General features: G+C 42.4%; 3 protein-coding genes and 1 long non-coding RNA gene across 10 annotated transcripts; 3 read left to right on the forward strand and 1 right to left on the reverse strand.

Moving 5' to 3' along the window:
• Positions 1-1,524: 1,524 nt before the first annotated feature.
• LOC147574746 (uncharacterized) lies at positions 1,525-107,362 on the reverse strand. Of its 3 annotated transcripts, XM_086685051.1 has the most exons (4): positions 106,760-107,362; positions 89,176-89,289; positions 2,303-2,504; positions 1,525-1,728 (listed from the first exon to the last, which is right to left on the reverse strand). In XM_086685051.1, exon 1 carries the CDS (start codon positions 107,163-107,165, stop codon positions 106,815-106,817), a length of 351 nt encoding a protein of 116 aa, XP_086541177.1. In that variant the 5' UTR covers positions 107,166-107,362; the 3' UTR covers positions 1,525-1,728; positions 2,303-2,504; positions 89,176-89,289; positions 106,760-106,814. The 3 variants fall into 3 exon arrangements, with proteins under 3 accessions (XP_086541177.1, XP_086541178.1, XP_086541176.1); XM_086685050.1 differs by lacking the exons at positions 1,525-1,728; positions 2,303-2,504 and adding an exon at positions 16,845-17,107; XM_086685052.1 differs by lacking the exons at positions 1,525-1,728; positions 2,303-2,504; positions 89,176-89,289 and adding an exon at positions 14,822-17,107.
• CEP78 (centrosomal protein 78) lies at positions 107,152-139,609 on the forward strand. Of its 5 annotated transcripts, XM_086685046.1 has the most exons (18): positions 107,152-107,416; positions 110,620-110,792; positions 110,888-110,960; positions 112,240-112,343; positions 114,032-114,206; positions 116,166-116,279; positions 117,829-117,893; positions 118,178-118,289; positions 120,100-120,117; positions 121,369-121,504; positions 122,981-123,026; positions 124,647-124,775; positions 131,296-131,373; positions 132,567-132,733; positions 134,007-134,178; positions 134,499-134,546; positions 135,319-135,580; positions 139,320-139,609. In XM_086685046.1, the coding sequence occupies exons 1-18, from the start codon at positions 107,164-107,166 to the stop codon at positions 139,322-139,324; spliced, it is 2,130 nt and encodes a 709-aa protein (XP_086541172.1). In that variant the 5' UTR covers positions 107,152-107,163; the 3' UTR covers positions 139,325-139,609. The 5 variants fall into 5 exon arrangements, with proteins under 5 accessions (XP_086541172.1, XP_086541169.1, XP_086541170.1 ...); XM_086685043.1 differs by lacking the exon at positions 139,320-139,609 and having other exon boundaries at positions 135,319-135,942; XM_086685044.1 differs by lacking the exons at positions 134,499-134,546; positions 139,320-139,609 and having other exon boundaries at positions 135,319-135,942.
• Positions 139,610-155,125: 15,516 nt separating this feature from the next.
• LOC147574747 (uncharacterized) lies at positions 155,126-164,423 on the forward strand. Its single transcript, XR_015243285.1, has 2 exons — positions 155,126-155,684; positions 163,480-164,423. It is a non-coding gene; the product is annotated as an uncharacterized LOC147574747 (long non-coding RNA).
• A 4,924-nt stretch (positions 164,424-169,347) lies between these two features.
• PSAT1 (phosphoserine aminotransferase 1) lies at positions 169,348-202,671 on the forward strand. Its single transcript, XM_086685042.1, has 9 exons — positions 169,348-169,501; positions 174,740-174,800; positions 175,750-175,819; positions 178,324-178,529; positions 179,342-179,514; positions 181,992-182,161; positions 189,538-189,666; positions 200,469-200,606; positions 201,531-202,671. Exons 1-9 carry the CDS (start codon positions 169,442-169,444, stop codon positions 201,634-201,636), a joined length of 1,113 nt encoding a protein of 370 aa, XP_086541168.1. The 5' UTR covers positions 169,348-169,441; the 3' UTR covers positions 201,637-202,671.
• The last annotated feature ends 85,687 nt before the right edge of the window (positions 202,672-288,358 follow it).

Below are 288,358 nucleotides of genomic sequence, written 5' to 3' on the forward strand. Positions count from 1 at the left end.
TAACTCAAAATTAATCCTAATAGGCATTGATTCTAGACTGTGACCTTGGGTTAGGCAAATAGGTCTTAGATATGATGTCTAAAGCACAAGCCATAAAAGAAAGAAAATTGATAAATTGGACTTCATAAAAATGCAAAAATTTGTTCTGTGAAAGACCCTGCTAAAAGCATGAAAAGACAAGCTATAAAACGGGAGAAAATATTTGCAAATATACTTATCTGACAAAAAAAATTGAATCCAGAATGTATGAAGAATTATCAAAATTCAACAATTAGAAAATGAACAGCAGATATTTTTTTAATTTTTTTAATGTTTACTTTTGGGAGAGAGAGAGAGACAGAGACAGAGTGTGAGTGGAGGAGGGGCAGAGAGAGAGAGGGAGACACAGAATCTGAAGCAGGCTCCAGGCTCTCAGCTGTCAGCACAGAGCCTGATGTGAGGCTTGAACCCATAAACCGTGAGATCATGACCTGAGCCTTAGTCGGACGCTTAACCAACTGAGCCATGCAGGTGACCCTGATTTTTTTTTTTTTAATGAGCAAAGATTTAAACAGGCACTTCACTAAAGGAGATACATGGAGGGCCAAGAAGCCACATGAAAGCTGCTCAACATCATTAGTCATTAGGGAAATGCATATTAAAACTGTAAGGAGGCCATGCTACACCTAACAGAATAGTTTAAAAAAAAAAAAAAGAACCAGACAACTCCAAGGGCTGAGAGGGACGAGAGGCAACTGGAATTTCAGATACTGCTGCTGGAAATGCACAGTGGCACAGCCACTTTGGAAAACTTCAGGCAAAGGAATGTAGGTGCTCCAGGTGAAATCAGGCAGCCTACCAGGAAGTGGTGAGGGTGAGAGAAAATGGGTAGGGTACCGCCTGTGTCTGTTTCCACCCCCATGTAACTGTACTTCAGTTCCCAGTTTATGGAGGGTTCTGTGAGTTTCTTATAAGGACAATCCAACCGTAAAGATTCATCCTTAATGCTTTACCCTAAATGCTTTATCCGCAATCTTAAGCAACACAAGAAAGAGAAAAAAGGGATGTTTGTCACCAGTGCTGGGTATAATCAAACCAATGCCTGCACACCAATGCCCTATGGATTCTGAGGTGAGCCTGCTCTGTCCCTAGAGGAGAATGGCTAGGGTTGCCAACCCCAGATTCTACTCCTACCACACGGAACGTCGCCCACCAGATATGAAAAATACTTTCGTATTCAGGTTGAGATTCCTGAATGAGTCTAGTGAAGAAGAAGAAAGGCGTAGGAAGAGGGGAAACTCTTCAACTTGGAGGAAAATAGAAGTATAAGTATGATGATAAATGACAGTGGACGCTTGGCTTTGATTTGGAGGGTGTCGGGGAGAGAAGGATGGGGATAGTGGCAATTTACAGAGTCCACGCCCATCTGAGGGAAGCAACTTTGCTATGTGGAAATGCAAGAGCAGGTTTCAAATCTTCTTATTGTCCTAGGGAAGCAGGACACGTGGGTTTGTACGTGAAATCACCTGAGTCGTAAACATTGGAAATGATTTTAAATTTTATTAGAACAACAACAAAAAGGTCTGGGGGCCAGATGAGGACTGGGAGGCACCATACTGTGTCCTCTGATGTGGACAGACTAAAAGCTAGGCCAAGCCACTCACCCCAGGCATGCTTTCTGTAGAACTCCCTTGGTTAGCACCTCCCAGTCTAGAGGAAGTCCCTGGGTTGGTTTACTTCATTAGCTGCCTGGAAGAGAAGGGAAAAAAGAGAAGCCAAAATTACTCTGAGGTCCCCAAAAAAGAAGAAGCAAACATTTGCTACAGGCCAGTTATTATTCTTTTTGTCCTGGAATCGCCTGGGGTGGGAAAATGCAGAGTCTCAGGTCCCCTCTCAATTTACTTAATTAGAATCTCTGGTGGCTGGGTCTGCTGTAGATTTCCATTTTAACAAGCTCCTTGGGTAATTCTTACCCCCAATGAAGTCTGACACCCACTGTATTGAATTTTTCCACCTTTACTACAGAGGATTCAGTTACCATTGGGTCCATTTGGTCCTGTATCTAAATTTGAGGTCTCCGGTGGGAAGAACAGTAATGGGAAAGAAAGGAAAGCTTTGAGCGCCCCCTAGGGGTTATCTTGTACAGTGAGCAGCTTTATCATGATCAGTGATTTCTCAGAGGTGCTAGGAATGGAAATTAAGTAGTATTTTTGAGCCCTTATAGGCATTAAGCATTGTGACTGGCCACTCACATACATTATCTGATTTCAGCTTATGAGGCAGGTACTATTATTATTTGCATTTTGCAAAAGAGGAAATTTACCTGTAAGTCCAGTGGCATGGCTGATGACTCCCTCTTCCTCAATATATTTTCTTCACATGGTTTCCAGGACACCATACTCTTTTTCATTTGCTTCCTGGCTCACTGGTTATTCCTTCTCAGTCTTCATGCTAGCACTCTCTCTTCTCCAAGACCTATTAATTTTGGAGCATCCCAAGGATCAGTCCTTGGTTTTCTTCTTTCCCTGTATAATTAACATACGGTGTCAAGTTAGTTTCACGTGTACAATGATTCAACAATTCTACACATTGCTCAGGGCTCATCACATGATAAGTATACTCTTAATCCCCTTTATCTATTTCACCTATTTCTCCACCCACCTGCCCTCTGGCAACCACCAGTTTGTTCTCTGGATTTAAGGGTCTGGTTTCTTGTTTGTCTCTTTTTTTCTCTGTTCATTTGTTTGTTTCTTAAACTCTACATATTAGTGAAATCATATGATATTTATCCTTCCCTGACTTATTTCACTTAGCATCATACCCTCTAGACCCGTCTATGTTGTATATGGCAAGATTTCACTTGTTTTTATAGCTGAGTAATATTCCATTATGTACATATACCACATCTTCTGGGGCACCTAGGTAGCTCAGTTGGTTAAGCATCCCACTTAAGCTTAGGTCATGATCTCACAATTCATGAGTTTGAGCCCCACGTTGGGCTCTGTGCCTGCTTTGGATTCTGTGTCTCCCTCTCTTTCTGCCCCCTCCTCCCACCCACTTGTGTTGTCTCTCTCTCTCTCTCTCAAAAAAAAAATAAACATTAAAAAATAAACAATAAACATATTCCAAATCTTCTTTATCCATTCATCTATCAAGGTACACTTGAGTTGCTTCCATAATTTGGCTATTATAAAATTGCTTCAATAAACATTGGGGTGCATATATCTTTTTGAATTAGTGTTTTTGTTTCCTTTGTGTAAATGCCCGGTAGTGAGAGTACTGGATCATATGGTAATTCTATTTTTAATTTTTTGAGAAATCTCCATATTGTTTTCCACAGTGGCTGCACCAATCTGCATTCCCACCAACAGTGCATGAGTGTTTCTTTTTTTCCACATCCTTGCCAATTCTTGTTATTTCTTGTGTTGTTGATTTTAGCCATTCTGACAGGTGTGAGGTGATATCTCATTGTGGTTTTGACTTGCATTTCCCTGATGATGAGTGATGTTGAGCATCTTTTCCTGTCCTGGCCATCTGTATGTCTTCCAGACATCCAGACATAAGCAGACATAACCAGAATGATCTTCCTAACATGTAATTCAAAATGTATCGTTTATCTGCCTAAAATCTTCCCAGGGCTTCCCATTTCACTCAAACAAAATGGCAAAATCCTTAGAATGTCCATCCAACAAGGCCTTCTACAAGTAGGGCCCCAACTCCTCTCTGACCTCACCTCCTGTTACTCCCTCCCTTAACCTGCTCCAGACGCACTGGTCTCCAATGGTATTCCTTACATATTCTTGGCTTGATTTAGCCTGAAGGCCTTCACCCTGGCTCTTTCATCTGCCTCAAACATTCTTCCCTCAGAAGTCTACTTGGGTAACTACGTCACTTCCTACAAATCTTTACTCAAATGTCACCCTCTCAATGTGACCAACCCGGATTCTGCTGTCGGAAATTACAAGCTGTTTTTCTCCCTGCATGCCCAAACCTCTTATCATGCTCCATTTATTCCATAGCGTTATGGCTTGGCAACGTATTACATAATTTAACTCTTTATTATGCTTATAGTTATCCCCCCCCCCCCCCCCGCCCCACACACTAGAATGTAAGCTCCAAGAAGGCAGGGATTTGGGACTGTTTTGTTTACATATAGGTCACAAACACATAGGTCAGTGCCTGAGATTTAACATAAATATCTCTTGAGTGAACGAGACATGAAGAGGTTACATACGTAGTCCTAAGTATTCAATACTCCATTTGACAAGTAAACCTGAATAAGAAACGATTCTTTTCTCCTTATAGAGAAACATACAGAAGCTCCATACAGTCTGTTTGGGCATCTTCTATGGAGAGGAGTGCTGAATACCAGCAGCCACAGCCCCCTTTAAAGAGGTGACACACGGCAGTGGGCTGTGTCTATCACTCACCTCTCCACCACTTGTACCACACACAGAGCTGGGCACTGTCTTCTTTACCCAATTTATTTAGGGACTGTAATGCTGAGCTACAAGTTGTATTCTTCCCTACCATGAGAAGTAATATACAGTCTGTGGGGTACATTTTTTAATATACTATACAGGTTTATTTTTTAAGTTTATTTATATTTATTTTGAGAGAGTGAGCATGAGTGGGGAAAGGGTGGAGAGAGGGAGAGAGAGAATCCCAAGCAGGCTCCACCCTGTCAGTGCAGAGCCTGATGCAGGGCTCAAACTCATGAACCATGAGATTGTGACCTGAGCCAAAATCAAGAGTTGGACACTTAACTGACCAAGCCACCCAGGGAACCCTACCAAACGGGTTTAAAGATGAATTGCAACTCACAAAAAGAAGCAACATAAAAAGTCTGTGGAATGAATTTTCACTAAACATGTTACTGCGTGAGGCTGGCTTGCCATCAGCTGTACCTTGATAAGGGATGCAGCAAATGGCTCTTTTCACGGCATCCTGAATTGCCAGAACTTCTCTGTAATTCTCACAGAGAAGCAAGCAACAGCTTCCTGTAGTAAGTACCTTAGGCAGCTGTATCAAAAAAACCAGAGACTTCTAAGACTCAGTACCAGAAAATAAAGGGACGGGGGCAAGAAAAACCTCCATACTTCCTGAAACATTTATCCAATTTACTCACACAAATTCCCAGCAATCTGAATCACACCTACAACTCCCGCTCTCACAACTGGACAATTCGCTTCAAAGACAAAAGGTAGCTAGACAGACTGCTTAAAGAGGAAAGAAAAGATTCTAGTCTATGTCAACAATTAAATTGTGTCAATGGTGTGTTTTTCGATTGCAGCAGCAAAATCATCTCAAAAGGGTGTGTGTGTGTGTGTGTGTGTGTGTGTGTGTGTGTATAATTTCAATCACGGTAACTACCTTTTCCTGTGGGAATAATTTATCCATAAGGAACCATTTCCAAATTTGGCATATTCCATGGCAGCCAGTATCTCCTCCTTCACAGAGGATGCCTGGTGGTCACTGTTATGACAAGATGGCTTCCTAGCAAATGCACCTGAACTTGTTGACATACTTACTTCCCTTGACATCCAGGCCACCACACCCTCCAGGTTTTCCTCTCACCTCCCTGCTCACTTCTCAGTCTCATCTCTGCTCCCTCTCATCGCCCTGACTTCTAACCATTGGACTGACTGCCACAGCGTCAAGTGTTGAACCTCTTCTTTACCTTCGTTCTCTCTGCTGATGATCTCAGCCAGCCTTCATGACACCATCTACATGCTGCTGGCTCCTGCCTTTCTACCTCCAGCCCAGAATTCTCTCCTGAATTCTACACTTTTCTAAGAGAAAGACTTGACTGGCATCTCCACTTGGATACCTAACAGGCATATCAAATCTAACATTCCCTGAACCAAACTCCTGATATCAGATCCCACCCCCACCCAAATCTTTGCTGTCTCAGGAAATGGTAATTCCATTCCTCTAGTTGCTTAATCTAAACTTTGGCCTTCTTTCTTTCTTTCATCATGCTCCACATTCAATGTTTCAGCAAATCCCATTGGATTTATATTCAAATTCTATCCAGAATCTAATCTCTTCTCACCACTCTTCTGCCACCACCTGGTTGAACTGAAGCCATCAGTATCTGTTTTTTTTTTTTTCTGGATTATTGCGAAGAGTCCCATAGCTGGTTCCCCTGCCTCAACTATTCCCCCCTTTTACAAACTATTCTGTTTACCAGCCAGTGGTTCTCACAGTGTGGTGCCAGACCAGCAGCACTGGCATCACCTAGGAACTTGCTAGAAATGCAAATTCCCCTGCATCACACCAGACCTACTCAATCAGAAACTCGGGATGGACGCAGCAACTGTGTGCTAAGAAGCCATCAGAGGTGGCTGATGCACACTCAGGTTTGAGAACTGATGCTCTACAGAAGTGGTTAGCCAGAATGATCCTTTAAAAATGCAAATCAGTGGGTGCTTGGGTGGCTTGGTCAGTTAAGCATCCGAATTTGGCTCAGGTCATGATCTCGCGGTTCATGGGTTCGAGTTCTGTGTTGGGCCCTGGGCTGAAGCTCAGAGCCTGGAGCCTGCTTCGGCTCCCTCTCTCTCTGCCTCTCCCCCACTTGTATGCTCACTCTCTCTCAAAAATAAATAAATAAACTTTAAAAAATGCAAATCAGATCATGGTCCCCTCTCCACTCACAATCCTCCAGTGGCTTTTCTAGCTCCTTTGAGTAGGAGCCTGCCTCCTCCTGATGGCCTGCAGCCACCCTTGTGATCCATTCCCACTCACACCATATGTGTAACCACCTCTCTCTTCTCCCTTTATTCACTGTGTCTCTCTGCTTTGCCTCCAGGCAGGGCCTTTGGACCACTGTTTCCTCTGCCTGGGACACCCTCCCTACTCCATTCTCTCACATAATCATGTGTCCCTCTCCCTCTTTCCTTCCAGTCTCTGCTCAAATGTCAGCTCATCAGAAGAGTTTTTCCAGCCACCATATTTAAAATTAAAAACCCCACTTCCCATCCCCACTTCTTGGGCTCCTTTCCCCCCTTACTCCACATTATTTCTTCTGCACAGTGCCTGTCACCTTCCAGCACAGAGTATGCTGCACTCGTTTATTTGTTTAATAGTCATCGCACCCAAGAATATACGCTCTATGAGACCGGGATCTGTGTGTATTGTATTCACTGTTGTATCATCAGAGTCTGGAATGATGCTGGCATATGGTAGGGGCTCCATAAGTATTTATTGACTAAGTGAATAACTAAATGATGGCCAAAGCATTCCTCTGGATAAATGATACATTTCTTGTCATGATACTGCCATTGCTGAAAATATTTTTAGGGCAATAGTCGGGAAGAAGGGAAACCATTTAGGAGGACACTACTTGCAATAATCCTGAAGAAAGATGACAATGGCTTCAATTTGAACAGGTGGTGCATAGGAGGTGGTCACAAGTGACTGGCTTCTGGATACAAGTTGAATATAGCACTGATGGACTGAGGTCAATTTATAGGTCACATATGGAAACTAGTCTCAGAATTTAAGAGAGATCACCCCTTTAAAAAAAAGTGAAAAATACAGTAGCTCAGCTTAATTACACACATTATTTACTAGCCATTACGACATTTGGCTTTATTGCAGAAATCAAATTTCCCCTTGAAAAGAGAAATGGAGAACCACTGAAGATATTCACAGGCTATGAATGCAGTTTCCTATATGATGAAAGAATACATTGGATTTTCACAGGATACAATCTTATATTTGTGTGATTTAATCCTCACAGCAATCCTTTGAGATCCTTGTTATTAACCCCATTTTTCAGATGAAGGAAATAAGGCTCAGGGCAGAGGATTTCAATCCAGGCCAGGTCACACATTTTCTTGATGAGTAAAAGCAATGTGCTGGGAACAAATGTACATGCTGCCTAGAAGAGAACATTTCGGTACGCCTTATCTCTCTTGACTTCATATTCACATTTCATAAGGACAACTTCTCCAGAGGATCAGAGCCCTATAGCAAATATAAAACAGCCAGGATGATGGGGGTCAATTCTGTTTTTCCTGCTGTTCAGGCTGGGAATGAGTCTCCTTTCAATAGCCAAAGCCCTGGGTCAGGTGCCATGGTTCCTCCAGACACTGTTTCCAGTGTCCCCAGGAGAAACCATTGCCATCTTGCCATCGCCATGGGGATTTGATGCTTTCCAGGGCTATGTAGACAGCATTCTCTCAAGACAAGGAACTATTGTTTGGGTAGAAAGAGAGGGTGTTTCTCACTTCAGTGAGAATGGACTTGAATACGGATTCACATTTCAACAATGCCTCCTTTTGTAAAAATGGGTGGGTTTTTATTTATTTATTTTTTTGGCTTATGTGATTTTTTTTCAGACTCAGATCACTGTTTCTAATGACTGTTTCTCCTACAATGTTTCTTAAGAATGTTAGGTATGTGTTCCTGGGTGCTATGCACCCAGGGAGTAAAACTCATGTTGCATATTAACCTGAAGTCTCCTTGCTATCTTGAGCAGACTTTGGGGCAGAGAGGGAGGCTGGGGGCAGGAAGACGTGGGTTCATGGGTGGGAACTGGCACTTACTGAGAGCAGCATCTAATGAGCAGACACTTCAGATACATTATTCCAATTAATCCTCACAATCACCTGAGCAGATATTATCCCCGTTTTCCAAATGAGAAATGTAATTAGGTAACTGGAGCAAAATCACACAGCTGGTGAGACTGGAATCTGGGATCGGTTCCCAGATCTCACTCTAAACCTGTTCTCTTTCCATTTCCTGTTCCAGGCTTCCTTGCTGACCTTTTTAAGCTTTAGTTTTCTCAGATGAGTCACCTGGTGGGAAGAGTATGTGAGATGGTGCTTCTGAACGAACGTCTCCATCATAGCCACATGTCACATAATAGGTACTTAAAAATAATCAAATTTTCTCCTGTCTTCCTTGTGCATCATCTCATCTTACCTTTCTGATTTCTCCTTCTCTTCTCTCTCCTATTCTTTCAGCTCCTGCTTTCTTTTCATTTTCGTATCCTTTTCTTCATAGAAAATCAAAATCTAAAGAACTCATTCCCAGTGGCAACATAAGCTTTAAAAACAATCCCCTAGGAATAAACCAACAAGAACAATGCAAGGTCCATGTGAAGACAACTATAAAATTTTATAGAAGATATAAAAGAAGACCCAAATAAATGGAAAGCTACAGTTTCTGGATGAAAGACTTGAGATTATAAAGATGTCAACTTCCCAAATTAATCCATAAATTCAATGCAATCCTAATAAAAATCCCAACAGGAGATTTATTGAATTTGATAAGCTGATTTTAGAGTTCATGTAAAAGAGAAAATGCACAAGAACAAGCAATAAAATTTGAGGAAAAAAAAAAGAACACTGAGGACTTTTCAGTTATCAAAATATACTAAGTTTATGTTAAACAATGTTGTATCAGTTCAGAATAAAGACATGAAAAACTGAACAGAAAAAGGCAATTCAAAAACAAAGGAACATGCATTTCAAATCAGAGCAAGAAGGATACACTATTCAAAAATTATATTGAGAGTGTTGGAAATCCTGAAAAATATTTAATTTAGATGCCAGCATCATATCATAAACACAAAACCAAATTTTGGATTAAATTCTAAACACTAATTAAAAAAACAAATCAGAAAGGAACTACATAATATATCAAGTTTTATAATGTTGGAAGAGGCAGTGATAAAGCCTTTCCTAAGAAAGACAAAAATTCCAGGAGCCATTAATAAAAAAGTCTTACTGTGAACAAACTGAAAGATCTGTATAACAAAAAAAACCCACAAAAACAAAAACACAAACAAAATAAAAGGTCCCACTGAAAGTCTCTGCAAAATATATAAAACAAAATATAGTATACAAAAGCCATTAAAATCTCCTAAACTTATTGCAAATATATAAAATACAAAACTGGATAAAAGAAATAGAGAGACAATTCACATACACAAAAAGAATGATAAAATCTAAAGTTGTTTAATGCCCAGAGTAATAAAGGAAATGCAAAATAAACCACGAGGCACACTTTATAACCAATCAGGGTCTGACACCAGTATTATCAGGTGGAAATGGGCAGTTTCTGTAGAGGCTGTAATAATGTACATTGATATAAAATTTTTGGATGGCAAATTAGAAATATCTATTAAAATTTAAAGTAAGTACATCCTTGGAATTCTATTTCTAAAAATCTGTTTTTCTGAACTATTCATTCACGTTCAAAAATAAATAAATGCAGGGGGAGCCTGGGTTGCTCAGTCAGCTGAGCGTCTGGTTTCAGTTCAGGTCATGATCTCATGGGTCGTGAGTTCAAGACCCACATCGGGCTTTGTGCTGACAGCTCTGAGCCTGGAGCCTGCTTCGGATTCTGTTTCTCCCTCTCTCTCTACTCCTTCCCCACTTGCGTGTGCTCTCTCTCTCTCAAAAATAAACATTTAAGGGGTGCCTGGGTGGCTCAGTCGGTTGAGCGTCCGACTTTGGCTCAGGTCATGATCTTGTGGTCCGTGAGTTCGAGCCCCGCATCAGGCTCTGTGCTGACCGCTCAGAGCCTGGAGCCTGTTTCAGATCCTGTGTCTCCCTCTCTCTCTGACCCTCCCCCGTTCATGCTCTGTCTCTCTCTGTCTCAAAAATAAATAAACGTTAAAAAAAATTAAAAAAAAATAAACATTAAATAAATAAATAAATAAATAAATAAATAAATACAGTCATTGCAGCTTTATTTATAATAAGGAACAATTGAAAAGGGCAGAAATTTCCCTCAAGTAGCAACTGGTTGAATGAATTTTGTGCATTTGTATTGCGGAATACTATACGATGAGTGAAAAAAAAAGGAGGTAAATTTATATTTACTACGTGAGAGTTCCAAGACATATGATCAAGTAAAAAAAGCAAGATGCCAACTGCTTTGGGTGAGGAGGACTTCTTTTTTATTTACTCTTATAACTGCATATTTGTATGCAGTTAGCACATTTTGCTTATGTAAGTAAGAATAAAAGGAATCTTACTTAATATGATCCAAAAACCACAGCAGTACCATTACTGCTGTCACGTATCCATAAACCTCACCGGGGCCCACAGGCTGCAAGAGGTCCTGGGCTACTCCCTTCCAGGTAAGGGGTTGATTGGTGATACCAAGGTCAAGAGGTTGGAGGCTCAAAAGAACAAAGCTGAAATAATGCTGAACTAGCTAGCACAAGAGGAGAAAGTTCTTCCTCAACACCGTTTACTGGTCCAGCTATCGGCAAGAATCACTTACTTCCCTCTTCAGTTTTAGACTTCATTGGAAGTCCTTTTGTCAGAGGGAACTGCAGTACCCAGGACACGACAATGCCGTATCCATCTTCTATTTCTTGATAAAATCCCTCCTGTCACGGGGGAAACACAGCACCAAGTCTCTCTCCTCCTTTCCCTCTGCAAAACCTTCATTCTTGTTTAGTTGAGACATTTAGGGAAAACAAAACAAAACAAAAAACTACTTAAAAACAGATTTTTTGTAACAAAAACATAGGTGCATCTATAAAGGTTATGTATTAGACTTTGCACCAAAAATCATTTTCTCTGGAAAAATTGATTTAGAAAGTGAAAAAGTATCATCATTCAAAACAAGGCCATTATCCTCCTACAATTTTTTGCGTATGTATTCTAATTATTTTGCACTATGTTGCACTATTTAAAAATCTTTCTTTTTCCATGTAGGTTTTTCACCTTCTAATCATTTTGCACTGTTTTCATATATTTTTCAGAAGAGTATATTGTTTAGCCTAAGGTTCACAGGATAGCAAGCTAGAACCAAAACTATAAGTGATCACACAAATAAGAAAGCAGGTGGGAAAAATTCTGTGCTTATCACTTGAAGAATAACCAAAACACTTGAGCATTTTGAGCAGAATGAACTTTGGTGTGAACATTAGGAAATCTCAACTCCACTGTTCTGCACCAGTCATTCCATGAGATGTTGGACAAATGTGTGGCCTCTTTGATATTTCACAGATAGAGGAGTTTCCTTATCTGTAAATGAACTGGATTGGATAACAATCCATTGATAAGTTGCCTGAGCTCTTACTGCGTGTTCAGAACTAGGCTATGCGCTTTATATATATTATCTTGTTTGATTCCTATCACAGCCATTGCAGATAGAGATTATTCCCTCAATTTTTTAGATGAAGATGCTGAGGCTCAGATAGAGTAAATAACTTTATTTCCCTAGGGAATACAACTAAAAGTGGGGAGTCTGGATTTGAATCCAGATCTAATTCTGAAGTTTGTATTCTTAAGCTAAGAGCTAATCATAACCTTCACTATATGTTGTTTTAAGGTTACCTTTGCATTATACTTTTACTCCTGATGGGTTGAGGGAGAAGGAGGAGAGGTTTGAAATAAGAGGACTTTAAGATTCCCTTGCTGTTTCAGACAGTGAGTATAACTTAAAGCTTCTTCCATATCTAGAATGTTCAGATGTGGGGGGCAATACATTTCCACACCAGGCTGGAAATTTATAGTTGTGAGGGCATCCTGAAAATTTCCACTAAGATGACAAATGATTTAAGCGGCTGAAGACAGACAAATCTCTCAGCTAAAAAGACACTTCCAGGTCAGCTTCGCTGGCTAGCCTGGATGCTTATGATTCACTTATTGTGCAATAAAGTGGTGGGCTTATGTTTCCAGAGCTAATGATTCAAAAGCTTTCTGTGGTATTAAACTGAGACGCATACAGAAACAAAAGGCAATTAGAAGCAATCAAGGCATTCAGAAATTAAGATTCAATTCTGCATTTGCTAAACTCTTCATGAAGGAAATCAGTAAATTTTTTAAAGCCATGAATATGATACACAAAGAATTAAAAAAGCAATCAATTTAAAAATGTACACATGCTTCCCAGAATGCTTAGGGTATGTAGGACTGAGCCATTTTTCACTTGTCACATTCACATTTATACAGACATGTGCCTGTGAACACTCTCTTGAGTAATATTTCTATTTCAGTTGACAGATGAACGGTATGTAACTCTTTGAGCTCCAGAAAAATCCTTATGACCATCTAAGACTAAAAGCCACACTGAACTATTTTTACCAGTACTTCTGGCAAAATGCAGTGAGCAGGCTTCTCTTACTTGGATTTTGGTATAAAAGATGTTTGAAAATCCCTGAAGTCACCTTCAGCTGGTAGATCTTAAGGTTTGTGAGAGTACCATCATACTCAGCCTCTAGTAAACTCTAAAGTGACAAGAAGACAGGAATAGAAATAATTATTTTTTAGGGTACCTGGGTAGCTGTCAGTTAAGTGTCCGACTTCAGCTCAGGTCATGATCTCACGGTTCGTGAGTTTGAGCCCCACATTGGGCCGCTGGCTGACAGCTCAGAGCCTGGAGCCTGCTTCAGATTCTGCGTCCCCCTCTTTCTCTGCCCCTCCCTCACTCAGGCTGTCTCTCTCTCTCAAAAATGAATAAACATTAAAAAAAGTTAAAAGAAAAGAAATAATTATTTTTCCATCCAAGCAACTCTTTGGCTTTTTCAGTTAATACTTGCATTTTTCTCAGTGCCAAACTCAGTACCTTTAGAAGATGGAGTAAAGCATTTTACGTTTCAGACATCACCCTTCCATTAGTCACTCATGTATTTTGATTTTCTTCACATGGTCCAGTTTCCATATTTCATCCAAATTTTTCCTGCCCAGCTCCTTTGTACCTGTTGTTACCTATGTCTGAAATACTCCTATATCTCCTCTCCCTTTTCCAGCTGGCTCACGTTTTAGGTTTTAGCTTAAATATCACCCTTTGGGAGAGGTTTTCCATACTAACTGCTAAAGCATGTCTCCCTATTGATGCAAGAGTGGCTCAAAATCCACAAATCAATCAATGTGATACTTCACATCAACAAGAAAAACCACATGATCATTTTAACAAGTGCAGAAAATCACCTGACAAGGTAACAACGTCCACTCATGATAAAAACCCTCAACAAAGTAGGTTTAGAGAAAACACACCTCGAAATAATAAAGGCCATTTATAAAAAACCCACACCTACCGTCATACTCAATGGGGAAAAAATGAGAGCTTTACCCCAATATCTGGAACAAAACAAGGATGTCCACTCTCACCACTTTTATTCAACATACTACTGGAAGTCCTAGCTACAGCAATCAGACAACAAAAAGAAATAAAAGATATGTAAATTGGTAAGGAAGAAATAAAACTTTCACTATTTACAGATAACAAATCCAAAAGATTCCACCAAAAAACTGCTAGAATTGATAAATGAATTCAGTAAAGTCACAGGATACAAAATCAATGCACAGATATCTGGTGCATTTCTATACACTAATAATGAAGCAGCAGAAAGAGAAATTAAGAAAATAATCTCATTTACAATTGTGCCAAAATCAATAAAATTGCCAGGAATAAACTTTAACCAAGGCAGTGAAAGACCTCTACTCGGAAAACCAAAAAACACTGATGAAAGAAAGTGAAGATGACACAAACAAATGGAAGGATGTTCCATGCTCATGGATTTGAAAAACAAATATTATTATAATATCCATAGTGCTCAAAGCAATCTACAGATTTAATGCATCCCTATCAAAATACTCAACAGCTGTTTTCACAGAACTAGAACAAACAATCCTAAAATTTGTATGGAACCACAAAAGACCCCAAATAGCCAAAGCAATCTTGAAAAAGAAAAACAAAACTGGAGGTATTACAATCCCAGATTTCAAGATATACTACAAAGCTATAATAACTAAAATAGTATGGTACTGGCATAAAAACAGACATACAGACATATAGATCAACAGAACAGGAAAGAACACATAGAAAAAATCCACAGTTATATGGTCAATTCCTCTTTGACAAAGGAAGCAAAAATACGCAATGGGAAAAAGGCCATCTTTTCAACAAATGGTGTTGGAAAAACTTGACACCTACATGCAAAAGAATGAAACTAGACCACTTTCCTACACCATACACAAAAATAAACTCAAAATGGATTAAGGACCTAAATGTGAGACCTGAAACTATAAAAATCTTAGAAGAGAGCACCAGCAGGAATTTCTCTGACATAGGCCATAGCAACATCTTTCTAGATATATCTCCTGAGGCAAGGGAAACAAAAACAAAAACAAACTATTGGGACTACATCAAAATAAAATCTTCTGCACAGCAAAGGAAATAATCAACAAAACTAAAAGACAATCTACTGAATGGGAGAAAATATTTGCAAATGACATCTCTAATAAGGGATTAGTACCCAAAATATATAAAGAATTTATACAACTCAACATCAAGAAAACAAATAACCCAACTAAAAAATAGAAGAAGATAAATACCATATGATCTCAATCATGTGTGGAACTTAAGAAACAACAAGTAAGCAAAGATAAACAAGACAAACCAAAGAACAGACTCTTAACTATAGAGAACAAACTGGTTGTTGCCAGAAGGGAGGTGGGTGGGAGGATGGGTGAAATAGGTGAAGGGGATTTAGAGTGTGCTTATTATGATGAACACCAAGTAATGTATAGAATTGTTGAATCACTATATTGTACACCTGAAACTAATATAACATACTATGTTAACTATACTGGATTTATTTTAAAAATAGGAAGAAAACATGAATAGACATTTCTCCAAAGAAGACAAACAGCTGAGGGGCGCCTGGGTGGCTCTGTCGGTTAAGCATCCGACTTCGGCTCAGGTCATGATGTCACATTTCCTGAGTTCCAGCCCCAAGTCAGGCTCTGTGCTGATGGCTCGGAGCCTGGAGCCTGCTTCGGATTCTGTGTTTGTGTCTCTCTCTCTGCCCCTCTCCCGCTCATCCTCTGTCTCTCAAAAATAAATAAAGATTAAAAATATTTTTTTTAAAAGAAGACAAACAGATGGCCAACAGACACAGGAAAAGATGCCCAACATCACTCATAATTAGGGAAATGCAAATCAAAATCACAGTGAGATATCACCTCATACCTGTCAGAATGGCTAGAATCAACAACATAAGAAATAACAAGTATTGGCGAGGATGTGGAGAAAAAGGAACCCTTGTGCACTGTTGGTGGCGATGCAAACTGCTTCAGCCACTGTGGAAAACAGTATGAAGGTTCCTCAAAGAATTAAAAATAGAATTACTATATGATCCAGTACTTCCACTAATGGGTATTTACGCAAAGAAAACAAAAACACTAATTCAGAAATATATATGCACCCCTACGTTTATTGAAGCATTTTTACAATAGCCAAATTATGGAAATAACCCAAGTGTCCATCAATAGATGAATAGATAAATTAGAAGATGTGGTATATGTATACAATGGGATATGATTCAGCCATAAAAAAAAAAGAATGAAATCTTGCCATTTGTGACAACATGGATGGATCTAGAAGGTATAACGCTAAGTGAAATAACTCAGAGAAAGATAAATACCATATGATTTCACTCAAATGTGGAATTTAAGAAACGAAAATGAAAAAAGTAAAAAACAGGATAAACAGAAAGACAGGCTCTTAACTATAGAGAACAAACTGGTGATTACCAGAGGGGAGGAAGGGGGGAGGACGGTGAAATGGGTGAAGGGGATCAAGAGTATACTTATCATGATAAGCACTGAGTTATATATAAAATTGCTGAATCACTATATTGTACACTTAAAATTAATATAATACTGTATGCTAATTATACTGGAATTAAAATGTTTTAAATGTCCACCTACCTCCCTCCATTTGGTTCCATTACTTTAAATAATCATATAAAATTATTTATTTATTTTAAAACAATCATATTTATACTTGTATATCTAAAATAGCATTTATTTTCTTTTAGTATTTCTGACTTTTCCAACAGGACTGTAAACTCCATGAGAGTACAGAATGTAGTGAACATTACTCACTGCTCTATTTGTGACCTTAAGGTGCATATACATCGCATTGTTTCCAGGTGAAAAAGTGATACATGTACAAACAGTATAAGCGCGCACCGCCTCTCTGCCCTTCCTACCCTCTTTCGTGGGCCTCTTGTCTTCGCTTGGCTCCGGAGAGTCCATTCTGCTAGTCTTCTGGCGGTTTTCTGGGCTATTTAAGCAAGTGTGGGTGGAATCTAAGTGATCAGCAGGATGAGGTGAGCCCAGCGTCCTCCTATGCTGCCATCTTCCCCCTATGTTATCCAAACACAGTATAAGAAAACTACAGACCAATACCCCTCAGGAGTATAGAAGGAAAATCCTTAACAAAATATTATTAAACAGGTCTCAGCACATATAAAACCAATTACACATCATGACCAAGCGGAGTTTAACCCAGAAATACTAGGTTAGTTTAACAACTGAAAATCAATTTAATGTAATGCTCTATATTAATACAGTGATGGACAAAAAAAACAAAACAAAACAGATTACTATCTCAATAGATGCAAACAAAATCACTTGGGCAAATTCAATAGCTATTTATGAGTTAAAAAAATATTCTCAACAAACTTCCTCAACCTGATAAAGGGCATCTCTGAAAACCTACAATTAACATCCCACGTAGTAGTGAAAGACTGTATTCTGTCCCCTCCCCCCAAATCAGGAATAAGACTAGGATGTCCACTGTCATCACTTCTATTCAAGATTGTACTGGAGATTCTGTCAATGCAATAAGACAAAGATACTAGAGGCATAAACATTGAAAAGGAAGAAGTAAAACTATATTTGTGATGACAGAGTCATGGATGTAGAAAATCCTAAGATACAAAAAAAGAAAAAAGAAAAAAAAACAAAGAACTAGAACTAACAGTTTGGGTTAGCAAGGTCAGAGTATACAAGATCAATATAGAAAAATCAATTTTATTTCTCTAAGCTAACAATGAACAATCCAAAAGTGAAATTGAGGAAACGATTTCATTCACAATACTATCAAAAGATCAAAATACTCAGGAATATATTTAACAAAAGAAATGCAGGACTTGTACAGTGAAAACTATACAGAATTGTTGAAAGCAATTAAATGCTTAAATAGAAAAATATTTCATATTCATAGACGGGAAAGACTTAATGTTGTTAGTTGGCAATTCCTTCTAAGTTAACCTATTGATTTAATGCAATCCTTATCAAAATCCCCACAGGCTTTTGTAGAAATTGACAAGAAGATCCTGAAATTTACATAAAAATAAAAATAGAACAGCCAAAATCTCTTTGAAAAAGGACAAAGTCAGAGGACTTATCTTACCTGATTTAAGACTTACTATAAAACTTCAGTGATTAAGACAATGTGATATTAGCATAAGAATAAATATAGATCAATGGAACAGAATAGAGTCTGGAAATAAGTTATACATATATGGTCAATATATTTTTGATAAAGTTTCCAGGGTAATCCAAGAGGATAAGAATTATCTTTTGAACAAATGAAATGGTGCTGGAAAAACTGTAAATCTAAATGCAAAAAAAATAAACCTAGCCTTCTTCCTTATATGATGTACAAAAACTTACTCAAGACAGATTGTACACCTAAATATAAGAATTAACTACAAATCTTCTAGAGGCAAAGAAAGATTACAGTCTTTGCAGTCTTGGGTTAGGCAAAAACGTCTTAGGTATGACACCAAAAGAATAAAGGTTGGCCAACTGGAGTTACAAAACTGAAAATGTTTGTTCTTCAAAATACAACACTGAGAACATTATGAACTGACAAAGTCATAAACTGGGAGAAAACATTTGCAAAACATACACCTGATAAAGGACTTGTACCCAAAATACATATAAGAAAAAAACTTCATAACTCAATAGTAAGACTAACAGCCTAATTAAAAACGGGAAAAATATTTTAACAGACATTTCACCAAATAAGATAAATGACTTGAAAATAAGCACATGAAAAGATGTTCAATATTACTAGTCACTTCAGAAATACAAATAAAACCATAAGATACCATTGCACACCCACTAGAAAGGCTGAAATCAAAAGGCTGACAATATCAAAAGGCTGACACAGATGCAGAGAGATGTTGCTTTTGAAGGAATTCATGTGAGAGAAAGATAAATGAGTGCTTTGGGGAACAAACCTCATGGAGGTGATGTGGCTTAGACTTTTAAATTTTTTTATTATTTTTTAATGTTTATTTATTTTGAGAGACAGTGTGAGCAGGGGAGGGGCAGAGAGAAAGGGAGACACAGAATTCAAAGCAGGCTCCAGGCTCTGAGCTGTCAGCACAGAGCCTGATGTGGGACTTGAACTCATGAACCCTGAGATCATGACCTGAGCCGAAGTTGGATACTCAATGGACTGAGCCGCCCGGTAGCCCCAGCTTAAACTTTTTTGATTGGGCAAATCTCAAATGGTTCTGCCAGGCAGCTACAACTTAAAAATGAGAGAATTGTATTAGAGGAGCCATACAACTCCTTCCTTTGAAATGGGAATAAGTTACGGGTGGACCTAGGTGGCTCCGACAGCTGAACGTCCAACTTCAGCTCAGGTCATGATCTCAGGGTTCATGGGTTCAAGCCCCACATCTGGCTCTATGCTGACAGCTCAGAGAGTGGAGCCTGCTTTAGATTCTGTGTCTCCCTCTCTCTCTTGTCCTCCCCCACTCGCATTCTGTCTCTCTCTTGAAAATAAAAAATAAACAGTAAAAAAAAATTTAAATGGGAATAAGTGGAAGGGAGAGGAAATGCAACCTCAGGGCAGGGAGAAGTATACATGGAACACATAAGTGGTTATGCTGAGCGTGTGTGTGATAATGAGACAACAGCCAGACGAGGGATAGGCTGCAGGCAGATGAGCTTCCAGAAGTAGATCAGGAGACAGCAACGTCAGATTTGGGTTGTCCTTGAAACCACAGCTCTGGAAAACTGGGTTTGAAAACAGTATAGAACAAAATAAGACGTAAAAAAAATTTTTTTTCACTCTTACAGTAAACTATTTTCTTCACTCATTTGGGTTAGAATTTCCTAGTGATTTAATTCTCCAGGCAAATTCACTGCAAATCTTTGATACAAAACAGTGAAACCAATTATCAAGGGGAAATTTTTATGTCCCTCCTCCTTCTAGTGTCTTGGTTTTTCCTCTGAACTTTTTATATTGTGTTTAAAACGAAAATAAAGGGGCGCCTGGGTGGCGCAGTCGGTTGAGCGTCCGACTTCAGCCAGGTCACGATCTCGCGGTCCGTGAGTTCGAGCCCCGCGTCAGGTTCTGGGCTGACAGCTCAGAGCCTGGAGCCTGTTTCCGATTCTGTGTCTCCCTCTCTCTCTGCCCCTCCCCCGTTCATGCTCTGTCTCTCTGTCCCAAAAATAAATAAACGTTGAAAAAAAAAATTAAAAAAAAAAAAAAAACGAATATAAAATTTCATTTAACACCTGTAGGTAAAAACTGAATCATTAGTACACATTAAAGTTTGAATTTGACATGCCTGAGGATGTTAATTTTTTGGAGTGTTCTTGGTACTTAGTAAATTTTACTCACCTAACCATCCTGTATATTCTTATGAGGCATCACTAGCTTTACAGGAAGGATTTAGAGGAAATCAGTATGAGAAATAGGTTTCACCAAAAAAATATTTTAATAATTTGCTTTTACTAATACAACCTGATAAAATCCAGAATACATATTGTCTGATTTAAATTTTGCCAGAACTATTATCTTCTGATTTTTCCTCTGACTGGGCTGTCTGACACTGGAGAGCACACATACCATTTAAATTGTCATTTTATGCCACAGAAATTTTATATAATATTAAATTCATGAGACAATAATGGTTACACCATCCCACTTCACAAATGTAACTCTAACATGTGATCATCTAGTGACCATCTGTAAGGATCTTAGAAGAGGAAAACTGCTTCACAAGGCAAGCATTTTCCTTGTTTGATAATACTTTCATTTTCAGATATACAAATGCTCAATATATAATTTTTAAATTAATTAACTTGACTATTATTTTTCTACTTATAAACAGTCTCTGATTTAAAAAAAAATCCACAGATATGCTACATTGTGATGCTCAAGAGAAATTAATAATCAATCACCCCTATTACTTGAATGGTCAATCAGTGGCAGCAAGCAAGAAATGGGGAGGGATTTTTTGGCATAGAGTAGACTATTTGATTCTACTGTGATCAAGAGAACTGTATTCCTGGGGCACCTGGGTAGCTCAGTCGGTTAAGCATCCGACTCTTGATTTTAGCTCAGGTCATGTCCCACGGTTTCTGAGATCAAACTTTGAACTGGGCTCTGCACTGACAATATAGAGCCTGCTTGGGATTCTCTCTCTCCCTCTCTACCTGTCCCTTCCCTGAACAGGTGTTCTTTCTCTCTCTCAAAATAAATAAATAAAAACATTAAAAAAAGAGAGAGAGAACTGTATTCTCAAGCAGGATGGTTCAGTGGTTTACTTAGGCTTGTTTTGATTCCCATTGGTACAATGATTTATAATATTGTGGTCTTTAACCTCTCAGAGAAAAAGGAAGAAAATATGTTACATCGAGTTACTAACACTAGAAGGAGAAAAAGCTCTTGCCTACAGTATAAAAGGAAGGAGGCCAAAGAAAGTAAGATGTCTGTCTTCCATCCATATGTTTCAACAGGGCAAATGATGTTCAATGCTAAGGAAAAGGTTGTAAAGTCTGCTGAATCTGATATAAGTGCTATCATCCTATGGGATGTCTCTCAACCATTGCTCAAGGCATTGGAAATACTGCATAGAGTCACAATCAAGGAAATTTTTGAAACTTCTCATTTCTTAGAATATTTGCTAAACCTTCAAAGACTTTTTCTAAATTAAAAAAAAAATTTTAATGTTTACTTATCTATATTGATAGAGAGTGCAAGCAGGGGAAGGACAGAGAGAGAGGGAGAGAGAGAATTCCAAGCGGGGCTCAAATTCCTGAACCACAGGGTCCTGACCTGAGCTGAGATCAAGAGTTAGATGTTTAACTGACTGAACCACTCAGGTGCCCCTAAATCTTCAGAGTTTAAAAGTCATCAAAGAGAAAGCAACTGAAGGGCTGGAGACCAGCATGCAAAGAACGGGAATTCAAGAGAAGTTGCAGAAGATTCAAGAGAGTGAATAAAGAACCATGAAGACAAACCACTTTTGTAGCTTTATTCCACATGAAGAGATGGCATCTGTCCACATCAACCCTGGAGAACTTCAGAGATTCATCATCAAAGGAGACAGTTCTCTTTAGAGAGGAGTCTTGTTTGCCAGGGAATGGCCTCTAGTATTCCAATTACACAGGGGAGAAAAAGAACCTCTTTCAGGACTTACCTAAACTGCAAATACTTAAATACCTCCTGTACATTTTTTTGCCATGTTGGTATATCCCTTGGTATGATTTCTTAATTGACTAAAATTTTCAGACTCTAATATATTTACTTACAGTGGAAAAAATAGGTAACTAAAACAAATGGAACTCCAGGAAGGTTACTTTCAAAAGAAGGCAACCATTAAAATAAATATACATTATTTTTTTTATTTGGTCCCTGATTAAGTATTGTAGCTTGCTAGAAGTTCTGGGGAGGTGTAGGAAATATAAGACCATAAGACTAAGCCTTTCATCTTGACTACTGAGAAGAGTTAAAAGAAAATTAAAAGGGGATAATCTAGACATACAAGTGGAATCATCTCTTATACCACTGTTTGTATGATCTAGTACATCTATAGCACATGTATAGTTAGATAGGTTGCTTTCAGTATTTTGAACAAGCTTTCTTCAATAATTTAAAAAAATCTTAACTGTTTTCTTAACTTTTACTCTGTGGGGACATTCCCTTGCCCTGGATTAAAAGATTTTGCTGGTCATTCTGCGGTAGTAAAACTCCAAAGATCATATTAAGTGACAAACACATTGTCACTTTTAAATTTGTCTTCTCTCTGCTACTAGAGTTGGCTGTAGCCAAGGCATAAGAGTCTTCCTACAAGATTTTCTTTATGTTAAGCCAAAATCTACTTTCTGGTCTCTCCCATGCCTAAATCCTACCTCTCCTTTATGGAGACATTCTAAATAAGCCCGACCCCTTTCCTCGGAGGTAATGCCTCTATAATTGAACATAGCCATCTTGGCTTTTCTTCCATTCTTCACTTAAGCCCAAATTACTCTCCTCTCAGTGGTTTCTCAAGATAAAATTTCCCCTTTAAAATTCTCACACCTATAGAAAACTGGAAAGATTAATACAGTTGCACTTATATATCCTTCACCTAGATTTTACATATATGTATAACTCTTATTTTTCTGAGCCATTTGAAAGAAAGTTGGCAACAACATGCTGTTTCATGCTTAACTATTTTAGCATGACAACGTGTATCTCCTAATAACAAGAACTTTGTCTTCAAAACCACATCATCATTATCTCACTTAAGATTAACAGCAATTTGAAGTACCTGGGTGGCTCAGTCAGTTAAGTGTCCAACTCTTGGTTTCAGCTCAGGTCATAATCTCACAGTTGATGAGTACAAGCCCTGCATCAGGCTCTGCACTGACAGCACGGAGCCTGCCTGGAATTCTCTCTCTCCCTCTCTGTCTCTGCCCCTTGTCTGCTCTCTCTCAAAATAAATAAATTAAAAAAAAATTTTTTTTAAAGATTAACAGCAATTTAATACATTTAATAATATGGTATATACGGACCATATAAAATTCCCCCATTATTCAAATAATGTCTTTTTGTTTGTTTTTTTAAATCTAGGATCAAATAAAGGAGCTCACATTGCATTTGGTTTACATGATTCTCCAGTCTCTTTTAATCTAGAATTGTCCCTTCAAATTTGTACGAATTTCATGACATTGCTCAAGTTAAAATTTTAATCCAGCCATCCTGACCAACCTCAATCTGACAAATCAGAGTCCAAAACCTTCTTCCGATGTAGACAGGCAAAAATAATTTAGAAGATTAATATCTCCTTTTCTTTCATAGCTTTTTTAGTAGCTACAATAAACAGTTGGTTCCTGTGGTCAAAAACAGCATACCTTAGGCCTGTTTTTTATGAATACCTGTCATGCCGGGTCGTCCCTACCTTGGACTCTTATAATTCTGTTTTGTTTTTTTTTTTTTAACATTTTTAGTGTTTATTTATTTTTGAGAGAGAGAGAGAGACAGAGTGAGACTGGGGGAGGGGCAGAGTGAGAGGGAGACCCAGAATCCAAAGCTGGCTCTAGGCTCTGAGCTGTCAGCCTAGAGCCTGACGCGGGGCTCGAACTCATGAACCGTGAGATCATGAACTGAGCCGAAGTCATACGCTCAACCGACTGAGCCACCCAGGGGCGCCTTAAAATTCCTTTTTTGACCATACTAATAAAACCTTCTTGGTGGGTTCTTTTCTGTTGGTCTGGATCACTCATGAAAATCAGTTGAGATCATTTTGAAAGTTGAGTCTCTGTTTCATTCATATAGTTGTCACCCTGATTTGTGACATGCCCACATGTGATGAACATAGCTTTGTAGCAGAGGAGAAGAGCTGAGCACAGCTGAGCACAGGAGTTAGTCACTCAGGCAGGACCAGAATGGGGCAGAGTCTGACAAAGTGTTGATACAAATGCAGAGACTCAGGATGGCCAGCAAAGAAAGATGACCCAGGGTTCCTAACAATCCCTGTTTTACTGCAGGCAATGGGCCGCCAGGGATGGGAGGGTGAAGATTCCAAGATGGTACTGATGTCTTCAAAGGTGAACAGTGAACCTGGAATGGAGTCTGCTGTGGGGCGCTCTCAATCCAGGAGATACGCAGATTGCAGGAAGGGAATTTTGTGCCTGGACAAACAGGGTCCTTGCCCTCAGACAGAAGTTCAGGACATATTTTCTGTCCCCAGAAAGATTGCTGCATAAAACAGAGCAAGTATTCGGAGAATTTATGTACATAGGGGGTTAGAACTGGCTTTTAGAATAGAGACAGAAACAGTATGTGAAAAGGGGGTTGTGGTCTAGGGCAACAGTAGACCACTGTATCTTGATTCTGTATTCAAAACACTATACCCCAAATCAGTGGCAGTTCCAGGGAGTATGTGCGCATTTGATATTCCTCAAGTCAGTTTCATCCTTGCTTTACCTTTTGGCTCAGAACCTCGCTGAAAAACAAAACAAAAACTCAAAATCCCCTCAAACCCTTTTCATTAATATAACCTCTGTTTTATCAGGTATCATCAGCCTATTGTATTTTCAGTTGAAGTAAAAATTAATAATACACTTTGTATTCCAGGGGATTTCTTATGTCCTGCTTCCTCCAGACAATTCTCACATTTATCTTAGCCCTGAGTTCCTGGCAGATTGCTCTGGTTCTTCCTCTCATACTCTTTCACTGCCATCCTCTGGAGCCTGCAGATTGTCCCTGGTGACCAGAAATGCTCTATTCTTATCCCCAATGCCCTGGATCTTGCAGGTTTTAAGAGTAAAGAGAAGCCGGGTTATGCTGTCGTAACAAACGGTCTCCCAAATCACAATGGCTAACTGCAAAGATTTATTTCTCATTGTGCTTCATGCTCATTACAAGTCAGTACAGCTTTGCTCATATTGCTTTAACCCGGGACACTGGCTGATAGAACAGCCTCTATCTGGAACATTGCCAGTCTCATCGCTGAGAAAAAGGAGAAACGGCAAACCACACACTGGGTCTACAAGTGACCGCCTGGAAATGACACATGCCACTTCTGCTTACATTTCATTGGCCAGAGGAAATCTCATGAACTGACCTGACATCAGTGCTATAGGGAAGTATAATATTCAGGAACAATATTTCAATTTACCATATGTGTTGTTGCTACTAGGATATAGGTTGCTATCAGGGTTCATGTGCCTATCAGGATCCACTTGCTTCTCTATCAGGATGGATGTGCCATTGCAAAAAGACAAGAAGCTTCGGGGTCATTGGCTATGACTGAGTTTCTCACTGGTGTATTGACTACATAGTTCTCCCTAGGAATACAGGTTTCCAGAATTTCTTCTCCTCTTCCTCACATGCACTGTGGGTTCTGGGCTTGCTTAGGGATCAGGCTTAGGTCGGGATTGATACGCAAAGAACAAGCATGGGATGCCTCCTTTTCCTCTCTTACTAGCAGCTGGGTCACAGGCCTCCCCCAAGCTTTCTTTTTGGCCCATACAGCTTCTTCCTGAAAGACTGTTTTTGTTTCATTTTGTTATTATTATATTTTTTTCATCCTGGCCAACCATTTCACAGCACACTGACAGCAGATTCAATTTTTCTTATGTTTCTTTATGAAATGATTTTTTTTTCTTTAGCACTTTTTAAAACCCCAGTTCATTCTAGGTTTTGGCCTGCCTGGCACTATTGTCACAGGTTTCTATCATTCTTTTTGATTTATTTCTCTGTGACTCAAATTTCTACTCAAGGCTATGAGTACAAATGAGATCACATTTACAGTAATAACTCAAATTTCCTTGATTCATCTTGTCCCCTTGCTCATGTAAGACCTTTTGATCTCACCAAATGTCTCTCCAGTTATTTCTGGGCATGCCAGGAGTGCAAGCTGGGGTCAGGAGTTCCATCACATTCTTCTGTCTAGGCCTCCATCCCACAAATATCTACTGTTGGTGAACCCAGCTTGACACTTGGGTTATTTAGGACTCTGGCTGCAAGTTATAGAAACCAACTGAGCTAACTTAATCAAAATGGGGAGTCTACGATAAGAATACTAGGCCATCTCTCAGAATATATGGAATATACCTGGGTCTCAAGAAAGTTCTATTAGACATGAAAAAGAAAACATTTAAGAATTTCCCCTCTTTCATCTGCTCATTTCTGGGTGTCTGTTCTCAGCTTGCCTTTACAGACAGGCCCTTTCTGCTCTCTGGGCCCACATTGGAGAGATCCCCAAATTCTCCCCAAATTCCAGATTCAATTTCTGCTGGGAGGATGCCCTTCCCTCAGGTTTGATCAGGAGTCCAGGTGTGGACTTTAAGTTAAAAATAAGGTTTACTGAGCACAAAAAAAGTAGGGGAGAGATCTGGAGATTTGGCAGAGTCAGGTGGGAATTGGGGGGAAAAAGATTTTTCTTGAGTTTGCCAGACATTGTAAAATAAAGTATCACAGACTGGGTGACCTAATCAATAGAAATTTATTCTCTCATAATTCTGCAGGCCAGAAGTCCAAGAACAGGGTATCAGCAGGTCTGATTTCTTTTGAGGTATCTCTTCTTGGCTTATTGATGACCTCTTTCTCGCTGCGTCCTCACATGGTCTTTCCTCTGTACCTGAAAATCCGTGATGTCTCTCTCTGTCTTAATCTCCTCTTATTTATAAGGACACCAATTGGATTAGATTAGGGCCCTTGTTTTAATTCAATTACCTCCAAAAGCCCCATATTGAAATAGTTACATTTTGAGGCATAGAAGTTTCAACATATAAATTTGGGGGGAACACAGTTTAACCTATAATGTCTGTTGCCTAATAACTCACCCCAAAATTTGGTGATGTAAAACAAACAAAAAAATTTTAAGTAAGCTCTGTGCCCAATGTGGGGCTTGAACTCATGACCCCAAGATCAAGAGTCACATGCTCTATTGACTGAGCCAGCCAGGCACCCCTGTAAAACAAAATTTTTTCCTAAACTCATAGATTATGCAGGTCAGAAATTCAGAAAGGGCAGAGTGGGGATGGCTCTTCTCTGTTCCATGATGTCTGGGCCCTCGGTTGGGGGTGACTCAAATGGCTGGGTGCTGACAAACAGCTGAGCTAGGGGATTCACATCTGAGATGGCTTCTTCACTCACAACTTTAGTGCTTGGGCTGAAATGGCTGAAATATATGCTTAGAAGGTATTGTCAACCACAACAAACACATGTCGCCTCTCCATGTGACTTACGTTTCCTTGCCAAATGACAGCCTTGGGAAATATGGACTTCTTAAACGTCCACTCAGAGCTCCAAGAATGACTGCTTCAGCGATCAAAGAACACAGTGTTGGGGTGCCTGGGTGGCTCAGTTGGTTAAGTGCCCGACTTCGGCTCAGGTCATGATCTCACCACTTGTAAGTTCAAGCCCCACATCAGGCTCTGTGCTGACAGCTCAGAGCCTGGATCTTGCTTCATATTGTGTCTCTGTCTCTCTCTGCTCCTCCCCCACTCACACTCTGTCTCTCTCTCTCTCAAAAATAAATAAACATGAAAAAAATAGAAATAAAAAAGAACACAGGATCACTTCTGTTGTATTCTATTGACTGAAGAAGTCACAAGCACAGATAAAACAAATGCCAAAGAATTTGTGGCCATATTATAAAATTGCTACAACATACATGTCCAAACTAGCTACTACATCACTGTCCCAAGTACCCTCTGTGAGAAGACTTGGGATCTAGACTTTATTTAGACTAGTCTTTATTTATTTAATTCCCTCCCCAGATTGTTGGTTCTTGATGTACCTTTTAAGGTAAGCTTTTTAAAAACATATTTCTTAAAGTTTATTTTTTTTTGGTAATCTCTATACCCAACATGGGAGTCAAACTCACGACCTTGAGATCAAGAGTCGCATGTTCTACCGAATGAGCCAGCCAGGTGCCCCTGTAAGCTTTTTAACTGTTTAATTCCTGTCACCACTAATGTGTCAACAGCCACACTCAAGTTCTTTTCTACTCATGCATCTTAAGTCTGCAATATTTCAAGGTTTTTTCAGTCTTATCCTATCTCACAATTTGCTTGTGGGTACTTAAGTCTTTTAAGCCCTTGTGAGAAATTCACACTTTTAGTATCATTTTTCTAAACATATTTTGTTCAGTTTAAAGGAATTAAAGAGGTGTCAAACTGTTTTTATTGAGATATAATCGACATATAACATTATATTAGTTTCGGGCATGTAAAAGAATGCTTCAGTATTTTATAGATATTGTGAAATGATCATCATGATAAGTCTAGTTAGCATCTGTTACCATACATAGTTACAGTATTTTTCATGTGATGAGAACTTCTAAGATCATTCTCTTAGCAACTTTCAAATACACAATACAGTACAAGTAGCTATAGTCACCATACTGTACGGCCCATCCCCAGGGCTTATTTATTTTATAATGAGAAGTCTGTATCTCTCGACCACTTTCACTCATTTCACTCACCTCCAACTCTGGCAAACACAATCTGTTCTCTGCATCTATGAGTTTTTTTTTTTCTTTTTTTTAATTTCACATATAGGTGAGATTATACGGTATTTGTTTTTCTCTGTCTGACTTACTTTACTTAGTGTAATGTCCTTAAGGTCCATCCATGTTGTTGTGAATGGCAAGAATTCCTTTTCTTATGGCTGAGTAATATTGCATTATATATATAATGGAGATATCTTTTCAGATTAGTGTTGTTGCTTTCTTCAGATAAATACCCCAAAATGGAAGTTCTGGATCATGTGGTAGTTTTATTTTGAATTTTTTGTGGCTACTCCATAATGGCTGTACCAATTTATATTCACACCAACAGTGCACAAGTATTCCCTTTTCTCCACATCCTCGTCAACATGTTATTTCTTGTGTTTTGATCTTAACCATTCTGAGAGGTGTAAGATGATACCTCATGGTTTTGATTTTCATCTCCTGATGATGAATGATGAGGGATGATGAGCACCTTTTCATGTACAGGTTTGCCATCTATCTGTATGTCTTCTTTGGAAAAATATCTATTCAGATCCTTTGCCCATTTTTTAATCAGATTGACTTTTTTTTTTTGCTATTGAGTTATAGGAGTTCCTTACATATTTCAGATATCAACCCTTTATCAGATATGCGATTTGCAAACATTTTCTCCCATTTGTTAAGCTGCCTTTTTATTTTGTTTGTTTCCTTTGCTGCACATAAGCTTTTTAGTTTGATGTAGTCCTACTTGTTCATTTTTGCTTTCGTTGCCTTTGCTTGTAGTAACAGGTCCAAAAAAATCATAAGCAGAACCAATGTCAAGTAGCTTACTGCCTGTTTTCTTCTAAGAGTTTTATGGTTTTGGGGCTTATTTTCAAGTTTTTAATCCATTTGAGTTAATTTTTTATATGCTGTAATGTAGTGGTCCAGTTTAGTCTTTTACATGTGGTTGTCCAGTTTCCCCAACACTACTTATTGAAGAGACTGCCTTTTCCATGTTCTTGGCTCCTTTGTCATGAACTAATTAACCATTTGTGGGTGGATTTATTTCTGGGCTCTCTATTCTGTTCCACTGATCCATGTGCCTGTTTTTATGCCAATACTGTACCGTTTTCATTACTATAGCTTTGTAATATAATTTGAAATCAGGAAGTATTATGCCTCCAGCTTTGTTCTTGTTTCTTGAGATTGTTTTGTCTATCTGGAGTCTTCTGCAGTTCCAAACAAATTTTAGGATTATTTCTTGTATTTCTGTGAAAAATGCCATTGGAATTTTTATAGGGATTGCATTGAATTTGTAGATTGCTCTGGATAGTATGAACATTTTAACAATATTAATTCTTCCAATTCATTAGCACAGATTATCTTCCCATTTATTTGTGTCTTCAATTACTTTCATCAATGTCTTATAGTTTTCAGTATACAGGTCTTTTACCTCCCTGATTAAATTTATTCCCAGGTATTTCATTCTTATCACTGCAATTATAAATGGAATTTCTTTCTTAAATTCTCTTTCTGATAATTCACTATCAGTGTATAGAAATGCGACAGGCTTTTGTATTCCGATTTTGTATTCTGCAACTTTGCTGAATTTATTAGTTCTAACAGTTTTTGGTAAAGTCTTTGGGGTTTTTTTACATATAATATCACATATGCAAACAGTGAGTTTTATTTTTTCCTTTCCAAGTTGGATGCCCTTTATTACTTTTTCTGCCTAATTGCTCTGGCTAGAACTTCCAATACTATGTTGAATAAAAGTGGCAAGAGTGGACATCATTGTCTTGTTCCTTAGTAATTTTTTATTGGATACTCGCTCTTGTGAATTTCACATTCTTTGGGCATGAGTATTGTATTCTTTAAAAAATGTTAAAATTGCACCAAGAAGCATAAAATACCTAGGAATAAATCTAACCAAAGATGTAAAGGATCTGTATGCTGAAAACTATAGAAAGCTTATGAAGGTAATTGAAGAAGATTTAAAGAAATGGAAAGACATTCCCTGCTCATGGATTGGAAGAATAAATATTGTCAAAATGTCAATACTACCCAAAGCTATCTACACATTCAATGCAATCCCAATCAAAATTGCACCAGCATTCTTCTCGAAACTAGAACAAGCAATCCTAAAATTCATATGGAACCACAAAAGGCCCCGAATAGCCAAAGTAATTTTGAAGAAGAAGACCAAAGCAGGAGGCATCACAATCCCAGACTTTAGCCTCTACTACAAAGCTGTAATCATCAAGACAGCATGGTATTGGCACAAAAACAGACACATAGACCAATGGAATAGAATAGAAACCCCAGAACTAGACCCACAAACGTATGGCCAACTCATCTTTGACAAAGCAGGAAAGAACATCCAATGGAAAAAAGACAGTCTCTTTAACAAATGGTGCTGGGAGAACTGGACAGCAACATGCAGAAGGTTGAAACTAGACCACTTTCTCACACCATTCACAAAAATAAACTCAAAATGGATAAAGGACCTGAATGTGAGACAGGAAGCCATCAAAACCTTAGAGAAGAAAGCAGGAAAAGACCTCTCTGACCTCAGCCGTAGCAATCTCTTACTCGACACATCCGCAAAGGCAAGGGAATTAAAAGCAAAAGTGAATTCCTGGGACCTTATGAAGATAAAAAGCTTCTGCACAGCAAAGGAAACAACCAACAAAACTAAAAGGCAACCAACGGAATGGGAAAAGATATTTGCAAATGACATATCGGACAAAGGGCTAGTATCCAAAATCTATAAAGAGCTCAGCAAGCTCCACACCCGAAAAGCAAATAACCCAGTGAAGAAATGGGCAGAAGACATGAATAGACACTTCTCTAAAGAAGACATCCGGATGGCCAACAGGCACATGAAAAGATGTTCAGCGTCGCTCCTTATCAGGGAAATACAAATCAAAACCACACTCAGGTATCACCTCACGCCAGTCAGAGTGGCCAAAATGAACAAATCAGGAGACTATAGATGCTGGCGAGGATGTGGAGAAACGGGAACCCTCTTGCACTGTTGGTGGGAATGCAAATTGGTGCAGCCGCTCTGGAAAGCAGTGTGGAGGTTCCTCAGAAAATTAAAAATAGACCTACCCTATGACCCAGCAATAGCACTGCTAGGAATTTATCCAAGGGATACAGGAGTACTGATGCATAGGGGCACTTGTACCCCAATGTTCATAGCAGCACTCTCAACAATAGCCAAATTATGGAAAGAGCCTAAATGTCCATCAACTGATGAATGGATAAAGAAATTGTGGTTTATATACACAATGGAATACTACGTGGCAATGAGAAAAAATGAAATATGGCCTTTTGTAGCAACGTGGATGGAACTGGAGAGTGTGATGCTAAGTGAAATAAGCCATACAGAGAAAGACAGATACCATATGGTTTCACTCTTATGTGGATCTTGAGAAACTTAACAGGAACCCATAGGGGAGGGGAAGAAAAAAAAAAAAAAAAGAGGTTAGAGTGGGAGAGAGCCAAAGCATAAGAGACTGTTAAAAACTGAGAACAAACTGAGGGTTGATGGGGGGTGGGAGGGAGGGGAGGGTGGGTGATGGGTATTGAGGAGGGCACCTTTTGGGATGAGCACTGGGTGTTGTATGGAAACCAATTTGACAATAAATTTCATATATTAAAAAAAATAAAAATAAAAATAAAAAATAAAAATAAAAAATGTTAAATATTTTCTGGCCAGTGGGTCACTAGCAGGTTAGTTTGATCCTTTTAAGGTTATTTAAAAGTCTTTTTTAAAGTGAGTCTAGAAGAGCTTTTTTTCTGGAGCTAATTTAGTCCTGTTTCTAAGGCATATCCCTCATGGAGTCTCTACCAAATGTCCTTCGTACTTGGTGAAATCTCTCGTTTGGATGGAAAAACTCTAATAATTAATATGCTGGCCTGGGGCCTATTCATCTTATAGCTCCCCAGTAATTGTTGCTTCCTTTGAAGTTGCTCTTTTCCAGCTACATGGGGTCTAATCATATGTATTTGCAGATTGGTATTTTGTAAAAACATGAGGCAACCTATGCAAATTTCTAAAGTTCTTTCTCTGTGTAGCTGTATCCTCTCTGGTACTCTGTCCTATAAATTCTAATTGCCTGAAATCTAAGCTCTGCCTTCTTAATTCCAGAAGATTGTCGAACTCTTTTTGTGTCACAGTCTAAGAATGATCCCAGGAGAGAGAAAACCTAGGCAATGGGAGGGGGCTCACCTCTCTTATTTTTCTTTTCTCAGGAATAAAGTTCACTATTGCCTTATATCTAACATCCAAAAATAGGTGTTTCCTATATATTTTCCACTTTTCTAGGTGTTTATGGTGGGAGGGTAATTCCAGATTGTTACTCTCTCCCGGCTGAAAAAAAAAAAAAAAAAGCCAGGATATTTTAATAACTAATGAAAGCACTCAAGCTAAGGAGCTTAGCTACTTCAGTTGTATGCTAATCTATGTCCAAGCTTCCTGGAATTCAAAGATTATAAGGGCAATAACTTCTATACCCGTTCTTTAAGGATATAAATTCACAACTGGCTGTGTACATCATCAACTACACTTAAGAACTTTCTTCTGCATCAGAAATATTCCCAATTGAAAAAAAAGAATTTTATTTATAGAATCACCATTCTCCCTGGCCATTTAATTGTCTTCCTTTCTGTGTTTTCTTAAAACTGCTTTCTTATAGTCTAGAGTATATGTATGATTATTTCTCAGATTTCCCTTCCTTTCCCTGACACTTTCCATGTTGATGAAATTCAGAATTCTATCATTTCCACATCATTATAACTTCTTCACTGTTCTTTAGAATTAGGTCCAAGTTAGTAGTTCTCTTTATTCCTTCCACCACCTACTTTTAGGGAAAGTGATTATAAGGGCAGAATTTACCCGTGCTCTGTTTTTAGAAGATTGAGACTTTGTGCAGACATCTGTCTGTTCAGGAGAAGTTCCCCATCCTTATTATATCTTGTCTCTAGACCAATCTTGTACTCTGTATGAGGAAAGCATTTCTGAGGCAGTCTGTAAAACATATTGTCTTATAACATTCACCCCATCTAGTCTTCTCTTTGTTTAATTTCATCCAAATGGCCTCTGAATCCATTTTACTGATGGGGAGGATGTATATACTTGGTTTTAGTACAGACTATGACTCTTTCTAGATAACAATGTTCATAGTTAAATGAGAACTATCTGTTATTTTTCCCAGGTCTTGCCCTCCTCTATCATTTCACATAGCAAGGATAGGGCAGCAAGACATAGGCAATATCGTCAACAGCCATCAAAACCCCAGGTTGGGGTCAAAGAGTTTCAGACTCGAGGAAAGTTGGTCTGGTAATGTAAAGAGAGAAGTGGAAGAGTGGAAGCAGCTGTATCTATTATTTTGGGTGCTTTGGTAAATACAAATAGGGCCTGTGCCTTGATTATTGATTAGAGTCTTAGTAGGTTTAATGATTTTTGAAAACTGCAATATATTTTCCATGACCATGGTTTACTATCATAAGCATATTGGCTCCTTCTGGGATTTACAGAAAAGGAATGTACACAACTGAATGAAAAAAAAAAAAAAGCTGGCTGTGTGTATCTTGAATATCAAATGTGAAAAGACCAGCTACTGAAAGCTGATTAAAGTACTGCTGTATACAAAAGGCAGTCTCAGCAGAAAAAAAAGTAATACAGAGTTGTTGTTTTTTAAAGTACCCAAGCCCAACAGTATTTATACCGCTCACCAAACATAATTGATAAGAGATCAATTTTTTCCTAATGTTAAATGAAGTTAATTTTGTCCCTCTTCAAGGATTTTGAACATTATTTCCATAAAACCGTAAGACAGGGACACCTGGGTGGCTCAGTCAGTTAAGCATCCGACTTTGGCTCAAGTTATGATCTCATGGTTCATGAGCTTGAGTCCCACGTCGGGTGAGCTCAAGCCAGGCTCCACACTCTCTATCCCTCTCTCTGCATCTCATGGGATTCTCTCTCTCTCTCTCTGCCTCTCGATCACTCTCGGTCTCTCTGCCTCTCGATCACCCTCGGTCTTTCTCTCAAAAATAAATAAATAAATAAATAAATAAATAAATAAATAAACAAACAAACAAGATAAATGTGAGATGATTGGTTCTGCTTACATTCAAATGGTTCACTAGCATTTCCCAGAACCATCGTGCATATGTTACACACACACACACACACACACACACACACACACACACACACACACGGGAGCCGGGGCGGGGGGTGGGGGGAGAGAAGACAGTTGTATACTTGAAATAACAGTGAATTAGGGGCACCTGGTGGCTCAGTTGGTTGGGCATTGGAACTTGGCTCAGGTCATGATCTCACCCTTGGTGAGTTCAAGCCCTGCATTGGTCTCTGTGCTGACAGCTCAGAGCCTGGAACCTGCTTTGGATTCTGTTTCCCTCTCTCTCTGCCATTCTCCTGCTTGCACGCTATGTCTCTCTCTCAAAAATAAATAAACATTAAACATTTTTTTAAAAAGAGTGAATTATGTGACAATAATCCCAGTGTTTAAAAAGTACTGACATGTTATCTTGAGAGATGCTTATAAAAATAATACATAAAAGAGTAGGATACTAAATTGTATTCATCAATATGGCTAACTACGTAAAGTAAAAGCATGTAGAATATTAGATATGATTTCTGGTTAAACATTATAGACTGAAAGTATTTCTCTGTTGCTTCCTGAAACCACAGTTAAATGATGACAAAATAATTGCTAAAAAAAAAAAAAAAACTAACAAAGAGAATACACCCAAGATGTCAAAGAAAATGCCATTAGAGATGCCTGTGGATGAGAGACATCATTTAAATTTAGATCCCTAATAGGTGATACACAAGTGTTAACTGACTTGGAAAACCAGAGAAAACTGAAGAAATAAGACCTAAACAAAAAAGGAAGCCAATTCATGCCACCATACCCCCTAAAGCCTCAGGAATTGGTGAAGTTGATTACCTTCGATAGTGGAGGTACAGAATTGCTCAAATGTCTATTTTTAAAACATTTAGACCATACAGGTCTCCTTGCTGCCCACACAACCAGGGGATAATCCCTGGCAAAATACTAAACATTTATTGACCTGAGAGTTAAACCAGAGGAAGTCAAGAGGTTCAGATAAATTACTGGATGGGGGAATAGTAGAAAAAGGATATGGGGCGCCTGGGTGGTGCAGTCGGTTAAGCGTCCGACTTCAGCCAGGTCACGATCTCGCGGTCCGTGAGTTCGAGCCCCGCGTCGGGCTCTGGGCTGATGGCTCAGAGCCTGGAGCCTGTTTCCGATTCTGTGTCTCCCTCTCTCTCTGCCCCTCCCCCGTTCATGCTCTGTCTCTCTCTGTCCCAAAAATAAATAAACGTTGAAAAAAAAAATTAAAAAAAAAATTTAGGGTGGAAAGGGCCATTGAGTGTGAAGAATAACGGGTAAAAAAAAATATGTTCCACACAAACAAAGAACATCACAAGGGACAGAACTACAATTCAAAAAGCTTTCAGAGAGAGAAAAACAGGTCTGTACATAGAAATGGCAATTAGAAGACAGTATAAACTGTCTTTAAAATTCCTAAAGTCGTCCCCAATTTGGATGCCTTGTATTTCTTTTTGTTGTCTGATTGTGTGGCTAGGACGTCCAGTTCTATGTTGAATAAAAACATGGTACATATAAAGTATATAATATACAATATGCATATAACACATATGAAGTATATAACATATATACCACTCTTTTTTTGAACCACCAAAACAACATAAATATGGAAATAAACTATTTACAATTGGCCAAGCACGCTCCTCTTGCACCTCACCTGAATCACTACAAAAACTTTCAAAAAATGCTTTTGCATTCTCATCTTTCAAAACACAACTAAAATGAAGTAAACGTAAAGAGAAAATAAATAGCACCTAATCAACTTTCAGATCATCCACTCTTACCTCCATTATCTTTCATCAATGCATAAACTCACGGTGTTACTGAATCCTATTCTGTGTACACCGTGTAATCTGGCCATGGTTGTTCCCCAGAAGGAGCATTGCTCAGTCTGGGATTGGTGCAGGGTGAAAGGGCTCGGGAAGGAAAGTGGGCAAAAATGGTCTAATTCCTTGAGATTTCTATTTCTTCATCTGCAAAATAAATCCAGTAATTCCCCCCTTATAGGAGGGAAAGAAATGATATATTTAAATCACCTGCCATTGTGCTTGACATACAGTAAGCATGTAGTAGGCATTTTTCCCTCCTTCATGACACCTTCATATTTTTAAAAGCACTTAGAACAGTGCTTTGTATATGACAGATAGTGAGAATCTATCTGAGGTATAAAAATGTCACACTTTCAAAGTAAGTTATTAACCTGATCATTAGCTCTCTTTTCTTCAGGCTAAGAAATCTTAAATTGTTATGAAGGTTTTTATAAAGGACTTAATAATTTTGAATATATTCTTCTCTGGACTTTCTCCAAGTTCTCCACTGTGGCAGATAATCCTGGTTGCCTAGCCCACAGCCAGGTTCCCATAATGCCTCTTAGTGGAAGGAGACTCCTTCCTTTCCAATACACAGTGAGGAAACCAGATATTCAGTTTCCCAGCATTCCTTGCTGCCAGAAAATGGGCGAGTGAGCCAACTGTGCCAATGGGACCTGAGAGGAATGTGCTGAGAAAACTTCTAGAAAAGATTTTCTTCTTTAGTAAAATAGAAACTCTTTCCTTCCTGCTTCTGTTACTGGAGAGCATGATCTTTGGGGCTACAGCAGCCATACTGTGACCACGAGGAGAGGCGAAAAGAATCACAAAGAAGCTGAACCTAGTACAAAACCTAGTATAAAATTCTAGTTATAAGAAGAAAATAAACCTCTATTACTTAAACAACTTTTAGTCTGATGTTCTATTTTCTAAAGCCATAAGTATCTTTAAAAACATCCATAAGTTTAAATTATGTAATGAACCCAGCATTTTAATAACCAATGCTGGTAAACAGTCACATAAACAGCTGCTTTTCTGTTTTGTTTTTATTTACAGTCTAATCAAGAAATTTTCTTTTTAGGAGGAGGAGGCCAAGATGGTGGAACAGCATGGAAGTTTTTATTGCATCCCTTGTCCCTGAAATGAAGCCAGATCAACACCAAACCATCCTGTACATGAGAAAAGTGATTTGAGGATTAACACCACAATCTGCACAACTTGAACCAAAGAATTTGGCAGACATGCAGCATGGAGAGATGAACTGGGGGAGATAAGCCACGGAGGGCAGGGAGCTGTTTGTGTTTGCAGAGAGAAGGGGATAGAGTACAGGAAAAACAATGCCCTGCCCAAGCAGCTGGAGAAAGAGTGGAAATACCTGCAGGTATTGAACAAAAAAGGGAGAAAAGAGAAAGGAGAGGGTTTAAATTCCATTAAGACTCTATAAACAGGGGAGCACAGAGTCTGAAACCCCACAGCTGGATACCTGGAGGTGCTATGGTGGGAAGGGCAAATCCCCAGGAGCAGAGAGCAAGGTCCAAGGGGTCCTCAGGTCACATGGAGAGAAGTGGTTCCTCTGCAGGGAGGAAATTTGGTAGAGGTTGTGTGGCCTCTCCTCAGGCAAAGGTCCCAGCAGACCCTGGAGAACCACCACATTTGCTGGTGTTGGAACAAGGACCTTAAGGGTGAATCCTGGCACCAGATGTGTGTTTTGATTTACCACAATCCCTGAAACGTTGCTGCTACATGATCGTGTGAACTGTTTCTGGGGTGGGCTGGCACCTGGCTGCAGTCTCTGGGCATCAGCAGCAGCATGGTCTTGGTGAACATTCCTGGGGACAGGCTGGCACCCAGCCATTGCTCAACAAGACCCTCTCCTAGAGGGTATGAGCGGGTCAAAGCCACAGTCCCTCAGAATTGAGGTGTTGGGAAACACAGCCACATCTGAAATAAGATTCAGGAGGGAGGTGCTGCCTGACAGCCTGATGGCTTGGTCACAGACTGTGTAGAAGTTGGGGAGTGAACAGAAGCCTGAGACAAAGGAGGGGTGCTTGATTGCCGGTCTGACACTAAAGACTGGGTAGCTGGGTGATGCTATTTCCCCCCTCCTGCATATGTGCATACATGTCTACCTGCGCCACAACCCACCTAGGTAAGCTAAGCAATGCCATCTAGTGGAGAACAGAGCCATTACACCAAGCCCCACCAAACTGGGCCAAATGTGCTCTTGAGGAACACAAGTTTCTCCTCCTGCTTAGTTTAGGAACTATAAAGTGCTTCATAGTTTGACATCGAGGGGAAACTGATTGTAATTTCAATCATATGTTTGCTGGTCCATCCATTCAATTTTTTTTCTTTTTCTTTTCTTATTCCTTAAAAAAAGGTTTCTTAATGTTTGTTTCTGACAGAGAGAGAGAGAGAGAGAGAGAGAGAGAGCGAGCAGGGTGGCAGGCAGAGAGAGAGAGAGAGAGGGAGACACAGAATCTGAAGCAGCCTCCAGGCTCTGAGCTGTCAGCACTGAACCCAATGCAGGGCTCAAACTCACAAACAGTGAGATCATGACCTGAGCCAAAGTAGGACACTCAACAGACTGAGCCACCCATACACCCCTCTATTGTATCAAGCTTCTTTCAACAACCAGACAAAAACATACCTAGGATCTGGCATCCTTTGATTTTTTTTGTGTTGTTTTTAATTTTTTAATTCTAATTTTTTTGTTTTATTAATTCTTTTTCTTCCTTCAAAATGACGAAGTAAAGGAATTCACCCCAAAAGAAAGAACAGGAAGAAATGACAGCCAGGGACTTAATCAATACAAATACAAGCAAGACATCTGAACCAGAATTTAGAATCCTGATAATAAGAATACTAGCTGGGGTTGAAAATAGATTAGAACCCCTTTCTGTGGAGATAAAAGAAGTAAAATCCAGTCAGGATGAAATTAAAAATGCTATAAGTGAGATGCAATCTTGAATGGTTACCACAGCGGCAAGGATGGATGAAGCAGAGAAGCAAATCAGCGATACAGAGGTCCTCTTATGGAGAATAATGAAGCACACAAAAAGAGGGACACTAAGGCAAAAGAGCATGAAATAAGAATTAGAGAACTCAGTGACTCATTAAAAAGGAATAACACCAGAATCACAGGAGTCCCAGAAGATGAAGAGAGAAAAAAAAATGGGTAGAAGGTTTATGTGAGTAAATTATAGTAGAAAACTTTCCTAACCTGGGGAAAGATACAGATATCAAAATCCAGGAAGCACGGAGGACTCCCATTACATTCAACAAAAACCGCCCATCAGTAAGGCATATCATAATACTCAGGCAAGGAAAGAATCATGAAAGCAGCAAGGGGAAAAAAATCCTTAACTTATAAAGAAAGACAGATCAGGTTTGGAGCAGACCTATCCACAGAAACTTGGCAAGTCAGAAAGGTGTGCCAGGATATATTCAATGTGCTGGATTGGAAAAACATGCAGCCAAGCATTCTTTATCCAGCAAGGCTGTCATTCAAAATAGAAGGAGAGATAAAAATTTTCCCAAACAAAAACTAAAGGAGTTTGTGACCACTAAACCAGCCCTGCAGAAATTTTGAGGGCGATTCTCTGAGGGGAGAAAAGATGAAACAAACAAACAAACAAACAGACAAACAAACAAAAAGACCAACAGCAACAAAGACTAGAAAGGACCAGAGAACACCACCAGAAACTCAAACTCCTCAGGCAACATAATGGCAATAAATTCATACCTTTCAGTACTGACTCTGTCAATGGACTAAATGATCCAATAAAAAGACACAGGTAACAGAATGGATAAGAAAACAAGATCCATCTATATGCTGTTTACAAGAGATTCATTTTAGACCTAAAGACACTTTCAGATTGAAAGTAAAGGGATGGAGAACCATCTATCATGCTAATGGTCAACAAAAGAAAGCTGGAGTAGCCATACTTATATCAGACAATCAAGATTTTAAAATAAAGACTGTAACAAGTGATGAGGAAAGGCATTATCTCATAATTAGGGGGTCTGTCCACCAAGAAGATCTAACAATTGTAAACATTTGTGTTTGTGTAAACATTTGCCTTCAAACGAGAGGCACACAAATATATAAATCAATTAATCACAAACAGAATATCAACAAGGAAACAATAGCTTTGAATGACACACTGGACTGAATAGACTTAACAGATATATTCAGAACATTTCATCCTAAGGCAGCAGAATACACATTCTTCTCCAGTGTACATGGAACATTCTCCAGAACAGATCATATACTGGGACACAAATCAGCCCTCAATATGTACAAAAAGATCAAGATCATACCGTGCAAATTTTCAGCCACAATGTCATGAAACTCAAAATCAACCCCACAAACTTTTGGAAAGATAACAAATACTTGAAGACTAAAGAACATCCTACTAAGGAATGAATGGGCTAACCAAGAAGTTAAAGAGGAAATTAAAAAGTACACGGAAGCCAATGAAAATGATAACATCACAGCCCAAAACCTCTGGGACACAGCAAAGGTGGTCATAAGACTGAAGTATATAGCAATCCAGGCCTTCCTAAAGAAGGAAGAAAGGTCTCAGATACACAACCTAACCTTAAGGAGGTGGAAAAAGAACAGCAATAAAACCCAAAACCAGCAGAGGACAAGAAATAATAAAGATTAGAGCAGAAATAAATGTTATCAAAACAAACAAAAAAACAAAAACAAAAAACAAAAAAAAACCAAAACGTTCAGTAGAACAGATCAGTGAAACCAGGAGCTGGTTCTTTGAAAGAATTAACAAAATCGATCAACCCCTGGCTGATCAAAAAGATAAAGGAAAGGACCCAAATAAATGAAATCAAGAATGAAAGAGGAGAGATCACAATCAACACAGTAGAAATACAAACAATAATTAGAGAATATTATGAGCAATTATACGCCAATAAAATGGGCAATCTGGAAGAAATGGATAAATTCCTAGAAACATATAAACTACCAAAACGGAAACAAGAAGAAATAGAAAATTTGAACAGACCCATAACCAGTCAAGAAATTGAATCAGTAATAAAAAATCTCCCGAAAAACAAGAGTCCAGAGCCAGAATGCCATCGCATTCCAGGGGAATTCTACCAAACATTTAAAGAAGAGTTAACATCTATTCTTTTGAAGCTGTTCCAAAAAATAGAAATGGAAGGAAAACTTCCAAAATCATTCTGTGAAACCAGCATTACCTTGATTCCAAAACCAGACAAAGACCCCACTACATAGGAGAATTACAGACCAATTCCCCTGATGAACATGGATGCAAAAATCCTCAACAAGATACTAGCCAACTAGATCTAATAATACATTAAAAGAATTATTCACCATGACCAAGTGGGATTTATACCTGGGATGCAGGCCTGGTTCAATATCTGCAAAACAATCAATGTGATACATCACATCAATAAAAGAAAGGACAAGAACCACATGATCCTCTCAATAGATGCAGAGAAAGCATTTGACAAAATACAGCACCATTTCTTGATAAAAACCCTCAATAAACAGGTATAGAAGGATCATACCTCAAGATCATAAAAGCCATATACGAAAGACCCACCATTAATATCATCCTCAATGGGGAAAACTGAGAGCTTTCCCCTTAAGGTCAGGAACAAGACAGAGATGTCCACTTTCACCACTGTTATTCAACATGGTATTAGAAGACTTAGCCTTAGCAATCAGACAACACAAAGGAATAAAAGCATCTAAATTGGCAAGGAGGAAGTGAAACTTTCACTGTTCGCAGATGACATGATACTCTATTTGGAAAACCCAAAAGATTCTACCAAAAAATTGCTAGAATTGATTCATGAATTCAGCAAAGTCACAGGATATATAATCAATGTACAGAAATTGATTGCATTCCTATACACCAATAATGAAGCAATAGAAAGAGAAATCAAGGAATCAGTCCCATGTACAATTGCACCAAAAGCCATAAAATATTAGGAATAAACCTAACCAAAGAGGTGAAAAATCTATACGTTGAAAACTATAGAAAGTTTATGAGAGAACTTGAAGAAGACACCAAAAAAAATGGGAAAATATTCCATGCTCCTGGATTGGAAGAACAAATATTGTTAAAATGTCGATACGACCCAAAGCAATCTACATATTCAGTGCAATCCTTATCAAAATAACACCAGCAATCTTCACAGAGCTAGAACAAACAATCCTAAAATTTGTATGGAAGCAGAAAAGAATAGCCAAACCAATCCCGATAAAGGAAACCAAAGCTGGAAGCATCACAATCCCGGACTTCAAGATGTATTACAAAGCTATAATCATCAAGACACATGGTACTGGCACAAAAACAGACACTCCAATCCATGGAACAGAATACAGAACCCAGAAGTGGACTCACAAACATATGGCCAACTAATCTTTGACAAAACAGGAAAGAATATCCAATGGAATAAAGACAGTTTCTTCAGCAAACGGTGCTGGGAAAACTGGACAGTGACATGCAGAAAAATGAACCTGTACCACTTTCTTACACCATACACAAAAATAAATTCAAAATGGATGAAAGACCTAAATGTAAGACAGGAAGCCATCAAAATCCAAGAGGAGAAAGCAGACAAAAACCTCTTTGATCTCAGCCACACCAACTTCTTACTCAACACGTCTCTGGAGGCAAGGGAAACAAAAGCAAAAATGAACTACTGGGACCTCATCAAAATAAAAAGTTTCTGCATGGTGAAGGAAACAATCAGCAAAGCGAAAAGGCAACTGACGGAATGGGAGAAGATATTTGCAAATGACATATCAGATAAAGGGTTAGTATCCAAAATCTATAAAGAACTTATCAAAGTCAACACCAAAAAAAAAAAAAATAAATAATAATCCAGTGAAGAAATGGGCACAAGACATGAATAGACACTTCTCCAAAGAAGACATCCAGATGGTTAACAAACACATGAAAAAAATGCCCTACATCACTCATCATCAGGGAAATTCAAATCAAAACCACAATGAGATACCACCTCACACCAGTCAGAATGGCTAAAATTAACAACTCAGGCAACAACAGATGTTGGCAAGGATGCAGAGAAAGATCTCTTTTGCACTGCTGGTGGGAATGAAAACTGGTGCAGCCACTCTGGAAGATAGTATGGGGGTTCCTCAAAAAATTAAAAATGAAACTACCCTACAATACAGCAATTGCACTACTAGGTATCTATCCAAGGGATACAGGCATGCACCCCAATGTTTATATCAGTGCTATTGACAATAGTCAAAGTATGGAAAGAGCCCAAATGTCCATCGATGGATGAATGGATAAAGAAGATATGATATACATATACAATGGAGTATTACTCAGCAATAAAAAAGAATGACATCTTGCCATTGCAACTACATGGATAGAACTAGAGGGTGTTATGCTAAGTGAAATTAGTTAGAGAAAGACAAATATATGATTTCACTCAAAAGAGTAAGTTAAGATACTAAACAGATGAACATAAGGGAAGGGAGAAAAAATGATATAAAAACAGGGAGGGGGACAAAACATGAGACTCTTAAATATAGAGAACAAACTGAGGGTTTCTGCAGGGGCTGTGGGAGGGGGGATGGGCTAAATGGGTAAGGGGCATTAAGAAAGACACTTGTTGGAATGAGCACTGGGTGTTATAAATGGGAGATGAATCACTGGAATCTATTCCTAAAATCATTGCTGCACTATAGGCTAACTAAAAGACTAAAACAAACAAAAAAAAGAAATTTTCTTTTTAGATAAGCTAAATCAGCATATTACCTACTCTCTGCATTGAGTTGGGTGGTGGTGATTGCCTTCAACCCACATGAGACAGCTTTGTCTGGTTCTAAACTAAAATTTATTACTGTTAAAAAAAAAAGTCATGCAATTCAGAAAGGTACCAAAAAAGAAGTAAAAAATCACTTTTAGTTCTACTTTTTAGAGAAAACTACAGTTGCCATTTTGCTGTTTCCTTCTAGATTCATTTTATATGCATCAATTCCAGTTGTTGTTGCTATTTACTCATTTTATGACAGAATCAGATTACTCCAGAGAGCAAACTGGTTGTGCTAGGTAGATGTCAGAATCCTGATGTCCTTGTAATGATACAGCCAGAGAAGCAGCAGCTTGTTCCCATACCTGGAAACCCTAATCTGTGATCTGGCATGGAATGTGTCCACCCTACTTTGGAAAGATAATCTGGCTTTTACTAGATGGACTGTTTGCATTTTTTTTTTTCTTCACTCCTCCAACTAAATGTATCTCAGCACCCAAAGGAGCAAATGTTCACCAGGGGTGGAAGTTTCTACAGAAAAGGATACTGGTTCAATGTGGTAACAGTTTGGAATCAGTTGAGAAAGGAAAGCTACTGTCTAATACACACGGAGCCAAACTGGTAAACCAGGAAGGGTGGCAAGTCAGAACTGCAGAGTTAGGGGGAAATAGTCTCAAATTGTAGGCTAAGAGCACAGAGAGTAAGGATGCTTGGGAGGCAACATCAAGAGATAGCCATGGCCTGGGACAAATGACCTTTAACCGCTTGGCCCAAATCTATAAATTGCTTCTCCATCATCTCAAATGTTGTATTTCCAAATGGTATACTCATGATTGCAGTATCTTTAAAACTCTTTCACGTAAATTTTGTTTGAAAACATAGACATTAGTGGCTGTGGCAGTGGGTAGTGACAGTGGGGACAGGGAGGGAAGAGGAGAGAGTAAGGTAAAGTTAGATGAAGCCCCCTCACCTGTCTTGTCGTCCAAGAAGGGTCTGCTGTGGACCAAGGGGAATGAGGAGGCTGGTGGGGCTGTCCTATTCCCCATCCACCTGCATGGCCATCTCTCTCATCTTGGCCTATAAGTACTTGGAGCCTAAGTACTCCCTCAGTAACTCAAGCCTTGGCTTCCTGGGATTAACTATCATCTCTTGGACCTGGACCTCCAGAATAGTGGCATATTCATTGCCTAGGGTTACTGTAATGAAGTACCAAAAACTGGTGGCTTAAGGAGTGTCATGATATATTCAAAGTCCTTAGAGGAGAGAATCTGCAGGCAAGAATACTCTATCCAGCAAGACTGTCATTCAGAACAGAAGGAGAGGTAAAGAGTTTCTTAGACAAACAAAAGCTAAAGGAGTTAGTTTATGACCATTAAACCAGCCCTACAAGAAATGTTAAAGGGGAATCTGAGTGGAAAGGAAAGACCATAACTAAGAATATGAAAAGTAGGAAATATAAAAGCAGTAAAAAGAAGTATATCTGTAACAATCAGTCAAGGGATTCACAAAATAAAAGGGTGTAAAATATCACACCATATACCTAAATGGTTCAAACTTAAGCAATCATTGACTTACCATTGACTGCTATATGCAGAAGATGCTATATACAAACCTAATGGTAACCACAAATAAAAAACCAATATTAGATATGTAAACAATAAAGAGAAAGAAATCCAAATATCTCACTAAAGAAAGGAAGCAAAGCATAAAAAAGAGCAAGAGGAGAAAGGGTCAGAGAAACCCTATAGAAACAATCACAAAACAAGTAATAAAATGTCAATAAATACATACCTATCAATAATTACTTTTAATGTACATGGACTAAAGAATCCAACCAAGAGTAACACAGTGACAGAATGGGTCAAAAAAATCTATCTATAGGCTGCCTCCAAGAGATTCATTTCAGACCTAAATATAGGTGCAAATTCAAAGTGACATAATAGAAAAACATTTATCATGCAAATGGATGTGAAAAGAAAGCCAGGATAGCAATACTTATATCAGATGAAATAGAGTTAAAAAACAAAGAGTGTAATAAGAGACAAAGAAGAACAATGTGTAATAAAGGGGATAATCCAACAAGAAGACATAACAATTGTAAATACCTATGCACCCAACATGAGAGCATCCAAATACATAAAACAGTTAATAACAAACATAAAGTAACTAACCAATAGTAATACCATAACAGTAGGAAATTTTAACACCCCCTTTAATCAACAGACAGATCAGCCAAACAAAATCAACAAGTGAACAGTGGCACACTGGACCAGATGGATTTAACAGATATATTCAGAATATTCTATCCTAAAACAGCATAATACACATTCTTTTCAAGTGCACATGGAACATTCTCCAGAGTAGATCACATATTAGGCCACAAAACAAGTCTCAAAAAATTAAAAAAGATCAAAGTTATACTACATATCTTCTCTAGCTATATTACTATGGAACTAGAAATCAACCACAAGAAAAAATATGGAAAGAGCACAAATATATGGAAGTTAAATAACATACTACTAAACAATGAGTGAGTCAACCAAGAAATCAAAGAAGAAAAAAAATGACACGGAGACAAAAGTGAAAACACCATGGTCCAAAATCTTCAGGATGCAGCAAAAGCAGGTCTAAGAGGGAAGTTTACAGCAATACAGGCCTACATCAAAAGCAAAAAAAATCTCAAATAAACAATGTAACCTTAGACCTAAAGTAGCTAGAAATATAAAAACAAAACTCAAAACCAGCAGAAGGAAAGAAATAATAAATATTACAGCAGAAATAAATGATATAGAAACTAAACAATAGAACGGATCAATGAAACCAGGAGCTGGTTCTCTGAAAAAAATCAACAAAATTGTTAAACTTCTAGCCAGACACATCAAGAGAGAGAGAGAGAGAGAGAGAGAGAGAGAGAGAGAGAGAAAGGACTTAAAATCACAAATGAAAGAGGAGAAATAACAACCAACACCACACACAAAAAAGCAATTGTAAGAAAATATTATAAAATCTATATGCTGACAAATTGGACAACCTAGAATAAATGTATAAACTCCTACCATCATATAACCTATAAAAACTGAAGCAGGAAGGAGTGCCTGGGTGGCTCAGTTGGTTGAGTGTCCAACTTCAGCTCAGGTCATAATTCACACTCCGTGAGTTCGAGCCCCATGTCAGGCTCTGTGCTGACAGCTCAGAGCCTGTAGCCTGCTTCAGATTTTCTGTCTCCCTCTCTTGCTGCCCCTCCCCTGCTCATGCTCTGTCTCTCTCTGTCTCAAAAATAAATAAAAACATTAAAAAAATTAAAAAAAACTGAAGCAGGAAGAAACAAAATTAGAACAGAGAGTTTACCAGCAATGATACTGAATTAGTAATCAAAAAACTTCCAACAAATATTCAGAACCAGATGGCTTCACAAGCAAATTCTACCAAACATTTAAAGAAGAGTTAATCCCTATTCTTCTAAAACTATTCCAAAAAATAAAAGAGGAAGGAAACCTTCCAATTTCATTCTATGAGGCCAGCAGGACCCTGATACCAATACCAAATGAAGACACCACAAAAAAAGAAAATGACAGGCCAATATCTCTCACGAACATGGATGCAAAAATCCTCAACAAAAATACTAGCAAACTGAATCCAACAATACATTAAAAAAATCAGTCACTGTGCTCAAGTGAGATTTATTCTCAGTATACAAGGATGGTTCAATATTAGCATCAATCAACATGATACATCACATCAACAAGAGAAAAAAGCATAAAAACCACATGATCATTTCAATAAACACAAAAAAGCATCTGACAAAGTAACAATACCCATTCATGATAAAAAAAAAAAGTCAACAAAGTAGGTTTAAAGGGAACATACCTCAACATAATAATGGCCATTTATGAACAACCCACACATAACATCATACTCAATGAGGAAAAATTGAAAGCTTTACCCTAAGATCAGGAAGAAGACAAGGATGTCCACTCTCACCACTTTTATTCAATGTAGTACTGGAAATCATAGCTACAGCAGGTAGACAACAAAAAGATATAAAAGCCATCCAAATTGGTTAAGGAAAAAGTAAAACTCTCACTATTTGCAGATGACATGATGCTATATACAGAAAACTTGAAACACCACCAAAAAAAAGCCCTCTAGAACTGATACATAAATTTAATAAAGTCACAGGATACACAGTGCATAGAAATCTTGTGCATTTCTTTTTTTTTTTTTTTTTTAATTTTTTTTTTCAACATTTATTTATCTCTTGGGACAGAGAGAGACAGAGCATGAACGGGGGAGGGGCAGAGAGAGAGGGAGACACAGAATCGGAAACAGGCTCCAGGCTCTGAGCCATCAGCCCAGAGCCCGACGCGGGGCTCGAACTCACGGACCGCGAGATCGTGACCTGGCTGAAGTCGCTCAACCGACTGCGCCACCCAGGCGCCCCATCTTGTGCATTTCTATGCACTAATTAATGAAGCAGCAGAAAGAGAAATTAAGGAAACAATCCCCGGGGCATCTGGGTGGCTCAGTCAGTTAAGCATCCAACTTCAGTTCAGGTCATGATCTCCCTGTTCATGAGTTCGAGCCCCACATCAGGCTCTGTGCTGACAGCTCAGACCTGGAGCCTGCTTCAGATTCTGTGTCTCCCTCTCTCTCTGCCTGTTCTCTGCTCACACTCTGTCTCTCTCTCTCAGGAAATGAATAAACATAAAATTTTTTTTTTAAAAAAAGAAAACAATCCCATTTACAATTGCACCAAAAACAATAAAATGGCTGGGAATAAGCTTAACCAAGGCAGTGGAAGACCCGTACTCTGAAAACTATAAAACACTGATGAAAGAAATTGAAGATGACACAAACAAGTGGAAAGATGTTCCATACTCATGGATTAGAAGAGCAAATAGTATTACAATATCCATACTATACAAAGTAATCTACAGATTTAAGGCCAACCCTGTCAAAATCCCAACAGCATTTTTCACAAAACTGGAACAAATATGGAACCATAAAAGACCCCGAACAGCCACAGCAATCTTGAAAAAGAAAAACAAAGCTGGAGGTATCACAATCTCAGATTTCAAGATATACTACAAAGCTATAGTAATCAAAATAGTATGGTATTTTCACAAAAACAGACACATAGATCAACAGAACAGGAAAGAACACCTAGAAAAAACCCACAATTATATGATCAATTCTTCTTTGACAAAGGAGGAAAGAATATACAATGGGAAAAAGACAGTTTCTTCAATAAATAGTGTTGGAAAAACTGGACAGCTACACGCAAAAGAATGAAACTGGACCACTTTCTTACACCATACACAAAAACGAACTCAAAATGGATTAAGGACCCAAATGTGATACCTGAAACTATAAAAATCCTAGAAGAGAGAACAGGCAGAAATTTCTTTGACATTGGCCATAGCAACATCTTTCCAGATATATCTCCTGAGGCAAGAGAAACAAAGACAAAAATAAACTATTGAGACTACATCAAGAGAAAAAGCTTCTGTACAAGCAAAGGAAACAATCCCTAAAACTAAAAGAAATCTACTGAATGGGAGAAGATACTTGCAAATAACATATCTCATACAGGGTTAGTATTCAAAATATATAAAGAATTTATACAAATAAAAAAAAGCCAAATAATCCCATTAAAAATAGGCAGAAGACACGAATAGACATTTCTCCAAAGAAAACATACAGATAGCCAAAAGACACATGAAAAGATCAACATCAGTCAGCATCAGAAAAATACAAATCAAAACTACAATGAGGGGGCACCTGGGTGGCTCAGTCAAGTTTGACATAAGCTAAGTTTGATTCTTGGTTTTGGCTCAGGTCATGATCTCACAGTTTCATGGGTTCAAGCCCCACATCAGGCTCTGTGCTGGCAGCACAGAGCTTGCTTGGGATTCTCTGTCTCTCTCTCTCTCTCTCCTTGCCCCTCTCCTCACACTGTCTTTGTCTTTCCCAAAATAAGTAAACTTTAAAAAAATTACAATGAGATATCACCTCACACATATCAGAATGGCTAACATCAACAACACAAGAAACAACAAATGGAGAAAAAGGAACTCTTGTTCACTGTTGGTGGGAATGCATACTGGTGCAGGCACCGTGAAAGACAGTATGGAGGTTTCTCAAAAAGGTAAAAACAGAGCTACAATACAATCCAGCAATTGCACTACTTGGGTACTTACCCAAGGAATACAAAAACTAATTCAAAGGGATACACACACCCCTATGTTTACAGGAGCATTATTTACCACAGCCAAGATATGGAAGCAGCCCAAGTGTCTACCAGTTGGTGAATAGATAAGGAAGATGCGGTATATAGATACAATGGAATATTATTCAGCCATAAAAACGAAACTTTGCCATTTGCAACAACACAGATGGAGCTAGAGTGCATAATGCTAAGCATAAGTCAGTCAAAGAGAAAAACCATATGATTCCACTCATATGCGGAATTTAAGAAACAAAACAAACAAAGGAAAAAAAAGAGAGAGAGAAACCAAGAAACAGATTCTCAACTATAGAGAACAAACTGATGGTTACCAGAGGGGAGGAGTTGGGAGGGTAGGTAAAATAGATCACCTATTTTAAAATTTAAACTTAATGAAACATACTCGTGGCTTAAAACAACAGCAATTTATTGTTTCACAGTTCTGAAGGCTAAACGTCTGAAAATCAAGAAGTCAGCAGGGCCATGCTATCTATTTCAAGGCTCTAGGACAGAATCCTTCATTGCTCTTTTAGCTCCTGGTGGTTGCCAGTATCTTTCTCATTCTTTTGCTTCTGGATGCATCTCTCTGATCTTTGCCTCTGTTGTCATATGGCTGTCTTCTCCCTGCATGTCTTCACATAGTCTTTACTGCCATCTTCTTAGAAGGACACCAGTCATATTGGATTAGTCCTACTCCAGTATGACTTCATCTTAACTAATTACATCTGCAAAATCCTGTTTCCAAGTTAAGATCACATTCTAAGGTACTGGAGGTGAAAACCTAAGTATATCCTTTTTTAGGGGAGCATCATGCAACGTATACAAGTAGCAAGAAAGAGATGCTGGTTACAAGTTTTGGAGATCCTTGTTTTTTATGGAATACAATTCTGAAAATTTTTCTTAGGATTCCTTGGACAATACATACACTTGTGATGGGTCCTAGAAATACTGCTGTGTTGGGATTTGAATTCTCATTCTGGAAGATTTTCTGTTATCAATACCAGCACAATGTCAGCACAAGAGAAGTAGAATTAGAGAATGACAGCAAGGAGGAAGAAGATCATCACACACAGAACTGGGGCAGAAACATGGAGGCAAGGAAAGAATTACAGTCAGGGACTGAAATCCAAAACAGGACAGTCACCAGGCACAGAGACAGCTTTCCTTCCCCTTCTCCACACTGGACAGGAGGTCATTCATTTTTGCTTCACATTGCACCTGCTTTTCCCCCTTCTTTTTCTCTACTGTTTCTCTGTTCCATTGGCTCAAAGCTTCCTTTTCATCACATCACATTCACCTTATTTCCCAACTGTATTTCCTGGGAAAGAGAATCTAAATGAAAGCATAGAGGGGCGCCTGGGTGGCGCAGTCGGTTAAGCGTCCGACTTCAGCCAGGTCACGATCTCGCGGTCTGTGAGTTCGAGCCCCGCGTCGGGCTCTGTGCTGACAGCTCAGAGCCTGGAGCCTGTTTCCGATTCTGTGTCCCCCTCTCTCTCTGCCCCTCCCCCGTTCATGCTCTGTCTCTCTCTGTCCCAAAAATAAATAAACGTTGAAAAAAAAATTTAAAAAAAATAAATAAATGAAAGCATAGAAAGCATTATTAAATACATGGGACTGCTCCTTTTGTATGGCTTTAGTTCACAGGGAGAATGAAGATGACGAATGCTCTAGAGAGATCTTGAAAAGGTAAATATAACAGAACTCGGTAATTGTTTGTGTGAAGGGTAATGAAGAAGGGGAAGTCAAAGATAGTATCTTGTTATTGTCTTCAACAAGTAGGTAGATGATAAATTCGAAGAGGCTAGATTATGCCACTTTAACAAATAACCCCCGTATGAATTGAACCGTGTCCCTCCAAAATTCATATGTTGAAGCCCTAACACCCAATGTGACTGTATTTGAAATAAATAAATAATTAAGGTTAAATGACATCATAAGGGTGGGGCCTTGATCCAATAAGGACTAATGTCCTTAAAAGAGGAGACACCACAGAGCTCATTTGTACTCCCTCTCTCCACCATGTGAGGACACAGTGAGAGGGCAGTCATCTGCAGGCCAGGAAGAGACACCTCACCAGGAACCAAATCAACTAGCACGGGGATCTTGGACTTCCCAGCCTCCAGAACTGTGAGAAACAAATTTTTGTTGTTTAAGCCACCTGGCCTGTGGTCTTTTGTTATGGCAGCCTGAACAGACTAAGACAACCCCCTCACCCCCTGCAAATCCCAGTGGATTGTGATGCTGAGGCTTGCAACAACAAAAGTTTCTATCTTGTTAATGTTATGTGTCCATTGTGGGTTGGCTATGGCTCTATTCCATGACATTTTTACTCTGGGACTCAAACTGACAGAGTAGCATCTATCTGGTATATAACCTATTTTATGAAAAAGAGAAAGAAAAGACATGGTAAAACATGATCTGGCTGCTAAGGCTTCTGTTCGAACAAGATAAACATCACTTCTGCTCCCGTCTCATTGACCAGAACAAGCCATATGGCCAAATCTAACACCAGTGGGGTGCAGTACTATAATACCCCCAGAGGAGAGTAACAAATGCTTGTGAATAATATAATAGTCTACCATAACAGTGTTGCTATTCACTAAAATCAATGTGGTGTAGACTTGGGGATATGAAATATACAGAATAATAATGCCCCAGATGTGGTACTGGGAAGTTGGGTTAACAGTGGCCCCATTATTTATCCCAAGGTTCTTGGACTAAAAGAGATTGTAGATAAATCAAAAGGTAAAATAGCACTCAACAAAAAGGCAGGGGATGTGGAGGTATTTGCTATATGAAATACAACTCGCTGGGAACACAGTGTAAAAGGTTGGGAAGTAGAGCTCAGTGGGAGTCAGGTCACATGAGATAAAGCACAAAGAAGTATGGAGAAGTGTCACAGCAGCCTGTCTAAAACTCACATTGTGCATAAACACATAAAAGATCCTGAGAAGTCCTGCAGTTAAGATTCTATGAAACGTATTTGTCCAGATAGTAGCCCTCCCCTCATTTTCTATTAACACCAGAGTTCCAGAGAATGCATTTCAGAAACACTCCTGTTGACACAGTGAGAACTGTGAATTCAGTAAAGTCCACTGTAACATCTTCCATCTATCCTTGTAACCACAGAATTTCAAGAACTAGTCGGGAACAAAGAAATAGGCTGGCAGAGAGGTGTTCAAACTGTGTTATTTCCAACCAAATCTTACATTGAACCTTGGTATACAGAATTGAGAGAGGCAGAGCTGTTGTGGTTTGATCAGGCCTGAGAAGACTAGAGCTCTGTTTTGTTAGCCCTTTATGCCACCTCTCTCATCTCAGCTGCTGAGAAAGCCTCATGGAACCCTAGGAACTGAAGAAACTTGGCTAAAAAATCCATAATCCAAGACGAGTCCTTCATTCTCGGATGAGGAGACAGCAGCATACTTAACACAGTTAGGGGCACAACTCGATCTATAGTAAAGGTCTCTCGCACCACTCGGCAGAGCATATTTTCTATAGCATTAAAGCTGCCTTGTATCTTTGTCCCTCTACCACTTGTATATCTCCTTGTGATTACTCTGTTCCTCTGGTGATTCCTAATATCGCAGCATCAGTGAACATAATGAACTCTATTCTTCTTAAGAATCTCCCTGGGAATAGGCATTACACTGAGAATCATTTGGCCCATTACTGGTGCACTAAATAATAGCATCCTAATGGAATGAACCAGTTAATGTTACTACTCAAGTGTCAAACATTTTATAGAAAGTGACTTGGCCACATGCCAGATTATGTCTCTAAGATTAATAGCCTTTCTACAAACTTCCTGAATAATGCCTTATCCCAATCTCAGAACAAGATCAAAATGATTTTGTGAACAAAATTCTTAGCAGATTTAAGATTTTGAAGATCTGGATATGAATGTGCTTGAAAACTTTCAGGAATATTCATATAGGTATTAAAGAAGCACTAAGAACATTCAAGCTTGTGCACATTGCTTTGCTAAGGCCTCATCTACTTAGCACTGTGCCCTTGGGGAATGGTATTATTATAAAAGCCAAAACTTGCATATTAGATTTTATAAATAATAGAAAACGAGTAAATGGGACAGCTGTGCCAATGGCAGAAAGAACACTGTTCACAGCTTCCTGAAAGCTCCTGTGTTGTAATGCAGGAATTATCTTAATAAATGGACCCATTTAATGTCAATGTTTCCATTTTACATGCACTGATAAGGGTTTCCTTACTAACAAAGGGAAGGATGATCCGTTCTTTTATAAAAATTATATGACACTATGCTTATTGTTCTAAGACAGGCTTTTTTCATTTAAAAATATTCAAGACTTTTTTCCAAATATGTAGAAAGTTACATCACTCTCTTCATAACTGCATAATATTTTAAAACACAAATCTACCCCAGTTTATTCAACAATTTCCCTTTTTGTAGTCTTTCCTTTTCTTGTGATAGCATCAGATGTTTACAATCTTTACAATCTTTGTCATTATGAGGAAAAATACCTTGTTTTAATTGGCATTTCCCTGATCAACAGCAAGGCTGAACTGATTTTGTGTGTTCCTTGGCCAATTAGAATTTTCTCTTCTCTACATTGGTTTGCAAGTGTTCATCCATGTTTCTACTACATTGTGTAGTTTTCTTATCAAAAGAATAGGAATAGTTTGTATATTAGCGTTTAGCCATAAGCCATAAGCCTACCTTGTCTTTGACACGTTTATATTTTCCTCTATCCTTAAGTACTTTTAGAGTTTAGTGTTCTCAAATTTTTCAATCTTCTCCTCTATGATTTTCATTTCCATGTCTTATGTTTTTTATTTGAAGTTCTAACTGGCTTTGCTCAGTGATTCATAAATCAGCATCCCATCTAGCAATTAGAAAGGAGCTCCGAGGAGCTGTACAAAAAGCTGTACAAAATGCTGATCTGGAGGCTATACAATTTTTTCCCTAAAAGTTTTTGAAGTTTTGTTTTTATCACATGTATGTCTTTGATCCATCTGGCATTTATATTTATGGATGGTGTGAGATAGGGATCTAGTATCATTTCTTTCCCTGTGGAAAACCAATTTTCCTTCTATCTAAAGGATTGTCTTCCAATGCATGTTCAAAGCTGGGTTGTTGCAGGTCCATATTACAGCTCACAGGAAGGGGAAAAGGAATAACCAGGGCAAGAGATTTTCTTTTACGCCCGTTCCAAAAGCCAGAGTTTAGACATGAGCCCATATGTAGCAACAAGGGAGGCTAGAAAACCAGCCTTTAGCTAGGTAGCCATGTGCTAAAGGAAGAGAGTGAGACTGGATTTGAGTTAATAGCCAGAAATTTCCACCAATATACATTTCTCCCATCTTCCTTAATACAAGCAAATATTTTTTAGGAGAGCAACAGTTTCAATTAAAAAAATCTCTTGCTGCTTGCTATGGTCATGTGACTATATGTAGAAATTGATGTGTAAGATTTCTGAGCTAGATCCTCCACAGAAGGACAGCTACCCTGGTATACCTTTGTATCCCTCTCACCTCCTTTCTTCCTGTTACCTGGAATGTAGACATTACTGTTGAATTTCAAGGAAGCATCTTGGAAGATGAAGAATGCTGAGACTGAAAATCAAGCACTCAGGATGGCAAAACACAAATCAGAGGATATCTTGGTGGCTGATGACTTTGCAGAACTGCCACACCAGTCCTGGATGACCCATCTCTAAATTTCTTATATACAAGAGAAAAATAACCTCCTGACTTATTTAAATTATTTTAAAATTTCTGTCACATGCAGCCAAACCTCTTATTAATTTACTTTCAGTTCTTCTATTTTTTTAAGTTTATTTATTTATTTTGAGAAAGAGAGAGAGAGACAGCATGAGCAAGGCAGGGGCAGAAAGAGGGAGACAGAGAGAATCCCAAGCAGGCCTGTGCCATCAGCACAGAGTCAAACTCGGCGGTCGAACTCACAAGCCACAAGATCATGACCTGAGCCAAGATCAAGAGTTGTATATTTAATTGACTGAGCCACCCAGGCTCCCCTATTTTCAGTTCTTATTCCTCTTACCCTATTTATTGCACAGGCACTTTTTGTGTAATTATAACACAGTGATAAAATTTGATATCCTGTCTCATGCCTGATTTTAAACAGGACTCATCTAAACTTTCCCTATTAAAACCGACATTTGGGGGCACCTGGCTAGCTCAGTTGGTAGAGCATGTGACTCTTGGTCTCAGCGTTGTAAGTTCAAGCCCCACATTGGGTGTAGAGATTACTTAAAAATAAAATCTTTTAAAAATTTATTTATTTTTATTTATTTTTTTAATGTTTATTTTTGAGAGACAGAGAGACAGACAGAGCACAAGCAGGGGGATGGCAAAGAGAGAGAGGGAGACACAGAATTCAAAGCAGCCTTCAGGATCTGGGCTGTCAGCACAGAGCCCAATGTGGCTGTGGGGCTCAAACCTATGCTTAAATTACAAATAATTTTTTTATTTTTTTTAATTTTTATTTATTTTTGAGAGAGCGAGAGACAGAGTGTGAGCAGGGGAGGGGTGAAGAGAGAGAGGACAACACAGAATCCAAAGCTCCCAGGCTCGGAGCTGTCAGCACAGAGCCCAACATGGGGCTTGAACACATGGATCATGAGACCATGACCTGAGCCAAAGTCAGAAGCTTAACCAACTGAGCCACCCAGGTACCCCAATTTACAAAGAATTTTTAACCATGAATTCGTGTTGGATTTCAATGAATAAGTTTTTTCTCTGTATCTTAACAAGATGGTCATAAGATTCTTCTTTCTTTAATCTGTTAATATGCTGTTTGCCTTAGAAAGACTTTTCTAAAATTTTCTGAAAACTTCTACAAAACATGCTAAATGTTGTAGTGCCTGTCCCAACCTCTTCCCTGATATCCAGACTTATTTATCCAACTACATCTTTGAGATTCCTCTTGTGTATCTAATAGGTATCTCAATATTAAAATGTTCAATACCTAATTCTTAAATAGAATCCATACATTCTTTTCTCCCCAATTATTCTCCCACTTGATTAATGGCATCTTCATTTACTTAATTTCACAGTCTCATATTTGGAATCTACCTTATCTATTCCCCTTCTCTCACATCCTACATCACATCCATCTGGGAATCACACTAGCACTGCTTCAAATATATTTTTATATTTTCATTCTTGAACACCTCTATTTCTTCCATACTGGCCTTGTGGCTTAAGTTAAGTTCCTTGGGAACTGATTCTGAGATGGAAATTTGCATGCAGAAAATTTACTAGGGAATTCTTTTGGAATAAAAATAGCAAAGGATAAAGGGAGTAGAATTTGCAGAGGGAGAACTGAATTGAGATGGAGTTGCAACAAAGGCCTTGGGTGTTCTGGAACTGGGACAGTCCTTTCCTCAAGCCTGGAGGCAAGGGGACTAGACTTTAGATCTCAGCATTGATTGTCATTGGAAGCGAGCTGCCCTTGGGGACTGGTATTACATTGAGCACAGCAGGCTTTGACAAAGGGCAATTTCTAGAGGATCCAATTGAGAGTTGTCAGGTACCAACATCTTCAGCATCTGGGGTAATAAATTTCTCAGTCTTAAAGGGAGCATCTTGACGGCAATATTACATCATCCATTTCCAGTCCTCCCCATCAATTCTTCTAGTCCTACTGCAATAGTTTTGTAATGATCTCCTGCTATCCCTGTTCCATCAGATATCAAGACTGATTACAAAATTATAGCAATCAAAAAAAAAAGTGTGGTACACAAATAGAAACAAGTAGAGCATAACAGAAAGTCATGAAACAGACTCACACAAATACACTCGCATGATTTGCAACAAAGGGTGGACTTTTCCATAGTGAGGAGTCAAAATATATGCGGAAAAAAATATTAGCCACTAATATCATATCACATAAAAAATCAATTCTAAATGGGCTGATGATCTGGATCTCAAAAGTAAAACTATAATATTTCTAAAAGAAAATTTTCATAAGCTTGAGGTTGGGTAAAAATTATAGTTTATAAATAAAAACACTGATTATTGGACCAAACTAAAATTAAGAACTTCTGCTCATCCAAAGATACCATTAAGAGGAAAAAAAAAAAAGGCAAGATATTGTCCCTACTTACTTTTAGGATTTTCCATTTATCACTGGTCTTCAGCAGTTGACTGTCCTGTGCATTGATACAGTTTACTTCATGCTGATCTTGCTTGGGGTTTATTAAACTTTTTGGATATATGGGTTTATCCTTTCACCAAACTTGAAAAATTATTCAACCATTATTTCTTCAAGGCTTTTTCTGTATCCTCTTTCCTTTAGGACTCTAATTACACGTATCTTAGATGTCTGATATTTGCTCATAGGTCACTGAGGCTCTCTTCATTTACTTTTTAGCTTTTTTTCTCTCAATGCTTTATTTTGGATGGTGTATATTGCCAAGTTTTCCATTTCGCTGATCTTTTCATTTGCAGTATGCAATATATCAGTCAATCAGTAAATTTTTTTATTTCTTATCCTAGTTTTCAGTTCTAGAACTTCCAATTCTTTAAATTTCTTTATTTAAAAAATTTTTTAGTATTTATTTTTGAAGGAGAAAGAGAGAGCATGAGCGGGGAGGGGCAGAGAGAGGGAGACACAGAATCCGAAGTACAGAGCCTGATGCAGGGCTCAAACTCACAGACTATGAGATTATGACCTGAGCTGAAGTCGGACACTTAACCAACTGAGCCACCCAGGCACCCTATTTTTTTTAAACTTTTTTGTTTTAGAACTTCCAGGTTTTTTAAAGCAGTTTGTTTTCATTTCTCCTGTATTCTGTATTTATCCTCTCATGTTTTCCTTTAAAACCCTAGCTTTTGGGGCGCCTGGGTGGCGCAGTCGGTTAAGCGTCCGACTTCAGCCAGGTCACGATCTCGCGGTCCGTGAGTTCGAGCCCCGCGTCAGGCTCTGGGCTGATGGCTCAGAACCTGGAGCCTGTTTCCGATTCTGTGTCTCCCTCTCTCTCTGCCCCTCCCCCGTTCATGCTCTGTCTCTCTCTGTCCCAAAAATAAATAAACGTTTAAAAAAAAAAAAAAAAAAAAACCCTAGCTTTATTCTCCAAAGAAGACATCCAGATGGCCAACAGACACATGAGAAGATGCTCAACATCACGTCATCAGGGAAATGCAAATCAAAACTACAATGAGATATCACCTCACACCTGTCAAAATGGCTAAAATCAACAACACAAGAAACAGGTGTTGGCAACGATGTGGAGAAAAAGAAACATTCATGCACTGGAATGAACTGCTGTAGCCACTGTGGAAGACAGTATGGAGGTTCCTCAAAAAGTTAAAACTAGAACTACCCTAGATCCAGCAATCACACTACTGGGTATTTACCCAAAGAATACAAAGAGATACATGCACCCCTATGTTTACAGTGGTGTTATTTACGATAATCAGCCCAAGTGTCTATCATTGGGTGAATGGATAAAGAAGATGTAGTATATAAATATATAATGGAATATTATTCAGCCATAAAAAGAATGAAATTTTGCCTTTTGCAACAACATGGATGGAGCTAGAGAGTACTATGCTAAGCAAAGTAAGTAAGGGAAAGACAAACACCATATGATTTCACTCATATGTGGAATTCAAGAAAAAAGCCAAATGATCAAAGGAAAAAAGAGAGGGAGGCAAACCAAGAAACAGACCTTTAACTATACAGAACAGATTGATGGTTACCAGAAGGGAGGTGGGGGGATGAGTGAAATAGGTGATGAGGATAAAGGAGGGCACTTGCTATGATGAGCACTGGGTGTTGTAGGGAAGTGTGAATCACTACATTGTACACCTGAAACTAATACTACACTGTATGTTAACTAATGCTGTTCGTGAACAGGTTAGTATTTGGTCAATATGTATGGGGTCTGCTGTGCAGATTTCTGGATCTTCTTCCATATAAAGTTGCCTTCTTTATAGGCACATATAGGCATTCTTGTCCACATTAGCCTTCTAGACAAATTCCAGCTACCTTAGGGTCCCTGGATTCTGATCTCTGTCTGTTCACCTCATTGAGACTGCTGTGCTCTATTTAAGCTACCTATCCTTGCACCATTGTGCAGAAGATGTGTCTGCAGAAATCCAGGGTGTCTATGGATTTCATTTGTTTCCATTCTCTCAGGGATCAGTCCTGAGATGTCTACTGAACATTCTCTTAAAATATATGCATGTACATATATACAGTCAAACAGTTATATTACATATATAGTAACATATATATATATATATATAATATATCACAGAGTAATTACCTCATTATGGCTAGAAATGACTTTGATTTTATTGATTAATCAAGAAATCTCCATTCAATACTTGAACAAAACCAGAGTTCTAATAAAAGTTTTGAAAAAAGGCCAGTGGTTTATGGACTCAGAAAGAGGGACCACTTTGAGAAGGAGGCCACTGTATCTTTCATTATATATTTTTTATATGTTTATTTTGAGAGAGAGAGAGAGAGAGAGAGAGAGAGAGAGGAGAGAGAGATTCCAAGTAGTCTCTGCACTGTCAACACAGAGCCCGATGCAGGGCTTCCTCTCACAAACCATGAGATCATGACCTGAACCAAGCTCAACAGTCAGACACTTAATGGACTGAGCCATCCAGGTGCCCCTGTGTTTTTCAATATAGATAATCTCATTTTATTCTTTGATCAAGGTTTTCCCCTTTTCTTTTCCCTTTCAATGTGTCCATTGAGGAATTATTTTTATTTATCCTGCACAAGATTGTTTTTTCTCTCATCTGAGAATTGATATGTTTCATCAATTATTGAAAATTATCCATCATTATTAAGTAAATATTGCCATTCATCCATCATGCTCTTTATTCTCTTCCTTTGGAGAACTTAGAGGTGAATTAGATCTTTCATTCTTTGAGGCTTTTCTTCTCTTTCATATTCTTTTGTTTTATGCTGCATTTTGCAAGATTTCTCCAATCTATCCTCTATTTAACTAATTGTCATTTCAGCTCTGTCTAATCTGCTGTTTAATCTGTTCAATAAGTTTGTAATGGTAATAGTTACAATCTGCAATTACAACTACAGTCTAATAGTTGGCTCATTTTCATTTCTAGAAAATTATTTGGCTCTGTTCAAACATGCTTGTTCTTGTTCTTTTTTTAATAATAGGATCCTCTTTTTTTCCACTATAATTTATCAGTTGCTTTGATCTGCACTATAAATAACAAAAGACTAAGAAAATCATTCAAACTATGAGAAGTTATTTGACAACATGGAAAATTCAGAGATAGGGTAGCTCCAGAGCAGTCAAATTCAGCGGATCAGGAATATCAAGGACCTAGGGTCTTTCCAACTTTCTGCTCTTGATCTTCTTCGGCTTTTGTCCTTAACCTTTTCCTCTTATGGTCACAGAATAGCTGCAGTGGCTCCAAGCATCTCATCCTTATGCAGGTTGCCCAGTGGCAGAAAGGATACCTCTTCAAACATCCCTTTATATGATCAAAGAAGACTTCGCCAAAATCCTACAGCAATTTTTTCCTCATGCGTTATTGACCAGAATTTTGCCACATCTTTCCTAAATTAGAAGGTGTTGAAATTACCATAACTGACTTATACCAATTATGATTTGTCTTCTACATCTGGGAAGGAACCCATTCTCCTCTGAAGTACATGGCGGCTTACAATCTAAACAGAAGTAGCATCCCACAACAAGCAAGATATTGGAAAAAATAACTATTTTGTACACAATTAGAATATGTTCCATTGTAGGGGCGCCTGGGTGGCGCAGTCGGTTGAGCGTCCGACTTCAGCCAGGTCACGATCTCGCGGTCCGTGAGTTCGAGCCCCGCGTCGGGCTCTGGGCTGAATGCTCAGAGCCTGGAGCCTGTTTCCGATTCTGTGTCTCCCTCTCTCTCTGCCCCTCTCCCGTTCATGCTCTGTCTCTCTCTGTCCGAAAAATAAATAAATGTTGAAAAAAAAAATTAAAAAAAAAAAAAAAAAAAGAATATGTTCCATTGTATCTATTCCTTTAGAAAAATCTAACTAGGTAAATGTTAAATAAGTATTTACTGTAAGGAATTGTTCAGATTATTTTATTACTTACATGTTTAGGGTCATAAGACTCCTGATTGTCTGCTGGCTGCCTCTCAGAGTTGACCACTTCCTCATTGCGACTTGTAATTATCTTATAATGAGCAAACCTTCATTAGGAATTTTTTTCCCTGTGGAGAATTCTGTAAATACAGTGTTGTGAAAGTGGTCTATGGTTTTATTATTGGTTTGTTTAAACGTTTGCTGCATCTGGGATTCCCAAGAGTTTTGACTAATCTAAGACCTGTTTTTAATAGTAGTATTTCCATGTGGGGAATGCCACACTAAATGTGTAATATAAATTTTTATTCCATCCTATGCAGCGTCCAGATGTGGACCTTTGATGTCTTACCAAAGGCATGTTTGATTTCTATTTTGAGGCTCACAGAGTCAAGCTCTTTTTTGGCTTCCCAGGACCAATGACCATAGTTTTTTCAGTTTTCCTTTTCCAGAAGTGGCAGCTCTTCCAGAGACCTGGTTTTATCCAGACTTTACCTTTCTCAAAGAGAATGTTTTGTTGCACACCTCCAGCGGAACACCATTCACATTAAGAACTGTCATTATAACTGTCATTCACATTGTGCTTTGTTTCCTCTAGCTGGTAGGGGCTCAATTTCAAGCTGTAGCCCTGAGAGACTATGTTGCATCTGAGCTCTCCCCTCTGGGGAATGTCCTTTTTTGTTTCGAGCCCTGTAAAGTATTTAATATTTTTTATTTGTATTTTCTCCAGAAGTTCAATGTATTTGTGGTTACAAGTGAGGGGTCTACGTTAGTTCAGATTACCAAGCTGCCAAAACATTTTATTTATAAACGTTTATTATCCACTTAATGTTTTTCTTTTTTTCAGATGATAATTGGGAGAGTGGATGTTTAGAAAAGCTACTAAGTTCTGTCTGTTGATTTTGTATTCTGCAAATCTTATAAAACAAATATTAGGGTTTTATTTTGCTGTTGTTAATTTTCTTACATTTTCTCTGTATGCAGCTGTACTGCCAGCAAATAATAGCGTTGTCTCTTACTTTCCAATATGTACACCTCTTGCCAGTTTTTTTCCCCCTGTGTATTGCATTGTCCATGATTTGCTATGATGAATAGTAGCAGTATTAGCAATCACCGTGCCTAACTTTACTAGAAAGAATTCTAAGTAACTATTTTTTAAAATCAGGTTGTGGTGGGTATGGGGATGAACCACCCAGATCCCCTTTCAAGGGGGGAATTGTTGTCACAGTTCTTAGGTCCTTAGCTACAGAGAGCTACCTCAGCCAGTGACTGATCAAGGCAGAGGATAAAAGCCCAACCCTATAGATCTACCGTAAGACTCCATCGATTGGTTTATCTCTTTGCCCAATCCTGCAGTCTCCTTCTTTGCATGTGGATTGATCCCGATCTTGTACACTGAACTCTGTATTTTTGTCTATATTTTTGGCTACATCCTATTGATAGTATATGCATTCATCATAATCACTTATTTTCAATTAATTTGTAATTTTAGCTTTTTAAAATCTCTAATCCAAATTTCACTTAGAAAACTTTCTTAATTCTGAGTGTATGTGTGACTTAAACACACACACTTATAGCTACCTTTTAATATTAATTTTCAGATGTTTTTGATTATGGTCAAAAATCATAATCTAATATATTTCTCTAGAATTTACTGATATTTTATTTGTGGCCTAGTGGTTAGTCCAGTGCTGTATATTTTTCACAGCTATTAGAAAAACATGATTCTCTGTTCATTGGGAATACTGTTAACAATATATCCAGGGGCACCTGGGTGGCGCAGTCGGTTAAGCATCCGACTTCAGCCAGGTCACGATCTCGCGGTCCGTGAGTTCGAGCCCCGCGTCGGGCTCTGGGCTGATGGCTCAGAGCCTGGAGCCTGTTTCTGATTCTGTGTCTCCCTCTCTCTCTGCCCCTCCCCCGTTCATGCTCTGTCTCTCTCTGTCCCAAAAATAAATAAACGTTGAAAAAAAAAATTAAAAAAAAAAAAAAAAACAATATATCCATTAAATCATTCTTACTAACTGGATATTCAGATTTGCAAAGTCGTATATTATTTAAATTTTGACCACTTGATATATTAATCCAATAGAATGCTGTTACAGTTTGACACTATCATCATGAATTTTTCATTTTCTCAGCAACTGTATTAGTATTTTCTTTATGAATTTTGGTCCTATGTTACTTGGGCCATAAAGATTTATAACTCTCTTATCTCCTTGGAGGATTCTACCTTTTCTCAAAAACCTTTCTCAGTTTAATTCTTTACTTTTTACTTCTGGTATCTTTAACTCTAAATATTGTCATATGCTTTATTTTTGTGAGCCCTCACCTAACATAACTTTGTCCCTCCTTTTATTTTAAGCCTTCTGTTTTGTTTCATTTTCAAGGGGTATTTTTAATCTTTCTTGAAAGGCAGTGTCTTTAAAAAAAATTTTTTTTAATTTTTATTTATTTTTGAGAGAGAGAGAGAGAAAGAGAGAGAGACAGACAGAATGCGAGCAGGGCAGGGGCAGAAAGAGAAGGAGACAGCAGGCTCCAGGCTCTGAGCTGCCAGCATAGAGTCCAATGCGGGGCTCGAACCTACGAAGTGTGAGATCATGACCCAAGCTGAAGTCACATGCTCCACCAACTGAGCCACCCAGGTGCCCCAAGGCAGTGTCTTTTAATATGGATATTTTACTCCTCCTGTGGGTGAAATGCTACATCCTGTTTAGATCTGTACAACTAGGCCAGGAAAAGCTAGAAAATTAGGAAAAGATAAGATAGGAATAATTTGCATAAGTAGGAGTTTGTCTTTTCACAAGACATTAGAAACATTTTCAGTGGCTCATTTGTTTGTGTTTCAAAAGGTGCTAAGAAAATGTGCAGTTTGGACAACCAGCTGGAGACAAAGACATCCTGAAATGAGACCTAATCTGAGAGTTTTCAGAGAGCAGTCCTTAGGAGGTGTGCTCTTGTGGCTGAGGTAAGCAGTCTGAACAGCTATAAAAATTCTCTCCCTTCTGTTTCCAAGGCCAGAAACTAGAAGTGAAAATCAGTGGGTTAAAAAAAATATGTGGATGTAGAATGTGGTCAGAAGCCTGCTGTTGGAGGCTCTCATAGAAAACACTGAAGTTAACAAGTTTGTTAGAAATGCTTACTTTCCTTTACACTGTCAAGTTCTCCAGTTTCAGATTGACAAAAGGCTGCTGGGAGTAACTCACAAAGCCTATGGGCTTGGCCTGTTTTGTTTTGTTTTGCTTTTACACTGACCAAAAAAAAAAAAAAAAAAAAAAAAATGGCTGCTGAGTACAGATTCAAATACCTCTGTATGGGTGAGTGCTTTCTTACGTTCATGGGTGCCTAAGGCCTGTTTATTTTAGGAAGCTTATTGGTATTCATTTCCACTAGAACATAGCAGAAGGAAGCTAGATCATTTTATTTCCACAAAAGGGGAGTAATAAATATTTTGTAAAAAATTGTTAGGAAGGAAGATCAGTGATAAGCAGGAACATGTCAAGGAATATTGCATATTCTGTTTTAGGAACTTTTGAAGTACGCAGTGCCTGAGAAATCAGAAAAGCTGCTTTTGTTGTAAGGAAATGGCAATTTGAAGGTAATCTATTTCTAAATCTCAGGGGTAGTATTGTAAGCCTATCCAAGGGTCTGAGGTCTAAGTACAAAGGAAAGAGGAAATGAAAAATAGGAAACAAGAAGAACTCAATTTAGAAAAGAAATAGCCTATTCCACCGGAAGAAACACTGGACACAGTTCCTGTACTAAGCCACAGACATTTTCATGCAGGGCTATTTGAATTACCAATAGATTCCCAAGTGGAAGATCAGATGAGTTGAGTCACATTAGATATGAAAAAATATGGTATGCCCAGTTTGTAGAGGATTGATTGGCCTATTATTTCTTATTGAGTTTTTAATTTTATATGGCTGCTCTTCTAAGGAGAAGAAATCAATAGCTCTAGTATGACTTCATTAACTAAGCATTTCTTCAACATTCTTACCTCCATGGCTATTAAAACAAACTTGCCTAGAAAAGACAGAGTTCTCAGCACTAGGAGCTAGAATCTCAGATCAAAACAAGACATCTGGACCTCAAACCAAAGATACAGACGTATGACTCTCGGCAGTTCATGTGATTTCCAGCTATAGACAATACCTACACAGTCTCTGGGACAGTGGGACTGTAGTAGTTAATTTCTAAACAGCCTGGGATTGCAGTAGTTAATCTCTGAGACCTAGATGCATGGAGAAGGATATATGTCCTCCTACGCCAGGTATAGATCTATTTAATTAGAGAGAGGGAGACACAGAATACGAAGCAGGCTCCAGGCTCTGAACTGTCAGCACAGAGCTGACACGGGGCTTGAACTCACAAACTGTGACATCATGACCTGAGCCAAGTCGGATGCTTCAACTAAGCCACCCAGATGCCCTCACACAGCAATCCATTTTTGAGTAATCTCTTCCATGAAAATAAAAGTACTAAGATTCATTCCCCAAAATGCTTACTGTAGCAATGTTTTAGTGGTAACAAGACTGGGTACAACCAATGGCCATCATTAGGAATGGTCAGATGAATTTTGGTATTTCCATTCTATGGAATATAGCTATTTAAAAATGAGTTAGACCCCTATTTATTGATGGTGGATATAGTAGATGACATTTATGGAAAGCTTACTATGCAACAGTTCTGTGCTATATATTTTATAATTTTAAAAAATGAGAACAATTATTTCCCCCACATTATTTTATGGACAAGGAAACCGAGCACAAAGATGGTTACCAAAGATACTAGAGCTAATTAACAAGGAGTCGTGATGCAAGCCTAATCAGTTTGACTCTAGAACCTGTGTTTTCTTTATCCATACACTAGTTTACAAATTGCCCAGAGATGGAATGTAAGACAACATTTGAGTAAAAGCTAACGAGCCAAAAAAAGTACATAATGCATTTATGTGTTTGTTTCAATTTGTATGGACACGAAGAAAAGAGTGAGGATGTGCAATGGGATTATTAAGATGGATTACCTTGGGGAGTCAGGTGTGGGTGGAGATAAGCGGAGTGGGAGAGCTCATTACTTCTTCATTTATAATGTTTGCACTGTTTTCCAGTTCAGAGACAGCATGTGTCTAATAGTCGTATCTCTAGCCTAACTGATAAGGTTCTTTGTGTATCCACAATACATGCCAGAATTCATCCATCCATCCAAAGAACACCTACTGAGTTTCTGTTATGAAGCAAGCACTAAGCCAGGCTTAAGAGTACATATGTGAAAGATATCTAGGGGGGACTCACCCGAGTTCAAGAGGCAGACAAGTAGAGCATGTGATAAGTGTGAGGACTGCAGCAGCAGCAGCAGTAGCAGCAGTAGTAGTAGGAGTAGTGGTAGTCATAGGGACAGTTAACACGGGCAGGGCCAGGACTGAGGGTGGTGGTGGGAAGAATGGTAGTCTTGAAACATTTCCCAAAAAAGCAGCACTAGACAGCCTCAGTTTAGCAATCTCCTATGCTCCTATGGTCTTGAATTTACTATTACTGCCTCCTTTTCTTTCATTTCATTTTCTTGCATTTCATTTCAGTTCAACTTTTGGCTCAGAGAGGCAACTAAGGTATATTTTAAAAAGCCTGGGCTTTGGAATCTGGCAGGTTTGGGTTCAAAATCCTACTCTGTAATATACCAATTGTAAAACCTTGGGCAAGGCATGCATACTTTCTCTAAATTCAGGTCTTAGGTTTTACCTGTTAAAGGCTGATAAAAAAATTAAAAAAAAAATTCTTTCAATGCAGAGTAAGTGTCCTGGGAATCTATCACTGCATTAAAAACCTTCCAAAAATTGAACAAGAGGACATAACAATTGTAAATATCTAAGCATTCAACATTAAGCACCAAAATTCATAAAGCAAAGATCAACAGACAAAGAGGAAGAAATTGAAAATAATACAATAATAGTAGGGGACTTCAACACCAACTTACATCAATGGATAGGATCATCCAGGCATTAAATCAATAAGGAAATAGTGTCTTTGAATGATACATTAGACCAGATGGACTTAACATATAAATATAGAACATTCCACCCAAAAACAACAGAATACACATTTTTTTCAAGTGCACATGGAATATTCTCCAGGATAGATCACATCTGAGGCCATGAAACAAGTCTCAATAAATTTAAGAAGATTAAAATAATATCATGCATCTTTTCCAGCTGCAACACTATGAAATTAGAAATCAATGACAAGAAAAACACTGAAAAAAATGCCACAAACATATGGAGGCTAAATAACATGCTACTAAACATCCAATGGGTAAACAAAGAAATCAGAGAGGAAATTAAAAAAATACATGGAAACAAACAAAAAGATACATGGAAACAAATGGAAAGAAAAGCAGAAAAGTCAAAAATCTTTGGAACACAGTAAAAGTAATTGTCAGAGAGCAATTTGTAATGATATAGGCCCACCTCAAAAGCAAGAAAAATCTCAAATAAACAACCTAAACTTACACCTACAGGAACTAGAGAAAGATGAACAAAGGCTAAGGTTAGTAGAAGGAAGGAAATAATAAAGATCAGAGAAAAAATAAATAAAATACAGACCAAAAAAACCCAAACCAGAACAAAACAAAACCTCCCACACAATAGAAAAGATCAATGAAACCAAGAGCTGGTTCTTTGAAAAGATAAACAAGATTGATAAATCTTTAGTCAGACTCATCAAGGAAAAGAGCGGACCCAAATAAAAAAAATCAGAAATAAAACAAAGGAAGCAAGAACCAATCCCAAAGAAATACAAAGGATTATCAGAGACTACTACACAGATTATATGCCACCAAACTGGACAACCTAGAAGAAATAGATGAATTCCTAGAAACATACAATCGTCCAAAACTGAATCAGGAAGAAACAGAAAATCTGAACAGACCAATTACTAGCAACAAAATTGAATCAATAATCAAAAAATTCCCCAAAACAAAAGTCCAGGACCAGATGGATTCACAGATGAATTCTAGCAAACACTTAAAGAAGATTTATTAACTAACTAGAACTTAAATAAAAATTTGAAGAGAAAAATAAATTAAAAATAAATAAAGAAGAGTTAATACCTATTCTCCTCACACTATTCCAAAAAATAGAAAAGAAAGGAAAGCTTCCAAATATATTCTTTGAGCTCAGCATTACTCTGATACCAAAACCAAACAAAGACATTAAAAACAAAACAAAACAAAACCCTACAGGTTAATATCCCTGATAAACATAAATGAAAAGTCCTTAACAAAATACTGGCAAACCAAATTCAAAAATACAGTAAAAGGATCATTCAGCATGATTAAATTGGATACATTCCAAGACGCAAGGATGGTTCAATACTTGCAAATCAATATGATACACTGACATCATGAAAGATGCGTTAACAAAATATTAACAACAATGACAAAATGAAGCATAAAAATATGATCATCTCAATAGATGCAGAAAAAGCATTTGACAAGATTCAACATCTGTTCATGATAAATGCTATCAACAAAGTAAGTTTAGAGGGAACATACCTCAACGTAATAAAGACCATATGAAAACCCCACAGCCAAACCCATACACAATAGTGAAAAACAGAGCTTTTCCTGTAAGATCAGGAACAAGACAAGGATGCTCATTCTCACCACATTTATTCAACATAGTACTGAAATTCCTAGCCACAGCAATCAGACAACGAAATAGAAATAAAAGACACCCAAATTGGAATGGAAGACATAAAACTGTCAGTATTTGCACAATGTATTTCTATACATAGAAAATGCTAAATATTCCATCAAAATCAATTAGAATAAATGAATTCAGTAAAGTTGCAGGATACAAAATGAATATACAGAAATCAGTTGCATTTGTATACATTAATAATGAAGTAGCAGAAAGAGAAATTAAGAAAAAATTCCATTTATAATTCCACCAAAAAGAATAAAATGCCCTAAAAATAAACTTAACTGAAGAGGTGAAAGATCTGTACTCTAAAAACTATAAAACACTGAAGAAAGAAATTGAAGGCAACACAAACAAATGGAAACATATTCCACGCTCATGAATTGGAAGAATTCATATTGTTAAAATGCCCATACTACTCAAAGCAATCTGCAGATTCAATATTACTCACTCATATAAAAATACCAATAGTATTTGTTCACAGAACTAGAACAAATAATATTAAAATTTGCATGGTACCACAAAAGACCCTGAATAGCCAGAGTATTCTTGGGAAGGAACAAAGCTGGAGGTATTACAGTCCCAGATTTCAATATATACTACAAAGCTGTAATAATAAAAGCAGTATGGTACCAGCACAAAAACTGACACATAGATCAACAGAACAGAATAGAGAGCCCAGAAATAAGCCCACACTTATATGGTCAATTGATCTACAACAAAGGAGGCAATAATATACATTGGGGGAGAACACAGTCTCTTCAATAAATGGTGCTGGGAAAAGTAGAAAGATACATGCGAAAGAATGGAACTGGACCACTTTCTCACACCATACACAAAACAAACTCAAAATAGATTAAAGACCTAAATGTGAGGGGTGTCTGGGTGGCATCCAGCTTCAGCTTAGGTCACGATCTCGTGGTTCCTGGCTTCGAGCCCCATGTAGGACTCTGTGATGATAGCTTGGAGCCTGGAGACTGCTTAGAATTCTATGTCTCCCTCTCTCTCTCTCTGCCCCCACCACCCCCTGCTTGTACTCTCGCTTGCTCTCTCTCTCTCAAAAATAAATAAATAAACATTAAAAAAAATACCTATATATGAGACCTGAAAACATAAAATTCCTAGAAGAAAACATAGAGAGCAATCTCTTTGACGTCAGCCTTAGCAACATTTTTCTAGATATATCCCTGCAGGGAAGGGAAACAAAAACGAAATTAAATTATTGGGACTACACCAAAAAGTCTTTTACACAGCAAATAAAACCATGAACAAAATAAAAAGGCAACCTATTGAATAGTAAAAAATATTTGCAAATGTTATATCTAATAAGGGATTAATATCTAAAATATATAAAGAACTTATACAAATCAATAATCAGAAACAAATAATTCAATTTAAAAAATGGGCAGAGGGGGCGCCTGGGTGGCGCAGTCGGTTAAGCGTCCGACTTCAGCCAGGTCACGATCTCGTGGTCCGTGAGTTCGAGCCCCGCGTCAGGCTCTGGGCTGATGGCTCAGAGCCTGGAGCCTGTTTCCGATTCTGTGTCTCCCTCTCTCTCTGCCCCTCCCCCGTTCATGCTCTGTCTCTCTCTGTCCCAAAAATAAATAAACGTTGAAAAAAAAAAAAATGGGCAGAGGAACTAAACAAACTTTTTTCCAAAGAAGACAAGTATAGATAGCCAACAGACACATGAAAAGAGGCTCAACATCACTAGTCATTAGGGAAATACAAACCAAAACCACAATGAGACATCACCTGACACCTGTCAGAATGGCTAGAATCAAAAAGACAGAAAATAACAAGTGTTGACAAGGATGTAGAGAAAAACTAACTCTTGGGTGCTGCTGACAGAAATGAACATTGGTGCAGTCACTGTGGAAAACAGTATGGAGGTTCCTCTAAAAAATTAGAAATAGAAATACCATACAATCCAGTAATTCCACTACTGGGTATTTACCCAAAAAAACAAAAATGCTAATTCAAAAAGACTAGGTACCCGTATGTTTATAGTAGCATTATTGACAGTAGCCTGGATATGGAAGCAGTCCAAGTGCACACCACAGATGAATGGATAAAAAAGACATAGAGAGGTAAATAGATAGATACATAGGTAGATAATGCGATATTACTCAGCCATAAAAAAAAGTATGAGATCTTGCCATTTGCAACGATATGGATAGACCTAGCGGGTATTTTGCTAAATGAAATAAAACAAAGACAAATACCATATAATTTCAGTTATAGTGGAATCTAAAAAACAAAACACGTAAATAAACAAGAAGCAAAAAACAGACTCTCAAATGAAGAGAACTGGTGGTTGCCAGAGAATAGATGAGTGGGAGGATGGGTGAAATAGAGAAAGGGGATTAAGAAGTAGAAACATCCAGTCGTAAATTAAATAAGTCACGGAGATAAAAATTACAGCATACAGAATATAGTTAATAATATTGTATTAACACTATGGTTATGGATGGTGACTACAGGTGACTATAGTTATCATGGTTAGCACTAAGTAATTATTAGAATTGTTGAATAAACATGCTGTACGACTGAAACTAATATAAGATTGTATGTTAATTATATTTCAATTAAAAAACTCCCCAAATTTAGAGACTGAAAACAACTACATAGTGCATTTTGCTTGTCAATCTGCAATACAGGCTAGGCTCGGCGGAGAGTTCATTCCTGCTCTACATGGCATCACACTAAGGCTGAAGGATCCTCTTCCTAGTTCACTCTCGTGGCTGGATACTGCAATTTGGCACTGGGTCCTTTCCATATTGGTCTCTCTCTGAGGCTCCTTGGACTTTCGCACAGCATGGAGTCTAGATTCTAAGAGCAAATGTTCCAAGGGATAAGAAGTGCAAGCTAGCAATCTCTTCTGGCCTGGGCCCAGATATTACAGACTTACCCCTGCTATATTCTATTGGTCAAAGCAGTCACAGAGCCCTCCCAGATTCAAGTAATGATTGTGTTAGGACTTTGAGGAATACAAGTCTGTACAACTTATGGTCAGAGAAATTCCTGAAGCAAAAAAAAAAAGCAGGTCTGGAAGTAGGTAGTTAGATGATGTGAACTAAGGCGATAAAGTCAGGGGACATGGCCAGAGCAACAACAGGGCAATACTACTACCTGATCTGCTGTAGGCTGTAAGCCCCGTGAGTTACAGGAATCTTTGACTATGGAAACAAATATGTGCTCAATAAATGATTACAGAATGAATAAATGACTGAATGACTATAAAAAATTGGCCCTAAATGTAAACAAATTCATATTTTTCATTCTCCCATTTAATTCATTAGAGTGAAATGGAAGTCCTAAAACAAAATCCCTCTCCCTCTAGTGAAATTAAAATCTGAAAGAACTTACAGTTCATTTTTCTCACCATCCTAATTTCTTATTTTGTTCACTCCCAGTTAGAGTTGCTTCACTCACATGGAGTCCTAATTCCTTTGTTTGCAGCTATGGCCTAGAACATCTTCCACTTAGATGGGTGAAGCTCTCTCAAACCCTCTAAAATTAGGTTAATGCAAACTGACTTACCTCACTGCTCTGGTTTTCTCAAGTTCATACTGATCAGCAGAACACATAAAAACATCAATGGGTGCTACACCCAAGAATACAAACGAATACCAAGTCGTGACAGTAGTTTCTATCCAAGCAAAGTTATTTCTCTAGATCCCAGCATATGGTATAATCCAGACCACAGTTGTGTTGGCAGTCAAAGAACATAGCAGAGACTTAATGTTTTCTTGGAAAAGGTGGGTAGGCAAAGAAAATGGCAGAAAGAAAATCAAAGATGTGTTTTATATTCTTCCTCTTCTAAGACCAACACCTAATTTATGAGATTATCACATTCGTTTTTAACTTTTGAAGCAAACCTGAGTCCTAAAGGCATAGTGTTTGGGCACAAGCTTTTAAATTTCCTTTCTAGTCCTTAGAATTTTAACAATATCATTGAATTTTTTTCTCTACATCAACCTGACTAGTAACGGTTTCCATTTAAACATCTGCTTAAAACAAAAAAACCCTCCATGCCAACCCTTACCCTGACCCCACCACAGCTGAACTCACAAGCTTGACTCATATCTATGATTTGAGCTTATGAAATGAACAAGTTGGAACCAGCATGAGGGAATGGGCTGGTAGAGACCCCAATGGTGAGGGGCCAAGGTAGTGAATTCCAGGACCTGAGAATGACCCACATGAATACAAAGCTGAATTCCACAATGATTTTCTTTTCCTTGCATCCTCTTTGAAATGAAGAGAAATGAGATTTGGAATTACCATCCTAGTGCCACCTACCCATGCCAAGCACTAAGAATTCAAATCCCAAATGTCTCACACATTAGTGTTTCCAAATCTTCAGGAATTAAATAGCTTTTACAGTTTAAAATACTGGCTACAGTAATGGCTGAATAACACAACAAAGGGAAAAACAGCTCTTGTGAAAAAAAAAAAATTACTGTACCTACCAGTACCTAAAACACCTAAAATACCTAAAACAGTATACTGAAGCACTCCCTATCTTGAGATGACCATCTTCTGACCCCACAAAGCACCTCTTTTCCTAATAATCTGACATTAACTCAAGTGACAGTGTCAGTTCTCATAGGTACACCAGGAGACTCAGTCTCCCTAAATAGTACCTGGTCCAATTACCAGTTCTTATGTAGATATCCACATGAGCCCACACTGGATGTCAATATGTACCTGTTTGGTGAAAAAGGTCATATGCTATTATGATAATAACAATCCTGCCCTAATTGTTTACCACTCACCGCTCCTCCTTGTGAGATTTCAGACCAAATATGTACAAGAAGAAATAACCAAATGGGAAACAAAATATCTCTATATTAATGGCAAAAACCATACACAACCATAAACACACCTGTGTATGGCAAGCCTGAAGGTATGCCATCATAGTTCAATATCCTTTCGTATTTCTAGAAAATACAAAACAGAGGAAATAAACTAATGGCAAAACCCAACAGAGCAGAACTCTCAACTTCATATAAGAAAAAAGGGAATATTACAGGAGAACCCTGAAATATGCCCAGCTCAGAAACTGTTTGAATTAAAAGAAATACTTGCTCACGGAAAAATTAATTAAACTCAGCAAACAGAACTAGTCCTCATAGAAACAGAGTTAATACAAAGAACAGAAGAAGAATATACTTGGTAACCTGAGAGAAATGTGATAGGATATTTTATTAAGGGGGGAAAAGGCTGCTGTGAAAAACAAGCATTCAGGAATTTGGGAAATTAAAAACATAATTCCAGAAACACAAAACTAAGCTCAATGGAAGGCTAAATAGGATGGACCCTACTGAAGACAGAATTAGTGGGGTGCCTGGGAGGCTCAGTCAATTGAGCATCTGACTTCAGCTCAGGTCATGATCTCCCTGTTCATGAGTTCGAGCCCCACATCGGGCTTTGTGTGGACAGCTCAGAGCCTGGAGTCTGCTTCAGATTGTGTGTCCCTCTCTCTCTCTGCTCCTCCCTCGCTCGTGCTCTGTCTCTCTCTCTCTCTCTCTCTCTCTCAAGAATAAATAGAACATTTAAAAAATTTTTTTTAAAAAGACAGAATTAGTGAGCTGGAATATTAATCACCTTATTCTTGCAGAGATTATACAAAAGAGAAAAAAGAAGAAAAGATAAGAGACATGGGGGCTCTAAGGTCTCAGATTCAGGACAATGGAATGAAGAAAATCGAAAAACGGAAATATCTCCCTGTGTTAAAAAAACAAAACAAAACATTGAGCATCCATTTGATTAGAATCTGCCTTACCAAATGGCAATCAAGAAAAACAATTATTGAAATACCTACCATAGTCCTAGTAAAATTTCAAGTATTAGATGAAAATACTAAATTATCCAGACACTAAAAAATTACAATAGGTCAAGAATCAGATTGACTTCAAAATTCTCATTTGAAATGCAGAACAACAGAGGGTGAAGCAATAATGTCTTTCCATTTCTGCATGAAATTTTGCCCTAGAGTTCCGTATCACTTAAAACCAGTATTTAAGGCTGAGGGCAGAAGAAATATTTTCTATAAAACTTATCACCCATGGGGCGCCTGGGTGGCTCAGTCGGTTAAGCGGCCGACTTTGGCTCGGGTCATGATCTCGCGGTCCGTGAGTTCTAGCCCCGTGTCGGGCTCTGTGCTGACAGCTCAGAGGCTGGAGCCTGCTTCAGATTCTGTGTCTCCCTCTCTCTGACCCTCCCCCATTCATGCTTTGTCTCTCCCTGTCTCAAAAATAAAAAAAAAACGTTAAAAAAAATTAAAAAAAAACTTATCACCCATAAAGTCCTTTATTCAGAATTGAGCAAGAATGTATTCCAGAAAGAATAAGGTATAACCCAAGGAAGAGAAAAATATCAAATAAAAATGCAATAGTGAATAAAAATGATACTAAAAAATTGTTGATACTAAGTTTGAGTGGCCTAATACCAATGTTGTGACATCAATGAGAATAAAAACATAATGTAACAATAGAAGTATGATAATAACATTTGATAGAATTTGATAATTTGATAAAACTTGATCTAAAATAAATTGGTAGATTATTTCAGAAAAACATGGAACTTCTCAGAAGCAGTGTGGGGAGATTTTGAGTGCTGAGGGTAGAGTCCCAATGGGAGGAGGAGGGAGAGGTCATGGGTCCTGTAGAATTTTGATGCTGAATGTAAGCTAACAGTTTTATTAGAAATGGATTGTTTAGAACCTTTATATGAAAAATTCTGAAGTCTGGAACGCATTTATCCAATACACTTGCAGATAAGAGACTGTGGACCTCGTAGCCATTTAGCAGAAAGTGTGGCACAGAGCTTTTGCTCTCACAGTGAGTAAGCGCTATATTCTGGATAATATTGCAATGTGCTAATGCAGTAGAGTACTTAAACTGAACAAGAAGAAGCTATGCAAAAGAAAAAGGAAAGATGTATTGTTTGAAAGACCACTAGAGGGGCGCCTGGGTGGCGCAGTCGGTTAAGCGTCCGACTTCAGCCAGGTCACGATCTCGCGGTCCGTGAGTTCGAGCCCCGCGTCAGGCTCTGGGCTGATGGCTCAGAGCCTGGAGCCTGTTTCCGATTCTGTGTCTCCCTCTCTCTCTGCCCCTCCCCCGTTCATGCTCTGTCTCTCTCTGTCCCAAAAATAAATAAACGTTGAAAAAAAAAAATTAAAAAAAAAAAAAAAGAAAGACCACTAGATTGGTCTTTCTCAAAGTGCAGTCTGGGGACCACCTGCATCAGATGCTCTGAAATGCCTATCACAGATTCGGGGGCCATATGGCAAATGTTCTAAGTAAGTTTCTGTGGGTGAGGCCTGGAACCTGATATTCATCTCCCTTAGAACTCCAAAAGTTCTTTAGCTATATCTCCTCTAGCATTTTGCCTCTCTGCTTTGTGCTTTGTGTATGCACTTATGTCCTCCCCATTATAAGATTCGAAGGTTATTAAGGCAGAGACTGTCCTTGAAAACCCTGCAGTACACAGCACACTGCCTTTCATAGAGATATGCACTGACATATTCAATTGTGTTTATGCTTCTCCACAATATTATTATCTGTTAGAGTGTAAGATGAGTTGATTTGCTCAAACAGAACCCTGTGCAAAAAGTTGTTTTAATAAATGTTTGAGAACAAAACTGTTTTGTGCCCTTTTTGTTAAAAAAAAGAGAGAAAGAGACAGATTATGGAAAATACTCCCTCACCATGATCCTTCTCCATTAGATGGATTTTAATATGTATGCATACATAAACCTAATGCATCATTACAACAAAAATAAATAGCATCACATCTATAAAAGTAGGTGCAAAATATATACAGAAGACTTATCATTTTTTAAAAAATAAGCAGGAAAGTGTTCTCTACAAGAAATCTCCTACCCTGGCCTTGCTATCATCCTCCTCTCTTACAGCTAATGCCAACAGCTGAAAGGATACAGCTGGAGCTTCCTCTAAGGTCCCTAACCCAAGAAAAGATGAAGGGAATAGAGAGGTAAATAACTACCTACACAGCATTTCATACTAATCCACCCCTGCACCCTTTCTTTTGTCTCTAAGATATTTCATCAAGGTGTTAAATATGAAAAGGGCTAACCTTGTATCATACCAGGACAAATAGTAGAGAATTACATAAGACACACAAAAGCATACGATAAAAATACAATTTTCTTCATTATATTGGGAGATGTTAACATGCACATAAACAAATACATTTCATTATTTGTTTTGAACGTTAACTTTCACTAGTATTTAACGTAAGTTTCCTTTACTGTTATGTCTGATAAAACAAAGGCTCTGAGGTGCCAATCTGGCTTGTGTCCTTCTGAGAAAAGAGTTCAGGAACAGTGTTACAGCACATTCTCCCATAAAAATAGCCCTGAGAATGTTTACGATTAGGCCTCCTGGAATAGATAATTTCCGTTTCTACTCTTGACATTTATTCCTAAAATATCAGTGGCGAGGAAGTTGGAGGGGGGGGGCAGTGCTGGTACATAAATCATCTCTGGGCTTATGCTATTGATTTTGGAACTTTGAATATGAGATGGTTTGGAAAGTCCCATCTCCACCTGTGATCTGAAGACATACAGAATAAGTTAATAAGTATCATGCGTGAATTTCCAATACTGTGAAAAGGAGAGGCCACATCAACGGGATAGAGCACAGAGAGGAAAACAGTCTCGTGGGAGTGATTCTGAGACTCATTAATGTACCTTATCATTGATTCGGCAATAGAACCAGCAGGAGTCATCCTAGCCTCCCATTGGGAAGCAAATAATTATTCACTGGGAAAGGTAATTCAAATAGCTCTTATAGAAAGCAAATTAGCATATGTAAATCATACTATCCAATAAAAAAAAATACCCTGGGAACAAAGGAAATAAAGTGTAGAATAAAAGAATGTAAGCTATAGCAAGGTACATTTCTCTATTTCCCTAGTTTTCACCTCCTGATTCCTAAATTACCTCTGAACTAAAGACAGAAGTGACAAGAATCACAAGTCAAAATAATACAAAATGAAGCCCTGTTCATGTGTGCAAATACGTAAAATACATCGTATTACAAAGAATTCCAATAACATTGAAATACAGTTGTCAGAATACAAAATAATATGTTTTGGTAATTAATGTGCTGCTTTATTAATAAATAACAATATCCGGCAGCTGGTCTGCTAACTACCATAATTTTATAGTAAATTGTATTACATGATGTCTGCAACAACTGCAATGGGATATGCATGGATGGTTCACCATCCCATCAAAACCACAATGAGATATCACCTTTTAGAATGGCTATTATCAAAAAAGACAACAAATAAAAAGTGTTGGCAAGAATGTGGAGAAAAGGGAACCCTCGTTTACTGTTGGTAGGAATGTAAAATGGTGCAGAGGCTATGGAAAACAGTACAGAGGTTCCTCAAAAAATTAAAAATAGAACTACCATAAAATCTAGCAATGACACTTCTGGATATCTATCGAAAGGAAAAAAAAACACTAATTTGAAAAAGATATATGCAGCCCCATATTAATTGCAGCATTATTTACAATAGCCAAGATAGGGAAACATTCTAAGTGTCCATTGACAGATGAATGGAAAAAGAAGATATGGTATGTATATATATATAATGGAATACTTTATGTCAGCCATAAACAGAATAAGATCTTGCCATTTGCAACAACATGGATGGGCCTAGAGTGTATTATGCTAAGTGAAATAATTCAGGCAGAGAAAGACATATACCATATGATTTCACTTATATGTGGAATCTAAAAAAAAAAAAAACACAAGACAAACAAATAAATAAAACAAAACAGAAAGACACTCATATATAGAGAAAAGTCTGGTGGTTGCCAGAGGGGAGGAGGGGAGGAAGATGGGTGAAATAGGGGGAGGGGATTAAAAAGTACAAACTTCCAATTATAAGGGCACCTGGGTCACTTAGTCAGTTAAGCATACAACTCCTGATTTCAGGTCAGGTCACGATCTCACAGTTTCTGAGTTCAAGCCCTGTGTCGGGCTCCTTGCTGATAGCACAGCACACAGCCTGCTTGGGATTCTCTCACTTTCTGCCCCTCCTCCACTTGCTCTCTCTCTCTCTTAAAATAAATAAATTTTTTTTTAAACTTCCAGTTATAAAATAAATAAGGGGCTCCTGGCTGGCTCAGTTGGAAGAGCATGTGACTCTTGAACTCGGGGTTGTGGGTTTGAGCTCCACATTAGGTGTAGAGACTAGTAAAAATAAATAAACATTTTAAAAATTAAAAAAATTAAAAAATATTTAAAATAAAATAAATAAGACACAGGGGTACAATGTACAGCACAGAAAATATAGTTAATAATATTGTAACAACTTTGAATAGAGAGGATAGTCAGTTTACCACTGTGATTGCATCACAGTCTACATAAATCTTGAATTTATGTGTTGTACACTTGAATCTAATACAATATTGTATGTCAACTACACTTCAATAATTTAAAAAGTCTTCATCCTGAGCCCCTGACCCATTTCTTCCACCATCAGTATAAGAACTAGCATGTTTGTTTTGATGCGTGAGAAGCATTAAGAAGGCCCCTGATCTTTCCAGTGTTTCCCTCCAGGGTGTCTAAGGATGGGGACAAGTCCTTGTGATTATGGAGCTCTTGAGGGTTACAATCTTGAGACCTCTCATAAAATAAACCTCAAGACTCTTTCAATCCCTTTCCCATTGTTCAGGGCCAACCTAAAGGTTGCCACTGAATTTAAACACCCTTGCAACTTGGATTAGAGAACACTAGGGGACTGGTGTTTGGACTTACACAGCGGTTTCACTTGCAATAACTCTTAACACCCAGAAAGCAAACTGGAGTCTCCTATGCCAGCCTTGGGAAAGCGTGGGACTAGGGGAGCAGTGAGGCTCTCCTTGTAAGGATACCCCTATCTGACATATTTGCTTGTTGGAGATAGGATTGCAAGTCACTGGGGCGTGCCTATACCACTTCCAGGGACTTGGGTCTGTCTTGTGCCTGGAGTCTTAACTGTATTATTACATCTTCCTCTTGGAGCGTTGCAGTCATTGTCTGCTTTTCTTCTTCAGCCCTGATTACCTCTCACTAATCACAGGAATTCAGGCCACTCCCGGGGTTTCTGGTGAAATCTAATAATTCCAGCATATAATTTTCTCCCATTCAGATCTAATCTTATTTCTTCAAGCTGGGCTCCCTTATTCTTCATCATGAATGGCCAGTTGTAGACATCCCTCCAGCATGAGCTAGTAATTAGATTTCTCCCTTTTGTGTGGATGCACAGTTGTGATAATAACTGATTCCCAGTGGGTTCTACGACCCATTCTGCAAGGCCAACCAACCGAGAATATAGAAAGAATCTGGAGAGCAAATCCATGACAAATGCCTGGAGCCGTGGCTCTCAAACTCAGCTGCATGTTCCAGTCACTGAAGAAGACTTTGAAAAATGCGGAGTACAGAACACACCCCATACCAAGTAAATCAGAATATTTGGAGTAGGACCCAGGCATCATTACATTATTATCACAGCTATGAAAAAAAAATGTAGACAATTCAATAAAATTATTACCTTGCTACCTCTTTGGGCGGGAAGACCATGCATTACTATTTTGCATTTTCTAATTTCCTTTGCAATTTTAGCTTTTTGTTTCACTATGTATGGTTTTTGTGATAGGTAAATGTGGATAGGTAATCCACTTTTGCTTTAATAAAACCAACATTTAAATAGTAATGGAAAGGCCTTATAGCTTATGGAAAGACAAAAAAGAAAAATCCCCTTGCTCTGAGAAGCACTGGGAAAGATGACGAGTAGAAACAGCAGGAGAAATGAAAACAAGCTTGTGTTCCTCTCACTTCTGGGGAAGACTTGAGCTTTCCAGTAAAGTACATGACATGATAACTCTCCAGTTCTCACTCTGGAGTTCATGAAGTTGATGAGCTTTGGTCAATCCTGCAACCTCCTGAATTGTGTGAGAAGTACTGAGTTTCCATGAATATTTTTCTGGTAAAAGACTTGACTGAATTAAGCATAATCTCAAGGAGATTCATGACCCGACTGCCTCAGATCCTCACTGTTTGAAAGTGTGAGTATCACCTGCATGGGAAACAGTAGGGATTTTTGTTAAGATGCAGGTTCCAAGTTCCACTCCCGGCCCAATGATAGAGAAATTTTCAAATAAAAAACAGGTACTCTTTTATTATAAGTGAGACCCAATTATTCCATGGGTCATACTAAAATAAAATAAAATAAAATAAAATAAAATAAAATAAAATAAAATAATTCCATCAGTGTTACCTACAACCAGATGGATGAATCTGAAAAGCATTGGGCTACATGAAAGAAGCCAGACACAAAAAGCTACATATTGTATGATTCCACTTACACTGTGTTGTTTCTAGAGGTAAGCTTACAAAGACTGAAATCTGATCAGTGGTTGTCAGGGGTGGAGGGTAAGTGAGGGATTGACTAAAAGGGAGCACAGTGGAACTTTGGGGGGTGATGAAACTATTTTGTACCTTGAGTGTGGTAGTAGTTACATGATGTATATGTGTAAAAATGTATAGAACTGTATACCTAAAATGGGTGAATTTTATTATATGTAAATTACACTTCAATAAACCTGACTTTTAAAAAAATTCATCGTTCATCTGAATTTCACATATAACTGGTCTTCCTGTATTTTTATTTTCTAGATCTGGCAACCCTATCTTGTGTTGTGAAACTGACTCCTTTTTTTAAAATGAACCTTCAGTGATTCTTAGGCACACCATCCACAGATGTTTCATAACCAATGCTAGAGCTCTTTTGTAAACTTAATACTATACCTACTACCAGTCATTGGACAAGTGAGATTATATCACTTGTTTACTAGGGCCTGGGACAGCTCTGATCCCTGCCTACAGTGGATTTTTACAGTTACTGAAAACAACCATGTGCTTTATACCATAGGCTGCCCAGTTTTGCAAGGTACAGTGGGTAGCAGGAAGAAATTTTGTTTTGATCATTCCAGCCTGGCAATTTCTGACAGCCCCAGTGCCTCTTTGTGGGCTAAAACCAGGAAACCTGGTTGAAAAATTGCTAATGAAGAAGGAATAAGACCGTGTTTTCCTTTCTGTTTCAGAAAGGGATCTGACTGCAGACTCATTAACCGCCGTTTTGTTAAGGGAACATTGCCACCTAGCAACAGAATCAAGACTCCAGACAAAGAACTGACTCTGGCTACATATTTTCAAGTGCACAGATTTGCAAGTTCAGGTTTTGATTACTTTCCACTTATCATTCAGGGTCTGTAAGCCTTCCATGGAATGCAGGGACAAAAAGTCATTTACCAGTAAAGCCCAAGTTTGTGAAAAGTAGAAAGGATCTCTAAAAAAGGAGAGTAATATAAATAAGAATGGATTATTCCCTTTAGTATGCGCCGGTAAGTATGAGAATAAAACAAACAAAACTAAATAGACTTTGTTGAAAGAAACTTTTCTGCCAGGAGCTATGTGGATGAAATTCATATTTATTTTGCAATTCATAAAATGTCCAAGTCCCTGGCATATACAAAAGGATGAATCAAAATTACCAGACTAGAATCTCACATATAAAAACAGCATGGCTTGGAAGCATTAAGCTTTGGCTCCTACTGGAGATTCCAGGACCAATTAAGTGCTCCCCCAAAACCTAGCTAATCCTATAGCTTTCAAACTCAAAATTCACAGCAAAATTCAAAGTCTCATGTCACGTGTGTTTCAAATAGAGAGGATAAATCTTTCCATCAGAAAACACAGATTGACTAAAAAGGAGCACAGAGTGTTAGAATTTCCCAAGCATTTGATGTAGGCCTTCCCCCCACCCCACCCCCGCCTCTTTTTTATAAGGGGACTGAAGCTAGTGAAAAAAAGAAAACTCTTTTCAACTTGTCAATTTAATAGTTACTCTTGGTTTAGTGCCACCAATCTTAATAAATATATCCTTGTGAGTTGTAGCAACAAAAACCATATTGCTGTAATAAATATTTACTGTCCCTTATTTGATCCTAAAGAATTGTGATTTCAAAGTAGTATAGTCTTACAGTTGGTTACTAACTATGGATATGTCCTACAAATTTGTACAACATCCAACAACAAGATTATCTTGCATAGAAAAAACTTTAAACATTTCATCTTTCAATCAAAATAATCACTTTTTTCTTATTGAATACTTACAATGGGCCAGATATTGAGCTACAAGCTTATATAAAAGAGGTGGATATCATTATGCCCATTTTACAGATGAGGACACTAAAGCTTGAAGAGTTTAAAGTAATTTGCCTCAAATCACACAACCAGTTAAGTGTCAGAGCTACACTTCTATGCCACTGATTATAACTCCAGAGAGTGGGACAGATGCCTCACTAGCAAAGTCAGTAATGAAAACTTTAAACACGTGGCTACATTTTATTTAAGCCAGGCTGAAACAGATAATGTCTATCTACCTAGTCAACCTACTTCACCTGTGTCCTGAGAGAAGGTTGTTGAACCCAAAATAAACCCACAGCCAGATCCCAAGGCCACATTCTCATTACAGAGTTTCATCTTAGCACAGAAGACTCAGATGTTTCGGGTAGGGCCGTGGACATTGGATGATGTTCCAGTAATCCACCTAAAACTTAATGGATTAACAACAACAACAACAAAAACTTAACGTATTAAAAGACCAACGACATCTATTTTGCTCATGAATCTGCAGTTTGGACAGGGATCAGCACAGACAGTTCATCTCAGTAAGAGCTAGCACAGCTCAAAGCCTGGAATTAGAGTCATCTGAAGGCCTTTTCAGTTTACATGACTGGTGATTCTATAATTGGAATCTTAGCCAGGGCTGTTTGCCAGAACACCCAAATGTGGCCTCTTCTTGTGTCTGGGGCTTCCCTCACAAAATGGTAGTTGGGTTACAAAGGTGAGTACCCTTAGAGAGAAAAATCCAGAGAGAGGTTGGATTGCCTCTCATAACTTAAACTTGGAAATGACTTAACCTCACTCTTGTGGGTTGAACTGTGTCCCCTCAAAAGACATGTTTAAGTTCTAACCCCCCAGTACCTATGAATGTGTACCATTTTCTTTAAAAATTGGGTCTTACTCAAATTAAGATGGGGCCATATTGGATTAGGGTAAGCCCTCATCCAATGACTGGTGTCCTTAGAAAAAGAAGAAAATTTGGACACGGACACACACAAGGAAGAATGCCATGTGACAATGGAAGCAGAGATTGGAATGATGCATCTGCAAACCAAGAATGCCAAGGTTTTCTGGCAATTACCAGAAGCTAGGAAAGGGACTTGGAACAGACTTTCCCTCAGAGCTCTCCAAAAGGAATGAATCTTGATGATGTCTTGATTTCAGAATTCTATGCTTGAGAACTGTTAAGAGGATACATTTCTGTTGTTTAATTCACCCAGATACTTTGCTGTGGGAGCCCTAAGAAAGGGATTCACTGGTGTCTGCTGCATTCTACTCACTGAGACAGCTAGGAAGTCCCACCCAGCTTTAAGGGAAAGGTGAAGAGACTCCAACTTTCGGTAGAGGCTAGCGTATGTGTATATGTTATGTATATATATGTATGTTATGTTATATACATATGTACATATATTTGTGTATATATGTACATGTATGTATATATGCATGTGTGTATGTGTACACACACACACACACACACACACACACACACACACACACACTCACACACACCTGAATATAAATATATGTATATTCTTAAAGGCAACAAGAGCAGAAAACATTTTCCATTTTCATTTATTCCCACAACATTTATTTATGCTTATTGTTTTTTAATATAATTTATTGTCAAGTTAGCTAAATACAGTGTATACAGTGTGCTCTTGGCTTTGGGAGTAGATTCCCATGATTCATCACTTAGTTACAACCCCCAGTGCTCATCCCAACAAGTGCCCTCCTCAATGCCCATCACCTGCTTTCCCCTCTCCCCTGCCTTACCCCCATCAACCCTCAGTTTGTTCTCTGTATTTAAGAGTCTCTTATTATTTGCCTTCCCTCTCTGTTTGAAATTATTTTTCCCCCTCCTTTCCCCCATGGTCTTCTGCTAAGTTTCTCAAATTCCACATATGAGCAAAAACATATGATATCTGTCTTTCTCTGACTGACTTATTTCATTTAGCATATTACCCTCCAGTTCTATCCACGTTGCTGCAAATGACATGATTTCATTCTTTCTCAGTGCTAAGTGGTATTCCATTGTATATATAAACCACATCTTTTTTATCCATTCATCAGTTGATGGACATTTGGGCTCTTTCCATAATTTGGCTATTGTTGATAAAGAGAGCTGTGAATGGACTTCACTATATGGTTTGAAATAAAACGAGTGACAATCTAGGGCATTTATCCACATGCCCATGCTAATTTAAAGAACTTTGTGGTCCAAGAAGCTGGGCTCTTAGAATGTTGTGCGCTCTTCATTCCGAAGGGGCAGCCAATTCATGCATTTTGGCTGCCCTGACATAAGATGTGGGGTGTGAGATATGGTGATATATAACCCCAGGGAGCCCATTCCCTTTGTGTCTAATGTCAGTGACAACTGCTAAGGAACAACTCTTTGCGCTCTCAGTCCAACTCTGAACAAACTGAATGATGGCCTTTAGGTTATACCAACTATGAGCCCTGGAAGAGGGAACAAAGAAGTTGAAAATGTTTCCTAGTGCAAGTGTCCTCATCTCCCTATCAACGAGCTTTAATACTTTTATGTTTTTCCACACGGGCAAGAGTTGGGGAAGGGGAGGGAGGGAAACAGAATTGCCGAAGCAGAGCAAGACTGAGACATTTCCCCACAAACATTTCCCGCTGTCCATTTGGGACTCTCTGATACTAGCCTTCTGGTATAGAAATCCTGTCTGATTGTTTTTATCAGAGATAAAAAGCATGTACGGAGATACTCAAAGAAACAGGATCCAGGAATTACTTTCTATGTAACAAAAGGCCAGTCTCTGAGAACTTTAAAACTATGAACTCTCCTTTGGTGAGAAGTTCTTGAGTCCCAAATACATGAAAGAGATCACTGGCATGGGAGACTCATGTCCTGAGTCTTTTAGTTCTGCCTTTTCCACCTAATGGGTCGCTGAAAATCTTAGAACTTCAAGTTGGAAAACTCAAACACAATGAAAGGTATGCAGTATTGTTCAAAAAATTATTAAAGTAATGAAATAATTTCTCAGATTCTAGGCTGTACATGCTCTCTAAGACTGCCCCACTTGATAGGAGTTAAAGGTTGCTAGGGCAGGTGGAGAGCCTGGAGGAGCCAGGTGAGCCCTACCGCCCCTGAATTTTCAACCCTTCTGGGAGTAAAAGACAATACTGGTACAAAGGGTGGCTCTGGCGGCTTCTTTCATCACATATTCATGAAGAACCCCCATACCTCCTTTGCCTTTTTCTTTGTGGTCTTGCCCTCTTTGGAGTCTTTGAGAGCAGTTGTTCCACTCAGTCCTTGAAGAAGGCTGTGTCCCATATGACAGATGAGGAAACAGTGCCTTCAGACACTGACTTAAGGCCGAATAGGGAACCAGGGTGATCCAGCACCACTGAACCCTGAGCACAAGAGACAAGGCCCACATCAGCAAAGGGGCCCTGGAGAACACCAATTTTGGCAACTTCAAGTTCATAAAGACTCACAAGGTGGAAACCAACCCTGATGAGCTAACAGTTCACATCAAGGACAAGATCTGGTGAACTGTCATCCTACATGGCTGGAAAAAAAAATCACGTTCCCAAGAAAGGGCAATGCCTGCCATGACAACATCCATGCTTGAAGACATTTTCTTGTGCTCACATATAAAGCCATTCACATCCCTGCTGGGATGGCACCCAAGTGCTGCACACTCACCTGATCAGGCACAAAGTCCTGTGGCCTGGATCAGGCTGGGGGTGGGTGGAGAAGAGGGCAGGAGAAGGCAGATGAGAGCCAGGGATAAGTAGGAAGGAGGAATTCCAATTCCATCCCACCCGCTTCTTCATACTTTCATGTTTTCATTCTTTCTGACTCAAACATCCATCAAGCTTACCCTCACCCTCTGTCTTATTTTCCCCCAAATTCCTTCATGGATGGCTGTACCATGAACACTCCCATCACAAATGAACAGGCGATGCCTTTGTCCTGCATGAAGTCACCAAGCCAGGCATGACGGAGAGATTGTGTGAGGAAGTCCTCACCTTTGAGAAGATACCCAGACAGCAGGGGACCTAGGTTGAGTTCAGATGGGTTTCCAGACAGCTCAACACTCTAGACACAACAGAACCTCCTTCTAGGCCTTGCCCCAGCTTTCCCAGCCACAGTCAGAGCAACATTCACACTACAACACACACCCTCACCCAAGGCCCACTCTGTTCACTGGACAGTGGCTACATTTGCTAGAACACAGAAACAGGGACAAGTTTTCAACAAAATGTCCTTGTACCTGAGCCCCTTCAGCGCTGTTCTTGCATGGTTATCAAGGATGGGCAGTCAGGTGAGCTGGATCCGGCCGGGAGGCAGTATTCATCATGTTCATGGCTTTGAATCCGGTTTTCGTCTGGAACAGGAAAGTGACCTGAGTGTTACTTGTAGACACAAATATTTCTTGCCCAACCCTGGAATGTCCTCTTCCTCTCCCTGCTCTGCCAAGACTTTCCTCTGCCCTCGTCCTCCGGCATCCTCCTGTTGAGGAAGGCAAGAGAGGAGACAGGAGGCTACCCCTCATCTCACCTGGGCTACAGTTCCCAACTACAGACGACTGAGGTAACTACACATATTTCACCTACCTGTGTCATCACTAGATGCTGGGAACTCACAAGCAGGCCACTGACGAACCCCTTTTCAGGGGGCCAGGGGTTGGGCAGGAGGTAAACGAGGCTCAGAGATGTCTCATTGACAGCCCTGCACCTACAGGGGCTGTGAGGCCTACAGCTTCCTTCAGATATTACACTGCGGAAATCTAGCACCATATTGTTCCTTTGCTTTGATGTCCTCAATCCTCTTGCTAGTTTTAACAGATCATCCACAATTAGGACACCCAAACCTTTCCTTTCCATGTAAGGTGAAACCTCTTTTGTGTGCCTGTCTTCTCCCACAAAATCAGCCATCCTCCAAAGAACTCACCCTTCCAGACACACCTACTCTCCTCTCTCTTCAGTGTAAAATGATTCTTAGCAAATTCCCCCACACATGCCAATATCTCTGGCTTTGGCATTTATGGTCTCATTGTGGCCCCCCAAAATCCAAAGGCTCCAGGACCCCATATATCACATGTTCTTCACAGGTTAAACACAGCTAAGCTTTAGAAAGAAAATTTTCACATGAGAATAAAGGACTATAGGAATGGTCCATCACCTGTATTTCTCAAATATGTCAATATCCTGAAACACAGAGAAAGGCTGGGGATTTTTAAACCTGGAGAAACCACAGAGACATTATATTTAAATACCTGTGTAATCTTTGCTGGATCCAGAACCTGAGGAAAAACAATGCTATAAAGGACATTACTAGAATGAATTGAAAGAAATGACATTAGTAGAAAGAATTGAAATATACATAGTAGATTAAATAAAATTTGTATTAATGTGATTTCCTAAAGTTGATAAGCTGATAAGTCAGCCACTCGACCGACTGAGCCACCGAGGAGCCCCAAGTGTCCAATTCTTGATTTCTGCTCAGGTCACGATCTTGGGGTCATGGGATTGAGCCCCAAATTGGGCTCAGCACTGAGCATGAAGCCCGAATCAGATTCTCTTTCTCTCTCTCTCTCTCTCTCTCTCTCTCTCTGCCTCCTCCCCGTCTTGGGGAGGAAAAAAAAAAATTAAACAGAAAGGAAGGAAGGAAGGAAGGAAAGAAGGAAGGACGGAAGGAAGGGAGGGAGGGAGAAGTCTATCTTGGAAACACATTCTGAAAGACTCAGGGAAAGGGACCATGACATATGCAACTTATTGTCAAATATTCAGGAAAGAGATTAATATAGGGACACAGTAATGGGATAACATTTTTTAAAATACAGAAATTCATGCAACTTTTTTGTTTATTTTATTTCTTTTAATGTTTATTTGTTTTTGAGAGAGAGAGAGAGACAGAGAGAGGGAGGGCAGAGAGAGAGGGAGACACACAATCTGAAGCAGGCTCCAGGCTCTGAGCTGTCAGCACAGAGCCCCACGCAGGGCTCGAACTCACGAACCACGAGATCATGACCTGAGCTGAAGCTGGATGCTTAACCTACTGAGCAACCCAGGTGCCCCTCCAAATAAAATGTTTTAAAATACTGCCCACAAAGCACCAGATGACTCAGGCCTTAGAGATGCCAAATAAGAAATAAGTGGGAATGAAGGAGGCTATAAATAAGGGACTAGTTCCAGATCTGGGTAATTAGATGCACCCTCCCCCCCTTCCTTAACTGAAGGGCTTCTACCCATCACTGAACAGCAAAATTGGTTTCCTTCTACCTCCTCCCCATCCCTGCACCCTGCCTCAAGCAGAGTGGACGGTTGGTAATTTATCACTGGAAAAGTGATAAAATTTATCACTGGAAAAATTTATCACTTTGAGCTCAGGGATCCAAGTACAGCAGAGTATGCGGTGAGGTGCAGGGATTACCTGAAAGTGCCTTCAGAATGGGAGTTCCCCTCTTAGCACATACCTCAAGCACCCAATATTGCTTTAAAAACTCCAGCAACCAAGACAGTTACAGAAACCAAGACAGGACATCAGTGGGCCTTACCCATGAAAATTTTAAATTCCAGAGAAAAGCCCTCCAGATACAGGTATCTGAGCGTCCAGTCCCAAAAAGAAGCTTTCTACCCAACTCCTCTGAAGTAAATTACACATTGGTGCACAGAGTCTCCATATACCTAAGGTCTTATTCTAAAGATGGGAAGAAATCCAAAGTTCACTGTACACTTGAGAAAATCCTAAAACACGGAAGATAAAGACTTGAAAATTGGAAAATTGTTCATAGGTAGGACAGAAGACAATCTTTAAAGAAATGTCCCAAAGAAGTGAACTAAAAGACAGAAAGAGAAAAGATTAGAAGCTAGAGGCTTAGCCCAAAAAGACAAGAATCCAACTGAATAAGTCCTCCAGAAGACAGAAGGGAGAAAAATTATTTTTTTAAAGTCTATTTATTTATTTTGAGAGAGAGAGAGAGATCGCGAGAGCAGGGAGGGGCAGTGAGAGAGAAGAGAGAGAATCCCAAGCAGGCTCCATGCTCAGCACAGAGCCCGATACAGGGCTCAATCCCACAACTGGGAGATCATGACCCCAGCCAATATCAAAAGCAGGATGCTTAACTGACTGAGCCTCCCAGGAACCCCGAGAAAAATTATTTTATAAACATATCATATGGTGTGGTCAGAAACCATATGAGCTTATCAACATAAAAAGGCCACTGAGTACTATGAACAAAAATGAAAGATCCACAATCAGGCAGTTCCACAGGAAATTTCAAAGAACCCAGCTGGAATAAAAAGAGAATTACTTACAGTATCGGAAGAAAAGCCACATAGGGAAATCAGAATTGCATGGGATTTCTCAATAGCAGCTATGAAAGCCAGGTCATGAAGAATGCTGTCAAAATCCTAACAGAAAATTCTTTCCAAACCCGTATTCTCTACTTTGACAAACGATCATGAGAAAAAGAGAATGAAAACATTTTCGGGGGGGTGCTCAGTCTGTTAAGTGTCCGACTTTGGCTCAGGTCATGCTGTCATGGTTGTCTGAGCCCCACGTCAGGCTCTGTGCTGACAGCTCAGAGCCTGGAGCCTGCTTCGGATTCTGTATCTCCCTCTCTGCCCTCCCCCCACTTGTGTTCTCTCTGAAAAATAAATAAATATTAAAAAAAAAAACATTTTCAGACATTTGAGGTCTCCGAAAATTGACTTCCCTTTTCCTTAGTGTTAGGAAACTCCTGGAGGATGTGTCACCACTAAAGTGAGAGAGAAAAACAAGAAAAAGTATAACTTAGCATACAGGAAATGGGGTCCTGGAATATGAGTGCATGGAATGGGAGCCCCTGGGGGGCAACTTTGCAGCAGATTCAGAAAACAAGTAGTCCATATTGAATACGAGGATGGAGGGCTGTCTTCAGGGGAATAAAGGCAATGATTGCTTGATGGTCTTGAGCACATAGCAAATGGGCATGAAATTTAGGATACAAAGGAAATCTGATCAATTAAAAATAATATGTGTAAATTTAAAATATATTTCCTGCATAAAGAACAAAACATTTTCCTGGAAATTTAACACAATTATAGTATCCTACTGGATACAACAGTTAACAATATTTATCTGGTCACATGTAATCATGTAAAGAATACAATTTACTGAATATTATGTTTGCAATGTACAATGATGTGCCATGCGTCATAATGTATAATAATAATGTAAAAACTGAATACTGATTTAACCATATATTATAAAGTAACTGTATTATGAGGATATGGGAAAACAGGGCTGGTGGTGAAAGCAGTATTCTCAGTTTCCCTTGTAAGAGGACGATGTTGTAAGGTCTAAAACTGATGATTCAATAAAATAATGATTAAAAGCATACTATTTAAAAATATGGAGATTAACACTGCAAGAAATGACTGCAGGAATTTAAAGCCACTACCTTTGCAAAGCAGGACTTGAGATAGATGGAGGTGGGGGAGAAGGGACTTATATTTTTGGTTATAAGATTTCTAGCAAAATCTGACATTTCAAAGTGCATGAATTACTCTGATAACTAAAATTCATTTAAGAAACATCCAAGATAAAAACAAGCATTCTTCAGAGGTTTGTGAAACCTGAGAAAGACTTGGATTGTTGTGAAATAAGTAGACAAAAAAAAAAATGTACTCTGATTTCCATTTCCATGAATTTAACAAGAAGGTTTCTCCCATCACAAAATACCAAAATACCAAATCCTGGGTAAACCGGAGCAAATCTACTTTTATATGTCCTACTCAGCTCAAAAGAAAATAAAGATGGTCTGAAATAAATTTCTTAAGTGCTGAAACAAGAGTGGTGTGCCAACACAGAAGCCCTAGCTGCCCTAAAGTACACCAAAACCAGAAACCAAGAGATGTGTGGGTTAACCGTCCACAGGACTGAGCAGGGCCTGGGCCTTGGAGAGCCAGGGCTACCTTCATGAGCAGTCAGCCAGAGTCCCACACTCAGAACCCCCTACCTTGGTTTAATATTCTATTGTCATCTTTCTTGAAATTCTTAATTTTATTTCTCAGCTTGTGTTTTCTAAGTAAAGTTTATGGGACAGTGGAACAGGCATGTAAGAGTAGCCCGTGCAATCGCATGCCCATTGTTCTTGCTGCCCCATTCATGCACAGCAGTCACAATGCCCCATGTGCACAGCACTCAGGTGGGCCTGCAGTGGTGGCAGCTGAGCAAGAGCCGGTACCCAGTACCTGAACATCCGAGTACGCAGAGGTGCTGACGGCCCCTAGAGGCTGTGCTTTACACGCTCACCAAAGTCCTTCGGACACAGGGAAGGCAATGGGGTTCTAAGAAACATGAACGACCAAGGAACCTATCTATCCTAGCCTTCCTTATTCAATTACTTCCCTGTATTAGTCAAGTGCTTAGTGGCAATGATAACACAGAAGGAAAGATAGGGCAGCCCATAGTTCTTTCTCCTTTCGGCTCTTTTCATACAACGATGAGCTGAAGGTAGGAATCAGGGGAGAAAATGTACCTGTCAAAAAGTGAAATTAAAACTGTTGACTTAGCGGGGCCCCTGGGTGGCTCAGTTGGTTAAGCGTCCGACTCTTGATTTTGGCTCAGGTCATGACATCACGGTTCATTGCATTGAGATCGAGCCCCGAGTTGGGCTCTGCACTGATAGCATGGAGCCTGCTTGGGAGTCTCTCTCTCTCTCACACGCTCTCTCTCTCTCTCAAAATAAATAAACTTAAAGCAACTGCTCAGTTAGGTTTGTGCAGCGCTTCCACAGCATAGGTAAGAAAGAACTACATATGCATATATCATCTATGAAGGCTAAATTGTGTAATTTGGTAATTTTGCATTTAAATGAAAAGCTCTTACATTTGCACTTAAAAGTCACCTTGTACAGTATAAAAGTGAACGATAAAATTCATGCTAATCGTGCAAAATTTTAATTTTTCTTCACTTAGAACAACGGTCAAAAGCAAATAAAAAATACCCTGACAAGTTGAAAGACAGAGACTTTGAGGGGAAAAAAAGGAAAAGGTTTTATATTTGAGTACTGTTAACACCACTTTTCTCTTGCTTTTCAAACAAAGGACTCCCCATTCTCACTTTGCCCTGGGCCCTGTAAGTTATGGAGCTGTGCCTGGACATTTTTCCTGATTAACTTAAAGCTATGCTGTGTGAAAAGTTTGAGGTGAGAAGGTCATCTGCCTCATCCTCTAATAGGCACCAATGTTTTTATTGTTTTTAATTAACAAGTGACTTAGACTGGGTCCCCAGAAGCAGACTCTGAGAGGGAAGCTGTTTTAAGACAATCTGGGGGAGCTGGAACTGGAAGGAGGCCAGAAGGAAAGTGCAATTTCAAGGAAAGTCCCCTGAAGTCAATGAAGTCACTTAAGGGTGAATCACAGGGGAGCTGTATAGAATCAAAATGCATGCCTTTGAGTTGCTCAAGCAAGGCTAGACTGTGGGAGTCTGTACACTGCATCTGTCAGTTACTTAAAAGCTGGGTGGGGACAGGAACAGGAACCACCAGTCACGTCTGGCTCCCCAGGCCACAAGCAAAGCTGTCTCTGGTAGCCTGAAGTCACCCTAGTAACAGGGAGACACAGGTGCTGACCGCTGCAGGGCCAAGCACCCTAGGTGCCAGAAAGCATAAAACATAAATACATCCTAATAAAACTACCTGAAGCATCAGAAATGTAGCAAACAAAAAGTGCTCCTCCAGAGAAGGGTAACCCTGATATCAATTCGATTTGATGTGTGTTCTTCCAGGTCATTTTCTGTGCTCTCACAGTCCACAAATATTTACGAGTGCCCACTGTGTGTCCACTAGAGGCTGCAGATATGTAAGATGGACTTGGTCTCTGCTCTCACACATCTTTTTTTTTAATGTTTATTTAGAGAGAGCACATGTGCGTAAGTGGAAAGGGGCAGAGAGAGAGGTGGAGAGAGAATCCCAAGCAGATTCTGCATTGTCAGCACAGGAGGCCAGCTCGGGGCTCGAACTCATGAACCAGTAAAAGCATGACCTGAGCTGAAATCAAGAGTCCGTCGCTTAACCGACTGAGCCACCCGGAGCCCCTGCTCTCACACATCTTACATTTCTGTGGGCATAGTGTTTTCTGACCATTTTACATCTCACCTGTTTCACTTTCAAATATATTTTGGATAGCTTGCTATATCAACATATGCAGATTTGCTACATATTTTATTGGCCACATAACATTCCATAAAGTGGATATGGGGTAATTCATTTAACCACTTGCCTTTTGATTAATCAGTGATTCCTAAAAGAAAATATCTGAGAAGAAAATAAAGCAAGTAAGTAGCTTCTTCAGATCTGTGTGTGAGTATATTCTCTGAGGCTGACCAAGAGAGGATCACTGTTTTAGGATGAAGACATGTAGGGAAAGGTAGAGCAATCTACCTAAAGTTACACCTAAGATTATTCTGTCTGGGTGAGGATGAGCAGAGATCTGGAGTCAGGCCAAACTGAGCACAAAGGCCATAGTAATGTGAGGAAATTGAACAGGTGTTGCAATTAGAAACTATTATGAATCTTTGGAGGAAGTTTAAGTCATATACCTTTGGAGGAACTTTAAGGTGTATATTGTATGATTTCCAGTTATTAGTTTGCCATGCAATCCTCTGATGCATAATAATACAGATGAGGAAAATAAAGACCAAGGGTGCATACCCAGAAACTTGGATTTGAACTTTAGTCTGACTCCTCATTCTTTAGCTTTTCCAAACACAATGCTGCCTGCACTTTTGCTAAATTGTCAGCTTTTAAGTGGCAGAGTATAAATTGGTTTGCATTTTACTGCCTGGCCCAGGAGAGGGGGAGAGACCATGATTATGGAAAATGAAAACTGTTTATCAACAGGATGAGTCTGTAGGGGAGAAAGTTAATTCTTTATTTTTCAGTACATTTTAAAATAGAAATGTAACATGCATTTGGGAACAGGTGCACAAATTAGAAATATCAGTGAGTTTTGGGGCGCCTGAGTAGCTCACTCGGTTAAGTGTCCGACTCTTCATTTCAGCTCAGGTCACGATCTCACGGTTAGTGAGTTCAAGCCCTGTATCAGGCCCTGCATGAACAGCACTGAACCTGCTTGGGATTCTCTCTCTCTCTCTCTTTCTCTTCCTCTCTCTCTCTCTCCCTCTCTCTCCCTCTCCCTCTTTCTCTGCCCCTCCCCTACTCTCTCTCTCTCCCAAAAATAAATAAACATAAAAAAAGAAGTATCAATGAGTTTTTATAAAGAACACCTGTGTAACCAGATCTTTGCACTATTACTAGCAACCCAAAGCTCCATCAAGATCCACCACAATCCTGAGCCTATCATCATGGATTTATTTCACCTGATTCAGAACTTTAAAAATGGAATCACATCGGGTGGTAGGCAGCTTCTAAATGAGTTCCATTGACCTCTACTTCCTGGTATTGATGTCCTTGTGTAATTCCCTCCCCTTGAGTATGGCCTGGAACTAGTGACTTATAACAACAGAATGCGCCAAAAGTGATGGGACGGCACTTTCAAGGCTAGGTTACAAAGATCCTACCTTGTCCTCCCTCTTACTCCCTCTGATAGAAGACAGCTGCCATGTCATGAGCTGTACTATCAGAGACTCTGCAGCAAGGAGGTCACAGACCCAGCCAGGGAACGACTGAGGCTCTCAGCCTAGTCGCCTGCGAAGAAGGAATCCTGTCCAGGACAAAACAAGCACACCTGGAAGCAGATCCTCCCTCGTTCAGTTTTCAAACAAGATGACAGCCCCAGCTGACACTCTGAATGGCAGCACTGAGGCAGAGGCACCCGCCTAAGCCACACCTGGGCTCCTGAGCCACAGAATCTGAGATAAATAAATGCATGTTTTAAGCTGCTAAATGTTGTGGTAATCTGTGATGGAGCAACAGATAATATGTGGTATGCACGCATTTGCATCAGGCTCCTTTCACTCAGCATTAAATTTGTGATTCAGCTGTGTTTTTGCATGCAGCAAGAGTTAATTCACTTTCGTTGTCTTCTAGTGCATAAAGTTACAATTTATTTATTCTGCTCTTGATAGATACCTGAGCTATTTCTAGTTTGGGGCTATTTAAATAGTGCTTCTTTGAACACTCTTCCGCATGTCTCTTGGGACATACATACACACACATGTCCTGAGTGTATACTAGCAGTGCAATGGCCTGGTCAATGACCTGCAATGGCCAGGTCACCAGCAGCACACGGGACTTCCAGATGCTCCCCATCTTCATCAGCTCCATTTTCAACGTGACCATTATGGTGCACATGTAGTGGCATCCCGTTATGGTTTTAATATACCTGATTAATTCGTGTTTTAAATGTTTAATTAAATTACTTAATTTTCACTCCCCTCATTAGGATGGGCACTTTGTCATGGTGTTTTATTTTGTTTTGTTTTATTTTGGTGATTTTGCATATTCTATTCTGTGAAGTGCTTATTCAAGCTTTGCCTATTTTTTTGTTGGGTTGTCTTTTTCTGGAATCAATTACTTTTTCTGGAACCAACTTCTTGCCAGAAGTAGATATCAAAAGAATCTTCTCTCATTCTTTGATTTGCCTTTCCACTCTTTAGTGATCATTTTGTTGACCATCTAGTTCAACAATCCATCTAGAGTTGACTTTGGGGTTTTTTTTTGTTTTTTGTTTTTAATATTTATTTTGAGAGAGAGAGTGTATGAGCAGCAGGAGAGGCAGAGAGAGAGGGAGAGAGAGAATCCCAAGCAGGCTCCACGCTGTCAGTGCAGAGCCCAACATGGGGTTGCATCTCATGAACCATGAGATCATGACCTGAGCTGAAACCAAGAGTTGGATGCTTAACCAACTGAGCCACCCAGGTGCCCCTGGAATGGACTTTTGTATATGGAGTGAGAGAAGGATCAGTATTTTTTTCCACAAATGACACATAAGCATTTATTGAAAAAAAAATCCTTTATCCATTATATTGTCATCTTTGTCATAAATGAAGTGACCTTATCTCTCTGGGTAGGGACAAAACCTTCTGTTTTCTTCCATTGCTCTATTTCTATTCTTGTATCATACCACATTGTTTTAATTATCATACCTTTAATGAGTCATGTTGTCTGGTAGTTTAAGTACTCCAACTTTGTTCTTCTTTTTCATGCCTTAATATGACTGACCTTAAGAATCTCCAAATAAGGCCTAGGTGGCTCAGTCAGTTGAACATCTGAATCTTGATTTTGGCTCAGGTCATGATCACAGAATCATGGAATCGAGCCCCGCGTCCATGTTCAGCACCAAGCCTGTTTAAAATTCTCTCTCTCTCCCCCTCTTCTCCTTTCCCCCATTCATCCATTCATTCATTCTCTCTCTCTTTCTCAAAATAATTTTAAAATCCTCTGTTCTGAGAGGAACAGCTAAAATTAACAGTTCAGGAAACAACAGATATTGGCGAGGATGCAGAGAAAGCAGAACCCTTTTTGCACTGCTGGTGGGAATGCAAACCGATACAGCTGCTCTAGAAAACAGTATGGAGTTTGCTCAAAAAATTACAAATAGAACTACCCTATGAGCCAGCAATTGCACTACTAGGTATTTAACCAAAAGCTATAGAAATGCTGATTCGAAGGGGCACATGCACCCCAATGTTTATAGCAGCATTATCAACAATAGCCAAATTATGGTAAAAGCTCAAATGTCCATCGACTGATGAATGGATAAAGATGGGGTATGTATAAAATGCAATATTACTCAGCAATCAAAAAGAATGAGATTTTGGAGCACCTGGGTGGCTCAGTCAGTTGAGCGTCCAACTTCAGCTCAGGTTATGATCTCAGGGTTCATGAGTTCGAGCCCCACATCGGGCTCTGTGCTGACAGCTCAGGGCCTGGAGCCTGCTTTGGATTCTGTGTCTCCCTCTCTTTCTGCTCCTCCCCTGCTCACACTCTGTCTCTCTCTCTCAAAAATAAATAAACTTAAAAAAAAAAAAAAGAATGAAATCTTGCCATTTGTGACAACATGGATGGAAACTCTTAAATACAGAAAATAAACTGAAGGTTGCTGGAGGGGAGGTTGGGGGGGGGTGAGCTAAATGGGTGATTAGCATTAAGGAGGGCACTTATTGGGATGAGCACTAGGTATTATATGTGAGTGATAAATCACTAAATTCTACTCCTGAAACCATTATTACACTATATGTTAACTAACTTGGATTTAAATAAAATTAAAAAATTTTTTAAGTATTTAAAAATTTAAAAAATAATTTAAAAAAGTCTCCATGTAAATTTTAGATTCAGCTTGTCAATTTACAGAAGGAATTCTGATTCCTATTGCACTGAATCTGTAGAAAGTTTGAAGATTACCGATTTACAATATTGAATCATGCAATCAATGACCCATGATATACCAGTCCATTTATTTATGTCTGATTTATCTCAGTAAAGTTTTTCAGTTTTCTGTGTAGAGTTTTCATACTTTTTGTTATATTTATTCCTAGGTGCTTGATTTTTTTTTTTTTCAACGTTTATTTTTTTGGGGACAGAGAGAGACAGAGCATGAACGGAGGAGGGGCAGAGAGAGAGGGAGACACAGAATCGGAAACAGGCTCCAGGCTCTGAGCCATCAGCCCAGAGCCCGACGCGGGGCTCGAACTCACGGACCGCGAGATCGTGACCTGGCTGAAGTCGGACGCTCAACCGACTGCGCCACCCAGGCGCCCCGGTGCTTGATTTTTTAAAACATTTTTGTTATAAGTTACAGACTCAGGAAACCACAAAAGGTAAATAGATAGCTTAAAGATCTTATAAGACAAGTACCCTTGTAATCACACCCAATGGAAGAAATAGTACTTTGCCTGAAGCCCCTCCTTGTGTCCTGATATAATTATGATTTCTTTCTTCTAAAAAGTAATCATTTTCCTGACTTTTATAATTGACTCATCCTTAAATTTCTTTATAAATGTATCATCCAAGTTTGCCTCACTAGACAGCATGGTTTAGTTTTCTTGTTTTAAATAATGACTTTTTCTCTTGTAATCTGTAAGTCATTTTTCCATCTTTTTACTGCCCTTCAATCTATCTGTTGAAGAATGCAGGCCACTTGACCTGTAGAGTTCCCCACAATATGGATCTTGCTGAGTACATGTTCATGGTGCAGCTACACATGTTCCTCTGTCCTCTATATTTCCTACAAAATAAGAAACTGATCAGTCCTTTTGGGAAGACTATAGACTGTGGTGTATTATTTCCTCAGATAATATCTGGTTATCTCTCTTTATGTGATATTGGCAGCCGCTGATACTCAGTGAATACACAACTTTTTCATTCAATCACCAGAACCCCCATTTCTTCTAGTTAATCTTGCATTTCTGAATTCTGCCAGATCCCAACATGAACTTATCAGAGACTGCAAAATTGTGATATTCCAACTTGATCACTTCTTTTCCATTTATTGGCAGAAATACTTTTATGAAGAGATCTATCCCCTCATCTATAATTTGGTTACACAATGATATAGTTCACAATGGAAAGGCAGGATAAAAACTTGGTTATTCTCCCACCCCACCCAATCCCACCCCTACTATTTAAAAAATCCATTTTCATTATGATGAATGTTTCCCAATTACCCTCATACGTTGACTTTTTTTTGTTGTTGTTGGTATCCATAGAAACCTGTGGATTTAAACATAGTTGATGGGTTTCAATTCATTGTAATTTTATCCTACTGAAGTTCAAAATGTTCTATTGTCCACAGAGAGCCTCTGCACATTTGGCTCCTGAATCCTTTTGAAATGACCTTAGTACTCTTTGATAACTTGTCATTTGGTATCACAAAATTTTCCAAGTTCATCTCACACAGATGCACCACAGACCTGAAATCAGCCATATCAAGACCATAATCTGGGCCCTATGGATGTCTTTTGCTATCGGGTTGGTCACTGGTTCTAGGCCTATTCACAGACAGAGATAGGATGTGTGTGTGTGTGTGTGTGTGTGTGTGTGTGTGTGTGTGTGTGACAAATATATATGACATATATTTGTTATATTTAATCATATACATAGATAGTATATAGTTTTATATAAATTTATAGTTATACAGAAATTGACCTAAATTTCTATATAAATATAAATACGGTTAAAATACTTTATGAATTACAGATAATTCTAATCCTAATTCAGCACTCCAGTTTTAAGTAAACCTCCTCTATATTATCTCCGTATTCTTTTTCTTACATCCTGAGAACCCTATTGCCCTAGCTCATAGTAGATGTTATAACTATAATAATCCATAATTTCTCATTCGTCCTATTCCATATGACTCATAGAACAGACTCGGAATTGCAATTTCAATGTTATGTTTAATAAACAATGCTTGAAAACACTTTTAACTTCATTTGGTGTTTGTTCAATCCTTCTCTGTCATTTATAGGACTGATACCTGCATTGTCAGAGCACACAGCCATTAGAAGTGATACTCTTTCCTGTGTAACCCTCATTTACTTCTCATTCTAGAAGCAGCAGTTATGCTTAATGCTCAATAGCAGTACTTATATTGATTGTCTCCTGCCATTTTGGCAAGTGGAATGTGAGGGGATATGATGCCAGCAGAGGTCTTAAATGGGCTTAAGTGGGCTCTCCTCTTGTGTTTCAGTGGCCAAGGTGAGAAGAGTGTGCCTTAGGAGCTGCTGCCCCACGGTTGGGCCCTTGAGTCAGATATGTGGGACAGACCTCAAATGGACCCAACCATGGAGCAAAACTAGACATCTGGAGGTCTAAAACAGAGTCACTACAGCTAATCCTCAAATCAAAAAATCCCAAATTCTTGTTGATGTCACTGAGCTTTAGGATGATTTTCTTCCACATTATTACAGTATGAGTGGACTAACAGAATATCTTCCAAATTACTGTTACCTAGATGGCTACCACTGTGCCTATATATGAGGCAACTGCGTACTCAGATTTTGAGAATTCTTGAACTCTTGGTGCCTCTCCAGAATATTTCACATGGTTAAAGTTTCCCCCAAACAAGTCTGGTAATGTGCCATAAAGACATCTCCCTAAACTTTTATTAAATATAAAGTAGAGTTCTATTTATTTTCTGCTTGTATGTAGTTAAGATGCTTTTTATGAATATAAAAGGATGAAAAATTGTACAGGAACATCTTTTTAGCTAGCTGTTATTCACAGGGGAAAATTACAATCAAAATGGGCATTTCACTGAAAGTAGAGCACTGATGCCCCCAGTGTCTCTCAATGCCAAGTAAACAAAGGCACTTAATAAGTATGGAAACCTGCTCTCTCCATTAGAGAGGGAGAACAAGTTGTTCTTAAGTGGTGGAGGGATGCTCTTAGCAACTATTTGCAACGCTCTGTGAGCTTAGTTATTATGTTGCTATGAAGCAGCCTATTGTCCAAGTGTAACTACAGAACCTTGAAAAGTAGAGAAGGAGAGAAAGGGCTGGGGAACTCATTTCATTCATCCATTCATTCATTCATCCATTCATTCACCAAATATTTACTGACCAGGTTGACCATGTGTATAGCACCATGGTAAGAAGTGCACAGAGCACAGAGTTGTATCCGCACTCTATGAGAGCTTAGATACCAGCGGCGAAGATAAAATGTAGATGCCTTATGGCAGCTCCAGACGTATCCTACTAAACTGTTCGCAAGTTCAGAGAAGAGAAGGGATCCATATCTTGCTTGGATTCTCAGTGAGGTTTTCCCAGAGAAGGAGACATAAGAGTGGTGACTACAAGAGTTTTTAATATTATAATACACGAGCTGGAAGGGAGCAAAGATGTAGAGATAATTAGACTCATCGATTAAAAACAAGTCTGGAGGGGCACCTGAGTGGCTCAGTTGGTTAAGGATCTGACTCTTGATTTCAGCTCAGGTCATGATCTCACAGTTTATGAACGGAGCCCCGCATCAGGCTCTGTGCAGACAGCACAAAAACTGCTTGGGATTCTCTGTCCCTCTCTCTTTGCCTCTCCCTCCTTCTCTCTTTCTCTCAATAAATAAATAAAAAACTTAAAAAAGTTTTTTAAACTTTTTAAAAAAAAGTCCAGAACGTGAAACTAAAGCCAGGTTACGGAAAGTTTTAAATGTCATTCTTAAACATTTGGGCTTTACTGTGTTGGCAAGATGCATCAATGGAAGGTTTGGAACAGGGCAACAGCATGATCTATGAACCTTGGGAGGTGTAATAAATGAAGTTAAGTTGAGCCTGAATGTGGTATTCTCTGAAGCAAGCATGATAATCCACACGTAAAATAATAAATAGTGGAATTGGAGTAATGGCAAGGCAGATAGAACGAAGGAGTATCAGGCATGCTGTAAGGGAAAAACTGCCAGGGCTTGCTCATTGATTAGGTCCATTCACTTGTTCATTCAACAAGTGTTATAACTAGTGCTTCCGTGACATGTAGCATGTAGTAACTGCGCTAGTCCCCGGAGATGCAAGAGGAAGTAAAACAATGTGATCGCTTCCTGACGGACCCTATAGTCAATATCTATCTTAAAACGGCTGTGAAATGTGATGAAGGCCTGAATGAAGAAGAGGTACATGGTGTTTGGAGAGCTCAGGCCAGGGGGCCTGATGAGTTGAGTAGGTTAAGGGAATGCTTCCTTGACAATGTGATACATGAGCTGAGAAGGATGAAGAGACATTAAGCACATACAGACCAGAGGGAAGGATATTTCATGTAGAGGGAAGAGCATGGACAATGAGCCATGAAGCATGTAGGCCTGAAAGGAGTCCACTGTGGGCCAGATTCTTGAATACAAAAGGGTGCAGGATGAGACTGCAGAGATCATGCCCCCATCATGCTCAGGGGATGCAGTGCCCTGTAGACCAGGGCACTCAAAGTGCCAGTGTGCAATGAGATAAGGAGCCTGTTCTCGAATGTAACTCGCACACTGCCACTTTCATCAAGAAAGTCTTGCATGCTGAACGAATGAGTATGTTTGGTGCAGGCTTGATTTACGTTCTGAAGCAAGCTCTTTATCTTATAAAACAGTAGCAGTTCTCACCCAGCAGCTAGTCTGTGACTCCACACTGAGGAGCAGTATTTTAGACCATTGTGAGGAGGGCTGCCTTTATGCTAAGGGCAACGGGAAGTCATGGAAGGATTTGAACAGGAAGTGGTGGTGGCTGCACTACAGAGCACGGGCTGGAAGGCAGCCAGAGTTCGTGGAGAGAAGATGAAGAGGGGCGCCTGGGTGGCTCAGGCATTTAAGCCGCTGACTTTTGATGTCAGCTCAGGTCATGATCTCCTCGGTGGTGAGTTTGACCTCTGAGTCAGGCCCTGTTCTGACAGCGGGGAGCCTGCTTTGATTCTTTCTCTCCCTCTCCCGCTCGTTCTCTCTAAACAAACAAACAAACAAACAAACAAACTTAAAAAGATGAGGAAGTCTGTGTCTGAAAACCTATTTTCCCACTGAAATAAGAGGTATCATACCTCCTCATACCTCTTCAGGTCAGAGAGCAGGGACACAGAGTCTAGTGGTGACACGAGAAGAGTGGAGGAGATTTGGAAGAGCCATTGTGAACAGCTTATGGGAGTGGAAAAAAAGAAATGGGAAGCACATGACAGTTAAAATAAGACAGGACTGGATCCAACAAACTCATTGCTCTGAAAGCAGGTCCAGAGAAGATCAGTGTTGGAGATGAGCAGAGAGCATCTGCACTGAGGCTCCATGGGAAGGTAAGCTGGGTTCGACGTCTGGGTATAATGTTGTCAGGATGAACCAGGAGTGAAGTACAGTGAATAAGAGGTAAAACAATCCCACTCGCCCAGCGGATGCTGTCAAAAACCAAACTCCGCCCACTGAATAAAACAAAACAGAAAGATGAGTTTGTTGCAAGGCTTTCAACCTCCAACCTGGGAAACTCAAAGCGAGGAGAGCAATCAATTCTGAGTCGCTCACAGGTTAAGGGATTTTTATAGGGTGATGCATAAGTTATTTGGTTTTTTCAGCGGATTGGTTGCCTACTGGTCTTCTATTTTATTTGGATCAGGGTAGCTGAGTCAAGGGAACAAGGAAGTCCAGAGAAGGGATGATCAGACTTGGCATTTGGGGATTGGCTGGCGTGCTCTGCTGATCTCTGAGAAGAGCTACACGTTCCTGTAACTTAGATTAAGTTTCCCGTATGTGTGGCAATTGAAATCTCCATTCCGTCCCTAACAAAAATGATTTACCCTTTAGCTTGGTTCGACAGTGGAAGAGGAATGCTGTAAACATAACGCCTAAGGCCTGACCAAAGGACTATCACTGTTCTAGAAAATGCATACAAACACAGGTTCTGAGGCCAATTATCTGAGTTCTACTTACTTAGCTGTAAGGTACCCAACTTCCTCTGCCTTGGTTTCCCCTTTTGTAAAGTAGATATACAACCGTTACGTTCCTTGGCGAGTTGTTAAGAAAATTAAATTATTTCATACTTAAACAATGCTTAAAAGGATGCCTAGGAGACAGAAAGCACTAATTATGAGAGAGTTAACCCTCGCTGTCAATACAAAACAAAGTGACTATTAGTAATCACAACAATGTCCTGAATTCATGGAAGTCCTTACAACATGCCTACAACCGTGTGAGGTAAGTAGAAACAATACAAGTGAAGAGTTACTTGTAGAAATTGATACAGACAGCAAAGATTTAATGCACATGCACGGCAGCGGATATTCACTCGGTCGTTTGCACATCCCTCACCAGGGGTCCTCTCTCCTGGGCGGTGCAAGCATAGACACTTGTCAGAAGTTTAAACTACTTTGTAAATGTGATGCTACGTCCGTCTCTCCCTTTAATTCGATCAACCAGTTAAATCCTTTTCTGCAAACCCCAAATTCCGAAAACAGCCTACCTTTCGCACCTTCCTCACCTCGAACGTCCCGCCTCGAACATCCCGCCTCTCGGCCTCAGGCCCCGTCCCCAGGAGAGGCGGGGCCTGCGTGCGGACGCACAGCGAGCGCGCTGACGTCTCCGCGCCCCGCCCCCCACAGGCCCCGCCCGTCGGCTTGAACTGCAGCCCCGCGCCGCGGAGGACGGTGAGGCGGGAGCCAACGGCCGGCGCCGCGGGGCTGGGGGCGGCGCGCGAGCGCGGCGTCGGTGGGCCTAGCTGGGGCCGGGGGCTGTGAGTCTTCTGGCCGAGCCGCCGCTCCTGCGCAGCCGTGGGATCGCAGCAGCCGGGCCTTCGACGACCCGGCGTTCTGGGGCGCCAGCGGGCATTGTCTCCGCCGCCGGCGTCCCCGAGGCCGTCCCCGGGCCATGATCGACTCGGTGAAGCTGCGCCGCGACAGCGCGGCCGACTTCTTCTCGCACTACGAGTACCTTTGCGCGCTGCAGGACTCAGTGCCGCTGCCCTCGGTGCGCGCCTGCCTGCGGGAGGGCGTGCTGGACTTCAATGCCGACCGCCTGCGCGTCGTGGACTGGGCGCCGCTCCTGAGCACCCTCAAGATTAACAAAGATCTGCCCCTAATCTCCATCAAGAGCTTCTTCCAGCCGTGGCTTGGCGAAACAGGTTTGTAGTTCCCGCCAACAGTGGTCCTCGTGTCGGTGCCGCGGCGCGAGATTTTAGACGGTGCCAGGTGGAGGCTGGGCGCAGGCACGGGTGTGCCGTGCCCGGGTATGTGTGCAGCACACGGGGCGTGCGGCCTAGGACTCTTACCAGCTCGGGGGGCCCGGGGTGAGTCACTTAAGGCCTGCGGGTCTCAGCGGTCTCTTTCGTAATATAAACTAACAGGACGTGCTGTGCCTGGCGATTACAAAGATGCACCAAGTTAATGCTTGTAGAGCACTTAGCGCAGTTTGGGACATAATTAAGCATTCGACGTATGTTACCTATTGGGTTACCTTGGTTTCTGCCATGCCTTCATACACTCGCCCACAGAGCCCAGATCTGCACCTGGGGCCCAGAGCTGTCTAGCACGCACGATTGGATACCCCACTTCACCCTTAATCCAGACTAAACCCTATGATTTAGTCTGATACAGAACAAAGCATTAGGAAAACTGATACATCCCAGCCTTTTGCACCATTTCCTTTTGAATAAGACATGGCTGTTAATCAAAAAAACGTTTTTGTTTTGTTTGTTTGTTTAATCACACATAGTGGAAAGAGCAGAGATGGGAAGGCAGCCTAGGGTTTGAATTCCAGGGTTTACACTCTGTGTGGTGGGAGCAAGTTACTTTTAAACTACAATCCCCATACTTGTAAATTAACATTTCCATGGGTTGTTAAAGAGTACACTTAACTGTGGTGAGCACCGAGTAATGTATAGAATTCTCAAATCACTATGATGTACACCTGAAACTAATATAACACTGTAGGTTAACTATACTGGAACTTTAATAAATCAATAAATACTTTTTACCCCTAAAAATTAAGCAGGTTGTTGGTATACAAGTGTCCTGGCACTGGAATGAGTTCAGCCAGCACCCAGCACTGCAGGAGACAAGGTTCCTGCCCTGGAGGATCTCCTCTAATGCTGGGAGAGGCAGCAAGTAAACACCAGCACCGAAGTTAGGGCTCTGGAAGAAGTGAGCTCTGGTGCTGTAAAGCTGAGAATGTTAGAAGGGAAAGCTAGGGAGGGTTTCTTGGAGGAGCTGCCTCCTTTGTAAGGTTGTGTGGGAACTGCTTGTGCCCACGTTTGAGAAATGTAAGAAAATACGGCAAAACTAAGGTAGAGGACTGCAATTTAGGGTTTAAAGAAGGGAGGGCTGAGACAGGAAACCTGGTGGGGGCCACACAGGGAGGGGCCTTGTTTGTCCTATCCAGTGGTTGGATGTTTATCCTAACGGCTGTGAGGCACTCAAGGATGCTGAGGTGGACTTTTGATTTAGAAGCTTGCTCTGACTTCCATCTGGAGGGCAAGTTGATTGGGAGGAGGGCGAATTGTAATCTGAGATATCAAAGAGACAAATGGATGGGGCCTGGGGACCAGTTAGAAGGACGGGGGGACAGCAAGCTTGGGTGACAATTTATAGGAGCACCCTTCTGTGAGACACAACACAGCAGGAGCGGATTGGGGTCTGGGGTCAGGGAGAAGATCTCGCTTCATCCTTAATGCTTTAAGAGGGCCCTGTGGGGCATCCAAACGTGTGTCTAGATAACTCTGGGCTCCAGGTGCAGATCTGGGCTCTATGGGGGAGTGTTTGAAGGCATGGGAGAAACTAAGGTAACCCACAAAGAAGATCTAGAAAATCCTACCCCTAAAAGATGTTTTTTAAATGGGCACATTTGAGTATGTTTATAAGCTGACGCAAAGTAGCCAGCACACAGGGAAGGTGTGAAGATACAGGAGAGGAAATAAACTACTGGTTTATTTTTTTTAAAAATCTGGACACTCAGGGGCACCTGGGTGGCTCAGTCGGTTAAGCTTCCGACTTCGACTGGGGACATGACCTCACAGTTTGTGAGTTCGGGCCTTGCATCGGGCTCTGTGCTGACAGCTCAGGGCCTGGATCCTGCTTCAGATTCTGTGTCTCCCTCTCTCTCTGGCCCTTCCCCTCTCAAGCTCGCTCGCTCGCTCTCTCTCAAAATAAATAAACATTAATTTTTTTTTTTTTTTTTTTTAAATCTGAACACTCGTCATGTGCCTGGCCCTTTTCTAGTTTCTGGGTTTCATGTCATCTGTTATCTCTTCTGCAGGGACATCTCAATTTGTCCTCTGGTGAAGAGAAGTGAGATTATTGTCTACATCTCATTCAGGTTTAGGAACTGTTCTGTTCCTCTGGAGCGACTTGACTTATCCAAAGTAATAACTTAGAAATCAGAAGAAATTACAGTTGGAAGGGATCTCAAAGTCAAGGCCATTGTACTTAATCTTGCCTCATACTTCACAGTGAGTGTATGAAAAATGTATCACACAGACCATTCTCTTCAGAATTCCTTCACTGAACCTTTGTTTTCTCTTGCATCCCGTGGGTCCAGACTATACATTTTGTCCTCCTAGGTCTGTTTCTTTATTCTCACCAGCTTGTAACCAGTTGTTGCTGCCACTGAGCTCAGTTTCTCTCTCCGTTCATCTGCCTATTGGGCTTCCGTGATCTTCTAAAATGAAAACGTGTCCTTAAAATAATGCTCATAATGGCTCACCGGCACAGGATCAGCGTGCATTGGCTGCACAGCTTGTGTCCTACACAGAAGCATGGAATCTGAGCCGTGCTCTACTAAAGCCCCAAGGGGCTGGTTGACCTTGGGGAAGGGATGCTTTTTCTAATCTATCTGATTTAGCTACGTTTTTCTAACCTGTAGAGGCACCCTTACTGTGCCCCTGGTAGCCCTGGTCCTCTTTACCTATGAGATAAAAGCCATCGGCTTTTTATCCCAGGCTGATTTGGACCAACCTCTCCATTTTAATTTCTTTCTCCTCCCCCTTGCACCCTGGCCTTTAGATGTCCCCACCTGCAGTATTTTCTGTGGCCGGCAGGTGCCAGGCTCGGACGTCTTTGCACTTCCCACGCAGACTTTATGTGGTCATTCTCCTCTTTCTAGATTCAACTTCAGCGTTGCCTTGAAGCCATCACTTAGATAAAACTTTTTGTTTTCACAGGAACCTCTTTGCATGTAATTTATGTTTCTGTAAGTCATGTGATTGACTTTTTGAGTTTACATGTGTCCCTCAAGGAGGACTTTAAGAGCAGGATTCATTTTTGTACCTTAGCGCTGAGTAGATATTTTCTAATGATGACAATACATATTTTACAATAATTTTTGTTTTAGGTTCTGACAGAAATAAAGTTTGCAGAAGTCGTGTTCCTGCAATAAGAAGCAAAGATGTGACCTTCCAGTTATGTAAAGCCCTCAAATGCTGTTTAAGTATATCAAACGCTCTGAAGAACCTAGAGTTAAATGGACTAGTTCTGAGAGAGAGAGATTTAACTGTTTTGACAAAGGTAAGCCTTCTCCAGTGTGTCCTGCAAACACTGGATATTTGCTTTAGAGGGTAAACCGACCCTGTAAAATTTTTAACTTTTTCTCCCCCTTAAAGGGATTGAATAAATCGGCTACTCTGGTGCACCTGTCTCTTGCAAATTGTCCGATTGGAGATGGAGGTTTAGAGAGTAAGTTTCAATCTTGTTTAAGTCTCCTCCCGTCAGACTGGTCTCATGTTTCCCTGCACGCATGTTAACTGCTGTCTGTACCTTTTCTTGGTGCTGCTGTACCTGGATTGTCTCTTGTGCCTGTTAAAACCTTGGCCTCATCTCACTTGTACGCCAAAAGTCTGTCATGCTGTATACTCTGAACCAGTTCGACTTAAGATTTTGTTAAGCCACCAGCCACACACACATATACTATTCTGTTTTTTTGTGTGTGTTCACCTTTTTCTTTTCAAGAAATGTTATGGGAAAGGAAATAGCAAGATGTAAAGACAAAAAAAATCATTATCTTTAAATAGTTAAAACTACTCATATGCAATCATAATTATGTAATGCACTATGTTATGTACTAAAATAGGGAACGTATGCAAAGATCAGCAAACTCAATGGTGTTGGTAGGAGCGTATCATGGAAATAATCACGGAGAAGGTGATTGTTGATTGGGGTCCTGAAGAATTGGTGTGTGTTCACTGTGTCCAGTAGAGTCTGGGGTGGTAAGGAAGGCTGCATTTTAATTTGAAGGAACTAAGAGTTTGACATCTTCCATCTTATATTGCTCTAGTATATTTCACAGCACCTAATAAAACTCTGGGTTTATAGTTGACATTTAAATTGATTGATAACCGAGTTTGGGTTGTATCACTGGAAATGAAAGTAGGAAGGGTCTTAGGCTTTTTAGGTTTCTCTTTCTTATGTCCCAAAAGGTATATAGTACTTTACTGACTAGTTGGGAATAAAGTTTTCAGTGTTTGCAGTATTCATTTTTAGCATCTAAATAGAATTAAACTATTGCTGTAAACTGGCATAACACTTTGTTGCTGACATATTTAAATTTTTTTTTTAACATTTGTTTATTTTTGAGAGATACAGACAGATCATGAACAGGGGAGGGGCAGAGAGAGAGGGAGACACAGAATCCAAAGCAGGCTCCGGGCTCTAGGCTCTGAGCTGTTAGCCCAGAGCCCACATGGGACTCAAATCCACAAACCGTGAGATCACGACCTGAGCTGAAGTCAGATGCTTAGCTGACTGAGCCACCCAGGAGCCTCTGTTGCTGACATATTTTAGAATGCACCAACCCATCAGTTGTCTGGGAAGACTGTAGATAGTGAATTTAAGAATACAGCTGTAAACCTCCAATAGGCTCAGGAAAAGCAAAGATGTCAGGATTGACCAGACTGTATAGGCTCTTCATCTTATTGTATGTGTGTTTTTTTGTTTTTTTTTTTGTTTTCCCTTTTAGTTATTTGTCAAGGTATAAAGAACTCTATCACTCTTAAGACAGTAAACTTCACGGGCTGTAATCTGACGTGGCAGGGAGCAGATCACATGGCCAAGATCTTAAAGGTGACTTTACATTTAAACTTTCATGAAAACGTATTATGTGATTGAAACATTATTATTTTGATTCAAGATGGCAGGGGTTTTGTTTTTTGTTTTGTTTTTGTCCTTTGATACATGTGCTTGCAGTTTTAGTTTTATTGAAAGAATATGACCAGTTTTCAGTTTGGGATTTTCCATTTAGTGAAGGTAGTTCACTTATTCCTAGAAATAAGAAATTTCATGTATAAAGACATCATAAACAATACTGTCATGTATTTTGAGTTACTGAAAATAGCCCATCACCTGTGATAAATAGTTTTTTTAGAATATAGCCACACCCATTTTTGCTTATATAGTGACTGTGACTGTTTTCATCCTATCCCAGTAGAGCTGAGTAGTTGCAACAGAAACTGTATGGCCCCCAAAGCTGAAAATTTTACCTTTGGGCCTATACAGAGCAAGTCCATTGACCCAGGATACAGAAGACAGTGAAGAGCATGGATTCTGAAACCAAATAGCCTAGGTTCAAATTCCAACTCTCCAGTTTCATAGCTTATGACCATGGACATATTACTTAGCCTCTGTGCTTTGTATTAAACTAACTAATTTGTACAAAATAGTGCCTGGCACATAATAAGCACCATGTAAGTGTTTTGCTGTGATTCCCACTTGTTGCTTTTATAGGTTATTGTTAATAGAAAAACACCAACGATTTTCCATTTTAGAGTGTCACAGGCACTTTGAGTCTTTTGTTGTTTGAGCATGTAGTAAGATTGCTTTCTTTTTTTTTTTTTTTTTTTTAATTTTTTTTTTTCAACGTTTATTTATTTTTGGGACAGAGAGAGACAGAGCATGAACGGGGGAGGGGCAGAGAGAGAGGGAGACACAGAATCGGAAACAGGCTCCAGGCTCTGAGCCATCAGCCCAGAGCCCGACGCGGGGCTCGAACTCACAGACTGCGAGATCGTGACCTGGCTGAAGTCGGACGCTTAACTGACTGCACCACCCAGGCGCCCCGAGATTGCTTTCTTTGAAAGTCAGTGTTCCCTGTAACCAAAATTTATCTTATGAATGTAGAGAAATAAATATATCTTTCTGACTATATCTCTGGTTAAAAATCAAACTATCAATTTCCTACAGCATGTCAAACTGCCTTTGCATGTTGCAGGCCACTGAAGTTAGTGTACATACCTTAAAGTAGTAAGCAAGATCCCCTGGGTTAGGGAAAGAAAATATTAGACCCCCTATATTTGTTTTTGTATCATTTAAAAAATACCTTGAGAGTTTATAATGTACACGGAATATATGTACAGAACTTCCTGTGTATAATTTTTCAATCAATAAGATACGTGTTGCAGAAAGTGCACTTGCAGGATGTCCAATCAGGTGTTTGGAGACCACCGGAGGACAGAATGATACAGCCTCAGCAATAACAGAATTTAGAACTAATTCCCTGAGTTGGAGTTGGAGATAAGGAAAATAAAATTTGTAGAATGTAATTGATTGCCAGAGTTTATATAACTGATCAGCAGTCATCCAGTGGCTAGAATCTAACCAATCGCTGGCAAACTAAAATCTGGGTCACTGGACTTCTAAACTCGAATCGACTGTTAAATCTCTTGGGTTGACCGTGACATGCTAAGCCATCTTCAGTAGGCCTCCCCTGTTTCCTTATTCAAACGTCTTCATTTCATCCTCTTAAATCTTTGAAGTATCAGACCATGAGAAGGCACGAAGAAACCTGGGCTGAGAGTCTTCGTTATAGGAGACCTGACCTGGACTGTATGGCTGGTTTGAGGCGTATCACTTTGAATTGCAACACGCTCATTGGTGACCTTGGCGCAGGTGCTTTTGCAGAATCTCTCAGTGATGATTTATGGCTTAGAGGTAAATTCTAAAATGGAAAATAGTGAATTTTTAAATGCTAAATATGCTTAGCTTTTGGCATGATATTGTCATAGGATTTTTTTCAAAGCCTTATTTTTCCAGTACCTTTTACTGTGCTTTACAGCTTTCCTAAGAATTACATATATTTATTCTTCACAGAAAATACAGAGTAACAAGAAAACACAATTACCCATAGACGCAATCACTGTTCATTTTTGGTATACTTTCAGTGTTTTATTTTTCTACAAATATCCTCGTATACTTCAGAGACGAAAAAAGTGGACTCATAGCACACTTACTAATTCATGCTCTTGTAATTAATGATGTATCCTGTGGTACTCCATTTATATTGACATGCAATAGTGTAATCATTCTTTGCAAATAGATGTAGACAGTTGTGCTTTTCCCTGTAGGAAACAATGTGTGGTGAAAACTTTGTTCATACATCTCTGCATCCACTGGTATTACTTATGTAGATTAAGTTACTAAAAGTGGAATGACCTCATAAGATGACATTTTTAAGACATTTATTGCATGTTGCCAAATCACCGTTCAGAAATTCTGTGCCGATTTATAATCCACCTTAACGGTGTCCGTGAGGCCTCTACCCTCACAAGCACTGGCTTGTGTCACTTTTAAAAACTATAAGACAAACAAAAGTTAGTAGCCCTCCCTCTTTTATGCAAGTAGGGTTACTCCAGATTTTATAACTTTTCTCATTTCATATAGTATGAGCTACTTAATGAGTCACTAAATTTCTATCTACCACATCATTTTTAGTGACTGTTCAGAGTTCCATTGCATGAATATGCCATAGTACACTCAGCTTACTCATTCTTGATAGATATAGGAGCTCTTTGCAGTTTTTCACGTAAAAACAGTACTCTGATACATACCCTTGCCTACATCTATTATTGGTTAAATTCTTAGGGAGTTGTTGGGTCAAAAGGGCATGTACATCCTAAAGGTTTTGTTTATGTGGTCTTGACGTAATCTGGTAGAACAATCATATTATATTGTTTTAATTTGTATTCAGTGTATATAGTAGTGACAATTAACTATTGTTAGTAATTTAGCTAGTTGGTTAATTGTATCCTCTGTCCATTCTATAGTAAGAGTTTGTAAGGGTTGCTTCATATCATTTCCATATATCTGGCTCACTTCTTTGTACCCTGGGGTTTTAAAAGCCTCCAGTTACTTTAATGTAATGGTTTACACGACACTTTTAGAAAAGGGCTCATATGATAGTTTCCTCCTATGTAATGTTTTGTATGCCTGTGCTTTTGTGATGATCCCTTTGGTTTAAATGAACTACTAGTGTTTCTGATCACTTGTTCTGTTCTTTGACCTTTTAAAGGGGTGTTCTTGACTATCATTCTTTGTTGATAAGTTCTTAGCATGTGTTCCCTATTCACACATTGTTTGGATTTGTTATTGTTTACATCCTCTTGAGACATCTTTCTTTATCTTTTTTGTTCTAAAACTAACACTTATTACAAATCTTCTATTTGGCTTTTTTCTTTCAACTCATTTCAAGAGTGATTTGGAGCTCAAGATCATATCAAAAGAATGCAGTGCAGTTTCTGAGCTCCACCGAGTTTTTGTATATGAGGTTCCCACTGCCACCAGCATTCTTGCTGATTATGAACTGGGATTCCTTTTGTGATGTGTTTCACTCATAGACTGTATCCAGTCATTCTTCAGCTATGTAATCGTAAAGTATGTTGGGTGATATGTTGGTACTATGGGCAGGATAATTGAGGCACATCCAAGAATTTTTTATTGGATTTTGTATTATGTGTGTGTATACTTTTCTGTTTTTCTTTTTTCCATGTCCAAGATTAAAACCCTGCCATGATTAGGCTTGTACCAAAATCTTACACGCAGGAATACATGACAGTTGACTGTGTGTTAAATCTGTGTAGAGTTGGCAAGTGACCTTTTGTCTTTCATCAAAAGCACTTGACCTGCAGCAATGTGGCCTCACCAATGAAGGAGCAAAGGCTTTACTAAAGGCCCTGGAAACCAATAGAACTCTGGTCATTCTGGATATAAGAAAAAATCCGCTTGTTGGTATGTCGCATCTTCTTTAATCGATTAACGAATGGCAAAACAAAGAATTTGTTCATGTATTGACAGTGTTTAAAATTTAATGTGTTTACTTTCCTAATCTTATACTGTTTTGAATCTTGTACTTCCCTTGTGTTTTTAGCAAATAATTTACTAATTAAAGTGAATTGATACTTGTAAATTGCTCTTGGCTGCCACTCTGTACAGACTTGAATCTAGATAATGAACCTGCTTCCACCAAGAGAGCTATTTCCTCCTTGTGGAACCTTTGCATTCTTGGAAAGAGCATTTCACTCATTTCTAAGTTACCGAGTAATTTTTTAATCGTTTCTGTGTTCCAGACACAGGTTTTAGGCACTAGGAATGTGGCAGTGAATCGGATATTCAAAAGTCTTGTCCTCCTTCCAGTGGAAGGGTGCAGGTAGAAATGAGTAAACAGATAAGTAGTGTACTTTTAGATAGCAGGAAGTACAAAAACACCTTAAGGTGAAGACATTGAATGGGGCAGTAGGGCTGTATTAGATTTGTCAGGGGACAGCTTCACTGGAGAAATGACATTTGAGGGGACACCCAAGTGAAAAGTGGTAAGCCATGGGAGACCTGGAGAAAGCACGTTCCAGAACCAGGAGGCTATGTGTGCAGGTACATAGGTGGCAGGGTGGGTAAAGTATTAAGGAAAAGTGCAGAGGCCGCCATAGCCAGAACACTGAGTGAAGGAGAGCATGGTATGCAGTGAGGTCATGTTGGTGGCCAGGGGCATGATCTTGTAAGGTCTTGGAAAGCCCCAGTAAGGACATGAATTACTCTGTGTGAGCAGAGGGTTTTGAGGTGGGAAAGGCTTGATCTGAATAGCGTTTCAGTAAGATGACCCTGGTGTAGAGAATAGACTTGGGAATGAGCGTGGGGGATAAAGAAGGGAAATGGGGAGACCAGTCAGGAGACTGTCACTCCAGTCAGGAGTCCAAATCGGGGCTGTTTCTGGCTTAGCTTAGGATGGAAGGTTGGAGCTGGTGAGTGGTTGAATTCAGGTTGTGTTTTGAAGGTGTAGCTAATAAGACTTACGGATAGATCAGATATGGGGTATGAAAGAGATAGTAATAAGCAAGTCCTAGATGATTATGTGTGCAGCTGGTGGTACCACTCACTGAGAAAAGGGGGGCTGAGGAGAGGGGCAGCTTTGAGAGACTCAGGACTTTGGTTTGATGGATTAGGCACCTGTTAGGTATCTAAGCATCTGGACAGTGCCCCCAGACTCTTTGCTTTATAGCCAAAGCTATCAAAGCCACTTTAGACACAAAGTGTCTAGATTTTATCTCGGCTGCTGCCAAAATAGAAGTCATTGGGGACCATATGGGAGGAGGCATACTTTCATCTTAGGTTTTTGAGGAAGAAATTACAATACTCAAAGGGGGAAATAGGTAAGTAACTGCATAATGCAGGTCTTATACTTAATTTTATGTGAGGAGCAGTAATTAGTTGGCTTTTGTTTTTAAATGGGCATAACCACTCATTGGGAAGCAGTTACTATAATTTCAATTTTATTTCACTTTAGATCATTCTGTGATGAAAGCAGTTATTAAAAAAGTTCTCCAGAATGGAAGGAGCGCCAAGTCAGAGGTAACACGTAGTTCTCTAGGAAGAATTTTTCGTTAATTGCATGTTTTTCTTTTTTTTTTTTTTTTCCTAATAAAACTATCAAGGCATTTTTCTGCCATCTTAAACCAAATAAGTCAAATCAAATGGCCTTCTGTTTTTGAAAAAATTGTGTGATTCTTTAATATACGGTCTCAGGAATGCAGATAGCAAACCTTTTATTAACTTAAAATATCTGAATTTCCAGTTGAGATCAAACCTCATAAATTACCTGTAACTGAAATGCATATGTATTATTTCTCTTCCAGTACCAGTGGATCACTTCTCCATCAGTGAAGGAACCATTCAAAACTGCTAGACAGAAAAAGAGAACTATAGTTCTGGGAAGTGGTCGAAAAGGGAAAGCTACTATTAGAATCGGTAACTCTTTCTAGCCTGGCTTTTTAGCACCTACTAGAGCTTACACCCCTTATGTGTTCCCGGGTGCTAAAACTGAAATCTCTTCTCATTATACGACATCAGTGGTAACAACCAATATTGACGATGTGCAGATTAGAAAGACTGTAAATGTTCTATACAGATGATGCGAATTTATAGAATGTAGAAATAATTTTTAAAAAGAGATACTAATGTTTCCATTTTTTTAGTTAAGCAACGTTATGTTTCATAGAAAATTCATTATTTTGAATATATTTCTTTGTTAAGATTTTCATTGTCTCCTTCTGTTGTCTGTTAACACAATTCCATGTGGCTTAAGTATAATTTGCCACTTTTCTATTTTCACTTCATTTTAATTTTATTTTAAGTGTTTATTTATTTTTGAGAGAGAGCGCACGCATGTGATCTGGGCAGGGGCAGAAAGAGGGGGACAGAGGATCTGAAGTAGGTTCTGCACTGTCAGCACAGAGCCGCTGGGCTCAAATTCATGAACCCTGAGACCATGACCTGAGCCGAAGTCGAGCACGTAATCCACTGAGCCACCTATGCACCCCCTTTCACTTCATTTTAAACTAAATTTAAATTCTGTATGGTTCATAGTTATACTTTTTAATGTATTCACAAGGTTTCACTGAGTTGATTTGTCCATTTTTTTAATTACTGAAAAATTTGGGGTGCATACCTGGCTCAGTCAGTAGAGCATACGACTCTTGATATCAGAGTCATGAATTCAAGCTTCACATTGGGTATGGAACCTACTTAAAAAATAAATAAATTAGTGAAAAATATTGTAAACATTTTCATAAGTTTAACTGCTTTTTTTACCACTAAAAGATACATGTTTTTGATTCTCCATTAATCAGCTTGTTTGATCAACAAAATATTAAATAGGAGTTAAGAGTGTTTATTAAATCAGGGGCGCCTGGGGTGGCGCAGTCGGTTAAGCGTCCGACTTCAGCCAGGTCACGATCTCGCGGTCCGTGAGTTCGAGCCCCGCGTCGGGCTCTGGGCTGATGGCTCAGAGCCTGGAGCCTGTTTCTGATTCTGTGTCTCCCTCTCTCTCTGCCCCTCCCCCGTTCATGCTCTGTCTCTCTCTGTCCCAAAAAAATAAATAAACGTTAAAAAAAAAAAAATTAAAAAAAAAAAAAGAGTGTTTATTAAATCAAAAGAAAGCTTACAGTTATCTACCAATTTTTATTTTAAAACAGTGATATTTTAGTAGTTAATATATACAAAAAAGTTGATATTTGTGATATCACACTATGTATTATTATTAAAAGTTTACGTCGTGTGTAAAACATTTATAAAAGTGTCTAAGTTGGGGGACACCTGGGTGGCTCACGTGGTTAAGTGTCCGACTCTTGGTTTTGGCTCAGGTCATGATCTCATGGTTGTGGGATCCAGCCCTGCGTCTCACTCTGCTAAGCATGGAGCCTGCTTAAGATTCTTTTTCTCTCTCTCCATCTGCCCCTTCTCTGCTGGTGCACGCTGTCTCTCACTCTCTCTCTCTCTCTCTCTCTCTCTCAAAAGAAAAAAGTGTCTAAGTCGGTATTTTGATATAATATTAGAAGTAGAGCTATCTATAGGAAAAAGAAGTATATTTATATGTTCAGATTCCTGTAATTTTAGTACCTGGAAGTATATAACAGGACTTTGTGGAATGAGAATAAAAATTTAAAAATTTTTTCTTAGCATGATTAAACAAAGTGGAAATGTGACTGAAGTTTACAAGCTCACTGAGCTGTTTTAAGAGTAATTTTATTTCTTGGGCTTTTTTCTGTATTTGCCTCAGTTATATGGAGACATAGAGGTAAGCCAAATCAGCGTCTGGCTATATAGTTAGATCCAGGTGAGTATAGGGGTTAAATAATTGTGTGAGTTGTGTCATATTCATATTGTAATTGTGTGTGCAGAAAGAAGATAGGAACTTTTATGGGATTTTTTTTTAAATCTCCTAACAAGATAAGCGTAAATTCTTTTGGTTTTACTTAAAAATGACATTTGCATTAGTTTCTGAAAGTAAGGGGAAAGTTGTATACATATAAACCACATACATGATGAACACTATTTGGCTTGAGAGTAATTAAGTTAGACAACAAAACATAGCACATGGTGAATGGAGCTTCTGTGTATTTTAAGAGGCGCGTAAATGTATCCAGAGAAAACATACAGGGGTCATGTGGTGATTACCAGTAAGCTATACTCTATGAAATATTTGCTCTGTATTACCCCTTACACTTTATTTCACATACTTTCGTGATGCTGCTAAAGTAGTATAGTGAAACAGACTTGAAGAACGAATAGAACCAACCTATATTACTTGTTTTCAGTAACATAGAAAAAAATAAATCTTTAAATGTAGGTCAATTTTAATATATGGTTTATTCTAAATAAAGTATATTAGCATGTAGTTCTAGTTTTGTTACCAGATAGTTCATAAGGATACTTGACTCTTCAGTATTGAAATATAGGCTAAGTCTCCATATCTTGCTCTTCTATCCAGTGGTTTCTTTTGTTTTCTATATGAAAATAAGTGAGTAATGAGGGTCAGCAGACTTGAAGAGGGTAACATTGACTCATCTGCCTGTTACAAGCTTCAGTCCTGTTACTTTTATCATTTTCACATAGAAAAATGAATCTTAAATTGAAATTTTGTTCTAATTCAGATCCCGTTTGGCAGGAGTCACGGATCTATCAGTGTTGCTCTACCTTGGAGACTCAGATATACCAAAGCTATTCTGAGAGTCAGCAAACTGAATGTTTCTGCATGATACAAGAAATGTATCATGCATATTTCATTCTTTGGGATATATTTTTTATTTACTTTTGCATGTTTTGTACATTCCACATACTTAATATTTTAGTTAAAATGGTAACTTGTTACTGGAGAGGACTTGTATTTTTAAACGTTACCAGTGTTTTTACAAAATCTTGTTCTTAATGGCTTTTGCATCATCGTCAGTTGCCTGTTTTATTCTTTTAAAAGTGTGAACATGTGATGATTGCTCTGTTGCCCTTTAGTGCATCTTGACTTTTTCTTTTAATGCTTTTGCAAACATAGGATTGGGTACAAAGAAACCTGTAAGTAACGGAAGAAAACACTCCCTTGGTAAAGACAATTATGCTCCTGAACCTCTGCCTCCTGGTGTGTCTGGTTTCCTGCCGTGGCGCACAGCAGAACGTGCAAAAAGGAGCAGGTAGGGCATCTTTAGTCCCTGTCTGTAGTCATTCACCATTCTTCATTTTGGAGCTTCTATTATGTGGGAGGTCTCTGGCGGTTTCTGTAGAGGAAGAACGATAACTCACACTTCTGCCTAATGAGTCCTTTAAGGAAGAAAAGCAAAAACAAAAAAATTATAATTGGGAGTTTCAAGTTATTTCTTAAGTGTCACGACAAAGGTAACCCTGTGGGAATCCAGAGGAGATAAAATTATCTTCACTTGGGCAGGTGATAAAGGTTTCATTAAAGGCAGTTGTGACTGAGCCAGTCCCTACAGTGCAAGAGTAGGAGCTTGGATTTATAGGAATAGGGAAAAAAGACATTTTAGGCATGGAGAATAGTTTAGTGCAGAATGGATGATGGGGAGTATGAATTAGACTTAATCTAACTCGGTCACCCGGCTTAACTCATTTCAGTGAATCAGATTTAGCAAAACAAACTAGATATAACTAGTTTTAGCTGAGTACTTACCTGGGGATAACTGTGCAGAATAATTTTTTGTCCTAGAAGTATAAAAGTCTCTTTACACGGGGGCACCTGGGTGGCTCAGTCAGTTGAGTGTCCGACTTCGGCTCAAGTCATGATCTCGCGGTCTGTGAGTTCGAGCCCCACGTCGGGCTCTGTGCTGACAGCTCGGAGCCTATTTCAGATTCTGTGTCTCCCTCTCTCTCTGCCCCTCCCGCGCTTATGCTCTGTCCCTCTCTCTGTCAAAAATAAATAAACATTAAAAAAAAATTTTTTTATAAAGTCTCTTTACACGATTAAACTACAATTTTAGGCTTGCTGAGTAAATAGAGTAAATAGTAAATCTATAGGCCTTGCTATAGATTATTTTCAAGTAACTTAACCTGGTAGTAGTCAAGAAATTGAGGATGAGCAATTGCTTAAGAAAACGAAGAGTTGATTTTCAATAAGGCTTGAAGTAGGTGCTGTGTAAATTAACCGTGCAGTAGCTCATGTTAAGTTGATGAATATAATCTCCGCTGGGCAAGTGACTGCTGTACCTTTTCACAAATGGTGATGTGAATTATTGTTGTGTAAACTATAGTTCTGAGTCCCCAGTCTTGCACTTTAGTTTTATAGCTTTGTGGTTTCATATCTTCTTCTCATGATACTTAGTCATCTCGAGTCCATTCTGATCACAAGGAGTTGTCAACTGGAGGATGATTATCAGTTAAAGAAGTTAGATTGGAAATCTCAACCATCCTGAACATAGGAAGTGGACACACCTCTCAGCGGTTCAGAGAGTTACCACAAGGCAGTCTGCTAAATTCTGTTCAATTTTCTCCATAGCGGAGCCTCCCAGGTCCTTATTTTGAACTTACTCATGTTTATACACAATTCGTATGTATTCTTAATAGTATTATTGTACATGATACAAGTTTTGTTAACTGAGGTTAACTGGTGATGTATTCACATCAAAGTATAACTGAACTTGTTGGTATCTCTTCAGGGGTTTTCCATTAATCAAAACTCGTGACGTGTATAATCATTTGCAGGTATGTAGTTCTCATATTTACAGTATGTAGAAGGTTGAAGTGGGAAAGGTGGGAGGACGTTCTCTTTGCTTTTCAAACTAAACAGGAACTCCTGGGTGACTCAGTCGGTTGAGCGTCCAACTCTTGATTTCGGGTCAGGTCACGATCCCAGGGGTCGTGGGATCCGAGCTGAGCGTGGAGCCTACTTGAGATTCTGTCTCTCTCTCTCTCCCTCCCCCTCCCTCCCTCCCTCTCTCCCTCCCTCGGCCTCTCTCCCCGTCTCTCTCTCTCTCTCTCTCTCTCTCTCTCTCAAAAAATAAAAAAATAAACTGAACAGAACCTTACAGGGAACATCTCCCTCCCTGAAATAAATCCATTTGAAACTTGTCAGGGCTCTCTCCCAGTGACACTGTGTAGTTGTGTGGATGTGGCACATGCTGGGGCCCTTGTGGTTTCATCTGTAAACAGGGAAGCCATTCTCCAGTTCACGAGTCACCTGTTACCCAGTGAAACAAATTTGACATTCCTGACCCCACATGTGGAGTTATCATTTTTAGGAATGTCCTTCTGTTTTCAAGAAATGTTGTTTGGGGGCTGTATGTAGAAGTTCCAGATCCTGAAGGCAAAATAAAGAGGCCAGTCCCAAAGCTTCCACTCTCTCAGAGCACTTCTCCCTCTCCCACCCACACCACACACATCCCCTATCCTACTGTCTCCTGGTCTTAAAACCAGCCGATCCCCTCAGAGTGTCAGGTTCTCCTTCCCCTTGTCCTAGGAGACTGCGTAGTTGCTCTGAATAAGGTAACACTGTTGTGACTGAGAGAAGAGCGCCCTGGGTGTGAGCCCTGCCCCCCGCATGCCCAGAAGAAGGGGCACACACCTCTTCCTACTGTTGGGATTTTCCTGCCCTGTGGTCGTAATGGGACCCTAGTGTTGTGTCTTCTCTGCAGTTATGGAATCCCAGTGCACCTCTTTTTAATCTGTAGACTTTTTATGGGGTGTGACGAAGTCATTTTTCTAATGTTTGGAAACATCATATTCAACTGCATTCCAGTGGCAGTGAAATTTTACAGGAGAACTACATTACTCTTACCCTAGTTTTGGCTTGAGGTGGCTTAAGGATGATAAAATGAAGTTTTTGATGGGTCAGTTTTAGTTGTGTATGTGTAAGTGATTTATTTTTTAAAATTCTCATGTTTAGCATTCACTAGATATGTTGACTTTCAAATTATTCTACTAATTCTTTATCAGTCCCCCTACTGATGGATTTTCCTCCAAAACTACATTTTGTTTTAGACTTCTGTGCCTAATGGTGGAAAATAAATTTCTTGTCTGCAGTATAAAGTTGATCTGAGAAAAATGTTTACCCTGGCTCCTCACTTGGCTTATGTGAAAGAAATTTTATAAAATAATATGGGTGATTTCAAATATTAATCTTAACAACAGAATACTGTACTTAACAGAATATTTTTGTAACAGCAAAAGTAAGTTACTGTTATTTTGTCATTGCTTGTTTTTGACTAAGGTGCAGTGGAAGACATTTATAAATAATGATACCTCAGATCACTTTTGTTAAATGTTCTGTAATATCACTCTCTGGCTTTTGTTATCTCTTCTACAACCCTGTCTCCTTTCTCTAAGCAATCGAATTTTCCTGTGACTGTGACAGTAGAGAGTCCTTCTTCCTCAGAAATTGAAGAGGTCGAAGATTCTTCTGAAAGTGTTCAAGAAGAGCCTGAGAAAACCAGTTTAAAGCAAGAAGCATTACAGGTACAATGTTATCACTTTAGAGATACACAGATTATTTTTTAAGCTGTGGTGGTTATCTGGCGGAAGCCTGATTACAGCACTGGCTAAGCTCATACATGGATTCTGTCTTCCCCTCAGTGGTTCCTTAGCTTAGACCAGGGCGAAAGGTAGACGTTTGAATTCTAAGAAATGAAAATGAAAACATGTCATCAGTAATATGTATTTTCCTTTCCTTAGAACCATAGACTATTAGATGTAGAGAGAACCTTAATGATCGTCAGATAAACTCAAGGAAACAGACTTCTGAATGAATGTAGTCAGCTGATTTGGTATTCTTATTTTACAGATCAGGAAATTGGAGGTCCTCTCCGAACTCTTCTTTTTCTAAGAGGAAAATATGACCTCATTTTTAATAAAAAAAAAAAAAAAGTTGAAAAAACGATTTGGATGTTGACAGTCTCCCTTCCCAAATTAAAAATACTCAAGAAGCTATATTGTATTGCCTAATAAACCTGACCTCTAACGTCATTTGATATTTCTGTTTGGACAGAAAAGAAAAATTGATTTTTATAACAAATTTTATAACAAAATACCATAGTTATTTTATTTCAACTTTAATGCAGAGCTGACATTGGTAGTAAATAAGGGAAACACTGTTTGGGAGGGACCTTGTCTTTTTTCGTGCTATCAAGGCCACATTTAATTTTTAAAAATGATTTAGTATGGTTTTCTTTTACTGTCAAACTTGACAGATTTAAAACTAGTTATCTCATTATTGTAGGACTGTGGAAATTACTATTTGATTTTTTTAAAAAAGAAAGCCAGATTTTTATTTTCTTAATTAAAATTAATGACAATAATGGAGAGAAATTAAGATAAGTACTTGGAAAATGATGAAGTGTTAGAGTGGGAGGAATGTGTAGTTGATGTAGAATTATCCACTTCAGGGTGCCTGGGTGGCTCAGTCAGTTAAGCGTCCGTCCAACTCTTGATTTTGGCTCAGGTCATGATCTTGTGGTTTGTGATATCAGGTTCCCCATCAGGATCTGTGCTGACAGGGCGGAGCCTGCTTGAGATTCTCCCTCCCCATCCCTGCTCCACTCACTTGCACACTCGTACATGCATGCACACATTCTCTCTCTAAATAAACTTAAAACAATTACCCCTTTCATCTTATAAATGAGCAATTTGTAGCGATTAAGTACTTTGTTACTAAGTTGCAGAGTGGCAACAAGACCCTGGACTATCTAATTTGCATTCACGGTCATTTTAGATAGGGGTTCCTTTCCTGCATGGAGAGACTAGGGAGATTGTACTTGCAAAAGGGACTCTAGGCATTGGGGAAGACCAAAAGAGTTAGGAACTGTAACTAGGGAACAGCTGATTCAAGATGTGTTGAGGATCCTTTTGGCTCTTCTCCATTTTGACAAGACACAAAAATGATGGGGGGCACCTGGGTGGCTCAGCCCGTTAAGCATCCGACTTCGGCTCAGGTCATAATCTCACAGCTTGTGGGTTCGAGCCCCGCATCGGGCTGTGTGCTGACAGCTCAGAGCCTGGAGCCTGCTTCGGATTCCATGTCTCCCTCTCTCTGACCCTCCCCCGTTCATGCTCTCTCTCTGTCTCAAACACTAAAAAGTTAGAAAAAATGATGGTATTAAAATTTTTAAGACCGTCTCCGCAACAATTAAGAGATTTCAACATTTTTTGCAAAGACAGAAGACAAGTAGAAGAGTGTGAAGCCAGAAACTAGAGGAAAACCACAACCTGGAATATGCACAGAGATGTGCTGCAGCTGAGGGGGAAACTGTCCCCCAGGCAGAGATAGCTCCAAGCCCCAGGTGTGCATGTGGGAGAGAGGGTGACGTTAGTTAGAAATATGACTGAAACGAGAGCATGTGGAAAGTTCATAATTGGGAGAGTGAACTCTCGATCCCACCTTCATTCTCCTAAAATGAGACAATTTTACTTTAAAAAAAATTTTTTTTTAACGTTTTTATTTATTTTTGAGACAGGGAGAGACAGAGCATGAACAGGGGAGGGTCAGAGAGAGGGAGACACAGAATCTGAAACAGGCTCCAGGCTCTGAGCTGTCAGCACAGAGCCCGACGCGGGGCTCGAACTCACGGACCGCGAGATCGTGACCTGAGCCGAAGTCGGCCGCTTAACCGACTGAGCCACCCAGGCGCCCCAAGACAATTTTACTTTAAAAAGAACTGGGAGAACTGGGGCTCCTAGTATGTAGTTTTGCCTCTTCACACCTAAGAGAAGCCAGTCCATCACGAGCTTCCAGGGAGCCTTCCTCTCCCTTAAGAGTTAAAAGTTAAATTATGTGTGGGGCGCCTGGGTGGTTCGGTCGGTTAATTGTCCAACTATTGATTTCGACTCAGGTCGTGATCCCACAGTTCAGGAAATTGAGCCCCACAGCAGGCTCTGGGCTGGCAGTGCGGAGCCTGCTTGGGATTCTCTCTCTCCCTCTGTCTCAGCCCCTCCTGTATTTGCGTGCTCACACACCAGTTCACACTCTCTCAAAATAAATAAGTAAACATTAAAAAAATAAATTATGTGTATTCATAAAGCAATAAAATTTAACGAGCCAGAGCCCCTGGCAGCAGTGTGGATGCATTTTTAAAAACAGTGTTGACTAGAGGACTGTATATATTGTGAATTCAGGAGGTGGCACAACCAGAGCATATTTTTAGTGATGCGTGCATGTAAGGGATGCGGGTGGTCTTTAACTCTGGGAGGAGGGAAGGAGCTTCTTATGGCAAAAGGATATGGGGATTTTTGAGATGCTGACAAACTGTGTATACAGGCTTGAGTGCTAGTTATGTAAGTAAGTGTTCTCTTTATTTGTGACACTGACAGTTTTATTCTTTGCACTTTTTAGTATGATACCACATATTACAATGAACCTGTCTTCATTTTATAGATAAGGAAATTGAGACTTAGAGTTACTAGCTTGTCAAAGGTTATATAGCCAAGAGGTGGGGTCAGGTTTTAGCCACAGAGATTCTGAATGGTTGTGGGTTTTTTGTTTGTTCGTTTGTTGTTGTTGTTTTTTGTTTGTTTTTGTTTTTAGAGAGAGCACATGTGGACTCGAGCAGGGGAGGGACAGAGAGAGAGAAAGAGAATCCCAAGCAGGCTCCATGCCAGATTGAAGCCCAATTTGGGGCTCAATCTCATGACCGTGTGATCATGACTTGAGCCAAAATCGAAAGTCGGACACCTAACCAGCTGAGCCACCTAGTAATCTAAAAGAGAAATTTGATTACTAATTATAAGCAGAGCAGTACATACTGAGGGAGAGGGCAAGTTTTCACCTATCCAATTAGAGAAAAACCTTCTGCCTTTCGCACACGTATATCTTGGAGTGACACGGGTTTTCCTTATTCAGCAATTACTTATTGTGTGCTTTGTGCTAGACACGTGTGCTGGGATAAAACACCCCTGCCCCTAAATTTCTTGCACTTTAAAGTGAAGAAGCAAGCCACCAGTTACAGTAGAAGTTAGTATACCAGGTGACACATTGCTGAAAGCAGTCTAAAATGTTAGGAATCTTTTGGAAAGCAGTTTGGAAATCAGTATAGCAGAATGTTAAAAATGTTCATTTGCTTTGATCTCAAACTCATTCTTACTGATTTATTGCAAGAAAATTATTCTTACATGTGAGGAAAAGGCTTCATGCCTAAAAATAGGTATTTTGTTTTATAATATTGAAAAGTTGGAAAGAATTTAAATGTAAAGGAATGATTACATGAACCGAGAAACCTGCTCAGTGGAATATTTTGTAGACCATTAAAAAATCAAGGTTATGAATTCCTTGATTATATAAAAATGATTCAATGTTAAATGGAAAAAAAAGTTGAACATAAAATTATTAATACAGTATGATGGGAGCTTTGTTCCAGAAAAAATCAGACGAGCCAATGAATAGAAGGGGAAGGAGAGCAGATGAAGGAAAATTTCTCCAAAACCTGATTATTAGTCTTATTTAAGTAACAGAATGTCAAGCAATTTTACTTTCTAATTTTTTGGTTCCATATTTTTTTTAAGGAGCATGAATTCCTTTGTAAGAGGAAGGTACACTTTTTCATGAAAATTTAACATTATGTCCTAATTCCCTCCACTAGGGGGAGAAACTATTTCATGTAATTACATGATATACTCTATATTTAGAGCTAGCTGAGAAGGGAGTATTTCAGTCTACTTTCTCTAACTGTGGCGCTAGTTTCTTGTTTGCTTATTTGTTTAGAATTTCTGTGAAATAAGTTTTAAATATTAAAACCATTATATAAGTAAGTGGAGGAATTCTGCAGTGTTTTCCCTTCATCCCTATTAAAGAATTTGAAGTTCGGCTATTTTTTATTTTTTAAACCTGTGTTCTGAATATAAAAATATATGTTCATTGAGCAAATTTTTTTAGATGATGAAAAATTTATTGAAGAAAATAAAAGCCATCTCTGCAAGTACACCCATCTAATCTACCCTTTTGTCTTAAAAAGGTATCAAAAATAGGGGTGCCTGGGTGGCTCAGTCGGTTGAGCATCCAACTCTTGATTTTGGCTCAGGTCATGATCTCACGGTCCGTCGGTTGGAGCCCCGCATTGGGCTGTCTGCTGTTGGCACAGAGCCCACTTCAGATCCTCTGTCTCCCTCGCTCTCTGCCCCTCTCCCCCAAAAATAAATAAACATTTAAAATAAATAAGTAAATAAATAAAGCTGAAATCAAGATGTCAGTCATACATCAGATAGACCCCAGTCACTTTTAATTAGCCACCTGATTAGGTCACATCCACCAAAAGTAATCTCTTAATATCAATTAAAGATCAACCGATTTGAGGAACCTTAATTCCATTTGCAAAATCACTTTGCTGCAGCACCTAGGTTAGCATTTGATTGACTAACTGGGAGGATTGTGTAGTTCAGCAGGTAGGAAGCTGAGGGTCATAGAATTCTGCCAACCACAAGTAGTGTCCCTCAACGCAAGGACCTGACTGTTTTGTTCCTGGAAACTAAAAGGGAGTTTACCAAGTGCATTCTATCTTATTGACACTAGCGAATGGGAAGATCACCACCTCTCTGAACAGGCATGGCACCCAGCCTCCTCAACTCATAACGTGGCTCTATAGCATAATTAGTGACGTGATCTGAGGTGTCCTACGCTACTTGTCTCTGTCTCAGTGTTTTCAAAGTGTTTACTTTTTTTTTTAATTTTTTAAATGTTTATTTATTTATTTATTTTTTTTTTAAATATTTTTATTGATTTTTGAGACAGAGAGAGACAGAGCATGAGCAGGGGAGGGGCAGAGAGAGAGGGAGACACAGAGTCCGAAGCAGGGTCCAGGCTCTGAGCTGTCAGCACAGAGCCCGACATGGGGCTTGAACTCACAGACTGTGAGATCATGACCTGAGCTGAAGTCGGACGCTCAACCGACTGAGCCACCCAGGCGCCCCTGTTTATTTATTTTTGAGAGAGAGACAGAGGACGAGTGGGGGAGGATCAGAGTGAGAGGGAGACAGGAATCTGAAGCAGGCTTCAGGCTCCATGCTGTCAGAAGAGAGCCCAACGTGGGGCTCGAACTCACAAACCGTGAGATCATGACCTGTGCTGAAGTCAGACGCTTAACTGACTGAGCCACCCAGGTGTCCCCAAAGTGTTTACTTTTTTAAAAATGCATTTGAATCTGCCATTACGTAATTCAGTTGGGTTAGCCATGTTACTGAGGTTTTCTCTTATAAAGGAACCCATAAATAAAAGTAGAATTTTCCTTTCTTCACCTTAGCTTTTTATATATGACTTACTACAGTATACACATATGCCTTTTATGGTAAACTGCCACAAATTTATTTTGGAAAGCATGGGACTCAAAGTTTTTTTTTTTTTTTTTTTTTTTTTTTTTTTTAATTTTTTTTTTTCAACGTTTATTTATTTTTGGGACAGAGAGAGACAGAGCATGAACGGGGGAGGGGCAGAGAGAGAGGGAGACACAGAATCAGAAACAGGCTCCAGGCTCTGAGCCATCAGCCCAGAGCCCGATGCGGGGCTCGAACTCCCGGACCGCGAGATCGTGACCTGGCTGAAGTCGGACGCTTAACCGATTGCGCCACCCAGGCGCCCCTCAGAGTCTTTTTTAATGATTATTATTTTGAGAGAGAGAGCGAGTCGAGTAGAGGCAGAGAGAGAGAGGGAGAATCCCAAGCAGGCACCACACTGTCAGCACAGCACAGCACAGCCCAGCACGGGGCTCCATCTCGTGAACCGTGAGATCATGACCTGAGCCAAAATCAAGAGTTGGACACTTAACCGACTGAGCCACCCAGGTGCCCCTCAAGTAAATTTTTAATAGCTAATTTGATATATTTTGGTAATTAATTTCACTAGCATGGGATGATATCATAAGTAATAGACTATAATCCTAAAGTCTTGAGGTCACTTCTGGCTCTGTGCCTAAATCCTTGTTGAGACCTATAACTGGAAAGGCTTTTGGATCTCATACTCTGAATCGTTTATAATATTTACTCTATTTCTTCTCACTAGGAAAAACTGGAGGGGTGCCTAAAGCAGTTAAAGGAGGAAAGAGTAATAAGACTGAAGGCCGATAAACGAGTCAGTGAGGTAAACAAGTTTTTTCTCATACTTTTGAGAGTGTTTTTGTTTTATTTTGATTTGATTTTAAGCCATGCACATGCAGTTTTTAAACTTTAAAACTGTAATATGTTGCAAACTGTTGTACTGTATGAATCTTTGTATTATATTTAGTGGTTATATGATCTCTATTCCAGAAAACATGTTTTTAAAATGGAAAAATCTTAGGGTTTGTTTGTTTTTCTTTTTTTTTTTTTTTGGTGTGTGTGTACTTTTATGTGACCTTAGCTTATTTTCTGCTCCTGATGCTTCAATTAAAGCACTTACGCTTATACTGTGTTTACAGTAACATAGAAGACATGATGAGACTTTACTATCAGTGAATTAGAAAAGTGAATAATTTAAATAAGTATAACATATTGGAAAACTGCTAAGAATGCAATGAAAGATAAAAATATATATTCTGAGAATTGCATTGGCCTAATGTTCATGGAAGCAGGGCATAAGCTAAAAAGTTGTATGTAAATATATTTTATTATCATAAGGTGAGTTTAGGGAGGAATTTTTGCAAGTGCATACGTTGGATTGAAAGACATTTACTCATTCAGTAAATGTTGAGCACCTGTTAAGGTAAAAGGTGAATCATGAACAAAAGGGCCTTTCTGAGAAATACTAGAGTTAGGCTCATACATGGTTTTAGACGAATAGATATTGAGGGGGCGGGGATGTCCAAAGGAGGAAACATTGTCAAGAAGCCAAGGAGAATATTGGTCATCGTACAGTTAATAAGTTGGGTATGATTTAGGACTTTTAAACCTAGGCATTTAATATCTTTCCCAGTAAAGTTAATCCTTAACGTCCAGCAAAGTTGGAATATGCTTTGCTCAAGTCAGACTATATTTCACTTTCTAATTTAAAGGGAACCGTTAAGCAGCTAATTTTCTAATGTAAAATGAGGGTCTGTTATGAATATAACCAGTTAGAAAAGTGATCTTTTCAAAGGTCATTAATAAAACAGAACTTTGGTTTGTTTATATACCATCTAAGTGTTATATAGGAAACTTTGTTGGATGTCTCTGGACTTTATTATCTGATGTAGTCTCTGTCTTTACTGGTGGAAAGTTAGGTTAATTACAAATTAATTATGTTTGGAATGTTTAACTCTTTTCTTTTGATGACAGTGAGAGAAAACCACGTCAGACATTTTCATTCTTCTTTTATAGCTGGAACATGAAAATGCCCAGTTAAGAAATATAAATTGCTCTTTGTCTGAAGCCCTTCATGCACAGTCATTGACAAACATGATCCTGGATGATGAAGGTGTTTTGGGCAGCATTGAGAATTCTTTTCAGAAGTTCCATGCTTTCTTGGATCTCCTTAAAGATGCTGGGTTAGTTCATTTCTTTCGCATTGTTCTCTTTGCAGCTGTAACAGTGGTTTGCTGAAGAACATGAGCCATTTTCATTGCTTCTATAGATTTACTTAGGGTGTAACTATAATATAGAGGGTGGTTATTGTTGTTGTTGTTGTTGTTTTAATGAGGAATTACATGTTAAAAGAAATGCAGAATAGTAAACTTGCTTCAGTAGAGGAGAAAGCCCAGTATGAAGGAGTAACCTATAAATAATTTGTAAGTATAGTCTTGGGTAAAGACTAAATTGAAGGTAATTTTACTTGAAAATATTCCAGAATGCATTGGAATTTCTCTCCATGTTACTCATTTTCCTTGTGAAATACATTTGAATTAAAGCAATTTTTGTCCTACATATAATAATTATCATTAATCCGCAGGGCAGATATAGATTAGTCGTTTTCAACCAGGAACGATTTTGCTAAAAGAAGTTGTTGAAAGAGAGAATTGGAGATTGAAATTGATGGAGTGATGTTTTGTAGGTGAAGGGGTTGGTGTTGGGAAGGAAGGAAAAAACACGTGTTTGGAGGAGAGGTGGTAAAGAAGTGGGGGAGAGGTGAAGGGCGATGCGCTAGGTGCATGCTAGAAGCTGAAGCATTGCAGTGGAGCAGTAAATCAGGTGGTGGGCCAGACGTTGGGGGAAGAAAGAGTGCTTCAAGGATTGCATGATCTATTGTGGTGGTCCCAGAGCATGAGTCTGGAAGGGCTGAGAATTTGGGAGAGAATAGGGGCTTGTATCTGGAGTAGGATATTGGCTTTTAAGATTTTAGAAGTATTTCATGAGTGGGGCGCCTGGGTGGCTCAGTTGGTTAAGCATCCGCCTTTGGCTCAGGTCATGATCTCACAGTTCATGAGTTTGAGCTTCCCATCAGAGCCTGCTTCAGTTCCTCTGCCTCTCTTCTCTCTCGCTGCTCCTCCCCAGCTTGCACCTCTGTCTCTTTCAAAAATAAATTGAAGGAGAGAGATACACAGCATGAGCAGGAGAGGGGCAGAGAGAGAGTGGAAGACACAGAATCCGAAGCAGGCTCCAGGCTCTGAGCTGTCAGCACATACCTTGACATGGGGCTCGAAGTCACAAACTGTGAGACCATGACCTCAGCTGAAGTTGGATGCTCTACTGACTGAGCCACCCAGGCACCCTGAAAAAAAATTTTTAAGAAGTATTTCATGGTTCTAGGTATGGGGAAATCTAAGCTGCTCATACACATTTATAACAATCTTTGCTTTTTTCTCCTTTCCTCCTTTTGTCCAGGCTTGGTCAGCTTGCCACAATGGCTGGTATAGATCAGTCAGATTTTCATTTGCTGGGTCGTCCCCAGATGAATTCTACTATTAGTAGCCTGCCTAGAGAAGGAAAGAAGGCACTTGAAGATGAAAAACCAGAATCAAAGCAGAACTCCATAGGACAGATGCAGAACATCCAAGTGAGTGGACGGAACAGAATTTAATGATCCTAAGAGTGATGAGCAAAAGGGAATTACAGAGTCAGAGAGAAAATGATGACGATCTGTCTCTAATAATTCACATGCTTGGGAGCCTCTTTGGGGTCCTTTCCCAGTCTGAAATTAGTAAGTTTGTGCCCATTTCATAATATCATATAGTTGTAAATGAGAAAATTGGGAGGCCTTTTGAAAATTTATGATGTAAAGCAAACTATTCTCAGTGAAGAAAGAAATGAAACATTAGAGAAAATATTCCAAATTTTAAATTGTGTAAATGTCTATTCTATTCATATTTCATCTAGGTTTCTATTTGTATGCAGTCAGCTTACAATGAAGGAACTCTAATGAAGGTACAAGTACTGATACAAATAATTTTCTTAAATAAGTAATCCAGACATAACTAATAGACTAGGTATTAGAGTTAACCTCCCAGTTATGGGAATGAGAGAGGGGAACCCATCTGCTTTCCCTCTGGCCTTCCCTTCCCTTTATCTCCCATATCGGCCAACCTCAGACAGTCTTGGGACCTGATAACTTGAGAACATAGTCTTATCACAGATTGGATACTGCTTACATGTTCCTGGAGGATAGAGAAGAAATTAATTTTCTTAGGGAGTAAGGCTTTATTATTTTTTTTTAATGTTTATTTTTGACACAGAGACAGACAGACAGACAGTATGAGCCGGGGAGGAGCAGAGAGAGAGAGGGAGATACAGAATCCGAAGCAGACTCCAGGCTCAGCTGTCAGCACAGAGCCCGACGCCAGGCTTGAACCCACGAACCGTGAGATCATGACCTGAGCTGAAGTCGGACACTTAACCAGCTGAGCCACCCAGGCTCCCCTGTGGCTTTATTATTTTTAATGAGGGAAAGGGAAGTGGGTAATAATTACCCCAAACCACGAAGTCTGAAAATGTAGTAGATGTTGCCTTGGATATAGCTAAGTTAAGTTAGGAATCACCTGGCAAGATAAAAAAAAAAACGGATCTAAAATCTTCTAATTAATCAACTGACTGTCTTAATAAGATCACAGAGTAACATTAAAGTCATGGACTCTACTTTTTAATGGTTGGCTTTTTCATCACTGAATTTTTGTTTTGTCTTCTTTTGTTTTCCCTCCAGTTTCAGAAAATTACAAGTGATGCCAGAATTCCTTTGCCTCTCGACTCCTTCCATGTCCCTGTCTCCACGCAAGAGCCCTTAGAAACTTTGAGAGACAACCTGGGAGCCCCAGTCAGTGAGCAGTGGCAGGAGTCTTTCAAAGAATTCATTGCTAGAACATGTTCTCCGTCAGCAGATGTGATATCTGGCACTGGAAGCGAAAGAAAAGACGACGAATTATCTAGAAATAGCAGATCTTCTTCAGAGAAATTGACCAAAACAGGTGAATATACCAAAAAACACTCTGCTAAAAAACAGTCCAGAAACGACCTGCATTCCTGCTCTGACTCACCTGTAAATCAGAAAAGTCACAGAATTGGGCAGAATGGTTCTTTGGTTAATGAACCAATTAAAAGTGAGTCTTTGAAAAACCCCATTTCTGTCAAGAAAGAAAGTAAAATCGTGACTCTTTCATCGAAGAGAGCTAAAAGTAAACTCAATCTGTTAGAACACTCTGAAAGTGATACTCTTGGATCTGATTTTGAAATTCAAGAAAGCATCCATACTGTATCACACCTGACATAGGTCTGAATCTTTTGAAATTATGTTTTGTGTCCAAATTTTAATAAATTTCTTATATTTTCATTGTGGCATATGGTGTCTTAAAATATAGTACTTGAAGCCATTAGAGAAAGATTCATCTAGTCTTTTTATTGTAATGAAACTTTTGGTGTATGTTTTTGACATTCTACACCATTCATTCACCAGGTATGTCCTGAGGGCCTAACATGTGCTATACCATTCTGGGTGCTGTTGCTTTCAGCAGTGAACAAAACAAAACCTGTACCTTCATGGAACTAATATTCTGTGGAGGGAGGAAAAAATAAATGAAGCAGGGCAAAGCACTAGAAAGGGATGAGGTAATAAGTGGGATAGTTTTAACATTTGGTTAAATGTGGAAATACTAGCAATCCCTTGGCCAGAAGTCAGTGGTGTGTCCTAAATCATAATAACCAAAATGGGAAATATTGACCAAGGTTCTTAGCTGTATTTATAGATTACAGCAACCATATAAATAGAAGGTAGGGCACCATTTTATGGGTGAGGAGTCGGATAAGGTGAGTTGCCCAAAATTACAGAGCTTTAAGTAAGTGGTTGAGCTGGGATTTGAACCAGAACCTGTGCTCTTAATCTCTTTGTTGTCCTGTTACCTTGTTAAGAGAGGAAGGGCTTGAGGAGGCCATGGAGAGAAAAGCCAGCAAGCACTGGAAGTGCAGAGTGGGACTGTCAGAAAGTATAGCCGCCCCTCCACCATCTGGGTTGGGATTTTAAAGGCAGAATATGCGGGGCACCCGGGTGGCTCAGTAGGTTAAGTGTACCACTTGGGCTCAGGTCATGATCTCGCAGTCTGTGAGTTCGAGCCCCACGTCGGGCTCTGTGCTGACAGCTCAGAGCCTGGAGCCTGCTTCGGATTCTGTGTCTCCTTCTCTCTCTGCCCTTCCCCCACTCATGCTCTGTCTCTCTTGCTTTCAAAAATAAATCAGACAAAAAAATAATTTTTTTTAATAAATAAATAAATAAATAAATAAATAAATAAATAAAGGCAGAGTATGTAAGGGTAAATGAGCACATGCCTCTGGACTAAATTCTGCCTCCCTGGTAAAACATGCATAGATAAGTCTTGAGTTCAACCAGACTGTGACTTGAGAGGTAAGATCAGAGAAAAGCTGGGGTATCAGGTGTCTTCTAGAAGGTCCTGCCTGATTGATACCCAGAGGACTACTGCAGTCCTACTGAGTTCATGACTCATGGAGTGAGTGCTATTGGAAGAAAACAATAAAGAGTTGTAGTCTTGGGCCTTAACTAACAGGAGAATGAAAGTAGTAGTAGACACACAAGAAGAGGACCTGTGACGGGAATGTAGCCCATGTTTGAGGAAGAAGAGAGAACTGGAAGGGTCATCTAAAGAGGTGATAACTAAGCTAAGTCTTGAAGGATTAGTTGGAAACTGGTGAATAAGGTGAGGAAGGGAAAGGATACTCAAGGTGGAGGGAACAGCATAAGCAGAAGCGTAGAACCAGGAGCGTGAGAGTGGTATGTTAGGGGGACGCCAGATAAAGATTTCAGAGTTAGCCAGAGTTAGTGGAATGTCATCAGGCAGGGCAGCAAGGAGATCGCCTGCAGCCTTGCAAGCCATGTTGCATGGAGCTGGTTCTTTTTTCTCAGGAAATAGTGAGCTAGTAAAAGGGTTGAAGAATGGGGATGCCTGGGTGGCTCAGTCAGTTAAGCATCTGACTTTGGCTCAAGTCATGATCTCACAGTTCATGAATTCGAGCCCTACGTCAGGCTCACTGCTTTCAGCACAAAGCCCACTTCAGATCCTCTGTCCTCCTCTGTCTATGCCCCGCTCCCATTTACTCTCTCTGTCTCAAAAATGAATAAAATATTTTTTAAAAACTTAAAAGGGTTGAAAAATGGAAATGACACATTGAGGGTTGCATGTTAGATCATGGATGTTCATTATGGAACCATCAGTTTGAAGAAGCATGGAGATCAGAGATGATGCCACACTCTTCTGAGGAGCATTATGTTTTTATTTTTAAATAAAAATTAAAGGGGCCCCTGGGTGGCTCAGTCAGTTGAGTGTCCAACTTCAGCTCAGGTCACGATTTCGCGGTTGGTGGTTTCGAGTCCTGCGTCAGGCTCTGAGCTGTCAGCACAGAAGCCTACTTTGGATTCTGTGTCTCCCTCTCTGTCTGCCCCTCCCCCACTCGTGTACTGTCTCACTCTGTCTCTCAAAAATAAATAAATGTAAAAAAAAAATTTTTTTAATAAAAATTAAAAACTTCCTTGTCTTTACTAAAAGGGTTCCATGGACAAAAGTAAGGTCAATTCTGGCTTTAAATAAAGTTAAGCAGGTTTCTTTACTATATGATTTCTTGGGACTTGTGCAGGCTAATGGTCATTCTGGATTTCCAAGACAGGCAAAGGGTACACATCCCTTTTCAAATATATTTGGTTATAGAATCCATTTTTAAAAGGAGTGTCTAATGGGGCGCCTGGGTGGCTCAGTCGGTTAAGCGTCTGACTCTTGATTTTGGCTCAGGTCATGATCTCATGGTTCGCGAGATTGAGGTCTGCACTGACAGCACGGAGCCTACTTGGGATTCTCTCTTTCTCTCCCTGTAGCTGCCCCTCCCCTCCCCCTCCCCCCCCCCCAATAAGTAAGCTTTAAAAAAAAAGAAAAAAGGAGCGTCTAACAACCAATTCTACCAAACACCAGTTTGGGAACTTCTGGATTAGGCAATAGCAAATGGAAAAATGGTCTGAAATGAGATAATCTATGAAGGGAGGAAATAAATTGGAATTTTACTTAGGAAATAAAACAAGCAAGACTCGGTTGTGGGAGGTAACGAAGAAGTAGGAGGCAGAGGCCAGACTTCCATTTGTGTGACTGAGGTTGGGTGGTGGTGTCATTGAGGTTGGAAATAGGGGGTGAAGAACTGTACTGGGGAGAAGACTTTAGATTTGGATGTGCTCGGTTTTGAAGCGCCTGCAGAATTCAGGGGGTGACCGGTAGATAACTGGACGTGCGTGTGAAGACACGGAAAGAGACACATTTGGGTGTTGTCAGCACGTATGAGCAATAGTTAAAATCACGAGAATGGTTGAGGTCACACAGAACTGTGAGGACTGTCAGAAGTGTAAGTCCTAAGCAAAGACAGGATTTGGAGGACAGCGATCATCCTGTTTCGAGAAGGAGGAAGTAGGTAACAGTGTCACGCTGTAGGCAGTATTAAGTGTCCACTGGATTTGGTGGCTAGGGCCCTGGTGACTTTAGCAAGAGCAATTCAGGGAAGTGGTAGGTGAAGCCAGATTAGACACGTTGAGGGGACAGGGCTGCCCTGAGGGGACAGTGAAGAGTGGGTATGGGCTCCTCCTCGAAGGAGTTTGGGTGAGAAGAGGAGGCAATGAGCTGAAAAAGAATTTTTTTAGAATGAGAGTGACTTAATTGTTTATAGGTTGAAAGGAAGGAACCGAAGAAAGGAGCTACTGAAGATGCCCAGTGAGCGGCTCACCTGTACCTCGGGACCCCAGGAGGTGGGAGCGTGAGATGCGTTCATGCTCGTAGGACTGGAAGAAAGAGATGTGAGCAGGTGGGGCTGTAGATCGCTTGAATGCTCGGTGAATTTGCGGTGTCTCGCCTATATGCATACAGTGAAAATGATAATGTAGAGAATTGGGAACACATGGACATACAGTGAGAAAACGGATACAGTTCATACTGCAAAATACAGAAGAAAAACTTGTACGCTTCAAGTGAGATAAATTCTGGCAGTTTTGGGGAATAGAGCATTGGGAGGAGGTAGAAGTTAAATGAGTTTATACTGATAGCCTCAGTTTTCTTTTACCACACATTTTTATTTTTTTTTATTTATTTTTTTTTTAATTTTTTTTTTCAACGTTTTTTATTTATTTTTGGGACAGAGAGAGACAGAGCATGAACGGGGGAGGGGCAGAGAGAGAGGGAGACACAGAATCGGAAACAGGCTCCAGGCTCCGAGCCATCAGCCCAGAGCCCGACGCGGGGCTCGAACTCACGGACCGCGAGATCGTGACCTGGCTGAAGTCGGACACTTAACCGACTGCGCCACCCAGGCGCCTACCACACATTTTTAAAAGACATACGTGCCCGGGCACCTGGGTGGCTCAGTCGGTTGAGTGTCCAACTCTTGACTTTGGCTCAGGCCATGATCTCACGTTTTGTGAGATCAAGCCCCTCATCCAGCTCCTTGTTGACAGTGCAGAGCCTGCTTGGGATTCATTCTCTCTCTCTCTCTCTCTCTCCCCCCCCCCCCCCCGCTCGTGCTGTCTCTTTCAAAAAAAACAACAAAAAAACCCACATGCATGCATACACATTACAGTTTTTAAATTCTTGCTTATTTTATGTGTTTTTTTAATCATTTGAAATGATTTCATTAAGAATCATCAATATGGGGGCGCCTGGGTGGTTCCATTGGTTGGGCATCTGACTTCGGCTCAGGTCATGGCCTCATGGTTTGTGGGTTCAAGCCCCATGTAAGGTTCTGTACTGACCGCTCAGATTCTTCAGATGCTTCCGATTCTGTGTCTCCCTCTCTTTCTGCCCCTACCCTGCTCTATCTCTCAAGAATTAATAAACATTTTTTTAAAAATTAAAAATTAAAAAAAAATTTAAAAATCATCAATATGGATGTTTTGTTGTTTAATACTTTTTAGCACTTTGATGTTAGACTTCCAACACTGCACCTGAAGCAATGTCACTTCCTTGAAAAACAGTATTTTCATTTGGGTTAGAGAAACTTACAAGCATGTTCCTTTACTGAGAAGCTACTGTGTACCTTTGCTGAGTGATTACCAGAGCATATGAAGTCTATGCAAAGAGGACTTTCTGAGGTTTTTTAAAACAGTGTCAGATGTGATACTGTAGCAAAGAGTTTGTCATCCTGCCCTAAGTCCACATAATTACTCTTGGTCAAAAATTACTATTGCATGCCTATCTGGTACTGTATCCAGGAATCCATCTAATTTCAAATGGATATTTACAGAATAATCCCTAATCTCAAGACTAGAACACTTGATTTTCAGAGGGTCAGCAAGAGAGGATTGATGATTAATTTTTTTTTTAAGATTCTGATTATAAACTACATGCTGGAGCTTATCGTTTAACAGAGCTGACTGAACACATTCTTTGACTCTTCCAGAATCTCACCGAGATGATTGGAGAAGTATTAAAACAAAAATAGATTAATAGCAGAGTTGGAAAACCAGAAAATGAACAATGTGGGATTTCTGGAAGATAAAAAGCATATTATCGAAGGATCAGTTAGTTATTAAGAGCAGAACAGCTAAGCTTCCATTCTGTGCATCTTTGAAGCACCTCATTAGGGAGTTGACCACCAGGCTGCAGCTAAGAAAGCAGCTCTCTGAAGTGGCAGTTCTGCCCAGGACACACTGAGATTGGAGAGGGTGTCACCCAAGTGACTACGAGGAGGAACTGAAGACAAGCCGCCCACCCACTCTCTCTGGCTGTGGTGACCAGCCACTCCCTTTATCGTCGCCAGAGGTGCCTGTGAGCAGAATCTGTGTTCACTGAAAGTGGCACAATTTTTTGGTTTAGGAAAAGCACTTCAAGCTGTAAACCTTAGGTCCACACCTATAAATAATGCCAAGAATCATCAGACTTGAAGAACCCCAGTAACATAAGAGGAGACTCCAAATTCAAACAAATTGACCTGTTAAAGTAGTTACTAGGAAAAACAGAAGAAACTTTAAAATATGATTATGATCTTCAGAGAGTCCCAAGGATGTGGTATCCATACAGAGTAAGATGCTAGGAAAAAGAAGGCTTTCATTTCCGGAAATTAAAAATACAATTATGAAAATGCACTCAGAAGATGGACTAGATCACAGAATGGGTTCAGCTGAAGCTTAAATTCGTGAACTAGAAGCTTTGAGAGATCCCACTCATGCCCTGCAAAGGGAAAAAAGATAAAAATTATGAAAGAAAAGTGAGAGCCCGCCACAAACAGGCATAGAGTAATTGCACAAGCACACAGATACTTGTGGGATGAATGAGACACAGATTTTGGTATTAGGGTTCTCAGCAACAAAAAGACATTTTTCTCTAAGAATTACCAAGCAAACGGAACAGTGAGTCCATGAAAGGTTTTAAAGAAACTGATGCTGCCATGTCACCTGCCAATTCCCCTTTATAATCATGAGATGCCGATAACCAGAAGTCTAAATGAGTATTAATGCATATGGGAAAACAAAGTGAACTCCACCTCACCCTCGACCTGGGAGCCAGCTGATGAAGCATCACTATTTAGAATATTGCTGATTGCAACCTAAGGAACCAGACTGATGCAGTCATGCACACTGACTTAAAGCTTCTGCACACGGACCATTTCGTTAGCCAGAGAGTGTCACATGACCATGCCCAAGTTCAACAGGGCAGGACAGGGTGGACTTCCTGTGTGCCAAGACAAGGAGAGAGGCAAATACATGTCACTAATAGCTCCCAAGCTACCAGGAATGGGAGATGGAATTTAAAAATCCACAAAAGTCGGGGAAGAGAAACAAGTTCCGTAGAAAACAAAAGGTAGTAAGTAAGACTAGATGCTTTTCTCACAGTAAATGTCGAGTAGGTTAAATTCTCAAATTCCTTAGGCTTGAGTAAAAACATAAAATCCAACTACGCACTATTTACAAAAAGCAAACCTAAAAAAACCATCACAGATTATAAAGAAATAGATAAAAGTATACCAGGTGCTAACAAAAGTATATGTGGCTCTGTTGATTTCTGGCTAAATAGAATCCAAGATGAAAACCATTAAACGGGACACAGAAAGAAATTCTTTTTGACTAATAGAAGGTATAGTTTTGCAGAAAGATTTTTTTTAAAATACCGTTTCAGGTGCACCTGGGTGGTTCAGTCGGTTAAGCGTCTGACTTTGGCTCAGGTTATGATCTCCCAGTTTGTGAGTTCGAGCCCCGCGTCAGGCTCTGTGCTGACAGCTCAGAGCCTGGAGCCTGCTTCTGATTCTGTGTCTCCCTCTCTCTTTGCCCCTCCCCCAGTCACACATTGTCTCTGTCTTTCTCTTTCTCTCAAAAGTAAATAACATTAAAAAAAAAACAGGGGCTCCTGGGTGGCTCAGTCGGTTGAGTGGCTGACTTTGGTTCAGGTCATGATCTCGTGGTCCATGAGTTCAAGTGCATCGGGCTCTGTGCTGACAGCTCGGAGCCTGGAGCCTGCTTCAAGTTCTGTCTCCCTTTCTCTCTGCCCCTCCCCTGCTCACACTCTGTCTCTCTAAAATAAATAACCATTAAAAAATTAAAAAAACAAAAACTTTCTTATACACCAGCAAGAACCAATTAGGAAATGTATGGAGGAAAAGATCCCATTCACATAGAAATAAGTTTCAGAGAGAAGTGTTAAGGCCCATATGAATAAAAAAAAAATCTATGCTGAAAGAGATAAAAAAGAAAGACTGCCAAAATGAAGAGGCATGCCACATTTCGAAGAAGATCCAAACATAGTAAATAAGTTCGTTCTACCAAATAAACTTACAAATTCGAACCATTTTCATGTAATCAAAGGAAGGCTTTAAAAATGGATAGAACAACGTGATTACAAAGCTCATCTGGAAGAAAATACATAAAACAATTCTGAAATCAAAACAATCCAGGAAGCCAGAGTAAATGAAATAGTTTAGTACTGGCAACAATAAAACAGGTTAAAGGCACGGAACAGAGAATGCAAGACAATGTGTATATATGGGAATTTAATATGTGAAAAATGGCATTACAAACAGGTAAGGAAGAGTTGAACTATTCAGTAAATGATGATGGGATTGCTGATTACTTGGAAAACACTTCCTTCTTTCATATCATGGGAAAGAAATAAAATCCAGATGAACTAAACATTAAAATATAAGAATAAGTAGAAGAAAATATTGGAAAACAATTTTGAATAAATGTGGCGTGAGGAAGGACCTCCTAAGCAAGACTCAAAATCCAGTATCCATAAAAGAAAAAAAAACTGATTTGACTACATTAAAAATATCAAACTTCTATATACAAAGTAAACATAAATAGGAGACAAAGCATTGGGAAAATACGTGAAACATAACAGAAGGTTAAATATCCCTAATATAAAGCACCTACAAACCAGACAAAAAAATGGACAAAGGATATAAAAATATTTTTGTAAAGAAAAAGAAACCTAAACATTCAACTTCATAAGAAATCAAAAATTGAAATGAGAGGCTGTTTTTCAATCCTTGAAGTGGCAGATATGAAAAGACCAGTAATAGCTATTGCTGGAGATAATGTGGGTAAAGAGCACTCTTATTGTTGAAGGAAGTGTAAGTTGATGCAGCTTTTTGAGTGGACAATTCAGTGTTGTATATCAGTAATTAAAATGTGTCCAGTCATGATTTAACAGCCATGGTTCTAAGCAGCCAGCCTAAAGATATATTCATACAAGTGTCCTAAGCGTCAGGTGTAAGAATGTTGTACTCAAGTACTTTCTAAAATAATGAGAAATTAGAAACAACATAATCGTACACAAATGCGGAAATTACTGAATTAGTACCTACCAATTCTTACCATGCAATACTCTGCAGCAGATAAAAGTAGCAGCTTTGTAGTATGGGCATGTATGTATTTTTAGGACCTACTGATGTGAGGCATCTGGATGGCTTAGTCAGTAGAGCATGCAATTCCTAATTTTTTTTTTAACCCACTTTCCCCTCCCTCCCACCCCCCCAGCAACCCTCAGTTTATTCTGTTTTTAAGAGTCTCTTGTGGTTTGGCTCTCTCCCTCTCTTTTTTTTTCCTTCCCTTCCCCCATGGTCTTCTGTTAAGTTTCTCAGGATCCACATAAGAGTGAAAACATATGGTATCTGTCTTTCTCTCTATGACTTATTTCACTTTGCATATCACTCTCCAGTTCCATCGAGAAAAAAAAATTTTTTCAAGGTTTATTCATTTTCAGAGACAGAGGCAGAGCGTGGGGGCGTGGGGACAGAGAGAGAGGGAGACACAGAATCTGAAGCAGGCTCTGGGCTCTGAGCCGTCAGCACAGATCCTGACATGGGGCTCGAACTCACAGACCCTGAGATCATGACCTGAGCTGAAGCTGAACGCTTAATCTTAATCGACTGAGCCACCCAGGTGCTCCAGTAGAGAGTGCAATTCTTGATCACAGGGTTGAATTTGAGCCCCACGTTGGGTGTAGAGGTTACTTAAAAAAATAGAATCTTAAAAAAAAAGATATACTGATGTGAAAAACGAGTTCCAACCTAATACTTATTGCACACTGTTAACATGTATATGGTTAAAAACCTGCTTACAGGTATATAGCGTTTGCGTGTGTCTGTGTTTGCCTAGAAAATATTCAGTCCTAATACATATCAAGCTGTTGACGGTGACTCTGCAGAGGGCAGTTAGAGAGGAGGGATGGAAGGGGGCTCTTTGTATTTGACTCCATTTACTTTAGGTTATTTGATTTTGTTTTTTAATAAGTATATTTTTGTGCTCGACAAATAATTTTCTAAATTCTCTTCGTCATAGAAAACTTAGAAAATACAAATATATGTATGATCTGTCATCCTATATATCCTGTGTCCATTGATTTTTCAAAATCTGTCCTAGTATCTGTGTGGAAAATGAGCTTTACCATGTAACCTCGCAGATCTTTGTACCACTGGATGGCTCCCTACATATTCAAGCTATTGTTTTTTTCCTTTTAATCGCAACCCACGGTAAAAATTGTATTTTGTGCAAAGTACAAGGTAATTGTCCTGGCCCACACCTGCCTTGCGTGCATACGTAATGAATGGAAGATTTCATCAAACTGCTCTCACAGTACTTCTAGTGACACTCTGGTGTGTCCTGTTCTGTTTCATTCCTTTGAAGATTCTGTTTGCAACGCACTAAGTAGGTTTCACAATCCGCTACTGGGTGATGACCTATGGTTTGAAAACGCCAGGTAGAATGTCTCAAACATTTGCTTGCTACTCCTGACCAAATTGCTGTGCATGTAGAATGCAAAGCTTTCCTACGTTCACTTTGTTACGAGATGGGTCAAAGTCCTTCTCCGTTTGTACATTGCTTCCAAAGCCCAGCTTTCTTCGTCTCTTTCCCTCTCAGTAGGCTTAAGGTGTTTAGGTTCGATTCCCCTTTTAAAAGTCCTTTTGTTACCCTGAAAGCCCAAGTTTTCAAATTGACGCATCTACGGCAGAATCCTGAAATATAATTTTGTCAGTTAAAAAAGCAAGGTAAATGCCCCCTGACTTAAGGCAATCCCTTGATATGCGTGGTTGCTCACAAAGCACAAAACGTACTGTAAGGGTTGAAAGGGCTCCATACCCGAGTCCTCTTAGTTGAGTTCAGAAATTGTAAACCAGTGTGAATTTCAAATACAAAAACCAAAACAACAACCAAGCAGTTTAGAATTAGTTAAGTACGCCTCCTATAGATTATATAAGCGTTAACTTTGTTCCTTAGTGACCGGTGAGGGTTAGTTGGTTTACTTACCGTCTTAGAAAGATAGTCCTCAGAGTCCTTGACCTGTGGAGGAGGCTTTTATCTCTAAGCCAGAAAAACCAAACAAAACTTTACAAAATCTTAAAACTATAGATAATCCCAGGTCAGTATCTTAAATGGTAAAATTTGTGGTGTGAAAACACTAAAATTTTGGGAAAGAGGATAGGAGAGGTGTTGTATAAAGCTACGAATTTGCAACAAGTACGAAGGCCTACACACATAATGTACAGTGTAGTAAATATAGACAACAATAGTGTATTAAAATCATCAAACTTGCTAAGAGACTAGATCTGAGTTATTCTAACCACTAAAAAGAAATGATACTTGTGCGATGTGGTAGCGGGTGCTAAATTATCGCCACAATGGCAGTCATAATACACAAATGTGTCAAATCAACGTGTCGTCTGCCTTAAATTTACAACATGTTGTATGTCAAATATATTTCAATAAAAACACACACACACACACTAAAATCAATTTACTAAATAGTCGCTCTCCTATCTTTACACCAAAGTCAAACTTCACCTAAATCTTTCCTAAGAATCGAGGTACCTTGCTGGATACCAGATAGGAGATGCTTTCACATATCATTCCAAGACTTGAAAACCTGTAAGGGGTCAGAGGTATTATCTTTATACCCTTTCTATCAGTCATACCCTGGTACACGCTACTGCTTACAGTCAAGTGAACCGCAGCCTGTTTTTGTGATGAGAGGTGAGAACAGGAAATTTGAAGCTGTGGAACATGGTGTTTTTTTGTTTGTTTGTTTGTTTCATTTTATTTATTTATTTATTTTAACATTTATTTACTTCTGAGAGAGACAGAGCATGAGCAAAGAAGGGGCAGAGACAGACGGAGACACAGAATTCGAAGCAGGCTCCAGGCTCCGAGCCGTCAGCACAAAGCCCGACGTGGGGCCCGAACCCAGGAGCCACGATATCATGACCCGAGCCGAAGTCAGACACTGACCAATTGAGCCACCCAGGCACCCCTGTTTCCTTTCCTTTATGGACACTTAAGCTTCTATCATTTTCTACAGTTGCTTTCTTCTCCGGTGTGGTTAATATAATAACCTCATAGCTATATAATAAGTTTAAATTGGCTAATGCCTCAAAAAGTTTTGGTATAGTTTTCCATTCATTTTTGTTTTTTTAAATATTAAATACTAGAACTTTTTTAATAAAATAATTTTTTGCAGAAATCAATAATCTTTTTTTAAAATTGTTATTTATTTTTGAGAGAGAGAATGCACACAAGTGAGAGAGGAGCAGAAAGAAAGGGGGGCAGGGAATCTGAAGCAGGCTCTATGCTGATAGCAGCAAGCTGACATGGGGCTCAGACTCAGAAACCGTGAGACCATAACCTGAGCTGAAGTCAGACACTCAACCCACTGAGCCATCCAGGCACCTCAGAAATCAGTCATCTTAAACAGAGTGAAGTCCGTAGTCTTCAAGGCCTCGATTTTGAGTACAACTGATAAGATAAAGTTTGGCGTTTTCTGCACTAATAGGAGCAGATTTACCCTGAACCTTTTACAGGGGGTTAACATTTTAGACCTTTAGGTTAACATAAAGCTTCAGGCCTACAACCCGATTTTGCCTTACCTTTAAAGTGTTTCCTTCTTGGGGTGCCTGGGTGCCTCAGTGGGTTAAGTGTCCAACTCCTGATTTCAGCTCAGGTCGTGATCTTGCAGTTTGTTGAGTTGGGGCCCTGCATCAGGCTATCTGCTGGCAATGTAGAACATGCTTGGGGTTCTCTCTCTCCCTCTCTGTCTGTCCCCACCCCTGCTCTTATGTGCGGGCGCTCTCGCTCTGTCTCAAAAATAAACTCAAAAAAAAAAAGTATTTCCTTTTTGTCCCAATTTTAGTATACGTGCTGCCAAAGCAAGCACTTGAGTATTTCCTTTTATAAAGAAGACCAGGATTGGGGCGCCTGGGTGGCTTGGTCAGTTAAGCGTCCGACTTCGGCTCAGGTCATGATCTCACGGTCCGTGAGTTCGAGCCCCGCGTCAGGCTCTGTGCTGACAGCTCAGAGCCTGGAGCCTGTTTCAGATTCTGTGTCTCCCTCTGTCTCTGCTCCTCCCCTGTTCATGTTCTGTCTCTCTCTGTCTCAAAAATAAATGAATGTTAAAAAATAAAAATACAAAAAAAAACAAAAAAAGAAGACCAGGATTGAACTTGCCATTAACCTGAGTTAACTCTGTTCTACAATGTACAGAGAAACTTCTAATCATTTAGGGTTCCTTCCTGCCTGGTCAATTTGAAACCCATAACTCTTCTCTGTAACAAAAAGATATCTCTCCACCTGACTTCTTCTCCATCTCCCCCATTCTTCCTGGAAGGAGGGTCAAATGCCTCAGGCCTTGGGTTAGAAATCAGCCTTGCAGGGGCGCCTGGGTGGCTCAGTCTGTTGAGCACCAGACTCAATCTCTCGGTTCATGGGTTCAAGCCCCAAGTCGGGCTCCTCACTGACAGTACAAAGCCTGCTTGGGATTCTCTCTCTCCTTCTCCATCGGCCCCTCCCCCCACCTCAAAAATAAATAAGTAAACTTTAAAAAAAAGATCAGCCTTGAAGGTTGTTGGTCTTGTGTGTCTGTAATAGCTTACATTGCTGCTTCAGTCCTTGCCAGTGACTTCAGCACCACACGCCTTTCTTCAGGACAGACTCTGAGAGAGATTAGAAACAGCTTCATTTCATCAGGGACTTCAAAGTCCCATGTGGAAGAGACAAGGTGCTTGCTAGAATGAGAAACCTCTTACCTGCAAGCAGGCAGAGATACTTCTCTGAGGTGGGTTTCCTTTTAAAGGTTTTGAGGAGGGGCGCCTGGGTGGCTCAGTCGGTTAAAAGTCCCACTTCAACTCAGGTCATGATCTTGTGGTTCATGAGTTCAAGCCCCTCGTCCGGCCCTGTGCTGACAGCTCGGAGCCTGGGGCCTGCTTCGGATTCTGTGTCTCCCTCTCTCTTTCTGCTCCCCCCACCCCCACTCACACTGTCTGTCTCTCTCTCAAAAATAAATATTTTTAAAAACTAAATAAATAAATAAATATTTTAAAAATACATAAAGGTTTTGAGGAGAAGCCACTTTGGAGAGCTACTGCCACAGCACTTGGGCCTCAGCCAGCCCTGGACGTCCGCCAGCCGTGGGGAGGGTTCTGTGGCAGCAGGACTGATGCCACGAGGGTGGTTTTCTCCTGGTGGAGTTGTAGTTCACGAGTCATGGACCCCAGACAACCGGCCAAGGGAGTGACATCCTGGAGAACCTGAGGCCAAGATTGTTGTGTAGTGGAGGCAGCTGTGGAAAGAGCCAGACTCTACCCCCATCGCTGAACGAGGCCCCTCTGACCGACCCTGAACCGAGAAGAAACTGGGCGGGAAATAATTGTGGATTTTTAATTTCTTTAGAGCTCAACCTTCAAGAGAAAGGATATTAATTTTTTTTAGACTTTAATTCCTCCCTGAGAATTTAATAATGTGAGGCATTTCATATAGTTCAAATCAGGGCATTTTAATATTGCTGGCATTTATTATTTGGAATAGATTTATGCCTTCATTTGAATTCATTGCATAATCTCCAGTGAGCTCTACTGAATGTCCTACCTGGGAAAATCTAAGATGGAAAATAGATTGCAGAGGGAATTTTTCAGCTAGAGCGTTGGGATAGCCTAGAGGGAAATTAAAAAAAAATTTTTTTTTACATTTATTTATTTTTGAGAAACAGAATGAAGCAAAGCGTGAGTAGGGGAGGGGCAGAGAGAGAAGGAGACACAGGATCTGAAGCAGGCTCCAGGCTCTGAGCAAGCGGTCAGCACAGAGCCTGATGCGGGGCTCGAACCCACAAACTGTGAGATCATGACCTGAGCCGAAGTAGGAGGCTCAATTGACTGAGCCACCCAGATGCCCCGAACCTTGAGAGAATTTAATCAATGCTCCGTTGAGACCCATTTCACAGCCTTCAGGGTGCCCTGGCTGACCTCAGGAGGGATCGCAAGGGGATGGTGATAATTCCCGGGTAGCAGCCTCATCACGGCTGAGGACACTTAGCATCCTTTCTCAGGAGGTATAGATGCACTCAGGCGGTGCTGAGCCCTGCATGTTAAGAAACCTAAATGTTAGAAATATTGGGGACACAGGGAGAGAGACATTTTCCCCTCCCTTCAAGCGTCAGCCTAAGTCACCAACTGTAAAGGTGAGTCGGCTTTCTCAGAGCTTCTGGACACTCAGCTTTCCTTCTCCCTGTCAGGTCCCTTTCTTTCTCCCAGGATGAGGGAGTGGCTTCTTCTCGCTGTTGAGGTTGGCATTGGGGTTATTCCTTACACACGCATGGCCTCCTCCTTCTGGGGACAGGCAGGATGTGGTCTTCTCTGTCATCCTGTCCACTCTCTGCAGTAAATCCACCAGAGCCTTCTCTGCCACTGTTGTGGGGCAGGGGAGGGAAGGGTAAGGAGGGGTGGCACAGCAGGCCTGCCATTGCATTGCCTGGTAAGTAAATTCCACTTGGTGAGGGAAGAGGAATAGAAAGACTAGCCTGGACATGACTTCCAGGCAGAGTCCGCGGTCCACCTTGAAAAGTACTGACGTGGCTACTTCAGTCCCCACTGGAGCCTCTTGGGCTTCTGTGAAGAGGGTTCAGTTGGGTTCAGAACTTTGAAGGGGAGAATGGTAGGATTAACTAGCACCCTAGAAACAACACAGACTGTGTTCCTCCACATGTCAAGAAAATATGACAATTAACTCAGGAGTCCCACCTCCATGGCGTCTGTCATAGGAGAGAATGATCAGTTACAAATCCTGGCAAAACCACCTCACACCCATTAGGATGGCTAGTCTAAAAAACAAACAAACTCCAGAAGATAACAAGTGTTGGTGAGGCTGTGTATAAATTGGAAGCCTTGTGCACTCTTGGCGGGAATATGAAATGATACAGGCACTATGGAGAACATTATGGAGGTTCCTCAAAAAATTAAAAATAGAACCATCCTATGATCCAGCAATTCCACTTCTGAGCATATACCCCAAAGAATGGAAAGCTGAGTCTCAAATATGTATTTGTGCTCCTGTGTTCACAGAAGCATTATTCACAGTAGCCAAAAGGCAGATGCAACCCAAGTATCCATTGATAAATGAATGGATAAACAGAATGTGGTATGTGCATATGCGAGATAATAGAAACTAGATATGTTGGTCTCTGTCAATAGAAAGTACATATATTTTATTCATATGTAACTATATATATATATATATATATATATATATATATATATATATATATAGGCTCCTGATTCTTTGCACAGAGCTTCTAAAACCCTTGTAATTTCCTAAGTCGTCAGGGCACTATAGGAGCATCTCTTGTTCCAATGAGGTGACTCTGGGTGGACTTTTGGATGACTCCTGGATGAGGGCTGGTCATCACAAGGACCAAGACATAAAGAAGAGCTTGGAGTTTTCAGCACCCCCCCCCCCCCGGTTCTCTAGGGAGAGGAGAGGCTGGAAATGGAGTTAATAATTGATTGTGCCTATGTGAGGAGGCCTCATTAGAGTTCCAGTAGTATGGGGTTCTGAAAGCTTCCAGGTCAGCAAACACATCCATGTACCAGGTGAGTGATATATGCCACACCAGGGGCAGAATCTCCTGAACTCAGGACCCTCCCAGACCTTGCCCTATGTATTTTTCAAATCTAGTTGTTTATCCATATCCTTTATTATATCCTTTAATAAACTGATAAATATAAGTAAGTGTCCCTGAGTTCTGTGAGCTATTCTAGCAAATAATCAAATCCAAGGGGGAGGTCATGGGAACCTCTGGTTTGTGGCCAAGTCAGACAGAAGATGTGGGTAACCTAGGGACCTTCTACTTGCTCTTGGCATTGAAGTCCAACGAAGTTTTAAGGGACTGCGCCCTTACCCTGTTGGATCTGATGCTAATTCCAGGCAGAGAGCATCAAAAGTGAGTTAACTTGTGGGACAGTCAGCTGGTGTTGCAGAATTGCTTGGTGGGGGAAATGCCCACAACTCCAATGTCAGAAATGCTGTAAGTGTGGAAGTCGTGTGAGAGTAAAGGAGACACACAGGGGGACGGCTGTTTTGTTTTTTTTTTTTTCTAATACAACATACAACAGTGATATTCACAGTGACAGAAAGTTGAATGATGGTTTCCAGGGCTCAGAGGAGGGGGAGAAGGGAATGGAGAGTTAACGGGTTAAGAGTTTGAGTTTTCCAAGCTGGAAGAGTTCTGGTGGTTGCTGGCACAACAATGTGAATGTACTTAACGCTACTGTACTGTACATAGAAAAATGATTAAGATGATAGATTTTTTAGTTATGTGGATTTGACCACAATTTTTTTTAAATCCTGGGGAAGATTTGTGATGAATGCCTCTTGGATCAGGGCTTCATTCTTGAAGCCATCAGTTGTGGCCAGTGAGCAAGGTCAGCTCAGAACATCTGAGCGTCCGCTCCTTTAGAGAGAGGAGCACTAAGTGCCTGCTGCTGCTGGCATTCATATAACTTGAACTAGTGAGACACTGGAAGGCTTTGGAATCCTGTGGCTGAAAGATATCTGTGGCAAAGAAAATCATAAATAGAACGGAAGAGTCATTGAAATTTTTGCAGAAGAAACAATTCTGTAGTTTTGTGCTTTTTTACCAGGCAAGAGGAAGGGGTGAAATATTTCTTCTTTCTGAAGTTGTCCAAGCTCAGAAGAATAAAGCTAATAAATCTCAGAAGTTCAATCTGAGATGCCAGGACAGGGAGGGCAGGAAAGACTGATTTTTTTGCTGAAGCCCTAGGATAAAATGTTCTTGCTTGAGAAGTATTTCCCCAACGATGTATGATCTTCGGAGTTCAGGCATTTAAGGTCGTGTGCAATTTGCAGCAGTAAGGATTTAGTGATTTTAAAATAAAAAAAAAAAGTCATTCTTTTGTAATGTCACCTAGCACTTTGGTTCAGGGTAAAATGTTAATCATTGATTTTTTTTTTTTTTTTTTGAAACTTGGTTTTCTGCTGGGCTAGTCCCTCAGACTGAGGGGTCTACCCACATGGGTGATGAAGTGGAATGTCTGAGAGACAGTGCACATCAGCAAAACAGCTCAGAATTCTGGGTATTGAGAGAATCTGAGATGAGGTCGTCAGGCTGAGCTGTGCAAAGCTGTGCAAAGGAGAGGGGCCATCCAGTGTTTGTCTTCCCAGCCCTCTGCCTTTCTTCTGTGGAGACCATCCCATTGTGGGATGAACTAATCCCACCTCTCTTCAGTATTGGGGTGCTACCAATCCTACCCCTTTGCACCCCTGAGTGCAGGAGTAAGTATGTGACCCAAAGGTCCCGGAGCCCTCCAGGGTTGTTTTCAAACTAGAAACAAAGGAAGAGAGTCCCTTCTCTTGTCTTCTCTTTTGGCAAAGATGGGACAGTCCCTGGCTGTGGTTTCAGGCCTGAGGAGAAATCCAGTTTGACAGAACGAAATGATGTGAAGAGAGAAGCAAAGACGGGGGACAAAGACATATGCAAATACACACCTTACAGCATGTGAGGGTTCTGTCCGGGTTGTCCCTGAAGCAAAGATTCACCCATGTCCACCACCTTGAGGTTTGGTTCCAGGCTCCAGAAATGGATTCATTTCCCCTCTGCCTAAGCTGGTCAAGGTTGAGTTTCTGTCATTTGCAATTGAGTGAGCCCCAGGATACAGCCCAGCACGTCATCATAGGCCACTGAGCACTCAAAGGGTGTGGAGGTGTCCTTCAGAGATAAACTAAGGCAGGATTAGACTACTGCCTTCCCTTTCTGAGAAAACCAGCAGTGACAGGAAGTGGACTTGAACACTGGACTCAGAAGAGCAATCTGCCTTCTGCTCCCACTATTAACTGCCATCTTGGATGAGTTACCTTCTAGAACTTGTGAAACGAGGGGGCTAGATAGTGCCATCCAAACAGCATTTCAGCTTATATTCTTTCATTCATTCATTTATTTATTTAACTTCAGAGAGAGAGAGAAAGCGTGCCTAAAGCAGGAGAGAGGGGCAGAGGGAGAGAGAGAGAGAGAGAGAATCTTAAGCCCAGTGTGGAGCCTGATTTGGGGCTTGATCCCATGTCCCTGGGATCGTGGCCTGAGCCGAGATCAACATTTGGATGCTCAACCCACTGAGCCACCCAGGCGCCCCTTCTTTCAAATATTTAAATGTCAATTTATGCTACCAGTCTTCTCTTCATTTTAACTCCAACCCTGCCTTCAGTTCTTTGCTGAGTTGCTCACTTTTTAACAGGATTTAAAAATGAATCCTTGGAGCTCCTGAGTGGCTCAGTCGGTTAAGCGTCAGACTTCACTCAGGTCATGATCTCATGGTTCTTGAGTTCGAGCCCCATGTCGGGCTCTGTGCTGACAGCTCAGAGCCTGGAAACTGCTTAGAATTCTGTGTCTCCCTGTCTCTCTGACCTTCCCCTTCTCACATTCTGTCTCTCTCTCTCTCTCTCTCAAAAATAAATAAACATTAAAAAAATCATTTAAAAAAAATGAATCCTTCCTGTGCTGCCTAGAAGGACTAAGAGAGGGAAAAATAGCACACCCTGTATCTCTCCAGTTGAGTAGTCAGATATTTAATAAAGACAAGACCTCTGGACTTGGCAGCACAGGGCAGAAGAAAGAGGAGTCCTCAGCATTTTCTGTTCCCGAGGCTGAATGCTGTCACAAGCTGATGATTTGCGGTGGGACAGAAGTGGCCAAAGAGGCAGAAGGTATGTACCCAGGGTTGAGTTCTGCTGTCTGAGCAGCGATTACAATTGCTATTTTGGAAGACTTGGAAAAATTCCCTGTGTAGGTGTGAGTTCCCCTGACATCCTCATGTAAGATCCTTTTAACAGCCTGGGACTGTAGTTCCTAAGCAAAATACATTAAGGTTTCTGTGTTCCTTTCAGGAAATATCTTGTCTGCCTTGTGAGGAAGGGGAGTAATGCAGCGTCCCTTGAATAGGCTAAGTCCCTCCGAAAAACATGCTTGCTTGTTTGTTCCTTTGAAGTGTGTGTGTGTGTGTGTGTGCGCGCGCGTGTGTGCTCCTGCAAGCACAAAAGCAGTTAAAGAAGAAGATTATGATTGGTTGATACCAGGAACTTTTAGTTTTTCTTTGTGCTGAGAGAAATTTAAAAAAACAAATAGGTCAGAGGATTTCTTGGAATAATTCTACTTTCAGAGGCTTGGCTGAACTTCTCAGCAAAAGTCCTTGGTTGGCCACCCGCTAAGGAATGAACTTCACCAGTTCTGGACCCTGGGGCAGCCTGCACTGTTGGAAAGTCTTACTCTCAGACCGATGGTGAGTTTTGTATTTACATTGACATTGTACTTAATAAAGAATAAAGAAGATGAAGCCCATTCTTTAGTTACTGTCTCTTGGGATGCTCTAATTTTTATTTCTGGTGATAAAAAACAATCAAAGTGTAGAAAGCCTCCAAGAGGAGAGGCATCCCCAGTTTTGGTTGTCCCTAAAATAGCTGGATCTCACAGTGTCTTCTGAACAAGCAAGACAGGAACCTGAGCAGTTCTGGCTCCTACACCTTACCTACTCCCACCTTCTGCTACTACCTATCAAACAGAACCTTCTTATCAGACCTTATCCCTGGTTTATTTCTTCCTAAGGCCCATGGAGAGGAGCAGGCTGAACAATTATTGGCTCAATTAATTTATCCTGCTTACTTATGCCAAAAAAAGAAAGGAAGAAAAGCGTGTGTGTGCGTGCACACATATGCCATGGCTTTGTATTTCTGGGTTCTTTACGTTCTGAATCAAAAATTGCTGAATATCTCTTATGTAGAATAAAAAAGCAAGATGCAAAGCAGTGCTCACAGTATGTTACCTTACGTGTAAGCGGGAGGGAAGGAATAACTATAGATATGTTTTTGCCTGGATTTGCTAAAGAAACTTGGAAAGATGCAAAAGAAACTGACAAAAGTGTCTGCTAGTGGAGGTGAGATGGAAGCTAGCTGGGGGGAGAATAAGGAAATTTTCATTGTACATCTTTTACATGTGTGGTTTTTGAACCAGGTGAATGTATTGCCAATTCAAAAAAAAAAAAAAAGACCTGGTCCCTAAGCTAAACTTGTCTCCATGGTTGGATATTCCCTCTCTACCCTCTGAATGTCCCTAACGTTTGAACATTTCAACAACGATCATGTTACATTGGCCTCCGGAAAACTGAAAAAGGGAGAAAACTGTTAGGGATCAACACATGGTGTTAACATTTTTCCTATGTAAGGAGCTCTAGGAAAACAAAGGCAAAGAACCAGAGATTTCTCCAGGTCCCAAAACTGTATGTAAGTGCGCCAAGTTCAAAAAGTAGGGAAGAAGAGGGACTCCCCCAACCACTGGGTCTTCTAATATGAACATTTCTAAATGTGCATCGCAAATCGGTCAGAAAGCTTCTCCTCTGTGCCAGACCTCTAAGGATAGTTAATAATGTCCCTCTGGCACTCAGCAACTGCAGAAAGATTGAAAACCAGCATGATGGCAACGGCTAAGTTAGTGATAAATGGATGAAAGCAGGTGATAGTTAGCTTAGGATGGAAAGGGACTTCCGACCTACAGAGAAAAACGGAAAAGTGTAACCAAGGCTACTTGGGATACCATGGATCAACCCTGGGGCCAGCAGAACAGGGGAGCAGTGCCTGTAAAGGGGCACAGGAACATTACGTGAAGCCCTTGCCTGCAGTTTGGAGAGGACACAGGCTTTTACTGAGGGAGTGGAGGCGAGGCGGGGCTGTGGGGCCAGGTGGGGCCAGGCTTCTGCATCTGTCTACACCACACACGCCCTTCGCTTTCTAGATCTCAGATTGCTCACGTTCAGGTTGTATTTCTTGAAGCTTGCTCTCTTCTGGGAGAGTTCCAGTAACCTTGCAGACACCTTGAAATCATTTTTAAAAGCAGGGAAGTGTGCATGAGACCAAAGGGTTATATTTTCTGGGCTGGAAATGCAATAGTTTGGTGTCCTCTCCTTGGTTTGATTGACCAGATTCTTGGTGACCTTAGCCAAATCCTTGATCTGGATTTCAGCCTTCCTTCCACCAAATGGGAACAAATATTGGTTACCAGCAGGAGGTAAGAGCTGTTGGAGACACAGAGGGCAGGACTAGCCCTACAGTATCACTTTTCTCATCAGAAACTGGAAAAGCGACACTAAATTCCTGAGATCCATGATTTAAATTCTGTCAACGTCCCCGGAATAGACGTAAGACACACTGGAAACGCTTCATATGTAATGCCCGAGAATGCTCCCATGTTGTTTGGAAGAGGGCAGATGCTTTTCATTTTATTCTTCAGAAACACACTTGGTCATTTTTCTTTCTTTCTTTTTTTTTTTTTTTTTGATGTTTATTTATTTATTTTTGAGAGAGACAGAGTGTGAGTGGGGGAGGGGCAGAGAGAGAGGGAGACACAGAATCTGAAGCAGGCTCCAGGCTCTGAGCTGTCAGCACAGGGCCTGATACAGGGCTTGAACTCATGAACTGAAGGATCATGACCTGAGGTGAAGTCAGATGCTTAACCGACTGAGCCACCCAGGCACCCCTTGGTCATTTTCTTCCATCTGTAACCTTAGAGTTTAGAATGCAATTTCTTTTGACCCCTGAGTTCCATATCGTCAGTCTACTGGTTAGTTGCCCAAGGAAGTTTGGTCACGTTTAAAGATTTGAGACTCATGGGGCCAGCCTGGCACCACGTCATTCTATGTTACCTGAGAAGATTTTTGGTGCTATAAGTTACGGGGACGTTGGGACAGACATCCTCAATATGGAGATTATTATTAATTAAAAAATTTTTATTCTTTTATCCCATTCCCGGGTTCTGCCAGCCTCCACCCCAATCCTTGTGCAGGCCATCTGGGACTGACTTTGTGCGATTTCTAGGTGAAGTAATTTTCCTCTCTGCTGCCCCAGGACAATGCTTGGGAGAGGCTGGCTCTCAGAATGTGTGGGTGGATAATTCTAGATGACGTTCCAAGATTCCGTCCAGCTCTGTGGGTACTCTGTCTCCACCCTCTGCCACCCTGCTCCCCTATCCCCTCTTTTTCCCCCACAACACGCATCCCTCCCACAACCTGCAACTCACCAAGGGCTGCTGTGAACTTTGGCTGCTTGTGCCCAGGTAGAGAAGTGCAATCAGATCCAGTGCCTGTTGGACAGGAGCGAGGGATTTGCTAATCTCCCACTTGCAGCTTTGCTCACCGGTGAAAACCCTAACCTAGAATTCTAATTGCACAGCGACATGTCCATACTCGATGCAGAGAAGGAGCCTTCCAGTCTCTGCACACGCCTTGGGCAGGATGGGCCTCAGCAGTCACCACGTTGCAAAGTGGTGTGCCAGGCTCACCAGACCTTCTCATGGTCTAATGCCTCTCCTCACCCCACTCTTTAAAAATAACCAACTTGGAGGGGCGCCTGGGTGGCGCAGTCGGTTAAGCGTCCGACTTCAGCCAGGTCACGATCTCGCGGTCCGTGAGTTCGAGCCCCGCGTCGGGCTCTGGGCTGATGGCTCAGAGCCTGGAGCCTGTTTCCGATTCTGTGTCTCCCTCTCTCTCTGCCCCTCCCCCGTTCATGCTCTGTCTCTCTCTGTCCCAAAAATAAATAAACGTTGAAAAAAAAAATTTAAAAATAACCAACTTGGGCACGCCTGGGTGGGTCAGTCAGTTGAATGTCAGACCCTTGATTTCAGCTCAGGTCATGATCCCAGGGTTGCGGTATCGAGCCCCACACTGGGCTCCACATTCAGATTCTTAAGCCCCACATTGGGCTCCATGCTTAAGATTCTCTCTCTCCCTCTACCCTTCTCCCTGGCTCGCACACACTCTCTCTCTAAAATATAATAAATAAATCATTAAAAAAATAAAGATAACTCCCTTAAAAATGATTATTAAGTGTTTAATATTCACTATAGAAAATTCTAGAGCAATAATAGATATCCTTTCTTTCTCCCAGCGACAAAGACTATCAGCATCATTGTTAATTATTCTTCCTGCCCCAGACATTCACTCAGAAAATACCTACCATGCATGTACTAATGCTAATGCTGGGAGTACAGCGTGAACACAGTGGGTGTGATCTCAGCTCTCAGAGGATATGTGTTCCAGTGGGGGCGGCGGTGGGGGAGGGGGGACAATGAGTAAGTATGCGAATATTTCAGAGCCTGGCAAGTTATGAGAGAGACAGCCCGGGAAATAAAGTGATGAGGAACTGGAGGGTATGCTGATAAGGTGGCCAGGCAAGACTTGAGGAGGTGGGGTCTGAACTGTAGACTGAGGGACAGGCAGAGCCAGCCTGGGGGAGGCCAGAGAATGCCGGGGAGGGAAGGAGCTCCAGGGGGTCCTGGGACTGACAGAGAAAGGGAGGTTGAAGCAAGTCAAATGCTGAGCCAAGAGGTGACCAAGGACCAGGCCAGGTAGAACCTTGTGGGCCTGTTAGGAGTTTGGTCTTTGTTCTAAAGGTAATGGCCAACTGTTAAAGGGCTTTAAGCAGGGAAGTTACATGATCTACTTCATATATGTTTTTCAAAGATGACTGTTGCTCTGTCTGAGGAATGAACTGTAAGGGGGCAGAGTGGATGCAAGGGGCCCAGGTCTAGAGGTCTGGAAAGAGCATGGGAGCTTGGGTAGGCAAGTGAAGACAGAGAGAAGTGGATGGAATAGGTAAAAGTTTGGCGGTCCAATAGACTTGCTAAGAAACTGAAGATAACAATGAGGGAAGATATAACCTTCTCTGAAACCTTGCAGGATGGGGTGAGGAATAATTCATTACTAAAGGCAAGCTGCTTTCTGTCTCTAGAGGTAGAGACCTCAACAGACCTTTTTGTTTTAGGAAAATTATCATAGTATATACAGTATTTATTTTTTTAATGCTTATTTATTTTTGAGAGAGAGAGGGAGAGGGAGAGAGAGAGTGTGAGCAGGGGAAGGGACGGAGAAAGACAGAGACACAGAACTCAAAGCAGGCTCCAGGCTCTGAACTGTCAGCACAGAGCCCAACGTGGGGCTTGAACTCATGAACTGCGAGATCATGACCTGAGCCAAAGTCAGATGCTCAGCCGACTGAGCCACCCAGGAGTCCCAGAATATGCAGGAGTACTTACAAATTCAATTTCTCAGTGCACAAATCCTTGTAGCTTACCCTAGACTAGGCACTAATCTAGGTGTATTAGCAAGTTCACGGACTTTGGATTCTACCACACAGACTAGACATGTAGGGGCCACGGGTAGGCCTGCCGCAAAATGTGCCACTGTGGAATATTGATTATTATAAGTGAAAGTTTCTTTGAAAAAAATGCTTATTTACTTGGAGAGAGAGAGAGAGAGAGAGAGAGAGCGCACGCGCACAAGCAGGGGGGAAGGGCAGAGAGAGGGTGACAGAGAATCTCAAGCAGGCTCCAGGCTCATCTTGGAGCCCCACACGGGGCTCGAACTCATGAACCATAAGATCATGACCTGAGTCGAAACCGAGAGTTGGATGCTCAACCGACTGAACCACCCAGGCGCCCCCATAAATAAAAGCTTCTTAAGTGCCAGAAGACACTCAGACCCCCCTCCGTCCCCTTGAAAGCAGGAAATAACTCTCCCTATGAAAGGTACCCTCCCTGTACCATGAAGTAAAGAGACATCCTTTTCACCAGAGATGGGCAATTCAGAGCAGAGGAGGCTGAATAAACAACCTTGTTACTCTTTACTAATTTACTCCCCCAGCCCAAATCCTGTTTAGAATTCCCTACTAACCGAAGCTCCCAAAGTTAACTTTTCTTTGTCCTGTCAACTCCTCACAGATGTATCGTCTTTTTGTCTCAAAAGTGTAAAAACTGCATGCCTCAGTCATTTCCTTAGATCTCAATTTCATTATTGGTCCTCCGTGAGCATGTAGTAAAACAAATAAAAAATAAAATCTCTGGGTTCTTTTCTGTTAATTGGTCTCACATCCATTTAATTCTTAGTCCAGCTGGAAGATCCTGAAGGACAGAGACTTTTTCCTTCCCTTCGTACACGTAAATAAATAATAAATGAATGAATTCTATTGCACGTTAGAGGTGATTCTTGTTTTGAAACAAGAGAAATGTTAACAAGGTAAGAGTAAGCAGGAGCCCCAGGTGCGGATGGGGCGGTTTCGATGTTATCAGGGTGATTATGGAAGGCCTTGTTGAGCTGATGACTTTTGCCAAATATAAATAGATTCTCTATAAATTTATCAAACACCAGAAGCTGCAGGAGGCAGGGAATATGCCTCATTGTTCGTGGTACATGGTAGGAACACAGTATTTGTGGAATGAATAAATGAACCTGAATGCATTTATTAATGTTCTGGATTGGGACTATAAATTGTTGTATAAATTTTTTTTTTTTATTGTTGTATAAATTTGAGTAGGAATTGTGACGCCCCTCAAGGAGGCAGGTTTTTTTTTTTTTTTTTTAATTTTTATTTTTTTTTTCAACGTTTATTTATTTTTGCGACAGAGAGAGACAGAGCATGAACAGGGGAGGGGCAGAGAGAGAGGGAGACACAGAATCGGAAACAGGCTCCAGGCTCTGAGCCATCAGCCCAGAGCCTGACGCAGAGCTCGAACTCCCGGACCGCGAGATCGTGACCTGGCTGAAGTCGGACGCTTAACCGACTGCGCCACCCAGGCGCCCCTTTTTTTTTTTTTTAAATGGGGGAATCATTGTTATGTTTGAAGAATGGAGATGGTTAATGGTTGAAGTGATATCAAGTGGCTTTTGTTTTCATTTGATTTTTCCTACTGAGCGTATTCCTGTGTTATTAAAAAGTCTTTGCGGGGCGCCTGGGTGGCTCAGTCAGTTGAGCCTCTGACTTTGGCTGAAGTCATGATCTTGTGAGCCCTGCGTTGGGCTGCTTCAGATTCTGCTTCAGATTCCTTGTCTTCCTCTCTCTGTGCCTCTCCCCAGCTCGCGCTCTCTCTCTCTCTTTCTCTCTCTCTCAAAAATAAAAAGTCTTCAGGACATCTGGATGGCTCAGTTGGTTAAGCATCTAATTTCTCTCAGGTCATGATCTCACGGTTCATGGGTTCAAGCCCCCGCGTTGGGCTCTGTGATGACAGCTCAGAGCCTGGAGCCGGCTTCAGATTCTGTCTCTCCCTCTCTCTCTGCCCCTTTCCTGTTCTAGCTCTGCCTCTCTCATTCTCTCTGCCCCTCCCCCGCTCATGCTCTGTCTCTCTCTCTCTCTCAAAAATAAGTAAACATTAAAAAAATTTTTTCTAATAAATAAAATAAAAAGTCTTCGTGTGCATTCCATGCAATAGTGGTATAGCAGTTCACCACATGCATAAACCACGATCTATTAAACTGGCCTTCCCATGTTTTCCAGTTGTTTCCCTCCAGCCACATTGCCCATCTGTCCTTTCCTCTGTTTCATCTCTAGGATTACAGAAATGGTTCACCTATGCAGCTTTCAATTCTTGTTATTTTTTATTAATCTTTGCTGTCTTTCTATACCAAACATAGGCCAGTAAATAAATTAGATGATGGTCATCATTTATTTCTGAGGCAGTGTATGTTGGAGTTGGGATTTAGTTGAGGTATAAGAAAAAGCAGGGTCAGAAGCAGGAAGTCCCAAGTCCTGCACTGACTCTGCCCCCATTATCCCTGGCTTTGCTCTAGCTCCTTCCTTTATCTTTGTATTTGCTCTGGCCCCTGAAGAGGAAAAAAAAATTAAAATGAGGGGTGCCTGGCCGGCTCAGTGAGTAGAGTGTGCGGCTTATGATCGGAGGGGTTGTGAGTCTGTGCCCCATGTTGGGTGTAGAGAGTGCTTAAAAATAAAATATTAAAAAATAAATAAATAAAAGGAAAAAATAAAACCACCACCAGATTATTAACACTACAAAAGTCATTCTACATTTTTAAAAAATTTATTGTTTAATGGTTATTCATTTTTGAGAGATAGCATGGAGGGGGGAAGGGCAGAGAGAGAGAGAGACAGGATCCAAAGCAGACACAGAGCCCATTATGGGGCTTGAACTCACAAACCGTGAGATCATGACCTGAGCCAAAGTCAGGTGCTTAACAACTAAGCCACCCAGGGGCCCCTGCAAAAGCCATTCTAAAAGACACTTGATGGTTTCTATAATAGGCACATGAAGACTTTGGACAGCTGATTGAACAAGTGCTCCGTGGCCCATTTTCATGCTTCCACGTGGAACCCAGGTGAGGCAGCCCAGGTGAAGAGTGTTAATCCAAAACTGCACACGTACATGACAAGGGGCAGCCTGGCCGGGTGTGGTGAATACTGTGTCTATACATCAGACAGATGGTGTCAAGGGGTTGCTCTCTTCCTTAAAAACAAAACAAAACAACACACACACACACAAAAGTAGTGAAATAAGTACATTTTCAGGTTTAAAAAAAATCCTGATGCCTTTTCCATACCAGAATCCTTTTAGGATGTCGGGAGATATAAGCAGTGTGCAGTCCCCTGTGGGGGATGCCCAGTGGTCCATGCAGAGCGTTTCTCTTAAAATGACTCCCTTAGAGATTTTACTGGTGCAAACTTTGCTGTAGAATGCTCTCTACACTGATCATTCAAAAAGGGAAACAAAGGGGGCGCCTGGCTGGCTTAGTGAGTAGAGCATGTGACTCTTGATCTTGGGGTTGTAAGTGAGCTCCCACACGTAGAGATTACTTTAAAAAAATGAAAAAAAAAAAAAAAAAGAGAGAGAGACAGAGGGATGAATAGAGCACTACTCTGTATGATACTAATCAGGGTGGATATGCAACATTATACATTTGTCTAAATGCATAGTATTTTACACCATCAAGAGTGAGCCCTAATGTAAACTCTGGTCTTTGGGTGACAATGATATGTCAACATAGGTTCATTGATTTGTAACAAACTTACCACTCAGGTGGGGAATATTGATAATAGAGGAAGCCATCTATGCATATGTAGGGGATGGGGTAGAGGAAAAATAACTTCCTCTCAATTTTCCCGTGAACCTAAAACTGCTCTAAAGATAAAGTCTACTTTAAAAAAGATATATAAAAAAAATAAATAAAGCAAAATGGATGAACCTTGAATACATTGTGTTAAGTGATATAAGCTGGTCACAAAAGACAAATTCTGTATATTCAGATGTGGAAATATTGGGGTTTGGCAGAAACGGTCAAGAAAGAATTCTTGAGATGTCTTCGGTTTATTAAAAGCATAGGGATAGGACTCATGGGCAGAAAGAGCTGCACTGGGGTTGTGAGGAACGACTGATTATATACTTACAAGTTGGGAGAGGGTTAGGGATAGCGTAAGTCTCTAAGGAATCTTGGAAGAAATGTTTCCAGGACCTTGAGGGGGCTAGCTGTTGTTAGGAAAAGGTCATTTGTTACTGTCTAATGAAACCTCAGTCATGAGACCATTCATATGTATATCAGTGGTCCATATGCTTGGAGAATGGTTGCTAACATATATCTTGGAGGGATTTGAGATAAAGGAAGTTTCCAAAGAATTTGTATATGTTAAAAGAAACTTACAAGAATCTGGAGGTAAGGATAATGTTAAGCTAAGATTGCCTTTTGCCCTCAACAAAGTGTCAACATCCAGACTGCTGAGTTCCTAGAGCAAGGTCACTCTGCCTGTCTCAAGGACTTGTAAAGTTGTAAGGAAATTTAATTTTTTTCTTTTGCCTTTGTTTCCCACATTGTGTTCCCCTTATGAGAGGTACTCAGAGCAACCACATGCACAGAAACAGAAAGAACCGTGATTTATGGGGGCTAGGGGAAAGGGGAGTGGGGACTTACTAATTAATGGATACAGTCAGAGTTTCAGCTGGGGAAGACGAAAAAGTCTGGAAATGGACAGTGGTGACGGTTGTGCAACACTTAATGTACTAATGCCACTGAGCTGTACCCTTAAAAATGGTTAAAATGGTAACTTTTCTGTTATGTATGTTTTATCACAAATTTTTAAAATGCAGTGAAGTAGGGAGAGGGAATAAACTGAGGTCGTAAAGTAAGCAGGGTGAGTAACTTTTCCCACCTTTTGGGGTCAGAATGAAGAGTGTTATAGGATTTTGACTTTTTGTTTGAGTCCCTTGTCCTGTCCCTCATTTCCTCCAGGAGTAATGATAACAGAAAAGGATCTTCAGCTCCAGCTACAGAAAAGGGCAACAGAAATACTCTTCCCTCATTCCCAACAGGTTTCTTTTCTGTTCAGTTCTCTTCTCCTTCCCCTCTTTTTTTTAAAGTGTGTTTATTTATTCTGAGAGAGAGAGAGAAAACGCCTGAGTGGGGGAGAGAGAGAGGAAGAGAGAGAGAGAATCCCAAGCAGGCTCTGTCAGCCTGTAGCTTGACTCGGGGTTTGAACTCATGAGCTGTGAAATCATGACCTGAGCCGAAATCAAGAGTCAGATGCTCAACTGCCTGAGTCACCCAGGCGCCCCTTTTCTCCTTCCCCTCTAAATGGGATGGCCAACCTGACTGGAAATGGCGGCACATTCACATATGTACAGTAAGGGCTCAAGAAATAACACCTGTGAAACTGACATTTGCAAAATACATCTTTCATAAAGAAGCTGCTTTTAACCTCAGTGAGAGCCTACTAAGAGGGGAGGGGCCCTCCTGAAATGCAGGAATCCCCTGGGCTGTCTTTATACATCTGCGCTGCAAGATAGGCAAGGGTGACAGAGGGATATTTTGAGATTAAATTACATTTCCCTAGTGTTTTTTTTCTTTTCTCATTCTCTCATTCAAGCAGGGAGCAGAGTGTATTCCTCGCTGAAGGAGGGAATTATGCGGCAGAATACTGTAAAGCAGTCGTTAGAAGGCGAGCTGGTAGGGGCGCCTAGGTGGCTCAGTCGGTTAAGCGTCCGACTTCAGCTCAGGTCACCATCTTGCAGTCCGCGAGTTCCAGCCCCGCGTCGGGCTCTGTGCTGACGGCTCAGAGCCTGGAGCCTGCTTCCGATTCTGTGTTTCCCTCTCTCTTGGCCCCTCCCCGTTCATGCTGTGTCTCTCTCTGTTTCAAAAATAAATAAACGTTAAAAAAAATTAAAAAAAAAAAGGAGAGCTGGTGGCCAGCTAGCTGAATCAGGCCTGGAGGGAATCTAGACGGGACCCCTTAACAATATTGACCTGTACAGTGTGTTCTGAAATTTAAATTCGGAGACGTTTAAAAATTGGAAAACATCAGGGGCGCCTGGGTGGCGCAGTCGGTTAAGCGTCCGACTTCAGCCAGGTCACGATCTCGCGGTCCGTGAGTTCGAGCCCCGCGTCAGGCTCTGGGCTGATGGCTCGGAGCCTGGAGCCTGTTTCCGATTCTGTGTCTCCCTCTCTCTCTGCCCCTCCCCCGTTCATGCTCTGTCTCTCTCTGTCCCAAAAATAAATTAAAAAAAAAAAAAAAAACACACAAAAAAACGTTGAAAAAAAAATTGGAAAACATCACATCAACATCTGGGTTTCTGGTTTTTCCTTATAAATGGGAAGACAGCTCCATCAACTTTGCCCATTTGGCAACAACAGCTGGACCTGAGCTGCAGCTGTCGTGTGGAGAGTGGGGTATTAATTAGGATAACATGGGCCACCGGAACAAAAAGCCCCTCGGATTTCAGTGGCACGACACAAAAGAAGAGATACTTTCTCGATTGTGAATAACAAGCCCAGAGTCTGTGATACAGAGACTGGATGGAGATCCTTCCTTTCTGTGTCTCCACCATCTCCGGGGAACGTAGAGTCTCTGATTTCAGCCTGTGGAGTGGGGAAAAGAAGTGCAGAAACACACCATTTCCCCACCCCGGAAAGGGACATCCTCGGTTCCATTCCACTGATGGGACCCAGGCACGCGATCTGCCTGGACGCAAGGAGAGCTGGGAAATGAGGAGGCTGGCTGGGCCGCCACTTCCTGGCGACGACTCTGTTCCATGGAAGGAAAGCAGGAACGTGTGGTGGGCCTGTGCAACTCCTGCACAAACGGGTGGGCACGTTCCAACTCACCACAATTTCACCACCACCTTTCTATTCCCAAGTGGCCCAGAATACACTGGAATTTGTGGTGCAGAATTAAGGTATTTGTGCCCAGCGTGTGAGGAAGAAACAGAAAGAAGTGGATTCTCTCTAGAATGAAAAAGAGATTCCCTTGGGCTGGGAGGAAGAGAGACAGAGAGAGAGAGAGCCAGAGGTCAGCAGTACCTGCCTGGGCAGAGGGTCTGTGTGCCTCAGTTCCCTGTAATATCATCTCAGAAACTGGAAAGCCCTAGAAAGAATGACCTCGTGGCCTGTCTCGGCTGATAGGATGATCGCCACCTCCAGCCCACCCGAATTTCCTGTGTTCCTTGTGGGACACAGACGTGGTTTAATTGACTGAAGCAGCCATATAAACCTGAATAGTGGAGACAACTCAGCCAAATTTGGGGGGATGGGGACCAAATGGCTGGGTGCTCCCCTCTCCATCCCACACCGCAGGGCGGTGTAAATCCCTGTGGTTAGGGACTCCAGGAAGGAGGAAGGCCAGTTCCCCCACTCCTTCAGTGGATTGGCTGCTCAGGGTCTACAGATAAGTCTTTATATAAAATAATGGATAAGTGACTATTCTTACACATCTTAGTTTATGGACTGAGATTCACACCTTTTTACTCAGTTTTTCAGTTTCTTAAATGAGGGTGCTGTGGAAGGCAGCGACCTTGTTCATTTGAGCTTTTTCTAGAAATTTTGCCCTCCAACTCACAAATCCAAAGCAGGACCTCCACCCCCAGCCCCATCCCACCCACATACCACAAAAAACAAATAAAAGCCAAAAAAACCAGTCATCTTACAAGCCTTTTCAAATGGGGCGGTAGGTCCCCCTGTGGGTGGTGTTACAGGAAGCCCCAGTGTGTATTCCTGGAGCACTAATTTTGCTCAAAGATTTGGTAACATATTCTTTATATTCAAAGAAACTAGGTTAAATTATGGAGTAGAAAGCAGACTTCGCAGTTCAAAAAATAATGAAATTCCAGAATTCAAAGAAATGTCTTTCTTGTGGGGAAGGGGGGCCTCCCTGTTTCAGAACACCATGCGGGTCTCCACGGGAGTTCTTTTGAGAAGGATGCGTCTGTGGAAAAGTTTGAGCAGCGCTGGCCTGGCGCCCGGCTTGGCTTGGGCTGCAGACTGACTCTGGGCCTCTCCCTAGGCTTGCACTGACTCCCTAGTGGTTTCGCATTGCCGTTAATATCTCCTCACGTTTCTAAACCCACAGCTTGTCAGCACCGGTGCAACCTGAGAGCGAATGCCAGGTTCGTACTCGCTCTTTTCACAAAAGGAGATGGAGAATCAGCAACTTGAAAGGACTTGCCTGGGGCGGGGGGGGGGGGGGGGGGGGGGGGGGATCCAGGTTTCCCAGGCCAGTTCTCCTCCTCGAGTGCTTGGCCGCTCCATCCTTTCATTCTGCAGGAACTCCTGGTCCATCTACCCATGTAAGGAATCTCATTCCCCCTCCCCCCGCACTCCCCCTCCCGTCCGTCCATCCTTCACTCTGTAGTTCCATTCTTGAGAGCCCTGCCTCTCCAATGCGGCATCCGGGGCTGGTGGGGGGCGCTTAGAAAAGTTTCGTGAATTAGTAACCGCTGGTTCTGAAGCATGCATCAGAGCCCAGACCAGGGGCGGGTGAAGAAGTGGTTGGATTGGGGAAGGATTTGCTCCACGTCTCCCAATGCGACCAAGAGAGAGGGGGCTGCGGTTGGAGGGCGGAAACGGTCCGGATCCAGGCCGCAGAAGCACGAACCCACGTTGGCAGGGGCAGCCCTTTCCCGCCGCCCACGATCCTAGGGCGGGCACTCTGCCGAGCTGGGCGGCTGGTGCAATCTCCCGCGCGCCTTGCACTGATCAGAAAGAGAGGAGCTGAGGCAGTAGACGAGAGGAGGAGCAACTGCTCCTGGGCCCTGGCTGAGGCGCATGACCAATGGGGATGCGAGCCCCGTAGCGCGAACCAATTAGCGCAGGGCCTGCGACAGCGCGGGCCAATGGGGGCGCCAACTGGGCGCTGGGAGGAGGCAGAAGGTCTGAGCCAGCAGTAGACTTGCGCTGCCCACGCGGTCAGTTCTCTCGTTTTCCCTCGCCTCCTGCGCTGCCGCATCATGAGCGCCCGGAGGCAGGTGGTCAACTTCGGGCCCGGGCCTGCCAAGCTGCCGCGCTCGGTAAGTCCCCACGAGCGCGAGCCGAGAGTGCGGTGCGGGCGGGAGCGCGCGCGGTTCGTAGTGTATCTCTGAGGCGGGGCGCTCGGATCCCCTCTCCCGGCTCGGAGTCTTCCGAGCGTTCTGCAACAGAGTGCATGCCCAGGATCCCTCGCAAGTGGGCTTCTGGAAGAATGCATCTGGGGGAAAGGAAACTCGGCGACTTGCTTCTACAGCTGCCCCTGGCGCCGACTGCCCTGGGCGCGGCGTGCACGACTCGGCTTGCCCGTGCGGCGCACCTGCAGACTCCGGTGCTGTGCCTTCTGGGCTGGGCCCGGGGCGCGGCGGGAAGGCAAGAGCTCTCATCTCTGCGTTCGCGTTGCCCGGCCGGCATTGAGAGCCAGGCAGTGCCGAGTGGATCTGTGAATGGGATACTTTGAATGAATGGTGAATGAGGACCGCGTTAACTGGAGGGGATGGCAAACTGAAGTCCCGCGCATGACCCCTCCTCGTAAGGAGTGTTTGGTTTAGCCGGCACTTGGGAACGTTGCTTTTCAGAAATGTAAATCTGAAAGCCTTCAGTCCACCCTTTCCTTGTTCCCCTAGAGAAGCTGCCCCCCCCCCCGCCACCTTTATTTCAGCTCTGTTCCACGAGTAGATTTTTTTTTTTTTTTTAACTGGCTTGTTTCCTAAAAGCATTCGAGTATTCAAATTCTGTTAGGCTTTGGGCTGCTTGCCCAGTTAGCTTCACTTTGTTTTGGAGGAAATGGGATGATTGAATTCTCCCTGGGGCCACAACCAGACTTTTCAAGTCCAAGTGGAACTGACTCCCTGCCTTCCTAGGCACCACGCCAGCTTCCAGCTCCTCCCCCAACACCCATTCCTCCTTTCCCCATCACCCCCCCACCCCAGTTGTGAAGAAGGCCGTTTGTGATTTGCCTTGATTGACAAACTGCTATCGCTGCTGTTATATTTTTATTTTTCTAACCAGAATGACTGATAATATGTTGTTGCAACATGAGGCATAGCCAAGTGCTTTACAATTATCTATTGTTGAACAGAGTAGAAATCTCCCCGGGATAGAGCCTCCTCTGTGTTATACGAACAGAGAATCTTACAATTTTAGAAGGGAAAGGATTTCTTGCATTTCTAGGGGCAGGGCTCGCGGTAGCTGAGAGAACAGGGCTTGTTTTTTCTCACCTATTACAGTCGGTTTTAGGCGAGATTCCTTCCCTGTCAGAGCTGTGCAAACGTTTCTTGTACCTGCCTCACCTTTGTCCCTTCTCTGTTTTGGAATCTTCTATTTGTTCCTTGTGCAATTTCTTTCTTTCTTTTCTTTTTTTTTTTTTTTTTTAAGTAATCTCTCTCCACCCCCATGGGGCTCGAACTCAGGCCCCCTGAGATCAAGAGTCCCATGCTCTACCCATTGAGCCAGCCAGGCACCCCTCCTTGTGCATTTTATTTATGCATTTTTTAAAATGGCAGTTGTGATCATCAGTAACGTAATTATTGTTTTCCTGGGAAGATTTTTGCCCTCAGATGCCCTCTCTGGGTGGGGGAGGGGGTGGGTGGAAGGAAGTGGCAGATGTTGCTTTTTATGAGTTTTGATTTGATTGAATTGTTAGGATTAGAGAAGGTTTTCAAACTTTACTGTTGACTGTGACCACAATGAAAAATATATTTTACAAAATGACAAAATACATGCATATAATTATAATGAAAGCCTTATATTAAGGTCTTATGAAATATTTGGCCTAAATAACTACAACATACATAGTTTTGTATTCTATTCCACTCTAGTCTGTTCTATTTCATTTAAAAAATTAGTTGTGAGGAGCACCTGGGTGGCTCAGTCCGTTAAGTGTCTGACTCTTGATAGCCGCTTAGGTCATGATCTCACGGTTCGTGGGTTCAAGCCTGTGTTGGGCTCTGTGCTGACAGCACAGAGTCTGCTTGGGATTCTCTCTCTCCCTTTCTCTTTGGCCTTCCCCCGCTCGCTGTCTCTCTCTCAAAATAAATAAATAAACTTTAAAAAAGTTAGTTGTGACCCACAAAAGCGATTGTACTCTGCAGCTAAAGAAACTCCACTGGGGTAGAGGGGCATGATTTTGGGGTAGAAGTCTTTTAAAACTCTTTGTAATGATTTGGGTTATAACCTCATTTAAGGGGATACTGTCTGTAAGAGAAATCCAGTCTTTTTTTGTAGTTTGTCCAAGATTTTATTTAAATTCAGGTAGTTAACATTTAGTGTAGTATTAGTTTCAGGAGTAGAATTTAGTGATTCATCATTTACATATAACACCCAGTGCTCATCACAAGTGCCCTCCTTAATGCCCCTCACCCATTTAGCCCATCCCCCCACCCAGCTCCCCTCCAGCAACCCTCAGTTTGTTCTCCATATTTAAGAGTCTCTTATGGTTTGCCTCCCTCTCTGTTTTTATCTTGTTTTATTTTTATTTTTCTTCTCCGGTGTTCATCTATTTTGTGAGAAATCCAGTCTTAAACAGGAGTTCAAAGACGGATTCACTAAAGTTTTATTTGTTCAGCCAGTGCTAATAAGCGTCCGGTAGTTTACAGAATAATGACAAATCCTTTTTTCTAATGCTAGCTTTTATGATTTCTTTCTTTTCTTTTTTGAAAGTAATCTCTATACCCAAAGTGGGGCTTGAACTCACGACCTGAAAATCAAGAGTCTCATGCTTGCTGACCAAGTTGCCAGGTGTCCCAACAATGACAAATTCTTGATACCCGCTTCCCTCCCCCCCCCCCCCCCCCCCCCGCCCTTGCCAAAGGAAACTTTTGTTTAATTCTTTATTGTTAAAATGTTGTTTTTTTCAGGGGCATCAGGGTGGCTCAGTCCGTTGAGCATCGGACTCATGATTTCAGCTCAGGTCATCATTTCACGTTGGTGGGATGGAGCCTGGCATCAGACTCGGCGCTGAATGTGGAGACTGCTTAAGATTCTGTCTCCTGCTGCCCCTCACTCCTGCTTGTGCGCGTGCGCACTCTCTCTCTCAAAAAGTTTTTTTTTTTTTTTTTTTTTAGACAAATTACACTCCAGTTTAGATTGTTTTATGACCATCCTGTTTTAGCCTCTGTCTTTCAAGGAAACCTCTGATGGCAGGATGCCTCTACAGAGGGCTTATCTCACCTGTTTAATGTATGTTTTCAGGGCATTTTTTCCCTTTCTTTGTACTTCATGACAGTTTGCACATACACAAAGGTAGAGAGGGAATAATACAGTGAAATCCATGGACCCATCTCTGAGGATTTTGAATTCTGTGGACGTTTTGCCAGTCTTGCTTGTTTCAGTACTCCCTCCTCCAGCACGCTCTTACTCCCCACCGGCTCTGGGATGATTTTAAAGCCACGCAGGGGCGCCTGCGTGGTTCAGTCAGTAGAGCGTCTGACTTCAGCTCAGGTCGTGATCTCATGGCTCTTGGTTGGATCCGAGCCCCACGTGGGGCTCCGTGCTGACTGCTCAGAGCCTGGAGCCTGCTTTGGATTCTGTGTCTCCCTGTCTCTCTGCCCCTACCCTTTGCTTGTGCTCTGTATCTCTCTCTCTCTCAAAATAAATAAACATTAAAAAATAAAATAAAAAATAATAATAAAGCCAATTCCAGGAACGCCTGGGTGGCTCAGTCAGTAGAATGTCTGACTTCGGCTCAGGTCATGATTTCATGGTTCTAGGTTCCGAGCCCCATATCGGGCTCTGTGCTGACAGCTCAGAGCCTGGAGCCTGCTTCGAATTCTGTGTCTCCTTGTCTCTCTGCCCCCACTATTCGCTTGCTCTCTGTAGCTCTCTCTCTCTCTCTCTCAAAAATAATTAAACATTAAAAAAAATTAATAAACAATAAAGCCAATTCCAGATATCATGTCATTTCACACTTTAACATTCATCTCTGGTAGGATTTTATCTTCCTTCTTTAAGAAAAATAAATAAAGGATTGGTTTTTTTTTTTTTTTTTCAGTGTGTAGTTACTTGCATTTTACTTATTTTGGAGGAACAAAACATCAAAGGGGCTCCCCCCGAGCTAGCTTTGTAAGGTTTGGTGAGCCGTGCCCCATTTCCTGACTCTTTGGGATTGGTGGTAAATTGGGTCTCCCCCACCCAGTTGTCCCTGTAAGGTAGAATGTGGTTAAGGGACTGCAGTAATCTTAGTAGAGGGGTCAAAGGGCTGGCCAGGTGCATAGCCCTCAGAGCCTTGGCTGATATTACTCATCTGCGCATCGGGGATAGGAATATCCCCCTCATGGCTCTGTCGGTATGTCATTACCTCCCCTGACCATTAATCTTTCACAACAGGTGTTTCTTTCTTTTTTTTTTTTTAAATGTTCATTTATTTTGAGAGAGAGCACGTGCTCCTAAGCAGGCTTCTCGGAGCCCAACAGGGGTCTGGATCTCAGGAACCGGTGAGATTAGGACCTGAGCCCAAATCAAGAGTCCAGCGCTTAACCAACAGCCACCCAGGAGCCCCTTCATTCACAGCAGGCTCTTCCTAATTCCCGCACACCCACCCTGTTCCTTTTGAGCACCTTAGACTAAAAAGATGGAAAATTGAGTTATCAGTTTAATTTCAGCCTCACCGACTTTTTTGTTTTTCCTTGAACCCAGAACTTTATGCATTTTGTTGTATTTCTGCTTTCAGAGTGAGAAATGTGATAGTGGAGGGGATATTTTCTAGCACGTCCGTTTTTTCCCAAAGGTCTTATCTTGACAGCTGAGGGTTGTCATGAGAAAAATTCTTTATTTGAACTTTATTTTTTGAATCCAGGTGAATTTTTATACCTAAATAAATTCATGCTTTTGGAAAAGCTGTATTTTTTTTTTTAGAGTTTATTTTTATTTATTTTGAGAGAGTATAGAGAGCGAGTGGGAGAGGGGCAGAGAGGAAGAGAGAATCCCAAGCAGGCTCCGTGCCATTAGTGTGAAACCCGATGCAGGGCTTGATCTCATGAACCATGAGATCTTGACCTGAGCTGAAAACAAGAGTCTGACGCACAACTGATTGAGCCACCCAGGTGCCCCAGAAAAGCTGTATTTTAACATCAATCGCATCACATAATTTCACACTTAACTTGTGTGTAAATTGCATTAGCAGGGCTCTGTGGGCTGGATGGGAGGAAGGGGATTGGCCGTGGGCATGACAGAAGCTTCTGGACCTCACAGGCCCTGTGGGTGGACTCCCTCTCTTTGATGTCCAGAGGGAGTGCTCTGCACAGAATATCCAAATCATTTTATTTTCTCTTGTTTTTTCCTAGGTATTGTTAGAGATACAAAAGGAATTATTAGACTACAAAGGAATTGGGATTAGTGTTCTTGGTAAGATTTACTTTTTGACTCTGAATATCCAGGTTCCAAAGGAAACTGATTAAAATGCATCAAGCCTCGAATTTTTTCCCCTCGGTCTTCCTTTAGGCCTTTGTAGATCTGTTTTTAAGTTTTAGTAATTTTGGTCGCATGATTGATGGAAGCAGTTTTGAAATCAGTACCCATGCTGGTGAGGGGTTCTTGCCTCTCCGCTTACCCTTTCATGGTTGGTTTTTGCTGTTCATAGCATCGGAGATCACATGCCTCACCATGCTCTGAAACTTTATAGTATTGCCTCACATTCATTGTACAGCCTGGGCTATACTTACAAATGAACTCAGTAAATGTTTAAAGGTCTACAAGCCTTTGCTCAAGATCTTGCATGTTAATAATTTCATTAAGTTTCTCTTACATTATTGAGGAAGAGAACCTTGGAATTTAAAAATTTCCTCTTGAAAATTTAATGTCCTTTTTCTTGTTAGGTAATTCCAAAAGCCACATAGTATTAAGAGATCATAGGGTTAACTGCATGCTTGTTGCTATTAAATTTTGTTCCTGTGGGTTTGGGACGAATACTTGGGTTTCTGTGAAATGAGAGCCACAGTGCGGAAATTTGTGCTGCTGTTCTCGGGGGGGGGGGGGGGGGGGGTAGCCTTTGTGCACGGGTTCGTGTTTGTGAGAAATCACAGGGACGGAAGGATGAATTAGTAAATGGCTCATTCAATTAGTATGCGACTTGAAAAATCATTCCGCTGTGGCTGTAAGGCTCAAATGTTTGCAATTGGAAAATCAGTTTGGATTTTTCCCCTAAACTAAGTGAGCCTTGGCCCACAATTTGCAAAATCACTGCAATTTCCCGTTATTATTTTATTTGCAAATCGTGCACTTGCTTCTAAAGTTCCTTCTGTTCATTTGGTTTTGAACTGGAACTGTGTTTTCTTGTTTTTCTTTCCTTCCACAGAAATGAGCCACAGGTCATCAGATTTTGCCAAGATTATTAACAACACAGAGAATCTTGTGCGGGAATTGTTGTAAGTTCAAAATTTTAAAGACCAAATTCGTTACTTTTGTTTGATAATCCACATACCTGGGTGTCTGTTATAGTATTTACTCTGCTGTGTGTTAAGAATATTTCATAATTAAAAATAAACTTTTAAAGATTCTTACAAAGTCACTAAATTAGTACATCATGCTTTTTTTGTTTGCTCTCCTGTGTTTGTGTGTTTTTATTTTATGTGGTGTTTCCAAAGATTTGGAATCATTATATCTAAGAAAGATTTTTCAGGCTTAATAGGGATTTAGATAACAAAGAAATGGTCATCTTGGTTAGTTTACTGGCTCTTAAAAATGTGGGTCTCAGATCACCTGTCAGAATCACCTGGCTGCGGGGTGGTATTAAAAAATTTAAGTGCAGGGCCCCTCTCTAGCCCAGCTGAATCAGAATCTCTGTAGAAACTTCATCTTTTGCAAACTTTTTGGGTAATTTTAAGAGTTCTTCACTCCAGGAACTTCTCAGGTGGTCCCTCTTAGCTTATCTGTACCATTCTCCTTACCCAGAGGAAACCTTACTTGTAAATAGATTGCTGTTTAAATGAGAGATTTATATATTATCTATACATATTCACATAAACGTTATGAATATGGTAATCTTGAGTGGGGGTGGGAATCCACATTTTCGTTCTGCTCATAGAACTGGTGCATGTTCATGGTAGAAAGTTTAGGGGCAAACTTGAATATCACAAATTAAACTAGAATTTAAACTACTGGATAGTTAAACTATGGATAGAATTAAACTATCCATAACCCTATCAGTCAGGTAATTATTATTAATAATTTAGGGTTCATGTTTGCATTATTCCGTAACAAGATTGGAATTATATGGACTACTTCCTTTTAAATTGCCTTGATGAAACGCTTCAAGATGGGGCAGGCTTGGGGACACTTTTGTGAGGAGCCCCTAGAAGCCCAGTGCAATGCGAGTGGTCAGAACCAGTAATCGTTCGCGTGACTTCACTCACCGGGTCTGCCTGCTGGGTCCTGTGTCCTGTCCACAGCATAATCCTGTGCTTCATGGAACCTTGGCCCCAGAAGATGTAGGCTGTGAGCCTCCTGGGACTGGACTCTCAGTTCAGTTTATGGGCCTGTCCTTTATTCTAACCAAGTGCCTACCTTGTACCCCTGTCTGCTCTGTCTCTATCTGCTGTCCTTCCATCCAGGTGTTGGCCTTCTTATCTGTCTGGCATCTGAATAACATAGACCTGGAACCCTCTCAGCTGCTGAGAACCTCATGTTTAGAACCTCTCGATGAGACCTGGCAGTAGGCACTGGATGATCACAGGCAGACATAGTTCAGGACCAGATATTTGCACAGCACCCATTCCCCAGGACCCTCTCGGGTTGCCCTGCCCTTTGGTTCTTACCTTGGTGCTGGACCTGTCTGTAGCCATCTGCCTTCCATATACCTGTTTCTAAGCTCTGACCTTACTCAAAGGTTTGGGTCCAGTTTCCTTGGTCTAGTCCCTCTGGAGCTGAGCTTCTCTTACTGCCTAGAGCCATTCCAACCATCATCTTCATTTTCTATGCTGGAGTCCAGAAATTTCCCTGTTAGTCTTGTTTTTTTTTTAATGTTTATTTATTTTTGAGTGAGAGACAGAGTGTGAGCTGGGCTGAGGAAGGGGCAGAGACAGAGGGGAAAACACAGAACTCAAAGTGGGCTCCAGGCTCTGTACCATCAGCACAGAGCCCAACGCAGGGCTCGAACTCACAAACTTTGAGATCATGACCTGAGCTGAAGTCGCACGCTTAACCAAATGAGCCACCCAGGCGCCCCCCTGTTAGTCTTGATGTATGTCCGTATGTGATTACATGCTTAGGCCTAAAACGTTATCTATGATCCTTATCACTGTCCGCTTGGTTCATAGCATGGACCAGCACATATCTATTTTTTGGACTGCTGGTTGTAAGTGACAGATGCCCAGCTCTTAGCTTAAGTGAAAGAGGGGGTGTGTTACCGTGTGTAACTGTAAAGTGAGGGAGTGATTGAGGTGATGTTCAGGAAGGTCTTTATCTTCATCTTTTGGCTCTGCTGTTTTAGGTGTTGGCTTCACCAGGTGGCCACCAGGGGTTGTAGGATTAGCCGGTTTATCCTTTCCCTCAGTAGAAAGCGTTCCCCTTTTCCTGAAGTTTGAGCAAAGGTCTCAGAACCAAACCCCACTGGCCAGCTCGGGTCATGTGCTCTTCTGCTGGAGCGAGGGTTGGCCTCCCTTGAACCATGTAGTCTGAGAGTGGTAGCAAGATGACCAGCAGGGTGTTACTGACTTCCCTCCAAACATTCCCCTTGGGTTCCACACAGAGCCCGATAATGGTTGTCCAAGGAGGGAATAGATAAGTGACTGGATTGGGGAAGGCAAAGCCGTGGGGGGACTTTACCATATTTCTTGTAGTATATCCACCCAGGGTAAAGTGCTGGTAGAGAGCATCACTCATTCTTGCGCCCTGTGTGTCTCTGTTTACCGTCACATGTACTTCTGCCCAGAGCCGTTCCAGACAACTACAAGGTGATTTTTGTGCAAGGAGGTGGGTCTGGCCAGTTCAGTGCTGTCCCCTTAAACCTGATTGGCCTGAAAGCAGGAAGGTGTGCCGACTATGTGGTGACAGGATCTTGGTCAGCTAAGGCCGCCGAAGAAGCCAAGAAGTTTGGGACCGTGAATATCGTCCACCCTAAACTTGGGAGTTACACGAGTAAGTGCTGGGATCTGAGTTCAACAGTGATAATGAAATGCTGACAAATGCTGATGGGTGGGTAGTCCCTCCTTAGATATCAGGTTACCCCCGCCAAGGGCAACCAGCAGTTTTTAATTCCTTCTTCTGGTCAATAGTTGGTTTGGTACCATTCAGACTGGATGGTTGTACTTGTTAAGACTGTTCACTGGCTGCTACAGAAAGTATTCATAGGTTCTCTCACCTGAAAACCTAGAGGCCAATTGGCTTCAGGAATGGCTTGATCAAGGGCCCCAACAGTGCCTGCAGGTCCTGGTGTCTCCCCTCGTCTCCTCTGTGGTGGCTCCACAGTCGGAAAAGCTGTACTCCCTTTTAGAAGATGCTCCTGACCTTCTGTTCTCCCAAGTTTCAGTGCCTTTGCTCAAGCATTTCCAGTTAGAGTCTGACGTCTCCTGTGTTCCATTCCCAATCAGTCATGTGACTGCAAGTGGAATTGGCCACACTGGAGCTACGTGGGCTGAGCTGGGGAGGCTGGAGCCCCAAGAAGAAACTCAGTGGACATAGGATAGATGGATGCTGGGTAATGAGAAAAAACTCGACAGATACCCACCACACCATTCTTGAAGATGAGTTACCCCCAATAACTGTCAAAGGGGTGGGATTGTTAATCTTTTTAGGTCGTTGATGGGGATTATAATGCAAGATGGATAGGGTGGTTTCACTTGGGAGGGCTTTGGGATGAGCCTTTCACTGCTAGGGGAAGTTTGTCAGTCTCATCTACACAAGGAAGGCAGAATGAAAGTCCAGAGTCTCCACTTTTTCTTCTGTGGTAGAAATTCCAGATCCAAGCACCTGGAAGCTGAGCCCCGATGCCTCCTATGTATACTACTGCGCCAATGAGACTGTGCACGGAGTGGAGTTTGACTTTATCCCAGACGTCGAGGGAGCAGTGCTGGTTTGTGACATGTCCTCAAACTTCCTATCCAAGCCAGTGGAAGTTTCCAAGGTAGAGTGTAAAAGGGCCTGGCGGGGGCACCCCAGTGTCTCGGATTCCGTGAGAGCATTTTAACATACGTACCAGGACACGGAAAGGCCCAGAGCGTCTTGGGCCAGCAGAGACCCCGAAGCCAGGGCAGCTCACAGTGATGGGCCAACAGTTGCTTATTTCCTGTGGGTTGTCAGAATGCTTACATCTTGATGTTACCCCGTGTTAATGATTGCTTCACAGGGTCACACTGGAGTCCTTGGGGAGTTTATCTGCCTTCGAGGGTCCCTCTTAGAAGTGTTTGGGCCAACGCAGTGGGAGTAGCTTGCTGTCTTCCAGGGAAAATGCAGATTATCCAAGCTCAGGGGATGTGTGGAAGGAGCTGCACCTGGCCGTGAGCTGACCTCAACTCCCAGAGCATCAACAGGGCATATAGCCTTTCCTAGTGGCACACCAGGGTGGACGGGGGAGCACAGCACTCAGTGGAATGCAACCAGGGGGTGCAAAAAGTAAAGCATTTACTTTTTTTTTTTTTTTTTTTTTTTTTTTTTAGTGTTTATTTTTAAAAAAAAAATTTTTTTTTCAACGTTTTTTATTTATTTTTGGGACAGAGAGAGACAGAGCATGAACGGGGGAGGGGCAGAGAGAGAGGGAGACACAGAATCGGAAACAGGCTCCAGGCTCTGACCCATCAGCCCAGAGCCCGACACGGGGCTCGAACTCAAGGACCGTGAGATCGTGACCTGGCTGAAGTCGGACGCTCAACCGACTGCGCCACCCAGGCGCCCCAAGTGTTTATTTATTTTTGAGAGAAAGAGAGAGACAGACAGAGTGCGAGCCAGGGAGGCGCAGAGAGAGAGATACACACAGAATCCGAAGCAGGCTCACTAGGCTCTGAACTGTCAGTACAGAGCTCAGTGCGGATCTTGAACTCAAAAACCTCGAGATCACGACCTGAGCCGAAGTCAGATGCTCAATCGACTGAGCCACCTAGGCGCCCTGCATTTCCTTTTTTTTTTTTTTTTTTTAATGCTTATTTTATTTTTGAGAGGGAGAGAGACAGAACATGAACGGGGGAGGGCGGAGAGAGAGACGGAGACACAGAATCTGAAGCAGGCTCCAGGCTTTGAGCTGTTAGCACAGAGCCCAATGGGGGCTCGAACCCATGAACCCACGAACCATGAAATCATGACCTGAGCCAAAGTTGGAAGCTCAGCCGACTGAGCCACCCGGGCGCCCCCTTTAAAGCATTTAAAAACAAACTCACTAAATGGTAGCCTGCCTTTTAAAAAAAAAAAATTACGGTAAAATATACATAACATAAAATTTACCACCTTAACCATTTCTGAGTATATAGTTCAGTGGCATTAAGTACATTCACACTGTTGTGCAAACAGCATCACCATCTGTCTCTAGAACTTTTTGTCTTCCCAAGCTGGAACTCTGCTCAGTCGTCCCCCAGGCCCTGGTAGCCACCACCCTCTGTGAATTGGACTCTTCCGGGTCCCTCATAGAAGGGGATTCAGGCAATATTTGTCATTTTGTGTCAAGTTCATTTCACTTAAAATGTCCTCGGGGGTCATGCACGCGGTAGCAGGGGTCGCACCTTCATTCCTTTTTAAGGCTGAATAATCTTCCGTTGTGCGGTTATACCACATTCTGTGAATAATCCACTTTTTATGACCAGTTGCCGCGCATTGGCAATTCTAAACAGTGTCAACTATAAAGTACTCCCTATCAGGCCCGGCTGTCTTCCCTCCTTATCCTTGGGATGCCGTTTGATATTTATAAAGCGTTCAAAGCGTTCATGGGAGGATGTGGGAGAGGGTTCTGGATCTTACGTGACAAAATTTTCTGAAGTTCCTTTAAACATCTGTTGCCTAAACTTTCTTCTCTTTCAGGCAGCTTGTCTATTATTTCTCAACATCTTCCGATTGTCCTTTTACAAAAACACGAATGCATTCAAAACTGTGTTTCTTTTGGTTACCAAGAACAGTTAGCCCCATTTTTTTTATACTTTTTAAAAAAAGGTTTATTTATTTATTTATTTGAGAGAGACAGAGGCAATGTGAGTGGGGAAGGAAAGGGAGAGACTCCCAGGCGAGAGCCTGACGGGGAGGTTGAACTCATGGGACTGTGGGATCATGCCCTGAGCTGAAACCAAGGGTTGGAACACTCAACCGACTGAGCCACCCAGGCCCATTTTAAATATTGGTTTGGGTGTAGAAAGGACGTATGTACAATGATAGGAATATGTATAAGGTCTTTGTAGTGATTGGTTCGGGCTGGCCCCTTGCTGGTGAGTGGGACCAGGGACATGTGTAACCTGCAGGCCTCTGAACTCTCCCAGGCAGAGATGCCTTTAGAGAATAGAATGCACTTTGGGCAAGATTAGGATAGAATCACTTCCTCATACTTTAGAAAGACATTGGGAAATTTGAATACAGTTATGAAAAATGACCAAGTGTATCTAAAACAGCATGCCTTCTCTTTTTCAGTTTGGTGTCATTTTTGCGGGTGCCCAGAAGAACGTAGGCTCTGCCGGGGTCACGGTGGTGATCGTCCGTGATGACCTGCTGGGGTTCGCCCTCAGGGAGTGCCCATCAGTCCTGGACTACAAAGTGCAGGCTGGAAACGGCTCCCTGTACAACACGCCTCCGTGCTTCAGGTTAGCTCCGGGGCATGGCTCGGGGGCCTCGGGGACTGACGGAGGAGGTCTCACTCTTTCCCATCAAAGCGGAGGGAGGTAGCTTTCTGAAGTAGAGCACGTTTTCATTAGCCAGTGACCTAATGGCTCAGACAGCCTATCAGGATTCTTTGCCCAGCTCACCTCTCTCTGTTATCCCCTGTGCACTGTTAGATCAGTTTTCCTTGCCCTTTTTAGGTCTTGATAGCCTTAGGAGTTTACCATTAACCCAAAAGCTCTCTGCAAATGAGTGGCAGGTGTGCATCTCAAACATGAAGCTTTGGAAGCTTCCATGAAACTTTGGAAAAGGACTTTCAAAGGCCAGGCCTCCCCGGCTTTCTTTTCTTTCCCTGCTGGGCCTGCATAAAGCTGGCCACCAGGCAGCAAACATACTGGCTTGGGCTTTTCACCCAGTCTGTGCTTGTCCGGTACGCCTGGCTTCCTGTTAGCCAAGTGAGAAAAGTGTATTAAAGCACATTCAGGGACAGTGAGGCTCCCCTGCCCCATGGTCTTTTAACGCCAAGCCTCAGATATTTTGTGAAAATCTTGTGACACCTAGGATTTAACAGTTGCCTGGGAGATTTTTACTACTTACTAGCTGTGTGATCTTGGGCAAGTCACTTAACCTGTCTGTGTAGCAGGTTCCTCCAGGAGTAATAATAGTACCCTGTTGATAGTGCTGTGAGGATTGATTGATTGATTGATTGATTGACTGACTTACATATAAAACGCATTTGGTGGTTGGCACATGGTAATTTATAAATGTTAGCTGCTGTATTATTACTGTTTCTCTTGTTGCTAGTTCCCAGAGCTTTAGCAGGGGAGGGAAAAGCCAGAATTTATGGATTACCTTTCAGGCCATGTGTGATATAGAATGGTGATACTTTATTTGTATGACCCTTTTAGTGCTCCCAAGCACCCGAGGAGGTAAATACTCTTTTTATTCCCATTTTGCAAGTAAAGAAGCAAAGGCCATACTTGTAGGTCGTGGCACAGCTGGGATTGGAACCTGGACAGCCTGGTTCCAGAGCTTGGGTGGGTTCACCCTGTACCTTAAGTGTTCTCCACAGGTGAAATTACCAGTGTGTGTTTCTTTGTGTCTGAAGGATTCGTCTTAGGAGATCACTGTTGGAGTCCAGCTCTTCCGCTCATGGAATTTTCTGGGGGGAAAGTGCTTTCAGAAGAGCATGTGGAAAGGCAGGCTCAGGCTGGCGCAGGGAGCATTTCCCTCTGAGTTGGGACTTTGTCTGAGTTCTTCCTGATAGAGGCTGCTTCTAGAAAATCTTCTACATAATTGGCTCTAGGAAGGAAAAGTGTTTTTTTCTCAAAGTTAGAATTCTTTTTTTTTTTTTTAATTTTAAATTTTTTAACACTTATTCCTTTTTGAGAGACAGGGAGACATAGCATGAGCGGGGGGAGGGCAGAGAGAGAAGGAGACACAGAATCCAAAGCAGGCTTCAGGCTCTGAGCTGTCAGCGCAGAGGCCGATTGCGGGTCTGGAACCCATGAACCATGAGATCATGACTTGAGCTGAAGTCAGATGCTCAACCGACTGAACCATCCAGGTGCCCCAGAATGCTTTTTTTTTTTTTTTTTAGGTTAATTTATTTATTTTGAGAGAGAGAGAGAGAGATTGAGAATGAGCAGGGGAGAGGCAGAGAGCGGGGGGGCGGGGGCAGAGGATCCAAAGCAGACTCTGTGTTGACAGCAAACAGCCGGATGCGGGGCTCGAACTCACGAACTGTGAGATTGTGACCTGAACCAAAGTCAGACGCTTAACCAACTGAGCCACCCAGGTACCCCTCAAAGTTAAAATTCTGATGGAAATTTCCACTGGATTTCTGCACCGCTGACGGGGGCACAGCAGCTAATTTGTGTCTCCTGTTTTCCTTGGGGAATGGGGTGTTCTAGTGGTTACTGTCCTGGTCACTTCTAAACCCCACTGTGTTTCACCCTGGTTGAAAATGTTTCTGAAATGCCTGTTAAGGGTGGGGACAGTAGGGCTGAATCTCTTGTCCATCGGTCCTATTTCTGGGGTTCCAGGCAGTTCCAGGTGCCAGTGATCACTGGCCAAGTTGGAAACAAGTTGGAAGTGCCGAGTGGTGAGGATGCAGGTGCAGGGGAGCCTGGGGAAGGGGCTTAGGTGCCAGGCTGTACAGTGACAGGTGGTGTTTGTCCTCCCTGTTAGAAGGTGGGGCCAAGGCCTGGCTCGCCATCAGGTGGGTCTTTCAGGGTGAGACAGAGACCACCGTGGGCTCCAGGAGGAGGTGGGGGGAACACTGTCCTGAAATGTGGTCTGAAAGCTGGCAAGTTCAGATCACAGCACAGCACAGAGGGGCGGGGGGGGGGGGGGGCGAGGAGGGCACACTCTCTGGCACCTTCTCTGGTAACTAAGAGTTACCGGAAGCAAATTCTAAAACATACAATGAATATGTTAAAATGCTGTTTGTTTGTTAATATTAGGGTGAAAAGTCAGTGGGAACAGTGAGAAAGCAGGTCTGTCTAATATTTATGACAAAATGATAGGAGACAACAGTGTGTGGAGTCAGACCCAGAGACACAGAGAAGGACTCTTCAGTGACTCTCATGTAGGGTCCCTCCCCTACCAGCTCGTGTGCAGGCCTCAGCCTGGGCCTTGACCAGTCAGCTCAGCTGGTCACCTGGAGGAGGGTTACATTGGGTGGAGGAGGGCCGTCACTGCCTCCCCAGAGCTTTCCTGCCTCAGGAGAGGGGGCTGAACCAGAAACAAGGGCAGAAAAGGGGCAAAACTCTTCCCCCCGGGCAGATCAGAACAGTGCTGAGACTATCGAGGGGCAGAATCGTTAATATTCGATTAGAATAGTGTAAACATAGCAGAGAAAGACCGGTTTCAAATGTGTTCTGACCAAGACCCCCTGGAAGTTGCCGTCCTTTCTCTTACCCCGAAAGAAGAGAACAGGAGAGAAATAAAAGTCCATTCAATTGACCAATTACCATAAATCTATGGCTTGGAAAACCAACTTAGTTCATTTGTTGGTACTTACAACCTTCAAGGTTAGAAAATTTTAGCTCGCGCAGTGAGAACAAACCCCAAGTTAGAGATAAGATTTGTGCCAGATGCCCTCCCGGATCCTTGAATGTGAGCCGATAAGACAGGCAGAAGACTCCTGAGCTTTGAATCACACAGAAGTCCTTGAAAAGGCCCCAAGTTGTTTGAAAAGAAGCCTTTTTTTTTTTTTTTCCTTTTAAAATCAGGGCTGAATGACCATTCGCTCTGGGCATTTTGTGTGAACTGGGCTGAGTAACGCTTCACATAGTTGCCTGTAGCCCTGAGCTGTGAATTAGGGTGGAATAAAGGATCGCGTGGGCCTTCTGTTTTAACCCTTTAGTACATCACACTAAGCCCAATGAATGCACAGGCAAGAAGGTACACACACTTCCCTCTGTACCCACAAATAGTTCTCTGACCCTGTAAGTATATATTTGTTTTTTCTCTGTAGTACAAGGTAAAGTAACTAATAAGAAAATAACCCCATTAATCAAGGCCGCCTCTCTTACCAGAGTAGGAGTGAGGGCCTGCGCAGGGCCTTAGCCTTGCTCCTCATGAACCCCAGAAGCAGATGAGTTTCTGCAGTTAGAATCTTCAGAACAAACAGCCAGGGAGAGTTTTTCTGAGGATTTCTGGTGTGCTTTTCTAAGCCTTAGTGCACAGAGAGTATTTGTATTGCTTTAAAAAGTTAACATGTATTCTTTTTTTTAAATAATTTTATTTTTTTAAGTTAATTTATTTTCAGATTGGGTAAAGGGCGTCGGGGTGGGGGGTGGCAGGCAAAGAGAGAGAGGAAGGGAGAGACGGAGAGAATCCCAAGCAACCTCCACGCTGTAAGTGCAGAGCCCAGTGCGAAACTTGAACCCACAAACTGAGATCATGACCTGAGCCGAAATCAAGAGTTGGCCACTTGACCAACTGAGCCGCCTAATGTGTTCCTAGCAAAGATTTCTGAAGTGAGCAGAACCGGCCGGGGTAACCACTATTCACTGCTCGTTGTGGGTCCCGACAGACCCTTAACTGGGCGTATGCAGATATACAGAGCTGTATTTAGTTATGTGAGTGGGACTTTACCCTGTAGACTATTCTGTGAATTTCTTTTTTCTACCCCACAATCTGCCACGAACACTATGCTATGCGATATAAGCTCAAATACCTGCGTTTCCCCCCCTCGCTTTGAATTGCTGTATGGTGTTCCAGTGGTATTCCACAGAATGGATCTACTGTGATTTATTTAGTAACTTAATAGACAAGCTTCGATGGTAAACCTATGCTGTGTGATGCAGGTGGCATTTTAGAAGTGAAGGCATGAATCAGGCATGTTAAATTGGTTAATGGGGAGAATTGAGACCGAACATTTAGGGTCCCTATAGTTTGAAGAGTTTGGACTGTGTGGGGCTAGAAGTTTGAGTTGATAATGAATCGGAAGCCACAGGGAGAACCCGCTTCCTTCCGAGCGGTCTGCCTCATGCTGAGGCTTCATAGGCGTGGCTCCAGGTGCCGGCTCTGGGACAGCATGGAAGATGGGAGGGCTTTCTGCTGAGCGCCTGCCAGATCCCATTAAGATTAGCACTGAGTCTGAGCATGACAGCTATGGAGAGGGCAGTGTGTTGGTGCCGAGAACTGGCTGGGACTGTGGACCTTGCTGCAACCTTGGATTTGAGTAGCGAGAAAGCAGCTAGGGAACGCTAGGATAACAAAGCTATAGGTGAAAGCAAAATGTGGCCTTGAAAGGGTACGGTCAGTGAATAGGCACCAGTGGCTTTGCCTGGGTCATGGGGCGGGGTGTGCTCCTGTGGTTCGTGGGAGAGTGAGTTTGGGGTTAGAAGGGAGTTCTAGAGCGGGTCACCGAACAGAGGAGTGGGTGGGCAGTGTCATATCTGTGTGTTTTTTTTAATGTTTATATTATTATTTTTGAGAGAGAGCGAGCCGGGGTGGGGTGGGGGGGAGACAGAGAGAGAAAGGGGCAGAGGATCCGAAGTGGGCTTCGTGCTGTCAGCAGCGAGCGATGTGGGGCTCGAACTCACAAACCATGAGACCATGACCTGAGCCAAAGTCGGCTGCTTAACTGGCTGAGCCACCCAGGCGCCCCCCCTTTTTTTGTCCGGAGAGAGAGAGAGGCGGGCAGCATCCTATCTGGAACACACACACATCCACACAGGTGTGCTGTGAAGCTGCTCTAGCAGCCGCACGGGCAGCTGTGTCTGAGCTTTGGTGCCAGCCTGGCTGCCCCACTAGCCGGTGAGGTAGTGGCTGAGGGTCCTGGAGCCCCTACGAAACCAGATGCCTTGGTTACTGCGAAAAAAGCCCAGGCTTTGGAGTCTGACTAGGCAGGGTTGCAATCCTGGCTTTATCAGCCACTACATGGGTGACATTAGCCAAATTAAATTCCCCAAACGTCAGTTTCCTCATCTGTAAGATGGGATGATGGTAGCTCTGACCTCAGGATTATTGTGATCAAGAAAAGAAGGAACAACTAGCAGGCTGCCTGGCCCCATAATAGATGTTGGAATACACTCCTCTGCCTTTCTTCTTTCCACTTTGTCCCTCTGCTTTCTCAGTCATTACCCACAGAGCTGCAGCTGAGGTTCTAAATTACTCAGGGGCTGTTCTCCACTCTATTCTCTCTTCCCTTTTTGCCACTAGCTACTGTTTCTCATTCCTCAAGCTGGGAAAGCTTCTGGAGAGGCTATTACATGTCTGTGGGTGCAGGCTGCTGTTTGCCCACTGCCTACTGAGCAGCCCAGCATTGGCTTCTGCTAACTTCTGGGGATGGAAACACCGGGGTCCTCTACCTACCAGGTTGACACAGTGAATGAGCCAGTTAGTGCCTCGGGCTTCCTCTGGGACAAGCCTCTGGCCATTAGAGTGCTTTCCAGATCCAGTGATCTCCCTCTTCAACCTGTCACAGTGGTAACAGACCCGTGGTGTTAATGAACGAGGCAGCTCTTGTCCAGGTCTTTGGGGGGCATTGACTCCTGGCCACTTGGTTTGCACAGATCCCTGGTGGGGACCTCTTTTCCACTCCTGGAGAGTGCACAGCCGAGAGCTGATCTGCATATTCCCAGCTCAAGTAGATGGTATCTCTTCCCTTGGAGACCTGTGCTCCTGCCCCCACAAACTTTCAGTGAGGTGCACACGGAGCTGTTTGCTCCTTTAAGAGATGGGCTTTCAGGGGCTCCTGGGTGGCTCAGGCACGGAGCCTGCTTGAGATTCTCTCTCTCTCTCTCTCTCTCTCTCTCTCTCTCTCTCTCTGCACCTCCTCTGGTGCACACACACGCTCTGTCTCTCAAAATAAATAAACTTAAAAAAAAAGAGAGAGATGGGCTTTCAGAAGGCCACTAGGAAACCATCCACTGCTCCTCAACATGTATGTTCAGTGCAGTTATGAGCACTTCGTAATGAAGATGCTGTTGACTACACTTGTGTCACCTACCTGCCACGTGCCAGACCCTGCACTAAGCACTTCACCCGATCTGTCTCCTAAGGTCCCCTCGAGCCCCGATGTCTCACAGGTGGCCGAGCTGACATTTTGGCTCAGAGAGGAACACTGCCAAGCTCCAGGAGGGGCTGGGGTGCAGTGGCTCCTCCTGGAACCAGGGACACAAATCCCACCCCACTTGCTCTCCGTTTCTGATCCTTGCTTCTTTCTGCTGGAAAGCAGATGAGTCTCTGTCACATGTTCTTACTCAAGTCTCACACTTTGACCAGCACTAGGTCTGCCTCTTTGGCCTCACTCCCAGGTCAGAGAATCCCAGGGAGGGCTCTGATCGGCCCCGTTAGGTCCCCTGCCCAGCTCTGAGACCAGAGGACAAGGGACCCTGCTGGGTCTGCCCGTTGGGTGGGCGTGGGGTTAGGAAGATTGGGACAGCTGAAATGCCAGGTGTCCAGCATAGGGTGGTAGGTATCCCTCTTTCCAGATGGGAAAGCCGGGGTTTGGATTTCCAAGGTGACTAATCCTGGGTAGTCTTAGTGGCAGCAGTGGGACCAGAGTCAAGACTGACTCAGAGCCCCTGCTCCTAGTGCCATACCACACTTCTCCCTCCAGGTAGGGGCCCCGGGCCCCCTGTGAGGGCTCTGCTGTAGAGAAGGTGAACACTGTGCTTCAGGTCTTCCCAGATCGTGGGCCCAGAGAAATATAAAATATAAAATAAAGGAGTGAATGGTACAAACTATGGGAAGTGTGGGCTCTGTGAGTGTAGGAAGTGAAGGGTTAACTGGGTGGGGGTGGGGAGGATGCTTGCTGCAAAACAACAGTTGGCTTGAATGTCTTTCCACCTTTGCAAAGCTGAACTAGATGGATTTTCTTTGTTTTTAATCTTCATTTCAGCATCTATGTCATGGGCTTGGTCCTTGAGTGGATCAAGAACAACGGCGGTGCAGCAGCCATGGAGAACCTCACCTCCGTCAAATCACAGATGATTTATGACATCATTGATAATTCGCAAGGATTCTACGTGTAAGTTGATGGACTTTCTCTCACATCTTGCCTCTTGTGGATTTATTTTCTTTAACTAATTAATTAAAAGGTTTCATTTATTTTTGAGAGCACACAAGCGGGGGAGGGGCAGAGAGAGAGGGGAACAGAGGATCCAGAGTGGGCTCTGTGCTGATGGCAGCGAGCCCGATGTGGGGCTCAAACTCATGGAGTCGTGAGACTGTGACCTGAGCTGGAGTCGGACGCCAGACCTACTGAGCCACCCGGGTGCTCCTTGCCTCTTGTGAATTTTCACACGTGTATATGACGTGTGCCTTTGAGAAATGGACACGTTTCCCTTTCTTGATGTTGAAGTGCCAGTGAGCTGGGTGGTCATGGGCCCCAGCAGTTGGAGGCAGGTGGGTTCTCCCCTTGTACAGCCCCACCTGCGGAATCCCAGGCCTAGGGACCTGTTTCCCGGGGGGTGGTGATGTTTCTCACACCAAAGATCTCCCCTGGGGAAGAGTCTCAGTTCTTCCTGGGGCAGACCCCTTCTCCCACTGTCTGCATCCTTGGTACATCCCTTGGGAAAAATCACGCAGATTTGCTGGAAGCGTTCCCCTTTATGTAGGGATTCCACTGGAGGCCCTTGGTATAAACACCTACTCCTGATCCCCTCAGCCGGGTCGCCTACCTTTTTAGAAGTTCACTGCTTCCGTTATTATAGGACAAATATTCCCATCCCAGGCCTGCAGTCTGTGAACGAGGAGACTTCTAGTTAAACATTTTTGTGACTGGGGAGCCTGGGTGGCTTAGTCGGTTGAGCACCGACTTCAGCTCAGGTCATGATCTCACGGTTTGTGGGTTTGAGCCCTGCATCGGGCTCTGTGCTGACAGCTCAGAGCCTGGAGCCTGCTTCAGATTCTGTCTCCCTCTTTCTCTGCCCCTCCCTCACTTGCACTCTGTCTCTCTCTCTCTCCCCCCCCCAAAAAAAAACAAAAAACAAAACAAACAACAAATTTAAAAAACCAAAAAAACATTTTGGTGACCAGAAGATTCATGAATGTGTGTTGACTACTGGACCCACTCCTGTGAGGGACAGAGAAAACGTATGGGCCTTGTATTCGTCTCCTAGAAGTGCTGGAACAAAGATTCACTAACTCGATGGCTTAATGCAACAGAAATCCATTCTCCATGTTCTGGAGGCCTGAGGTGCAAGGTGTCAGGAAGGCTTTGCTCCCCCCAGAGACTCCAGGGAAGAACCATTCTTTGTGGCTCCAGGCATTCCGTGGCCTATGGTGCATCACCCCAGTCTCTGACCTCAACTTTGTTGTGTGTCCTCGCTTCTGGTTGCTGGATTTGGGGCCTACCCAGATAATCCCAGATGCTTTCTGTCAACTAGAGACCGTTAACTTAATTACATCCTCAAAGACCCTTTTTCCAGGGGTTAGGACATGGATCTACCTTTTGGGGGGCCACTATCCAGTCCCCTACCATAGACCTCTCACCAGAATGCTGAATGTGAAGCACCTAGCACAGTGCCTGGCACACAGGGAGCTTAATAGATGGTGTTTTCGTTTGCGTCCACTCCCCCCTTCCAGGTGGCATACAGGTGTAGGAGACTTTATGCTGCGTGTATGTACATGTACACACATACGTGTATGTTTGTGTGTACACATTTGTATGCATATACATAAACACATACTCATTTACCAAGCCTGAGACCTCCTCAGTGACTGTTACTCTTTGGGTTCCATGATAGTAACTGACTGATAGGAACTAGAGAATGTATACTCTTCTTTGAGAATTCAGTGTGCCACGACAGATGGACAAGACGATGCTTTAGGCCTAACTTTTAATACTTCTCCCTGACCACCCATGGGTGGTGGGTGGGGGTGTACTTGTGGAGTAGGTAGGATAAAGCAGCGTGCTACTACTCCCTCTGTCCTTAAAATGCTTTTGGCTTGTTCCTGTGAGTTCTTGGCATGTAGTGACCCTCTAGCCACAGGCCCTGGGGGAGTTGGGTTTGGATGGAAGCCTTAGCCTTTAGGCTTCTCCCCCACATGTGGTCTGGGGAGAGGTGTGCACGTTGTGCTTTCTGTCTACTCTGGTTCTGCACAACAGCCAAGTACAGACTGGGGGCTTGGTAGATGATCCGAGGAGTTCACAGCCAAGGGCTCAGTGATAGTTACTATAAGCTTGGAGCAGTAAGATGATAATGCTTTGCCTGCAGGTGTAGGGGGGGTTTTGAATGAGCTTGATTGCACCTTGGGCATGAGTAGAGTTAGTCAGAGGAGGGCAAAAGTACTTTTAGGAATTTTTAGGAAGGCAGGCCCCAGCCCCGCAAAGGTACTGAGGGGAGAAAGTACATTGTGTTTGGGGAGCTAAGAGTGGGTTGCCTAGAGGGGATGGTTGTGCTGGAATGAGAAGGAAGGTCTGGAAAGGTCTGAAGACACACTTAGTCCACCTGTTTAGTCTTCCACACATCCACCTATCCACCTATCCACACATCTACCCCCCCAAACCTACCCTTCTATCCACCCATCTGTCCACCCACCAACCCATCCATCCATCCATCCATCCATCCATCCATCCCATCATGACCCACATGCCCATCTATCCATCTATCCATCATCCATCCACACACATCCGTCCATCCATCCATCCCATCATGACCCACATGCCCGCTCATCCATCCATCCATCCATCCATCCATCCATCCATCCATCCAGTAAATTTTCCTGAGCACTTCTCTGGGCTAACCTTGTTCTAGGCCCTGGGATACACAGAAGAATAAGGTATCTTTCCTGACCCCCACAGTGCTCAGAACCTGAATGTGAGTGAAAGCACTTGGCTGTTGTGGAGGGGAGACCAAATTTTCTATTAGCTTTTGGCTCCATTTATTTCTAAGGAGATGTGTAGGCATGAAATGAGAAGACAGAAAGAATGATAAAGCCTCTGGAAGAATCCAGAGAATTAGAAGCAAAACAAGGCATAGGAGAGAAACACTGATAAACCCCAGAATTCCTTTTCCCCCCAAGGTTCTTATACTCCAAGCACGCAGCCTGGCATTTCCCAGAAGACAGCTGCTGAAGCCAACATGGCAGGCAGGTTGTCTCCTGAGGAATCAGGTCACTTTCCCACCTAACACTTTTCATTTACTTATGCACAACCTTGACCTGGAATTTTCATCTTTAGAGTAAACCTCTTTCTGGGAACTTCCATCCGCGCTGGGCTGCCTGCCCAGAAAATGTCATCCTGGCGCCTGACATTCTTGTGGGACCCTGTTACTGGAGTCAAGCGGCCTTTTGCTTGCTCCCCGCTCAGTGTTTGCAGTGGGTGCTTACTAGCTCTTCCTGTATTCACTTGGATTTTCAGGAACTTCTTCGCTTGTCTTTTCAGCTATAGACATATGGCCCCCGAGGGAGGTGAGCAATTTTAAAGAAGAATACCAAATAGCCTAGAATTAGACTTTGTCACTTCCCACCACCTCTAGCTCCTTATTTTTGTTCCCCCCTCCTCTTTGGCTTCCCCCAACTCATAAGGCAGCCCATTACTGAATATGGTTCTGGGCAGTTTCTAGGGGGTTGTACCAGCTCTGCCAGTGACCCTGGCATGGACTTCGACACTAGAAAAGTCAGCCTTCGAAGTCCCTGAGTTCATTACATAGTCTAACCATCCACATGGTGCTGGTTGATGCTGACTTGAGCCCATGTGGACAGTGAACCCCTCTTTGCCACTTATTAGCAAATGACCTAACTGCTCCAGACTCTGTCTCCTTATCTGTACATTGGGTGTAATGATGGTATACTTTTTTTTTTAGTTTGTTTATTTTGAGAGAGACAGAGACAGTGCAGTGGGGGAGGGGCAGAGAGAGGGAGAGAGAGAATCCCAAGCAGGCTCCGCACTGTCAGTGCAGAACCTGACACGGGATTCAAACTCTTGAAACCATGAGATCGTGACCTGAGCCCAAACCAAGAGTTGGACACTTAACCAACTGAGTCTCCCAGGTGCCCTAATGGTACATACTTCTTATGACTGTTGTGAGAAGTAAATGAAAATCCATGTGAATAAAGAATATATAACAAGGGTTCAGAAGAAGGGTTCTAGCGTGGGTTACCTTATAGAAAGCCCTGGAAGAAGTACTTGGCACCTAGGGAAAATTCCTTAAGAGTTAGTTCCTGGGGCACCTGCGTGGCTCAGTCAGTTAAGCATCCTATTTCGGCCCAGGTCGTGATCTCACTGTTCATGAGTTTGAGCCCTGTGTTGGGCTCTGTGCTGACAGCTCAGAGCCTGGAGCCTGCTTCGGATTCTGTGTCTCCCTGTTTACCTCTGTCCCTCCTCTGCTTCTGCTCTCTTTCTCTCTCTCTCAAAAGTAAATAAGTAAACATTAGAAAAATAGAAAATAAATTAAAAAATGTTAGTTCCTAATATTATTATTTTGTGTTACTATGGGAAGCCCTTAGAATGGTCCTGACACACAGTGCTCACTATATATTAGATACTAATTTTGATATTATAAAGATGTCCAAGTGAAGGCATCTGTATCCAGACCTGAGGTCCCCTTTCTTGTTACCTTCTTTTGGGGATCAGACCTTAGGAAAGAGGGGAGCATGGATGGGTCTAGTGATAACACTAGCATAGAACAAAGCAGGCAGAGCCATGGTGCTTTAAGGTACACATTATATGACCGCACAGCCCCGTGAAGCAGACAGTAAGCCTGTTTTCCAGAGGCACAGACAGGTGAAGGTGAAGGTGGCGGCTGGGAAGCGGGAGCAAGCCAGGATATGCACTTGAGGATATGCACATTAAGGACCCCAGGGGCGCTGGGGCCGGGGTCCTTAACTACTACACTAGGCAAACTACAAAACTCATAGACTGTGACTCTCTATTCGTAATGCAGGGATCAGTGGAAAACCTTAGAAATGATCAAGGTCAGAATTGTGATTAGTTACAGCTAAATATGTAAATGTCGATTACTTTGCTGTACTCCAGAAATAACAATGAAAAGTGTGATGAAGTAAAAAGATCCCATTTGTAGTAGCCACAAAAATGATAAAATATCTACAAGTAAATCCAGATGCTCATCTGGGCAAGTTAATGCAAAAGGATCGCTGCAAATTTTAAAAAATAACATATTTACATTAATCAAATGTAATGTTAATGTACAGTCTCCTAAAACTCATCCATGTTAATGTAGTGGGGCACTGGTAGGGACAGACAGTATTACTGTCCGTGGAAGAGTCAAGGCCAGAAGCTGTCCATGTTTGCTTGAGAATTACATTTTATTTTTTAAAATTAATTAATTAATGAATTTTGAGAGAGAGAGAGAGAGAGAGAGAGAGAGAGCTTGGGCAGGGGAATGGCAGACAGTGACAGCGAGCGACAGAGAGAGAGAGAGAGAGAGAGAGAGAGAGAGAGAGAATCCTAGAGAGAGAGAGAGAGAGAGAGAGAGAGAGAGAGAGAGAATCCTAAGTAGGCTCCACACTGTTAGCACAGAGCCAGATGTAGGGCTTCAACTCAAGAACCGTGAGATCATGACCTGAGCCAAAGTCGGAAGCTTAACCAACTGAGCCACCCAGGTGCTCCTACTTGAGAATTGCATTTTCAATTAGAGAAGAATGTTCGAAACTTTCTAAAGTTTTGATATTTGAAGCATTGTAATCCATTTAGACAAATTGTAGAGTTAGATATTTGCATCATGCCATGCTCAAAAACAAGTTCTAATTAGTCAAAAGATCTAAATGCAAGAAACAAATAAAAATACCAGAAGAAAATATAGGAGAGAGTTTAAGTATAGGGAATATAGAAGGTCTTTCTAAACAAGCCATAAAACTCAGAAGCCATGAAATAAAAGACACTTAATTACGTGAAAATCTTTAAAATTTACACAGCTCATGACATCACAAATAGAGTGAAAACAAAAACAAATGACAGACATGAGAAAAGATGTGTAGTAGCAAAAGATGTAAGTGACTATCCTTGGCAAGAGCCCACAAGTGGAAAACGATAACCAAATACAAATGGGGTGGTTGCTAATGGTTTGAGCCAGTGACCCAGAAGAAACCCAGCTGGCTAATGGGCAATGAATGCCAACCTCCTTAAGAAATGCAGATTATAATCAGGAGATTTTGTTTTTCCCCTCTGATCAGCAGAAATTAAAAAGATTGATAATGTCAGGCAAGGGAATGCACTTGGTGTGTCAAGTATAAATTTGGATATTTCTGGAGTGACGTTTGCATCACCCATCAGATTTCAAAACTCTCGCTCTCTGCCCAAGGAGTTTTACGTCTAAGTAGATGCCTGTGTCCTTTCTCTTTGTGGATACAGAGGTGTGCCTAATTGTGGATACAGATACATGCCTAATTTGGTCCCTGCAAGTCCAGTGCTGTTAGGTGAAGATCTGTAGACAACCAGCACGCCCATCAGGAGGGGTGTGACGAAAGAAGTTAGGGTCCATCCTAATTGGGTAACGCGTGCGGTGAGAAGGGTGAGGGAGGTCTGTGTGAACAGACGTGGGAGGCTGGCCACGTTCTGTCATTGGGATAGAAGAAAAAAGTAAGTGTAGGAAAGGATGATGCATGTGTTATTTCACTTAGAAAACCACAACATGTATATTTGTAAGCCCTGCATAGGTGTGTATATACACATATGAACATACATATACATGTCTGCACACACATTTGTATGTTTAAAAAGATGCTGAGGAATACACACCAGGTTACTGATGGTAGCCGTCTCGGGGAAGGGGATGGTAGATGTCTGCATTTTGACTCTAGATTTTCATAAGTTGTATAGAAATTTAAAATTAACTTTAAAATAATGTTTATTTTGAGAGACAGGGAGGGAGAGAGAGAGCGAGGCTGAGTGGGGGAGGTGCAGAGAGAGAGGGAGAGAGAATCCTAAACAGGCTCCAGTGCAGAGCCCAGCTTGGGTCTCGATCCCACTAACCATGAGATCACAACCTGAGCCAAAATCAAGAGTCGGGAAGCTTAACTGATTGAGCTACCCAGGCGCCCCTAAAGTTAGCTTCATTTAAAAAATCTGGCAGTAAAGAGAGGCCTCGTGATGGTGTTTTGCAGGCTTCTGTCCCACCGGGTGCGTTCTTTTCCTTGCTCCCTGTGCTTCTCAGCTTCCTCATAGAAGGACATCACTGAAGCTCACGTCCTGTGCCCTGCCAACCCTCACCCCCTCTGTGAGGTGGGTGATTGCTGAAGCAGTGCCTTTGCCCCACCCGGTCTGCTCCGGAACCTTGAGAAGTCCTTGTGTTCCTCAGGGGTCATTCTGGAGCTCTAATCCCAGAGACCCAAAGGGTTTCTCAGCCGCATGCATTTGAGGAAAACTGTATCCCTATAGGAATTGATCATGCGGGGAGCTTAAAATTCATATGAAATTCATGACAGGCTCCGGGAAGTTTAGTAGGAGTCAAGAAACTGGTTTAACCCTGTGACTGCAGGATTTGCTAAATTTATCAGGCCATGGAACTGCTTTTTCAGTAATCCCTCCCACATCCACTTTTACCATAGACATAGTGGGAAACCCTGCTTAGAGTTTCTCCTTAACTCTTTGTAGTCCTGGGATTACCCGGCTGATTACACCCTGCCTACCAGGACCCACCCTAGCTCTCTTAGCCTTGACACCTTCTGCTAGCTTCCGAAATTCAGTAGTAACTTCCCAGATTGCACACGGGGGAGCAGTGGCCAAGTGCAGCCCACAACAGTGCTTTGTAAAGCTCACAGAGCGTTTATTTTACTTTATTTTGTTTTATTTTATTTTATTTTATTTTATTTTATTTTATTTTATTTTATTTTATTTTTAATTTTACCATTTTTGACAGGAGAGAGTATGAGCGGGGGAGGGACAGGGAAAGAAGGAGAATCTCAGGCAGGCTCTGTGTCGCCAGCACAGAGCCCACGCGGGGCTCCAACTCCTAAAACTGCGAGATCATGACCTGAGCTGAAATTAAGAGTCGGAGGCCCAACCGACTGAGCCACCCAGGGGCACCTCGCAGAGTGTTTAAAACACAACTTAAGCCAATATCGGAATATGGGAGGATCTTTAAAAGTCCAGATTTCTTCATTTTTTAATTTTTTTGTGTTTATTTTTGAGAGAGACAGACAGAGCATGATTGGGGGAGAGGCAGGAGAGAGAGAGACACAGAATCTGAAGCAGGCTCCAGGCTCTGAGCCTGTCAGCACAGAACCTGACCAGGGCTTGAACCCATGAATCTTGAGATCATGACCTGAGCCAAAGCTGGACGCTCAACCGACTCCAGATTTCTTACTTCATAACCCATGTGTCCCTGACAGTGGAGTGGGCTGGTGGGGGGGGGGGGGGACTTTGGTCAGGAGGACCATGTGTTTCAAGAAGAAGAAGGAGCATATTTCCCTGGGGAGGCAAAGAACGGGGCAGTCACATTTGTTAGGTAACAAAAGGAGTTTGTGCTGGTGTGGCCTATGGACCTGTTCTCATTTCTATGACAGCGGGGCCCCTGTTGGCATTTGAGTTTACACCCCATGCTTGAGGCTCCCCTGTGCCCCTGCCTTAGTCACAAGCCCTCATTCTTCCAAGCAGGAAACCTCTTTGTTTTTTTGTTTTTTTTTCAATGTTTATTTATTTTTGGGACAGAGAGAGACAGAGCATGAACGGGGGAGGGGCAGAGAGCGAGGGAGACACAGAATCGGAAACAGGCTCCAGGCTCTGAGCCATCAGCCCAGAGCCCGACGCGGGGCTCGAACTCACGGACCGCGAGATTGTGACCTGGCTGAAGTCGGACGCTTAACCGACTACGCCACCCAGGCGCCCCTCAGGAAACCTCTTTGTAAGAGCTTTCTAGCAGGTCTCTCCACCTTCTGGTGTTCCCACTCTGTTCTCTGCGAGCCATTGTTCTTTTTAATTCCCTATACGGCCATCACACCAGATGGGGGCAGTGAATCCCCTTTAATCTTTGCTTCCCTTCTTGAGCCTTACGCCAGAGACCCTCTTGGGCTTGAGGGAACGACTTGTGTGCCAATGCATGGCTCTCCTGCTGACGTCTGCTTTCACGATAGAATGGGGTAGATATGGGGTGGGGGTGAACTGTAAATAAGATATTTCATTCTTCCTCCTTTTAATTTTTTTTCTCTTCTTAAATTAGACGTGCTTTGTGCTATAATTGGACCCTCCTGTTGGGAGCCTGAGGCAGCAGAATATCAAGAGGGTAGCCAATGAATTTTTAATTTAAATGTCAGCCATGAAACCTACCACCTAGTGAAAGGGGGGTGCGTGGAATTCGGGCTCAAAGCCTATTACCGGATATTTGGTTTCCCTCCTTGGCGTGTCTTCTGCCTGTGGGTGTGCACTTGACTCTTATTAACTTTAACAGGAATTATGTATGTGCCCTTAGGGGAGAGCATAACTTTTAACAGGGGCCTCCTCACACTGCTTTTATTTGCTGTTTAATTTTAATGAATCACACCCTGTGGAAGTGTAAGAACAAAACAGGATGAGCTTGAAAATGGAGAAGGGGTTATTACATATTTGACTCTTCTTTTATTCTGGGTTTAGATGTCAGCTCTTCCATTTGTCTCCTTTGATTGTCAATGGGTCTTAATCTTGGCTGCTTATTTTTCAAATCAGAAACTGAAGTCAAATTTCTAACCTTTCCTAGATAAAAATTCACACATCATTTCATTTTTGAGAGTTTGTATAAGTCTTGAGCAAGGTGCTGGGAATAAAAAGATGAATTTGTTGAATTTAACTGATACTTATATAGTTTAATATGTTCGAGGCACTATTTTGGATTGTATCAGTTATCTGTTTTGGCATCCCAGATCAGGCAAGACAGTTGTTAAAGCAACGGCCATTTTCTTTGCTCATGACTTTGGGTCAGTAGGTTGGGCTGGGCTTAGCTGGGTGGTTCTTCGGCCACTCTCACTTGGGACGTTTATTCATTCAAGGTCATCTGGTCATTCACCTGGAGCCAGTGGTCTACAATGACCTCACTCACATGTATAGGAGTTGGTGCTGGCTGTTACCTGGGCCTCTTTCCAGCAGGCTAGCTCAGGCTTGCTAATATGGTGGCCATGTTTTAAGAGGACAGCTATGGAGGCCGCATTCCCCTTGCAAGTTGCACAGCACCACTTCCGTTGCAGTCTCTTGGTCAAAGCAAGTCACAAGGCCAGCCCAGATTCAAAAGGTGTGGAGAGCTAGACCCCGTTCTTGCTGGGAGAGCTCTAGAGAATTTGTGGCCATTTAAAAATATACCTGAATATACCTCAAAAACTCCCTATAAGTCGTGGCTCACTTAATCCTCACATCAACCTTAGAAGGTATGTTCCATTACTCTTCCCACTATTCAATAAATGAGGAAAGTGAGGCACAACAGAGAGGTTTAGTAACTTACTCAAGGTCACACGGCTTGGGACAATCAGTGTTGACAAGTGATTCGAAAGCTGTTCATTATTATTAAGTTTTTCAGCCACTCTTAGGACCGACATATTTTTTCTCTCTATACTTGTAGAGAAACAATGTCACATTGTCATGTGGCTGCCATATGTTGGAAGCTCCATGTATGTTGTGCCACTGAACTATCACAACTAATCTGAAATGGAGGTGTTATTTCCATTATTTAGGTGAGAAAACTGAGGTTCATGGAAAGTAAGTACAAGTCATACAAGGCAGTGCTAACTCACTGTTCCATATGCAAGAATGATCTCCTTAAGTAAAAGTTATAAAATGTCCTGGGGCAGACTTTTTAAGTCTTCTATTGTAATGACAAAATGTTTAAAACAATTTTTCTGTTGATTGTTAATGGCTGTCGCACATTTTGGAAAAGTAACTGGAATAATAAACATGCTTTTCAGATGTCCGGTGGAGCCCCAGAATAGAAGCAAGATGAATATTCCATTCCGCATTGGCAATGCCAAAGGAGATGATGCTTTAGAAAAAAGATTTCTCGATAAAGCTCTCGAACTCAATATGATCTCCTTGAAAGGGCATAGGTGAGTATGCTTCCAGATCAGAAGCTCAGGTCACTGGTGTAATGTTCCTTTTTTTTTTTGAAAATTTTTATTTATTTATTTTTTTAAGTTTATTCATTTATTATTTCTGAGAGAGAGAGAGAGAGAGTGAGCACGTGCGGGGGAGGGGCAGAGAGAGAGACACACACAGAATCGGAAACAGACTCTAGGCTCTAGGCTCTGAGCTGTCAGCACAGAGCTGGATGCGGGGCTCAAACTCACAAACGGGAAGATCATGACCTGAGCCGAAGTTGGACGCTTCACCAACTGAGCCACACAGGTACCCCGTAGATTTTATTTTTAAGTGATCTCCACACCCAACACAGGGCTGAGATCAAGAGTCGCATGCTCTACTGGCTGAGCCAGCCAGGCGCCCCTCCCCTCTTGCTTATAGAGCCCTTAGCATGATTCCCTGGCTGGGTGCATGGTGGAGCCACATCTACAGGCTTTTGTCAACATTACTTTTGAAAATGTGTTAGATGACCTTTCTGGCACAGAGGTTGCCGTCTCATGTCTGGTGAGAAAGGATCACTCTTGCTCCTGCTGGGCATCAGAAAGTCCTGCATGCTCTATGAAAAAATGTGTCCTCGCCACGCGGGAGGTGAGACATCTGTCCTGCAGTGGTTGCTAGCCCCCTCCTCCCTACCCGGCAGGCCCATGGATAGCTGAGTTAATCTAGGTCATGTGTGAGCCTGATGGTCCTTCACTGCATTTGGGAGAATTTCTTAATGATGAGAGGTTTGAAGCTCCTGGCCATCTGTGAGGCTTTCAGGTGACAGGTTGGGCATGCTGGCCGCAGGTGCTGCGTCGGTCTCAGGAGCCGGTGACTGGGAACTGGAAAGACGGTTGTCTTGATGCTAAATTGGATGCTTTTGTTCTTCATGGTGGCATCTTTGGTCCCTCTAGGTCTGTGGGAGGCATCCGGGCGTCTCTGTATAACGCCGTCACGATTGAGGATGTGCAGAAGCTGGCTGCCTTCATGAAGAACTTTCTGGAGATGCATCAGCTGTGAACACATCTTAACCAGTGTGTACTCTGCCCTTGAACAGTGTACACAATTGAAAGTAACTCGGCAATGACGACAGAAACTTAGCAGACATGGTATTTTTCTCGGGTGAACATGCTTATCATAGATCTCGTTTTTCAAAGAACAGCAACATGTCCACAGCTGTGCAAAGCTGGGGAGACTTAACGGCCACCACCTTAATTCTGACTTGAACTGGAAGCATTTTAAAAACCTTTTGCTTTCCTAGTGAGTTCCAGCTGATTTTGTCCTTGCTGCTACTTTTCCTGGCTAGATCTCAGTATTCAAACTCGCCTGTGGACTCAATTATGCAAATTGAAGTTACTTTTTCTGGAAACACAAAAACAAGGCATGGAGGCTGGGTGGGGACCTCTAGGTGCTGAATCTTGATCCTTTACAGAATGACACAGAGGGGTGTCCTGGGTTCTGCACCTGTTACTTCCAAGTCCACACTGACCAGGTAGTGAGTGTTTAGGGGTTCTAGGCTAAAAGGCAAACTGGGGATCTTTCTTTATACTGTTATTCTCATAAAGAGATAAAAGTGATATACTGTATGTTTATATAGCAAGGTGTGTTTTTTAATACCCAATAGTTTATATTCTATGCAACATGTTTCTAATAATATGTTTCCTAGTGATGCATGTAGAGACCTTAGAATCATCGATCTCACATAGTATGCGTTACGCTTGCACCGGTGTGTCCCTCCCCTCTCTCTTCCCTCTTAAAAAAACTGCTTTGCAAGATTTCAAAGTTCCCAAATTCCCTTTTACGTTCCTTTTAGTGGGGAGAAGAGAAGGTTGCTTGGTGGCTTTGCTCTTCATTTTTCAGTGAGGCTGTTAAATTAAAATTCTCTGTTAAACTCCCTTCTCCTTTGTTCACTTGACGGTTCTCTTTAGAGTGTTGGACCAGTGATGCTGTGAGTTCCGGAAATCTTTGCTGAAGAGTCTTTTCCCCTATTGTTTATCCGTTGTCAGTATTTTCTCATGACTATGTGGAGGACATTAAAGTCTTAAAACACCTAAACCTTTGTCAGTGAATTTCTTTACCTGCTTTTTATTTATTGATTTTTTTTTTCAAGCCCCCCAACTTGGGGCTCAAACTTACAACCTGGAGAGCCAGCCAGGCGCCCCCACTTTACCTGCTTTTTAGGCTCATTGTTCTGTTAAAAAATTTATGATGGAAAAACTCGAGTGTGAAAGTAGCATCGGATGAGGGTAATTTAGTTCCACCAATGGTATGTAGGTGTAAGACCTGAGACCTGGGTGCGTCTATTTTTTTTTTTTTTTTTAATGATTCCATGCACTGGTGGCTTTCCATTGGCTTTTGGAATGGACGTTATCAGGAAACCACCTTACAGCACAGCTCTTGGTATAAAGGTCTGTGAACTCTGTCACATGGAGGCCGGAAACATGCCAGCAGGACAGTTCTGAGTGATCTGTGTTTCGTTGGTTTGTGTAATAGGGACTCCTGATCTCTTATCCCAGCTCTGCACCAATAGGTTGGATTACTGAGGTTCCCTGGTCAGGGCTAAGCTTCCCTGGTCTTAGTTCTTTCAGCTGTAAAAAGAAGGATTGAAATAATTCCCCCACTTTTCCCAGAGATGTTTAAGAGCTTAAAACGAGAGCTCAATGCAAGATATGAATAATAACTATAAGAAATGTTTAAATAGTGAGAGCCAGCCAGCCCATGGAGGCCACTCAGGCATTCACATGGAATAGTGCTCAGTGTCTGCCTCACCTTCATACTTTCATGACGGTAAGTTCCTGTGGTTTGTACCAATCCCGAGTCTCCCAAATGCCACTCCTTCTCTTAATGTTTCATTTTTTGAGAGAGTGTGAGCAGGGGAGGGGCAGAGAGAGGGCGACACAGGATCCGAAGTGGGTTCTGCACCAACAGGTTGACAGCAGAGAGCCCAGTGTGGGGTTTGAACTCGTGAACCGTGAGACCACAACCTGGGCCGAAGTCAGATGCTCAACTGACAGAGTCACCCATGTGCCCCTCATGGCCACTTCTATCCACTCCTGTTGCTGTAGCCTGCTCTGCTGTCTGCCCTTGGCGGATTACTTCTGCAGCCTCCTCTCTCCCAGCCCCCACCCCTGCACAGCCAGCTGGAGTATAACCTCCCCTCATGCTCCTCCCTGGTAGGTAAAAAAAAAAAACCAGGGTTCTCAGTCTGGCGTTGTAACTTTGCAGCATCTGGCCTGGCCTCGTCTTTCTTACAGTTATGGTTCTTGGAATGGTCCGTGCATTCGTTCTCCCACGCTGTGACACATACACAATGGCCTAGAGTTCCTGCCTTGTTTGTGCCTCCATTGGAACAATGCTCCTTTCCTTTGATCTCACAAGGGTGACCCTTTATCCCATCACACACCTGCATTCTCTCCTGAGACATCTACTTATCTCCCTTTCCCTGTAGAGCACCGTGGAAGGAGCCTTGTCTCTACTTCCAGCACCAGCATCCTTCCCCTTAGGAGGGACCCAACAACGGTCTGTTTAAGGAATGAGAAGTCTTCATGAAGGTCATATCGGTCTTCCTGAGTTTCACAAACTGAACCTGGAGTAAAGGCAAAGGTACAGTCTTACATATATGGATTATTTTTAAAGCTTAGGGTACAACATACTTCCATTTTCCGCTAAACTGATCCAATAGGTGTGCGGTTGAATGGGGAGATTTAAAATCTTGGAGGGCTCCCAGACCCATTCTTCTAAATCTGTGAACGCTTTTGGGAAATGGTCACAACAGCATTGTATGAGTGCCAAGGGTAGCGACTTGTTGGGACTCCGATTGCTGGGAGGTGTGTGTCCAGTGAAAACCTTGCCCTTTGTATTGTCTCAAGTGAATGAACTGATGCCAACCTGCTTAGCACGTGGAGAGCGGTGGAAGGGGATGCAGGCTCCCGGGTCAGCAGGCTGCAGGAGCCAGAACCGGCTGGTCTTCCCTCTAAGATTAAAAGCAAAGCAGATAAAACAAGTGTCTTTCAGGCCTTGGTCAATCTGTAAGGCATAGTGGCCTCACATTCCTCCGGATGCTCCAAATTCTACTCACTCCAAACTGAACTTGGAGTTTTACTTTTCTCCTTCAAAATTCTTGTCTGTACGTAAATCATTCTAATGCCACTTTGAGTGAGAAAAAAAAAATCGTTCCCATGTTCTTCGTGTTTATCTCCGCACACTATTTGGTCTCCAACACTGTGGTTCTGTTCTTCGCACGAGAAACAAAATTCGTGTTCTGTCCGGGTCTTCATTCCCCCGCTACTGTATGTTTATCTGAATATTCAATGCCGCTTCATCACAATGTAGCTGATCCTGGAAGGTTTGACAAGCCCTTTGGTGAACTATGCGATGTAACAAATAATAATTCTCTGCCCCCACCTCCTTTGGAGGTGAAAGCGCCACGAAGACCCATGAAATGGACGAGACCCACTGATAGATGAGATGTTCATTTCTGCCGAAGGCATTAGCTGGTCTGGCCTCGTATCACTTCATGATTAATGTTTGTTGTAATGTGTTCTTTGGAAGGAAAATAAAATGAGGAAGAATTTTCTCACATTTGATCAGAATGAACATAATTAAAAAGTGAAATGCTACTGGGTTTGGGAACAAATCAATCACTTTAATTGGAAAGAAGATTCCTTGCCTCTGTCGGTAATTGGACTCTTGGTAATTTAGAATTGGAATCCATGACAGTTTGTGATAAATTGGCTCCTTTTGGGCCTAAAGAAGGTAAGAAGTTCTAATTACCTCTGGATTATTCCAGAGTGGATGGAAAAGCTTGATAAAAGAAAGAGATATTGGGGAAGAGGTAGAAAAGCCAGCAGTGAGCAAGTTTATTGAATTTCTTCTTAAGAAGGTAAAGGATAAAAAAGTTTATTTGATGTGATAAAAACAACAGCATGGTATTTGTGGTATTTGACATCCCAGAGATGTAAATTGGATTTTCTAGGAAAATAGGGACCTGGGCATATTAGAAAAACTCTGCGTGCACAGAAGTTCTGCAATTAGGCTATAGTATTTAGTGCATGAGAATACTGACAACCTTGGACCCCACTGTGGGAAGTATGGAATTTGTACTTGGAGTGTTTAAGCATATTAGCAATTAGCACTAAGTTTAAGGAAGTCCCATGCATTTTATTCAAATGAAACCTACTTTGTGGTACTAGAAATGTAGACAGGGCCATAATTAATGAAGCTGCTGACCCGGTCACTGTTGGTATCCTATCCTTGTTTCTATACAGATTGCCTAATGGTGCCTGAGAAATAGACTGGAGTTTAGGTTGCTGCACTGGGTGATGAATTTATTTTGAATTTTGTGGTTTGTTTTATATACCTATATAGTTGTAGAGGTATAGATGTAGATAGATATAATTTCAAACAGTCAAGTTGAAAGATTAGTACAAAGAACTCTTGTGTTACTTAGATTCACCAATTATTAACATTTAGCTTCATTTGCTTTGTCATTCCCCCTCTCTCCATGGATACATTCCCCCCCCAAACCATTTAAGGATAAATTGGAGACATTGTGCCCCTTTACCTCCAACTGGTGATGATTTCTTAAGAACAGCAACATTCTCTATCCCCACAGTGCGATGATCTGAATCAGAAATGTAACATTGAGACCGTTGACTCATCCATAGTCCATATTTCAAATTTTGCCAGTTATTCTAGTCACATTCTTCATAGCTATTTCTTTTAGCCCGAGAAACAGCCCACAATCATGCACTGTACTTAGTTGTCATGTCTGTTTCAGTTAAATATGGAACAGTTCTTTGGTCTGGCCTCTTTGTTCTTCATGGTATTGAGTGTGAAGAGTGTAAGCTGCGTGTAGTGTAAAATGATAGTGTCGGTTTGAGTTTGTCCTGTTTCCTCGTGATTGTTTTGGCAGAAGTGATACAATGTCCTCCGTGCGTTCTCGCCAGAGGCACCTGCTGTCTATCTGCCTCGCCGGTGTCTTGCTTAAGGTGGTGCCATGAGGTTTCTCCACTGCCAAGTTATCATTTGTCCCTTTGTGGTTAGTAAGTAGTTTATGGAGAGTTATTTCGACTATTCTGCTCTTCATGATGGAAAAGGTAAAGTGATTTATTGCTGATGTTCCACCAGTAATTCTACAACCTACTCCTCTCTCTCGCAAAGGGAAAAACAAAACAAAACACTAAAATATAAGCAAAGGTGTGCAAAAAAAAGTATACTGGCAAGTCAGAAGCCAACAGCTGGGGATATATATCCCAGGAGCCCTGAAGAGTAACAAATGTATTTTGGAAATGTGAATAGTATGGGTAAAGTGTGCTTTTTGGGGAACCAGGAAAGAAGGGGAAAAAATCTTATCAGGATATAGGGGCCAACTTGTGGAACTTTTCTTCTCTGTCCAGTCAAGTTTGTTTATATCTCAATATTTTTAGAAGTACAGGGCTTTGGCAACACAGACCTTTAATCTAATAGCCGGATCATGAACCACACAGCCTCATTATACTTTGAAAGATACCATATAACAACCTAAAGTTAAGGTTGCTTCTGAAGATTCTGGCCTAGCAGAAGAGCCCCCAAGAGAAAAATAAAATCTCGGCTTCCATCTAGGCAGGTAAAAAGCCAGAAGCATCTTAAATGACTGAGAAATAAAACTTGAAGCTGAAATGTAAGAAACATAAGAGGTTATAGGTCATTCTGGGAGGAAAAATAATGATCTTATCCAGCAGAGTAGAAGGCTGCTGCCGGCTAAATATTTTTTCCTGTTCCCTTCCCCCGCTTGAAAAATACACTTTCTTTAGGGTGAAAGTCCAGGGGTTGAAGCAGAAATCCTTAGTTCTTAGGAAATGACAGGTAAGCAAGTTAATAACCTCAGGTAGCAACCATTCTATAAAATACACTGGGGGAAATATTTCTGAATTTTTGATGCATTTAAATCTAGGGTGGGGCACCTGGGTGGCTCAGTTGGTTGAGCATCCAACTCTTGGTTTCAGCTCAGGTCATGATCTCATAGTTCATGAGTTTGAGCCCTCCAACGGGTTCTACACTGATAGCTTGGAGTCTGTTTGCAATTCTCTCTCTCCCCTTCTCTGCGCCTCCCCTGCTTGTGCTCTCTCTCTCTCTCTTAAAATAAACTTAAAAAAAAAATAAATCTAGGATAATCTTACACACTTTCTAAAGAAATCTGCTCAAATGAAGGCTCCAGCTGACTATCACCCAGTCATTTTCCCCTTAAGACATTTCCCATCTCCTGGTAGCACATTGGTCAGTGGATATGTAATTCAGTGTCTTCCATGAGCATTCTTCGGGATACAGGGGCAAGCCAAATAATCAAGGTATTGTATCATTTAGGATTTTGTTGGTCACAATAGATAGAAAAATTGATCTAAACTGGCAAAAAAAAAAAAAAAAAAAAAAAAGCAGGGAAGGAATCCATTGGTTAACATAACTGAAACATTCAAGGGCAAGGCCCACCAGGTCTGGTTTGCTCCAGAGGCCCATGATGTGTAGCCTTTGGGTTCACCTTTCTAGGACTTTAGACCTTCCTGCTTTGCTTCATGATAATATTGTGGCAATGTGAGTTCCAGACATCGGCTCTTAGTACTTAGGTTGACCAGGGGATGACAACAGACCTGTGTTTCCGCCTCCCCAGTGAGAGTGTCCAGGCTCGCTCTGCTGGGGTTGTCCTAGTCAGGTTCTCATTCCTGAACCAAATAGTAGGGTGGGTGGCCAACCACACCGAAACCATATGGAAGCCTGTGTGGTTTGGCAAATCAATTCTGCTTTCTGTTGCCTTCATAGAGCCCACAACCTAGTAGGGGAGGCAGACAATAAATACATAATTGGGTACAAGATATGAAGTAAAGGAATGGACCTGTGAGACTCTATGCCAGGGGGATGCAGTCTGGTTTGGGAAGTGGGGAGTGACGTTTGAATTGATATCTGAATGGGAGAGCAGGAGTTAATCAAGAAAAGAGATCAGGGAGAGACAAGAGCCATTTGGGCCTTTGGGGGGAACATTTATCATTTTACTTTCTTTTGGAAGAGTTGGTTCGTGATGCCGCAGTTCCTATAAGTGACCACATGAGGACGACTGCAGGAAGGCACCAGCTGACCACAGGTGACCACAACCACAGGGGGTGGGATGAGCACCCTGCATTGGCCACTGTGGTGCCTGGGGCGCTCCCTTTCCTGCAGGGGTCTGAGGGCCAGCAGGGCTGGGGCTTGGATGGTGACAGTGAACTATGTAGGACGGAAGTAGATAAGTAGGTAAACAACTATATAGCAGGAGAGTGTGTACTTGCTGGATTTCAACCCTGAGCGTATCTTGTTCTTCTTAGCCTCTTCCCACTGTCAAGGGACCACCAAACCTTCCATATGTGATATCCAGTAAATGTTGACTAAACATAGGGATGACTATATTGACAGCCATTGGAAAATAACCTATGTTCATGCCTGATTGATACTGATAAGATTTCACCCCAGAACAAATTAGCAAACGCTTCCCTAGATTCTGAAGTGTCTTAGGCATTGATTCTCTACTAGAAGCTTCTGGAAGTTGAATCAACATCTGCCCGAGGTTTGCAGGGTGAGGGGCTCTAAGCATGGAGATACATGTTGATTGCGTTTTTCAGTTTTGGAAGCCCATACAGAGTGATAAATTCAGTTGTGTTTTGTTTGAACTATTTACTACTTATTATTAAATTAATGGCCACATTAAAAAATCATGAGAAGGAGGATTCTTGATTCTTGTCTTTTCTTGAAGGGGTAAAACATTCTGGCCTGGTGTGGTGACAAACGTCTGGAACCAGTAGATGCTGCTTGTTATGGTGAGAAAGGCTCTAATTTGCCTTTCTTCTACCTTGCCCAATTTTGGGATCATATTTGTTACCCACCTGGCCTTGGGTACTGGGTCTGCAAATAGCAAGGTTTAAGCTTTCTAATAGAAAACCATCCCAAGGCAAAAAGCATAAGACATCTTATCCTTGGTACCACCATTCTGGCCTCTTCCACCATTTTTACCTTTGCAGAAATACAAACGAGCTTTATAGCTGTGTGAAGGACTCTCAGAACTGAGCTAGAACAATCCACAAACCAATTGGCGTCGGTCTGTTGGCTCTGCAGCCTGAAAGCATGAAATCATCATTGCCATTTATGCCCTCTTGTCATTCCCCTTCGTTCTACAGTTTCCTCTCATGGCCTGAAAGCCTGGCCCAGAACTGACCCTCTCCAGCTTGGTCTCCTTTTAGTACCTGAAGTGTCTTTCCTGTTTAGGTCTGAAGTCCAGGCCTTTAGAATTTTTTAAACTTATTTATGTATTTGGAGAGAGAAAACCGAGAATGAGAAGGGAAGGGACAGAGTGAAAGGTGTGAAAGGACAGAGGATCCGAAGTGAGTGGGTTCCATGCCGACAGCAGACGGACCCGATGTGGGGCTTGAACCCATGAACCTGTGAGATCATGACCTGAGCCGAAGTCAGATGCTTAACCAACTGAGCCACCCAGGCGCCCCCAGTCCTTTAGAAGTTTGAGTAAAAATCCCACACCCAAGTCATTCATCCATCCACCCAAGGCACTCACACTTACCTACTGATTTAACGAAATGGGGAACAGCGTTGGCAAGATCATTATCCTGAAAGGATTTGGAGCCTGGTAGGAAAATGAAAATGTTTATGTGCAATTGTCATACTCCGGGTCAAGTGCAAAACCAGGTTGGGCTGCCACATAAAATACAAGAAGTCCAGTGAAACTTGCATGGTTTATTTGCTAAATCTGGTAACCCCACCACCTGGGAAAGTGTCAGGTGCAAGGGAGCACATACAAGGGGGCTAGTGAAAGCTTCCTAGAACTGCCATGGAGGCCCACGCATCAGGGGTTAGTAGGGAGAGGGCGGGGGTAGGGCAGTCTTCCATGAAGAGCATGATATACTGCATGTGTGAAGACCGGGACTCAAGCCACCCCGGGGAACTCAGGGACATGAAGTTCAGGACATGGTGGGTAGAGGAGTTTTGTCATAGAAGGAAGACAGTGAGGCAGCGAAGTCCTGCCATGGAATCTGGACTTGATCCTAAGCACAGACATTAGCCATTGTAGGCCGTTAAGCAGCATAGTGATGCAAGATGTGCATTCGAGAAAGGTCCTGATCAGAGGGGGGAGTCTGGAGATGGGAGACGGTGGGTGATGGTGGTGGCTGTGGGGAGGAGAAGAGGATGGACGAGCTCCCACTGCATGTGGGAGGTGAGGGGAAGGGACGGTCAAGTGTGATGTGAAGAGTGGAAGATGGTCCTAACACTGGGATGGGGGATGCAGGGAGAAGGAGGTACCGTGCTGTCATTTGCCTGTTTGCTCCCTGCCTTTCCACTGCTGTGCTCAGGGCTGGGGCTGCCCCTGCAACCCGTCTCTCAGATTGTCTCGCAACTCTTCCAGACAGGGTCAGCCGTGGAAAGCGTTCGCAGGGGCTTGGAGGGTGGGAGGAAGGTCGAAGACAGGGCATCTCTCGCTCGGGCCCTCTTCTCTCTTGGGGCACCTGCAGCTGGGCCTCTGAGTCCCCACCCCACCAGGCAGCCATTCCCACTGCGCCTTCAAGTCCTTCCTGGCAGCCTGGCTCTGGCCTTGGCAACACCATCCGCTTCTTTGTCCCTCCAGCCATGAGGTGACTGTGGCTTCTGCTGCTGTGACTCTGGGCTGTCTTGCCGTTCGTCTGGCTTTTTAGATTTCCATCACTGGATGAAAGTTGCTCTATCAAACTGCTTGTCTTGGGGCTCCTTCCTTTCCCTTCCCTCCCCTTCCCTCCCTTCCCCTCCCCTCCCCTCCCCTCCCCTCCCCTCCGCTCCCCTCCCCTTCCCTTCCCTCCCCTTCCCTCCCCTGCCTTGCCTTGCCTTCCCTTCCCTTCCTTCCCCTTCCCTCCCCTGCCTTGCCTTGCCTTCCCTTGCCTTCCCTTCCCTTCCCTGCCCTCCCCTGCCCTCCCCTGCCCTCCCCTGCCCTCCCCTGCCTTCCATTCCTTTCCCTCCCCTTCCCTTCCCTCCCCTTCCCTTCCCTCCCCTCCACTCCCCTCTACTCCCTTCCCTTCCCTTCCCCTCCCCTTCCCTCTCCTGCCTCTCCTGCCTCCCCTTCCCTCCCCTCCCCTCCCCTTCCCTCCCCTCCCCTCCCCTCCCCTTCCCTCCCCTCCCCTCCCCTTCCCTCCCTTCCCCTCCCCTCCCCTCCCCTCTACTCCCCTTCCCTTCCCTTTCTTCAGTAGGCTTCACACCCAGTGCAGAGCCCAACATAGGGCTTGAACTCACCAGCCCAGAGATGAGGACCTGAGCTGAGATCAGGAGTTGGATTGCTTGATCGACTGAGCCACCCAGGTGCCCCGGGGGGCTATTTTTCTGAGTGGCCACGAAGTAATATGGACATGGTAAGTTCGAGGGGCCTGCACGAGACATTTAAATGGAGCTGTTCAACAGGTGGTCACATCCACAGGTGGAAAGCTGCAGCAAGTGGTGACTGATGGAGATGGGTTTCCACGGTAGTTGAAGCTGGGGGAATGGGTGAGATCCTCTGAGAGGCAGTGTAGGGGAAGAAGGGCAGAGAGCTGCCTGAGACCAGGTCTCAGGGGACGACAGGGCAGGGCGAGAGAGAAAACCTTGGGGAGGGTTGGCCAGCACGGAAACCAAGGGAGGAAGATACTGTCCCGATAGAGACATTGTGTGAGATGGTAACTTTGCTTACAGGTCACATAGATGAGGCTTGAGAAACACAGTTTTGAACCCGTCAACCGAGAAATCACCGCGCGTCCAGGAGAGCGCATTCAGGCAAGTGGTGGGGCAGCAACAGCGGGTATCTGCTTAAAAAAATGCAAAAGGGGAGACACTTCAGTATGAGCCTGCAAGCCCTGAGGTTTCCCGAGAGGACAGCAGACTCACACCCCACGTCCTTCTCACTCTGGCCGTGAGCTCCTCCTGCACAATGAGAGGTACAATCACTGACGTGGCTGAAATGATCATTTTCGTCTCGTTTTTATTCAGAGCAGATCTAACAGAATTTGTATAAAGTATGCGAATTAAATGTCCATATAGTGGGACTTGACTGTATCCTCACGATCCCCCTTCCCTTCTCGGTTTTGACACCTGGCCTCTTTGGCTCTTCAGAGCTGGACCCTACTTCTTCAGTCCACTGTCAGTTCACTGTGCGTGGCTTCTTTCTTGCCCGAATGGTCCTCGTTGACATCTTGCTCTCTCCCCTGCCTCCTGGTGGTCTCACCCTTCCCTGGCAGCTGTTAGGTCCCTTGAGATTGGTTCACTGTAGGCAAGGAACTGTCAACAGCGTAGGTAGGGGGAGGTGATGGGGCAGCCAAGTGAGCCAGCCCTGAGTCTATGCACCGGGGGATGGGGGTCAAGGGCAACGGGAGAGAGAGCAGGTGGGCTGTGCTTCAGTTCTGAGACAAGTGTGCTTGGATCCACACCCAGCTTTGCCTTTTTGAAAAAAAAAAAAAAAAATTTTTTTTTTAACATTTATTCATTTTTGAGAGAGAGACATAAACAGAGCATGAGTGGGGAAGGGAAAGAGAGGGAGAGGGAGACACAGAACCAGAAGCAGGCTCCAGGCCCTGAGCTGTCAGCACAGAGCCTGACGCAGGGCTAGAACTCATGGACTGTGAGATCATGACCTGAGCCAAAGTCAGATGCTTAACTGACTAAGCCACCCAGGTGCCCCATAGCTTTGCCTTTCTTTATTGTCTCTTTGTTTAAAAATTTTTTTAAAGTTTATTTATTTATTTATTTTGAGAGTGAGAGAGAGAGAGAGAGAGAGAGAGAGAGTGAGAGCATGGGAGGGGCAGAGAGACTCCTAAGCAGGGTCCATGTTGAATCCAAAGTCAGTGTGGAGCCTGATGCGGAGCTTGAACCCATGCCATGAACCGGGAGATCATGACCTGAGCCGAAGTCTGATGTTTAACTGACTGAGACTCCCAGGCGCCCCTCTTCGTTTTCTCTTTTGACCCCATCCGGCTTTCTGCTGCCCTTGTCCTTCAGGGGACGGAAGTCAGCACCAGCCCAAGTCTAGTCCCCAAACGCTTCCTACTTCGAAGCCCTGATAACACTTGTGTACCTACCTCCTGCTTGGGTTGCCCTGGCATTCTTTATAATGGGGCGAGTGATTCCTGCCCTAGGCTATCTTTCCTGGTATCTTTCCTTGTTCTTGTTGATACTGCTGGAGGAGGTCATCGAGAGGTCATGACCCCCAGTTGACCCGCAAGCTGGGTCTGGGCCAGTGGAGGCTCTTCGCCTCACACCCTCCTGCCAGCCATTCCTACGGCGGCACACAGTCTTGGGAGAGCAATATGTCGCTGAGACCTTCTGAACCCTGTTAAGGCTTCAACATAAACTGAAGATTCTGGCAGAGACGCTCTTGCCTCGCGGCCGCGTAAGTTCCCTTACTTGTTAAGACCAACACCTGGCCGTCTGCAGCGGCCTGCCCCTGTCCTCTGTCTTCCCCGACCTCCATGGCCATGGCCAGTATGCAAACCAACAGGTACTCTTTTTATTTTTAAGTTTATTTTTTTATTTGAGAGAGAGAGAGAGAGAGAGAGAGAGAGAGAGAGAGAGCGTGCACGCGCGAGAGTGCTCAAGCACGAACGGGGAAGGGCAGAAAGAAGGGGAGAGAGAGAACCCCACAGAGTTCTGTGCACCCGCACAGAGCCCAGCTCGGGGCTTGAGCTCACAAACCATGAGATCATGACCTGAGCTGAATCAAGAGTCTGATGCTTAAGAGACTTTTAAAAACTGAGAACAAACTGAGGGTTGATGGGGGGTGGGAGGGAGGGGAGGGTGGGTGATGTGTATTGAGGAGGGCACCTTTTGGGATGAGCACTGGGTGTTGTATGGAAACCAATCTGACAATAAATTTCATATTGAAAGGGCGGGCCTACTCCGGCCAACTCCATCTTGTTCTGTGTCCTTCACCTAGACCACGCCTCCTCCCCTTGAGTAACCTCCCGCTCACCCGTTCAAACTTCCTGATCAAAACTCGCCCAGCGACCTGCGTAACAGGACTCCCACCCTTCCCCAGCCAATCAGCTGAGGCCACAGCCATTACCTCACCAACTGCCCCTAGACCCCTATAAAACCTTTGTGCTTTTGAAACTCGCTCTCTCTCCCTGGTATCTCACCGCTGCGTCGGTGCAAGTAGAGGATTGAGCTCGAGCTAGCTCGAATAAAGGCTCTTTTGCTTTTACATCGGACTCGGCTCCCTAGTGGTCTTTGGGGATCACAAATTCTGGGCATAATACATACATTGAAAAAAAATTAAAAAATAAAATAAAATGTGAAAAAAAAAAAGAGTCTGATGCTTAATCGACTGAGCCACCAGCAACAGATAATCTTAATGCTTTGTTTTCTTCCAAGTATATACAAATCAAATCACGCTTTTGTGATCAAAACTATACAAAGAACCAAACATATACTTTCCATTTTATCCTTCAGGCATGGTTGGTGTTATACCGACCTGTTTCTTCACCCTCGTTTGTTCTTTGGATTCTTTTTTCATCGAAATCTGTTTTTCTTCAGACGATTGTCTACTAATTCATAAAAATCGTACGTGAATCTGGCTGTGCTCGGTATATTTTACTCTCAGTAGTCTTTGACCAGAGTGCTGCCTTTAAGATGCCCATGCAGGATTCACAACAACAGTAAAATGCTTTTAAAAAGTAGTATCTTGGGGCGCCTGGGCAGCTCAGTGGGTTAAGCGTCCGACTCCGGCTCAGGTCATGATCTCGCGGTCCGTGAGTTCGAGCCCCGCGTCGGGCTCTGTGCTGACAGCTCGGAGCCTGGAGCCTGTTTCGGATCCTGTGTCTCCCTCTCTCTCTCTGCCCCTTTCCCCACTCACACTCTGTCTCTCTCTCTCTCTCTCTCTCAAAAATAAAGAAACATTAAAAAAAATAAAAAAATAAAAAGTAGTATCTTACGTTTGCAGAGCAGCTTAAATATATTTTTTTAATTTTTAACTTTATTTTTGAGAGAGAAAGCATGTGAGCAGGGAGGGGCAAAGAGAGAGGGAGACACAGAATCTGAACCAGGCTCCAGGCTCTGAGCTGTCAGCACAGAGCCCGATGCGGGGCTCGAACTCAAGAACTGTGAGATCATGACCTGAGCTGAAGTCAGACGCCCAACCGACTGAGTCACCCAGCACTCCTGTTTGCAGAACAGTTTATACAGCGTATGGTACGCTGTTAATTATCCCTTAAAACCCAGTTTATCATGGCTGAGATTGCTCGCACACCTGTGGGATCAGCTCAGGACTGACTGTCAGTGGGGCTGGGGCCACGTGTCTGTCATCCCTCAGCAGATCTTGTGCTCACGGTGGTGGCGGGCTTCCAGGAGGCAGAGTAGACACTGCGTCTTGAGGCCTGGCTCTCAACTAGCACACCGTCGTCCCTGCTACATTCCACTGGCCATCGCCTGCAAAATGGTGAACCCAGATTCTAGGGTGGGGAAACTGCATCTACCTCTCCATGGGAGAAGCTATAAAGTCACCTTGCCAAGGATGAGGATACAAGGAGATCATGTGGGCCATTTTTGCAATTTTGGAAGACAACTGTTGCCTTCCTCAAAGAGGTGGTCAGGAACCTTCATTTTCCAGACCTCTCAGATTCCTAGAATTCTCCACCTCTGGCTTGGTGGTCCCTTAAGATTCCCCATCACTTTGGGTGAGGGGGCGTTTTGAGACCGGTGTTGTCATTCCAAACGAGGAGTTCTGGGATTGACATCCTACTACTCCTCATACATTATTGAGAAGGTTCCCTCTGTGTATGAGCAATTATATTTCTGTGTATATTTTGAGAAATAAATTGTACAGGCCTCTTTTCTTTCACACCCCCTAGAGATGTTATAGAGGTAGTAAAAGTGTCCAAATTTGTGAGAAATTGGAATAATCAAGAGTTACCTGTATGGAATGCTATTAACGATAGCAATTCACGCTAGAGTACCTTTCATCTGAGACGCTCAGGGTCTGTTAACAGATTAAAAGTAGTAAAAGACAGTGATCTAGAGAATTTTCATTATCTTGTGCTCTGCAAACTCAGATTTTCATTGGTTTGAATGGGCCTGAAAATACATTTTTATTACTAGGGGCCTAGAAGCCTCTAGCAGTGTTCTTAATAAAGCAAGGTGAGTTATAAGCAATCATCTGATGAAGGGTAAATGTACCATACTCCATTTTAAGAAAAATACAATATAAAAGTCTTACCATGGAAGAAAATCTTTATATGGTCTTTTAAGAAAACTTCAAGAAAAATGAAGACATGACACTATATTAAATTTAAAGCCAGTGACTTATAAGCAAAGAAAAGCAAAGATGGTCTGATTAAGGCTGTTGCATTGTTCTGGCATTTTTTACGTCTCCCCCATTTCTGTGGCCTTTTTAGATCATAAGCTTTTAGGGCACAGAGAACGAGTCCATTTTGATGTAGTACTGAGCAAATGCACAGAGAGGTTCTCAATAAATAGGTATTAAATTCTCCGTCCAGAAAGGGCCTTGAGACACCTTCTCTTTACTCCCTGGTAGCACTGTTTTAGCCAGCCCAGAAAAAGATTTTTTTTCTTCTTTAAATCTCGAAATTCAGAGATTCCATGATAAGAATTTCCTTCTCCCCTTTGTTTCGTGCTCTGCTGAGGACATTGGCAGAGTGGTGTGAACCTGCCGTCCTGACGCACGGCTTGGGCCGCTGTGCTGCAGCCCTGTGCTGAGGGGCTTTTCTGACAGGGGCTCTGGGCTCCAGTGTGCCTTGGTCACGTTCTCTGGTGGAACGTTGGGTGCCTGACCACTCTGACCCTCGGTATCATTTGCAGTCCTGTGGGGGGGGGGGGATTCAGTGAGCTTGTGTGGTACCAGGTGACTGAGGCAGAGTAGGCATGGAATGAATCTTTTCCTTCTTTTAATGAGTGGCAGAGAAGAACTTGGCCCTAGGGATGGGCCACTTGGACTCTAGCTTGGTGCTTCTCAAACTTTAATATTGTCTGCATCTCCTGTAGATCTTGTGAAAATGCAGGATCTGATTCAGTAGTTCTCGTGTGGGGCCTGGATCTGTTCCCAGCAAGCTCCCAGGTGATGGTCCTGCTGCTGGATCGTGGACCATACTTGTAATGGCAAAGGTGAGGGGCTCTTGTCTTTGTCCCGGCACCAGATGTCTGCTGCTGAAAAAACTTCTGTGATGGGAAGTATTATTTTTTTTAATGTTTAGTTATTTTTGAGAGAGAGAGAGAGAGAGCGCGCGAGCGAGCGAGCATGAGTGGGGGAGGGGCAGAGAGAGGGAGACACAGAATCCGAAGCAGGCTGCAGGTTCTGAGCTGTCAGCACAGAGCCCGACGCGGGGCTTGAACCCATGAACCGTGAGATCATGCCCTGAGCCAAAGTCGGACCCTTAACCGACTGGGCCACCCAGGTGCCCCTGTAATGGGATTCTGAAACCTATTTCCCTCACAGGCAAGAGGCCTGTGCCACCAGGTCAAGGAGAGCAAAAGAGACCTGTAGGCTGTGGGTCTGGTTTCCGGCACCTGGAACTGGAGGCAGAGAGTCTGGGTTTAAAAACTAGGAGCACCTGGGTGGTTTAGTTGGTTGAGCCTCTGACCTTCAGCTCAGGTCATGATCTCAGGGTTTGTGAGTTCGAGCCCCCCGCATCAGGCTCTGTGCTGACAGCTCAGAGCCTGGAGCCTGCTTCGAATTCTGTGTCTCCCACTCTCTCTTCCCCTCCCCTGCTCGCGTTCTCTCTCTCTCTCAAAAACAAAAATAAACATTATAAAAATACAAATAAAAACTGGCTCTCATATCCCCTGGCTGTGTGTTCCTGGGTAAATTATTTAACCTTCTGTGTCTGTATCTCCATCAGCAGCATGGAGATAATCATAATCTCCCAGGGGCTATTATGGGGATTGAATGAGATAACAGCACAGGCACATAGCGAACACCCAGGTTGTGTTACCTTAGCTCTGATTTTTACCAGGAGACAAGTACTGTTAGAAGACGAGGTGTCAGCGGAACTAAGGAATCTGTAAGACAAATGTTCCTACAGAATGTGAGCCTTCTGGCCTCCTGCAGCTGGGACGCACAGCGGAGAAATTGGTGGCGTAAATAAGTCCACACCAGGGGCCTCTCGCCTCCAGCAGGCAGGGTCAAAGGTTGGCTTTCAGGGTCAGAAGGTCAGCCCCTGTCATTCCTATTCTTTATTTCATTTCTTCCCCTTCGCCCCTGTGGGTGGATTCACCTTTTATTGCAAGAGAGAAGGAGCATGCATTAAAACAAACCTATGCTTACTTGGAAACTTCACGACTTTTTAAATTGAAAAAACTCCCGACCAAGAGAAAGGAGCCGATTTAGGACAGACTTTAATTGGCTATTAGCGCGCTTACTGGGCGGTGGAAATTGCCTGGCCTTTGGCTTCAGACCATGCCGGGCACCCACGGCAGGCATTAATAGCCTATTAATGCACACCCTGTCACTGCTTTATTTCCTAATTAATACTTCCTGCTTTAGGGGTAGGGGAACACAGCTATAAAATTGTTTTATCTATTGCTTCAGCAATGAGGGAGAAAAAGTGTTATTAGCACCTCATGCCTGTCACATTAATGGCTGGACTAGAAAATCAGAAGGATTAGTATGGGTTTTATTTTCTTAATCTTTACCTCAGGGTGGAGAAAGGTCAATCCCAAACCCGACCCCAAGCTTAGGTCAGGAAGCTAGAATTTTGACAGTGTAGTCAGCTCTCAGGTTCCTCATAGCGTCTTAGAAGTATGGGAAATAGAAAGGAATGATGCAGTGTGGCGCAGATTAGCCTCATTATCTTTTGAGTCTTGAGAGGGAACGAGGAGGAAGAGGACTGCTCTGTGCATTTGGGCAGGTTGTGCACTCTACAACAACACTGATGTAGAACATTTGCTTGTGTTATTATGACAGCTTTCTGACAGATGGAAGTCGTGTCTTGAGGAAGTACTGTTTGCTCTTTTTCTTAGAGGATAGAGAAGCTCTCAATGGGTGCAATTTTATCCCCGAGGGGGTATTTGACAGTGTCCAGAGACATTTTTGGTTGTCACAAGTGGGTGGTGTGCTACTGGCATCTAGTCAGTAGGGGCCAGGGGTGCCGATAGACATCCTACAGCATACATGGCAACCATTCCCACTCCCAAAAAACAAAGATGTAGCTCAAACTGTCACTAGAGCCAGGGTCAAAAAACTGGCCTGGAGGATGAAGGCAGTCTTCCCTGCCTCTCAGTCTGGCATCTTTTCCCCTGCTCGTTCTGGAGGAATAGCTGCTGGAGAGGGAGGGAGCCACTTCTGAGTCCACATCAGGTATATGTGCCCACTGGAGCCAACATGCCTGGAAGAGCCCAAGGCCCCTTGCCGGCAGGGCTGTGGCTCGGGATGACTGCCATGGTGGGGAAGACCTTCCTGCCTCTGGGCCCTCAGTGCATCAGGCCCCCGTGGAGCTTCCTTCCGTCCCACGGGCCTTCAAGAGGAGCCGGCTTTCCTGGTCTCTCCAATGCAACCCAGCTGGCGATCCCCAGCCTCTCAAGAGGCGGCACGGTATCCTCGAGTTTGCTTTCCATGCTGCCTCCTAGACCAGTTTTGAAAGGTTTTGTAGATGGCCGTTAGGGAGATACAGGCAGAAACTTTTTTCAAGTCTATTTATTTACTTTCTGAGAGACAGAGTGTGAGAGCAGGGGAGGGGCAGAATGGGAGACAGAATCCCAAGCAGGCTCCACACTGTCAGCACAGAGCCCAGTGTGGGGCTCGAAGCCACAAACCATGAGATCGTGACCTGAACCAAAATCAAGAGTCAGATGGTTAACCAACTGGGCCACTCAGGCACCCCACAGGCAGAAATCTGAGGAAAAATAGAACTCCCAGACTAGTAAGTGGCTTCACGTTCCAGTTTTTCCACATGCTAGACATATGGCCTTAGGCACTTCACTGAACCCGTCTGTGCCTCAGTTTCTTCATCTGTAAAATGGGGCTGAGAATAATAATGCCTTGTGTTTAGTTCAGTGCTTGTCATGTACCGGCTGTCCCATACTTCCTTCCATGTTCATTTTTGGGGCACCGTATTAGTTTGCTGGAGTTACCATAACAAAACACCACAGTCTGGGGTAGTATAAACAATAGAGATTTATTTTTGCTTTGTTCTGGAGGCTGGAAGTCCAAGATCACAGTGTCAGCGAGGTTGTTTCCTTCTGATGGCTGTGAGAAGGATCTTTGCAGACTTCCAACCTTGGCTATTAGACAACCACCTTCTCCCTACATCCTCACATGGTCTTTTCTCTGCGGGCATCCCTGGATCCTAATCTCCTCTTCTTATAAGGACACCAGTCAGACTGGACTAGTGGCCTAATTTTAACTTAATTACCGCCTTGAAGGCCCTGTTTCCGAATACAGTTCCATTCTGAAGTACTGGGGTTAGGGCTTCATACGAGTCGGGGAGACACAATTCAGCCCACAACACCTGACAAGCACCTGGTGATAACACCAACATGGTCCTTAATGTTTAACTGTGATACCAACTGAAAAAGCCAGGATGGACCTTGAGAGCATCATGCTAAGTGAAAAAAGCCGGAGAAAGAAAAATACTGTATGTTTTCACTTACATGTGGAATCTAAGGAAACTGGGCTTCTAAAGGCAGAGAACTGCCTGGTGGTTTTCAGAGGTAGGGGAGGGGCGATGTGGGGGAAGGGCGTCAAAGGTATAAATATCCAGTTATAAAATAAGTCCTGGAGGGGCGCCCTGGTGGCTCAGTCGGTTAAATGTCTGACTTCAGCTCAGGTCATGATCTCATGGTTCATGAGCTTGAGTCCCCTGTCCAGCTCTGTGCTCACAGCTCAGAGCCTGGACCTGCTTCGGATTCTGTGTCTTCCTGTTTCTCTGCCCCTCCCCTACTCGCACATTAAAAAAAAAAAATTAAAATTAGTCCTGGGGATGTAATGGACAGCATGGTGACTGTAGCTCATACTGTGTTGTTTCTTTGGAAATTGCTAAGAAAGTAGAAAAGTGCTCCTCACAAGAAAATTGCAACCACATGAGGTGATGGATTCTTTTAAAAGTTTATTTATTTACTTAAGCACTGTCTACACCCAATGTGGGGCTTGAACTCATGACCCTGAGATCAAGAGCCGGCCAGGCGCCCCAAGGCGATGGATGTTGATGAGACTTGGTGTGGTGGTCATTACACAAATACACATATATCAAATTATTATGTTGTATAACTTAAACTAATGTTATTCCTTAGTTATATCTCAATAACACTGGGGGGAAAGCCAGCATCTCAAGTGGAAAGCCTTATGTTTCAGGTGCGACCTCAGGCCCCAGGTTTTATGTCTGCCTTAATGATATTCGTGTGTCAATAAATGACAGGTGCTTCCCTTACCAAACCTCCTGCTAGTTGTTTGAGAGATATGTCAGAGCCTCGCTATTAGAGTGATCATATAACTTAGATTTTTTTGGACAGTCTTGATTTAAAAAATTCTGTGCTCGTGTCCATTTAAGAACACTTGTATTTTTTATAAAACAGTTTCCAAAATTTGGTTTAGGAATTATGGCCAAGGTGTCTAACATATCAAGATGGCCACTTGGAGGATGGGGAGGGATGGGCAGGTGACAGATGGGCGAGGTCAGCCAGAGGGAGGAGAGAAAAAAAAAAAAGCGAGAAAATCTGTAACTCTAGAACAATCCCCAAATACTAATAACGGTTTTCTATGGCATTGAGTACTAGCCTCTAGGTTATTCCTTAAATATCATACTAGTGGGAACATTTAATACAAAATTTCCTAGCTAAAATGGAAGTATTAAATTTTTTTTAACATTTATTTATTTATTATTGACAGAGACAGAGCGTGAGCAGGGGAGGGGCAGAGAGAGGGGGAGACACAGAATCTGAGGCAGGCTCCAGGCTCCGAGCTGTCAGCACAGAGCCCAACGCGGGGCTCGAACCCACAAACCGAGAGATAATGATCTGAGCCAAAGTCGGATGCTTAATCGACTGAGCCACCCAGGTGCTGCCCCCCCAATATTTTTTTAAGTTTATTTATTTATCTTGAGAAAGAAAGCACAAGCGGGGAGGGGAAGAGAATCCCAAGCAGGCTCTGTACTGTCAGTGTGGATCCCAATGTGGGACTTGAACTCCTGAACCATGAGATCATGACCTAAGCCAAAGTCAAGAGCCAGATGCTTAACTGACTGAGCCACCCAGGCACCCCAAATGGAAGTATTAATACTTGCTTGTTTTAAGGTTATTTCAAGGAGTGATGCTAACATGAATAAAGCCCTTTGAAAAGGAACCAAAGTAATGTAGAAAGTATCACCTTTCCTCTCACTCTTTATCACTCACCAAGCATGCTTCTATCTGTCCCGACTCCTGGAATTCTCTCTGAATCCTGACAGTATTGCAATGAGCCTCTTCATACCCACACACGCATTGTGTATCCGTGCACACTGTGTGCAAATGATTATGGATGGGCTCTTGGACCTCATCTAGGAGCTACTGCACGAGGGGATCCAATCGATACCCATTAAGGCATCCTCAAGGGTCTTTGGCAAGGCCCTATGGATTATTTTGCTAAAGCCATTTGTTAATTTGTCAGCAGACCCTGAATGGACAAGTGCAGTGTACTTGTCAGCCGGGAAAAAGCCCCTTCAAAAATCAACAGACACAACCAAAGTCATCTCAGTGTGAAGGCTGATTAGAACATGGCTTGTATCTCGGACAATGAGCTCTATTTATGATGGTCTCCCTGTCGTTAAGTACCTCTGCTACAAGAGGAAACTGGGGCTATTAAGTCTTCCAGACAGAACCAGGGGGAAGAGCCATCATTTCTTTTATAAGCAGAAGGGAAGGTTCTGCTCAATAAAGATCAATTAAACATCTCTGTTAAAAGGTTGCTTGGGAGTCGGTGCCAGTAGAAACTCAATTGTATGAAGCCACACACCCTCCTTGCCACCCACCCTCCCACCTCTGTGTCTTGCACTGGGGCGACATCTTAAGAGGTTGTTGGCTGTTGTAAGCTGTATAAGGTGACAGAGGCCCTCACACTCATGGCTGAATGGTCTGTGATGTTGAGTGACTTTTCATGCCTTTGGGCAGGGGCATCCCCAGAGGACAACAGGCACATGACATGCTTTTCGGGCTTCAGCCAAGTATCAGTCATCCTGATGTAGGAGTGAAAAGTAGGTGCCCTGAAAGATTACTTGGTGGCCAGAGCTACTAGTAACCAGGACGTAGGAAGAGATCTGGGGGCCCTTGGGGTCCATTACCCAAAGAACATAGTCCAAAGCCCCCCACCATCTCTAACATTTTACCCTTATAACCTCATTCTAGTTCTTTAAAATACTGTGCACTTCTTTTCTCTGGCTTAGATGGTGGCCTCTCAGGTAAATCCCATCTTTTTTTGATGGGAATTAACTGTCCTGCTTTCCAAGCCCCTGTGTGATTTTCTTACATTTCAGTTATAATGCCTCCCTGGCAGTTATTTTTTCAAACATCTGTCCCTCACTCATCCAAGATGTAAACTTCATCGCTGATCTCCCATCCACCTCCCAATACCTGGTTTGATGTTTTGCATATGACAGGTGTGTTGAAAGAAGCCTGCAAGTTGATCTTGCATAAACATCATTGCAGTAGGCATCTTTTTTTTTATGTTTGTTTATTCATTTTGAGAGAGAGAGAGAGAGAGAGAGAGAGAGAGAGAGAGATCTGTGCCCAAGTTGGGAGGGGCACAGAGAAGGAAATACAGAATCCGAAGCAGGCTCCACACCATCAGAGCAGAGCCCCATGCAGGGCTCGAACTCACAAACTGTGAGATGGATGACCTGAGCTCAGATCAAGAGCCAGACGCTTAACTGACTGAGCCACCCAGGCACCCCTTGCAGTAGGCATCTTTAACTTGACTCCTGGAAGGTGGGCAGTGCACACAGGCCTGCATCACAGGAGGCAGGCACGATGGATGAATATGCCTATAAAGGACACATCCACCTATAATTAAACCCAGAAACTGTTGGACTTAAAAATCTCTAACAGTCATGGAGACACCAAAGCCCTGGGCCTCTCTGTAATAGGTTTCTATTGCTGTGTAACAAATGAGCACAAAGTTGGCAGTTTTCCATACATCACTTTATTGTCTCACAGTTTCTGGAGGTCAGAAGCCCAGGCATGTCATGACTGGATCTCTGCTCTGCTGGAGTCTCACCCCGTTGATGTCAAGGTGTTGGCTGGGGTTCGGTGCTCACCTGGGGTCCGGCGTCCTCTTCCAAACTCACTAGTCATTGGAAGAACTCGTTTCCTTATGGTTGTAGGACTGAGGACACCTAACCTGGCTGCCTATCAGCTGGGGAGCTCTCAGCTCCTATAGGTCACCCACTTTTCCTGCCTCGTGGCCCTCTCTATCTCTAACGCCAAAAATAGAGACTCTTCCCTCAAGTCATATCTTCCTCTCATGTTGGTTCTGACTCCATGACTTCTGGATTCAGGGTTAAAGGACTTAATTGATTTGATCAGGCTCACTAGGGCAATTTCCTTCCTTGTTTTTGTTTTTGTTTTATTTATTTATTTTGAGAGAGACAGAGGCAGTGCGATTGGGGGAGGGGCAGAGAGAGAGCGTGAGCGTGCTAGAGAGCGAATACCGAGCAGGATCTGCACCATCAGCTCAGAGTCCGATGTTGGCTCAAATCCATGAAATTGTGAGATCATGATCTGAGCTGAAACCTAGAGCCAGGACCTTCACCGACTGAGCCCCCCAGGCGCCCCAGATGATTTCCATATCTTAAGGTATGGATTAACCGATTTGGGGCCTTAATTACATCTGCAAAATTGCTGCAGAGAGGCACTTAAATTCCTGTGTAATCGGATAATTGGAAGAAGGTGTGTATGCAGGGAGCTGGAAAACGTGGGGGCCATCGTAGAATTCTGCCTACCGCACTTACCAACAGGCGGAAGTGAAAGCTTTGCCTATTGGCCTGTGCCTGACCTACGTATGTCTTCCCCTATATCATGAGTTGCGATGACAGAGTTGGTCACAAACCTGCATCCGACATTAGAAGTGCTGCTCCCCGAAGAGGGAGGGAAGACACAACTTTGACTATACCTCTTGATGTAGGTGATGCCTCATGGTGTTGGGAAGATTTTCACTGGATCAGTCGCCCAATTGAGAAGCAACCTTAGTACGGTGACAAACAGCAAGCATTAATGGCTCTTCTTAATGACACCATGAACGTCTGAGATAAGGACTAGCAAACTAGACCCAGCCACCTGTTGTTTGTAAATTAAATATTGGACCACAGCCACGCCATTCATTTATGAAATTTCTCTGGCTACTTTTGCATTACCATGACAACTGAATGGTTGTGAGAGAGACCATATGTTCCACAAAGCCAAAAATACTCTCTGGACCTTTACCTTGCTGACCCCTGGTCTGAGACCATTCCCGTAATTTTCTGAGGATAAGAATCACCTGGATCATTTGTTAAAACCACTGTTTCTTGGTATTTGAGGAGTCAGAATCTCCAGGGCAGGGAGTTCAGGAAACTGTAGTGGATAAGCTTTCCAGGTGATTCTTATCACCAGAGAAATACTGGTCTCAGGTGCACTTTCTTGCCTGGTAAAGGAGGAGCTTTTAAAAGAGGTGGTGTAGGGGCATCTGAGTGGTCCAGTTGGTTGAGCCTCTGACTTTGGCTCGCGTTGTGGTCTCAAGGTTCGTGGGTTGAAGCCCACAGCGGGCTTTGTGCTGACGGTATGGAGCCTGCTTGGGATTCTCTCCTTCTCTCCCACATGCTCACACTCTGTCAGAAGAAGTAAATAAACTTAAAAAAAAACCCAAAGAGGCGGCATTGCCCTCAGGAGCACAGACATCCAGTTTCCTTTGTCTAGGACCGTGGCTCTGCCTCTCACCTAACCTGCCGTTTCAGGTAAGTTACTTTAAATTCTCTTTCTTAGGCTGGGAAAGAAAATAATCATGACTCATTGTATATGTGCATGGTGCCTAATACAATGCTCAGTAGTGGTCAGGAGCAGCACTGTGTGGATACCAGATGACCCCACCGTGGAAACAGTTCGTAATTAAAGTGGGCCCAGCAGTAGGCCATGGTGCACGGACATCTGCCTCAAAAAGAAAAGCTCCCTTAAAAGGAATCTTCCATGGCTTTATGGAAGCATGAGGCCCTTTAGAAAATTCACAGTGCCCTGCGTATCCCTGAATATTGCAAGAGGTCACAGTTGATTATTTTAGGATATAACTGAGTTTACAAAAAAAAGAGATTTCTGATACTTGGCAGGAAACTTGAGTCCCCCCCCCCAGTTTTGAAGATAATGCTTTCAAAAACCATTGCCTGATGAGATCATGCAAATTCAGCCTTCTGTATAGCTGTTGAAGGAAAGTTTTTAAATTGCTATGTCTTTGCCGCATAAATTCTTGCAAGATACAAGCCTCCAGTCATACTTCAGGTTGCTGGGGAGTTTCGTATTTTACTAAAAAGGGGAGAAAAATCAATCTTGAATCTTTTAGTCCAGTGACCAAGGAATCTCTCCATTGATTTTGTTCAGTTACCCAGGTGGTGTGCAATTTACCCGGATTTTTTCTGATTCAAAGTTTATTTTTTCTGGGCAGTATTAATCTGAGTGTTATATGGATAACACTGTAATACCAGACTCTCTTTAAAGCCACTTTACACAGCTTATGTAAACATCCTAGGGTAGAGTTCCTCGTAAGAGTTTTCTCAAATTTGGAACTTGGATTTGCTGCATGTCATTTCTCTTTTCAACAGAAGAGGGAGGCAAAGACTTGGCTAAACAGTATACTTGAACCCCAGGTTAGAGAGGAATGAGTTGTTTTTCTTCTTAAAGGAGCAGGTAAACAAGAACAGGAAGAATTCTGCCAGCTGTGATACAGCCTCCGTGAATGGAAACACATTTAGCAAGACAGAGTATTTTTCCGGTTTCTTATTTATTTACTTCAGTTTTAAAAGAGTACCATTGGGAACAGAGAAAAATCAAATCCTCAGAAGGCAGGGGGGGAGAGATAGACTTCATTTTTATCAAGTGCAGTGTTGGGATCTTGCAATACCCTAAAACGGCGCTGGACAGAAAGGGCCGTTCAGGGGCTGCCTGAACTAACTCCCTAAGCAAACTTCCAGGTCACCAGGCCACCTGGCTGAGCTTTTAGGTTTGCGGCTGATGGTGCTATATTATCCCTTTTGCTAATGTCTAAGAGAAACACTGGACGTGCTGACCACCAGTAGTGGCTTGCATTCCTGTTAGCTTTTTGTAACTCAGATTCTCTTAGATTAAGGTCTCCTGGGCAGTGCACCCCTTCCCCCAGGCTTGCAAAAACTTTCTATGGCTCGCACCTGGTCCCAACCCACAGCCATGGACCTGCTTGTAAGCCCTCATGAAAGGTTGCTCCTGGTGGTGCGGCCATCTTGACTGGAGGGTGCCTTCATCTTCTATGGGCTTCTGCCTGCTGTGGTTGCTAAGGGAGCAAGGCAGATGCACAGCCTTATTTGATGGAAGATGTGAATATCTGGGTTACGTTTCGCTTCAGAGATTCACTTCTCTTTGATACGAGAACAGTATCATTTTTTTCATGTGTGCCCAGTGCCATGGAAACACTAGGGGGTGGGAATCATTGGAGTCAGCTGAACTGGGTTGAGTTCTATGCCGCTTAGCAGTGCGCCCTTGGATGGGTGTCTTAACCTTTCTAGTCTTGCATCTGTAGAATGGGAATTACAATACCTATCTTGTTTTCCTCCAAGATTATTGTAAAGAATTGGTGAAATAGGTATATGAAAATACTTTTGCAACGACCGCGTGCTCTGTATTGTGTGTGTGGCAGAGAGCATCCAGCTTGAATTTAAATGGGACTCGGGGGGCATCTGGGTGGCTCATTTGGTTGAGTGTCCGACTTCAGCTCAGGTCACAATCTTGTGGTTCTGTGTCTCCCTCTCTCTGCTCCTCCCTTGCTTGCACACTCTTGTGCTGATGCTTTCACATGCTCTCAAATAAGCATTAAAAAATTAAAAAAAAAAAAAACACATAGGTTTCAGAGCTCTGAGAGTTAACTGGAAAAGCCAGGACTGGGGTGAGGCCAGCAGGGTGGCAAGGGTGCTAAATTTAAGCAAGCAGCCCCTCATGGGGGCGTTTGCTGACTGAGCTGGCAAGACCCTGAGAGCCAATGCTTCCTTAAACTCTGCACCCTACTTGCCTCACCCAAATTCCTGTCTGAGTGTTAGTAAGAGACGGAGCTGTTAAGAGCATGAATATAATACGTGTTCATTGTAACAAAGTCCATTAGTACCTAATCTAACTTTGCAGAGGTAACCACTGGGACAATTTCTGGAATGTCTTTCCTTGGTCCTTTCTTAAACCTGCAGCCTTCGACTAGGCTCCTTATTCTCACCTCATAGGCAGCACAGAAACAGGCAAAAGAAACACAAGCCTGATTCCCAAACCTCACTGGTGTTCTAGATCTTGGTCATGGGTTTATTGGCAGACTCCGTGGAGGGGTTACATGGGACTTGACCAAGCGGTGGATGCTTACATCCTACTTCAGCCAGATTATTCTCCTCCCATGGTCCAGATTTTAAGCAGTTGGAGACAATTCAGCCAACTGAGGGCCCTTAGCACTTGTCTTTGTCTCCCAGGTAAGTTCTAAAATGGATCCGTGTAGTAAGAAACCACTCCGCTTTAGGAATGGGGGTGGGGGAAATGTCAGTACTACAACAGGCTTTGTTCCTGACATATACCGTATATACCCCTTTCTTTCCTCCTCCACCATCCTCCATTTTGAAATGGGATCACATTATGCCTAATGTCTCCTGATTTTATAACTGAACCCACGTTTGTCCACGCATGCAGCAAAAGCCAATCACTGAGACATGAAGTACACACTGAGGAAGGGGTTTATTCAAGAGGTAGTCACAGGAGGGGACAGGATGGTAAGCCTCAAATCCACCTCTGGGAAGGGGAAGAGTCCGGGATCTTTTTTTTTTTTTTTTTTTTTTGAGAGTGAGAAAGAGGCAGAGTGTGAGCAGGGGACGGGTAGTGAGAGGGGGAGAATCCAAAGCAGTCTCCAGGTTCTGAGCTGTCAGCACAGAGCTCAATGTGGGGTTTGAACCCACCAACCTCGAGATCATGACCTGAGCCGAAGTTGGGTGCTGAACGAGCTGAGCCACCCAGGTGCCCCCCATGATCTTTAAAGGCATGTGGAAAAGGGTCTGGGTGAAGGGGATAGGAGCTGTGTGACTCAAAATCTGATAAAGGGAAGTTACTAAGTAGGGGAGGGTTTTTCATTTTGTTGTACTCAAAGAGGAGGTCAGTGGTCCTGACTGGTTCTGGCCAGCTTCTTGAAACCTGGAGTATCTGCAAAAATGCTTAACACTTGCCTATCCTGGTGTCAGGCAAGAATCTGGGAGAAACGTGTAGTATGCTGCATTCCTAGAATGAGCAGATTGGGGTAAAAGCGTGGGGCTGTGCCTACCTGCCGTGTTAACTCTTTGGTTACCGGTTTCGACAGACTGGTTTTACTGAATGCACCTTGGATCTTCCATAGCAGTACTGTTGAGCTAACCTCCTCGTTTTTAATAGCCCCCGTCATCCTACCATAGAAATGTCACAACCCTTTCTATACCTGGTATTCTTCGGCATGCTAACTAAGGATCTGTAGTGAACATCCTCCCACACTTCTCACTCACACGCTCTGATATTTAATTTGGGTCAAAGAGGATCTGCTTTCTGACAGCAGTGTATGGGAGACCATGATGAGCATAGAATGGGATCTGTCCCTGGTATTTGTCTTCCTGACCCACCTGTATCGGATGGTTGTCATTTATAGTTTAGGGGCTGTAATGAAAACCTTAGAAATAGTCTTTTTGTTTAAAAAAAAAAAAAAAAATTCCCTGGTGGGGCACTCAGTGTGTTAAGCGTCCCTCTTCTGCTCAGGCCATGATCTCATGGCTGGTGAGATTGAGCTCTGCTGCACTGACAGCTCAGGGCCTGCTTTGGATTCTCTGTCGTCTCTCTATCCCCCTCCCCCTGCTCATGCTCCCTCTCTTTCTCAAAAATAAATCTTAAAAAAATTCCTCGGTAAAATAGTATGTGTGGCACAAAGATGCCCGCTTTGGGAGGGGTAGCTCAAAAGCAAGCAAGCAGAGTTTTCCCCTGCTCTCGATGAACCAACCATCCTGCAGATTCTGGCCCTGCAGGGGTCTGGGGCAAGGGGTGCGAGAAGGAGCTGGAGACAGAGCCTTGCAGACGCAGCGCCACCCAGCGGCTGTCTGGAGAGCATGAACTCATTTGCAGGCACAGGTACAAAATTCCCGGAAACTCCTAGAAATGCTTGAGGGTCATTTTATTTATTTGAAGAATGCATTTTGGTGGAGGCTGAAGTACGGCTGAATAGGGCAAGATTGGTGCCAGTGACACCGGGGCTGGTGCCTGGGGTGACTCTGGTTACTGTTGCTTTTCAGTGAAATTGCATTTTAGGTCTCACACTGTGTCTACGCTTATGAGAACACGATAGCGGCCATGTTCCGGGAGCAAGTCATTCTCCAGGCAGTGCTTACTTGACTTCGGGGACCGCTGCCGTAACTCTGTGGCCTGTAAGATGGGAACCACTGAGACAGGATATTGAAAAGCTGAGTGCAAATGAAATCACTGACTCAGTGTCAAGGGGAGTGTGTTCTTTAAAGCAGTCCTGGGGTGAGTTCTCTCCTTCCTGTTGGAACACCCTGTTACTCCTACTCAAGACCCTAAAATGATTGCCTGAGGTAACAAATCAACTTCTCGGGCAGCTTGTTAGCTTTTCCTCTATGGCCAGCCTCCTCCCTATAATGAGCCCTATTTCCTGCAGCCCTGGTCAGGGCCGGGGCTGTCCTAGCTATCGGCAAACAGGAGGCTTGTTTCTGCTGCTAGATCTTGGCTTGTGTTCTATCTCTTCAAAAAGCCTCCTCCGCTCCTTTAGTGATCTAAAGCCTACCATCTTTCAAGGCCTTCAACACCCACTGCTCCATATCCTATCAGTCAACTTGGTCCTGGAGTGACTGTCTTTTTTGTAAACTCCTGAAGCTTTAAAGTTGGTGTCATATATTTGATATGATCTTTGTTTTGGGCACATCCCTTTATCTTAGCTGGATTGTCTATTCTGACATAAGTGATGTCGAACGTCTTCATAGCTTCTTGAAGGAAGATGTTAGACACAAAAATAGTATAATGTTTAACTTGTTACATGATAAAAGCCAAGGTTTTTTTTTCTTTCCAAACTTGTTTTTGTATATTGGATCTGCTTCAGGTAGATGAAAAAAAATCCATTCATCCATTCAGTTGTGTGTGTGTGTAGTGCCAGATATATTTCAGCCATGTCTCTCTTTGGCAGAGAGTGGAGAAAACACCTTGGTTTTCTAGAACAGGGGTAGATGAGCCAGTCCATGCTCTATGGACAAGACCCTCATGACTTATTAACCATGGCTTTGAAGATGCCTGTTTCCCCAGTTGTGGTGATGAAGTTGTTCTCTAATTCTTACCTGTGCTCTGTAGACCTACATTAAATGCTCATATGAGGCTGGGCACGGGTCTAGGGGCATAGTCTTCCTCTTAGGATGGACATGTATTCCCACGAAAAGCATGCTCACCGATATGGAAAATCAAGCCATTTACTCACAAAAACGAAGGTAATCTGCCTGGATGAGGGATTCAGAAACCAGACCACCTGCATCATGTATCCCTACATTCCTGCACCTGCTCCAACAGCCCAGGAAACACGTGTTGGATGGGCGGTGTTCACATTTGGTTGGCTTCAGCTCTGCTTCCTCTTCTTCTCTGTGTGGACTTTCTCTATGTTTTGCTTTCTCTATGTTTTGCTGTCCCCTGGGTTAAGAGTAGTGATTGAATGCACACAGGTCAACAGACAACTGCTAACTGGTAGAAGTTCAGGGGATCGAATACCTTGGGAGGATTTATACTAATTCCTTAACTGCCTGAATACCAAGTTCCTTCACATGAGCTTTATAACAAGATGAGCTAGGTCACACATTTATCCCAAGAAGACAGACTTATCCAAATCATCTATATTTTAACAGGGAGAACCAAACTTGAGGCCTCAGAAACACGTTTTAAATAATTCTTGCTGTGCCATATATTTTAAATATCATTAAAAAGCCATTTTCTTTTAAAAATATGTGCACGATATATTTTATGAAACCTATAACAAGTCTATGAAAAATTGATTATTTTTTCCACAGGGATGTGTTCAGATGATTTCTCATTCTGCTGGCCAAATGAGAAATCTAGCGTGTGCTAGGCCCTTTATCTTACTTCTTCCCTCTTGTGAGTATAATCACCATGTTCCCAAACAAAGAGAAAGGGGTTACACTGTAGGAGTAACCAAATAATTTCCTGGGGTGGGCAAAAGTGTTGGTGCAGATGTAAACTAGGGTTTCCCTTTGAAAATCCTGCTTTTCCTGATCTGTGCCTCTTTTCAGTCAGCTCCATATAAACTGGGTCAGAAGAGAACACACGTGCTGAGGTAAGTTTCAGGTACTGGGCAATGTACATGTGATTGAAGTAGGTCAGTTGAGGACCTGAGGAAGATGAATTTGACCGTCAAAGATGGTAATTGTTCTTTTAGTTAGGAGATTATATATATAATGAAACAATAGGTGCTGATGTTCTCACTTACTTTGGTTTTGGAGTTCTTTGGTTATCTTGCTATGAACTGGTTATGGCAGCCCACATCTACTCCTTAGGCTCAGAACTATATTGTGCACAGAGGATAGGGAAGGATGGGCTGTCATTAATGCTTCTTTGGCGGTGGGGGGCAGGGTGGAGAGGGAGGGGTCTTTTCTGAGCTAGTCCCTCCACCCTTCCATCTGGGAGTCCTGGACACTCGTTATGTCCCCAGAACAGGCAGAGGCTGGGCCTTCAGGGGTGACCATGGACTAGAGGTAGAGCCTCACCCATGACTAAGGTGGGAATAGAAGTAGCCTTCCCAGCTGGGGTAGTGGTTGAGCACCACTGCCTTTGTGTCACAGTGATCAACGAGGCATCACAGAGAGTCCCGGGGCTCCATTCTGGTGGGAGTCTGGGAAAAGAAGCCAGGAGGCTGGTGTCTTAGGCTCTTGCTCTGCTGCATCAGGCAGCAGCACTTCTGTTTTACTTATGGAGCCTCTAGGTAAGATTTCTTTCATTTTTATTGTGGTAAGAACCCATAACATAAAATTTACCATCTTAATCACTTGAAGGCTCAGTGGTGTTAAGTATATTCACGTTGTTGTGAAACACGTCTCTAGAACTTGTTCATCTTGCAGAAACTGAACCTCTAACCCCTTTAAACAACAACTCCCCTTTCCCCACCACACTGCCCCAGCCCTTAGTAACCACCATTCTACTTCCTGTGTCTATGAATTTGGCTAGCCAAGTAGAATTTCTTTTAAGAAAACAGTCCTGGGGCGCCCTGGTGGCTTAGTTGGTTAAGGATCTGACTCTTGATCTCAGCTCAGGTGATGAGCTCATGTTTCGTGTCTTGGGGCTCCACATCTGGCTCTGTGCTGATGGTGATAGAGCTGAGCCTGTTTGGGGCTCTGTCTCTCCTTCTCTCTGCCCCTCCCCCACTTGTGCTTGCACTTTCTCTCTCTCAAAATAAATCAACTTAAAAAAAAAAAGTCCTGTAGTTGAGGAGGTTTGGAAGGCTACTGATCCATCATTCCCCCCCCCCCCCCCGGCCTTTTTCCTACCCTCTTTAGAGAGGAAACAGGGATTCTGGAGGTCCTGGGAGGCCAAAGTGGCCACAGTGGTGATATCTGGAACCCAGATACTTAAACAGGATTCCCTGGCTTAAATTCTGGTTCTGACCCAAGCTGGGTATGTGAAAATGGGCAGTTAATTGAACTAGCAGTGCCTCGGTTTTTCAGTCTGTTAAAGGGACATGATAACAGCATCTGCTTGACAGCCTGTTCTGGGGATTAAGTGAGGTAATTTACACAAAGCACTTGATTAAAGCCTGGCATTTATATAAGTGTTTGTTGTTATTAATGTTAAGTGACTTCCTAGCACGACATAGCTCTTCCTGAGAAGAGCTGTTACTTGGAGCCTCCCACCAGCTCCTTTGGTGCGTGTCTCTTGAGAGTTTCCACTTAAGGCTAAATAGATAGTTTTGGCTCACATGCTTTCCTCCTACACATCCCTATTTCTCATCAGGGCATGCCATTGATCTTGAAGGAAGCTCCATCAATATCTGAATTCTCAAGGGGAGAGTGGTGCCAGACCTATCCTACAGCACAAGGACTGTCATCCTGTGACATTAATCAACTAATATCTATCGTATTCTTTTGATTTGGACACACTGGGTTAGGTGCTGGGGTCACTGAATGAACAAACCAGGCAGAAATTCCTGCTCTCATGGAGCTTGTGGTCTCGTGTGGCAAGCCTTCGCCCTGCAGCCCATATAATAAATGACATGTTTCTTCTTGGGCTTATCTAGCCCAGGAAGATGAAAAGTTTGCATAAAAATGCTCAAGTTTGGAAATGAACGCTCTAGACTTATTGCTAGCGGTGACTTTTGAAAAATGGTTTGCAAAAATAGATACTAAAAATGGTGCAGAAAAAGTGGCGCTCTCAGGTTGAGACCATTTTTCAGAGAAAGTTTCCCAATCAATTTATCTCAAGTTCTTATTCAAGGGTTGTGTGTATAGCACAGTCCATCATATTTAGAACTTGGTGAGGACAGCATAAGGCTCATTTCACTTGTGCTTCAATCAGATGTCAGAACGAATGTGGGGTTCCACCTGCCTGTGCCTCTCCTGGGCTTTATCCTTTCTTCTTCAATGTGAGTTTCTGACATTCAGACACAGAGGGAGCAGAAGTTGGCATAGCAGGGTTGAGACTAGCCTTGTTGGGGAAGAAAATAGGAATTGCCATCAGAGTAGGACACGCTGAGGCTCACCTGTCACAGGCTGGGGACTAGCTAGCTAGGAAGAAAAGATTTGTGATCCAGGCACTTCTGTTGCTCGTTACTCCCCTGTGCAATGTGCATCACAGCTTTTGATAGAAAGTACCGTTGGCCATTGAGCTACCAGGGACAGGGGAGTTAGGGGCACCAACCCCCACCCCCTGCACAGGTGGAAATCGGTATATAATTTTGGACTCGCCAAAAACTTAACTGCTAATAGCCTACTGTTGACCACAAGTCTTACTGATAACATGGTAGATAGAGTGGGGCCAGTCATGGGACTCCTCCTAGATGCTTGCGGGGACGTGGCTGTGCTCTGTGCCACATAGGACACCCCAGGGAAGTTGTGAGCTGGAGAGTCATGTATCGGATCATGTGTTCGCCGCGATGACAGAGTGGGGGGTGGCACAGGAAGGGGAGACGGCTGGCAGGTCATTTCGATTATCCAGGCAAGAGGTGACCACTCTGACCAAGGTGGTTGCAGGAGGAGAAGTGAGAACTGACTGGATTCTGGTATATTTTGAAAGTATGTGCATGATGTCATGACAAATTGGAAGTAGTTACACAACAAAGTGGACTCAAGGACGATTCTAGGTGTGAGTGTGTGTGAGCGTGTGCATGCATGTGTGTCTCTCTCTCTCTCTCTCTCTCTTTTTTTTTTTTTTTTTAACTAAGCAACTTTAGGGGGAAGAATGTGGAGGAGGGATCAAGTCTGAGGGGGAAACAGCTCAGTCTTGGACAAGCTAAGTTTGACTTGTTTGTAAAACATGCAAGTAGAGGTGTTTCCTAATCACTTGTCTATAACCCATTGGAATGCACATCTGGAGTTTAGGGACAAGGTAGAGGCTGAAGACATGCACTTGGAGATGCGTTCAGCAAATACATTGTACTTAACGTGGTAGCCTGGATGAAAACCCTTAGGAGTGAGCATCTGAGGAGAAGAGGTGTAACTTCAAAGTTACAGGTCAGAGGGTGACTAGAAACTTGAGAAGGAGCAGCTAGAGGAAAGAGGAAGAGTGTGAAGAGCTGGAAGCTGAAGGTATTTCCAGAAGGGTGGAGTGATCAGCTGAGTCACATGCTGCTGATTGGTCAAGTAGGATGAGGACCGAAAGTTTCCCTTGGATTTAGCAAGGGAAGTGCTGAGAACTTAGCTAAGTGACTCCATAACATAGCTCTCTTGACATCCATTTGTTTGGCTAAGTGGCCCACAGAACTGATGGTAGCCCATCATGCAAACACATGCCCTGGATAACAGCTCACAGAGTTATAAGAAGATGTAAGTTCTTGCTAGAAATTCCCCAATAGCACTTATGTCAAGAGTCTTCCCCTGCCTCCTGGGGTCTTCCCCTTATGTTCCCCTTAGATAAGACCCCTGTAGAGCTTATCAAACCTCTATTCTTTTGGTTTGAATTGACCAATCCAGTCATAGCCCACGAACCCCAAAGCACTCTACCCGCAGACCCTAATGCATGTGCCCCAAGTCTTGCCTCTCTGTCTGCATTCTGCTTTGACTTCCCAGGGTGGCCACACAAGGTGTACCACACCCCTCCACCAGAATCTGTGAGTAATCATCTTGATGATCTAAATTTCTCTTAAGGTCTGTTGAAGTGCAATTCACCTATGGGCACTCTGTGCTCCACTTAACAAGTGTTGATTTAACAAAGTCCTAATCGGAGTTCATCGGTGAGGTCGACTGGGCAGTTTTGGTGGAGTGGTGGGTACAGAAGTCAGAGTGGAGTGGGGTGGACTGGGGGACAGGATATACTCAAGTCTAAGAAGGAGTTTTGCTGTAAAAGGGAACAGAAATGGGGGGAGGGGTTAGCTGAAGGGGGATTCAGGGTCCAAGAAGGAAGAATATTTTGTCAAGGCAAAAACTAACCTGTACAGAGCAAAACTGGCAAGGAAGATTTTGTTAAAGGCTATTGCAATAGAGGAGAGAGGACACAATTTGGTCTGCATTCAACTGTCCTCAACTGCTCTCATCCTAGAAACTGGGTGATGAGGGTATATCCCTTTTGAGTGCATTTCAGGAGATGGTTCCCAAGTCTTTAAGACAGTCCTGGACTGTGAAACTGGCAAGAGGCTTTTTACCAAGATGTATGTATACTTCAAACGGGCAGAGAAAGAATTTATGTTTTCTAAAGAAAATGCTCTAAGAAAAGGGAGGTCAGGTGCTTAGGAAGAAATTTAGTCAAGCCGAGGGGAGTATTGAGGCAATCTTGGTTGATTTCTAAAACAGATACATCATTAACTTAAAATTTCTTTTGTGTGTAGGATAATCCAGGCTGTTTCCAATGTCTGCCTCTATAGCTTCATCTGTTGCCATACTGTCTTTTCCTAAAGCCTACTAATGCTCCCTGGAGTTATTGGCTGTGCCTACACCATTCTAGAAAGGGACCTGAAGTCTTACCTTGTCCTGGCTGTTCTCTGCTCTCTGGATACCTTTCATAACTCGCTGGGACCTCCCGTCCAGACACGGCTCCTGACTCTCTCTGGTGCTCAGTTCCAAGTGATCGGTGCTTCCTTCCTCCATGGACCCCTAGAGTCTACGCTGCTTTTATGGCACTGTCTCAGTTTTAAGGGCCTCAGTTGATTTTGAGTTCCTCAGGGCACAAGCATATTTTATTCATCTTACTGGTTCCACCTGAAGAATGTTTGCTTCTCAATAATCCATGTGGTATAAGGTATGCTGTATCTTGTGGGACGATCTGTCATTTTTTTCCTCCTAAAATTTAGACCTCCCCAACTAGGGAAAAAGGCCTAGAGTATTTTATTTATAATACTTTCCATGCTATGTCTCTAGTGCTTTTTGGAGTACAGGTCTTACAGTGGCTTTCACTAAGAAGCATGTATGATATAAAGGGAATAATTGCCTGCGTTTCTGTTTAATGGCAAGAATTTTATTCTGAATATCCAAACGCTGTTAGGAATGTGTTTAATAATCCTGCTACTGTAAAATGCTCTTGTTAAGATCTCAGGGTGATGAGGCCTTACCCACCATAGGGGTTCTGAGTAAAACAGTTCATAAATTATTAGAATTTTAGATGGTATGGAAATAGATGTAGAGGGGTCATGTGGGTGTCGGTCAGATTCTTTGGCCAAGCTGCATGAAATGAGAGTGTGGAATTGCGCAATTACGGATTGACAAGTTGGTTTAATATCAGCTCGAGAGAAGGCATCCACCATAGAGTCGTTGCATTGATGAAGCAATACAGCATCGCAGGCTCTAATGGCTTTGCAAAAGGTTTCATGGGATGCGGACCTTCAGGGTTCAGCTTTGGAACCCATGAGAAGAGCCAAGGTTTGCACCTATAATTGTTCTGGGGGCATCCTATGATTATAACTTCAGACCTTTGAATGGGGCTGAAGAGGGGGAAAAAGACTTTAGAATTAGCAGAAGAAAATGAACATGAAGACAAAAAAACCAATAAGTGGTCACAGAGCTGCCAAGAGTGAAGACAGTAATGAGACAGAATTAGTTCTTACTGACAACTTGAAATTGCCTGGAACATTATAAAAATCAATCAGCCTGTTAAAAGCAGACTTGGTGACCACTGGATGGTGTGATGTTTGCAATTTGTCTGCACACAAATTTAGAGAAGCCAGTGGAGATTTAACCTAATACATAGCTTTTGGTTGGTACACAGCTTTTGGAAGAGAAGGCTCAAAATTAGTTTCAACCCGGGTTATTTTTCTCCAGCAATCTTAAAAATCCGTAGGACTGAAGTTAGTTGATGACTTAGTTCTCCAAAGTGTATCTATTGCTGTCTTGATGTCCTTACTACATATGAGAAATTTCAGTCTCTTTTTTTTCTTTTCCTGCTGAATATTCCTTTGTGGCTTATGTTTCTCTTTTTCTCCCCCGCTCTAGTGGCATTTAACCTTATTATTGTAGCCCTCAAAATTTTGATTTTGAAGAGGTGTGGGAAAGTATTAGCCTACTAAATTCTATCAGAGGTGGTGGGTGCTGAATATGTAGAAACTCTGCAAGGAATTTTTGATCTCTAGGAGAAGATGAGTAAGCCAATAATTGCAATTTGTACAAAGTCTTGACAGGAATTGCCTAGCCTTGAACTTGTACAACTTGGCACATGGGTAGAATTTTGTCTGATGGCTTAAAAAACTCTCAGGGAGATGGATGTGTTGAGAAAGGAGATTGTAGACATAGGGGAAAGCAAATACAAAGTGTCAAGAGTATGAACAAATCTTGAGGCCATTATGTGATGTTCGGGGATTGTGAAGGCTGCAGGAGGTCAAAATGCCAATGGAGGTTGACTCAACTCACAAAGGGCCTGTGGTCAAAGGGCGCCCTCTGAAGCCTGCGAGGAGCTATGGAAGTTCCTGCCTGCCCCGGGTGTTCATCAGAGCTCATCACGTGGCCAGGGAGGCTCGTGGTTAGCTTGTCTTAGATTTCTCCTGCCGCTATGGGAAATGGTCTGGAAGGGATGAGTCTAGAACAGGGTTCTCAAATGGGAGCATTTTTTCTCCCCAAGGAACATTTGGCAATGTCTGGAGGTATTTTAGGTTGTTACAGTGTGGGGATTGCTACTGGCACTTACTTTGAGAGACCAGGGATGCTGCAGCACCTCAGGATGCACAGGACCCTGCCTTCCCTGCCTCTGCACCCCTACCCTGCTCCCCAAACAGTAATCCAGGCCAAAATGCTGTCAGTGCTGAAGTTGAGAAAGCCTGGTCTAGAATGAGAAGGTCATTAGGGAATACATAGAGTTGCAAATTTACTTAAACTACAAATGAGGTGTGTGGAGAAAGCAGGTTTTTAAAAAAAATGCTTATTTTTTGTGGAGTGGGGGCAGGGGAGGGACAGAGAGAGGGAGAGAGAGAATCCCAAGCAGGGTCCATGCTGTCAATGCAGAGCCTGACATAGGGCTCAATCTCATGACTGAGATAATGACCTGAGCCGAGATCAAGAGTTGGGAGCTTGGGATGCCTGGGTGGCTCAGTCGGTTAAACGTCCGACTTTGGCTCAGGTCATGATCTTGCAGTTTGTGAGTTCCAGCCCCGAGTTGGGCTCTGTGCTGACAGCTCAGAGCCTGGAGTCTGCTTCAGAATCTGTGTCCCCCCTCTCTCTGCCCCTGCCATGCTCCTGCTCCGTCTTCCTCTGTCTCCCAAAAATAAACGTTTAAAAAAAAAGAAAAGTCGGAGTTTAACTGATTAAGCCAGCCAGGTGCCCTGAGAAAGCCTAGCTGCTTAGACTTGTCTCCAGCTGATCTGATATTCCTCAAGAGCCCACTTAGAGTGAGAAGGAAAAAAAATGAACATTATTTACTTGAATGCACTTTAGAACTTGTATGACCCAATAATTTTGGCAAATCCCTTTAGAGAGGGATCGGTCTTTGGGGGATCATTTCAGTCTCTTGGCTTGTAAGACCATCTCCTCCCCTACTTTTCCTGATCTTAAAGTTAGTATCTGAGTTTATTGGAGGAGGGGGCTCATGAGACCTCATATTGATCTCAGAGTCTGGAAAATTCTTTGAAGAGCTCAGGAATCACTGCTGGGTGGAAGGAACTGCTATCCTATGGTTTTGAACCCAGAGTGACTCAGCAATGTTTTGTCTTCATTTATATATTTGAGTTCCATCTAAGATTTTGATTGAGAAAGGGTTGCGCTGAAAACATTTAAAAACTGCTTGAAGCAGTTTGAAGCCATCTATGCTGGAATGTGAGATAAAGACTTAGCTCAGTGTCCTGTGACCCATCAAGGCATTTTTATGGGTATCATGACATTTGTTTCTAGGTTTTGTCCCTGAGAAGTAGACTGCCTGAAACCTTTCAATCATAGCCAGTTTTGTCATCGCTGCGTAGATTTGGATAAAATCTTTCCATCATGGTCAATATGTTCTTTACAAATGTAGCAATTTCTCATTGAATAGTGCCCTCCTAAGGGAGCATAATAGATTTCATGGTTCTCCAATGAAGAGAGAAGGTGCTAACTAGCCGTGTGGCTCAAAGTACATCATTACAGTAACTACTTCCCTTTGAGGAATAAAGAGCCAGTATTACAGCCTGAAAATTCCCTTTTAATGCCAATAAAAAGAAATTTTCACACTTGTTCTATGAATATAGTTTTTTCAATAGACTCACTATTGCTGAGTCTTAGGTTTCAACCATGATACCAGAGGACAGTTAAATGAGACAAGGGTTGAACAGGGCTGAAGGGTTTATGATGAAGAATTAATAATATATCAATTACTATAAATAGCAGTCAGTATTTTTTAAGCTTGTTTTGAGAGAAAGTGTGAGTAGGGGAGGGACAGAGAGACAGAAAGAGAAAATCCCAAGGAGGCTCCTTACTGTTGATATGGAGCCCGACTTGGGGCTTGATCTCATGAACCATGACGACATGACCTGAGCCAAAATCAAGAATTGGATTCTTAACTGAGCTACTCAGGTCCCCTGTCAGTATTTACTGAGTACTTACTATGATCTAAGCACTGCTCTGAGCACTTCTCATTTACTAATGCTAATCCTCTCCACAACCCTACAGGTCAGTGCTTAGACAAGAAACTGAGGCATGAGGATGTTAAGTACCTGCTTATGGTCACATGTGACTGACTGTGATTCAAACCCAGGTGGTCTGGTTCCAAAGCCCAAGTGCTGTGTTTTTTTGCCTTGTGGATGGATTGTTTTCTCTGCTTTAAGGCTTTCTGCAGTGAGATAGTCCATCTGTCCTCAGTAGGAAAATAACATTGTGTCATCCATCAGTGTCCTTAAGCAAAGATCTGGAACACTTGGATCTTTAAAGGGCAAGGCACAGAGATGTGTTTTGTGGGGGGATTTAGTGAAAATTCTAGTAGGAGTTGTGAGCTCCAGAATTCTACCCATTTGTGACCATCATGTTGTCATGGCTGGTCTACCCTGGATTTGTGTGACTCCAGGATGTGGAGCCAAGAAGGCGTTGAGGATGCATTCATGCACTTAGCAAATCCTGAAAGTCCGTGGTGGAAACCGCTCCTTGCCAGTGTTGTGGGTAGATCTATGGCTATTTATTCACAAAGGATTTATGATCTATTAGAGAGGATGCACAATTATTAAATACCAGCTTTGTGCCAAGTAATGTGCTAGGCATTTTACATTGATCTTTGGATCCTTTTGGAAGCTTTGGATTCTTCAAATGAGAGAATTCTTAGGAGTAGGTACTGTCCCTATTAGATTGATGGAAAACTGCATCTCAGCCAAGAGACTTGCTTAAGGTCACATAGCCAATAAAGAATGAAGCTTGAATCCATTCCTAGAGTCAACCAAATAAAAGTGTCATTTTTTGATGAGACCTGTTTATGTTTGGAGCTCACAGAATCCAAAGAAATGAAGAGTCTGATAGCTCTGGAGATGAGTGTTTTTTAAACTACTTTGCATAGAATTAAATTCCAGAAGATGTTTCTTTGGGAAGGGGAAAAAACCCTAAGTCTTTCTGTAGTCGAATGTGAGAAGTAGCATACCATTTTCTTCTCAGGGATTCACAAAGTTCATTAGTATGATGAGACCCTCCAAAATCCTGCAGAAGGAAGGTTTTTAACATGTTAAATCCATCCAGTATTTCCAGACTTCCTGAGGAGTGGTCATCAGCAAAAGACCAGGGTCAGGGATTGTGATTTGAGGGAAGAAAGCCTTAGGAGAAGCCAAAACATGGGTAACCTGCCGTTGCAGAATTAAAGTACCAATTCATTTATGGCATCCAGAGTCTCTCTGAGTCATAGATGTCAAAGGAGAAGGCACCAACCCATGTGGCCCAAAGTCCTCTCTACTCGAAGTAATTCTATAAGGTCATTTCCTTTCTTTTAAGCTGACAGATGATTTTTATTTTAGTTTGAGGTAGAATTCACATACTGTAAAATTCGCCTTTTGTACAATTCAGTGATCTTAGGTTATTCATAAGGTTAATATAAGAATATTCATAGGGGCGCCTGGGTGGCTCAGTTGGTTAAGCATCCCACTTCAGCTCAGGTCATGATCTCCTGGCTTGTGAGTTCAAGCCCGGCATCAGGCTCTGAGCTGTCAGCACCTCTGCCCCTCCCCCCCTCGTGCTCGGGGTCTCTCTCAAAAACAAACAGTAAAAAAAAAAAAAAAAAACATCCACAAGTGTAACCGTGACACGAATTTGAGAACATTTCATCACCCTGAAAAGAAATAACATGCCCGTTAGCGGTTGCTCCCCTGTTCCCCTTCACCCCACTTCTTGGCAACCACCGGTCGGCTGCCTGTGTCTGGATTTGCCTATTTTCGATATCTCCTATAAATGGAACCACAGAGTATGTGGGTTTTTTAGGCCTAGCCTCTTTCAACTAGCAACATGTTTGCAAGGTTTGCGTATGTTGTAGCATGTGTCAGGACTTTATTCCTTTTTATGGCTAAATAAAAGGGATTGTTGGATGTGCCTTGCATTGGCAGTTGGGAAAGGATAGTGATGGGAGAGGACCCATCTTATCTATGATGGGGGAAGGGCAGAGGTGGGCCATCTGTTTATGTACACAGGTTCCTCACTCAGAGGCCATGTTGGTTTCATTGGAGGAAACCGGTGCTCAGGCCAGGGGAGGGGAACCAAGCTTGGACCATCCGAGGTTTATTCTGTTTGAGGCATGTGATCCACACATGCCTGGATTCATAGGAACAGAGGCCTCTGTCCCCTGTTTAGGGTCACTGTGGACAAGTGTGTTGACCTTTCTGTCACAACTTACAGTGGATCTGTTTGAGTGGATAGAAGATAAAGGAAAGCAGAGGTCTTATAAATCTACCTACCAATTAAAAACCCTTAGATGGGTTTTCTTTTGTAAAATTGAAGTATAGTTGACACACAGGGTTATTAGCTTCAAGTGCCACAACATAGTGATTTGACAATTCTGTATATATGTTGCCCTATGCTCACAAGTATGGCTACTGCTATACTCCCTAGAGGTAAAAGCCGGAAATGATATTTACTATTCTTAAAAGGGATAGGAACATCTTAAAAATACTTGGCCGATCCATATAACTTAAATATCTTTAAGTTCACCACTAAAAACACCTTCCTGAGGTGCCTGGGTGACTCAGTCCGTTAAGCATCTGACTTCAGCTCAGGTCATGATCTCTCGCTTCAGGAGTTTGAGCCCTGAGTCGAGCTCTGTGCTGACAGTTCAGAGCCTGGAGCCTATTTCAGATTCTGTCTCTGTGTCTGTCTCTATGTCTCTCTCTCTCTGACCCTCCCCTGCACATATGCACTCTCAAAAATAAATAAAAACATTAAAAAATTAAAAAAAACACAACATTCCTAACATCCATCGTGATAGTTAGCCACTGTTTACTCATAATCGTTTTTTTTTTTTTTTAACTTCATTTATTTTGAGAGAGAATGTGCTGGGTAGCATGGGGGAGGGGCAGAGGAGAGAGAATCCCAAGCAGGCTCTGCACAATTAGCACAGAGACTAACTCGGGGCTCCATCCCACAAACTGTGAGATAGAGACCTGAGCTGAAGTTGGATACTTCAAGGACTGAGCCACCCAAACACCCATATAGTCACTGTGTTAATTGGCAAAGCCTTTGGTGTTGACAGATCATAAAAGTGTATGCATTTTTGCCTCTGGTGGGTTTCCCTTTTTATGCAATGTTTTTAAAAAAATTTTTTAATGTCTATTTATTTTTGAGAGACAGAGCATGAGTGGGGGAGGGGCAGAGAGAGAGGGAGACACAGAATCTGAAGCAGGCTCCAGGCTTTCAGATGTCAGCACAGAGCTTGACACGGGGCTTGAACCCATAAACTGTGAGATTGTGATCTGAGCCGAATTTGGACGTTTAACTGACTGAGCCACCCAGGCACCCCTTTATGCAATGTTTCTATCAGGACTGCACATTGTCTCTAGAATTAAAGCTTAACCAACATATACATGATTTCATATTGTCTGTGCTGAAGCATATGTGAGTTACAGATCTAACTTCTGACTGTTGTAGAAACCCTGGATCAAGCTGTTCCCGATGATGTATTTCTGTGAATTTGACCATTATGTGCGTCAACTCACTTTACGTTTTAGCTTAAGCTGATATGAATTGAGTTCCTGACGGTTACTCTGAAAATATTTCTGAAAAAGTGGAGTATTAGAAATATAGAATGGAGGGTAGATGAGCCTATATTGGTCCCTCTTAACTCTTTTCTCAATTTTCAACTAAACAATTTCTGATATTTGTAACTTAATGCTTACAGAAAATAGTAAAACCTTCAATATTTTAAGCTAGGCCCAGTTTTTTCCTGCCAGAAAATGCAAATATCCTCTACTGTGACATTAAGTATTTTTCTAAATTTTAAAGCTGCCTTAGTGAAACCATCTTCTGAATTTATGCCCCTCCCCACCAAGCCAAGCTTCATGGGTGGGCACTTTGTTAAGCAGCTTTCCTAGAAGACTGAAGCCCTGGGACAAAAATGGAAAGCTTTATTTCGTAAACACATGTTAATAGCACGGGAAGTACTAGGATCCTCAAAACTAAAGATCATCAGGAAAGAATAGTTATTTTTTTTCTTTCTTCCATGGAAATCACTTTCAGAAGGCTCCAACATTAAAAAAAAAAATAAATAAAACCCAAAACAAAACCCAACTGATAGTGAAAGCTACTGAATGGTCTCCTCATAAATCCCTATCCCTGCTCCAGGGTGAAGACATGATATTTTCAATTGGATCTCTGCCTTTTTGGCTCTGGGTCTATCTATGCTTCTTACAAGAGGAACAAGGGTGGTTCAAAAGCCTCCATGCAAAGAAGGCGTGGGCACCCTGGAACTTGTAGGAGGCCTGTGGTTCATGTACCCCAGTGGTTCCTTTGCTCCAATTGCTTTGTGATGGTGAAAGGCAGGACCCTGTGCTGCATTGATGAGTTTATTGGGGCCTGGAAATAGACATGCACTGGTGGACCTTACCCTCTGGTGGGAAGCTGGACAATAAGCAAGGAAAGGGTTATGTCAACTGTTTTTGTTGTTTTGTTTGTTGGAATACCACTACCCCATTTTAACAGTCACTGTAACAGTGCCCGGAGGGAGACCATTGATAGTCCTGTTGGCAGAGGCAGGGTTGAGAGACTGGGGTTGGGCAGGGGTCTACTTCCTATTGAGGTTGGCCCCACAAGCCCGGAGATGAATAGGGGACAAATATCCATTTGTCCATGTGCCTGAATTGTTTGTAGTAACAAGAAGCCTAATTATATGAGGTCCTACTGTGGGTCTATTAGACCTAAGCCTTGGCAGGTGGACTTGGCAGCAGGTCATGTGACAACCATGGCAGGGGGAGGGGGGAAAGAAGCGGGTAATCATTCCAGCCTTGTGTTCTTAGCACCGAGGTTGTGACAGAGGCCTTCCTACTCGGGGTGTGGTCCACTGACTGGCAGCAGTGGCTTTCCTGGCAGCCTGTTAGAGTGTCAGGCCCCACCCCAGACTTGGTGAATTGGTCTGCTTTAAAAAAAACTTTTTTTTTTTTTTTTAATGTTTTCATTCATTTTTGAGAGAGGGATAGATTGTGAGCAGGGGAGGGACAGAGCGAGAGAGAGACACACACAGAACCTGAAGCAGGTTCCAGGCTCTGAGCTGTCAGCACAGAGCCCGACACAGGGCTTGAATCCACAAGCTGCGAGATCATGACCTGAGCCAAAGTTGGACTTAACTGAGCCCCCCAGGCACCCCTGAATTAGTCTGCTTTTTAAAAAAGATCTCTGATTGCTGACTGAGGCACCTTGAGAAGCATGAGCAACAGAGCTAAGAATGAATAGGGCTGAAACCTGCCCTCAGCTAGGTCACAAATTTGTTGATGGAGACGGAAATGCAGGTATGTGTGTACTTAGGTGAAAGCTACAGTCAGGTAACAAGGGGCTAGGAGCACAGAAGTGGGTGTGAGCAATGCTTAACGGGCACAGGTGCAATGAACAGTGGAAGGAGCTTGGGGAGGGCTTTCCTGGGTAATGGCACCAAAGCTAAGATGTGGAAGAACTGGTCAAATGCAATGTTTTAGGGTTGCATAGATTTGAAGAACTCTGGGTTTGTACAAAGATGGGCTGAGGAAGGGTGAAACAGAACTCAGAAGACCAGTGTTCCAGATAAGACAAGCAGGACCTGAAACCATGTGGTTGGATTCTTCCAGTCTTGGGAATGGTCCTAGGACCACTGCTGAAAGGTTTAGGGAGAGATAGTACAGGACAGGGCAGGACTAGAAGGCTTGGAAGGAGCATGATGTATCCTCTTGGTGCTCGAGCTGACTTTACTGAAACTTTGCAGAAAAACCTGCAGGAGTCTTCCCCTCAGTAGTAATGATGGATTTTCCCCCAGCTGAATTGCTCCCTTTCTTTGTGCACTCACCCAGCTTGGAGCTGGCCCTGAGTTTATGGCGGTTCCTGAGTTTAACGGCAGAGGGAGAGGGCAGGCTGGCTTCCATTATTGGCAGATCATCACCCCTACTTTCCACTTTAGGTTTCTTGCTCATAAATACATGTAGACGTAGACTTTCTCAAAGTGTTGGAGAACTTTGGAGGGAAGGAGGGAAAACCGTGCCATTGATAGCAATTTAGGTGATTCTATTTTTAGCAAACAAGATGGGAGATTGAATGACTGTTGCGAGGGACCAAGTCTGAATGTCTCCTGGACTTGATCTTAGAACAGTGGTTTCTCAAACTATTGATTTGAAACAGAAGAACTTTTATTCTCCCTTGACACAAAAGCTCAGTATGTGAAATAGTTTGGGGCTGGGGAGGGTGGGAGCATGAGTCTCCCCTCCCAAGTTGTGGCTCCTACTCACCCAGAAGGACTGTGTGGAACCACGGGGCTCTTGACAAACCATTTGGAAATCAGTGTTGTGGTATTAAAAAGGTACGCCAACTTAGGAGACAGATGGCAACTGTTAGCAAATCATATATACTCCTACAAAGACACTCCTATTGTCTTTGCATCCTAAAACTAAAATAAAAAAAAAACAACAGTTGTTAAGCATTTACGTGGTGGTCAATTTGGATTACAAAAAAACACATTAAGCTGTCAAGTGAGTGTTTAAATCATGAGGAAGTGAAATAACCGTTCTTGGGAAGGTGATGAGATGTCTCCCAGTGCATCTCACTCACAGCTTCCTGGGGAAGAGCCTGGTGTGGAGTGTAGCTGAGATAAGCTGTCTGCCTGTACCTTATGAGTAGGTGCTGGCTCCAGCCACAGAGTGTTCCAGAAAACAGCCTCTCGGGGTGAGTCAGCGTCTTCAAGGTGGCAAGCCTTCAAGAGGCTGGACTAGTGAGTCTGTTTGCTTCTTCCCACTCCCAAGCTCTAGCCTTCTCTGAAGACAATTCGTTTAAAAAAAAAAAAAAAAAAAAAAAGTAAAAAATAAATAAAAAATAGGGAAAAAAAAAAAAACCAACAACAACAAATGAAGGAAATTCCCCGAAGAATCTTCCCGAGGAGCAACAAAAACATCCATTGTAAACAGCAGGTTTGTCTTCTGACAGGTTTTGTTTGCAAATGATAACAATTACAGGTAATTTTTCATTTCAATTGGAGGAGCAGGTATTAAAAGGAGAGCAGGGGGGAGGGGGAGTGAGAGCGGGAGGATCTCCCAAGTGCCTTATTCACTCCCGGGTCTACAACCTAACACGAGTGTGGAGGGCTAGGTAGTGTCTCCTCATTCCATTAAGTGAGATCTAATTGTGGCTGTTCGGTCTGTTGGCAGATGCAGTTTCTACATAACAACAGCCCAGAGACAGAGCTGCGTGATTAATGCCTCCAGCTGTCATATGCCCCATTATCTGTGCATTTGCATAACTTAATGGTTTAGGACAGGGGAGAGAGGATGCTTAATTTAATGTTTAGCAGGCCCTTGATAGCTGAATAATTTAAGAACTGTCAAGGGGGGTCAGTCCTACAGCGATTCAGCAAAGACAGCTATGATTTCTGCATATCGTTAAAATTCTTAGGATAATTTTTTTCTTCAGGAAAAAAAAAAACAATGCCTTAAAGGAAGCACGGACTTTCCCCCTCCCCCCCTTAACCGTTTCCTCCCTGAGGCAAATGGAAATTTCATTTTTGACCAAGGTTAGATGGCCTGAGACAGCTGGTGGGGGGGGGGGGATGTGGTTACACTCACCTCCTATCTCCTTCCCCCTGGACCCCTGGGCACCCTCTCTCCACCACTCTGATTTTGTCTCTTGTTCTTTGTCTCCTCAACCATCTCACCTCACGCACCCGGTTTTGTGACCCATTTACAATCTACCCTCCTCCCCTCGCTCACTTAGCCCGAAGGCTGATAGGGGAGGCCCCCCCCCTCCCCCCCCCGCAGGCTGGAGGGGAGGAGCAGAATTTGCTTAAAATCCTCGACCTGCTTTCTGTAGGAAACACTGTCAGTTTCATTAGTTGTTAATGAATATTATTAAACTAATCTGTCATTTGTTGTCTAATTACGTGTCACCAGGCATCACAGTGGCAGCTGAGGTGACTGGTAGTGAACAATTTTCCTCCTTGAATCCTTTTTTTTTTTTTTCTTTAAACAGTAACAGGGAGAAATGATTAGCAATAAATTGAAGCTAGGTAACATTTTTTCCTTTTCCCCACTCTTTCAATAATTGTTTCCCCCCACATTCCGAACACCCCCAGGGGCTTTATCACCCCCTGGCCTAGCAGCCCACCCCCACGGTGAGGTGAGACCCCAGCCATGCCAAACTTGGGACAGCCGTACTTCTGACGTCTCCATCTTGCCTGGGACCCCAACTTCTCATGTTATGTCATGATTCCATGGGCCTGGAGTTTGGGTAACACCTAGTGGCTCCACATTGCACAGACTGGGTGCAGTGCTCAGGTAGTCTGGAGGGTCCAATTTAGCTTTGGCACCTTGATGGCTGCAGCTGGTTGAACGCAGGGCTTAGCTGGGCACCATTTTCTGTGTTGACTCACCCTCTCCACATGGTCCCTCCAGCAGGTAGTTGAACTTCTTTATATGGTGGCTCAGGGCCACCAGAATGAATATTGCAAAGACTGGATATAGAAGCTGGCAGTGTCTAAAGGTGTGACCTAGCAGCTTTTATAGCATCGTTTCTACCATATCTGTTGGATGGTGCAGTCAGGGTCCACCCAAACTCCGTGTACTCCTAACTTGAGCTGCTGGGTGCAGTCCAAAAAATTGCACATCCCTACGAGGTGGACCCTCTGAAAAGTGGGTTCAGATCTCAGTTGGGTCCTCAAAGCTGCCTGGCCAACATCTTGTGTTTGTGATTTCTCTCCAACTTCCCACGGCAGTTCTCTGAAATGTTCACTCCTCCCTGGAATGCCAAATCGAGCTTTTTCTCTCCAAGGATCTCATTTGAGTTAATCCTTAGGTGGTCTGGCTTCTATTTCTCAGAGGTGGCACGAACCTTCTGTTGCCTGAACACATCTATTTCAAACCCCAATCTATCACACATGTCCTTGCTTCCTTTCAAATCAGTCCTCCCATTGACTACATCCTTCATTTCCACTCTTTTCCTCAGGGACTGATGACTATTAATCCTTGCTTTTCTGGGTCCATTCTCTCCCCCTATAAACATGCTCAATCTCACCATGCAATGATAGCAATATAGTTTTTGGAAGAGTTGTCTGTGTAGAATACAATTGCGTGTTCTACTCCTGTTTTTCATCTATTGCTTCTTGTAGTCAGATTCTAGGACCTCCCCTCCCGGACATCACCTTAGAGAAGGTTACTGGGACTAATCAAGTATCCAAAAGTCCGAAGTGTGTTGTGTGTGTGTGTGCATGTGTGTGTGTGTGTCTTTTGAAAGAGAGGGAGAGAGAGACTCTTGAGCAGGCACCGTGTTCAACACAGTGCCCGACTTGGGGCTCAATCCCATGACCCTGGGATCACGACCTGTGCCAAAACCAAGAATCGGATGCTCAACCAACTGAGCCATCCAGGTGCCCCCAAAGTCTGTTTTTAGCCCTTATCTTGCTTTCTTTGCACCATTAACCTCCTTCCCTCTCAAACTTTGTCTTCAGCTGCTTCAATTTTACCAGCTCTTATTTCTTCTATCCTTCTGTTTGCTTGCAGAATCACTTTAAGGTTTTCTTGTTACTTATTTTTTATTGTATGTATGTATTTTTAAAGTTTTTTTGCATGTTTGTTTATTTCAGAGAGTGGGGGAGGGACAGAGAAGGAGAGACAGAATCCCAAGCAGGCTTCACACTGTCAGCACAGAGCCTGATGCGGGGCTCAGACCGAGGAACTGTGAGATCATGACCTGAGTTGAGATCAAGAGTCCAACGTCCTACCACCTGAGCCACCCAGGCACCTCAAGGTTTTCTTTTTAGATTTCTCTTTCCCAAATGTTAATGTTTCCCTGAAGTGTGTCCTTATGTCTTTACTCCTGCCTTTCTCCCTACATGGTGGCAAGTCATGGGCATATCAATTGCTGCCTATTCTGATGAAGATTCCCAAGCACATCTGGCCCAGATCCCTTTCCTGAGCAACAAGCATTCCTATGTCTATACATGTGCATGTGGATAGTTAGTTACTAGACTTTTTTTTTTTTTTTTTTTTTTGAGAAAGCATGTGCATGAGAGCTGGGGAGGGGCCGAGTGGCAGAGAGCCCTGATGCAGGGCTCCATTCCATGACCCTGGGATCATGATCTGAGCTGAAATCAAGACTTGGACGCTTAACCAACTGAGCCATCCAGGTGCCTGACTTAATAGATGTTGTGACCTGGATGTCTGCAGATGACTCAAACTCCACACATCTGAAGTAGGACCCACGTTGGGGCGCCTGGGTGGCTCAGTCGGTTGAGCGGCCGACTTCGGCTCAGGTCATGATCTCGCGGTCTGTGAGTTCGAGCCCCGCGTCGGGCTCTGTGCTGACAGCTCGGAGCCTGGAGCCTGTTTCGGATTCTGTGTCTCCCTCTCTCTGACCCTCCCGTGTTCATGTTCTGTCTCTCCCTGTCTCAAAAATAAATAAGAAACAAACGTTGAAGTAGGACCCATGTTCAACCTCCATTTCCACGTTGTTTCAAGCCTATAATTCTTCTACTCCTTTCTTTTCATGTTTAGTCACTAAATTCTACAGACTCCCTGAGTATGTCTCTTCTTTACGGCCTTCATATCAGTCCTTATTATCTTCCCAGCATGATGGCAACCAGTTACCTACGTTCCTTCCTTTGCACCTCCTCCACCCTCACTCTGTTACTACACGGCCACCAAAGAAATGCTTACAAATTGCAAATTCGAATACATCACTGCCTTACTCAAAATCCTTCAATGGTTCCCCAATCTGAAAGATTAAAGTTCAAAGTTTAACCTTGAAATAGGACATACTTTCTGCCTCCCAGCTTTATTTCTCCAGGTTCCTCCCCATGCCCTATGCTCCAGCCCCATTGCTGGTTTATGCATTCATGCCTTGGCATGCGATTGGTTTTTCTGCCCAGAGTCCCGCCCTTCCTCTTTCACTAGGCAATTCCTTCCTATTCTCTAACTCTCCACTTAAGTTTAAGATGCTTTAGATCTTGCTTCTTGGGAAACATTTGGGAATGGCGGGAGGAATTCGTGGTTGCCACAGATTTGGGTAGTACTGGCCAGGAATGCTGGTAAACATCATATAATACCCAGGATAGCCCCCTCCCCCTCCCAACAAAGAATTATCTGGCCTAAAATGCCAGCAGTGCTGCGTTTGAGAAACTACTAAAGTTTGCACTGTACTACTACTCCTTTTTATTTGCCTGTTATATGTATTTGCCACATGGCCTTTTACTTATTTGAACTGTTTCTCCCTTTAGATGATATGAACTGGAGGACAAGATTTTTTTATCCTGGAATATAGAACATCTTTTTTTTTTTTTTTTTTAAATTTTTTTTTTTTTTTTCAACGTTTATTTATTTTTGGGACAGAGAGAGACAGAGCATGAACGGGGGAGGGGCAGAGAGAGAGGGAGACACAGAATCGGAAACAGGCTCCAGGCTCCGAGCCATCAGCCCAGAGCCTGACGCGGGGCTCGAACTCACGGACCGCGAGATCGTGACCTGGCTGAAGTCGGACGCTTAACCGACTGCGCCACCCAGGCGCCCCTGGAATATAGAACATCTTAAGCATTATTTTAGGAAATGACTTTCGTTGATATTATTTATACATTTCTCCTGTCTATTCTCCTAGCTGTTCTCGAAACTGCTATCAATCATTTGCACTTTAGAGTGAATGAGCCTTGGTTTGTTTCTTGAAGAGCCTTATTGGCACAGAAGGGTAGCTTAAGAAGGAGATGGAATGCAAAGGGAGCATTGAAGGAACTCCTGGCTTGTCAGTCAATTGAGCATGTGACTCTTGATCTTGGGGTTGAGTTTGAGGCCCACATTGGGTGGAAATAACATTAAATTTAAAAAGTACTAAAGTTGTTGATTGTCTCGTGAGCTTTTCTTCCTCCATTCTCTGGATTTTGATATTCTCTTTTTAATTTTTTTTTAAAAATTTTTAATGTTTGTATTTTTGAGAGGGAGAAGGAGAAGGGGAGAGAGGGAGAGACAGTGTGAGCAGGGGAGGGGCAGAGAGAGAGAGGAAGACACAGAATCCAAAGCAGGCTCCAGGCTCCGAGCTGTCAGCGCAGAGCCCCATGCAGGGCTCAAACCAATGAACCATGAGATCATGATCTGAACCAAAGTTAGACACACAACTGACTGAGCCATCCAGGTGCCTCTGTTTTAATTTGAAAGAGAGAGAAAGAGGGAGAGATGGAGGGAGAGGGAGAGAGAATGCAAATGGAGGGGAGGGGCAGAGGGGGGGAGAGAATCTTAAGCAGCCTCCATGCTCAGTATGGATCCCAATGTGGGGCTTGATCCCATGGGATCAAGAGTCAGACACTCAACTGACTGAGTCACCCAGGTGCTCCTCTTTTTTTCTCTTAAATTTCAAATGCTTTTCAGAATGTCTTCAGGCAGGCTTGATTACTGTCACTTCCTAGGACTTGTAACAGTGAGGACCAAGATGAGGGGTGCTGTTTGTATGTTGGTTCCTGGTTTATTCTCCCTTTCCCATGCTCTGTATTGCTGGGGGTGGGGTGCAAAAGCTGCCAACTACATGATCAAAATTCCCTTGCTGCATGGCTTCCTCTGCAAATGGGAGGCACTGGTAGACATATGAAGGCAGGAGAAAGGAGATATTTACTGTGCTTCTGAAGTAGAGGCAGTAGTGGTGATAGAAAAGTCTAGACTCCTGGCATCCTGCCAGGCAGTGGGTACTCGTGCAACAAAGCCCTTGTGGATTTTGGGTCCAGTAGCAACAATGACTGCTGTGGACAACTTGAGGCTCCACAATTTCTGCAAAGAAACCACAGCTATGGTTCTAACCCTCCCCAGAGATGGGTACAGTGGCAGTGGTGTGGAGGTCATGGACTCTGAGAGATCTTTTCCTTTTTGATGCCCCAGTCTTGGGGATGGGAGCAACTTTTTGCAAATACTTGCAATTTCTCTAACTTCATCTGTTGGCCACCACCACCCCCTCCAATATCTCTTCCCAGATGTTTTCATTTCCTGTGTTAAATTCCCTCTCTTTGAAATACCTAGAGTGGCTTCTGTTTTTCTGATGAGACATGGAATGATACAGTACGAGTATGGCACGTTACCTTTCCCAGGAAGGTTTATTTCCTGGGTTATTGATGTTTAGATTAATCCTTAGGAAATTTAAGTTCCTGGAGAGGAGTATGAACCCTAGGAACTGTGGTGTTTGAATTCTAATACAAAGGGAAATGGTCTTTGACCATTAAAGATGAGATTTGCTACCTTTTTTGATAGGACATTTAGGATTCAAGGCAAGATTGCCCACCTCACTACTTTAAATCTTGATAGCCTTTTCCCATTGAATAAATCAATAGATTTGATAGAATTTTCTACTCTGTGAAGTTAGAAACAAGTCACTATTTTTTCTCATTGAGGAAAACACATTACTTGGATACAACATAAGTCTCAGAAGTATGTGGTGCTTTGATGATCTCATGTGCTATATGAGCATGAAATGATTATGCAGGAGCTAGAATAACCTCATTTGCTCCCTCACATAACCATGCCCCTATCAGGTATGTTTTCTGGAAGCTATTTAACACATTGTGATGCTTTCTTATCATAATCAGAATAAAATTCAAACTATTTACCCTAGCCTCTGTTTGTGATTTTAAGCTCTCCTAGATTCCCATGCCATACCTTCTCCCAGTAATCACTGTGTTTTTGCCAATACTGGCTTTTCTGTGCTTCAAATACTGAAGCTTGTGCCCATCTCTGGGTTTTCATCCTTATTGCCTAGAACACGCTCTCTATGGATCCTTTCTTGGTTGACACTTTCTGATCCAAATCTCCACTTCTTCAGGGATGATTTCATTAATGATTCTATATTAGATCACCCCTGTAAGCCTCCACTCCCTAGTTCTCTTGGATGTTTAGTAGCTCAGACTGCTGTGGTGTCATCTAAAGTTATCATTGGCTAGTTTACTTGCCATTTGCCCTTCTCCTGCTATGAATGTAACCTCCACTGGGGGTTGATGCGTTTTCTCTAGAGTTTCAGATATTCTGTGGGACATAGTAAATGCCTAATAGACAGTTGGTGAATGACTTAATTATATGCCTACTGTGCTTTCTACTCAATTTCAGTACTGAACATGTGCTTTGTGAACAGGACTATGGTGAGAGAGAAAGGTGAGACATGACACCTCTCTGAACTGGTGTTGAATGAGGTGGAAGGGGTCAATAACCACAGTCCCCACCCCAGCAGCAACCAATTGATACTGAATGTGATATACCAGGTACTTTGCTAAGTGTCTATAGATCTCATTGAATTCTCTTAACACTAGATGACCTAGGTCTGAATAACCCCAAATTACATACGAAAGCTGAAATAGAGAGGGGTAGTAACTACCACAAATCACATAGGAAGTCGATGGCAAAGCCCAAAGTTGAATGTTAAATCAGTTGAATCGAAAGCTGTACTTGGAACGTCTCTACAGCACAGGTTTTCAAACACCTAATTTTGCTTTTCAGGATCCTTGTTATATCAAAAAAATCTGGATTTGATTCTTTAGATCATCTCCATTTTAAAGAGGTAGATGAGAGAAAGATAATTCTATTTTCTATTGAAAGGCAAAAATATTAGCTGAACAATGAAAGTTTCCTCCAAACTCTGGGTCATTGCCCTTGAATTTATGGCTAATTCAGACCTCCATCCTATTCCTCATCCTTTAGGAGAGTTGAAAGAGTGGTGCAGAGAGGAAAGGTGAAGGGGGTACACACAGGAGGTAAAGATAATGTGATAAAATTTAGACTCCAGTTTTAAAATGTGCTTTTTCATGATGCCTCAGAAGATTCTCTCCTCTTTGTCTATTTTGCCTTTCTGCCAATCAGAAAGTTATTTTATTTTTATTTATTTTTATTTTTGTAAAATGTTTATTTTGAGAGTACTAAAGTGGGGAAGGGGCAGAGAGCAGGGAGAGAGAATCCGAAGCATGCCCCATGCTTGGTATGGAGCCTGACATGGGGCTCAATCTCACCACATGTGAGATCATGACCTGAGCTGAAATCAAGAGTCAGATGCTCAACTGACTAAGCTACCCAGGTGCCCACACCATTAAAAGAAATTTATTCTCATTACCAATAATCTACTAGACTAGCTGTAGAATAGATATTGACATCAGGGTCAATTGGTTTAATCATTAGAATGCTTTCTGCCTATTTCATGTGTGTTGATGAGAGGAAACAGGAGATTGGATAGCAGAGAGTTGGACACCTACATGGGGAGGGCAGGTGAAGTTCTAATCTGTTGTGGTGTTATAGGAGGGTGCTGGCTGGTTGGGGTTCAAAAATGGGGAGCGAGATCTAGTGGGATTGAGGCATAGAGATAACCAAGATAAATGGTTTTCCAGCCTCAAAGGACCACAGGTGACTGAACCCTACAGGGCATACAGAAGCAGCTCTTGATATAAGCAATGATCCCCTCTCTTTCTGTGGGCCAGCATCGAAACCCCTGCTTTCATCTTCCTTTTGACACACTTGGCAACTGATTATTGATCCAGGGTTCAGGGCTGGGGAGAGGCAAGATCTTAGGCTCTGCTGGGAAGATGAAGGTCTCTGAGATGACTACCTATTTCTTGGACTTTGCGGGGATTTCGCTGATTAGCCTGAGTCCTTCACCCCTGGCCAGAGTTAAACCCCATGGTGAGTAAAGAAATAGAGGAGACAGGAGAGGCCACATGTAAGCATTAAACTCACAGAGTGAGCATTCGGATATTCTTGTCTTGGCTCTTTGTCCATGGCTCTAGAATGAGCTTCAGGTGGGGGTGTGGGGAAAATCTCTCATTTTAGGGGGAGAGGAGCAGAGGGAGCTCCTAGCTTTCCCCAAATTTCTGTAAGAAACAGATCTGCTTCACCCTACTGGAAACTATCAACTTTAAACAAACAAACCCTAGGAAGCTTCTCCGTAATGGCAGAATAAATCTACGCTTACATTTCTCTTGAAATAACAAGGAGATGAAATACAAAGAAAAAACCTTGCGCTCACTAACATAAATCAGCCCTGTTGTTGTGATCAGCACATATGGTATAGTAACGTTGCCCACTGCTCTGAGACCCGCTAATAGAAGACCATATGTGCTTCCGCAAGATCAAAACACAACAGGCCTGGTTTAAGACTCCGTGGTGGCCCTGACTCTGAACTTACTTGTGTTTATTGGTTTGTGTTTCTGCTTTAGCACATTCTTACTGCCATAGTCTCTCCCCTTCCCTCATTTTTTTCTTTCCTATCTTTCGGATGCTGAGAGGGCTGGATAATTTAAAAACTTGTGCTTGGACTTTGTAGAGTTCTGGTAGTGGGCTGAGGCCTTGAGACACAGGAGCCAGGAAGGGGAGTCATTATTGATGATGCCTGTAGGATAGAGCCCTCTCTTACTGCTTGAAGGTTTGTCCTTCTTCCCCCCAGCTTTGAAATATTGACAGGGGTTCCTGGGTGGCTCAGTCGGTTGAACGAATGACTTTGGCTCAGGTCATGATCTCATGGTTTGTGAGTCTGAGCTGCCGCATCGGGCTCTGTGCTGACAGCTCAGAGCCTGGAGCCTGCCTGTGATTCTGTGTCTCACTCTATCTCTCTCCCCCTCCCCAACTTGTGTGTGCGCTTGCGTGCACTCTCTCTCTCTCTCAAAAAAAAAAAAAAAAGTGTAAAAAAAAATAAAATAAAAGAAACATAATTGACAAAAAAAACTCCACACATTTAAGATGTCAAAGGTGATCACTGGATATGCATATACATGGTGAACAGATTACCAGCCAAGCTAATTAACATCTGTCACCTCACATAGTCCACTTTGTGCCGAAAATACTTCAGATCTACTTCCAGCAAATATCAAATAGACAACACAGTATTATTAACAAGTCACCACGCTATACATTAGATCACCATGCTATACAGAAAAACACTTGACTGTTGGAATACATTAATTACAAGGAGTTTAGAGATTGAGGTTTAAGCAATGAAAAGAGGCTGGCTTTGGTTTTTCTGTCCCCCTTTGATTGAAGTGTAGGAATACAGATTTGTGGTGGGGCAGAGTGAGAGGACCCACTGTTTACTTTGCTACATAAATTTAAAGTGAACGAGGAGCTTCTGGGTGGCTGAGTCAGTTAAGCCTCTGAGTCTTGATTTTGGCTCAGGTCATGATGTCATGGTCCTGAGATCCAGCCCCATGTTGAGCCCCATGTCGGCCTTCGCAATGGGGGTGGAGCCTGCTTAGGTTTCTCTCTTCATTTCCCTCTGCCTCTCTCCAGCATGTTAACTGTCTTAAAAAAAAAAAAAAAAAAAAAAAAAAGCCTTTATCCAGCCAGCAAACGTATACTGAATCCTGACTATGCACAAGGCTCTATGCTAATTATTAGATTGTTCATTAGACCTTGTAATGCTCCACAGCCACATGTGCACAGATGCCCTCTCCATCCTGCCAAGGTCAAAAAACAAATTCTTAAATCCATGAAGAGCATTCTTGCCACTGTTTCCTGGAGCCCATTGTCACTGTAAGCAACATGCAGAAAATTAAATTGAGCTGTTAAATCGCATTTCTGTATCTGGTCATTCACTTCCTAGAACCTGCCTGTTCTCCCAAAGACACCACTGACGATCAGAAGAAATGAAAACACCATCTGTGCTCCAAGTGTGTTCTCTTCCTTGAACTTCAAAGTGACTGGAGATCCATTTGCATCAAGAATGAGAGTATCTTTGGGGCACCTGGGTGGCTCAGTTGGTTAGGCTTCTGACTCTTGGTTTGAGCTCAGGTCATGATCTCACGGTTCCTGAGTTGGAGCCCTGCATCCACATCTGGCTCTGTGATCACAGTGCTCTGTGTTCACAGCACTGAGCCTGCTTAGGATCCTGTGTCTGCCTCTTTCTGTCCCTCCCCTGCTCGTTGCATGTCTCTCTATCTCTCAAAAATACATGTTAAAAGAACTTTTTAAAAGCAAACAAGTGAGGATGCGCAAATGAAAACCCAAGTTATAAATGGGACTGGATGCACGGCGCATCGTATTTTGGGAGCTGAAAGAACCGTGGGAACATAAATGTGTTTATCTTTGGGATGAACGTTTAAGAGTGGTGCCTGGTTAACATGTTACCTTCTGACTTGTTATGACCTGTGTTTACCTGCTTTTCCTGTGCACGGGAGATCCCAGATAGGTCTGAATAAGCTCCTGATGGATGCTGGACTTTACGGGAGCCAAAGATTCTGATGGGAGGGGGGAATAAAATGCCAAATTTGTTACTGAAGTAAAACTTGGTTATCGTTTGAATGAAAAAAATATCCTCTTTGTCATATTAATAATGACCTCATTCAATGATGTCATTTTCTGAGTCCTGGGCCGTAGCATCCCCCATGAAACCAGGATATCTGCCAAGACTCCTTCATTGCAGGCTGGGTGACCATGGTTTCATTAAGTTTGGTGTATCCGGGCTTTACATATTTTCCCATGCTGATTAATCCTGTGCCATGTTAGTGCCACAGAATTCTATTGTTTCAAAGTCAACATTGACACCTTAATCCAATTTGGGTTAAAAGGGGCAACTACCTTGAAAGTGGTGTCCTTTATTTAGAAAATTTTTCAGTGGTGACTTGGGACATCATTGACTTCCTAACTGTAATGGGGGATGTGGTTCTCTGTGTAGCAATGTGACACAGTGGAACAAATGCCAAATAGTTCGAGGTGTGTTAGGTATGAACAGGTAGCATTGTTTAGGGCAGTGGTTCCTAAACCCAGGTGATCACTGGAGTGAATGGGGCGGGAAGGCTGTTAACATCACCAGGGTCCCACATCTGAGGATTCCGATTCAAGAGGCCTGGGCTGCGTCCAGGCATCTATCTAGAAAGCTTCTTTAGGTAATGCTGGTGATCACTGGGGTTGGGAAACACCAGCTGGAAAACCCTTATCTCGAGTTTCAGTTCAGGTTCTCCTATATTTTCATTCAGTCAACTGCCCAGCTAATCAACCAGCTGTTACATGCGAGGCCCTGGGCAGGGGGCTGGGGGGCAGAGGTTAATAAGACTGATGTCCCCTGCCAAACCATTTAATGGCTCTGGGCTCCATTTTCTCATTTTTGAATGGAGGTTAGATGAGATTTCAAGTCTTGCCCAACTCTCAACCATCTGTGATACTTAAGAAACCGAGCCCTTGAACTCAAGTGCCTTTCAACTTCTTTTTGGTTCTTAGTGCCAAGTTGACATTTTCCAATTCCAGTTTTCTACCTTGCATTAGACCTTTGCCTCAAAGCAATGGTACTTCCTGTCTGCCTGATGGAAATGATAAAAGATTTCCTCTCTACTTCTGGAAGCTACTGAGCTGAGAACTTCCCCAAGGCTTTATCAGGGCCCTCTTACTCCTCTTCATCATGGTAGCGCTACTGACACAACATAAAAAAAGGTGGCTCCCTCTTTGTTGGGTGAAAAGCCCTTGCATTTTCCTCTTCTAGTCCCATCAGAGGCCCAGATGAGCTAGATACAAAGCTCTAAAGGCAGGTGAAAATGGTACAAATGTGGACCTTTCAAAGCAAAGGGGCTGAACTAAGGGGGAGAGCACATTTTCTCAGCACCTACCAGGATGGGATGGAGAGTGGGCTGGGTGAGGGGGTTGCAGTCAGAGACCCAGTCTGCCTTTAGTGCACAGTAAAACCAAAAACAACATGCAACCTGAAAAGTAAAGAGGTTTTCACCCACTGGCTCTATGTGAACTTGGAACTTCCAAAATGTAGATAGAATGGAGTTTATTGTTTTCTATAGAACTCTTTCTATAATCCAGGGAAGTTATTGTTTGTTAGTGTCATTAGAGTAAAGCTGATGCAACTTCTTAGGATCAAGGAGATTGTCTCTCATTCACAAGGGTCTGAAAATTTCAGGACTCCTCAGAGTGAGCTTTGAAGGTTGTTGTATCCCCTGAAAAGTGTCTTGTAGCTCTGCCTTGGAGAAGGGAAAGGTCAGAAACCTACTGTGTATTTTCAGGCTTGCCCCACTCAGATGGTTCTAGAAGCTATCAGTTAATATAGGTTAGTGAAGCAGGTGGTGAAATTCCTGGTCTAAAGGGCGGTACTGTTAGCCCCAGTGATGGTGGGTTTTTGGGGATGTGAAATCAGTGTTGCTAGATCTTCAGAATTTTTCCAACTAGAGATCCAGATTTTTTTTTTTTTAATGGTAGCAGACAATTCATGTTTTTTTTTTTTTTTTTTTTTTTCTTCTCATCTACTTGAGAGAGCATGAGCAGGGGCAGAGAGAGGGAGACACATAATCCAAAGCAAGACCCAGCCTCTGAGCTGTCAACGCAGAGACTGACATGGGGCTTGAACTCAATGAGCTGCAAGATCATGACCTGAGCCTAAGTCAAACACTTAGCTGAGTGACACCCAGGTGCCCCTATTGTGGTGGACCATTTAAATTATAACTACACACATACCCCTGACAGCTTTTGAAGCTAGTCTTAGCCCAATTTCTGTTTGTTACTCACATGAAAGACTTTGGCTACTCGGAAGTAAGCTGAGGGAATGCACACACCCACAATCCTCTGAAAGGTTGAACCTCTCCTTCGTGTTTATTGTGATGGAATCTGGTTACGGAAGCTTGAGGTTGGAAAGCAGAGCATAACACCTGGTCTAGGTAATCATTCTGAGGTACTGTGTGAGGATGTGCGATCTTAGATGCAGCAGGGCTATTTCTGATATGGCCTTTCTGTTCAGTAGCACAGTGTGTGGTGCTCCTGGGAGTTGGATGTTAGAAAAGCTGAGTAACTGTCCATAATGGTTTTGTATTAAGGCATCTCCACATGGAGGTTCTTTCAGCTGGACGTGGAGTTTGATTGTGAACACTATTGCTTTCTCGTATCCTGTGCCAGCTTAGTTCAGAGCTGGGTTCTTTTAATGCTTTCCCCTTCTCTGAGAAGTTACCACCTTCCTTCTCTTCCGAAGGTGTGCTTTCCCCAGATCCCTCCTTCTTTGACTTACAGAGTAGGGTGTAAATCACCTAAGTTCTTTCTCCTCCTTATTTGTGCTTTGGGGGTAAGGGTGATACATCCCATTTCAAGAGTTGTGAAGAGAGCAAAGAAGGGTGCTTTTCAACTGGGTGTGGGGACTTAAATTTTTTTCCCTTTTAAGTTTCTATGGAGATCAGAAAATTCTTAGATGTCTTCTGTGTAAGATTTAACACCTTGCCATTAAGTCAAAATGTAAGACACATCTCCTACAATTGCATAACTTTTGAATCTTATTTTTTAATAGAGCATCTATATCCTTGATCTCAAGTTGCATTACAAAATCAACTGAGCACCATGTTGGTGACAGTCAGTGTCCTGAAAAAAATCAAATGTCATACTATAGTTGGATAATTTGTAGTGAATTTGGTAGAATCTTTATAAATGTGTACATCAGAATCACAAGTGATTGTGTGGTATGCTTGGATTAGAAACGGTGAAGTACTTGTGGGGCTCTTTTGCTAGTATCCAATCTCCACAGTGGAAATACTCTTGAGTCTGGGGATAGGGTAGCCGGGCTGGAAGTGGCTGACAACCAGCTGTGGTGGTCTTGCAGAGGAAGAGCCAGGGAGGTAAGTATTCCAACCTCATTGTCCTGTCTACTGTCTGGTCTCTGTATTGGCCAAACCCAACTGGAAGCTTATTAATATTGTCCATTTGGGTCACAGAATAGAAAGGGTGGAGAGTGGGTGTGGAATAACAAATGGAAGTTATCTGACAGATAACAGACTTCCAGATAAAGTTATGAGATGCCAGTTTGTTCTGGATTCAGGTAAGTGTAATTAGCATTTCTGTATTGGAATGTTCAAACTATTCAAAAGAAGCATTTGAATAAACACTGTTAAAGGAATGTAATTTCTTTGCAAGGGATAAACTGTATGGTTCATAAAATTCAACAAATATTTAGTGAATCTTTACTGTATTCCTAGCATTGTGGCTGTCTTTTCTGTGACCCATATTGACACTGTAATAGAGGGTAAGATTAAATGATAATTACGTTGGGAGCAGCTGGAACTACCTTTGCTTTGTAAATCTGTTTAAGAAGCTGTCCCTCTGCCTTTCATATGTTGTATAGAGTGATTGTTTGATATCAACGAACGTTTGTACTGTTATATTCTGTAAGAAGATGGTTTCCAGGAGCAAGCAAATGAATCTTTTCAACAGCTCAATTATTGTGCAAGTTTTAAATTATGGAACAAACGACCTTAGAGTTGCAGTTAGTTTCCTACTTATAAAATGAAGGTTAAATGAGATAATACATATATTTGACCTTTTTAAAAGACTTTAATGAAGGTTAACTGATTTAAAATAAGAGCAAAAACCTATCCCTGTCACTACCCTCAAAATTCAATATTTTCAGGTTTCCTTAGTCTTTTAAACCTTAACCTTCTGCATGGTAAGAGGTTTTTTTATTTGCAAGTGAAATAAACCCACACTTAAGTGGGATTAGGTGTGAGAGCATCAGGGCATTGTTATCATTTCTTTCTCAGGAGGTCTGCCCTTCTCCAGAGGTCTCCATCCCCAGGTTGACTTTCTTCAGGGGATAAAGATGACTGCTCCATTTCAGACTTCACGCCTACTTACCGATGTGTCTCTGTCAGTTTGGGTTCTGTAAAATGGTGCAGAGTGAGTGGTTTCAACAACAGGAATTTAGCTCTTAACAATTGTACAAACTGGAAAACCAAGATCAAAGTGCCAGAAGGGTCAGTATTGAGAGTTTTCTCCTTGGGTTGCAGGCAAATGGCTGTCATCTTGGCCGTGTGTGTGTGTGTGTGTGTGTGTAGAGATTGAGAGGGAGAGGGAGGGAGGGGGGAAGCAAGCTATCTGGTGTCTGTTCTTATAAGGGTGCTGTCCTGTCATGAGGACCTCCCCTTCGTTACTTCATGCAAACCTCGTTACCTCCTGAAGGTCCCATCTTCAAATACTATGACACAAGGGACAAGGGCTTCAACACAGGAATTTAGGGGGAATGCAGTTCAATCTCTAACACCGGATTTTGCCGGCAGAGATCTTCTCCCCATTGAACAAAAGTGGTTTTCAGTTTGGAGTAAACTAAACCAGTCATGGTAGCCAGGGAATACCCCTAAGTGATGAGCAAAGTCTTGCCCACAGTTGATAGAATCATTTTAGCAAGGAGTAGGGGGATGAGCTGATGTGGACTGGCTTGTTTGGGGGTGGGAGGAATTCTGTCCAAGCAGTGTGGCTGCTCTGTAAGACGGGAGGGGAAGAAAGGCATCCACAGGGTGAGCTGAATTTAACACACCTATTCCCCTTGCATGGGCTAGTCAGCTTGTTTCAGTGATAGATTTCTTGTCAGTAACATAACTAAATTGAATTTCAGAATTTCTCATGAATGTGTATTAGTGTTAGGTTTTCAGAATTTTTGTCTGATCCCCTCAGCAGTGATTGCTGCATAATGCACAAAAGCTACTACTACTGAAACCATGGGTTCTAGAAAATCCATATTCCCACAACAGTGGAGCCCCTGCTCCCATAGTGGTCTCCCCTGAAGAAATCCAGCCTTGGCATGATTTTTGAGCTGCTTTTCTCAGGCCACATTGCTCCAGAAAATGTTAGTAGGTTACTGTCAAAGCCTAAGGCTGTCAACTTTTGTCCTTTCGTAGAAGGAAAGGATATCTAAAAATTATTTTTTAATTTCTTAAATGATGAATCAGGTCACTGGGATTGTGTTGGCCATAATTAAGTCTTATATTTGCTTATTTTGAAGAAAGTGAATTTTAATCCTTACATTTATGCTTTTGTCATTGTATTCTCAATATCTCATTACACATGACTTTCTTAAAGATTTAAACACAACCTCTGCTATGTCGTCTGTATCATGCTAGCTATGCCGGGAAACATACATGTATAAGAGACCGTTGCTAAGGATACTATCTAGATGGAAGAACAAGACAAATTGCAGAGAAATGACAAACCAACCCTATCCTAAGTGTGATAAAAGATCAGAACAATAGATACTTAGAGGAAGAAAGATCCCAATGGATTGAACTTTCATGGGGGCTTTGTGGGGATAGTGGCCCTTGAACTGGGCTCTGAAGGATACATAAGAGCTGAATCTGAAAAAGAAAAGAATAGGGGGGAAGAGCTTTTGAAAGGCTTTGGGAATAAGTACTGGCATGATGTGTGTTGGGACTTCTGACAAGTCCAAGCAGAGAGAGACTCATGTGTGGGAAAGGAGGGTGAATGGATAGTTCTTGATTATGTATCTTCCCATTCCAAAAGGTAACAGCTTTCAGTTGCTTTAAAAAACAACAACATGTAAACCATGAAGTTTGGAATTCTTTTAGATTTTTATACTCAATGGACATGACCTTCTGTAACTGTCTCATTGATGACACCCTCCCCTCCACCTTTAAGTTTTTTCTGGTTGATTCCTTGGACATTTTTTAAAATTATTTTTTTATTAAAGATAATTTATTGTCCAAATGGTTTCCATAGAACACCCAGTGTTCATCCCAACAGGTGCCCTCCTCAATGTCCATCACCCACTTTGCCCTCTCCCCCACCCCTACATTAACCCTCTGTTCTCAGTATTGAAGAGTCTCTTATGGTTTGCCTCCCTCCCTCTCTGTAACTTTTCCCTAACTTTTCTGTTAGGTTTCTCAGTATCCACATAGTGAAAATATATGGTATCTGTCTTTCTCTGCCTGAATTATTTCACTTAGCATAATACCCTCCAGTTCCATCCATGTTGCTGCAAATGGCCAGATTTCATTCTTTCTCATTGCCAAGCAGTATTCCATTGTATATATAAACCACATCTTCTTTATCCATTTGAATTAGTTTACTAATTCAAGTTAGTTTACTAAGGTTTGCAGATGGTACCCCCCTCTCCTAGTGGGGGTCTCTGTCCTTTGCTGAAATTCAGCCCTGACTCTAACCAAAAAAGCATGAATGCTATAGGCTAGAAAAGGAGGGGAACTGAAACCAGGAATGAAATGTAGAAGGGAAAGGCAGGTAGATTCTGAAACTGTGACAATTCCATAAACTGTAAAGCAAGCCCATAGTTTTGGGTTAAATTAGAATACGTATTTTCATTGTCGGTACTTAGGATGAGTTATACTTTGGAAATATTAAGACATGGTACTATTGTCTTGATAATTCCAGTTGGATTTTCTCAAAGCATAATAAGATATGTACGTGTGTGTATATGTAGATAGTTGTCAACTTGATTAGAAAATGTGAATTTTAATTTACCAAAGAATCACTTTTCATGTTTACTACTTGAAATTTTGGATTTAGATCCTTGTTCCTTACTAACTTCTGGAGATGTCTAAAATCACATTCTGAAAATGTCTTAAAAGGGGTGACGTAGGTGTATGTTTCTTAAGGGGCTCCTTAATTCTGTTTCAGTGTTATTTCTTGGGATTCTTTGATTTAGTCTCCAGTGGAACACAAAACCCGGTATTCTTTATTTTTTTTTTATTTTTTATTTAAAAAAAATTTTTTTTTAACGTTTATTTTTGAGACAGACAGAGCATGAATGGGGGAGGGGCAGAGAGAGAGAGGGAGACACAGAATCGGAAGCAGGCTCCAGGCTCTGAGCCATCAGCCCAGAGCCCGACGCGGGGCTTGAACTCACGGACGGTGAGATCGTGACCTGAGCTGAAGTCGGAGGCTTAACCTACTGAGCCACCCAGGCGCCCCACAAAACCCGGTATTCTTAATTTTTTTTTTTTTCAACGTTTATTTACTTTTGGGACAGAGAGAGACAGAGCATGAATGGGGGAGGGGCAGAGAGAGAGGGAGACACAGAATTGGAAACAGGCTCCAGGCTCCGAGCCATCAGCCCAGAGCCTGACGCGGGGCTTGAACTCCCTGACCGTGAGATCGTGACCTGGCTGAAGTCGGACGCTTAACCGACTGCGCCACCCAGGCGCCCCAAAACCTGGTATTCTAAACAAACCTATGGTCGATAAATTTCTGACATTTTTGTTGGGGACTCTGTGAAGTTGGTATCTGGATTGTCATTGGAAGTAAAATATTTTGAGGTTAAAATTCTCAGTGTCCTACTCAACAGGACCACAGGTGATTACTCTTAGCGTGAAAGTAGGCAAAACTTTCCTATCCTCATGTTGCTGGTGATCTGCTCCATTTCCACAAATGTCATTTAGTTAAGATAACTGCTCATTTATTTGTCCATTTGTGGTTTCTAACCCGTGACTCTTCTGTAAATTGCTGAGCATTACGTTGGAGGCCTCTCCAAAGGTGTCTACTTACAATGGTCAATTGCCTTAACTCTCTACCTTAAGGCTTTCTTACTCCCTTCTTCTTTCCTCCTTTTGACTCCACTCTTGATTAGGTAGCTCACCTTTGGCTTTTTGATTTCATTTTTCTTTAAACTCCATCCCCTAGTAGCAACATGGTGGTCAGGAGTGCAAATTCTGGAGTGTAATCCTGGTTCCATGACTTAGTTGCTGTGTGATATTGGACAGGTTACTTCTTGGTTTCTTCTGTAAAGTGGAATCGTAATGGACTGTATCTTATCAGGTTGTTTTGAGGAATAAGGGAGATAATGCATGTGAAGGGCCCAGGACTGACTCCTATTAAACACCATGTTAGTCAAGGTGTTATTGTAACCATCAACACAGGGTTTAAGTATCTTTAAAACACATTTGTTTTTCATTCACTTAATATTGCCTGTGGGTCTGGAACACTCTTCCAAAGATTGGCTCAATGATAAAGTCTGGTCTGACCTTGTGACATGCCTATCTCAACATGTATTTTCTTGGTTGAGGGTGCAGGTGGGGGGTAGATGGAGGGTCTCACTGTCAGTCAAGTGCTTGGGCTCAGAAATGACAGGCATCAGTGTCATGCCGAATTGGCCAGAGTTGGTCACATGACCCAAAGGTAAAAGAAGCAGAGACGTCATCTTCCTGTGAGTCCAGCACTCAATGTGGCCGTGTATGAAGAAAAATTGACAGCACCGAGTGCAGCCACAGATCGGGAAAATGTCCTCCAAGGAGCCTGCTGATGTTGGAACCATAGTGCCATTAATAAAAGAACCTTAAGTGTTTCGCCAGTTTTCAGAATTCTGAGGCTCTGTATGGCCTGGGCAATCTGAAATAATGGCTGAAATTTGGAAGAAGGCTGTTGCTTCATGGAGAATGCATGAAGGCTACAATGAAATGCTTTGAGAGATTCGGTGCTGGTGATGAGGGTGGGGGCGTGACAGTTATCTGTCGGAATCCCATCTGGTGTGGTTCAGTAAGGGCATAGACCTGGCATTTTGATCTTTCCCTTAATGCTATTTTTTCAAGGGAAGAATGGATGGCACTATTGGTGGAGCGAGAAGAAAGACAGCCCAGCACGGCTTTGGGCCTGGTGGCTGAGAGAGTTCCCGCTCCCTGACAGTTGAATCAATTCTGTCACACAGGCACAGATAATTAAAGAAGTACAAAATGACCAGCGGAAATGGAGCCAGGCTTCATGTTCCAACAGGATTGGCACCAGCTGGTGGCCACGCATCACTTCTGGGGGTTTCTGGGAGTATTTCAAGTACTGCCTGTCACCAATATCTTCTGCAGTAGGGGCCCCTCGTCTGCTTCTGCAGTGACAAGTATTGGCAGTCCCTTGAAATGGTGAGCCGTTCTGGGGCCCAGGGGAGAGGTCCCTCTGTCAGCACTGATTTTGTGTGGAGTAAGTGTGTAAAGAACCCTTACCTGAAGACAGGCAGGATGGAACATGGGCGTTTGAACAGAATTGTGCCAGAAACCGAGGTACCTTGATTTTCATATAGCTTCCTGTAAAAGGTTACTGTGAGAAACTGGACATGTCACTTTATTTTGTTTGGATCTGTTTCATTAAAAAACAACCCCCCCCCCCAACAAACCTCTGCCTATTTTGGAGCATTAACCGGAAAGGCAAATGTGAGGAATTTGCAGATTTGTAAAAAGCATGAAGATCATGGAATGGATATTTTTCTCTTTACAAAGTAATAGAGGGGTGCCTGGGTGGCTCAGTCGGTTAAGTGTCTGCCTTTGGCTGAGGTCATGATCTCACGGTTCGTGAGTTCGAGTGCCACATAGGGCTCTCTGCTGTCAGCCTGTTGGTGCAGAACCCACTTCGAACCCTCTGTCCCCCTGTCTCTGCCTCTCCCCCACTGGTGTGTGTGCGCTCTCTCTCTCTCTCTCTCTCTCTCTCTCTCTCTCTCTCTCAAACTTAAAAACACAATACATTTTATTATAAAACTTTGGAAAATATGAATAAGCACAAGTAAAAGTTTAACACAAAAATAATGAAAACCAAACATGATGCCAAGGCATAGAGATGACTGCCATTAACAAAGCGCTGTATATCTTTCTAAGAATTCTATAATCTACTCTGTCCATATAAATGCACATTTAGAACATCTTTTTCTATTGTTGCATGTTTTAAGTGGATGTGTAGCAGTTCACTGAATGATAGTTTAACTTGTAAAACCAATGCCCTGTGAAGGATATTGAGGTTGTGTTCAGTTTTGCCCTGCTTTGTAGAACTTGTCCACTGTTATCGGTTATGTGGTTTGGGTGGGATTTTCCTTCTCTCTCTCTCCCCCCTCAGATTAGCCCTCTTTGGCTTCAACTACTTCATGGAACCGCATGCCCCTTGCTGCAGATTTGTTGAGGAGGGAACAAGGAACCTGAGTTACTTCAGTTGGAATGAACCTCAGCATGTGTTCTTTGGTTGGGAAAAGAGAAAAATCTCTCTGCTTCTAGAACAGCTGCAGCCATTTTTTCCTTAAGTCCCACTGAAGCCAAAGGAAGGACAAAGTCAGCACATGGAGAAAGGCAGAGCCAGGGAGAGTGGGAGAAAATGAAGCTGGGTGCACCTAAAACTATGGTGGAGACTCCAATTACTTTGGGGTCTTTGTGTGTGCTAATGAGCAGATTGCTTCATTACTGAACCCAGTTCGAGTCGAGGTTCTGTTGTTTGAAACATGCCATGTGATACATCCATTTAAAATTTTTGTTTGGGGCGCCTGGGTGGCTCAGTCGGTTGAGTGGCCGACTTCGGCTCAGGTCATGATCTCGCGGTCTGTGAGTTCGAGCCCCTCTTCGGGCTCTGTGCTGACAGCTCAGAGCCTGGAGCCTGTTTTGGATTCTGTGTCTCCCTGTCTCTGACCCTCCCCCATTCATGCTATGTCTCTCTCTGTCTCAAAAATAAATGTTAAAAAAATTAAAAAAAAAAATAAAAAATAAAATTTTTGTTTATTTTTAAGGGAGCGTGAGCAGGGGAGGGGGAAAGGGAAAGAGAATCTCAAGCAGGCTCCATGCCAGTGTGGAGCCTCATGTGGGATTCAATCTCATGACCATGAGATTAAGACCTGAGCCTAAATGGAGTCAGATGCTTAATGACAGCCACCCAGGCACCCCAACACATCCATTTTATTTTGTTTGTTACTTTTGTGTAGGATTTATTTTTGGGAGACAGAGCACAAGCGGGGGAGGGGCAGAGAGAGAGGGAGACACAGAATCCGAAACAGGCTCCAGGCTCCGAGCTGTCAGCGCAGAGCCCGATGCAGGGCTCGAACTCACAACCGTGAGATCATGACCTGAGCCAAAGTTGGACACTTACTCAACTAAGCCACCCAGGTGCCCCAAGACACATCCATTTTAAATAGCACTGCAACCTGGGTGGCTCAGTCGATTGAGTGTCCAACTCTTGATTTCTGTTCAGTCTATGATCTCATGGTCGTGGGATCGAGTCCTGCATTGGGCTCTGTGCTAGGCATGGTGCCTGCTTGGGATTCTCTCTCCCCCTCTCTCTCTGCCACTCCCCCACTCATGCTTGCACTCTCTCTTTCAAAATAAATAAGCATTTTTAAAACACTGCAACAACATACCGCGTTAAATTGTCATGCACATCCATGACTTTTTCCTTTGTGTACATTTTAGGAAATAGGGCATATGTAGTTCAAATCCCCGTGGGTTTCTTTTTACAGTTTTTGTGTTCCCCCTGGCTTTGATGGGCTTTCACTGCCAACAGAAGTTTCCTGAAGCTCCTTCTAGGACAAACTGCGGTTGGACTACTAGAATTTGCCCGGATAGCCAGAGGGACCGCAGTGTCTGGAAATCACGCGGGTGCAGCCCTTAAGCAGTGATGAGTGGGAGAAAGAGTAGGAAAACCCAGCTCCTCTGTCCCAGTTCTGAGGCAGACTTTGTGTGTCCTGATGGCCTAGTTCCTCGAGGGACCTCGATGAAGCTATATGTTTTGCAGGACTTGGCATGCAGGCACCTTGTTGTGGACTCCTCTCCACCCTGTCCTGCCCAGGCCCCCTCCCTTGCCAGGTCTCCCCTGGGAGCATGTGTGTACTAAACCACATGTGCACGAATCTTCATTCCAGGTTCTGCTCCTGCAGCCCCATCTAAGCCAGCTAGTGAACAATATTCAGGTTTTTGATGGAACTAGCTTTTAGTTAAGATGATGAAAGGCTACTGCACCTGCAGGGCGGGTCAGATGGTTTGATGGTCTGGCCTGTGACATCGGATCTCTGGTATCTCAGCAGATGAAGAAGGCAGGGGCTTCAAGGCATCTGACAGTGGTCTGCTGAACATACTTCTGTGCCATTTTGAAACTGGCTTTGGGTCGCTGAATGAATGTGGCAGTGCTTACTTCCGTTGGGAAACTGATTATTAGCCTGTCTTGCAGAGCTCAATATCATGGTCTTTTTCTGCTCAAGTTTCCATTCCCTTCATTTAATTTCATTCCATTTTCCATAGTTATAGTCTCTTGCACAACCCTAAAAACTCCTTATATTTGGTACTAACAATTCAAATATAATAAAAGAGGGGTTGTTTTTGCATTAGAAAAGTCAGGAGTCTCCCTGTGGGGGTGTGTGTGGGGGGAGCGTAATGGCATTTTAAGTCCTGCAGGGGGCCTGCTCTGTTGTGGGAAGCATCTCCACCCCCCACCCCATGCTTTTGGGTTGATAACGTTAGTATTGTTTTGGATGCCTCTCTACCCTTCATAAATACTTTTCATCTGTCCTTCCAAAGCCTTTTGCCTGTCCCTTCCCTTGCTTTTCAATTGTAACTATTTGAGTCGAAGCTCATACCATTTATTAAGGACTGTTTGTGTCCCCTCCCCAATCCCTATGTTGAAGCCATCACCCCCAATGTGACTATTTGCAGATAGGTCCTTTAAAAGAAGTTATGAAGGTAAAGGAGGTCCTAAAGGTGGGGTGTGTGTCTGAAAGGATTGGTGGTTTTATTTATTTTATACACACACACACACACACATATTTATTTATTTTTAAATTTTTAAAATGTTTATTTTTGAGAGAGAGCATGAGAGTGGGAGGGGCAGAGAGAAGGAGACAGAATCCAAAGCAGGCTCCAGGCTCTGAGCTGTCAGAAGAGAGCCCGATGCAGGGCAAATTCATGAACTGTGAGATCATGACCTAAGCCGAAGTTGGACACATAACCAACTGAGCTACCCAGGTGCCCCTATATTTATTTTTTAAATTTGTTTTGAGAGAGTGAGCAGAGTAGGGGCAGAGAGATAGAATCTCAAGCAGGCTCCGTGCTGTCAGTGTGGCACCCAATGTGGGGCTTGATCTCACCAACTGTTGGATCACAACCTGAGCAGAAACCAAGAGTTGGACACTTAACAGACTGAGCCCTCTGGTGCCCCTGGATTGATGGTTTTTTTTTTTTTTTTTTTTTTTTTAATTTTTTTTTTTTTCAACATTTATTTATTTTTTGGGACAGAGAGAGACAGAGCATGAACAGGGGAGGGGCACAGAGAGAGGGAGACACAGAATCGGAAACAGGCTCCAGGCTCTGAGCCATCAGCCCAGAGCCCGACGCGGGGCTCGAACTCACAGACTGCGAGATCGTGACCTGGCTGAAGTCGGACGCTTAACCGACTGCGCCACCCAGGCGCCCCCCTGGATTGATGGTTTGATAAGGAGATGAAAGGACACCAGCAGCTGTTCTCTCTGTGCACACCTAGAGGTAAGGCCATGTGAGGACACAACGAGATGACAGGCGTTTGCCAACTAGGAAGAGGGACTCCGAGGAAATCAACCTTGCTGGCACCTTGATGTTTGGACTTCAAGCCTCCAGAACTTAGAGAAAATTTCTGTTGTTTAAGCCACCCAGTCTGTGGTATTCTGTTATGGTGGTCTGAGTAAACCCATACACCATTTTACATTGGGATTTTTCTCCCCCCAGCAGTTACAGGATTTGTAATAGTAGACTTGTCTCCCAGTCCCCAGTTCATTCTGGTTCCATTTCTTACGGCATCATGGACATCTTAAGCTGAAATCCTTCCGTAGCGCATCAGTGACACATAGTAAAGCTCAAATGGTTTAAGCTGGATGTTCAAGATTATCATAATCGAGCCGTGGACCTCCCTTCCAGCATCTTCTCTCTCTACTTCATGTTTAAACTCCATGTTCCACCTCTTGCGCTGTTGGTGGGAATGCAAACTGGTGCAGCCACTCTGGAAAGCAGTGTGGAGGTTCCTCAGAAAATTAAAAAAAGACCTACCCTATGACCCAGCAATAGCACTGCTAGGAATTTACCCAAGGGATACAGGAGTATTGATGCATAGGGGCACATGTACCCCAATGTTTATAGCAGCACTCTCAACGATAGCCAAATTATGGAAAGAGCCCAAATGTCCATCAACTGATGAATGGATAAAGAAATTGTGGTTTATATACACAATGGAATACTATGTGGCAATGAGAAAGAATGAAATATGGCCCTTTGTAGCAACGTGGATGGAACTGGAGAGTGTGAGGCTAAGTGAAATAAGTCATACAGAGAAAGACAGATACCATATGTTTTCACTCTTATGTGGATCCTGAGAAACTTAACAGAAACCCATGGGGGAGGGGAAGGGAAAAAAAAGAGGTTAGAGTGGGAGAGAGCCAAAGCTTAAGAGACTTAAAAATTGAGAACAAACTGAGGGTTGATGGGGGGTTGAGGGGAGGGTGGGTGATGGGTATTGAAGAGGGCATCTTTTGGGATGAGCACTGGGTGTTGTATGGAAACCAATTTGACAATACATTTCATATATTAAAAATAAATAAACTCCATGTTCCAGTCTCTTCCCAGTCCCTGAAATATGCCTTCTGCTTCCATGGCCCTGTTGGAATTACCTCCAGTTTCCATGCTGATTGTCCATATCCATCTGTTTTTTTTTTGTTGTTTGTTTTTTTTAAGTTTGAGAGACAGCACAGCAACGGAGGGGCAGAGAGAGGGAGAGAAAATCCCAAGCAGTCTCTGCACAGTTAGTGTAGAGCCCCATGCAGAGCTCAAACTCACAAAACTGTGAGCTAACGACCTAAGCTGAAACCAAGGGTTGAAAGCTTAACTGACTGAGCCACCCAGGTGCCCCATGTACCATCTGTTCCTAAGCTCATCCAGAACCCGGCTTCCTCCTCCTGTCCTCCCACTGACTCTTTGTTGCCCCAGTGGTTCTTGTGTGTTCCAGCTGGATCTATACTGAATGCTTGGATTTGAAGTGTTTCTGGTTCTCTGTCTAGGTAGACACTTAGTGCTGCTTTCAGCTCTATCCCCAGTGCTCGACACCCACATCGTAGACAGAATACATGCCTGTGGGCGAATGAGTGGTCAGCATCGCCGACAGGTAGCAGCTGCATGCTTCTACAGACAGAGTTGGACCTAGGGTCCCATCTCATGAGCTGTCTAATGAACGGGGAGGGAAACCACTTGTGCAGTGGTATGGGCGTCCCCATCCCCACCCCACTCTGGCCTATTGTTTTGTTGGCCTACTCTTCTGTTGTTGCCACTGTGAGGTAGAGTCAGTACTTGAGGAAATTTAACAGGTAGAGCTGATGATGCAGGCCACTGGGGCCCAGGATCTCCAATGGATGGGAATCTTCCCCACACGTCTAGCGTCAGACTATAAACAGTGCCTTCAGGGCCTACCTTGAGAATATGGACAGAAAGTGATTTGACCTTTGTGTGTATGTAAGTCTGTTTCTTGGTGTGTGAAAAGCTGCCCTTCATCTGGAGGAAAAGCCTGCTGCAAGTTCCCCCTCTGGAACTAGGAAGTTTGCCCCTCATGAGACCCCCCCCCCAGAGATTATATATTAACACAGGATTGGGAGGGCCACCCTGGCTTTTGTAAAAGCATGTCACCTGCCAAATGCTGTTGGACGTAGAAGGAACAGATCAAGCGTGGGGCTTCCAGACTGCAATCACTTAGCACGTGAAATGTGACTGGCAAATAATTTAAATGTTTGTTTACTTTGAGTGAGCCAGCGGGGGAGGGGCAGACAAAGAGGGAGAGAGAGAATCTCAAGCAGGCTCCCAACCATCAGCACAGAGCCTGGTGCAGGGCTCGAGCCCATGAACTGTGAGATCATGGCCCGAGCTGAAATCAAGAGTCTGATGCTCAACTGACGGAGCCACCCGGGCACCCCTGAATGAAAAGTTTTGTTAGCCAGTAGTGGTGCTTTGATGTACCATTAAGATCCTTTTGGCGAGGCCCTCGGGAATTTGGTATAGGAGAATCTACACCAGACGGAACGAGAATCCGTTTCATCTGTTAGCAGTCTGTCTGGACAGTTTGAGTGGAAAGGACATTTCCTGAAAGGTCGAGGTTGAAACCTTGGCGACGTGTGCAAGCGTTCATTGAGCGTTGACTGTATGTGGGATGGGTCATCACAGATACACCTCCTTGAGCCTTTCTGTAGCGATGATACCCCAGAAACCTGGGGGCTGGTAGGCTATTTATATTCATGTTGGGTGGAGAAAGACACGATGTTAAAAAAAAAATTCATCTTTGTTACACCTTTGTTTTAATTTCCAGAACGGTGCACATGCCATACTCGTGACTGTAGCTACCTCACTCCCCTTCCTCAGCCCTGTCTTCTCTCCTGTAAATGGAGCTGAAGTGCATCCTTGAGATTCTCCCACGGAGTTGAGGTCCAGGCCTTGGACTTGTCCTGATTCATAGCCCCTCGGCTTTAACTAGCTCCACGGAAGCTCTTGTCCAAGGCGTTAACCTCCCTCAGGATGAGAACTGTCATTCACCAGACAGGAAGTGGTCTCTTATAGCTGCTGGCTCTTCCTGCCTTTAAAGCCGCGGGACAGTGGCTTCCCGGAACCCACTTCACACAGGAACGTGTCATCTCAAAAGGAGCAAAAGTCCTCAACACTCGGAAGCTGGGGCATTTGCAGCTCTCTCCCCTCTTGGGGGGTGTGGGAAGCTTGGAAGGGTTAGGTCAGGCACAGCCGCTTCTTGTGGTGGCCTCAGCACAACCAGGGCAGGTCGCCCGTGGTGTCACCTCGTCTCCTGGAGTGTGAGAAGGCTGAGTGTGGAAAAGGGAAGTCTGGCTTAGCATAACCTGGTCCTCTGAGCACTTGGCAGTCCAGATTTGAGGAAGGGAAGATGGCGAAAACCTTCATCTACCCAACGAGACACCATTGCCTCTGTCTACGCCGGGATTTCTTACCCTCAGCACTGGGGACATTTTGCGTCTGACAGCTCTTTGTTGTGGGGGCCCATCCTGTGCATTGCAGGATATTCAGCAGCGTCTCTGGTCTCTGTCCTGTAGCTGCCAGTAACCCCTCCCCAGTGTGACAACCAGAAAGGTCTCTTGGCATCCTCAAGTGTTCCTGGGTGACAAAGTAGCCCTGACTGTGAGCCCCCCACCCAGGCTTAGCAAGGGCATTAGTGAAATCAGCTTTTCCTTTTTTTATTTTTTATTTCATTTTTTGACTTTGTGTCCTTTCTGCCTAATGCTATCAATGGAGTTAAAACTAACAGTGGTTTGTACCTGGTCACTGGGATAGCAGAATATGCACCGATCTGCCTCGAGAGAACAATTTTCCTGCGTTTTGCCTAAAAGTTCTCTGTGATGCCTGGATTCTGGGCACCCCAACAAAAACAAGCGTGCCGGTAAGGCAGAGGAACCAAAAACAACGCACTCCTTGATTGCCAGGGAGGGGGCATGCTTCCTTCCCCCCACCCCTCCTGGATCCATGCAATAATTAGCCAAAGTAAAATGAATATTAGCTCATGCTTAATTGCCTTTACAGCGTACTTGCCGGCACTGACCCAGTAGTGCTAAACCAATTATTTTTTGAACTTTATGGCTTTAAATAATCCTTTGCTCTAAAATTCCCTGTACCCCTCAGCTACTTAACCACAGGCCCCTCTGCCCTAAATCCTTTTCTTATACTTTGTAGCTTTTTAAGCAAGGCCCCTCTTTAAGAAGACATAATCCCTTCTCTGTAGAAAACATGAAAGACCTTGAACAAATCAAGATTTCTCCATGGAGAATTCAGCTAATCCTGTGCTTAGCTCCTAACAAGGAAATCCATCTCTCCACCAAGCACGCCATTACCCGGACTAATGCCTGACTTGAATAACAAGCAAATTATTGTGCTTTTAATTGTACCCTGCTCGGTCACAAAGCACCTCAGAGAGAGGAATGTGCCCAGCTTCTCCAGGAGAAACAGGTCATGTTTCTAATCCTCCTTTTCTATCGCCTTCCCCTCCCCCATTCCAATCCTTTCTCTTCCCAGCAGCGGCAGGGAGGGAGAAAAAGACAGCTAAATTATGTTTAAAAATGGAAGAGTTTAAAGGTGGTAAATACTGATTTGGGAGAAGTTGAATTCTCCATCTACGGTCTCTGCAGTGTGGCTCATTTGAGGACCATCCATCGGTGTTATCATAACCCGATTACTGAGGGCAATCTTTGTTGTCCTAAACCAGGCTTCCTAAGCCCTGTTAACGTTTTGGGGTGGATAATAATTGTGGGGGGGTGGGGCGCTGCTCTGTGTGTTGTAGGATTTTTAGTAGCCCCCAGGTTCTGACAATCCGGCAGGTCCCATGACATTGCCAAATATCTCCTGGGGGCAAAACTGCCCCTAGTTGAGAACCGCTACCCCAAAGCCTTCCATATTGGGATTTATGTGTGCTCTCCCTTTCTCTCCTTCCTGTACACAAACCCCAAGAAAATCATGGTTCCTGTAGTAAAATGGGCAACTATGATCTTCATATAGGGTAGAGTGAGTGGGAAGGAAGAAGGCACGAACTCACGTGTCATCAGGAGTCAGAGGGTGGGAACGCTCCTCCCCACCAAGATTAGAAAAAGTCTTAGGATTTGGTGGTTTCTGGCTTCTGTCCTGAAGTTGCACAGCCCCTGGTGAGCAGGCTTCTTCGAATGCCTCTACATTGTGTGCCTTGGAATTGGCCTTGCTCTGGGGGAGATGAGAGGTGATGGAGAGGGGGAGAGGTGAAAGAGGCTGTTGTCTGAAGGTGATGATGTTCTCTGCCCTCTGTACTTAGGAACACAAGAGAACTACCCAGATTCAGGTATACCCATTGTGCAGGCAGTGACTGTCCCATTTAGGACCTGGAAGTCCAGACCAAAGAGAACTGCCCATAAGAGAAACATTGCGCAAGTACTGAGTTGTAGTTGCATTACGGCCATTGAAGCAAACATATACTCCCTCCTGGAGATGCAGAGAGTCCATATTATGTGTAGTAACTTAAGCATTATTGCTCGTCCTTACTGGCCAGAAGCAAAAGCTGGGAAACGAATGCATTGCAGTGAGCCGTCATCTCCACTAGATGGCGGTGTATATCTTCCTCAGAAGCCGGGCCTGCCGGCTGCTCGCCCAGCCTCCTTGGTCTAAGCAAGACAAGTGCCACTCGTCTTTCGGAGACAGCCGTCTCCTCTCATTGTTGGCACAAACAGCCCCAAACAATTGTACTGACCACACAGCTCTAAGCCACATTCCAGGGCGCTGCAGTCTGCTCAGGAGTGAATGCTGGGAAAATGAACCAAGCTGCTAATTTGCTTGATTGGGGGGAAAAATAAGATCTCCAGTAACAATGGGTGTAATTTATTTTTCCAACAAGAATAGGGGCAATGCCATTTCATACCCCCACTCCCGACTGCTACCATAAATGAAAGCAATCACCTAATTAGTCCTGAATTACCCATCAGCTGAAAATCAAGATGAAGTGAGGAATCTGGAAAAAGATGTGATTTCCTTGGGAGAAGGGGGAGGGGGCGCTGAAGGCTTGAAGCCCATTGTGGGGCCCTGGGCCCCTGCAGTCTGGGGGCTGTGCTGGCCCTGACCCTGGGAGAATAAGAGGCTCAGTGATTTCTCCAGGCCATTCATTTTGTGCAGGCGAATGACTTTCTAAGCTGCGGAAAAAGGATCTGTTGGAGAAGGACCTATCTGTGAGTTCTTTTTAAAATGTTACAGATGTAGATGAATTGGCTTGGGAAAGAGAACACAGCCCTGTGGGGCCTGGCCACCCTGCTGATGGAGCTGGACAGGCAGGCCCCACAGAGAGGTTTTGGAATGCCCTCTTCCCCGACACACAATGGGAAATTATAGGCAAATCTGAAACTAAGTTTGGATTTAAGTGGTTAAGAACCCCCTCCCCCCACCCCCCTCCAAAGGAATAACATGACATCAATACCTAGTTTCAGATTTTGGTTTCCGTACGTATCTTCCCCACCCGAAACGGTGAGCTGTCTCCACACCACTGTATGAGGCACTTGCTACAAGAAAAGCAAACTGATGGAGTAGGTAAGCGCTGAAATCTTCCACTTGAAGGCTCCACAAATTGAAGTTACTAATTTATTTGTTCAGAGATGACTTCTTGTTTTTTAGTTAGATATGGCTTTAATTGAAATACTTTACTAATTCGATTTATCACCACTGTAAACTGTCAGTTTCCACAGCTGTTACTTTTTTAGAGCAATCTGGCAACTGTGTGTGGGTAAAAACACAGACTTGGAAGGTTGAGGAAGAGCCCGCTCAGGCTTCCTTTCTCCCACTTAGCTGGCCCACAGGCCCCTCACCCCCGCCAAAAACATATGCTCCCCTTCCTTAGAGACACTCACTTTGGTTCTCGTGGGCATCTGTTGTTCTTGGCTGCTAAACAGCCATTCCCTCTCTCCTAGGAGGGGAGCCCTTTCCTTTGGAGGGCTACCCTTCTCTCAGTTAATGGGGCTTAGATGAAATTGACCCCACTCTCCTCCCATGCTGTGGGGTCGGCATGCAACCCAGCTGTGGCCGAAAGCCTTCTACTGTTTCACCCCTCTTGGCCACAATGGTTGGCTCTTAGGGTTATCGGAATTAAAACAACGAGCAGAACAGGACTTTTGAACTTCAGATAAACTGTTACGATATTTTTTAGTGTCTGTGTGTCTCAAATATTGTGTGGAATATACTTAAAAAAAAAAAGTGTTTATCTGAAATTCAACTTGAAGGAGGCATCCTGTATTTTATCTGGCCCACCCTGTTAGTTCGAAGGAGAATGTTTGACCAAAGTTGGACAGATAAGAATCAGCCTGGGGCTTTGCAGAAAAAAAATAATTTAAGTCTGTTGGGGTTGGTAGGCTGGTCATAGGGCATATGCTCGTGATGGCCGGTGGCCATCTCTGCTCCCAAGTAGGGACAGCTATGTGCAGAGCAGACCTGTTTCATTGCAACGGGTGGATCCAACTGTTCCTGAAGCTGGCCCTGTGGCTAGTGAAGTCAGGGTGCTGATGGCCAGGCAGGGTTGTAATAGTCTACCCCTTGAGCCAGGGCAGTAAAGACAGCAGTGCCAGCATGGGCCCACCGGGCATGGCTTCTATTCAACTGTTAGAGTGATAAATGGGTATTGCACGGCAAAGGTAGCTTATGTCTCATAAGCTGATGTCTTATATCGTTTTCTAATTGTTTTGCTGCATATGAGCTCTTTGTCCTGTTGTGTTAGCCCTTTGAGCCATCATGGCTGGATACAGGGCCTGATACAAGTGGATTTACAATTGGAAAGTAGAATTTTGAGTTTGTTTCCACCTGGTTTGGGGTGGTTTTAGGGTCATTGTAAACTCTACAAAGCTGAGTTTCTTGGTCTGAAAAGGACAGGGCTTATCTTCCTTCTTGTCGGCTGACAAACTAGAATACCAGAGACCGGGAGCTTTCTAAACAACAGCAATTTATTTCTCACAGTTCTGGAGGCTAGAAGAGTCCAAGATCAAGTTGCCAGCAGACTGGGTGTCTGGCAAGGGCCCACTTCCTGGTTCACAGGTGGCCTTTTTGCTCTGTCCTTGCAGCTGAAGGGTGTGTGAAGAGGCACTAATCCCATTTAGGAGAGCTCCACCCCCATATCCTAATCTCCTTCAAATACAGTCACCTTGGAGGTCAGGGTTTAAACATAGGAATTCAGTGGAGGGTGGAGGGGGACACCAACATTGTCTTCAGCAGAAGTAGCGTCCCTGTAGGATTGGGGCGAGGATTCTGTGAGGTCAGGTGTGCTAGCACCTGTCACAGGGCCTGGTATGGAATAGGTGCCCCATACTGGTCTCTTTTCTGCCCTTTCCCCTTCGGAGAGAGAAGATTCTTCTCTCCTGCATAACTTACAAAGAATGATAATCAAAACCTGTGGACAAGTATTCCTATTACCAACACACGTCAGGTGATAGTATGCACTTGGTGGTTTTCAAGCATCTTCCCAACTTCTCACTTCCTGTTTGGGCACAAAGTCTCTCTTCCCTCTATTGTGGTTTTCTGTTTGTTGTACTTTCAGGACAAGGGCTTTGCTTTGTGTTTTATATAAAAGTGGAGCATTTGAAACTTGGTTGCCATTTACCTGGTTTTAATTATTTGGATATGTAAGGTTAACTGCCTTCTGTTAAAGCTGGTCTGTTTAACTGAAATGACAAAGTGGAAGGCGACTGCATGTTTCGATAACGACAACTCTGGAGTCCACTTGGAATTTTCCAGAACTTAAAGGGGTATGTGTGGGGCATCTCCTTGGGGAACAGGATAGCTTTGGAATTTGCTTTTTCAAGTTGGAAGAATCTTTAAGATCACCTCCTTTTCTCTTTTTACAGGCCGACCAATGGGTCTATCGAGGAGGAGATTCCAGAAACTTCCGGGGTTGGGGGAGGGATCTTGCCCCAGGGGGCTGGTGACAGGAGTGGAATCCAGGGCTCCTGCCTCCCAGGTCCCAACTGCTGGAGACTTAGTGAGCTTGCCAGCACCCATCTCCCTGGGGACACTTCAGAGAGCTTTCATTTGGCCAGATTGCTTTGTTTTCAATCTCAGAGGTCTGTCAAATCCACATGGATATGTGTCTCCAGTGGGGAGGAAGGTTTGGAAGGGGCGGAAGTTTCTGTGAGGGTCTCCAGGAATGTGCAACAGGGGGCTGGGGTGTGGAGATGGCAGAGATGAACTTTAGACACATGTTCACAAGGGATATTTGTCTTCTCCTGGCTGTGAAGTGGCAAAGCAACAGGTCCTCATGGAATTAAGTGATAAGGCGCAGTCACCTTTTAGAGGGCTTCGGATGGCACTGCTCTCCCACAGTCTGTTTTGTGCTACCTCCCCCTCCATACCTCCCCCTCCTCCCTGCTGTTTTATTTTGACTGATGAATCCATCTGTCGAAGGGATCTCCTTCCCCTCCCCATCTCTTCCTTTGTTTGGCTCAGAAAGGGAAGGGGGAGAACCAGCACACCCCAGTGAAGGGACACACGCACTTCGCTGTCAGTGCTAAATCTCCTTTTTAGCTCTGGGTTTGGACAAGTTCCTTAACCCAAGCCTCATTTTCCTCATCTGTAAGATGGACACAATCATGTCTACTATATAGGACTCTTGTTTTTTAATGTTTATTGAGAGAGAGAGTGCGAGCGAGCGTGAGAGAATCCCAAGCAGACTCTACATTGTCAGCACAGAGCCCAACGCGGGGCTTAAACTCGGGAACCGTGTGATCATTACCTGAGCTGAAATCAAGAGTCAGATGCTTAACTGACTGAGCCATCCAGGTACCCTGTATAGAGCTCTTATAAATGAGATTAAAGTCATAAATATGAGATTAAATGTATTTTCTGGTATATGATAGTTGGTTAATAAATAGTAATTTTATTGTCTTCACTGTCTCAGGAGGCTAGAGAGAAGGGTCATGTGAGAATTTCTGAGGTGGATGGATGTTTAGATGCAAATGATAGTGTTGGCTGCTGCTGGAGGAATCGCTATGTGTTAGACATTCCCCTGAAAGCCTTAGGTTTAATTTACTTAATCCTCACAGCTCTATGAAGTAAATATTGCTATTTCCTTTTTTTTCCTTTTTTGCAGATGTGAATACAAGGGCGCAGAAAGGTTAAGTGACTTGCCCAGAGCCACACAGTTTGTAGTGCAGGTGTGGTATTCAAACTGTAGAGGCTCTGGGCCCCTGGGATGGCAGGTGAGGGGTTACAAAGTAAGAGAAAGCAGGGTCATTGGGAAGAAAGGTGTGTGTCCAGTCTTTGGATGGAGTTTTTACTTTAGTAAAACTTGAATCTTTTAAGTGAGCTGGGGTCAGCTACAGGTGCAGCTTTTAGAGGCCAGAAAAGGACCCCCTCCAGTCACCCCTTGAAACACAGACCTGTAGCCTCATTTGGAAACTTTGAAGATTAACCTCTCCTCATTGTTTCCCAACACCTTTACTCTATGCATTTAGTGCTTACATGGCAAAATCCCTTTTTTTCCAGCCAGTTGTAGAACATAATTCTTTAAATCCTCACTTGGTGGATGGAAGGCTAGCATCACAAATTCAGTGGAAGGGAGGAACTTCCTCTGGCAAGCTCCCACTGGTAAAGAATAGACCTTCCTCCTTATGTAACAGGCAGGACCCTTTCACCAGCCTCACGTCTAGTCAGATCATGCTCGGGGCTCCAGTCCCTTTCTGAGATCATTTCATCTTGCCCCAAATAGGCAGGGGTTGAGTTTGCCTGTGGGCATGGGTCTAGGAGTTGACTTGGTCTGGTTGGATGGGTGCTGACTCCACACCCTAGGCAGAGAGAGACAGTTAAGGGGGGGATCTCTTCAGGTCACCAGCAGTCCCAGAATCTCGGTCTCTCATGTTCAGTAGCTTCTGTGAAATGTTACTCTTTAAAATTGGGCCAACCTGGAGAGTGCTGTCTTGTCCATGAAGCCTGTACAGTCCAGATGCCTGGTCAGGCCTCAGGGTCATTGGGTTGCAGCTTTCTTTAACTAATAGTTAGGGGCGGGGCTTAGAGAACCATTGTGTTAGAACCACTTCTTTCCATGAACCTTCTGGCCCTGGAGTGGAGCCTGGGTCTGATCCTGCTTTCCTTTTTTCATGGTGGGCGTCTGTGAGAACTTCCCTTTTCTTTTCAACTGGATACCTAGAGATTTCAGTCAGGTTACAAGTCAGGAGCAAACAAGTCAGGGCCTTCATTTTTTCCACTAAGAAAAACCCTTTGGTCCCTATGGTAGACACCAACGTTGCTCACAAGTGAGCTCAACGGGAAGGATTTTCCTTCTTTATTTATGTCAGGCTCAGTCTCGTGACTTGCTTAGGTCAATGAAATGTGAGTGGAAGAGTGATGTGCACCACATTTGAGAGCTTGTGTGAAGTTCTACATGTTTGCTTTCCTCTGCCTTCTTGATTACAGAAGCCCGTAAGCCCGTGTCAGAGTAGGTTTCTGTCAGGCTGGGCCCGAATGCCAACAACATACAGGGCCATCTTGCTGACCTAAGATGTAAATGTCGTGTGGAACAGAAATAACCTTTGTTGGTTTTTAAGCCATGGAGAAATTCTGGCTACTTGTTATCACACCTAGCTTCGGTGGTTCTGACTATAGTTGTGTGCTGGCTTTAGTCCCCCAGTTCTTGCTGTATGCTAATAAGTAATCTCATTTTTTTAATATTTGTATTATTAGGAGGGGCTACTCAAGCCTTCAGAAAAGGTCTGTCTGAAGGCAACTCTGGGTCTACCTAGAAACATTTAGCTATCTATAAATGAACATGAGTGTGGGAGAGGCAGGAGAGAGAGAGAGAGAGAGAGAGAGAGAGAGAGAGAGAGAGAATCTCAAGCAGTCTCCAGCTGTCAGTGCAGAGCCTGATGCAGGGCTTGATCCCACGAATTGTGAGATCATGATCTGAGCAGAAATCAAGAGTCAGACGCTTAACCAACTGAGCCACCCAGATACCCCTAGAGTCTTTTCATTTTATGAAGATAGACCTATTCATCAAATGACTCCTGGACGGTAACTATCACTGCGTTATGGACTTCTGTTGCTTTTTCCTAGAAGAGCACTGTCCCATTTGTGAACTAATTTAATCTGTTGAGCAATTAAAAGCATTAGATTTAATTTTATATTTGTACCCATTTTATAGAAAAGGGATCCAGAGCTGGGCATTGGTCAACTCTGGTCTGTAGGCCAAATCTGGCTTACCACCTGTTTTTTCAAATGGATTTTATTCAGTCTCAGCCACGCCATTCTTTATGTATGGTCAGGGACTGCTTTTGTGTTATAATGGCAGAATTGAGTATTTGTCACAGAGTATTTGTCATATGACCCACAAATGTCTCATATCTGGTCCTTTAAGAAAAAGATGGACTCCTGATAGAGAGCAAACAGGGGTAAATGACTTGGCTAAGGTCATGGAAAAGCTCCCAAGTGGCAATGGGTTATCTTCTAATTTGCCATTTGTGGGGAGCGGTTTGTTCATTTTGCCCACCGTTACCTCCCTTATTTCAAGTATCAAAGGAGAGGGATGCCGCCTCCCTCACCAGATCCCAGTGGAGAAGCAGACTTTGAGTAAAACTTCTGCACCATAAAAATGCAAGTGAGCTACAGTATTGTCAAGGCATGGGAGAGTTGGAACTCCGGGGATTGTGGGGGGAAATGGAAGAACACGCATCACATCCCATGGGTATCTTAGCTGCAAGTGATAAGTTTTGAGACTCTACAACCCAGATTGACATGGTTTTGTGATTTTTTTGAATTGCAGGATTTTAGTTTTCTTTTACTCTTGGGTACAATTAGTCCCATGTCGTGAAAAAGAAATCCTACTCTTCTTGTAGAACTCTCCCAACCCCCCATTTCTCAAGAAGCTCAAGGTCATCACACAATTAGAGATTTTAAGCTTTACAGATACCTACAGTGGAACCACATGTATTTACACTTGAAGGTTAAGACATCAAACCTCACAAAGTACCCTGGGTTTTGAAAGTGACATGTGCGTCCCAGCTCTGCTTGGATTTCTTCCTAGAAGCATATTGGGTGGACTTAATTCCAGTGTATTTTATAGGTTCTCACACAGCCAGAGATTGCTTTATTTCATTGCATAAATAACAAAGATCTTCTGTACATTCCTTTATTTTCCCCTTTGAGCAACCAGAATTGCGGCAGCTCTGAGATTCGTACAGATCTACTTGAAATAAATGTGTACCGAAGATGGGGGAATAATAAGGACTTTTATAGACCTCTCTCATTAAAACTCACCTTCAAAAAACACCCCTGCTCCTTCCTTATAATCAAATGACACCTCATAACCACCTAACCATTTTTAATATTCTCCAGACTCCACTGAACTAGGCTGAAGCTCAGATACTGTCTAGCTAGTCAGGAGAAAGAGTCTACCGTCATATTTAAAAGCGGTTATTGGGATAGGTTTTACAGGCAGTGGGCTAGGACAATTCAGAAACAATTGCTTATGTGATAGTTGGAGGATTTGTCCCTGTCAAACAGTTAATATTGCTTTAATACATGAAGTAGGCTGTATAAGACGGCAATAATGAAAAATGTCAGGAAAGACAATATCAATTGTTATTCAACATCCACATTAAAGATTACTTTTTTGTCAGTAGCTTTCAGAAAATGTATTTTCCATCAGATCTGATTGCGTTCGTCTTTGAAGTGCTCCAACCTCCCGGTAGATTTAATGTGACATCTAGGCACTTTTTAGTCCCCGGGCCTCTGAGGCGATTCGGAGAGGCACAACAAGCCATCACAGGTTTATCCTCAAAGGCCGACACTGTCTGTCTGATTTATTGTAACTTTAAGAATCATCTCCAGCAAAGCATGAGCCTTGCTACCCATCCACAGCATCAGACTTTTATCAATTCATTTGTATGCAGCCGGTACCTCTTGGAACCGAGGGCCCTATAGCCACTCATGGAAAATGCATTACCTGCGACTAATCCTTTTTATCTTTAAAGTCTGTATTTTTTATGTATAAGTCATTTTGGGTTATCATAAAATATACATAATTCTCCCTTCCCCCTCCCCCCCAAAAAAAAGACAAAATGGGAAGGGAATATATAATAAGTTATGAGCGTGTGGTGTTCTTATCAGCAATGATTCTAAATAAACAGCTCTCTTTATGTAAACACCAGGGGATATAAAGCTCTGATTACTTTCAATGGGAAATAGGAATGCTTCCATTTTTTTTTTTTTCCTGTTAGCTTTCAAAGTGAAACAGTGAGATTAATCATTGAAAATACGCTTGCGCGTGCTGGTCTCTCCCAGCGTGTTCGTTTGGTGGGCGGTGGTGTCGGAGGGAGTGGGGGAGGGTGTGGAGGCTAACGGCTGTCTGTTCCATTTCACAGGTTTC

This window comes from Puma concolor, chromosome D4 (assembly GCF_028749965.1).
Source record: "Puma concolor isolate L17-30 chromosome D4, mPumCon1.1.hap2, whole genome shotgun sequence".
NCBI classification, from domain to species: domain Eukaryota; kingdom Metazoa; phylum Chordata; class Mammalia; order Carnivora; family Felidae; genus Puma; species Puma concolor.

Excerpts from the sequence above, each read along its gene's own strand:
- LOC147574746 (XM_086685051.1), bottom strand. The coding sequence starts at position 107,165 with ATGGCCCGGGGACGGCCTCGGGGACGCCGGCGGCGGAGACAATGCCCG.
- CEP78 (XM_086685043.1), top strand. The coding sequence starts at position 107,164 with ATGATCGACTCGGTGAAGCTGCGCCGCGACAGCGCGGCCGACTTCTTC. Across the intron at positions 116,280-117,828 it reads AAGAAAAAATCCGCTTGTTG|ATCATTCTGTGATGAAAGCA; the intron begins GTATGTCGCATC and ends ATTTCACTTTAG. Across the intron at positions 134,547-135,318 it reads ATGAAGGAACTCTAATGAAG|TTTCAGAAAATTACAAGTGA; the intron begins GTACAAGTACTG and ends TTTTCCCTCCAG.
- PSAT1 (XM_086685042.1), top strand. The coding sequence starts at position 169,442 with ATGAGCGCCCGGAGGCAGGTGGTCAACTTCGGGCCCGGGCCTGCCAAG. Across the intron at positions 174,801-175,749 it reads AATTGGGATTAGTGTTCTTG|AAATGAGCCACAGGTCATCA; the intron begins GTAAGATTTACT and ends TTCCTTCCACAG. Across the intron at positions 182,162-189,537 it reads AACACGCCTCCGTGCTTCAG|CATCTATGTCATGGGCTTGG; the intron begins GTTAGCTCCGGG and ends TCTTCATTTCAG.